The sequence below is a fragment of the Rhynchophorus ferrugineus genome, unplaced genomic scaffold (genome assembly GCF_030347505.1).
Source record: "Rhynchophorus ferrugineus isolate W39M unplaced genomic scaffold, kcgeb_rfMv2 rfM7, whole genome shotgun sequence".
Classification (NCBI taxonomy): Eukaryota; Metazoa; Arthropoda; class Insecta; order Coleoptera; family Curculionidae; genus Rhynchophorus; species Rhynchophorus ferrugineus.
In genome coordinates, this window is record NW_027472586.1 from 15,183,348 (window position 1) to 15,471,705 (window position 288,358).

The following is a 288,358-nucleotide window of genomic DNA, read 5'->3' on the forward strand; positions in this document are numbered from 1 at the left end:
ACGGATGCCTGATTCCTGATACGAAATCAGCTAAATACATCGGAAAATATCTCGATGGTAGACGGTGGAGAAATTGGAAACAATGCGCTGTGTGTGCGTACATAATATTTTATAGAGAATAAATATGACATGCTTTTGTTTCGTAATCTTCGTCATTCTATTTCGCCTTACTACTTTTACATAACAGTTATATTGATAATTCTAAAATTGACCATGCTTATTAAGCAGAAATATCGGCTTTCTCTGCATCCCTTCCTATTAATAATATTAGTATCCACACTATTATCCTCAATACATAAATATTTATTAGATACAATTTAATTTAAAATATTACAATTCAAGGAATATTTTAGACATTACTATATGAAAAAGTACAAAAATGGCATAGAATATGGTAAAAGAAAATAATGTTGATATCTGATAGCACTGAAACAGGATTATTCATTCTATTATACTGTCATCCCCTAAACTATTGATTCAGGTTCCTATTGTCAACAATAAATTGAAAAATTGAAGCGTCGGATTGAGAAAAATGGCCAGAATTATTATGTCGAAAGGAACATTTTTCTTGAATGCCAACAAATATATTTTAGTGTCCTATAATATATATTTCCTAATATTTTCAATATGACAGTTTTGGTTACATAATTCTCGTAAAGTATGAGACTTAAACTAAAACATGTATGTTTTATTTTAAAGACTATGTGTGAGGTTTACTTATTTTTGCATTATTGCAAACAGCAATTATTTTAATACTTAAAATAAAAATTATTATTACTTAATACAATTTATTTATTTTTCTCTCGACGTAGCTCCTAGTGTAGGAAAACAATTATTACCATTTCAATGTTATATGAACACAAACAGAGCTTATATACGATAGGAATATACAACAGAAATACCGTAAAAGTCAATTTAAGAAAATTCTTAATTAATTTAATCTTAAATAAAATAAAAATTAAGGTGACATTTCGAATAAACACGCCAGTAAAATTTATTGAGTGTTTTAAACCATTGTAGTAGTTTCTAAGCTAATGGATTATTGCAAACAGCAATTACTTTAATAACTAAATGAAAAATTAATATTAATTAATACAATTTACTTATTTTTCTCTCGACGTAGCTCCTGGTATAGGAAAAAAAATTGCCATTTCAATGTTATATGAAAACAAATAGAGCTTATATACGATATCAATATACAACAAAACACACCATAAAACTCAATTAGAATGAAACCTTAATTAAAAATCTATTTTCTCAATAAATAATATAAAAATTAACGTGACATTTCGAATAAACACGCCAGTAAATTAGAGAAACACTTGTAGCCGAAACGACAATAAGCGACGGGAAAACGCGCACGCTTTCCAATCTCGGTCCTGTTTTTCCGAGAGCGCCAATCGCGCTTCTCAGTTTTTCCATGTCGATGGTAGGGCACGGAAATGCCATCATCATCCCCTTCGTAAATCTTTCGAGCGAGCGCAGGTCATAAACGGTTCGGTTTTATTAACTCTGTTTTTTTACCGTTTGATGGTTTTATTATGTTTGTGTAATTATGTGACATAATTTAGTGATGCACTTCGAGAAAATTACATGAGGATTGTACCATTTGCTGATGGAGACTGTTAAATGTATGAATATGTTTCTAAACATATATGCGATATTTTCTTTTTGTAGAATAAGTCCAAAAATATTTTTAGCTGCCATAAAATTTAATAATTTCTTCGTAATCTATTACTAAATACATACTTACTTATACGAGTACGTTAATTTTAAAGACATTTGGTAGTTTATATATTATATTTTTAGTATAAGTTTTTTAGAAGACGAAATTATAGTAATTATAATTTATATCTAGAGTTTTCTATGTGATGAAGAAATGAGAGTTCTTTTATATCAGTATAATTAACATCTTGGAGATATTAAGCTTATTATTTTAATTTGAATCTTTATTGGGAAAATCAGTATAGTGCATTCTACGCAAAGTATTGTTCATTGATAGCAGCCCCATTTTATCATGTTTTAGGCCATTTACGTATTCCATCTGCAAAGAACGATGTATCTTTTGAGCCTATCCACCAATCGATCCATTTTTTGGTATCTTCATTAGAAGTAAAGCTTTTGTCAGACTGGTTACAACTCATACACCAGAATAATTATTAATCAGAAGTAGCAAGGTTTGGAGAATAAGGCGGGTGGCATAAGACTTCCCATTTTAATGTTTCCAACTATGTTTTCTCCGGTTTTGCAACATAGTAAAGTTTTCACACTGAAGAACGACGTTGTTGCGTCTTTGCTCATACTCCGACCGTTTCTCGCACAGTCCTTCAAATGTTCGTCCCAACTTTTTTTACCGGTGCAGAATGTTTTTTGACATCAGTATCGCAATCGCCACTTTTAAAAAGTCAAAGCCAGTATTCACATGTTGAAATCTATAGAGTATGGTTGCCATAAGCTTCGCACAGCATTCGCTGACCTTCAGTCGCATATTTCTGCAAATTCTAGTAGAATAGTAAAACTTCGAACCCTCAAATGCGATTTACTCGTTACAAATTCAGACATTTTCAACGCACTGAAAAAATGTTAATAACTCCTGGTTACTAATGTACCAGATGCAATAGGGACATCATATTTTAAAATTAATTTATAGGCCTGATTAGAATAGTGATTTGCAAATTCAAATTACACATTTAAATATGGAAATATATTTTTATTAATTAATTCAACTTCAGATAATTTCTATCTTCTTCAAGGTTGTAATTAAAAACTTTAATTAAAAGAGATGTTTTTGTGATTTATGAAATGTATCGTGTCAATCTGTATAAAAATATTTTACCAAAATGAAAGCGTTTTATTTTTTGATACAATTCTTGTGAAAATGTACTTTTTAACGCCACAACATTATAGCTAAAGTTTAACATTAACATCTATTATTTGCTTTATATTGGAATTGAAAATGTAGAATGGTTGTTTCCTCAATTTAGCTAATTTTTTGTAAAAATTAAAAAAATCAGTAAATATGTATAAATTATATTTGCTAACAATAATTATAATACACTAATGTGTTAAGGAAAAATAAATTCGGCTGCTGTTTCTCAACGCGAATTTATTAATGTAAATTGCAAATTCGATTTAAGGTCTTAATATCCGTTAGTGTAAAAATTCTGAGATTTCTCGGAAAAAATTAAGCCAAGTAATCAAGTAGCACAATCACTGAGAGGATTTTGCCGGTTATGTGGGACTGCCTCTGGGCTTACCAATACACTAAACCGAAACCGCCTCACAGTTGACTACTGTGGATCGCTACTGCTACTGTATTAAATTTGGGGATATGGCACCCGCTGATCGGGCAGCCGTTATTGGGCACGATGGCCCGGCGATTCTATTGATTCGCGAACCTGTGTTAAAACCCAACTGGATACTGTTGTATGCAATGTATGGGGACAAAAGTCCCCAGTCAAAAGTGGTTTGGTCCAGAAGGACTGCTCCAAACTTTTTACGTTGGTCAAGAACGTGATGGATGTGTGCGGCCAGACGGGTGGCCTGATGGACGGATGAGTGGTGAGCGCGAAAGCCGAATTGTTCATCAGGGATGTTGTTTTCCTTTCTGAAAGAGTTGAGAGCGTAGAGTATTGCCCTTTTGGCAAGCTTCGAAATGGCACTGAGAAGGCTGATATTCCGTCGAAACCTGGAGATTTTTTGGTTTGAAGTTTGCCGATCATAGTCTTTGTAGAGGCTTTGGAGATACGAAATGGTTGAGAAGATAGGCTGGGGTTACTGGTCATTTGATGGAGTTGGACTCGTTGATAACAGTGCCATTGTCTTTAGCTTTAGTGTTTTCTGCGGGTGGGAGGAATTTCATTTTAGTTTCGTAGGTCTCTGCAAGGAGCTCGACTTTTTCTTGGTCAGTGACCGCGAAATTTCTTGTAACGGCTGACTTTCGGGGGGGGGGGGATCACATTGTGCGTCTTCCCCACGAGGCATTTGGAGACACGCGAGAAGGAAGGGTGGCCTTCCGGTCTTTGGTTCGCGAGAAATGAGATTCATTTCATTGTTCGCCAAGTCGAGATGGCCGCCCTTACCCTCTTGCATGCTCTGTTCGCCTCCCTTTTGTCTGCAGCATCAAGGGTGAATCGAGCTAATCTGCATAAACTGTTTTTGAGGCGAATTTCAGGTTTAACAGAAGCGGGAAGGTTGTTTTTCCACGGCTGGGGTTGTGATGAAATTTTGACTGTGGCAAATTCGTGAGCAGAGTGAATCAATCACGAGTTAACTTGGGTAGGGCTTCCTCGAGCTCTTCTGGTGTATTAATTTTCGGAATTGGATCCGATTTCAGGAGAAGGGATTTTTAATTTTTCCAGTCGGTCTTTTTCCTGAATCTTGTTAGTGGGACTTGAGTCATGACTCAGTTTCCGAGTTTGAGAAGGACCGGACGATGATCAGAGTCCAGTTCGTCAAGGACTCGAACTTCGGAATGGCGATTTACGTCTTGAAGAATAAAGAAATCAAGGATTCTTGCTGCGCCTTGAGAAACTGTACTAGAGTGATGGGTGGGTTCATCTGGTAGGGCAAGACCGTAGACCAGATCTGCACTTAGAGCTACGATGGCTTTACCTGCGGGATTCGCTCTGGAACACCCCCAGGTGGGATGGTGGGAGTTGAAATTGCCACTTATTATTTTTGGAAATTTTCCTTCGACGACTGATCGGTATTCGGTATAGTTGAATGCAGAAGATTTCCTGTACAGGGATGTAATCACGAAGGGACGTTCTTGGATATCGATTTTAATGGAGGTTGTTTCGAAGTTGTTTACTGATAACGAGGGTAGGAGCTCGTGTTGGTGACTCCTTTTCTGACGAGTATGGCGGTTCCTCCGCCTCCACCCGGAGTTTTATTTTTTCTGTAGGCAAAAAAGTGTTCGAAAGAGAGACGATGCAAAGGTTTCAGGAAAGTTTCCTAGATGAGAACGATGTCGACGTCATAGAATGACATGACGTCTTCCAATTCTGCTTGCTTTCCGCGTAAGCTGTTTGTATTCCATGTCATCAATATAAGAGATTTCGGAACAGCCATTTCGAAGATATAAAAGGCTGCTGGAAGTTAAAGAAACAGGTAAATGTTCCCGCTTAGGCGGCGACATTTGGGAAAAGACGAGCAAGTTGGTGAGCCAGGGGATCACTTGCAGGAAAGCCTGCGTGTCAGTAAACGCCTGCATTGGGAAGTTAAGGTCGGGTGTATTGGTTGGAGCAGGCTGGGTGGCGCTGGCTAGTTTTTGGGCTAACTTTCTGCCACCTTGGTTACTCCATGCAGAACCTTGTGGAGGCCTGGATTCGGTCGGAATTTTTGGTTTTCTTGGAGCAGGATGGCAGCTGCAACCGGTGAAGTTTGCGGTGTGAATTTCACCACAATTGCTGCACTTTAGAGGTGTCTCAGTGATTTTGGTACAGGATCTAGTGTCGTGATGACCGGAACATTTGACGCACCGTGGGGGGCGGCTCGGCAATACGAGCTGGAATGCCCGAAAAGCTGGCAGTTGAAGCACTGCACTGGTTGGCCGTTTCCCCTCTGGACCTCGATCTTTACTGTGGTGATGCCGTGTTTGGTCATATATATAATCTGTCGCTCTTCGCGAGGGACAACTACCTGAATAATTGGCAGATTTATCCCGGATTTTAATTTCCATCTTTGCACAAATTTGTGATGGAAGCCTTGATCAAAGAGAACTTCACGTACCTCGTCAACGCAGAGTGATTCTGGGGTGTTTCTTATAATTACCCGGAATAGTCCTTCCTCCGGATGACAGAAAGAACAGTAATTCCTTTCCTCGAGCAGGGTAGTGAGTTTTCGGTAAACGGTTGGTACTGTTTTTGCTGTGGAGGTTGAAACTTGTCATGAAGTCTGTTATTGTAGCAGTGAGACTTTTGATTTCTCTTTTAAGATCTTTGGAAGCCTTTTCGCTTTTTTCCAGCTTTTCCGTCTGCTTATTCAGGGCGTCTGTCTGTGCTTGAGCGAACATTTTCACTTCGGCTGTCTGCTTTCGCAGATCTTCATTCTGTTTTCTTAAATCTTCTATGAGCGATTCTCGGCTGTCTTCGGAAGATGGTCCTTTAGAATTAGGAAAGCTGGGATAATCGTCAGGAGACGATGTCGGCTCTGACGCCATTGCCTTGTGTGTAAATGCGCCTTTTCATCGCTTGCAAACTCTTTTTTGGCGTAGGCACTGGTGGAAACGTGATAACGGATCGACCGTTTCAGAGAAAGTTTCGGGTAGTTCTCGGAAGCGCAGGTAGGTTCGACGGACCATACACGACCGTTCTCTTTGAGAGCTAGCACGGAAACGGAATTTTTTTCGATTAAAAAATTGAAAATCATTGAAATTATTTATTTTCGCACAAGAAAACAAGGCTCACAAAATCGTGTATCAAAAAATCATTACAACAAAGATCATGTTTATTATATATTTTTTAATTGTTTATTCTAATTCGAATTGAATATGTATAGCTCAGAGAGAACTATATCTATAGGGTCAGCTAGTATTAACAGGTCAATTGAAAAGTCCACGGCCTACCACAGTGAAATCCATTATATTTGGCAAAAATAGTTTTTTTTATTCAGCATAATTCCATTCAAGGGTGATACACTGAATATAGCGACCCTCCAAGTTTTCGATACCATTTTTGTAGTACGATTTATCCTTTGTTTCCAAATAGGCCTCAGTTATGGCGATCACCTCCTCATTTGACGAAAATTTCTTCCCAGCGAGCATTCTTTTGAAATCTGAGAACAGGAAATAGTCGCTGGGAAGCAATTCGAAGCTCAATTCATGGATTTTTGGCATTTCTTTCACTGACTTATGACACGGTACATTTTCTTGGTGCAGCAGCACTTTCTTTTCTTCAAATGCCGCCATTCTTCGGTGATTTCATCCTTCAAACAGTTCAATAACGCTATGTAATAGTCACTGTAGATGGTCCTTCCTTTTTCAAGGTAGTCAATGAAAATTATTCCATGCGCATAAAATATACAGTCGCCATAACCTTGCCAGTCAACTGTTGTGTTTTCCCACGCTTTGGAGCGGGTTCATCGTGTGCAGTCCACTCGGATAACTTACGATTGGGCTTTGGAGTAAAATAATAGAGCCATGTTTCATCCGTTGTCACACATCGACGCAAAAGCTCGGGTTCATTACGCTTGATCATCTTCAAACACTGCTCCGAATCATCAACTCGTTTTTATTTTTGGTCAAAAGTGAGCTCGCGCGGCACCCACTTTGCACATAGCTTTCTCATACTTAAATATTCGTAAATTATATGATATACACGTTCTGTTGATATATTTAGAGAGTATGCTATTTCGTTCAATTTCAATTTATGGTCATTCAAAATCATTTTGTGGATTTTTTTAAAGGTTTTCGTTGGTAACAACCTCTTTTGGGCGTTCACTGCGTTCACCGTTTTCGCTACTCATTTCACTACGTCTAAACTAAGCATACTAATCCTTGATGATTAATTTTTTTGGGGCACTGTTCGGAAACTTGCCGTCAAGCCAAGTTTTTGCTTTAACTGTATTATTTCCATTCAAAATGCAATATTTTCTTAACACGCGGAATTCTTCTTTATCAATTTTTTTCACAGTAACAAAAGTTGCTTCACTCAAAATGCTATAATTTACAAACTAGTGATCCGACAGCTGTTAAATTTATACACACCTGTTTTGAGGGTTGGGGCTAACTAAAAAATATATGGATTTAATTCTAGTAACGCCATCTATGTGTCATTCCGGGGACTTTTTCATTATTATGTTGTGCAAGAAGGCTAGTATGACACAAAATATCACCCTTTCGTATACAAACGATTTAAAAGCGTTACAGAGTTTCATTTCGGAACTTCATTTGAATAATTTCACGACACGTGTTGAGTTTTTAACGTTGATGTTTTCTTAAATCTCTTCCATCAGTATTCAAATTGTTCTTTTGTTTTCTACTTTAAACACGCATCGTGTGGAGTTATTTATTTAGTTTATAATTTATGTTATAAAAGCGTGTCGAGTTAATCACAATTTTAAAGTCAGAAAATAAAGTGGCACGAATAATTTTACTTTTTAAATATTGAAAAATACATATTGTTGTTACCTAATTTACATAACTTTAGCCTTGAACATGTTTAACATTTTATAAAATGAAAATTGATGATTATAAAATCCTTTTTTTCGCTAACTACAGTTTATATGACCTGGACATGGATATTTATTGTATGATTTTTCTATATAATCGGCTTTATGAGATTAAGATTTTTCTCATAGCCGTGATCATTCATTTTCAATTCTTGTGCAGATCTAAGTTGCTTTTCAAAGATTGAAATCAATGTTCTGGATAGTATGTTGAAAAATATTTTGCCTCTTGTCCCTACTCGTTAGTTGAACGATAAAATAATAAAATATCTCCATTAATAATTCCTAATAAATTTCAGAGTTGCGGGAAACCCTCCATATTTATGAACTCCATAGATAAAAGAAAAACTACATTGAAGGTTCTTTAGATCTCTTTTTTAAGTTTTATATTCTGATAGGGATTTTGTTTTACCGTTATTTGGGAGTTAGATTCAGTCAAATATTTTATACAGTCAATTTTTTTAAGAGTTTATATGAGTGTCAAGCAAGGTCTTGAAGTCTGCGAAAGTTCTTCTACCTTGCGAGAAATTGACTGATATCTATTTTATATTTTCACGGAGAATATTTTAAAACTCTAAGTCGTACCAAGTTATCTCAATTTGAACAAGTGCTAAGCAGAAGGCATATTGTCTTATGAGTAAACTGGGTGCGGCAGAACTACCCATTCGAGCTGTTAAGGAGCAACCTTCATAACTTTTACAATATGTGGCCGAGGGTTATCATACAAAAGGATCACTTTGTGTCAATCACTCTCTACTGCTGGTCTGCAATAGCTTTCATTTAACAGTTTCAGCTATAAACTGCATATTTTGATTCCACCATCAAGAATTTGACTTTATTGCCATTAATATTCCGCGTCTGTGTCGATGTGGATCACTCGCCTCTACTAATCCATGACCTCTTGTGTTTGGAGTTGTCGTAGTAGATTTCCAACGCCGGTTAAGATAGGTGACAAAAAACTTTTTTCTTGCCAGGCAAGTAACGAAATAACGATTTTAAAATGGTTCGAATTCGCACTTTCAGTAAATTTGTTTGGTAGCTATTTTTCCTCCTCCATATTCGCATATTTCCCGTCAATCATAAACACCTCGAAACAGATAATTTATCAACGGCTCTGCTTCCTAAAATTATTTCAGAATTTGACGCGCGTTATCGTCCAGTAAATCAAACATCAAAAGAAATGGATGTTGGAAATGCAATTTTGAACGTTTCATGGATTGCGTCTGTATACACTAAATAGTACGACAACAGAAAATGGGAATCTATTATTTTATATAGATAAATGTCAGAACTATCGAATCTAACGATGACTTACATTACATACATACTTACAAATACTTATATCTTTTGTGTCAACTGAGATATATCTGGAGAAACCCTAGTATTTATTATGAGCTTCAAACTACCATTAAGCTAGCTAACTGGCGAAGTAGAAACCTTTATATGATTTAGTTTCTGTATGACAGGAATACTTGGTTGTACTTCAATATATTTAATAGTATTACCTATGTACAATTGTCGGCAAAAATCAAAAAGTAAGAAGACCGACCCGTTCTTTTGATAACTGTCCTAACAACAAGGCGGATTAGTTATTATTTAAATAATACAGGAGCCGGCTTCGTTGGTGCAGTGGTTAAGGCGACAGGACGGTTCTCCTACTGTTGTAATACCAGTCGCGCCAGTAACCAGGCTGGGTCAGACCGAATGTTTTCTGGGATGGCCTCTAAGTTGGTCACTGGCCAGTCGCTAGGTTTAATGCCAAGGACCGTGGTTCGGAGCCCACGTTAAACTGTAGGTTCAGTCTAGATAAAACCTGGTTGGTAAAAAGAAGACATTAAAATATTTTTATAAAATATAGGAATTAAAATAATTATGCTTAAGCTAGTTTGAATATTAAAACGTAATAATCAATTACCTACGCATCAATTACCTCCTTTATCTACAAAACCAGCGACATATAATTTATATTTCTATGCGGCTTGTGCTACTTCATCAAGTAGCAATTATTACCCCATCAGGCTTTTTAAATGTCAAATTAAACGAGGAAAGGTCGGAGAGCTTTCTTAAAACCTAGGAAACCGCAATCTGGCAGTTCGTGATTGTAATACTAAATATACTTATTGGAGATTCAGGTAAACCGCAATATTCCACCATCAGTTAGAGTTGTTGAGAATAGAGATATCTAGCAAGCAATATGAAGCAAAGAGTATATATGAAATGTATAAGTAGGATTTTCAATCGAAAGAATTTAATGCAATTACTTCAGAGAACATTTTTAGTCTAGAAAGTACCCATAAAAAGCTAAAACATATACAGCTATTTGAGGGATGTAGAACATCCCTTAATACACTATTGGGTAATATAGGATTTAAGTGGTGTAAAGATAACCTACGAAGGGATTTAATGGAACTTCCAGAGATTGCTTTTAAAAGAATACAATTTTTAAAAACATATTACAAAATCAAGGAGGAATTATATCAATTTATATATTTAAATGAGACATACATATTTCAGAATGGTATATTGTGTTGCTCATGGCAAGATTATAATAAATATAGTGTAAAGACAATAAAAGTTAATAGAAAAAGGTAAACGTTGGAATAACTATCGATTAGGTTTATTTGGTCATATAGTTCTTCATGCTGGAAACAGGAATGCTTTTATTCCTGGTGCAGAATTAGTTTTTTCTTCTAAGTCCAAGGGTGACTACCATCGAGAAATGAGTCCTAACTTGTTTTTGCAGTAGTTTGAAAATCAGCTTTTAAAGAACTTGGAGGAAGCATCAGTTATTGTTAAGTATCAAGTGTATCAACAAAGGCTGCAATTAAGAAATTGCTTAAAGTAGATAAAATACGTTTCGAGGAAATCATGTTAAACAATGAACTATTTGAAATTGTTACTCGGTAAATATATATGAAATATTTAATTGCATTTTATGTAATTTACTTTTTTAGAAATAAGCCTAAGAAAAAATATGTGGTAGATCAGATTACTGAACGTTATGGCTACAGTATATTGTGTCTTCCTCCCTATCACTGGATATTTAATCCAATTGAGTTGACATGGGCTATTGCAATAGACATTCAGGTCGAAAAGGATACTCAAGCCAGAACTGTCTGGATTTATGGAAAGTGGTATTATCGAAAACAACACCTTCGGTATTGTGTAAGTTCGATCAGATACATTGAAGAAGAAATTGACAAATGGTAGAATCTTGAACAAGTTTTTGATGGATTGGAAATAAACAGCTTAGTTATTAACTTTTTTTACTAGATTAGTTTTTCTGAAAGTGGCAGTGTTTGAATAAAACCTAATGAATGTTGGTTTATGATTCAGTGGTGACAATTACCAAGATAAAGTGATGAAAGAGGAAACAATTCAAAATTCAAATATTATAATGTATCAAAAAATATATATCTATATATAAATTCGTAATAGTTCTTTGTTATGTCTGTTAGTGAATAACATTAAATTTTCTCAAAAATAATTTCTATTAATTATTTACTATTTCAAAACTTCGGACGAATTCTTTCCGCAAATTACCTCTAAATTAAGATTATAATTTCTTTTATAACATCTTTATTAGATACGCTTAGTACAATCTTTATTATACATTAATTTATTTCTACTTTTCATTTGTACTTGGATTAATTCACAAGCAAGACGAGTGCGAGAATATACATCATTATGTATTCCTTAATAATAAAATTATAATAACTTATAACCATAGTTTACATTAAAGTTATACACTTTATATAAGTTCATATGATTTGTTTCGCTTCAATCTCCTAATAACCCTCGCGCTGTTCAACAATTGTATTGCTTCCACGTTAGTATAATTTAGTAATCTTCTTTCGTGTTTCAAGGCGAAATCTTGGATAACTTCGCAAATCCATTTGATTTCCAGATGATCGTGCAGTTCTTCGTTGTTTACGTAGCGATAGGCATTGGTAATCAATCGAAGAACCTTGTTTTGACAGCGTTGTATGACTAGTTCATTTGAATTTTTAGTGCAACCCCATATTTGCACCACATAGGTCCAAATTGGTTTTATAATTGTCTTATAGATTAACCTCTTTGATTTTAGATCAAGTTGAGATTGAGTTGATTTTGTGTTTTGTTTTTTGTCTAACGTGATGTGAGATTATAATTGTTATATTTTATATCAAGTGGATGTACTGAATTCGTGAAAAACTGTGTGAAAAATTATTTCCGTTTAGGTAAGACACCTGCTCGTAGAAAACGTCGGACTTTATAGCGTTTAATAGTTCTTGGTTGATATCCAATAACACGTAATGATAATGATAAAATAATAAAACTTATTATAATTTTCGGGACTAACTGTGTATATAAATTACATCACTAAGACAAGTATAAGACGACATTCGGCCTAAGTGAACATTGATTGGTTTGGTGAAGGTAAACATTAGTTTCTTGATATTTTAGATTATGTTTTTGATGCGTTCTGTTCTTTCAGTGCAACTGTATTCTAGTGAATTACTAAATTCCCGCCAAAAAAACAATATTATAGTACTTACATTCGAGATAAAACTTTTAAACTATACTAACTGAATAAAATAATCGAAATAACCTAAATTAATCTAAATATAAACTGTTTTTGACATGGTTTGTGTTATATATCTGACTATCCTATAATATTTTTAAATGTATAAATGGGTATAAATTATATATTGAACTATTTGGTAAAGTTTTTCTTTTATTTGAAAGGAAATTAAAACGAAATTATGATAAATTACTTTACAACAGCTTTAAATTAAATTTAGCTGTGAGTTATCTTCAATATTTTGTTGATCATTAATTGATTGATTAAAGTAATATTTATGTTTATTTCTATTTGTAAAATTGTTGAAATAAAATAATTAATTAATAGAATATATAATTAATAAGCAACTTTTTAAGTTTCTAGATAATTTTAATTTTATTTACTGTAATTTATAATTTCAAACTTATTTCCTACCTATTAAATAGTGTGACTTATTTCTAATATGCATCTTGCTACGGTTTCTTAATAAATTTTATACGCCTCAAAGAGTATAAAGGTGCTTTTTAATTTTATCTACTGTTAAGTTATTCTATTAGAATATACCAAACTTCTACTCGTTATTAAATGAACAATGATATAAACTCTCATACATAAACGTTAAATTAATTTACGAATCAAGTCTTCAAGTCCATTGGTTAAGGCTAGGATGGTCCTCCTGTTGTTGCTATATTTGCGGGTTTGAATCTTTATGTACCTTAAGTTTTTTTTGCTTGTGGTTGTTATTTCGGTTGTTTCTAGGCAACAGTGTAAATACAGGAAATAGCATGTAAAGTGTCACCTCACTCTCCGTATTGCTCCCTACTTGCTTTAACATAACAGGTCAATTGAAAATTTAAAATATTTTCAATTTTAAATATTTTCGCCCGTAACAACTTCTGGGCGTCCACTGCGTTCACCGTCTTCGATACTCATTTCACCACGTATAAACTAGAATACCTATCCTTGATGGTTGATTTTCCTGGGGCAGTGTCCGGAGACTCGCATCAACCCAAGTATTTGCTTCAATTGTATTTTTCCCGTTCAAATAGCAATATTATATCAACATGCAAAATTCCTTTTTATTCATGTTTTTCACAATAACAAAAGTTGCTTCACTCAAAATGCTATAATTCACAAACTAATGATCCGACAACTGTCAAATTTATACACGCATCTTTTGAGGGTTAGGGCTAACTAAATAGCATATGGATTTAATTCTAGTAGCGCCATCTATGTTTTAGGCCATGGACTTTTCAATGGACCTGTTATGAGTCGTAACCTCTCTGAGCATCGCTTCACTTCTTATGAAGATACCAAAAAAAAAAGGGTCGATTCGTGGATAGTATCAATGAAGATGAAAACGAGAAAATGTCTTTAAGAACATTATAAATCTAAATAATGCCACGGGCAAACTAATTTTAACAATTTGCGCGTGCTATGCTTACTTTAAACTAATTAACTATTGTATCGAATTTATTGAATAAATTTATAACTAATCTGAACTAAAATATGTTTGAAAACATTTTAGCCATATATTTAACAATCCTCCTAAAGCATGGAACTAAAATATTAGTGGTGAAAAACTAGAAACTCTTTTAAATGACCTTGAATAATGGCCAACGTGACTGTATACTGCAACTTGGCCAGTTTTTCCAGAAAATACGAACCTATTCACGGACCCCTCAGTTTATTTGTATGTCTCTTCGGTTCCGTAGCCAACTTGCTGAACATTTGCGTGCTGACCAGTAAAGAAATGCGATGGCCAACCAATGTTATTTTAACTGGATTAGCCGTGGCTGATTTATTAGTTATGCTAGAGTATCTTCCATTTGCGATTCATCGGTATATCATCGCAGATGGCGAGAAATACGTGGAGAGTTACTCTTACGGCTGGGCTGTCTTCACTCTGTTTCACGCTCTCTTCAGTCAAGTTTTTCATTTCATATCTTGCTGTCTTACCGTAATTTTGGCAGTTTGGAGATATGCAGCAATTACAAGCCCCCATAAGTCACGATATTGGTGCGATGGTCGGAAGACGTTATACGCAGTGCTCACCACCTATTTGGTCTGTCCAGTAATATGTACCCCATTTTTCCTATCACTGAGAATATTAACATATAACCAAACCTGCGATCGGCATGGTAAAATACTTAGCAAAAAAGATCTGGAAACTTTTACCGGCGTCGTCACTAAACGACCCATCTACGTTACTGATTATGTGAGCGAAGAGTACAAATACGCCAGTTTCTGGGTGTACGGCGTCGTGATAAAGCTCGTCCCCTGTATTCTGTTAACGCACATCTCAAGAAAGTTAATCGCCGTGCTGCTGGAGACCAAACAGCGGAAAAAAATATTGCTGGCATCGAATATACCGTTGCAGGAATACGAAACGCGCGCCTTCTACCAAAAGAAAGTTGACAATATACGACAGGCAGATCGTACGTCTAACATGTTGGTGGCTATTTTATTGTTGTTTTTAATAACAGAGTTTCCACAAGCCATCTTGGGATTGTTGATGGCCACCAAAGGGCAGCAATTTGAGAAGGAATGTTACCGACCATTAGGTGAGTAATAGTAGTTAGTGTTGTTAGAATTATCGCTAAAAAATAGACACACATTTTATTAAAGTATCGAGAATTGACCATATTGGAAGCCTCCTAAAAAACTGTACCCGCCCTAGGGGAACAACTTGGTTTATTTTGGTACACATTCACCCGTAGAATCCCACTGCCTCGATTATTTCTTGGTCTCTGGTGTTTTGTGGTGAATCAATTTTTCCTCAGCGATTAGGAAACAGATCGGGGCTGAACGTCGCCAAGCATTCCTTTGCAGAGGTCGCACGGTTGTGCTCATGGACGAGTGTGAGCAATCGTATCATCCATCGGGCTAATAATTTTTCATATCTAAATATTCAGGTGAAATGTTATGTACCCATTCATTTGTTATGCCTACAACCTCAGTCATCCTATGTCATTTCATTCTCCGATAGTATAATAACATTGTCTAGATTTGAGCGACTCTAACTTTTTATGACTGTTGAACAAGGCTGATACGGCCACAACGGAACTCAGTAAACCACTGTATAATCATTGAATTTGATGGCGAAGGGTTCCCATAATATTTGTCAAGTCATTTCTTGATTTCGGTGCGAAAAATAATGCTTAATCAGTACAAGAAATTCAGTGTTTCCTATTTTTGTTAATGAGTAGATGATAAATAAATGCTTGCTCAAAATCCACAGAAGTCTATTAAAAGATGGCAGTTAATTTAAAGTTACTGTGCGAGAAATTGAAGAAGTCATTGACTACCCCGTTATAATGGGCGAAACTTCATTTGTCATTTATTATACATTTACCATTTTCGTCCATTTTCAGTAAATTGCAGGTGAGGTTTGCTATTTTATTGTGGTAGAAACATTGAACAATTTTACAATTGCATTGTGTATATAATTTCGTGTATCCAATGACCGAAAACATCTCGTTAAACTTACGGTAAATAGGTTTTATCAAAATACATGCATATAGGTGGAGAATTGGAAGAAAATTAGACTGGAAGTCGTTATTTATATTTGCGAGAAATTACCGTTAATATTTTTATGTCCTACGTTCCGTGTTTTGCGTCCTTCGTCCTAAAATACGTGAGCTTGATAGGCAAACCAATCGGCAATCCTCGGAATAGAACTTATCCGCAACTGAGAATTATTATATTGACTATTTTCTTTGATGATCGCGATGTTGGCTACTGAGCATTTTTGAGTTATTGTGAACTATCTGGCGAAAGGCTCAACAAATATTATCGAACAACCACCTTCACCTATCAACTTTTTTCTTCTTTCGTTTATGCGACAACTTATGCCACTTCGGTAGAAGGTATAAAGTTGATTTCGAGGGAATAACTGAATCCATTCCTATGAATATGGAGTTTCAAGATTTCTCATTAGATGTGTATATGAAAAATTGTATACATTATTATGTTTCAAAGCATAGAAAGTTATTACATTTTACCAACAAATAATCAATTTTTTAAAATAATTGTAATATTCTAATTAAACTTTCGGGAAATACAGTACGAATTTTCGCACAGTGTTAGCATACTTTGTAATATATATGAAGTTACAATAATCCACATAAGTCACGATAGGCCAATCTCATCTTAGAGTATAAATGTCCTCTCAGGTTATTTGAAGCTTTGAAGCTTTCTCTCAGAGACATTGATAGAATATATTTTATTCAAGGTATTGTTCATCTTTCACCATGATTTTTAATTAAATAACAGATTTTTATAGAGCTAAAGTATGACACTTTTAACTAAATATATTTGCTTACGATTTACGCTTTCTTTTGCAATCCCTTCGAAATCTTATTTGAATGTTTTAAATGACCTTGAACAATGGCCAACGTGACTGTGTACTGCGACTTGGCAAGTTTATTTGTATGTCTCTACGGTTGCGTAGCTAACTTGCTGAAAATTTGCGTGCAGTAAAGAAAAACGATGGCCAACCAATGTTATTTTAACTGGATTAGCCGTGGATGATTTATTAGTAATGCTAGAGTATCTCCCATTTGCGATTCATTGGTATATCATCGCAGATGGCGAGAAATACGTGGAGGGTTACTCTTACGGTTGGGCTGTGTTCACTCTATTTCACGCTCTCTTCAGTCAAGTTTTTCATTTCATATCTTGTTTTCTTACCGTAATTTTAGCAGTTTGGAGATATGCAGCAATCACAAACCCCCATAAGTCACGATATTGGTACGATAGTCGGATGACGGTATATGCAGTGCTCACCACCGATTTGGTCTGTCCATCAATATGTACCCCGTTTTTCCTAACACTGAGAACATATAACCAAACTTGCGATCGGCATGGTAAAATACCCAGCAAAAAAGATCTGGAAACCTTCAGTGGCGTCGTCACTAAACGATACATCTTCAACTTTCTATTTATAAAATAAATTGATTAAATGGCCCTTTTATTGATTAGATTTGACTAGCTTATCAAATAATTACAATTTCATTGATTGCTATTATCCGGTTTAAGATCAAATTTCCTTGTATTGGTTTGGTTTGGTGATTTGGAAAGTGATCTTGCTTTATTAACATAATATTTAATTAAATAATAGTAAATATACTATTTTATATAACTTGGTTTACCCCATTTAGTATATATCCTCAATATCCTAGTGAACATATGATGAATATGTGTTATTTTCTGTATCTAGTATTCTTTTTAAAATCAATGATAAAATAATTTTGGGTACTATTAAAAATATCAGTTTAAATTAGCAAAAGCCGTTTAATATGTTTTTTATGGTGATCATGACGTTTCGTGTAGCATTATAAAATATAAACTATTCTCATTCCAAACGAATTGTAATCTATTTCCAATTTCCAGTCTGTAGTCCAACCCTAGTGTTGCTCGACACATAACTCAAAGTTCAGATATGTTTATGTTGAATATGAAAATTTACTTATAATGTATGTTTGCTTTAAATCATTAAAGTTTTGGTTTTTCATCAAAAAATAAAATACATTTTTTATAAGCTTGTATTCAAATATTTTATTGATATTATGCTATACATTTTTAGTTATATATTTAACGGGCCTCCTAAAGTATTAAACAAGAATGTTGGCGGTGGGCAACCATCACCATTTGAACTCGAACAATGGCCAGTGTGACTCTGTACCAACAGCGACTTGTCAAGCTTTTCCATCAATACATCAAGCTTTGCAATAATTATTTATTCGATTGGATAAATATTTATTAAGAAGATTTGATTAAATTGCATTTTATTTATATGTCCATTTTCAGATTTGTTTAGAATAGCAATTAATTTAGGAAATTTAGAAAAACAATAATGTGTGGTGATCAGAAAGCATGTTGTAAATAATGCATGTAAAATAGTACTTCAGCTCAACTGTTGATTTGAGGTTTGTAGACCTCAGCAGAGATGCATTTACTGTACAATACGCTTTGATGCTTTCACCAAATCGCCAAGTCTTATAATAAATTATAACAAGTAAAATTGATATGACGTGCAGGTATTGTCAGTCATTTCCTGAGGTTGCCATTTTCCTGTATTTTGGATCTCTTCCAAGCTGAATAAATGCCCCTAGCCGTTTATGGAATAACTTCTAAGTTGTTTGCAAGTTTATTGTATGCATCTGAGTCAAGATTATATCCAATAGTATATCAAACCAACAATAATATAAGAAACAGACAAATTTCAATGTTCATCAAATACAAGCAATATGTAATAAAAAAGGGTTACCCGCAAAAGGTCACTAGTAGGAGGCAAATTTTAAAAGCATCGAACGGTTAAGTCAAATAACAATATAATCATTGCAAGTATTAATTCTTCTGGTCATAATAAGTAGCATCCATATATTTTTCTTTTATTATACTTTGGAACAGTATTTGAAATAATATTGTTACTTTTATATAATTGTATTACAATGCTATTTTTAGAGATATAGTGATAGTCTAGTAGAGTAATTTAATCGACCTATACAGACTCTCCGTAAACTTTCTAGTCTGTTGCAAGAAATAACATATAAAAAAAGCTTTTGGCCTTCTGGAAATATAATAAAGTTATCGGATTACAGTTTTTATAAAAGTTAAAATTATTAGTTCTATTTCTGATATATAATATTAGATCCATAATATATCATATTTTATTATAACGTAAAATAATTATACATTTAATTAATTAAATAATTCACTTTTTTATTATAAGATCTGATGGAATCATATGAATTAGTAAATAAAAAAATATTTTGCTAAATTAATTGGTTTTCTTCGAACTGTCAACAATGAATTGAGTTATATGCATCGTCTGTGAAGAACTGATGGACATGATGGAATAAAAGTCATTTCAGAGTCACACAATCACTGGCTTCCAACTACTTTTTAAATTAAAAAATCACTTAGATAACAATGTCTGGAGTCAAGTGAGAACATTAAAAATGAATAAAGGACCTATTTAAGAGGGAGTGGTGAAGTCGAAGAAAGGAATCCAACTTAGAAATTAGAAGAGAAACTTATGTATGTGTTATATCGGGCGATTGTTAATGGGCCTGACTGTCATTTAGACCAAGACTTTAAACTTCCTGCGTCATTTTGTATCGCCATTTAACAAATTGGCTCTCTTTTACTTAATAAAATAGTATTTTAAAGTCAATTAACATTTGATTGTTTTAAACCCGTTAATATTTTATAACTTATGTACAAAAACAGAATTAAATTTAGGTTTGCTTGAACAGCAGAGGGTATGTCAATTGTAAGATCATTTCTAAAATATTATACAAATAATTAATACTTCGTTTCATTTATCATCATCATCAATTCGAAGCGAACGCTAGATCCACATCTCCAATACGCCATAGTTAGTATCGTAGGATCCACATATGAATATAATTCACCTAATGTAAAACAAATCGGTAATTTCTCATCACTCTTGATGTTATCAGTACTCTGTAATATTGATCCGTCTCTTTTGTTTAACATCGTTATAACTCGTTATACTTTCATTCACACGACTTATTTAGTCATGCCCAACATGTCCAAATCACTCTATTTTAGCTTTATTCTTCGACTGTGCTCACTGATTGTCGCATTTAAATTGAACAGCTGTTTTTGCAACAGTGTCTAAGTCTCGAAGATATACAAGACAATTGGCAATATAATGTTTAAAGTACTTCAGTTTTTTCTTCATTTATCATGACATATGGTTGGCTCTGTAATGGAAACTAGATCTTGAAGAGCATTCGAAGCCTGAATAATTTTGTTAGAATTAAGTAAGCACATCAGTTCGTTCGGAGAATTTGTAACATCATGCTGGACATCACCTTTTATATAACTCTAGCACACTAGCATACTATGATGCGGTTCAAATCTCAAATGAATTTGACAAATAACTTGCACTCGTACAAAGGTAATAGAAGCCTACTTAAAGCCAGGGTTGTATATGGTCTAAAATAGAACGAGTGTCAATAAAAGCTACAGTACTATGTTTTCCCCATGAAATACTCATAAGTTCCTATACAAACAGACGAAAATCTTATCTACACAACTGAGTTTTAGCCTAAGTGCTGTCTACTGTTCTCAGTTAGTTTCAATTTTAACATACTCTGCCCGCACTTGATCAAATAGCTATTCCCCGATATCAATGTTAAACTGCTTTAATCTTAATTAATTAAACTTCTTCACCAATTTTTTTATACTCATTGTTTTGAAAATAATAAAAGTTATTTCAATAGAATGCAATCGCCCATATATAAAGTTGTAACCAAGCTTTGCTTCTGAGCCACCAGAGAATAAGGGAATCTTTGAATTATTGTTTTTACAGTTTATAGGAGATATTTGCAAAATACAATACAAGTATCATAATAAGATATTTGGAGAATTTATCACTAATACAATAGTATAATTTAAAATGGAAATGTGGTGATTTTTTAATGTATAATGTATTTAAAATTACGTACGTAAGTCATATCTTACATATATTTTTTTTGCAATGTTCTGTTTATGATGCTACACATAATTAATTCTTTTTAAAAATACTGGTATTTGGTGACAAAATATGATTGAGAATTTTAGTTAAATTAAGTACTAATTCAGGGAAATACATTTAATAAGGAAAAAATCAAGATATTTCATCATTCACTAATGAATTAAAGTAGATTATTTATACCCTTGCTAAGAATCTATGGAAAAGCACACGTCAAACGATTATCGATTATCGATCAATATATTAATTATCGGTAATCTGAGATCATCACTGCTGCTGCGATAGTCGTAATTGAATCACACCAGAGCATGAATGAACTCATTCTTTGTGATTATCCAGGGGCAACAGTGCAAAATGATCAAATAAACAACCTTCAACCGCCGTTGTTACAGTGGAGATTATAAAATTAAAAATTCATTTAATATAATGATAGAACTTTCACTTAAATTGTGATTTTTCGTTAAGTCTATACAGTTTAAAAAGGTACATTATAACTTAAGAAAAATGAACAAACATTTGCTTATACAGCAAAGTATGTCGTCAAAATATTATTTGATGTGGAACAATAAAAAGCTCTCTTTATATACCCACGCACGTTAGTTTATGACACGGGGACAAAATTACCATCTCCCGGCCTCCCTTTACCCCCACGTTCTGGCTATATGGCTTTATATGCTCAGCACATTTAATATAACTTGCTTTAGGACATAGGAACTGCGAAAAAACCCATCGAAAAAGATCTCATAAAATTTGTCCCTTCCAAAGGCAACATATGGTTCAACTAATGTGTGCTCTACTAATGTTGAGTTCGACAGAACTGGATAAGATTGAAAAGCAATTAAAGCAAAAAAACACCATTGATTGGAAATGTCTGACATTAATACTTTGAGATGTCGTGTATAAAAATATATCGCACATATAGAAAGAGATTTATGGGTGTTGGCCAAAATATCATAAAAGTAATTTAGTACGTCCATCAAGCCTTTAAAAACTTTGGGGCTTTTAAGTATAATCAGTGTTAAGTTATTTGAAATTTTATCGGGTTATTACAAGTTACCTTTTATTTATTAGAGAGTTAGGAGACAAATAATTGAGAACAAAAATGTCTAGTTTTCTCTTCCGTACGTATCAGAATTCGTAATCATTAAATAGTGCCTCAAAGTAAATATAAAAAATAAAGATAAAAATAAGTAAATTTTTTGATGTATGATAAAAGAAAGATAGAAGAAAATGTTACCGAAACAGCACAATGAACTATAAAAATATTGCATTATAGCATTTTCAAATTTCAAATTCGAAGATCCTAAATTTCGATGGCTAATGATACTTTCAGCAACTTCACCACGCTTTTTGTAGCTGTATACGTTTAACCTCGATGGCTCAATTCAAATTCAGCGTAAACTAGGGATTCTTCATCAACTTCACTGTAATGGACTATAGAAATCCATGGGCTAGGAGTGTTTTTAAAGCTCTGATCTTCTTCCCAAGTTTCAGTAGTCTGCGGCTACCAAGGGCCAAGTTTAATTAAATTTTTTTTAAAGAAATGAAACAAGTTTCAACCGTTTAAATAATATTTATTATTAATTTTTTCATAATATGGAATACATGGTATTACAAGGTATTACAGTTCATTAGCAGTGAAAGTACATAAGATATGATAAAATAAGATAAGTGATAAAATCGTGTGTACCTAAGTACCCTAAAAATGTTTTGAAATAACTATGTCCCGTATTAAGAGGTACCTGGAGTTTTTGTAGAAGTGTTCCAATTCGGAGTATATTATATTTATGATCGGATTTCAGAAGACTGGGGAACACCTTCGCTCTGGACTCTCGCTCTGGACAGGTTAAAATTATTGCAACAAAAGTCTTTGTGAGTACTTTCGACCGCTTGTTCGTCTTTGATTATTTTGTTTACTGCAATATTTCTACTCACTAACGTTTCATGACTCCTATGAAGTATGATATATACGACATTAAGATATACCCGTCTGGACTGCGTCTGCTTTAATTTGGGCGGAGTGAAAATATACTTTTACCTAATTCAAATGATCTTTCTCATTTTAATCCACAGGAAAGTTCATGATATATAGTATCAACTAGATGAGAACATACATTTGAGAGAATGTTTGAGATCAAATTATTAATAGCCTACCAGTCGCATAACATAACATTGTTTAGAAGCACCTATTGTTCTTACAGAAACAATTTTCATATACCTATTAATACTATGTTGTCCTTTGTCTGTAATCACACTTAATTACACAACTATCTAAAATCAATATAGATAACTGCAATATTTGAATGCTGTAGATTTTAATCGTATAAATGTTTTGTTTAGAATTTGTTGACATCTTGGACAATATTTGTAATCAAAATCCTGTACTTGAAGCTATTGACATAAAGCTGGAAGTTCAGAAAATCAACGATAACGATCTTAAAGGGAACTTCACTTCTGTGATAACCGTGCCTTCAAATCTTCCACGAAGAATATAAATAGTAGCCGTTGTGCAAAAACATGAAACAAATCATTGCAATTGCAACAAAACAATTGAAACACTTCATGCAGATTAAATTAATATGTAAAATAATCGGATTATTATATTCATCGTATATGTCAGATTTAGCTCACACAGAAAATATTATAAAATGTTTTCATCATACGAAGAAGCATTAGCTGGTGCGGAGGGCTATGCCCAGTTTTTGTGAAATTTTAAACTTCTTAGTACAGGAAAAGTATCAAATATCAAAGTGTTATACATAAAGCAAAAATAATTGTAGAAATATAATTACAGTAAATATTTATATTACACTCTTGATCAGAGACCGTATAAGTATAGTAATTTGTTTACGCCTAGCCTAATAGTTGATTTCATTGAATTAAATATGTTTTAAGGTTTATTTATGTCATATATATACGATTTCTGACTATTTATTGATGTGGCTAATTTAGCACAGAAAAAGTATAATATGGTGAATCAACTGAGAATAAAATGAGAATGAAAATAAATATGAGAGACTGAGAATTTGAATCTTGGTGGGCCGAGAAATATGGCATGATTTATAAGGTCGAAAAAGCAGTGTGTGTTTTATGTTCTGGAGCAGTGGTATGTAGAAAATCGTCTGTAAAACGATATTTTGAAACAAATCACAAAAATGCGATAGTCAAAAAAGCGAACCAGTGCAAAATGAATTAATTACAAGTGCAATTAAATATAAAAAAAACAGTTAACGTTTATGATTAAATATGTTGGTAAAAGTTGTCATACGAGCGCATACGGGCAAGTTACTCGTCTACAAGTATCATTGCTAGGCATTGTAAACTATTTCAAGAACAGTTTCGCACACTCACTATTTGATGATCTCGATAATAAAAATAAGATAATTCAGCGCCTCAAACATACTAATCTATCTACAAATAGAATAAAAGAAAGAATCTTGAAACTGACTGAAAACGTAACAAATCAACAAAAAATTTGCATTAATTCCGCTCCTTTTATATATCTTTGCTATGTCTTGACGAAAGCACTGACGTCATTAAATCTGCGGGTTTAGCTGTTTTTGGTCGATATCGCGTGGGGAATGTTATTAGGGATGAATTAATTTCGACAACATCGTTCCTAACATCTACAAAGGGTACGTATATTTGTACGACTGTTAAAAATGGCCTTTCTGAGAAATAAATTGATTTGAAAAAAAAAGTTTCAGTAACAACTGATGGTGCACAAGTATGGTGGGACTAAAAAATTGATTTATAAGTTCATTTCAAATAAGACGTCAGACATTAAATTCTTGAATTCCACTGCATTACTCACCATCAAGCCTTGTGTGCTAAGAGCTGGCTTAACATCTCTTGATAATATAATGGCGATAGTTACAAAAATAGTCCACTTCATTTTGGGGCAGGCTTTAAATAAATGAAAGTGTGATACTTTGTTGGATAAAGTCAACTCGATGTATACGTGTAATGGCTTATTAATGTATAACAATGTGCACTAGATGAGCCGCGCGAACGTACTTCAAAGGTTTGTTTTACGGAAATGATATTCTAGTAACGAACAAGTATTTTCCAAATTTGAAAAAAATATTAACAACTTAGAGATACATAAGAAGCCAGGCAAAGAAGAATTTATTTCTGTCATTGATATTACAATCAAGATATTTTCAGCGAGATTTTCTCAATTCAAAGAATTATCGTAAATGCTCAAGTTCATTATGTACCCTGATTTAACATCATTTGATATACTAGACTTTGATATACTGAAAGAATTTGAAATGCACCTGATTGATTTTCAGTATAATGTCAATAAAGGTTGCGAGTTAAACATATTTAGTGTTACTGTTGTCCGAATAATCCCGAAGTCAAAATTATTTGAACACATGTCTTCACTAAATATTTATTTAGAAAAATGACCCCTCCTCTAGATATTTTCCATGTATTCTTGCAGATTAGATCTGAATAATTTAAAATAACAACTTGGCCAATGGATACCCTATATATAATATAAATATGACTGGTTATTGTGTTACAGTATAATTTAACAGGTCAAATGAAAAGTCCCGGCCTACCATATCAAAACACATTTTTTTTTGGCAAAATTAGTTTTTTTATTCAACGTAATTTCCTTCAAGGGTTACACATTGATTGTAGCAACCCTTCAACTTTTCGATACCATTTTGCTTTGCTTCAAAATAGGCCTCAGTTTCGGCGATCACCTCTTCATTCGACGAAAATTTCTTTCAGTAGCACTTTCTGTTTCTTCAAATGCGGTCGATTTTCGGCGATTTCGTCCTTCAAACGGTCCAATATCCTTATATAATAGTCGCTGTTGATGGTCGTTCCCTTTTCAAGGTAGTTAATGAAAATTATTCCGTGTGAATCTCAAAATACAGACGCCAAAACTTTGCCAGTCGACTGTTTCCTTTTCCCATGCTTTGGGGCGGGTTTATCGTGTGCAGTCCACTCGGATGACCGTCAATTGGACTTCGGGGTGAAACGATGGAGCCACGTTTCATCCATACGCTTGATCATCTTCAAATACTGCTACAAATCATCAAATCGTCTTTGTTTATGGTCAAAAGTGAGCTCGTGCGGCACCCACTTTGCACAAATCTTTCTCATATCCAAATATTCGTGAATGATATATGATGTACACGTGCAGTTCATATCTTTAGAGTGTCTGATGTTTCATTCAATTTCAATTTATGGTCATTCAAAATAATTTTGTCGATTTTTTAAATGTTTTTCTCGGTAACAACATCTTTTGGGCGTCCACTGCGTTCACCGTTTTCGGTGCTCATTTCACCACGCCTAAATTTAGCATACCAATCCATGATGGTTGATTTTCCTGTGGCAGTTATCCGAAAACTCGGCATCGAACCATGTTTTTGCTTCAACTGTATGTTTTTCTTTCAAAAAGCAACATTTTATCAACACCCGAAATTCCTTTTTAACCATTTTTTTCACAAAAGTTGCTTCATTCAAAATACTATAATTCACAAATTAATGATCCGGCAGTCGTCAAATTTATACACGCATCTTTTGAAGGTTAGTGATAACTAAAAAACATATGAATTTATTTATTTACTTATGGACTTTTCAGTTCCCCTGTTAGTAATGTACAATAATTTATTTTACTTTAGCTGTTGCTTGAAAAATTAGAAATTATAAATCGTAATTGCCTTGAACAATATTTTGTCATGTTCGAATAAAACAATTATAACATCGGGGAAAACTTCTAACTTTTTAAGCGAGCAACCAAGATAAGTGATTTTAGCAAGCTTCTTTTCACGTCAGTTTTATTTCATTAAGACTAAAAGCAAATATTAAATTTTCGTAGAAATATTTCCCATATTTAAATCGTCCTATATTATAATTATAACCCCATTTTTTTTTAATATTTTCTAAGAGTTCCAGAAGTAATGATATATCTTTAGAAATCTAATTAAATTTTGGATTGAAATGCGGCTTTATATTTTCCTAAAATCTTATAAAAGCGAACCTGGTTGGCGCAGTGATCATGTCGACAGGGCGGTCCTCCTACAGTTGCGGTAATCGCGGGTTCGAATACTGCTGGAGCACGGTCGTAAATTTATGTTTGTGATTGTCCAAAAGGAAAATGTCTAATTGATAAGAAAAAATATTCCAATAATGCCAGTAGTCGGGCTCGGTGAGATGGCATGTCTTCTGGGATGATCTTTAAGTTAGTCACTCGCCATTCGGTAGGCTTAACGTCGGGGACTGTGGTTCGGAGCCCACTTTAAGAATGATGTCCAGTCTAAAGAGAGACTCTAAAGTATAACCAAAAGCTCTTATCACTGCGACAGTTATGGGTTCGAATCCTGTCCGTATATGAGCATAATTCGTGGCTATTTAGATTGTCATTAGGCAACAGTTTAATCCAATATGTAATAACTATCTCTATCTTGTCATTAGTTAGGCTAGGCGAATGATGAATGATGTCTCGCCATTCATTTAATACCTAGTTTAAATCTTGTTAATCTTCTTCTGTGATTGGTTACAAAATAGGGAATAATAGCTAGTAAAATACTTTTGTTAGAAAATAGTTTGTTTTGTTGCAACAATTGTGTTTTTCCATACAAAATGTCACTGCTATCAATGTTTCCATTGTCAGAATCGACATTGTTGTCAAATATTTTGGAAATAACTTGGGGTATGTTGGAACATTTATTTTATGACTAGAAATGTTGAATACTGAATAAAACTACCATCATTTATTGTCAAACCGCGATTAGAAGACGTATTTTATTAAACGTTGAAGGTTGTTTCTCGGCACTGACCTTTTATTACTTCCACCTTCCTGTACTACGCATTTCACCACTTTCTATATTTCATATAAAGCTAGGTATTTGAAAATTAATGACGTATAGTCAAATATAACATAATTATGTACCAATGGTAATTTCAAATAATATTTTAATTGTGGTCGAGTAAGTATTTACCAACAATACTGTTAAAATATGTAGAAACTGTTTATTTGTAAAACATATTTTGTATATCTAATTTAAGTTTGTTCTAATTTAGTTACAAATTTACTACGTGAGAACTTTCTTTATCTCAATTACTAACTAATTTAATTATCTCAATTACTAACAATTATTACTTTTATTATTAACAATAACAGAACCTGAGTTACCTTACATGTTAACCGCACTGATGACAAGCGAGAGCTACAAAATAGTAATATTTTTTTTTGATATGTTGCGTTGGAGTGATTAGAACTGAAATGGATAAGCTTGGAATGTAATGACCTTGCGCACATCAAACACCCTAACATCAAGCACGACACAAAATGAAATTGAACTATTTCGCAGACACATTACTCCTCTGATCCAGGAATGAGCAGTATTCTACTTCGATCCGAATGAATTTTGGTGCCAACAAATCCGTTAAGAAAATGACAATTGTTTCTCAATATTATAAGGTATTAAAATCATAGAGTAATATATTGAATGTTAACTCAATATATATATATATATATATATATATATATATATATATATATATATATATATATATTATAAGAATGGTTGTGTGGTTTTAGCAGAAAAGGCGTCGAGAAAGCCATTTCGCTGTATTTCATAGGTTAGTTTTAATTGCCATTACAGACTTACCAGAAAATATTTTGTTAGGTGGGTCACATCCCCTGACATCATGTCCTGATGTCACATCTTACTGACCAATTGAATTTGAAATGACGCCCAAACATGAATTCATAAAAAATTATTAAAATAGTAACAAAAACTAATATAAATAAACCGAAACATATAGTAAAATGAATAGTGGTCAAGGCGACAGGACGGTCTTCCTACTGTTGCGATAGTCGCGGGTTCGAATCCTACTAGGGCATGTATGTACTTTATGTTTGTGATTATAATTGTAAATTGAATGAACATCTCAGTCACGCTAGTAACCAGGCTGGGTAAAACGGGATGTCTTCTGGGATGATCTTTAAGTTGGTCGCTAGCCAGTCGGCAGACTTAATGGCGACGACCGTAATTGGGAGCCCACGTTAACCTGTAGGTCCAGTCTAGATAAACCCTATTTAGTCAAAAAGAGACTATAAAATATAATTTAAAAAAATTGTTTGAATCCTTTTCAGATCATTTGATTCGTCTGATTACTGATTAAACATAGTTTTTCTGTAGCATTCCTGGTTCTGTGCCATACTCTTCTAGCTTTTCATTGATTGATTTCATTTTATCATATTTGGATTTCTTTCCTGTCGTTGGGTAGCTTCTTTTGCAGCTGACCAAATTTATTTTGTACTAAATTTCGTTTTTAATAATTAAAATAGTTTTGAATTTTACGTTTAAACTGATCTCGAGTCAGTATATTCGGTAGTAACAATTGGTCTTTTGTTGTCAGGATGTCCGCGTCCAGTGTTAATACTAGAGGAGTATGCTCGAATATTAGTTCGCACAATATTTCGGTTATAACTTGCTTTGTTGAGATGTCTTTCGTGGATTTCTTCTTCGGGAGATCAATCTATATAAAACAGTGGATTTTAATCTGTTTTTCACTATTTATATTTGCTATTTTCTTACTTCATGCCCATTAGCTTTTCATTTGTTTTTAAAATCATCATAATCAGTTGTTGAAGGTAAAACTGTAACCTCGACTTGGTATGTGTGAAACTCGATTTCGTTCGCCGTTTCTTTATTTTGTTTCATATCAATGAGATGTTTTTTGTCGTTTTGATGTGAATATTATTTGCATTGTTATTATTACATTATTACAAACCCCTCAAAAATAATAATATATAGACTTTTAGAATATTTATAGAACTCCTAATAGAAATATAATTATATTATCGACAAACAGTTTTCTATCAAAGGCAAATTACCCAGGAGACCTAAAACCAACGGAGAAATCAGACGACGGTAGAAACAAAAAATAAGCCCGGACAAAATAAATCTTTGACAGTTTCAGTGTGCTCTGTCACCCGAATTGGAAAAGTTTGCTTTAGACTTCCCCACCCAGGCGGTGTGTTTATTTTAAAAACACAGCATTGGCTAATGTCAATCGTAGATTCTGCTTGATGCCGGTTGAAATTAATCTCACAACAAGAAACAACAGCACGTCAGATTTTTCTGGCCTATGTTGTACAGGAATGTTTTAAATTAAATATTTGGGATGCCAATTAAAGTTTTAAGGACCTTCTTTTTAAAGAAAGTTTTTTGTTAAGAAGCCTTATTGCTAATGAAATGTTATAAATTCCCAATATAAAACACAAACAGATTATTAGAGTTGCTTCTGTCACCCAAGAAGTTACATGGACAAGTACCAATATTGCTAAAAGAATACTGAAGGACTTTCGATTCAAAAGAAATAAGAAATAACATTCTCGATAAACATAAACTGAGAAGAGGACGGCGTCAATCAAGAAGCCATTCTAGCAAAACGTTGCTGAACGGATCTACACAATTAAAAAAAAATACATTAAACAAGTATCTTTTGGGAACTCTTTATAGTAGTAATGCTGAGCATTCACTTCGGAAAGCTACTAAATATCTTTGGCTACATCAAAAACACGATTGGATGTAGGCCCAAAACAATTTTGAAAAGGCAAATGTATTAGCAGAACAAGAAAAATTCTATTCAAATCAAGGTCATAATATATGCCTGGATACTAGTAATTGTTTTGAAGGGATTGCGGTATAACTTCGAAGGAAATTAAACACCACTTTAATCTAAAAAAAGCAACAGTCTATGATCTAGTGACGGGAACGACTAAAAGACTGCTAGGAAAACCCTTGGTTAAATTAACCAACTGGTTTAAAGCATTCGTTCTGTTTAGCATTTGTTGCTTTAGGTTACAGGTACATGGAAAATTGTTGAAAGTGTAATTATTCCACCCTAATTCACTATTGCCAGTTATGGCTGAACTCTTTGGTAAAGTAATTCTAAACCTACTGCAAACCTACTCTGGAGCAAACAAAGCTGATATCACCTCACCAACTTGGTTTTAGGAATGTCTATTCAACAATTGACCAAGTACATCAAATTATAGATGTTATTGAAAAGAAAATCAAGATGAATGCTCTGCTCTCACATGTTTTTGGCAGAGTGTGACTAATAATTTCTACCAGCTCTTAAAATTTAAATTTGATTAATTGATATTTCCATGTTAAACATACTTTAGTCTCAAACTGATAAGGGTAGGTGTGCCACCAGGAAATTTGTTGATGTCAGTGCTTTTTCTTATTTACATCATTGATCATCCATGATCATCACTGTTGTACAATATTATAAGCACAACTGCCACCTTTTCTGATGATACGACTATATCACCAGTATTAGAGACCACTGAGAGTTCAACCCGACAAAATTTGACAAATAAGACAACTCATTAATGACATGTCAAGCTCATAACATATTATATAACATATTATAACAAGCTTATTTTATATGAGCAAATACTTAGACCAGTGTGGAGCTGTGAAGTTCAGCTGCTTGAGGTACGCTAGTGATTCCAACATCCGAGTGACTCAAAGCTTCCAAAATAAGGTGCTGAAGAGTATTATGAATGCGTCTTCATATAATCCGCATGGTATATAGGAGTTCATGAAAACATTGGGCAAGGAATAATAGTGCTTTAACATTCACATGTATGCTAAATATGGAATAGTTAAAAGCTCGAATATTTGAAGGTCTTATTGATGACATTTATGAAAGTTTAAATCTTTATAGTTTAAACTATGGTTACTGAAGACGTTATCGTGACGTTATGAAAGTAAAGCTTGTTGAGGTTGTGTATTGTCGCTAGCGAAGGTAGCTTTAAATTGTACAAAACATTTTTGTAGGCTTCAAATCTTAGAGTAAGTATTAGTATAAAATTGTCCTTTCTCAAGAGTTCCCTGAATAGTTTTAGGATATTATAGTAAGAAACAAGAAATGTACAGGTTAAGGGACCATATATGATAGAAGATTGGTGCTGACCCATAAAAAGAGATTGCTGTCAGTCAGAAAAGTATGAAAGAAATAATTATAAATGTTGCTTTTCTGAAGTACAACATAGAAGTTTCTATTTTCAAGGACGCGGATGATATTGATATGTCTGTCGCAAAAAAGGCGAAACAATTCCTCACAGCCTTTGTAAAATTCAGCAAAATACTCTGAAAAAGACATGGTTGATCCATCACTGAAAACTATCTGAAAATTGGATACTGATATAGACTGTTCAAAATCGGTAGTACCAGTAGCAGCGTATTGGTTGGAATAGATATTCCTCGCGAGTACTGATCATTTAATGGTGATGATTGTTATGATAACATAAGTTTTATAACTTTTTCTCTATTTCAACTTCTTCTTCTTCTTCTATGTACAAAACACAAAAACGAAACAAGCAATAGTTATTGATACTTTTTAGTATAGTATGAAAATGAAGGCTGTAAAAAAACCAGAACTACATTCCAAAACCATTCAGAGTCTCCTGAATTGTTGGTATAAGATTATTCGAAGTCGCTGTTACTTAATGGCAATAAAATATACTAGCCTATATAGGTGTATGCCTTCTTTCAAGCTCAAATTTCTATTTAAAACACAAATATTTTCTTTCTCTATTGTGGCTTTGAAAGGATCCGACGCTGGGTTTCCAGAACATCGAACGACAAGCCTACGTGACTTCCAGAATTTGTCTAGTAACATGTTGGATACCCTCGAAGTTTAGTAGATACAAAATTATAAGTACACACGGAAGTCATCCGAGGACCATACCACCGAGTCATCTACATACAAACACAACATAGGTCAACTTATGAACGTAAGTATATGTATATAGTGGCATATAAAGACCATTACTAGGAAATGAAGGCATACCACTGCATGACAATGCTCGCCGTTGCTGAAGTTGCTTTCCTCAATCAGAGCCTCTTGATCGATGAACTCGTGATACGTATGAACTCCTTAATGACTGTATGGGCCGGAAGCCTGCGGAGTGCCGTTATTAAAGTATACTACGTTTTCACTTTTACTATTAACAATGTCAAGGAGGAGACGACGTGACTGTCATCGAAGTTAGTTAAATTTGTAACGAGCTACCTCACCTAATAATGACACTCATGGCCAGCAGGAGAGGGATTAACTGGAATTGAAGTGGATAGGTTTAGAGTTCATGCATATTAAACACAACAATAATGAGCAGGGCGAAAATTGCAACCGAAATTGAGCAATTCCGCAGACGCAATGCCCCTGTAATCTAGAAACGAGTAGCATTTTAAAAGGTCAGGAAGTGGATTATATTTTAAAGCGTTAACACTGTGTTGACTGGGTTATGTTATGTCGTAAGTAGAAAATTAATATTGCCACGGATGGTTACACTATCAGAATCATTATGCACATTAGTTTCTGGGATAGAAAGTTATTCCATGGGGTTCTTAGCCAACTTTCCAAAATACAAAAGTTGTTTCGAAATGATGTCATATAACGCAACCTATATTGTACATGATAATTTCGTGCCCATTATCAAGATCAGAGCTAAGTTTGCAAAACCGTAAACAAACAGATACAAATTACAAATTTATTACTTGGTAGGATCTCTGTCACAAGCAGATGCAGGTTACCAATCCTTACAAACTTATTTTATGAATAATCTGGATATGGAAATTGATAGGCGTTTAGTCTACAATTCAATAGTGGAGCGTCCTGTTTATTTAACTATTGTAAACATTTACTTATAAAGAACACCAATTTAGTCAAAATGTTCAAATTAGCATTAGATGAAATGCCATCTGATAGCCATAATATTGTCAACAGACCTGACAGAACACCTGCTGGCACGCAAAAAGTGAATTCGCCGACAATCGACGAAACGAAGCGTATTGGGTCACCTAGTATTATAATAATTTTTTGATCAATTGTTTTGTCAATCAAACCACCTTAATACTAGAGCAGTTTATTATTTCAATGTTTCAGCGTTATTGGAGCATTTGAAGGCCGAAATTGCAAAGAAACGACCGCATATGTCAAAGAAAAATATTGAGTTTCATCCAAGAAACGCACTGTGTCAAAAATCAATCAAAATAGTGTGCAAAACTACATGAACTGAACTTCGACATCCATCGTATTCGCCAGATTTGGCTTCCAGGGACTACTGGATATTCGCAGACCTCAAAATATGCTCACTGGTAAGAAATTTCGCAATGAAGAGGTTATCGTTGAATCTGAGGCCAATTTTCAGGCCAAAGATATATTGATATGTTAGAGCGGCTCTGGAATGATTGTGTGGCTTTTGATGGTGACTACGTTGATGAATAAAACCAATTTTGAACAAAAACAACTTTTCTATGTTACTCCCAGATCTTTTCAGCTCCCGTGTTATCTACTGGGTTCTCTCTTTAACAAGTTATTTTATTGAGACCTATATTTATGTAATATCTATTAATAAAAATATTTTCTATCATTTGCTATATATCATTATTTGATATATATATATCAATTTATTCTGGAAACTGGAAGCATGGGGATATCGTGACGAAAGAACGATGTTGATTTGTTAGTGGTCATCATTTTCAGTATTCCGAAACCATAGACCAGCCGAGTCATATTACAACGATCCGAAGTCAACTCTTGCAATTTGTGGCCGAGCTATGTCCTGCTAGAGGATGATTCTGTGACTGCTACTATATATTGCTGGTCATTTTTGCAAAAATACATTGCAACAATTTTTTCTTTTCTTTTATATCGGTTTAAAGGAACTTATATGGCATGAAGAAACATGTCAATTAATAGCTCTATTATTTTTAGAATCGTTTGAAAAGCTAAGGAGGTTAAGGACGGCGAATTAGTCATCGAAGGTAAAAACCGTAGTTCTAGACCAAAGTAATCGATTAAATCATCATAAAAGTTCTCTATAAACTATATAAGCGTAAAATTAAGAGACCACCAGATGAATACGACTATAAATTAACTTTAATATTTCATCGATTTTATGTCAATATAACATATTTTTTCTTTTCTTTTATTTCGTTTTAAAGGAACTTATATGGCATGAAGAAACATGTCAATTAATAGCTATATTGCTATTAGAAAAGCTAAGGAGGTTAAGGACGGCGAATTAGACATCGAAGATAAAAGCCGTAGTTCTAGACCAAAGTAACCGAATAAATCATCATAAAAGTTCTCTATAAACTAAACTTGATACATTTTAACGAAGTGCGGTAAACAAACAATCGTTATAGAAGTAAAGATGTTATCGAAGGGTTTTAATATTTTTCTTCCATATTACAAAAATATTATCGAAACTTGTTTATACACCTTATGTTACGGCGAGGGTGGAAGTATTGGTTGTTGCAGATACCTGGTCGATAAAAAAAAAATCGAAAATAATAATAAATTAAATAATAACAAAAATAATATAGTCCAGAAATAATTTACTTTAAATGTTACCCATTTTTCAATTAATTGAAGTTGTCATAAAAATATATGCGACAAAAAATCTAGCGATAAACAATGTAAAGTGAAAAAGCAGGAAACTCTAACCAACGAGCCAACCATAGTCGATATGATGAAATATCTTAGTGAATTTCAGACTGAAATGCGACAAAATTTCAGTCAATTAGCAAACAGGACAGAAAAATTCGCAAAATCCCAAAACAAATGAAAGAAAAACGAAAATGGGTAAATCGTTTTTAAGAATTATAACATGGAAAGCAAATGGACAAAATCAGTGAGCGCGGGAAGTAAAACTATTTATGGGAATAAATAATATAGATATAGCTCTCATATAGGAGACTCATTATCCTAAAAAAATACAAAATACTGGACAGTACACTCCAGTGAACGTACTCGATGCGGAACAGCTTTAATAATTAAACAAAATATACAGAATTTCCAACAAGAAGAGATAATAAAAGAATAAATACAAGCTATGATAGAGAGCATTCAAAAGAATGGCGCTGAAATAAACATAGGAGCTATATGCTGTCCACCAATATACAAAATAACTCAATAACAATACAGAGATTTATTTTAAAATTAGGCTCAAAGTTTACTATTGGAGTGGACTTTAATCGGCATACAGCCAGGGATTCACGATTAATAACACCTGGAAAAGGAAACGTATTACTCGCAGCAATAAATATTACTAAGTCTAACAGTCATTCGGGTCGTGAGCCCAATTACTGACCCACCGACAGTAATAAAGTCCAGGCATACTGGACTTTTACATTTCGAAAGGCATCTCATCAAATCATATCAAATCCATATCGAGAGCTTGTCCGACCTATATCCTCCGTCATCCACTCTAGCATTGCTAATACTAGTTGTGACAATTCTGAAAAAGAAAACAAAAAAGCCTAATCTTACTAACAAATTTATTAACTGGGACACGTTTAGATTTATAATGCAGGAATAAAGGAAGTTAAAAGACCATGAAAAGTATAATACTAGAAAAATATAATAATTTATCATTAATATTTCAACTTATTGGGCATTGTGTAAATTAATAGCTCTATTATTTTTAGAATTGTTTGAAAGGCCAAGGAGGTTATGGACGCGAATTAGACATCGAAGGTAAAAACCGTGCAGTGCGGTAAACGAACTATCGTTATAGAAATAAAGATGTAAGCATGTAAATATTAAAGATATATTTTAATATTTTTCTTCCATATTATTAAAATAATATCGAAACTTAATTGGACACCCTATATTACAGCGACGTTCCAAAATTTTCTTGTTGCAGATATCTGGTCGATAAAAGCAATCACTCCATAATCCTGAAATTATTTACACTTTAAATGGTACCCATTGTTCGATTAATAGAAGTTGTCGCTGAAGAGGCGGTTGGAAATTACGATTTTCCCCAGATCTAAAATCGGATTTTGTATAACAGGTGCTTTTAATGGAGTGCTAGGACGATCTCTACGCTTGTAGGATATTTCGCTATAAAAAGATTTAATTTTAAATCATTTGGAGTAGAGATTTAATAGATAAGAAGAGTTTTTCTTAAGTATGTTATTAAAAAAGTTCTTTATTAAATGACGCCTTCCTACAAGCTTTAAAATAAATTTGTGGGATGCGTGTGCAATCAAAAACACTTTACGGCAACTTTTCTCAACCTCCTCGTTTTGTAAAAATTTTTTTTTGAGAGTTTTGTACCTTGACGAGGTATAAAAACTCAAATGTTTGAAGAAGGTAGATCTGGCCGATATGCTAGTGGTAACCAACTCCTTATTTAATCCACCTGTTTTAGTCGTTGATTTGTTTAAGCTTTGCTTTTACAGTGTATTACACAGTTATATAGCGATAAACACTTATTGTTTTTCTATAAACCGGTTTTTCATGCAGCGGGTAACAAAAATAATAAAGTTGTTTTTTAATGATTATTTTGGGGATCCAAAATCAGCATACAAAACTCGTTTTGGATTCTTTGTTTGGTTACCGACACGCTTCAGAGCAGAAGTGTCAATTCCATATCAATCAAAGTCATCATCAGCAGTCTTTAATTTTTATTTAGAATTATAGCAATAAAACTAAATCTCTTTCCCCATTATTAGCAAATGTGGCGTCAATTTATGAGACCCAAAATTTCACTGACAATATTATTCTAAACCTAATAAAATGCCTAGAGCCCTCTGTTAGAGAGCGTCAGTTGCGCAGATTATTTTTAAGGCTTATACGATCTATTGAACTAACCTATATATAAGTCATTAGTTTTAGAGGACCACATTCATTTAACACATTAACTATTTGAATATGAATTTCAATCTCATACATCAACAATCTGTTGACATATATTATTTATGTATTTATAAAATACTGTTTGCATTCTATTTGAACTATATTCTACGGACGGATAAATAATGCTTAGCGAATTTATTGAACAAGGTCACTCAATATTCGGTTCAGAATATTTAGTAAACTTACTAGATATCTCATAAGGCAGTTTAAGCAACATTTCGGTTTAACAATGAAACAATAATAAATAGTGATGCAAATTTAATGAACAATTTAATAATTTTCTATTCTTGGATCTAGCATCTACAGCCATAATCCCGAAGTTATTATTAAAAGTTGTTGAAAATGTAATTCTCTAAACATAACCAAACACAAAAAATTAAACATCCTCCAAGACGAGGACTTTAGATCCCGAGCCAAATATTTAGCAATTCGTCAAGCTTCAAGGTCTTCTTCAGATTAGCAGGCAAAATTACCTGCACTTTAATGATAACAACCTCATGAAGGCAGTCCTATTGCCTCTCGCCAGATACATTCATACCTGGAAAACCAATTATTCCATATTAAAGTTGGTGAATCGTTTTCGACTCGGACATTCATCCTTTCTGAATTACTGGAAGGTTACTCACTGTTCATGATACCATTTAATACCTACTTAGTTGACATTCCTAGAGTTAAAGAAACAAAATCCGTTTCCAAGCGCATACATCGCAAGCTACAAGAACAGCTAGTACATACTAAGTTAACAAGATACTCAAGGGTCTCACATTTTCGAAGCTGCATTTTAACTTAAAAATTAAAAAAAAGCGATAATATTCGACCGTCAATGCTTGTTTACTGAAATGATTTCTATTAGAAAAATGTCCCACTCCGTGACTACAAACCTTGGTTATCTGTCTAAGTGATGATCGAGAGCACTATTCACTGGTTTTCTATATGACTAGGCGGTAACGTAGTACTATTGTAGTTTTCGGCTATAATAATCTTAGCTGACTTATTTTCTTACTTAAAATACGATAGTGCTTGAAGGAATATATTAAATAACATAATATAATAGTTTAGCTATAGTTTAACATATGATTGGGCTCTATAATTAAAAGCTAAATATTGATATTTTATTTTTATTATAAAATTAATTATATGGAGTTTTCAGTAATTTCAGTAACAATTTGCCAGAAAATAAATACAGCTACAAAAATAAACGAAATGTTCCTAGAGTAACATTTCGCTTCGTTTGCCAAGGTTGTATTGAACTAATATGGTTTAATATGTTATTCTTTTCGGAAAAGATAAATGCGATATATTTAATTAGTTACAGAGTGGTAAAAACATATTTAAATTTGCAGAATAAAAACAAATAAATATTATATTTAAAGGCGCTGAAATTTTACAATAGAACGTCAAAATAAAGATTTATGGCTACAGTTTGTAAAATGTGCACAAAATGTTATCGAAATATGGATTTAACTTTGTCAATAGAGAAAAAAGTAATTGAAATAATCGGGAAGAAATTTGTTCCCCTGTTCCTCCAATAACAAACTGTTGAAATTTTAATCTAGAGATTTATTTTGTCACTAATACTTCAACTATTGGCTTCCGGATTAGAAATGGGCTTGTTGCCTAAAATTATGGTCTATCAAAAATAGCAGTGAGTTCACGTTGTCTTAATTTATGAAGTCTTGATAAAATTAGATTTAATCACTGCATTCTCCCTAATGAATTTGCCATATCATCAACACAATTAGTATTCATTCTCTCCTCGTACATTTTAACCAAATGCTCATATATATTTTGAGCAATTACACACATATCTATGCACATAAATCTTTGCCAGCCAATATTCATATCAATAACTAAACTGTTAATTTCCAAACTAACACTAGTTGATAATTCCACCATTTGTCCATTCCCTCTATGCGTCTGATGGAGTTCATCCAAACCGAAGAGTGTTATTGTAGACAATCTTTTCTACATATCCAAATAGTTCTTGTCTGTATATTTTTCTCGACTTGCGTATCTACTGTGGTAGTTCTTTGCCACATATCATAACAACTCGCTTTAATTGTATATGCAATAATAGGGAGGAAGACATTACACTCTCTGGCTATATTATTCAGCCATCTGACTCACTTTGTATTTTTTTTGAGGCCCATTTCAAAAAAGTAATTTACATAAAACACATTTAAATATTTCATTTATATTTACCAAATAACAATTTAGCAATTTTGCAAGCCAATCCTTAATTACAACTTTTGATGGCCATTTGTTGAATTCCTGTTTCTAGCATGAAGAACAATGTGCCTGCCATTAATGATTATAAAATATCATGACTTACAAATCCTAATAAAATGTTACTCTAACTATTACCTTTTCCATCAAGTTTTGTTTTCTTTGCACACTTTTTATTGACGTCTTGCCAAGGGTGGTCTAATGTTCAATTTTGAAATATTTATGTCTGTATATTTTATTTGTAGTAGTAAGTCTCCCTTAATTTTATTATATGATTTTAAAAATTGTATTGTTTTAAAAGCAATGTCTGGAAGATGCATCGGACCTCTTGTGGGTTATTTTGATACTATATAAATCCTATGTTTCTTAACTTATATCCTCAAAGAGCTGCTATCCCTAAGTTTTCTATTGATACTTTCCAGAATAACAGTTTCCTCTGAAATAATTGTATGTAAACAATGTTTATATTGAAAAAAATACTCACCATTTTTATACATTTTCATAAATTTAGTCTTGAACAGAGCTAACACCAAGGAATGTATATACTTTCTTTTTCTTTTCTTTACGCAGCTTTTAAGCACTACAATAACCTCTAATACAAAATTGTGCAGTCTCCAGAACTGGTCTGAGTTCACCTGATATCAAATTAATTGAAATTCTTAAAATTGAAAGGGATTTATCGATTTTTATATTATGAATCGAACAAAAGCTGTTTACTAAATTATAACTAACTTACTGAACATCTAAATATCTTGTAAACAGAGCAAAAACGATTCTTGTTAATCTGGAATAATGCTAATCTATATTCGGATAAAATTTTTGCTTATGTGGTTTTTTTTTCACAGCTGAACATACCTTCCTATTACATAAATACATTAATTCCTTGTCACAATACAAATAATGTAACTTTATATGAGTATACTTTTTTAATAGCTAAATTATAACTACCATAACTCTTTAATAGTTCCAAACATAGGAAAATAACCTCAAGTGATACAAAATTTTAAACTTGTCTTAAACTAAGGACTTGTCTTCCAATTTAAGATTGCTCTTAATTCATTTTGCGATAGATGTCCACATTCAAGGTATTATACCATAAAAGTTTCTTGGCAATATTCAAATTTGTATTACAAATAAATCAACAGAATCTTAAGCAATTTCAGATATAAGCACAAATTTATCACTTTGATAAAAAAATTTCTAGGCGTTGTACTCACAATCTAACATTGAAAAGAACTGTTGTCCAAGAACTACACATTTCTTCGTCAGAACGACCCATTAATCAAAATGTTTAAAATAGCATTGAATGGGATGCCATCTGACAGTCATAATATTGTCATCAGACCTGGCAAAACACTTGCCGGTGAATATGGGAGGATGTTCAATTCATCGGCAATCGAAGAAGTGGTTATTGTTATTGTCCGATAAAATTGCAAAATGGATGTAGGTGATACGAAGTCCACCGGATCCTATTATAACATATATCCTAATATTTATTATAAATTGATAAATTACAGAGTTATTGTGGAAAAAAATTTACCAATTTTTCATAAAAATGACTTCTAACAACTAATGCCCACATATCAAGATTAAAACATTATCAAAGGAAGAAATGATTTATTTACTAGGCGACATTTCCGTCAAAGGAAAACCGAACAAACACGAAACTCACAAAAGCTAGTAGCCGTAACTACCCCTACATACAAAGCGAGGTCTTTAGAGACTGATAAATGTAAGTTAATAAAACGTTGCAAAGCTCCAAGTGTAAATATATGTTCGACATATTATGCCTAGATCTTGTAAGAGATAATAATTTTATGGTAGTTCTAAAAATTCATAAATAGTTCATTAATTTATATGAAACTCAACAACATACAGAAACTCTTGATATGGAAACAATACAGAATGTGTTAAATATATAAATGGAAAATACTATCGATTATTTGCAGGAAATAATTTCAGGCAAATTGATAATGGCTATTAAATGAATCCAATAAATGAAGCCAACATTATATTAACGATATCAGCGGCATTATTTCCTGATAATATGAATTAACAATGCAAATAAACAATAGAAGCTAACTGTTCAATTAAACGGTTTAACATTTCATTACATAACATAACAGTTTTCTGTTATTGTATGTATTGTTGTTCAGTGTATATATAAGATAATTGTGGAAACTTTCACAATTTTATTTTAGTCATTCGTTACTGTTGCTGTTTGAATTTATGAAATTTACTGCCGAACTCCAGTGATGAATTAACTTTTTCTCTAGAATAGATAGGAATTAACTAACGAGAAACATTACCATACGAACTTAATGAAATTGTTATTGAAAACCATTTCAATATGGCGGTTTCACTGCCTGATAGGCAAGAAAATATTTTTTGATCATATTATGATTGGCAATGAAAAGTCTCATTTTTATTTAGTCTCAAAATTCTATTAACAGAATCAATATTTGGTGAATATTAAATTAACTTTATGCAGAATATCAGAAAACATATTACTGTAATATAATATTTGCTTAACAACTCAATGAACGTTAGCAATGTATAGAAATGAAGGAATTTTAAAATATATGTTCATTTTTACAAGGACATCTATTAGGAACATTTAAACAAAGGGGGACTATTTTGAAAGGAGCGAGTTTCCTTTCAAGAAACAAAACCCTGCTTTTTCCAAAATTATATCTATATCTCTTATTAGTTTATCAAGGTTTTTCATCTAAGGAAAAGCAGCAAAATAGTTATATTCGATCTGCTAATGGGTTTCAAGAAATATTTATTTCAAAGTAATGGAGAGGAATAGATGGTTTCTACAAAATAATTTTTTCGAAACAAAGAAATTCTAAGCTTTTAATTTCATTTTAGCCGACAAGGAAAAGAAAATGTACTTCTTTCATAAAAACAAAAGCGAAACCTTTTCATCGGCAAGGGAGCATACAATGTGTATACAAGATCCGTGGGATGCACTTAACTCGAATGATTAATCTAATTTTGAAAAATGTCTGAGAAGAAGACTGTCTTATAACACAAGTCTCCAGCATCTATAATGATGTTAGGATTCATGTTCTCAAAAATAATATTAACTCTTAATTGAATTAAATGTTGCAAATATAAGTTTGTGTTTTAGAATAAATGTTTGTTGTTCATATCTAAAGTAGCATAAAAAATACTATGTTAGCTTAGAATGAAATAAAGTCCTGAATAAAAATAATTATATGATGACAAAACATAATTTAGGGCATATTTCGATATTTTCCAGCTCTTTTATTAATGATCAGCTTTGTCAATTTAACTCAAGTATGTTTTGTGATTTTTGTGATAAAAAAGGTGAACAAATTTTTTTATAACATCTTTATTGGATACGCTTAGTACTATTTTAATTATAAATTAATATATTACAACTTTTCATTTGTACTTGGCTTAATTCACAAGCAAGACGAGTGCGAGAAAATACCTCAATATGTATTCCTCAATAATAAAATTATAATAACTTATAGCTATAGTTTACACTAAAGGTATACACTTTATATAAGGTCGTATGGTTTGATTCGCTTCAATCACTTGACATCCTGCACGCTGTCCAGCAGTTGAATTGCTTCCTCGTTAGTATGACTTAGTAATCTTGTTTCGTGTTTTAAGGCGATATCTTGGATAAGTTTGCCAATCCATTTGATTTCCAGGTCATCGTGCAGTTAGTTGGTTACGTAGCGATAGGCATTGGTAATCAATCGAAGAACCTTGTTTTGATAGCGTTGTATAACTAGTTGATTTGAATTTTTAGTGCAAACCCATATTTGCACCCTATAGGTCCAAATTAGCTGAACATATAATTAGTATTAAATTTTTCAAATAAAATTTTGTATGCCGAGTAGTTGCAGAAGGCTTGACTCATCATTCAACTACGGTACGTTCACATGAATGTTAGTGCATTCAAAAGCAGCAGAGATGTTATGCTCAAGATATTAATATGTAGATAAACTAATGAATCTAATTTTTGTACGGTAGTATATTGGCATCCTACAATGCCGTAAAAAGCTCATATTGTGAATTATTTGGTGACCGATTTGTGACCGCTATATAACAAAGACATGAAGATCGCCTAAAATAGATTGTTCCGCTAAAAAATATCGATGGCCTATACAATCTCACAAACCAAGATCCTTCAGATTGAGGTATGCTTGGACATTAGTGCAACAAGCATCAAACAGATATTGCATGATCATTTGCTTCTGTCAAGGGAATACTACAAAACACTTTTGAAGAATTATGAAGAACATCTATACAGATAATGAATTATACTTTTTTTTGACCTGAAACCGAGTGGAGAAATCCTGTTCCGGGTATCTGATCGCGGAAACCCACAGGAATAAGCTATTTGGACCTGTTATGTGGAGGCTGCCCCTGATCCCATAACCCTAACGGATATTTCTTACTGTTGGTAAGGAGGGCGGCCGTGACCGGTACCTACATTAAGAGGTACGAGGGCCAGGCAAGTATATGGCGTCGTTGTCCCATCTGCATGATCGCTGATAAGTTAATCGCTGGACGCGAAAGGTCGAGACGATTGGGAGTAAGAGCACGATGGGGTAGTGTCGGCTGCCATGGAAGAAGGCCGAAGAAAAGCGGGATGAGCTATTGGTTTAAAATATTGGCCAGATAAAGCTCGTATATAAAATATTAGCCAGAGCTTGGATATAGAATCCTGAACTTGGGGACATCTGGTTCTTTATGAATTTGATTGTTCTTGACGAACCAGAGGGCACTGATTATTCTCCTGAGAGTTTTGCTAAAAAACTTGAAGGCATGCCACCTTACTAGGTGAGACGTATTTGAGATAGACACTGGAGCCGTGTAGCGTGAATGATCGTACCAGAATCTTGCACAGGGGAGATTTTATTGATAGAGGAAATCTGCTGGTTCGGCTTATGAGCGGGAACAGCAGACTGATAATACCTAAACCTTCCTGAAGGCCAGTCGAAGAAAAGACCGAGATAGGTAGCTCCTTCTGACCATGGAAATTGGACCCTTTCGATTTTAAGACCCGAAATCCTCGGTGCAAAACGCATCTTGTGGAAGAAGATGGCCTGGATTTTCTGTGGGTTAACTTACAGCTTCCAGATAAGCAACCACTTAACCGTCTCATCGAGTTGTTTCTGGAGTCTGCCTTGGATATGCGGTACTACTGTTCAAGAAACTAATTAAACAGTACTGTCTGCGTATAAAGTTTCCTCAACGTATGGTCTCCTGCTGTGGGTATCTGAAAGTAAAGTAATAAATAAAATGGGTGCCTGGGGGAACCTTGTGATAATTATACGTCGATGGAGGGAATATCTTTTATTTTCACCTGGAACGACCATCCTGTTATAAATAATTTAATAAAACCGATTAGGTCATCGGGTAGACTTAACCGAATGTATTTCGCCACTAAGCTTTTATTTTACACCTTCTCAAAGGCTTTGGTTAGGTCCAAGAGGACCGCTCATGTCAGTTTAAAGCACAGTTAATTTTTGCGGCCAGCCAATGGGTCTGATGAACGGTTGAATGATATTGTTTGTCTTCGTAAAATTGTTGAGAGCATAGATATTTGCTCTTTCAGCAAGTTTGGAGTTTGAACTTAATAAGCTGATAGGTCTGTAGTCAAAAGATAATGGCGGTTTCTTTTTTGGGGATAACTACGATAAAAGCATGCTTTCAGGTGGATGGGAATAGGCGAGGTGCTTTTGGGTGAGCTTGTTGAGTTGTGCTATGAAGATATTATTGAGATCCCGTCCATCTTGTTCGGAATCTTGCTTATAAATTGCATGAGTATCTTGACTTTCCTAATGATTTCGTTTCCAGCAACGTCTATATTTGAAGGAGAAGGGAGGCGTTCCATTTGGGCCTCATAAGTTTTAGCGAGGAGCTCTGCAATTTCGTGGTTGGTGACTGCGAAACTTTCTGCCTCCATTGACTTCAGGGGGATAAAGTTTTGCGCCTTCCCCACGATGCTGTTGGAGAGTCGCCAGAGAGGTTGAGGGTCATCCAGCCTTTGATGGAATGGCTATTTCCCCTTTCACCCTATTGCCCTCCCTTTTTTCTGCCGAGTTGAGGGTGGCACGAGCTCTACGTTATAGACGAATCTTGAGTCGGATCTGTCCCTTAATGCTATCACGAACTGGATCCCTTTGAGAGTTTGAATGAGATGGAACTTGGAATGATGAATTCTGATCGGCAAACTGGATGTCACGAGTTATCTTCCACGTAACACGCTCGAGTAGGTCAGGTCGGTCGATCTTCGGAATTTCCTGATATCTCCTCCGGTCGGATTTTTCCTGACTTTGAAGCCAGTAATCTCAAGTACATGGTAGTCCCCGAGAGTTAATATAATCAGACGATCGTCCGAGTGCAACTCATCGACAGCCTCTATATCAGAAGGATGATTGATATTCTGGAGAATAAAAATGTCCAGAAATTCCTGGACTGCCCCGTTGTCCAATAGCAGGATGATGGGTAGGCTCGTCCAGCAGAGCTAGACCGATACCTAAATTTACGCTCAGAGCAGTGACATCATTGCCTGCACGATTTGCGTGCTCACAATCCCACATGGTATGGTGACTGTAAGTCTCCATAGATTATTTTTGAGATTGGGCCGTCATAATGAATTTTGAAGGCAGGCGAGTCGAGAGAGAATCATACCTATGAGCCATAAAACAAAACAAAATTAGACTGTAGGATCCTACTAATACGAGCCAAGCTAAAGTTGTTCGCGGAGGCAAATAGTTGCCCATTTCCTCGGCATTACTAGTCACGTAATCTTAGATCGTTAACTAGAGAACTATAAGGCGGTCAATTCTGAATGATATACGATCATTTACTTGCCTAAAGTTTTCAGAGAAACCCGGAATATATATATATATATATATATATATATATATATATATATATATATTTATATATATATATATATATATATATATATATATATATATTTATATATATATATATATATATATATATATATATATATATATTTATATATATATATATATATATATATATATATATATATATATATATATATATATATATATATTAACCGCACATTATTGATTTACAGACGTACTATATATTTTGCGTTTATTCTAAATGTACATCATATTTCTCTTTCTACCTAAATTATTTAATAATATTATAAATTACAGTCTCATAAAGGTGTCCATATTTTATTCCTGAACACATGAGTGTCCTATAACAAATGTCCTAAATTTGAAATAAAGGAGACATTTTATATAACACATGGGATGAAAATACTTCGTATCTCCCTATAATACAATATCCAGAAGACTCTCAAATTCAAATTTAAAAGTATTAAAATTGTATCTTTTAACTTTGAAATACGACACCTAACATTTTATTAATATAATATATTGTTTCTGTGAAAAGCTTTGTGTTTTGTTCTAATTCAATTGGCTTTTTGGAGTGTCAAATTATTTTGTTCTGTTCCAATAAACTCTAATAGAAAGTATCCAGGAGTGTGAGTTTATCTCAGACCAGTTGAAAAATTTGGGAACTTTTTTGTGTAATAATAATTAAATTTACTTTTTTAACTTAATATTTTTATCCCTTTTTTATTTATGTGTTTAAATAAGCTGTAACCTAAGACCTTTTTCCAAATTATATTATAATAATTAATGCTAATAGAATGAATCTATAAGTTAATAAAAGCTCTACTAGCCTGCGCCGAATTTATCACTATCAGAAAGACTGATTTGGCCATTGATAAAGGAAAATGAGCAATATATGCCATTTTCTTCCACAAGAAGCGTTTTTCATCGAGCATTTCGCGTCTTAAAATCGAGAACGCTGAAATCCCATGGTCCCCTAGAAGAAGCCACCTATCTCGGTCTTGTTTTCGATCGCAAATTTAGGTGGAATTCCCACATTCAAAGATCCCTCCATAAATGTCAAGATATTGTTAATTTGCTGTTCCCGCTTATCAACCGGGCTGGCGGGCTTCCTCTCTCTATAAAATCATTCCTGTACAAGATGCTGGTTCGATCAGTCCTTCTATAAGACTACAGTGTCTATCTAAAATACATCTCACCTAGCCAGGTGGAACGTCTTCAAGTCTTTGAAAACAAAATTCTCAGGAGAATATTCAATGCCCCTTGTTTCGCCAGGAATAATCAAATTTATAGAGAAATAAACGTCTGCCAAGTTCACGATTTTATATCCGAGGTTTACTAGAGATATTTCTCTACGCTTTGTCTCTCGGACAATAGATGTATTACCGAGCTGGCCGTTATTTTAAACCAACAACTCATTCGGCTCTTCGTTGCCTTATTCATCATAGCCCACACTTCCCCGTTGTGCTCTAACTCCAAATTCTTTCGACCTTCTCCGGCGAGCGATTAACTCATGTACCGCAAGCTGCGTGGCGTGATAACGACGCCACGTCTTTGCCTGGCCCTTGTGCCTCATAACGGTATTACCGGTTACGGGCACCCTCCTTACTAACAGTAAGAAGTATCAGTTAGGGTCATTGGATCAGCTGATAGAGTGGGGTTTAGTGGGTAGCCGAGAGGCAGTTTCCACATAACCAGTCCTACTCGCTTGTTCCTGCGGGTCTTCCCGACCAGGTATGCATAACAGGATTCACCTTCCCGGTTCCAGGCCAAAAAAAAAGTAATGCAAGGCCTATGAATTAAATTCAAAGGATTTAAAACAGATGGTGTTGCTGTGTATGAAATCGCATCGGGTTCATTTATAACCAACTTAATGTTGAAGCTTCACTGACAGACTCCTAGTATATGTCATTTCGTCGAAGTGTGAGAATTTTTTTTCAGCGCCTTGCGAATATTTGGATTTATATCGAGTGCTGAGTGAAGTTTATGGCAACAATAGCTCATCGATTTCAACATGCGAATATAGGCTTTGAAGCTTAAAAACTGGTGGTTTTGATACAGAAGACAAAGAGCGCTCTAGACTGTGCAAAAGGCGACGACGAGGATTTGAAGGTACTATTCGTTGACGATCCGTAGAAAACGCTAGAAGAATATGCAGAATTGTTGACAGTAATACAGTAAACCATTTCCAATCACTTGTAGACATTAGAAATGATCCAAAAGCTTGGATACGTTGAACTGTATGTTTTGAAGCCAAGAAACATTGAAAAGGGTTTGCATTCAATTGTTGCTGGAGATAAAATACAGAGATATTACGAATATCCAGAGCGAAAAAAACCACTAGTCATACACCTACATCAACAGTAAAGTCGAATATCCGTGGTTCCAAGTTAATGTTCTGCATTTGGCGGAATTAGCTTTGTTATACTATGAGCTGCTAGAGCCTAATGAAACCATTAATGGTGTCGTTATCGACAATCGTTGATGCGTTTGAGCCAAGCACTGCGCGAAAACAATGCTCGACCACTTGTTACTAATTACTAGCCATGTTACTAATCTGGCGAAAGCATACTTGTAAACATTGAAGTCGTTAGTCCTTCCAATTACTACTTGTTCCGAATTGTTCCGTTCATCCGTGAAATCTGATAAACATAGTCGCCATAAGCTTCATACTGCATTGGATGACCATCAGTCGCCTTTTTGTTCAAATTAAATAATATATTAAATAAAATTATTTAATGAAAAAAATATTAATAAAAATTAGAATAATTAAATTAAAGTAAGGTAAAAATTAAAGTTATAGACAGTTAATGATATTATTGACATGAAGGCCTCAACATGTGAGGCCTCAAAATGAGGTACCCAATGTCCCATTGCAAATTAATACACAGTACTACCACCTGTTGTAAATCCTTTAAAATTAATTTATAGGTCTGATAACTTAATAGTAAATTATATAAAGATTTTTGTAGATTTTTTGATCAATAAATAACTTCTATATGAAAACTAAATTCAAATATCAATTCAAACTCAATGCAAGTAACCTTTTCGATAATAGAGTAAAAAGCAAATATGACGAAAAAATAGAATATAATAAATTGATCAAACAATTATAATAAATTAATCAAATATAATAAGTTAAACAAAATTTACATTTCTAAAACTGGAATATATCGGTACGTTTTTTTGGTGATTTTTGACAAAGGAGAACATATGGGAATAGATCACTTTTCAGTCAAAAATATTTTCATTGTTGGACAGCATAACAAAAAGAGCAATATTTATCTGCTTTCTATTTGCATCCAAAATTCTGAAATAATAAAAGGGCTGAAGAGTCCCGGGCTTAACACATATATGGCGCTTGTTTTATGCCATACACCGCTTGGTCAATTAGTACTAACCTTCAAAAGAAAGCTGTTAAATTTTCATGATATTCGAACAAATCAATTAAAACGTCCCTGGCCTGACACATAGATGGCGCTACTAGAATTATATTGATATGTTTAGTTAGCCCTACCACTCAAAATATGCGTGTATAAAGTTGATAGTGGATCATTAGTGAATTATAGCATTATGAGTGAAGCAATTTTTGTTATTGTGAAATAATTGATTAAAAGGAATTTCGCGTGTTGATAAAATATTGCTTTTTGAAGGGAAAAATACAGTTGAAGCAAAAACTTGGCTTGGTGCCGAGTTTCCGGACACTGCCCCACGATGATCAACCATCAAGTATTGGTATGCTAAGTTTAGACGTGGTGAAATGAGCGTCGAAGACGGTGAACGCAGTGGACGCCCAAAAAAGTTTGTTATCGACGAAAACATTAAATAAAAATGATTTTGAATTACCGTCAATTGAAATTGAATAAAATATCAGACACTCTGGAGACATCAAATGAACGTGCACATCATATCATTCACGAAAACTTGGGTATGAGAAAACTTTGTGCAAAGTGGGTACCGCGTGAGCACACTTTTGACCAAAAACAACGACGAGTTGATGATTCGAAGCAGTGTTTGAAGATGATCAACCGTAATAAACCCGTTTTTGCGTCGATATGTGACAACGGATGAAACATGGCTCCACCATTTCAGTCCGGAGACATATTACATAGCGTTATTGGGCCGTTTGAAGGACGAAATCGAAGAAATCGGTCGCTTTTGAAGAAAAAGAAAGTGCACCAAGACAATGCACAGTGTCATAAGTCAGTGAAAACGATGGCAAAAATCCGTGAATTGGGCTTCCAATTGCTTCCTCATCCATCGTATTCTCCAAATCTGGCTCCCAGCAACTATTTCCGAAACGTTAATTCGCATTCTGCAAAGAGTACATCCATTAAGTTTCAACTATTCCTTTTGATTAACTTTTTCAATTTTCTCATTTGGAGTATCGATAAGAATAAAATCTCGTTTGAAATAAACAAACCCTTTAGAAACTTCTTTCATTGTAGTTTCAGTGAATAATAATTTTAAAATATTCCTGACTGACGATAAAAATATTTTTTTATTTAAAAAGGGTGCTTTAGATTGATTAATACGATACAAATATTTGGGTTCATTATTCTATTCCTTTTTTAAATCAAATGAAAGCAATACAATATTAAAATAATTTTAGCTCATCCAAATTAATACTAATCTTTAATTATATCATTCTTTAGACTGTAATATAATCCAACAATTATCTCTTTCCCTTTCTTTCCCTATAATTATTACGAGAAGGGATACGTACATCTCCGTCTCACCTATGGCACGACTTTTTCCGTCGCATACAAAAAGACATTCATAAGTAGACATTCGAACGAAACAGAAATAAACCTATTATATTATGTCATAGTTAATTTTCTAATAATTTTCAACTAAAATTCGTAAAAAATGAACTGATTTCTACAGCATACTTCTATTCTATATCAGGATTAATACGGCAAGGAGTTGAATTATCTCCGTGTCATTATCAAGAATAGAAAATACAGTCGATATTTGACCCTAATAATAATTCCTATGTTCAGTTGGCCACTTTTTCGACTATCCACTAGTTCGACTCTTTTTGGACTATCGACTGTTTTCTGTCGATAGTTCTCATCTCTAGTTATATACATTTTCTTTTTTTCTATTTCCAAACAGAGCTTAGTTCAAAATTGGATTAACATTTGCTTATCTATATGAAAACGGCTTATGATGGCGTAATTGAATCTCGACGAAGCTTGGGTGCAGCGACGAATATCTTACCCTCCAGCTACAGTTTCTAAATTAAATGAAGCTTTCTTCAGAAATTGCATGTTGTAGTGGATATTTACAAGGTTTTGTATCATGCGTCTTATTTACTTTTCTTGTTTTAGAAAGAATATTTCACGTTAAATGCAACAATCACGTTCTAAGATACAATTGAACAATTTTATTTATTTATGAAATTGTTTATGTTATTATTCATCAAAATTGTATGCATATCTACTGCTAATAGAACTATTTCTGTCTATATTGGAGGACTTCTTCGATAACTCCAGCAATAAACTGCCGTTGGAGCCCTTTTATTTGTTTATAATTGTTAGCACGAGCGTTTCACAGACTGACGCCTGACGCTAACTTCAATTTACCTTGATTGCTCGTAGTTGAAAATTTCAGCTAGAATTAGATATAAATAATGACGCACTCACTGTTATCACTACTAGTTTATTTACATTAATATTTTACATGAATTCACGTGAATCAAGGCGATGGTTTTTCTAATGATGGTTCATCATAATGTGGCAAATATAACTTCACCTTGAGAAAATATTATAATTTCCAAATACCCTACGCCGTCAACGGATTTACAAATGCTCTAGAAGAACCTACCTGGACTGTAAATAAAATTATAATAAGCAATGCCTGGGGATCACAGTAGATTTGGTTATCTTATAGTAATCTTAGATAGTCTTTCAAAGATTTAGCCAACACTAGCGTAAGCACTTTATAACTTACGCTCTGAAAAATTATATTCGAGAAATCAGTTTGGTTATAGTTTGCTCTGTTATTTCAACAAATGCATACAAGGGAAAAGTTTGTTGTGGTTATAGAGATAAAATATTAATTGAACAGTGGCTTTCACACTTTCGTGAGAACAATTTAATTTGATTTTGCAAATTTTGATTTTAGAGATGAACTTCATTGAAAATCGATGCAATTTACGTATTCATAGCAATATTAGCTAATAGTGGGGTCGTGCATATAGTCAAATAAATTAGGGAGATAATGGAAAAAACCTAAAATAGTTTGGGAAATGCCAGAAAGGCGATCTAGAGATAATTACAGTAGATTAGAAGAAAATCAGGAAAGATCGCGATCAATTATGAGGGGGTATGTTTATAATATTGTATTTTTGTTCAATAAGTTATGTATTTGATGAGAAGTTGTGACAAAATACGATTTTAAAACCGGATGTCTTTTAGAATATTATGAAATGAGGACTTTAATTTAAACTTTTGTTGAAGCTTTTATTATTTTACAAGCTTTTTAAAATCACTTTTAAACTCAGCGAGATTCTATCCTAGTACGTTACTGTCAACGAGCTATATACTTAGCTCACACGGCTACACGCTAAGTTTGTTTATATGATTTGTGTCGCCGATCTGACGGCTATTCCTGGTTACTTGATTAAGGCGTTTTCTACTTTATTGGGAATACACTTATTTTTAACGCATATTAAACAAAAATATTAGGCCTAAATATTCTTCCTCCGTATAACCCTTAACTGTGCCAAATTTCAAGCCTTCCGTTTTCCTCAAAAACGGAGGCAATATTTGCACTAAGCCGACTAATATATAGATAAACAAATAGAGCAATAGCTAATTTTATGATATTACTAAAGCATGGATTGAAAGGCTTAGTATTTAGTTTTTTATACAATTTATAATAAATAATATTCTAATAGGAAAAAGGCAACAATTTAAAAAGCATTACAAAACATGTATTAATAAAGTATTGAAAATGGAAATATTTACGAAGTATTTCAAGATGATATAGAAGTTGGAGAGATTGGGATTTTAACCATACTGAAAAACTGAAATAAAGACATAGACAGCGTGAAAGAAAACAAAAACAAAGGAAAATCTAAAAAGAAGATATAACTGAAAAAGAATAAACATGTTGTCATTAATAGATTAATAAAAAAAACACTAAATAACTTGAAATTTTTACATATCTGCGTTTTATGAGGTGGACGAATGAGTGTAAATACTTGTAAGGTATAAGTATACTTGAGTGTAAGTACTTGTATGGATTTTTATCGTAGAGGGCATTTTAACCCCTACAAATTTGAATATAAATAGACCGTTTCATTTCCTAAGAACTTCTCCTCCCATCACATGAAGCTGAGCCAACAAACCCTTACTGGATTAATTCTTCTCCATTTAAAATAACTTGCAGGCGATTAAATTTCCTAACAATTTATACTTTAATAAAAATAATGTCTACATAAAATATCTAAAAAGCCAATAAATTCCAATAAAGTGAATTCATAGATTCCTAAAGTTTTCATCAAATATTTAGCAAATTCGATCTAAATATTGAATCGTAAATCCTAAAACCGAAAAGGGCAAACCGTATATTTTAATAAAAATGATGTATAGGATCAAAAGCAGCAGTTAACTGCTGGTTAGGTTAAAATGAAATTTTATCTAAAGATTTTTAAAACATTTATTTCAGAAAAAAGTATGAAAATTTATAAGGAGAGATATTTAAGAAGTATGGTATGTTCATAGCATCTCTCCAAATTTTTCAAATATAGTATATATACATAAGGATATTGTATATAGACTAGTGATCGCCCCGTGTTCGATATTCGACCGCAATTTATTAACTTAAAAGAAAATATAATTGCAAAAGAATGGCCATGTTGTCATTAATGAATTAATATATAATACAGTAAATGACTGGAAAGTGCTACATATCAGCATTTTATGAGGTGGAAGAATGAATGTAAATATAGTTTATATTATGAAGTGCCTAGTGTCCAAAATAGATTCGAGATTTGTATGGTTTTTTACCGTAGAGGGCATTTTAACCCTTACAAATGAAAGTATAAATAGACCCTTTCATTTGCCAAAAAAAAATTCTCCTTCAACTACATGAAGCTAAGAGCCAACAAACACTTACTGGAGTAATTATTCACCATTTAAAATAAGTTGCAGACGATTTTGCCTAATAACTTATACTTTAATAATAAGGACATGAAATATGTAAGAAACTGATAAATTCCAATAAAATGAATCCATAGTTTCTTGAAGTTTTCATCTAAGGTTTAGCAAATTCGATCTAAATACTAAATCGTAAATCCTAAAACCGAAAAGGACAAACCGCATATTTTATTAAAGAATGATGTATAGGGTCAAAGGCAGTAGTTAAGTGCTGGTTAGGTCAAAATAAAATTTTACTTAACGATTTTTTAAAACATTTATTTCAGAAAAAAGTATGAGAATTTATAAGAAGAAATATTTAAGAAGTATCGGAAGGCTTTTCGTTTATAGTATCTCTCCAAATTTTTCAAATATGCTATATATTATTTAAGGATAATGTATATAGACTGGTAATCGCCCTGTGCTCGAAGTTCGACCAGAATTTATTAAGGTAATTATGCTTCTTTCATAACAGAGAATGAATAGAAAACGAATGAGACAGGGAATAATTTAAAAATGATATGTTACTAAAAACTTGTTTCCACAGTATTGTCAATATAAGATCAGAAATGTATCTGATATATAACATTAACTTAAATAATAAATATCTGTTTGTTATAACATGTTTTATATATTTATATAGTTTATAAAACCTTTTTTAGTTGGCATTTAACTAAATTCAATTTCCATTAAGTTAGTTTCCATAGATTCGAGATTTGTATGGTTTTTTAACATAGAGGGCATTTTAACCCTTACAAAATATAAATAGACCCTTTCATTTTCTAAAAATTTCTCCGTCAACTTCAGGAAGCTAAGAGCCAACAAACCCTTACTGGAGTAATTATTCTCCATTTAAAATAAGTTGCAGAGGGTTTTGCATAACAACTTATACTTTAATAATAAGGACGTCTACACGAAATATGTAAAAAACTAATAAATTCCAATAAAATGAATCCATAGTTTCTTAAAGTTTTCATCTAAGGTTTAGCAAATTCGATCTAAATACTAAATCGTAAATCCTAAAACCGAAAAGGGCAAACCGCATATTTTTTAAAGAATGATATATAGGGTCAAAGGCAGTAGTTAAGTGCTGGTTAGGTCAAAATAAAATTTTACTTAACGATTTTTTAAAACATTTATTTCAGAAAAAATTATGAAAATTTATAAGAAGAAATATTTAAGAAGTATCGGAAGGCTTTTCCTTTAGAATATCTCTCCAAATTTTTCAAATATGCTATATATTTTTTAAGGATATTGTATATAGACTGGTAATCGCCCTGTGCTCGAAGTTCGACCATAATTTATTAAGGTAATTATGCTTCTTTCATAACAGAGAATGAATAGAAAACGAATGAGACAGGGAATAATTTAAAAATGATATGTTACTAAAAACTTGTTTCCACAGCATTGTCAATATAAGATCAGAAATGTATCTGATATATAACATTAACTTAAATAATAAATATCTGTTTGTTATAACATGTTTTATATATTTATATAGTTTATAAAACCTTTTTTAGTTGGCATTTAACTAAATTCAATTTCCATTAAGTTAGTTTCCATAGATTCGAGATTTGTATGGTTTTTTTAACATAGAGGGCATTTTAACCCTTACAAAATATAAATAGACCCTTTCATTTTCTAAAAATTTCTCCGTCAACTTCAGGAAGCTAAGAGCCAACAAACCCTTACTGGAGTAATTATTCTCCATTTAAAATAAGTTGCAGAGGGTTTTGCATAACAACTTATACTTTAATAATAAGGATGTCTACACGAAATATGTAAAAAACTAATAAATTCCAATAAAATGAATCCATAGTTTCTTAAAGTTTTCATTTAAGGTTTAGCAAATTCGATCTAAATACTAAATCGTAAATCCTAAAACCGAAAAGGACAAACCTCATATTTTATTAAAGAATGATGTATAGGGTCAAAGGCAGTAGTTAAGTGCTGGTTAGTTCAAAATAAAATTTTACTTAACGATTTTTTAAAACATTTGTTTCAGAAAAAAGTATGAAAATTTATAAGAAGAAATATTTAGGAAGTATCACAAGGCTTTTCGTTTACAATATCTCTCCAAATTTTTCAAATATACTATATATTTTTTTAAGGATATTGTATATAGACTGGTGATCGCCCTGTGCTCGAAATTCGACCAGAAATTATTAAGGTAATTATGCTTCTTTCATAACAGAGAATGAACAGAAAACGAATCAGACAGGGAATAATTTGAAAATGATATGTTACTAAAAACTTGTTTCCACAGTATTATCAATATAAGATCAGAAATGTATCTGATATATAATATTAACTTAAATAATAAATGTCTGTTTTATATACTTATATAGTTTTTAAAACCTTTTTTAGTAGGCATTTAACTAATTCCAATTTCCATTAAGATAGTTTCCATAGATTCGAGATTTGTATGGTTTTTGTACCGTAGAGGGCATTTTAACCCTTACAAATGAAAATATAAATAGACCTTTTCATTTCCCAAAACTTCTCCTTCAACTACATGAAGCTAAGAGCCAACAAACCCTTACTGGATTAATTCTTCGCCATTTAAAATAAGTTGCAGACGATTTTGCCTAATAACTTATACTTTAATAATAAGGACACGAAATATGCAAAAAACTAATAAATTCAAATAAAATGAATCCATAGTTTCTTGAAGTTTTCATCTAAGGTTTAGCAAATTCGATCTAAATACTAAATCGTAAATCCTAAAACCGAAAAGGGCAAACCGCATATTTTTTAAAGAATGATATATAGGGTCAAAGGCAGTAGTTAAGTGCTGGTTAGGTCAAAATAAAATTTTACTTAACGATTTTTTAAAACATTTATTTCAGAAAAAAGTATGAAAATTTATAAGAAGAAATATTTAAGAAGTATCGGAAGGCTTTTCCTTTAGAATATCTCTCCAAATTTTTCAAATATGCTATATATTTTTTAAGGATATTGTATATAGACTGGTGATCGCCCTGTGCTCGAAGTTCGACCAGAATTTATTAAGGTAATTATGCTTCTTTCATAACAGATAATGAATAGAAAACGAATGAGACAGGGAATAATTTAAAAATGATATGTTAATAAAAACTTGTTTCCACAGTATTGTCAATATAAGATCAGAAATGTATCTGATATATAACATTAACTTAAATAATAAATGTCTGTTTTTTATAACATGTTTTATATATTTATATAGTTTATAAAACCTTTCTTAGTTGGTATTTAACTAAATCCAATTGCCATTAAGTTAGTTTCCATAGATTCGAGATTTGTATGGTTTTTTTACCGTAGAGGACATTATAACCCTTACAAATGAAAGTATAAATAGACCCTTTCATTTCCCAAAAACTTCTCCGTCAAATAAATGAAGCTAAGAGCCAACAAACCCTTACTAGATTAATTTTTCTCCATTCAAAATCAGTTGCAGACGATTTAGCATAACAACTTATACTTGAATAATAAGGACGTCTACACGAAATATATAAAAAACTAATAAATTCCAATAAAATCAATCCATAGTTTCTTAAAGTTTTCATCTAAGGTTTAGCAAATTCGATCTAAATACTAAATCGTAAATCCTAAAACCGAAAAGGGCAAACCGCATATTTTATTAAAGAATGATGTATAGGGTCAAAGGCAGTAGTTAAGTGCTGGTTAGGTCAAAATAAAATTTTACTTAACGATTTTTTAAAACATTTATTTCAGAAAAAAGTATGAGAATTTATAAGAAGTAATATTTAAGAAGTATCGGAAAGCTTTTCGTTTATAATATCTCTCCAAATTTTTCAAATATGCTATATATTATTTAAGGATATTGTATATAGACTGGTGATCGCCCTGTGCTCGAAATTCGACCAGAATTTATTAAGGTAATTATGCTTCTTTCATAACAGAGAATGAACAGAAAACGAATGAGACAGGGAATAATTTAAAAATGATATGTTAATAAAAACTTGTTTCCACAGTATTGTCAATATAAGATCAGAAATGTATCTGATATATAACATTAACTTAAATAATAAATGTCTGTTTATTATAACATGTTTTATATATTTATATAGTTTATAAAACCTTTTTTAGTTGGTATTTAACTAAATCCAATTGCCATTAAGTTAGTTTCCATAGATTCGAGATTTGTATGGTTTTTTTTACCGTAGAGGACATTTTAACCCTTACAAATGAAAGTATAAATAGATCCTTTCATTTCCCAAAAACTTCTCCGTCAACTAAATGAAGCTAAGAGCCAACAAACCCTTACTGGATTAATTTTTCTCCATTTAAAATCAGTTGCAGACGATTTAGCCTAACAACTTATACTTGAATAATAAGGACGTCTACACGAAATATATAAAAAACTAATAAATTCCAATAAAATCAATCCATAGTTTCTTAAAGTTTTCATCTAAGGTTTAGCAAATTCGATCTAAATACTAAATCGTAAATCCTAAAATCGAAAAGGGCAAACCGCATATTTTATTAAAGAATGATGTATAGGGTCAAAGGCAGTAGTTAAGTGCTGGTAGGTTAAAATAAAATTTTACTTAACGATTTTTTAAAACATTTATTTCAGAAAAAAGTATGAAAATTTATAAGAAGTAATATTTAAGAAGTATCGGAAAGCTTTTCGTTTATAATATCTCTCCAAATTTTTCAAATATGCTATGTATTTTTTTAAGAGTATTGTATATAGACTGGTGATAGCCCTGTGCTCGAAATTCGACCAGAATTTATTAATGTAATTATGTAATATGTAATCATTGAACAGAGAATGAACAGAAAACGAATGAGATAGGGAATAAATAATTTAAAAATTATATGTTACTAAAAACTTGTTTCCACAGTATTGTCAATATAAGATCAGAAATGTATCTGATATATAACATTAAATCAAATAATAAATGTCTGTTTATTATAACATATTTTATATATTTATATAGTTTATAAAACCTTTTTTAGTTGGCATTTAACTAAATCCAATTTCCATTAAGTTGCAATAATCAACATAATATTTAAGATATTTATAATAATAATTTTATAATATTTATAATAATTTTAAACTACTACACCACTGAATATTATAACAAAGTATCATAAATAGGATTATTCTCAAAACAGTAACAATTACAGAACACAAATATGGAATAATAAAGAAATTAAAAACAATTTTGAAATGGATATTTGACTTTAGCATATATACTAATACAATAACGAACACAGTTAAGTAATTTAGTTTTACAATTTAGAAATTTATATTAAAGGGATGTATATATACATTAATTAAATTAACTACTCATTTTCCAAAACTTAGGTCTATAAAGTAAATTCAAAATAATTGATATAAAGTTGAAACAATAAAATGTCATAGAGTTACATATCTTATAATATTAATCATTAAACGTAACGACTATTGTCTTTAAGATGTTGAATCGTTTGATGCTTATTCACATAAACTTCAACAATTGAATTGTTGTACGAGCTAAATGTCTGTGACACCATCTTGCTGAAACCACATGTCGTCTAGTCCTTACTATTCCATTTCAGGCACCAAAAAATTTGGAATCATGGCTTGGTACCGTTCAGCAGTAACAGTAACTTCAACACATTTGTAATTTTCATAAAATATGGACCAATGATGTTTCCAACATGAATACCACACCATACAGTTGCTTCTGGTGGATGCAATGATGTTTCATGAATTAATCGAGGATCCTGTATTCCTTAAAACTGACAGTTCTCTTTATTGGCGTGGCCACTGAGAAGAAAATGGGCTTCATCGCTTATTATCAATTTAGACGAAAAATATTCAATATCAATCAAATTCTTCAATGAATTCTTTCAATCTCTCGATAGCAATTTTTGGACTAATTGAATTTTGTATGGGAACATTTTCTAATCAGTTTTCAAAATTCGCCTGAAACTGCGTGTAGAAATGTGTAACTGGGAACCACGTCTCCGAATTGATATTTATGGAGACTCTTCAACACTATCGCGCACCAGAGCCACATATTCAGCGTTGCGAGACGTCAGTTGTCTTTCAGAGCGAGTCCTGTCTGCTGTCGTACCCTACTGTCGAAAATTCGCATTTAAACGATAAACTGTGGCTTTGTAAGGCACTGTAAGATTAGTTTTTTTAAACATAAATATTGTCACTATATCTGCTCGTATTTATGGCATATATTTATCCATAATAAAATTTGGATGTCTACAAAATCTAATGGTTAAAGCAAAACTAAGCTAGACGACAAATAGTCAAGATGGCGCGCAATCAAAATAGTAGCGGGAATTTTGCCCCACCTCTTACTATGTCTCCAGCACAATATCAATTACCATCAGTACTTATTCAAGAACAATTTTTCTAAGCTCTTCTCTGTTCACCGAACATCAAATTAAATCAAACGGTAATTTCAAAATCCTAAATATTTTGTTAACAAAGTGGATACACACGATTCTTGTTAATCTCGCATTTTGTTACTGTATGTTGGGATGCAATTTTCGTATATATCGTGTTTTTCTTTCATAAATGTATATCCTTCAAGATTCTTCTGATCAAGTGGACATACTGGTCTGCTCTGGGCAAAAATTGTAAAATATAATTCTGCGTGATCATACTATCCTTCGCGTTGCTTTTCCAAACTTTAATCACTCGCTCATCTTATTTTTTAATACCTAGTTCTTTTTTATAATGCGAAATGTAGGAATTTGTGTTCCGATTCAAAATTGCCGGCCGACATCTTGCGGTATAACCTTGCCAGATTTCGATTTTAAAAATTATGTGTCCGTAGTTGATTTACGTTCAATAGAATCAACGAATAATCTATCGAATAAGAGTTGGAGTTGGCAGCGCTTCGACTATGGCCTAAAATATTTGTGTATATATTTTGTGTTACCGATATAACCTCTATTCCTAGAATTTATTTATTTATAGCACATATTTCGAAAAATTCTAGGCTGAAAAATCCTACCACGTTATAAGCTTTAACCGTGCCAAATTTCATGCCTCCAGGTGCTCCATTCCCGTTGTTAGAGGCTCTATTCAAATAAATTGGCAAAAAGTATTCCGTATTTAGAAAATGATCCTAAATGAACTAAGTGCCGCTTTACCAGACCATGACTAATCAGCTGGAAATAGTGGTAATTAGATGTTTAATGAACATGATAGATGAGATTAAGCCTTTTTATCCAGATTTGCACATATTTTAAGATTTGGTTGAGCCTTTTCATCTTATCACGCTAAATTACTTGATTGCATTTATATATTTATAAGAACATTTTGTATTTACACAATCAAATGCTTTACATGCTTCCGACAATCCAATCAACCAAGTTCAACAGTAATTGAATAAGAAACATTAATTTTCATCGCTAAATTGCTAATTCCTCTTGGGCATTTCCGAGACATGTATTCAATTCTGATCTATCATTCAGTGTGAATTGAAATATGACCTTATTTACGGTCAAAGTTAAATTGATATATTTAAATTAATTATATGTTTATAGTATTCTTCAATTATTTTATTAAAATAATATAATTAGTTCTTATTTACTCGAAACTTACTTACTAACTAATCATTTGATATATTTAATGCCAAAGGCCATGTTAAATGTTAATCCAGATAAATCCTATTTAATAAAGCTAAAAAATATTAGCTTCAGATTTTACTTTCAAAGCCGAGTCATAAATGAATAATTAATAAAACCGCTTAATCTAGAAAAAATATCTAGAATTTCAGGTTTTATGTACATTTCGCGTGTCTAATATACTTAGAAGTTGAATAGTAATATAACGAATTAATCAGCGCTCAAATTTCAGTGCAAAATCTATTTCAAATCGTTACTAAATCATTTCAACTTGTTAAATTTAAGCCAGACGGAGGAGCGTTTATGCAGAGTAAAAACGGATTACATCCGAAATTGCGAAAGGAAATTAGAACGGCAGAGCAATCAGAAATCAGCAAAATGCAATTTATATGATTTTAAATTTCAGGCGAATCTAATCAATATGCCATGTGCAATAGATATACGTAGAATAGATATCTTGAGAATTCGAATACTAGGTCATACATGAGGAAATATAATCAATAATAAGTCAATTGAAAAGTTCTCGGCCTAACACATAGATGGTACTATTAGAATTAAATCCATGTGTTTTTTAGTTAGCCCCAACCCTCAAAAGATGCGTGTATAAATTTGACAGCCGCCGGATCATTTGTTTGTGAATTATAGCATTTCGAGTGAAGCAACTTTTGTTATTGTGAAAAAAATGGATAAACAGGAATTTCGCGTGTTGATAAAATATTGCTTTTTGAAGTGAAAAAATACAGTTGTAGCAAAAACTTGACTTGATGGCGAGTTACCGGACACTGCCCCAGGAAAATTAACCATCAAGGATTGGTATGCTAAGTTTAGACGTGGTGAAATGAGCAATGAAGACGGTGAACGCAGTGGACGCCCAAAAGAGGTTTTTACAAACGAAAACATATAAAAAATCCACAAAATGGTTCTGAATGGCCGTAAATTGAAATTGAGTGAAATAGCAGACACTCCAAAGATATCAACTGAAGGTGTACATCATATCATTCACGAATATTTGGGTATGAGAAAGCTCTGTGCAAAGTGGGTGTCGTGCGAGCTTATTTTTGGCCAAAACTAACGACGAGTTTTAGATTCCGAGCAGTGTTTGAAGATGTTCAAACGTAATAAACCCGAGTACTTGTATCGATATGTGACAATGGATAAAACATGGCTCCATCATTTCACTCCGAAGGCCAATCGGCAGTCATCCGATTGGACTGCACACGATGAACCCGCTCTAAAGCGTGAGAAGAGGCAACAGTCGGCTGGCAAGGTTATGGCGTTACATATCGTTATTGGACTGTTTGATGGACGAAATTGCTGAAAACGGCCGCACTTTGCTTCTCACCTTTCTCATTCTTTCACCGCATTCTCAAGATCTCGCCCCAGCGACTCTTTTCTGTTCTCAGATCTCAAAAGTATGCTTACTGGGAAGAAATTTTCGTCCAATGAATCACATCGGTACTTTTATGGAAATTACTACCTTCACAATTACTCCTTATACAGTTGTATATTGGGCTTCTTTACTTCTTGTTCCCTAAACAATTCTTTGAGCAATATTTTTTTCTTTATCGTCCTGTGCCTTCCAACTTTCAAAGTCTTACAAATTCTTAAAATAAATATTAGATTGTTTAATATCTGCATTATGGATCCGACAAAGATGCTGCCGAAATTCGGTATGTATGGATACTAAAATCATTAAGTTGAGGACACACAGAAGGCAGACGATCCTGTTTGTCATCAGCTTTAGTTGTGCAACAAGCTGGTGAAATGCATATGTCTGTTTCTTTATTTTGCTACGAAGTTTGTCTTAATACAAACTAGACATATTAATTTACTTATACTACAAAATTTAAGTCTTTTAATTAATTTATCCTATTTGTAACAACTGAAGCTAAACTTAAAAATGCTAAAATGTTAAAGTAAAAGTAAATTATTTTTAAGTAAAAAGGAAGGTCAAAATGAAATGAACTATATGAAAAGCCATATTAAACGCTTTAATAGTTAAACAAATAAGTTGCAAAACGTTTAATCTGAGCAATACGGTACGTCTCGATTTATGGAATGTTTGGCTTGCAATACCATGCAGTATTGCTAAATCTAAAGTCAAGAACTATATATTGTACTAAATACTAAAAAAAACGTATCTACTCTATTATTATATTTTTGTTTCAAAACAAATTATTAAAGTTAGTGTCAGAAAGTCTTGTTAAAAATATAATTTTTCCAAAATAAAATACATCCATAAAGCAAATAGCCTAGCTGTAAATTTCACAACTTCGACTTTTGGCGTTTCGTCTTGCGGCGAGTAGATTATGCCGACGAATATACGAATAGTTCCGAAAGTAGCCGAATGTCTGAACCACGATGATTTTTATTGTATACTCGCTTAGATGGTTACAGTGGAGAAGAAACCTGAGAATTTTTCATGAACTTGAGAGGGTGAAGAAATTAACACTGTGGATTGGAATTCCTCAGATTTGAGATTTGATAGAGAAATCGATCCTTTGAGTGTAAAACATAAAACTCAATCCCAACAATATATGCGTTAAATTTATGAAGAGCGATAGATTCTAACAGTTTCGCGTAATTTTCATGACTTTTCAGCCTTTCCTCATTAATTGGCCATTTATAATATATTCTTTTTCAATATACATAAACAAAAAAATTCAGTATAAAACTGGAAAAAAACCTGAACACCTAAAATATTATATATTTCTGTTATATATTCTATGTATATCTATTATATATTTTCTTTTTCTATTATATATTATATATTACAAATATATATTAATATATCTATTTCTTTCAATTTTCATGGCTACTTTTCACTATCAACATTGGTATCAACATATATATATATATATATATATATATATATATATATATATATATATATATATATATATATATATATATATATATATCTTATATATAAAAATGAATCGCAAAATATGTTCCTAAGCGCATAACTCAACAACGCCTGGACCAATTTGGCCAAATCTTTTTTTAAAATGTTCGTTGAAGTTCAGGGATGGTTTTTACGGCGAGAAAAATTAGAATTATTGCTGGAAAAACCCTAAAAATAGCCCTTTTTGTTTGAATTTGTTTCGTGTATCAGTTGACAATTCATCTGTCATCTGTCAAAAGTCATCTGTAACAGACAACTTTTTTTTTTTTAATTTGATATGACTTGAACTCAAATCCTTTTAATCCGTACGAATTGTTTTATTTATTTAAAATTTTTTATTTGTTTAAAATTTAATTCAAATTTTAAATAAATAAAACAATTTGTACGGCTTAAAAGGATTTGAGTTCAAGTCATATCAAATTTAAAAAAAAAAGTTGTCTGTTACAGATGACTTTTGACAGATGACAGATGAATTGTCAAGTGATACACGAAACAAATTCGTATATCGTGTTTTGTGCAGAGTGTTTAGTTAGTTAGTGTTTGTTTAGTTCGTGATTAGTGAAAAAATAATTTATATTTGATTCGCGTGAAGCGCGAGCGCGACATTCAACTAATAATCGCGCAAGTTTGAATCCAGCTGCTTTCAGTTACGATGTGTCAATTGACTACAGTAACTACCAATGTGTTGTTATTGGTTCTATGAACTTGGTTTGCTCACACTGTAAGGCATTAAAATACAAAAACGAAGCCAATGGATTGTGTTGCGCAAATGGTAAAGTGAAATTGATACAATTGGATCCACCACCAGAACCATTGTACTCATTGGTTTCAGGAATAGGAACAGATTCTATACACTTTTTGACACATATTCAACAATATAACAATTGCTTTCAAATGACTTCATTTGGGGCAACAAATGCAGTTCGGGAAAATTTTATGCCAACTTTCAAGGTATGTATTATAGCAGTTACTCATAATTATTTTAGCGAACAAAATTTTCTGTCACCAAAGTTAAGATGTGTTACTAATCTTCAATTTCTTAATCATTACGAAATATATCACTTAGTCATCATATTATATGGTGATTCAGTTTCAGTGACACTTTTATTATATTTTATATTTGATAGATATTAGTTAAAACTAAATATATACTTTTTAAGATCAAATATTATTTAAGTTTGATCATTGACAATCCATTAATTTATACCACACCATAATATTTTTTTTATTTACAGATACAAGGGCAAATATATCACAGAGCAGGTTCACTGTTACCAGTGTCAGATAGCGACAACAAATTCCTGCAAATTTATTTTATGGGCAATTCACCACAAGAAATTGATCTGCGTTGTGCACATAACAATTTAGTAAAAAGGTCTATTGTAGAACAATTACAAACTTTATTTCATCAACACAATCAATTGATTATATTGTTTAAAACTGCCCTGGATCTGATGCCATCCGATAATCACAAAATTGTAATCAGAGCTGATAAAACACCTGCAGGTCAACATACAAGACGTTTTAATGCAGCAACTATTGATGAAGTTGCTATCGTTGTAGTTGGAGAAAACTTGGAATCCCGTGATATTGTTTTACATCGTCGGAATTTTCAATTACAACCTATAAAGGAAACACACCGCTCATATGATGCACTGCAATATCCCATTATATTTTGGCAAGGTGAAGATGGCTACGATTTATCAATAAAAATGATAAATCCCATTACAGGTAACTAAAATATTAGTTTAGCTATGGCGATAATATCTCAGTCACTATATTATGTATTTTAATTTTATATTTGAATGTTATTAAAACAAAATCTGTTTACAGGTTCTGAAACCAACAAAAAAGTCAGTTCAATGAACTATTATTCATACCGCCTAATGATTCGGGAAAATGCAGATAATCGCATATTGAAATGTCGGCGATTATATCACAAATATGTTGATGACATGTATGTTAAAATTGAAACGGAGAGATTAACATTCATCAGGTTGAATCAAACCAAACTCCGATCTGAAGAGTATATTCACCTTCGAGATGCGATTAATACTGATGGAAATGCACAGAATGTCGGTCGGATGACTATTCTTCCAGCAACATACATCGGAAGCCCTCGGCATATGCACGAATATGCTCAAGATGCCATGTCGTATGTTCGTCATTATGGTACAGCAGATTTGTTCATCACATTTACATGCAATCCGCAATGGATAGAAATTAAGCAGGAGTTATTACCTGGGAAATCATCCATTGATCGTCATGATATTACAGCCAGAGTCTTTAGACAAAAGTTGAAATCTTTAATGAATTTCATCGTAAAACATAATGTGTTTGGTGAGACACGCTGCTGGATGTATTCTGTGGAGTGGCAGAAACGAGGATTGCCACATGCACACATTTTGATTTGGTTGGTTGAAAAGATAAGGCCAAATGAAGTTGATGCAGTGATATCAGCTGAAATCCCTAATGTACAAGTAGATCCTGGATTGCATGAGGTAGTTATCAAAAACATGATACATGGTCCCTGTGGAACTCTTAATCAAAATTCACCGTGTATGATGGATGGTAAATGTTCAAAACGATATCCACGGACATTAATATCGGAAACAATTACTGGTAATGACGGTTATCCATTGTATCGTCGCAGATCGACAGCAGACAATGGAAAATCAACAATTGTCAAATTAAATCAACAAGATATTGAAATAGATAATCGTTGGATTGTTCCATATTCACCCATTTTATCAAAGACATTCAAAGCACACATCAACGTTGAAACTTGCCATTCAGTGAAATCGATTAAATACATTTGCAAATATGTAAGCAAAGGGAGTGATATGGCTGTGATTGAAATTGGTGCAGAGAATTATAATGATGAAGTTACCCAATACCAAATGGGCCGCTATGTCAGTAGTAATGAAGCAGTTTGGCGAATATTTTCTTTTCCTATTCATGAGAGACACCCTTCTGTTGTTCACTTAGCTGTGCATTTAGAAAATGGACAAAGAGTGTATTTTACAGCACAGAACGCAGTACAAAGAGCTGCTCAGCCACCATCTACTACATTAACCAGTTTTTTTGAGACATGCCAAAACGATGATTTCGCACAAACATTGCTATATTCTGAAATGCCAAAATATTATACCTGGAATCAATCCTCAAGGAGATTTATACGACGGAAACAAGGAAAACCAGTTCCAGGATATACAGATGTATATTCCACCGATGCGATTGGCCGGATTTATTCAGTACATCCAAGCAATGATGAATGTTTTTATTTACGACTGCTATTAGTCAATGTACGTGGCCCAACATCATTCCAACAGTTACGAACTGTTGATGGTGAATTGTGTGGATCCTACAGAGAAGCCTGTCAACGTTTGCAATTGCTTGAAAATGACGCTCATTGGGATCAAACTCTCAATGATGCTGTAATATCATCACACACTCATCAAATACGAACATTGTTTTCTATAATCATATCTACATGCTTCCCATCAAACCCAATTGATTTGTGGATGAAGTACAAAGATTATATGTGTGATGATATTTTGTATCAAATACGGAATAGAATGGGAAATCCAAATATACAAATCAGTGAAGAAATTTACAATGAAGCATTGATTTCAATTGAGGACATGTGCTTGATAATGTCAAACAAACTATTAATTCAATTAGGCCTGACCGCGCCCAATCGTCCAATGCATGACGCTTTTAACCAAGAGTTGCATCGAGAAAGACTGTATGATCTCAACGCTTTGAAAGAATAAATTCAAACAAATCTTCCACTGTTAAATGAACAACAGAAGTATGTATTTGAAACTCTTATGAAAGTAACAAATGATGAAACTGGAGGGATTTATTTCTTAGATGCACCTGGTGGTACAGGAAAAACTTTTTTTATTTCATTAATATTAGCAACAATTCGCTCACAAAATAAAATTGCACTTGCACTCGCTTCGTCGGGAATCGCAGCAACTTTGCTTGAAGGTGGTCGAACAGCCCATTCAGCACTAAAATTGCCATTAAATATGCAAAGCAATGAAACTCCAACCAGCAACGTTTCGAAGAACTCTGCAATGGCAAATGTTTTGCAGCAATGTAAATTGATTGTTTGGGATGAATGCACGATGGCACATAAAAAATCTTTGGAGGCTTTAGACAGAACCTTAAAAGATCTACGTAGCAATAATAACCGATTTGGTGGTGCAATGATTTTATTAGCAGGAGATTTTCGTCAAACATTGCCAGTGATTCCACGATCAACGCCAGCTGATGAACTCAATGCATGTCTAAAGTCCTCCAATTTGTGGAAACATGTTAAAGTACTTCATTTAAGCAAGAATATGCGTGTCGAGTTGCAAAATGACCAATCTGGAAACATATTCTCTAAACAACTCATTGACATTGGTAATGGCAAATTTCCTATAGACATGTTGACGGCTTGCTTTTGCTATGACTATAAACAAGTCCCAGGGGCAATCATTAAGTGTTTGTGGTATTAATCTAGAAAACCCATGTTTCTCACATGGTCAATTGTATGTTGCCTGTTCCCGTGTTGGAAAACCATCAGATTTGTTTATCTATGCGCCAGGTAATCAAACAAAAAACATCGTATACCACAAAGCAATATAATGATAATAATAATAATAATTATGATTCACATGATTAACAATAAAGCGATTACTTACTTTTCAATCCTTATATATGTTTTATTTAATTATTTTTTATTCACAACGCCCTATCACCAGGGTGATGGTTCTGTTCAGGAGAATTTTTTAAAATACGTAGGCACAAAAACTGCCACATTACAAATCTTTTTGACAGGACGAAGTCTGTCGGGTCAGCTAGTATATATATATATATATATATATATATATATATATATATATATATATATATATATAATAGTATGTTACTGAATAGATTTTTCTCTGTAATATACAAAAGCAGAGGATCAGCAGTAATAAGTTGCATAATAAATAAACAACTGCAAAAAGAATTAAAACAATTATTCAGGAAAAGTAATAACAATAAATTATAAATAAAGATATTAACAGTTATATTTTCATGATCTAATGTGCTGTATATAAGAAAATGTTGATCGATTTGTCCGACACAGGGAGACATTCAATTATATCATCATCGGAACGATGTAATTTTGTCTTAAAATATTTCATGAGAATAAATAAATTTTTAAAATAATAATACAAAAAAGTTATAGAGTAAGATAAACGTTTTATTTCTATTCAGGGCACAAACGATTGCTAATAAGCGAAACAAAATGCGAAAGATATAACCACAGCTGGAAAATTATACAGAAATATTATTATTTTATCCAACAAAAGAGGAACCAACTAAAACTGACAGATATATCCGCTGTTTTAATCCGGTATACCATCATACTTTAATGAAAACTGTCAACGCGGTTAAGGAAGAGTAACTTTCATTCTATTATACTGTAAATCCTGCTTAGCGTTTTGTCGTATTATAAGCTACTCCTTATAAACCCCAGTAAGAAAGAATAATATATCTCTGCCAAAGATTATATTTAATGTTAAATCACATTAATAACAAAGAGGTCGATTACTTGGATTGCTGGTTGCCAGAATAACATCAAACTAACTCGCACAGCTGCTTTAAATATTGCTGCCAATTTAAGAATTTTGCTCAAAGTCATGACCCGTGAAAACGTAAACAACCGCTATTTTTAAAGAAATACAAAAAGCCAGGGTACGAGCTGCAACATATGTGCGACAAATTTAGATGTAAATATTTTTTGTGAACACGAGATATGCAATTTTATTCGCTATATTATAATGAGCTACTAATTCTAGTTTTCTAAAATTAATGATTTTGAGAATGTTTTAGTCCTCTATGCATTTAAAATTACTAATATAGGAACAGAGTATGTTAGGAGTCAAACCAAGGGAGATATGTTTTTCATGTTTAAGGTACTATTATGACTAAATTAAGTACATTTAAGCAATAGTGTTAAGGGACCATAAAGAAGATGGGGAATGTTGAGAGATTATTTCGAAAAAATTTAAGGTTTTTATCCCGGATATTGAAAAGTAACTCTTTACTTAGAATGATACCTATGTTTAATAGGTATTTTATTAATTTTATTAATATAATAATTTAACAGAAAAATTATTAAATTAATTATTATAACATATGTATTTATTACAATATATTACACTTATATTTATTTACTCGAAAAATATATATTTGATTCAATATAACCCAATAACAAATTTAATATATATAATCCTACACTCAGGGTTTTTTGTGATTAGATTTTTTTTGGAACTTAGTCAAACATGAGCGAACTTATCCCTAAGTTTATTTTTAACAGGAAAATTTCTACCCGCCTACTGTAATTGTGTATATATAGTTATAGTTCTTTTGGGCGTTGTAAGAAAAAAGGGCCGCAAACAAACCTTAAAGAACCTATGTGTATATACAGCCTCTATATCAGATTTTTTTATTAGTTTAACAAGAAACAATCTCGAGGACTTTACTAACTATGATATAGTTGGTATCTGAAGGCTCATTGTAAGAACTAAGATTGTAATAATTATTCCTATGTTCTGCTGGATACTCACTGGAACAATTATCATATTATACCAATTATTTTTCAATAAATATGAATATGCTGAAAAACGGGCCTCTATTATTTTCTATCGCATATATTTTATACACAAAGCAAGCATTTGGAGTTATCACTAACCATATCCTGTATGTATTTTTAGACTTGTCAGAGTTACAATCGCCTGTAGAGTTCAATAACGTTCTACGTTTTAACTCCCAATTTGTGCGCAAAATTAAATTTGCATTTTCAAGTGATACTCTTGAAAACGAAACGCCATGGAAATCGTTTTAAAATGTAAAATTATGATAATTTTTACGGGTCATGTAAAATATACAAAAGAAGCGTTACGCTCTGTAAATTATGTTTAGGCTTTTCGGTGCTGGAGTAGAAAATAAAAACTATATATTAGATTTAACGAACATAAGAGCAAAATAGAGTAAATAAATTTCATCAAAAGAATATTAGTTAGAATATTAGTTTCGTTCTCATTCTTGTTCTATAAAAAATTAATTTTGTTCGTGTGTTATTTCCAACCAGCCAGCAGTAACGTTCAGTTATTATTGTAACCTTTTAGATCAATCGGGTACACAAATTTGGGGAAAATATATAAGACACCTGTTCATACAAATCAAAAAAACTTCGTCTTCGAGAAATAAAGAACCAATTGTTTCACTCTTCAGGTGATTCGCCTGGTATACTGGTTTTGTAAATAGAAATCATAAATTACTTTTTATTTTTTTCAAATTAAGGGACCTGGACAGTACACCGTCAGAACAGCTGATTTATTCGATGAAAAAACTAGAGTAAATATTATATAACCGCAATATTCTTATGCCTGAAAAGCCCGTGTAACTATAACAATGATTTAAGCTATCCGAGGCCACTAAATATGTATTCAATAAAAAAATTGCACCGCAAAGGTAAACAAAAAACTGTATGTTGAGTAATGTATTGTAGCCTTGATTAACCACATTCTCTTACACTTCTGGCATGTGATTAATATCATCGCAGCGGGCGTTAAAAGCGAATGTGAATTTCCTCTTTGGAAGATTGCACATGATTTGAATTTACGTGCCGTTGCTGCAGCTGCAAAATCGAGCGTGACTCTTCGAAAGACTATTTTCTTTAAAAAAATCTAAACGTCCTAGTTAAATTGTTTGGTTCTATCCACAATGAAAAAATAAATTTACTTTAATTTTTTTTGGAACTAAAGTAAAATGTTCTTGGTTAGTAAACTAAACTTTGCAATTGCTCTTGTTCACCTTGCCGGTAGAGTATAATTAAGAACTAGACTACTGTTAGTAAGAATTAGTATTTATTTGGTTTTTATTTCAATATTTGCTAATTTCATATTGTGTGTGTCGTTGCATCAGGATGCATCAGTATTCCTCAGCATTGGATAAGGGGACCTTGGCATGTCGATATAATTTCCTTTTTGTGTACAGATAGGCTAGAGTCTAGAACGGCTAGATAAAGAGGGTGATGGGTCTCTATCACTGAAAGTCAGCAATGTTGTTGGGTTGAGTCGCTGGCACTAGTGTTGTGTGTTAGGGAAGATTCTCATCAGCCCGTAGCAAATTAAATTGTCTGACAGCAATATCGATATTGTTTATTTCTTAAGGAGCTTCTTCTATATCTGGTCTTTCACTAAATATGTCTAAAGCGTTATGGGAACATATGTGACGCGTTGGCCATATGGAAAGGATCATATATTAGAACCAATTTACGTAAAACTAAAAAATATTTATCAATATCAGTGGAAAAAATTTATTTTTTATAGGGCAGATCCCCCTACCATTTATTAAATTAGCGCTGAAGAGCATTTATAAACATTTTATCATGTAAATGGTACAACAGGTGAAGGTTCAATCAACTTATTACTCAAAACATTAACAAACAACTATTTGAACATTAAGGATAAATATCAGTAATGACTGGCGAATAAACTGACCAGTCGCTCATTAACATGTACATCATTTATTCGTCTTGCGTTCGAATATGCATCAGATATTAATTATTCTGCGCATTCAAAAATTGTTATCGGCGGTAACGGTGCGATATCGGCATAACACCCGGTATGTGCTGCGCATCAGTGAATGTTGTGCTGTCACCTCTACCACTTGCAATTGCACTAGCTAGAGACCGGGTAAGCAGAAATATTGAGCACCAATTACTGCTGAATTAAATTAAAATTGAAAATATTTATAATTCAAAATAATAAATATTATTGATAAAAATAAAGCATTATCTACCCTACCTATCCCATGTATAAAATTAAATATTACATGTTATCAACTAACAGCTTTATAATTTATTCATTCCTTACAAACTCGAATATAAGGTTAATAAAATACAAAATCCATCATTGTATGTGGATTTGTGCTTAATATCGTCACTACGGGAATTTTTATCAATCGTTTTCCAAATATTGACCTCAAGTTCAAATATCAATCCCCTGAATTTTAATACCGACTATAACGTTTTCGTCTTAATTCACAAATAATAATTTCACTGTATTAAATAATTTACTATAATATAAGTTAACGTATGCCTTAGCTACAGCAAGAAGTGTCCGGGTCTGCTAGTATCCAATATGAACAGTATACACATTTTCTCACTTGTTCAAGAGTTGTATAATTTTTCACTGGCTCAAACAATCGGTGGTCTATTTTGAAAAGTAACGCTTTAAATTTAACGTTAAAACATCCCGGATACCAATATAATTGATCCTATAACTACTTATAGGTTCCAGTTGGGCGAAATGTACGATGTTTCTTACTATATTTTTCGATAACAGTACAAAATAGTTGACTATTCCTCTAGTTAAAATAATTTAGAGTGTAACAGATCAATGGGAAAGTCCCCGGCCAATCATAGCAAAACAATTTTTTTTGGCAAAATTAGTTTTTTTTTATTTAACATAATTTGCTTCAAGGGTCATACCCTTCAAGGATGATACACCGATTATAGCGACCCTTCAACTTTTCTATACCATTTTTATAGAACGAATTGTCCTTTACTTCAAAACTGGCCTCACTTTCGGCGATTACCTCTTCATTCGACGAAAATGTCTTACCAGCGATCATATGCTAAAAATATTTTGTGATCTGAGAATATAAAATAGTCGCTGGGGACCAGATCTGGAGATGTAGCTTTCCAGCCGACGGTTGCGTTTTCCAACGCTCTGGAGCAGTGTTATCGTGTTCAGTCCACTGGTATGACTGTTGATTGGACTTCGGAGTGAAATGAAGGAGCCATGTTCCATATATTGTCACATATCGATGCAAAAACTCGGGTTTATTACGCTTGTTCATCTTCAAACAATGCTCCGAATCATCAACTCGTCGGTGTTTTTGAACAAAGGTGAGCTCGCCCACTTTAAACAGAGCTTTCTCATACCCAAATATTCGTGAATGATATGAGTGTCTAGAGTGTTTGCTATTTCATTCAATTTCAGTTTACGGTCATGCAAAATCATTTTGCGGATTTTTCAAATATTTTCGTTGGTAACAAACTCTTTTGGTCGTCCACTGCGTTTACCGTCTTCGGTGCTCATTCAACCACGTCTAAACTTAGCATACCAATCCTTGAACCTTGATTTTCCTGGGGCAGTGTCCGGAAACTCGACATCAAGACAAGCTTTTGTTTAAACTGTATTTTTCCCTTCAAGAAGCAATATTTTATCAACACGCGAAATTCCTTTCTATCGTTTTTTTACAATAACAAAAGTTGTCACTCAAAATACTATAATTAACAAACTAGTGATCTGACAGCTGTCAAATTTATACACGAATCTTCTGACAGTTAGGGTTAACTAAAAAACATATGGATTTAATTCTATCGGCGCCATCTATGAGTCAGGCCAGAGACTTTTCAATTGACCTATTTTGTGTATGTTAGTAATGCGGTACGGAATTCTTAGCAAAGTTGATATTATTACCAACATTCTGCAAACAGAATATATTAATATTTCGGCATAACCAATTAAGGCTTGCGAAAATTTTTTTCTTAATAACCTGAAGGCCTTTTTGATGGAATATCGTACAGATAAAAGGTTATTTATAACATGTTCGTAGGTACCAAAGAGTTAAGACGACTTTGCTTGGTTGTTGAATAGTTGTGAAATTCTAATATTCACAAAATACAAGACTACGCGAAACAATTTCCATCGTCGTTAATCAATAATGTTTAATGAAATATTTCAGCTATTATCCTCTCATTCTGACGTTTTTAAATTTTTATGGAATAATGAGGATTGTGGAAATATTCTGACCAAGACTAATTTAATTTTGTCAAGAACTTTTACACGAAAATTAACAATTTCTGCAAAATTGTACCAAAAATATGAAATGTGATTTCTAGTAGAAATCCTCATTTATATTTTGATAAATAATTTCACTAATTTATTCCTAAACATTACTATTGTATTACATGTGTTAATAACTACATCAGTTTCTATAGAGATCAGCTCGGAGATCATTCTCCATATTATAATTAATTAAGGATTACTTACAATCCAGAATGGACTAGGAGAAGTTCGAAAGTTTAGCTATAATATCTGTAGTATTTGACTATTTAAAACAGCTACATATTGGTAATCAGCTGGAATCTGGTAATAACGAATTTTTCAAACGTAAAACTAGAAAAGTGCTATTATCATAATTCAGTTATATTAAATTAAAAGTATAAAAAAATGGAAAGGGAACTGAAAAGGAAATTCGGCAATCGATAGATCGGAATTAAATTTTGATTATTTCCCTATTAAAGATAAAATATTAAAAGGCGTCGTAGTTTTTATTCTAATGCTGATGAATATATGTGATTTACAATACAGCATAAATAAAGAAGTGATAAAAAAGGCAGAACAAATCATACTCGAAAACATCTAGTTTTTGTCGTAACGAAAATATATTATAGCGAAACTGACAATCTACGAATGAATCTGACTGGAAAGTTCTTCCTACATTTCGATCTTCACAAAAATCTCCTAGCAGATTAGTATTAACGTCACAAAGTAGTGGAAAATAAGTCGCAGAAAAAGATCGCTAAAAAATCTAAAATATTTTCTTCGATAGAATGATGGATCCATCCGGAATAAGGATAAAAGCCCATCGATCAAACCGAAAGATGATTATTTTACTAAATCGATTTAACATAAAAATTTGTCATGGAACTTCCCTGCCGCTGTAATCTCCAGAAAATCTAATGGTTTTAAAAAAACCTTGCTTTTTTTGGAGTTTCAAACTTTAAATAATTTAAATTGGAAGAAATAATGGCTTTAGTATTATATACCAGTAGTATTCGGTATCGTTTGATAAAATTTCCATGGTAGGACGGTGTATAGTCCGCGGCTAAGGTTGTTAAATAAGTTAGCAACCTTATCATCCCTAGTGTTCAAATTTCTAGTGTTGAGCCACCAGTTGCTTTTAAAACAATTGCAATTAATTGTAAAATGTCTAAATAGTTTCCAAATGATTTTGTTTTTGCGCACAAGCATCTGCTGATTGCTTCAATGATATTGGTGATGGAAATCCACTCTTCATTCTTTACTCTAAAACTGTTCATAACGGTGCAATTATGTTAAGGTTTGATGATTATGCTGCCCAGTGAAGATGTTTGATAATATTCTCTTGCTTCTCAAACGAAGACTCAACCTTTTGGGCTGTGTGTATGGGGGCTCATCATCTTGGAATATGGTAGTACTTGGCAGCAATATGCTAGTTATAGTAAGAACCTAATATTCAGGATGTCGAGATATTCATTCGTAGTAACCCGACCAGTATTATGGACGTGATGGCCAGTTGAATTCAATAATATTGCCGCGCCAAACGTAACGATACGTGTGGGACATGTTTGGCTGTAGAAAGCAGGAAATTCAGACCTTAGATTTTCTTTGGAGCTTTCCATTCATAAACCCAGACGTCTGTAGGAAATAATACACACCATACCAGAGTTTATGATCGTTGCAGCACTTCTTTCGGAGCTTAGTGTTGGCTACCATTATAAAGTAGTTTTATATTGTTTGATTACCAATAGATATAATTTTCATCGATCTCTGCCGGTTAACTTTTTGTTTCACCCACTATTCCTCTATGTCGATAATTTTTTACCACATTTCGTTTATGTTGCCATTGATATGTATTCTGTAGCTCAAATGCTGCCGCTAACTGAGCACAAACGGTTTGTTCTCTTGTCATGAAAGGCCATACATACAGCCATCGATGACACTTGCTTAATAATTACAGAGCAGAGCATATAATACCATGAAATAGAACCTACAAGAATTGTCATATAAACTGAGCAATACATATACATGTACACATGTTTATACGTAAGCAGTGTTGCCGACATGAACATCTTGTGCGAACGTGACGACTTGTTACTGAATAAGTAATTTTTAAAAGTACTTTTTAATTTTCGATTTCCAATATTTAACCGTAAAAAATTCGTCAAACTCTACTCTCTAGATTTTGATAAAGCTAATTTTTTTGGCACGCTTTGGACCGCCGCTAACATTAAATATTATTACATTATAATCATGTCGGTTATCATGACATTGATGTTAATTTTGACGAATAACTCATTTAATCCGAATCCAATTTTTCTTATAGTTCTTGCAACAGCATGAAATATACCAATATTTATCAAGGCCTGTTATCATATTCTTTATAATATATTTATGTCTTGCGATATATTCTCCAAATCTCGAGGACGTTATTCAGATACTGATATGTAAAATATATAGAAACACTTTTATATTAAATGTACTTTAACGCATGAATATAATAAGGTGTAAAAAGAATAGCTGTTAAAGATTATTTCCTTAAATCTTTACATGAAGGAAGTGGTAATAAATATTTTTACTGTTAAAACAAAATGTAAAAGGAAGTATATTAAACTAAAGAAAGATCGAGACATTGAAATTCCAGGTATATTTATTATTTCAGTTATTTAGATAAGATTTATTATTATTACAATGAACTTGAGTGCGGTAAACATGTCACAAATAGTAAAAATATAGGTTGAAAAATTATATTTAATTGGTGCCTTTATACACTTTTTATTAAAGAAACTGTATATTATAAGTAATATTAAATTATAGTTAAAAGTAGTAATTATAGAAGAAAAAAGTAGTTTAAGGTCTCATGAATAAAACATTTGTTCAGGTAAACATTAATGTTAGATTTACACGACACCAAAATGGATTTCGTAATGTAAAATATGTACTATTTTTTTATATAAATAATCCGTTTTCTCAACTTCTTCGCTAAAGTTTCTCATATCCACTAAAACAGTTGTTGGATTCTATTTGTGTAATTGCTTCTAAAGTCTATTTCGATTTGATTTTAATCTCATAATCTACTCCAAAAAGGCGAAGCTAAACTTGTGTTAGGTACAAATAGTTATAGTATGTAATATATAATTAACACATAGATGTTTCTTCTTAAATAAATATATAAATGCGCGCTAGACTTATAATACAGACCTTGATGAATGGCCCAATAGAATAAATTAAGAACGGGTTATGAACACATTAATAGCAATTGATTGAAATGATTAGGATAATTTTGATTTTCGACGTGCTTGGTCATAGTCTCTTGTTTTACATATATATTTACTATATTGATGGATAGTGTCGATAGATTCCATATGCCGTATTTTGTACTTATTTGTTTTTGTTGACAAAGAAGAAGAGACGTGCTTTTGGCGTCTAGGGCATTTAGTTATTTCATTTTGGTCGGACTGAATCGATCCAATTTATAGCTTGGGAGAAAATCAGCAAAGTCTGAAGAATTTTTTGACATTTTGTGTTGGTAGATGTTGAGGGAAGACGAGTAGATTCATCATCCTTCACACCTTATTTGCTTTTAATAAAATATGTATGTTGTAGTTGTAATGACTCAAAATATGACAGTCATTATCAAATGACATTCATACAAGATGCAATAAAATACATGAATAATGTTCGACTATGTTTTTGTTAGAACATGTTTATCTACTTGAATTATAGCTTCTATTATCAGTTGAGTATGGAATATTAATTTATTAATCGTTAAAAAGCGGTTTATCAATTAATTGACTTGAATTAAATTGCGCGCAATCATAAATTTAATACGTAATTTATATAAGCCAATTAGGCAAGTGCCAGCGAGCAAATGCGTATTTATGTTATTAATTTATTTATGATATACACCAATTTAATAATGTATACCTCATTTAACAGTTATATTCAATTAACCTCAAGGTTTATAATCCATCGTAACTAACATCGGTATTAACAAATATTTTTTTAGTTACGTCTAGATATTTTATTTTATGTTATTATTCAAAATTTATTATATAAACTGGAATTAAGTCATTAAAAATTTTGCTACTACCCTAAATATAAATTTAAGATCAGTCGTCTCGAAGTTCATACCGTTTTCAAACGTCTGTAAAATTATTCAAAATATTAATTTTAATAACTACGGGTTATAAAATTGATTGTTTTGATAAATTTTAAATAGCTGTTTGTACTACTCTAATTGAAAATGCCGATTCCAGACAGAACAGATTGCGTTTCTAATCAGTTACTTCGAACAGGAACAAGATAATGGAGCTGCCCTTTTGCCAGTAAATTTCGTTAGAGGGGTTAATATTTTACTGTTAAATATTAATTGGCCCTAGTTTTTATTGAAAATATTTATAGCGTGTTGCAACTGCACTGAATATTACTATGGACATGATCAGTGAAGTATTTCAAAAACTGAAAAATATAATCTTGGGTTCCCCGAAAAGAGACTGTCCTTATAGGGTATGACGAATCAAGCTCAGCTAGATGTTAGCTGTATCCGAGATCAACTATAAGAAATGTATAAAAATCGTGAATAGTATTATCAATATCAATATAATTTAATAAAATTATTTCAGAGAAAACTTTTAGTCTGAATAGTATCAATAGAAAGCTATGAATATAGAAAGATATGCATCTCCTTGAAGGATGTTAAGCATTCTTTCATAGACTGTTAGATAATATAGGATTTAAATAGGGTAAAGCTAATCCATGAGGATGTCTAATGGAACCTCCAGTCATTGCCTTTAAAAGAATATAATTTTGAAAAGCTTAATACAATAGAATGAAGAAAATGTGTGTATATATATATATATATATATATATATATATATATATATATATATATATATATATATATATATATATGCAATAAAATACATGAATAATGTTCGACTATGTTTTTGTTAGAACATGTTTATCTACTTGCATTATAGCTTCTCTTATCAGTTATGTATGGCATATTAATTAATTGGTCGTAAAGTCGTTATAACTCTAAATCGCTGTTTATTATTATTCTGATTTAAAATTCTGATTCGAGACAGAACAGATAGTGTCTCTAATCAGTTACTTCGAACAGGAACGATAAAATGGAGGTCCTCTCCTGCCAGTAAATTTCGTTAGAGGAGTTAGCATTTTACTATTAAATATTTGTTTTCAAATATGGTTTTCATTGAAAATATTTCTTATCGTGTTGCAGCTGCAGTTAATATTATTATGGAGACGGTCAGTTAAGTATTTCAAAAAGTGAAAAATATAATCTTGTATTCGTCGAAAAGAGACCGTCCTTATACGAAGGCTATGACGAATCAAGATCAGCTAGATGTTAGCTCTATCCGAGATCAAATATATGAAATGTATAAAAATAGTGAGTAATATTTTGAATATCAGCATAATCTAGTACAATTATTTCAGAGAAAACTCTTAATCTGAAAATAATTTGAAGCTGTTTGAAGGGTGTAGAGCATTCTTTCATAAACTGTTAGGTAATATAGGATTTCAATAGGGTAAAGATAGTTTAAGAAGAGGTCTAATGGAACATCTAGACATTGCTTTTAAAAGAGTACAATTTTGAAAAGCTTACAATAATATCAAGAAAAATTATTATTTCAATATATGAATTTGAATTTGAATGCTCACTCATGGCTAGATAAAAAAATAGTATTAAGACAACAAAAATTAATGGAGAAAGATAACACGTTGGATAAATAACTGATTAGGTTTTATTAGTCATAACATTTACTAATAATTCATTGAAGATACATTGTTTTTCATGCTGGAAACAGGAAGGGTAACTGGTTTCGATGAAATCGATCAGGTATATTGAAAGAGAAATTGACAAGTTATGAAATAGTGAAGAATTATTAGATAGATTATAAATGAACGATGTAGATAATAACCTGAATGAATATTTTGAATATGGGATTATGATGCAATGCTGACAATTTCCAACACAAGATGAAAAGAGAGGAAACAACTAGAGGTAAGTATATAATTAATATACCATAAATGTAGAAGTGTTATTGTAATTTATTTTGTTGGCTATTAAAAAGAGCACTACAGTTTTTATTTGTTAACGAATGGACTATCTTAACAGAATGTGCTCAACTTTTAAAGCACATTGAAATAATGACCACCGAGTTATCTGATGAAAGATATCCCAACGATGTTTTTAATTATACGGTTAATAAGAGGATTGCAACATTCCATCAAATCCAGGATTTTAACAAGTGAATGGAGAAAAATAGCAAAATTGTCTATTAGATGTCATCAATAAAATACTGGCAATTTTAGAAATAAATATGATATGCGGGAAATCCACATTTCTAGATCCTAGATTTAAAAAAGCAGGATTTGGTATTACAAATAACGCTGAGCTGATTAAAAAAGTTATCACAAAATAGGTATCTCCTATTCTAACTTCAACAAATATAGTTCCACAACTCGAAATTCAAAACAAAACTACAGACCAAGAATGTATTGACATCTGGAGATATTTTGATAAAAAATGGCTAGAATGAAAGAAGTAATTACTCCAAGAACTACAGCAACTTTACAGATTTAGCAGCATTTGGAAATTTCATTTATAGACGAAGATGTCTGACATCACTAATGGAAAAAAACAGTCGAACCGTGCATTTGACTGTTTAAGTCGCTATTTTTTTGACTATCGACTGTTTCGATTGTTTTGCTACAACGCTACTTATTAGAGAAATAAATAGATTTAAGGGTAGTTGGAATTAATATATTGAAATTGGCCAACAAATATACAAAATAGGATATTTTTAAAACTATAAATACATTTTCTTCCGCATTTCCTTTCTCGGAATTTATTAAAATCCTATGAAGTTACCCTACCGTAATCATATGTTTCTCCATAGTGAAAATAACTAATTTTGTAAATCAACAAAAGGTACTCTTGTTATTTGTTTATTAAATAGAGGTACTTTAACTTAACATGTTCTATGTAGCATAAAATGTCAATAAAACAATTTTCACATTCGCGATTTACTATGTCATATATATAGTATAACGAAGATATTATTAAGGTAATATTGTAAGGAATAATATTTCCCTGAGGCTGTTTTAATGATCCACAAACAAGCAAACAGCATTTGGCAGAATAGACAATGTGTTCTAACTAGGTTTGAATATTTCAGTTCAGTATAAATTATTTTTTAGTTATGTCGCAGAATCATGATAGCAAACCAAGATTTTAAACGAAATAAGAATGTTACAAGTAACTGAAAGGTAGACAATAAAACGATCCGAAAAAACTAATACCGATGTAAATATAAAAAATTAAATTACGTTGCAAATATGACAGAGGAAAGGTAAAGTAATCCTCTTCTATGACAACGCTCGGCCACACGTTGCAAATGTTGTGAAGGATACACTGTTGCAGCTCGAATGGGAAGTTCGGCCGCATCCAGCGTACTCACCAGACATAGCCCTATGATAATCACTTGTTAAGGTAGAAGCAGCGTGGCTGGTGGACGGTTTCGGAAAGCTGAAGAAACCGATAGAAGGGATCGATAGTAAATTAACATCGTCCTCTTTACACCAGACTATAGCCCCGTAAAGATTTCAAAACTATTTTCACAATAAATATATTGTTAAAGTTAAAAAAATATCAAACTAAATAAGTTGGGGAACATCGTTTTCCAAATTGAATTTATTGATATAAATATCACACCGTAATTAATGATATATGTAATTTTCTGGTAATACGAGTAATTTCTAGTACCATAAGTCGACATAAATCGATCGATAGAATTTCTGAGAGTCTACGACCGAGCAACTGAATCAAGTGATTTATATAAGCCTTTTTTTTTCAATAGCTTTACACCAATATAGGAATTTTACAGAGACTAGAACAAATTATAGTCAAACAATGTAATATACAGTAATTATAGTCAAACAATGTTCGGCGGAACATATCAAAATTTCCAAAATCTCTCGCCATTTGTGCGAAATCTTCCTTGTCGAGATTTATTTTAGTAAGTTTAGAAGAATTTTTGAATGATACCTAGGTTGACCTGAGTACGCTATAATATGGCTTAATTTAAATATGACTAGAGGTATTTCATTTTAGGGCCAGCTATATGGAAAACCCATTATTTTTCTCAACGCACAGTGATAAATATTTTTGAGAATTAATAGAAATAAAGTTAAATGAATTAAACTTAAAAACAAATTTATTATTTTTTAACTAGCTGGGCCAGCAAACTTCGATCCGCCTTAGAATTAATTTATGCTGCCTTAACTTATTAGCTGTATTATTTTTTTATGTTCAGCATTAATTCTAGCCAAATTAGCCTATAATATATACGAGGGTGGTTCAAATATGATGGAGACAAACGCTGTAGATGGCGTATCTGTATGTTTAGAAGGTCGTGGTTTGAGTATGTGGTAGCTGGGTCCCTTACGAATAATGTGGCATAGTTTTCGTCGGGAGCGCGTGTTTTACGCGCATACTACTATCATGAGTGAACGTCAAGTGTCGACCGCCGTAACGCAACGTATTGTCATTCGTTTTTTAGTGTGGGAAGGCGTTAAAAAGACGGAAATTTGACTACCTTTGCGAAATCAGTTCGGTAGTGAGTGTCTGAGTAGAGCTACCATTTTTAATTGGGTCAGATCATTCAAGAATGGCCGTCAAATCGTCGAGAATGAGCCGCATGATCGTCGACCGCGAACCAGCATCACACCAAACAACATTCGCTTAGTAGAACAACTCATTTTGGAGGACCGTAGGATGAATGTTCGAGACATTTCGGCTGAACTCGGCATCAGTATTAGTAGTGAATCTGTCATTCACGAACACCTTCAATATCGCAATATAACGACGCGATGGGTTCCTAAACTGTTGAAGGTCGAGCAAAAATTTACGCGGTTGAAAGTTTGTCGCCGCTTGCTGACGCGATACGACGCGAAGGCGGACAGTTTCTTAACGCAAATCTTCACTGCAGAGGAGACATAGGTACACTATTACACTCCCGAAAGTAATAGGTCGTCTAAAGAGTGGAGGAAGAAGAAGGAAGGGGCGCCAGTCGAAGCGAAGATAATCAGGTCCGCGGGTAAGGTTCCGTGTACGGTGTCCTGGGACTGGCGGGACGTACTGTACGTCGATTTTATGCGCCCCCAACGTACCATTAATGCTGCCCTTGCTACTCAAACCTTCTGAAAACATAGGTGAAACCTGCTTATCGCTCGAAACTTAGGAGCATTCCAGCATGAAGTACGATTCCTCTCTAGTGTTCTCCTAAAGTGACCTCATACCGTGCGTCTCACGCTCGATACAATACCGGATGTAGTAGGGAGGTACTGGAAAACCCCCCTATAGGCCGCATTTATCACCTTGCGCCTCCTACATGATTCAGCACTAACGACGAGGTAGAGGTGTTCGTTCACACATGGCTGTTCGAGTTGCCTAAGAAATTTTTCGATGCCGGTACCAGAAAACTTCCAGAAAGATAGAAGAAATGCGTAACCAGTGATGGAAAATACCTATAAAAACTGTAAATTTTTTCAATAGTAAATAAACGTCTCAGAGTATTTATCTCGATCATATTTGAAACGTATTTCCAATCCCAACATATATACAGCAATGCTATATGTATATTTATATAAATAAAAATTAATCGCCGATATATAGGTACGCGCATAACTTCAGAGCTACTTCACCATATTGAATAACACTTTTCTATTGTGTTGGTCATTGTGAAGAAACGATTTTTATAAAAAAAATTTCAGTATATATAGACCTTGGCACAGAAGACAGTTGACAAACATTGATAGATTTTTTACCAACTAGGGTTTATCTAGACTGGATCAACTATTTAACTTGGGTTCCGAATCACGGTTCTCGGTATTAATACTACCAACTCGCGAGTCATCAGCTTAAATACCATCCCAGTATAACTACAACGTGTAAAGAGAATCATAAATGTTGAACAATCGCGAATATAAATTTACAATCATACCCCAACAGGATTTGCACCCGCGACTATCGCAACAGCAGGAAGAGCGTCTTGTCGCCTGTATTACTGCACAAACCAAGCCGACAGAAACAGCTTTTGGTTGCTCAAGTCCAAAACCATGTATGCTTCTGTTATTAAAATTATTTTTGAGGCAAATTAAACAAATAAAAATCATTTTGAATGTATAAATAATTTTTTTTTTCTGTAAGTGCGTTTCATTTCGCTATCCTATAGAGCACCCTAGTATATGAATAATCATTGCGAAAACAGACATTGCATATGCGTTTATAATATTACACAATCACATACAGTAAATTACAAATATCTACATAACCGAATTTGCAAACAATATTCATGAATAATAATAACATTTCTAAATTTATTTTATAATTTTATTTTATGCGAGTAATCATATTAAAATTGTGTATGGCATACAACTGCGAGTATTACAAAATAATTCTGTTGACTATTAAAAAATAATTGTAATTAATCCGGCGATTTTCATTATGGTTGAAATTGCTTTTACGAACTAAACTAGAAGGAACCTTTTTACACATTCATGAAACGTTGGGACGGATGTTGTTTGATAGGAACTCAGAAAAATATTTTACGAGGGAAATACTTTTCCTTTGATATTTAGATAATTGCTTTTGCCGGGTTGTTGTAAGGGAATAAAAGTAATGTTCTCTTAAATTATGTCTTATTATAGAACAGGCAAGCCGTATTACAATATATATTGCTTTGCTGTAAAAAATGCGTATATTGTTATTTCTTATGTTACTATCGCTTTTCCTTCTAAATTATTATAGAAGTTTCCATGAATTTTCTTCTGCACATTTCAACACGTGGGCGAAGGCTGTTGTCTGCTTTTATTACAACAGGGTTAATTACTAATTGATTACATTTACCAATAGGCATAGGCTGTAATAAAAAATCAGAATAATATTGTTTTATAATAATATTGTGTTATAGACTTATATTAAAAAAGTATACATTTTCTAATTACAAATGTGATTACTAAGATTTTAGTGCAAATCAAAATAGAGAATTGAAAAAAATTGGATATATTAAATCACACAATAATTACACACCAATCGGCTTTATGAAACATTGACGTCACTTAACGTTTCTAAACCATCATTTCCGCATTACAACATTAAACTTTTTGGCTTCCCTCAATTGTATTTGGATTATTTATCTTATATTTCACAATTAAAAAGCCGGTTTTGTGCTACCTGCGAATGAAAAGTTAAATGAAACAATTGGATTGGAATTTACCAAGGCATATTCGTCGATGGTGACTACTGTGTAATAACTGACATAATAATTTTAAAAATAATGCTATAATTCTTTTGTAATTTTAAGCAAATAGGAATATTGAAGAAAATCATAATATAACACTTAATAATTTTATGATAGAATTGACAATTAGTTTCACAGGGCTACCAAAATGTCATTTTAAATAGTTGTTAGTAAGTACAACACAAAAAAGGTTTAAATTATATATATTTGATGATAGAGGTTTTATTTTCAGCTCAGAGCAGTTAGCAGCTCGAAAAAGTATTCTACCCAATTTCCTTATAATAATTGGGTACGTAAAATTCACAAATTGTGATTATTTTAAAATTTATTTTAATAATATCATTACAAACTCATAAGAGCACAAATAAATGCAATACTTTATCAAGTACTTTACAAAATCTCTGTTTAGACATGTTTTGAGATATTAATTTCTCCTATAAAATCTTAAGCGAGGTCTTTGCTTAGGTTCTTCTACTTTACTTAACTTCCGTGATAACTCTTATACTGTCCCATATACTGTCTATACATAAGTATTGTTCAATATGCAATGATATATGCATACCAGGCTGTAAAATTCATCATCGTCCAAAACAAAATTCTATTAACACATTACATAATATTCTATTAATTTTATTTTCCTTATTATTTGTTAACTGAAGAAAGAACCAAATTATTAGGGACTCATACACAATAAATAAAGCTCAAATTTTGTCAGCAGTGTTATTTATCCAGATATCACTTTAGACATAAAGGTACTTAAAATAGAAATAACTTATATTAGAATGCAGCAGCCTAGAATATACCGGCTAAGTTTTTGCTGATGTATAATTACACTAGGTAATCCCACACGATTGAAACGAGTGTTTATCTGGACTGGACCTACAGTTTAACGTGGGCTCCGAATCATTTTACGATTGCGCCAACCAAGACGGCCATTTATATTTTTGAAATAAAATTTTTCCTCCTGGTATACCGAAAACGTTTGAAGATACGGAATTGCAGGTGTTATTGCACTGACAAAGATAATTGACAGAAAAACTTAGTCTTAGCCGAGACGCAATTTTTGAATGGTTATACGCTATGGAAAAGATCCATAAGCTGGGAAGATGCTTGCTAGTGAAGTGGTTTCCTCATCGAATAGCAATGGGTGATGAAAAATGGATTTATTTCGAAGACCTTTAACGAATAAAATAATGGTTATCAATTCTGTCCTCTATATCTGGTGTTACCAGGTTGGTGTCGTATATTACGAACTGTTATAATCTGAAAAAACAGTTAACACTGATCGCTATCGACAAAAGTTAATTAAATTGAACTGTGCATTGACCGAGAGACGTTCAGAACATGCTCGAAAGAATGATAAGGTAATTTTGCTTGCTAGTGAATTGGTTTCCTCATCGAATAGCAATGGGTGATGAAAAATGGATTTATTTCGAAAACGACCGAGAGACGTTCAGAATACGCTCGAAAGCTTGATAAGGTAATTTTGCAGCGTGTCAACAGCGTCTCATAAGGCAAAACCGCTTGACGAAGTTTTCAAATCACTTGAATGGAAAGTTTTGTCGCACCGCTGTATTGTCTAGACCTGCTTTCATTTAACTACCAGCTTCCTGCATCTATGGGACAGGCACTTGCAGATTAACACTTCGCCGATTTCGAAGAAAAAAATAAACAATAACTCGATTAATATTTTAACACAAAGAGGAAACTGTTATTCTGGAATAGCTTCCATAAATTGCCTAAGAGATGTGCAAAATATAAAGAAACAAATGGCTAATTCTTTTAATAAATACATTTTAATCGTCCACTGTAAAGATCGTGTTTTCTTTAGGTAAAAAAACAAAAGAAATTATCAACAAATCTGTTATAACCATTACTTACTATTCAAGAAATTAAACCACTTAATTAGAAAAAGGATAACTTGTTGTTTAATAAGCAATCATTCCACAGCTACTTGAAGTAACTTTTGAAATAGTTAATATGATAATATGCTTGGCAAACGCGGACTTAAGGTAGTCACACGCCTAGTTCGTGAACTCCTGGTACAAGAATCGTTCAAGCAGTAAGGCCACTAAAGCCGGACTAAAGTAGTTGAACTAAAATGATGTAGTGCAATCTTGGTAGAAGCATGCGATTTTGTGGGATATAGACACCAAACGCGGCTTGGAAATTTGGGTAAAAACAGTGAAAATCAGAAGGTGATTAAATATAACCTAACTGACGAAAGAATCGATACTTACAAATAATATTATAACCGTAAGCAATCCAGAGGTGGCACGTACATTTGTACTTTGGTCATCTTTTCGACCCAGACTATATTAAAAATAGTGCGTTCTGTCTGAGTGTGAGATATGACAAGCGAACTGTTCGGAATTAAGGGTTCTATTTGTGTTAAAGTTCAAACAAGTCTCCAATTATTTCCGTTAATATGAAATAATATTCAAGTAAAAAAAGTTTTTGCCTTAAATCGTTTAAGGTTAAGATTCATAATTTATGTACCATTTATACAAAGAGAAATTTGGTTACGAAATTGCAAGTGATATACTTTCTTAGGTTTTATTTTCGCAATACTAATAATATGTACTGTAAAGTATCTTCAATTTAACAAGAGATTCAGGATATTATTAATGAATTTTAATTGATAATATTGGTCTATTTTGAATGACACGTTTGCCACGAGAACACTAACTTAAGTTTAGTTAATTAAATGGTTTTTCTCGGAAGTTTAGCGAGCTATAAACAGAAGTAGCAAGCAGTGGCTAATTTCAATAGAAGTTAAAGTTCAATCTCTAGTAGATTACCGTTTATTTCGAGAACTAAAATGTAATTAATTTATATTTTAAAGGCTGTGTTATAGCAAGAGTTATTTGTTTAAGAGATTTAAATTACACTTCATTTAAGTATTTTGTTATGTTAAATTTCTATCTATTACACAATTTAATCATCAGCTGTTTCCAGACCAATAGTAACATTATGGACCACGTGTTTAGATGAATGCAGTATAGCTTCATTGTCATATGATTTCGAAATGGTGAAAAATTGTAAAAATGCATAGTATCTCTATGTTACCAGAAATAAGAACAAAAGTAAAAAATGATGGAAAATATTTTCAGAATGCATGCGATCACATAATAAAATTTATAATTGTTTCTGTTTAGGTAAATACAGAACTATGCTTTTTTCAATTAATTCTCAAAAATTAGTTATTTTTACGATTTGGTAATTAAATATTATCAGAATTATTATAAACTAGCTGATAATTGCCCGTATAGTAGAGCACAGGATAAAGTTGTTTGTTGAAATTAGATTGATTGTTTGTAATATACCTGATGCCTGTTTATATACATAATACTACTATTAGATTCGAATCCTGTAGTTTTTATTTATTTTATGCCAAGAGACGTAATTCGAAAACATTCATTATGTTGAGACGTAATTATAGTTATTTATATTTAAGAAAATTAATTAAATTTTATTTTATGAGAATTGTAATGTTTCTTCTTTTGTATAGTTCAGTGGTTTAATTTATTATACCATTTAAAATGCCGACGGGGCAACCGATTTCCTATACTTACAATGTTATTATTTTCTCCATAAACTTCATAATATATCTATAGGGTATACCTTCTAGTAGTTTCTCTATATTCATCAGTCTGATATTGATAATATTTTGAATTAGCCTATTTTAATTATTTATATTTATATTTATACCCAACTGCACTTGTACATCTTTCTTCTCATTAATCTCTCCAATTAAAAAAAGTTTTCTGAGTCATTCTCTTCATGTTGTGAGATTTCAATGTAAAATATTTCCACGATATTTTTTAATTAACCATAACGAACACAACAAAAATAATTATCCAATTTGGTCTAGTAGCTCTAACTGCCCGTGCATATATTTCGGCGATTATTTTTTATTTATATAGTTAACGGTAAATAGCGGCGGACAATATTATAAAGACTACATATATATATATATATATATATATATATATATATATATATATATATATATATATATATATATATATATATATACATTTTCATGAACAAAGATCATGGAAAACCTTTTGAAATAAACCTATATTATCTTCTAGTAATGCATTACAGTTATCATAATACCTAAATACCTGATACCCATGTCTTTAATAAAAACAGCATAACTTTGTAGTTTCATTAATAATGACGTTTCAAAACATTTTTGTTATATTTTCAACTATCAGGTTTCATAACACCAAATGTTAAGTATATATAGTATATAGTTACTCAAATTACAGAATTTACGACGTCAACTGATACATAAAGCACTGATATTACATTCTATACGAATAGTACTAAGGACTGAAACGAATATTATATTATATATATGTAATATATATAATATTATATATATATATATATATATATATATATATAACAATTCCTATGGTCTTCTGAATTAGTCTAAAAAATAATACATTAATGTTAACTAGTTATCCTAATTTATAGTTTATTAATTAAAAACAATATTTGTTCCTTGAGTTTTTCTTCTTTGTAATATGCATTAATGTATAAGAAACATATTGATTATTGATATTCAACTTCCTAATTTGATATATTATAGTGAAATAGTAAGGGAATTTAATATTTTATAAACAAAAAAACATATTTTTCAATGTATAAAGTTAAAAGTTAATTGGTTTCACCCGGGATCGAACCGGGGACCTTCTGCGTGTGAGGCAGACGTGATAACCACTACACTACGAAACCGTTGGGCTCTCTTAGCATGTAGATGGAATATTGCAATTCTCTTAGTGTATTGAAATCATTTAATAAATAATATTTTGTAAATATTACAAACACACAATAAATGTAGGCTTCTATCGATGAAACTGCGTAAATATTTCTCTGCATTATAGTCTATAATATATTCCCGATGCTCCTTTTAATTTTGCGTTGGCTCTAACAATGCCGAAATAACTAAGCCTAAAACTAATCACAGGAAATTGTTCTAGACATTTATTAATAGGATTAAGCAAAAATTTCAAAAAAATGCTCAAGATGAAATGTGCGATTTGGCATAGTTCAACAGAAGATACTGAAAATTATTCTGAAAATTAATTTTCATAATGATGATAATATTTGTTTCATGAATACGCCATCAAAATTTGTATTGGTGGATATTGTTTTAGAGTTTGCAAAATTTTTGCTTTTGTTTCATTATATCCTTACGGTATTAGAATAGTATATGTTGTAATTTTATGTGAGACATATTCCACTGAATGTATAATTACAGTTTGGAGTCATTGGTTAATCATATAAAGTAGAGATTAAAAGTTTGAACTTACTACAAATTATAAAAATAGTGTCAAAAAATAAATATCAAAATTTTATAGACCAAAAGCGGCCCGAAGTGCCTCAGCCTGTCCAGCGATAAACCATCGTAATTTTAAAATGCTAATTCTTATACCGAAACACAACTAATATATTAATTTTTTATTGCAACTAATAGCTATACAGACAGGACAAATTTTGTCATGAAACCACAGAAAACATTGTGCGTAGTACTGGAATAGAACGTGTCAACATAAATTTATGTCCTCACTATAAGTAAATCAATTCAAATGTATTAAATAAAATGGGGCCATTGTCTAAATAACATAACTACTGCTTTATATTAGATAATATAATTTGCATTTTTCTTAACATTATTTTAGAACCCATTATTAACATTATGAAAATTAATATTGTATAAAAACGAGGAAAAAATGTGATTTTACTGAAACGAATACGTTTTTTTTTAAGTAACGAAATTAAATTGATGGAACGTAACTAGGAACTCAAGTAATTAACCCCACAGTGCTTTTGTAATTAATCTTGGCCATGTCGTTTTACGTATAAATTATTTACATAAGTATATATATATATATATATATATATATATATATATATATATATATATATATATTTATATATATATATGTATATATATATATATCAATATATATATATCAATATATATATATATATCAATATATATATATATCTATATATATATCAATATCAATTGTTCGTGTCTTATACTTTTCATCGTTTAGTGTATCAATTATGTGGGGAGTTTTAGAATCCCATCCCTGATATAAATTGCCTCAATATTAATTTTTTTCCTTCATATTTAATTTCCTTTAACTTTTAACTCATCTCAAAAATTATTCTAGACAATTTTAATTAAGAGTAAGGCAAACTGACTGCCAGGTTTTCAAAAAAAAAAACAGCAGCCTGTTTTGCAGCTATACTAAATCTTGGAGTCTAAGGAACAGTTAAGAAAACAATTTCTTACACTAATAAAGTAATTTGACCATAAATATGACCATGTGAGACCATAAAACTGATCAACCGAAATCTTTCATTTTAAATAAAGCTTAATATCGATTTAAGAAGATTAAAATCGTTTGTAATGATTGTAACTATCATAAAATATAGATTTAAATCCAACTGAAAGCCTATGAAATCAACGCTAATGGACCTTTCGATAGAATTGGGATAATAAATTTACAAGATGTCTCATTAAAATACATTCATTTAATTTTTTCGCTATTGTGACAGGTTTTGAACGAAGTTCCGTAGGATCCAACAAAGAAAATTAATCAAATTCATGCCGGAAATTGATTTTCTCGAATTAAAGGTTTCGAAACCAAATATTAAAATATAAAATTACTTTCGAATTTTCAGTATGCTCTATATTAATTTTGATTGCGATTTTTTATATACATTTGTTATTTATGTTACAACCTTTATAATATATACTTCTATTGGCGTACAAAAGAATACTTGCATGTATTTTAGGTAGCGGTATATACTGATAAATATGCGAATGTAAATCACTTAACTTATTTAAAATTTCGAATTTATTCAATGTATGCAGGTGGTACTTACAGAACACTCAAAATTGCAGTTTGGTCATATCCCAATCGTCGATTTTAGTTTCAACTCTTTAAAAATAAATCATCATCAATGATTCCAATTTCAAGGGATAGCCTGGGGGACCAAAAAATTGAAAACAATCAATTGCAAAACTTATCGGGCCATAACACTTTACATAAATAGCTTTCAAACATATCAGTAGTTAATGAATAAACTATTTCCATATATTAACATACGGTCGAAAATGACAACAAGAGGAAATGTGGCACACGAATTGACATTTAGAACCTTTCAATATAGCGGTTTTGTTGCTTGCCAGACAAAAAGAGACGAATGTCCTATTTCGTATAATGATGATTAGTGACATAAAGTAATTAAGACAATAGCAAGTGCATAAAGTTATCGGTTATAAAGAAGCTGTAAAGTGTACTCTGTTGGAAATCGATTGAGAAGTTTTGATACACCGATTGTACTCAACAGACAACGCGCCTTGTGATTACCACGTGTTGAGGTTGATAAACCATGGGTTTATCGACTAGCACATGGTTTCGTAAAGCTGAATAAATGCGAAAACGGATGGATGATTGACTCACTACCAAACCAACATCGTTCATCAGCACGGTAACACCATGTTTCCAATGAGATGGGAAACATCTGAAGTTGAATGATAATAAAATAAAATGATAGAAAATAATTTGATTGGTATCTATTTTTTCTACGTAACACGGTGTATTTGTTTTTTGTTAAAGTTCATACTTTATCTATATATTAATGTGCTTAGCACAAATAAATATAATAAGCGGTAATTACCGTGAGAGGAAAACTTCGCTGGATAGGGATACTGTTCGTTAAAATTAAGTGAATATTTCTTTTTTTTAGGTCTGAAACAACACTGAAATGGAAAGTGAGTGATTGAAACATTATTAAACGAAGTTAATTAATTTTAAGTAGTGTTTTGTTAGTTGTTTCTGATATATAAAGGTATTTCTTTTTAGTTTATGCTGTTGCTACTTGTATATCTTATATAATCCGTATTTGGTATTCTGGATAAACTTTTTCTATCTGGATAAAACTAGATAGAATCACTACATTCTCCCAATTGCACTTGCCATATCTACAAAACAGTTAGTATTCTTTCTTTCCTCACACATTTCAACTAAGTTCTCATGTATATTAGGAACAACTACACACATTTTCATTCAAGTGAATAACTAATCTATTAATTTCCAATTTATCTAAAATTCGGTCAGAATTCCATCATTTGTCAATTTTTTCTTCAATGTATTTGATCGAGTTTATCCGAACCAAACCAAACCATTCTTATGTCTTACATGAAGAACATTATATCTGCAATAAATTATTAATAAATGTTATGACTAATGAAATCTAGTAAATTGTTTTTCTAGTAAATTTCCAATATTTACCTTTCTTCATCAACTTTTGTTTTTTTTATCACCCTCCAGCCCGTTTTTCATCCAAAAAATGAGGTATGATGGAGCAGTATCGATATAAGTTACTAAAATTATCTGATGGGATTCGACAGTAGGTTCCTTTAAATCCAACACTCTGTATACCTCATAATTCATAACTGAATGGAAAACTGTGATTTTATATAGAGAAAGGTTAAAGCCGTCAATTTCAATATTTTTTACCAATCGATAGCTCTGATCAAAATACATTCAAGCATTTAATAAACACATAAAGTATACGTTAGAATTATTATTTATATAAATAATTTACTGCGTTCTTACAAAATAATAACAACATACAGTAAATAATGTAAGAGAAGCTAAATATATGTATGACAAGGGACATAAGAGTTTTTCATATAACGTCTAGACGATAATCCTGATCACCTCTCTCTTGTGGGGGTGGATAATTGTTAAGTAAATTTAATGTGAGTGTGGATTAGATTTAATATAATAAAGGTTTAATCCTTTAAGAAAACATACAATATTTCTTTAGGATTAATGTATAAATAAAATATTATATGATCGAGATCTTATAGGATATCTTAAAAGGAATTGTTAACAACTTTGTTTCAGTAACTCTCGAGTAGGCTGGATTGGCGCATTGGGCAAGGCGATAGGACGATAGGACTGTTTCGATATTCGCGGGTTCGAATCCTTGCTTTTAAATATTGGGCATAGTCGAAAATTTATATTTGCGATATTTATATTGTGATTATGCAATCATCGGTTACATAGTTTGATGCCCTAGTCTCTATGATCCACTTTGTTTCAAGATTAAATATTAACTAGGCATTATAAGGTCCAGTATATTTTCAGAAACGTATATCTTCTCATTTCTTTTTATGGTTAATTGGAAAATGTTAAGCGACGTGATGGGTATCACACTACACACTCATACAATATTTCTGTACGTAATTTCCGTAGAAATGGAGGATATGGAGATGCCAAACCACTTTTTAAGACTGTTACTCATTCTATCATTGATCACAACTCTGTAATTTGTATGTAATTTAGGCAGATACCATACCAAACTTATGGCAAACTCTCAGATTTTTCAAAGTTTCTTGTTTTGAATAGTTCGCACTGAATTGTTGACACTTGGTATTCTCTCAAGAAGATTCGAAGAATCCATAAAATTATAATCAACTTTGACTATAGAAGCACCCAATTTCTTCATACGATTGCTGTTCTACATTTGTTATATGGTTAGAAGCAGACAAATTCAAATAATGTTTACGTAATTTTACAAAACGTACGGGTCAATTGAAGTCCCCAGATTGACACATAGATGGCACTAATAAAATTAAATCCATATGTTGTTAGTTAACCCTAACCCTCAAAGAATACGTGTAAACATTTGACAGCTCTCGGATCATTAGTTTGTGGATTATTTCATTTTGAGTGAAGCAACTTTTGTTATTGCGAAAAAAATGGATAAAAATTAGTTCCGCGCGTTGATAAAATATTGCTTTTTGAAGGGAAAAAATACAGTTGAAGCAAAAACTTGATGCTTGATGCCGAGTTTCCGGACACTGCTTCAAGAAAATCAACCACCAAGGATTCTTATGCTAAGTTTAGATGTGGTGAAATGAGCACAGAAGAGGGTGAAGCCAGTTGACGCCCAAAAGAAGTTGTTACCGACAAAAACATTTAAAAAATCCACAAAATGATTCTGAATTACCGTAAACTTGTACATCATATCATTCACGAATATTTGGGTATGAGAAAGCTCTGCGCAAAGTGGTTGCCGCGCTCACTTTTGACCAAAAACAATGACGATTTGATGATTCGGAGCAGCGTTTGAAGATGATCAAGCGTAATAAACCCGTGGAAGCGTGGGAAAACGCAACAGTCGTCGCATGGAATAATTTTCATTGACTACCTTGAATACATAGATTACATACCGTTATTGGACCGTTTGAAGGACGAAATCGCCGAGAAAAGGCCGCATTTGAAGAAAAAAAAAACTGCTGCTTCACCAAGACAATGCACCTTGTCACAAATCCATTAATTGTGCTTCGAATTGCTTCCTCATCTACCATATTCTCTAGGTCTGGTCCTCAGCAACAATTTCCTGTTCTCAGATCTCAAAAGTATGCTCGCTGGGAAGAAATCTTTCATCGAATGAAGAGGTGAATGACGAAATTGAGGCCTATTTTGAAGCAGAGGACAAATCATTCTACAAAAATGGTATCGAAAAAAGGATTGGTATAATCAGTCTATCACTCTTGAAGGGAATTATGTTAAATAAAAAAAAACTAATTTTGCCAAAAAATGTGTTTTACTATGGTAGGCCGGAGACTTTTCCATTTCCCTGTTAACTGACGTAAAAAAACTGTCTTTTATTTTGCATCTTTATAATATAACATATATTAAATAGGATTAATACAATCATAATAATAAATTGATTTATTATTACTTTTCTTTTCTACTGGGATCCGTTCATAAATAAGATGACAAACAAGTAAATACTAAATATATTTTACCCGTCTGCAAGCTCTAAGGATGCAAATAACTTGTAGTGTGGGTGGAGCCTGGTCTGGAGTGTACGGCGGATGCGATAAAACTTCCCATCCGAGTGATTTTCACACTGCTTTGACTGGTTTTGTTACATGAGGCGGCGAGTTGTCATGTTGCAAAACCACCTTATCATGTGCTTCCAGCGCACTGTGGAGTTCCTCAAACAATAAGCAATTCAAATTGAAAATTTCTTGTCGGTAGCGATCAATATCAACTTTTCCTCCAGGTTTTAAAAGTTCATTTAATTGAGGTGATTTCCTATGGATTGTAGTCATTCAAAAATTGTTACTCGGCTCATAATTAACTTTCCTGTCAATTGTCTTGAGTTTGTATTGGATCTTCATTCAATAAACCCTGCAATTTCGCATGTTCCAACGTTTTCGGCCTACCATGACGTCTTGAACCTTGAATTCATCACATTGTCGAAACCCGTTTTAAATATTCTTACTGCCGTACTAACAAATGAGGACTTTCAGTGGCTTTTTTTCTTTCGATGAAATAAGATTGCACGATTTCAGTCATAAGACTCGACACTAAAAAAAATTATAAGTCCATAATGCTGTCATTTTGGCAGAGCGCAACTTGTATAGTTTTGAGTGTATTGTTAGAGGAATAAAATAATATATCTATCAATATTGATACCGAGGTATTACGCTGATATTGCTCGAGGAATTGGGCATAGATCAATAATATAATTAAGTTTCTGTCTTTTCGGAGCAAGGCATGTATGAATTTTGCATGTTTAAATAAAATTTTCTAGCATTTATAATTAATAATAATTGCACAGGTCTGCAAAAAAGTTTTAAGGGCTATTTAGGTTTTGTGACATAATTTTTATATTTTTGGATGTGGTTAATCCGAAAATGACTTTCTCTTTGTCATAGAACGATACGTTTCTTGATCATCTGGGAAATTACGATAAACGATTTATTAGATTAAAATAAAATCGAATAGACATATTATTTAAATTTTTTTTATAGATTATATACATTTACAGAAAATAGAAAATATTATTTTGTTTACCATTAATGATACCTGTCCTTATTACCCAATATATGTTCACTAGCGTACATTAGAACCTTTCTTTTTGTCAGTTTGACTCACTTTTGTATATTTTCAGCTGTGGAAAGAATCTAAACGGTTTATTTGAAGCATTCAATAGTTGTCTGATATTATTGAGAGTCTACATTTTCTTTGCTACTATTTCTTCATCTCAGGACATTAAACCCGGTGAAATGATTTACCTTGCTCTTCACTCACATCTCCAAAATTTTTCGGAAAGTTATTGTTGCCGTGGAAATGAATAAAATATATATTTGGACTCATTAGGTAACGCATTCTTTTGACGATTTGTTTCAGGTTAGGTTTTTTATTATTATCTAACTTTTACTGAATGAACTCCTTAAAACCCACCCTACTTTTCCGTCCGTCATGGTCGTGATGAATTGTTGGTCAGCCGTCTAATGACTGGTCTGACGAAAACATCTTCCTTTACTTGTGCTTCTAACAGGCCTGGAAATTTTAAAATTATGCATTTGAAACAATCTTTGGGAAGTGATTTTACAAATTGCTTCATCAATCCGAATTTTATGTGCAGTAGTGGTAAAAGAACTTAACGTGGAGGTGGCAGTACTCATTGGAGGACGTTCTTTATACTAACTTTAAACGCCATCAGCTCCAAACTCATTTTGGTCAAGTGATTTATACGAGCTCTGCTATCCCATACCCATAAAAAGCAAGGAATTTTGGTAAGCCCAGCTTGTTATCCGATCAATATGCACAACATTTTGAAATTGCCGAAGACCTGACAACCATGGACATCATAATTTAGTTACGTTTCTTTGAGGCGTATAACCTACAGGGCTGGGAAGATGAAACTGTCATTGTGAAGTCGAACTACTATAACGTTTTTGCTGTATTATTACCTGTGTCGTATTGGATCTTAAAAGCCTCCATCAAATCTACATGACATCCATATTAATTTTTTTCAATATTATTTTCTCTGTCAGCTTACCAGAATAAAAAATTCAAAAATGAATCATTTGAAAACAATTGAAATCATTTGATGACAATTAAACAGCTTTTTTGTTGCAGACCTGTGTTATTGTAGTTTGAACCTTATATTACAGACAAGTTCTATCTTTTGTTAAATTATTTTAAATAGATAGTTAAGAATCTCACTCTTAGTTACTTAAGAAAAAATTGCCTACAATTTCACAACATGAAAGAACACATAGCATTTTATAAAATTGATTGAAATTTGGCTTCTAAATATTGAACGAAAAAATATTTTACGAGAGAACAAGCTAAATCTTATTACGACACCCCTCTTTGGGCTTTCACTTTTATTTAGCCCTGTATTTCTAATTAATCCAAGTGGCTCGCATTAATTTTGCAGAAGGTCGAAACCGAAATTGACCACTCGCTTTTTAACTTTTAGAGTACTGTCGAGCAACCCCGTAGAAACTAATTATTAGCCCAAAATTAACTGGATATTTTTAGAGGCAAGATGTGTAATGACGGCATCACAATTTAAAATGTTCATTAAGAATAATATAAATTATTTAGAGAAATAATTGATTCTTATGAGCAGCATATAGTGGATGTAATTTTAATGTTAGGACCGTTAATGCATATTATATGTTTGCATGTGTTTTGATCAACTATATGAATTCGTCATATAAAGAACTGTTAAATAAACTCACTAATCTATAAAATTCGATGATTTTGATATTTCTTCAAATAAAATAAAAGTGCATTTAGCATTGCCCGATTGTTCATTGTATATGGATGTTAATCATAGAAGGTTTAAAACTACCGTTGGGAACTATCGAATGAAAACAGTCGAAACAGTTGTTAGTCCTAAAACTAGTGTCTGAAAATTGTAATTACTATTACAATTTTCAGTCAAATGCACGGTTCAAATATTTTCTTCAATTCGTGATGTCAGACGAAGATGTACGTAGCCCTTTCCTGTATAAAAGGAAAGAAGTAGTTGCTGAATACTATTAAGATGAAATTAATAATTTCATTTTGAACGAAGTAGAATAACTTTTATATTTAAGTGTTCTGTGGAACTGTAAAAACAGATGGAATTTTTCTATGGAATGGAATAATACCCCACAAATGTTTTATCGTATTTTAATATGTTAATTGCTTTGTTGAAATACTATAATACTATAATAAATATTGACAATACAGTAGAACTTAAACAAAACCTAAAAATTAAAGAATAGAAAACTAATAACTGTTCAATAACCATAAATACTAAATAAAAATTAAACATATACCTAATCACGGAAACAAACTAATTCATGATATAATTAAAAATGATCGCACAATAACATCTAGAGCTTTTTTAAATAAAGTAAATGCTTTATTTAATATTGAACGGAAACAATTTTTAACAAAAATCGAGAGAGTAATCGAAATATTACCTATCATTTCCATAAAAACATTCAAAAGTATTTTGCTATTTATCATTCATATTACCTTAACAATCTTTAAAAATATCGTTCCAAAATGCTGCTATGTTAATATACAATATATTATTATTTATGTTGTCATGGCAGAATAACTACTAATCACTAATGTTTTTTGTAACCTCCATTCCACAATGGAAGAATTCCATAGGCAAAAACATGACTATATAGATAATGTTATAAAACATTAAATTTGAAAATTCGTCAATCCTTCTATAACGTATTTTAATATGGAATATATATTCTAATGTGCGATGTAGAATAAGTGCAGATAAGACACATATAAAAATGAAAACAACATCATAGTTCATCAACATTAATTTGAAATATAGCTAATTATAAATCGGTGTATACGTTTCACCAAAACGTCGAAATTTAATAAAACATCTTTATCCGAACAATGACAAGGAGCTGAGTTCTTATTACGTCATTTCTAGGTGTCATATTCGTTGAAAAAAAGCTTTTTGTGGTTTTTGTCCAGAGAGCGTATTTCTCCTATCCACATAAGCAGATAATAATGTTATCAGGATACGGAAAATAGAGCTCGAACTATTGATTATATTTTCGCACCTTATTCTGGTTTTTAAAACTAAATTGTGCCATATCATAATTGTATATTCTCTTCAAATACGTTCGATTTCTTGATGTTCCATTTCAGTTACTGATTCCAGATCCCTTCACACTATCTGCCGCTGCTTCCTACCATCCTTTTCGTGGTCCATCTACATAAGGTAGAAAGACAAGATGACACGAACACTATGCAATATAGCACGTCTATAGTTCCGTTCAATAAACCAGTGAGCTCACGTCCTCTGAATTGATGACGTCAAAAAGAAGGAATGATGCCGCATCAACTATGACTTTTTATTTTATTCAATTTATTTTGGTTTTGACATACAAACAACACACTCTACAATAAGATGTCCTACAGTTATCATATATTAATTATATAATCCCTTTTTGTTGTTTCCAATTGAAACAACTAGTTGAACTTGTCAGCATTGAATTATAATCCCATATTCAGAAAATTTCATTCATGCGAATAACTAAACTGTTAATTGCCAATCTAATATTTGTACACGAGTCATGTCATACATTCTTGATTCATAATGATTCAGCATTTATCAATTTCTTCTTCAATGTGTCTGAACGAGTTCATCCAAACAAAAGTGTTATTAACCATTCTTGTTTTCAGCATCAACAACAATATATCTGCAATGAATTAGTTGATTGATTAATAATGTTATGACTTATAAGACCTGATCAATTGTTATTTCAATGTTTACCTTTTCCCATAACCTTTTGTTGTCTTAAAAATATTATTATTATAATCTTGCCATGAGTGACCATGGGGTATATTAGTCCCATTCTGAAATATCCATGTCTCATGTAAATACACAAATTGAAATAATAAGCCTTCCCTGATTTTATTTTATGGTTTTAAAAATTGTATTTCTGAAAGCAATATCTGGAAGTTCTATTACAAATCTTCGATACTTTTCATACTAACCATTTCCTCAGAAATAATTGTATTAAATTATGCTTGATTAGTCGGCCGCTTCGTATGAGGACGGTTTCTTTTCGGTGAATCCAAGATTATATTTTTAATTTTTTGAGACATTTAAGTCCATATCCTTTCAGTTCTGTCCATACTAATATTCAGTGCAGCTGCAACGCGCTAAATATATTTTAATTAAAACCGCAGCAAATTAATATTTAACAGTAACAATGCTTACCTCTTTACTGAAAAGAGAGGGCCTCCATTATCTCGTTCCTGTTTGAAGTAACTGATTAGAGGCGCAATTTGTTTTGCCTGACTCCGACATTTTCAATCAGAGTAATAATAAGCAGCAATAATAAGAAATTTTCAAAACAAGCAAAGCGTTGAAACAACGTTTGTTGGTTTGTAAACTGTCGTTATTATAAATAATATTTAGAAGAATTTTTCAGAGGTTTGAAAACCGAACAACTTTTACAAGGTTTGGTTACATGTTAGAACTTATCAGGCAACATTGTGTCTCTTTTTAACAGGAATGAATAAAAAATTAATAAAACGAATGACCGAGCATTTATCATATAAGGAGGTGACTTTGGATGTGTTACTCACTATTGCTGCTGTTTCTGCAACATTATGTCATTAACTTTGTTCACTTAATGTCGATAGACATTTACAGTAACAGTTTCAAACCGTTTTAGCAGCTTGTAATACACTGCGCCTTCTTGATTTCAAGACTGTATAACCATGAATGTTTCGCTTTAATGTCTATGTTTCCTATATCCATGTCCATTAGTAAGGGTTATGGGGTTGACACATAGCCATTTCTCAGCTTTCGGATTTTTCCATGGCATGTATATATATATTGACATAACTTATCTATCAAGTATTAAATTATCTGAAATTCTTTTAGGGTTTGAGGTTAATTTTCTTACGATAGGTCCTACAGTTTATTGGCTTTGAAAATGTTTATTCTTCTTAGTCGTTCCTTCTTGTTGAAATACAAACCGTTCATTTTAGATCATTGACACAAAAGATGACAATTGAGGTATAACACAACCACACAATTATGAATTTGTGATGATATATAAAGAAATGTTAAAACCATCGAATTTAATATTTAAGTTAAATTGTTTTTATTGCTGAAATTGAACGATTGCTACGATGACAATAGGCCAGTACTGATAGGTGTTTTCCTATCAACAAGGCAACATCCGTCGGCAGAATACATAGATTACTGAATAATAACAAAATAGTAAAGAGTTATCGCGCTTATGTCCCCATCATTTTCCTGTGACGTTCGTTCGTTCCTATTTTCTTGGGGCTATTTGACTTAACCTTAATAACTTCAATTTAATTTTCCTGCACCTAATCGCATCATGTGTAACATTATATTGAAATATAAGTTAAAACTAGCCAGAGTTACTAATCAGGAACATTCTATCACTCGTATAATAATCAGTTAAATACAATAATAAATGGGGAATCCATTAATACATCAAAATACTATTTCATTTTAAAGAAATGCTAGAAGAATTGTTGAATAGCGAAGCAAAACGATACTGGCTGTACATATCGATACAAAACTACACTGATCTATTAGAAACCAAAAGACAACCAAAAACACCTCAATGGTTACAACATTCAGTCTTAAAAGACATCGCCCTTACACACGGTCAGGATTCTTCGAATAGAGTTCGTAGCAAAGGGTGTAAAAGTTGCGTAATATAACATATATCGATATGCGATATATGTACTATATAATGAGCTTATGATAAGTCAAGTTAGCAATAAGATATATTAAATATAAAAAAAATATGAAACGTCTTATTACATTTTCAGTTATATTGGATTTTATTTATTAACAAATTAAGCAGCATGATTATATTCAAAACATAATTTCCGGCATTTTTGTTTATTAGCACAGACCAAATAAATACGTTTAACGAACCAAATCAGATTTACAAGTTAAGAAGCTTTTTCAAATTGCATATTTAATCTAATTGGCTTCTGCTTTACCTCACCGAATTTTTAAGTATTTCATGATTGGCCAATGAAATACTTAATGGGAAATGTTTGGTCGCCAAGTGAAAGAATTTTTATATGAATACAAAGATCGTTTCACTTTTTTTAAGATACTGGAATTTTGATGAGTACTGAACGTTCAACTATTAAAACTTTGATTTATTATTTGGAAAAATCAGCACAAACACTATTATAATAGGTGCTATTATAATAAATGCAACGGGCATCTGCAATATCACATAGTAATCGGAAACAATGTTTGAAAAGGTCCAGCAGAAAATGGTGGCTGTAATAGAAGATATTATGAACAAAATGCTAAATAGAAACTCCGAGTGATAACTTGGAACGGCAACGGCTTGACGGAAATACATCAAGAATCGGAAAAAGGATTGATAGACAGCCCTAATATCTGAAACTAGGTGAAACAGTTGTTTACATTGATATCGCTGACCAAAATAGATACAAGCAGCTTAGATGAAATTACTGTATAATGATTGCTACGATGACAATAGGCCAGTGCAAATTAAATTTCGAACAATACTAATCTGAACTCTAAAGTGAGTTGCTGATCAAAATTCAACTGAGAAAATATTAACATTACCTACAAACTGATGAAGTGATAAATTCAGAATAGTATTGTAATTTTTTGTAGCAATTGGTTACTAAAATTAATGAGAAAAGACCAGGTATACACAAGACGAATTTTTCATCCAGAAAACACTTCTAAATACTCAAAGATTGTCGCTAAACTTAGAAAATTAAAGCACGCATTGTTTCAAAGTCAGCTCTTTCGGCTTGTTGGTAATATTTGCTCATGATATTCCAACAGTAGATATTACTTTCAGCTGTTTAGAAGCGGGAATTTTGATTTAAATGACAAAAGACAAATTTGTGGGAGCTTACATCCATTCAGCAATTTGCAATACATCCGACTTGCAACATATATAGAACTTCATCAAGTATTTGGATACATATGATAAAACTGGAAATATTTAGTAAAGTTTCTTCAGAAAGTTACAAAAATGATATGAAGAACACTGATTCCATTGGCCTATTATGATAAACCAAAACATAAAAGTGAGCCTTTCATAGTCTCAATCTTGAGTTGAGTTTGGAGAATTCCAGGTGGTAGTCACTTGGTTTTAGTCCATATAAACCTAAGGTCTGAAACTGGAGATGTGTTTGGCTTGCATATATCTTGATTAAACACAATTTCTGCTCTAGAGACCAAACATTGTCAGTTTCAGGGCGATTTCTTCCTTCAGAATCATCACTTCAGAATTCAATTGTTTACAGCACAGGTTCGAATTAATATTTTGCCGTAGGAGAACAGGTCATAGTATAAGATATCTTGACAATCTAGTGTTAATTAGTGCTAGCTCAGTTATGACGGTTTTTGTTTGAAGTTATCATCAGGGATCCACTTTACATCTCCAGTCATCATGCGGTTCAAAAATGGGCCGTTGTTATAGCAATTCCGCAATGATTCGCAGATAAAAATTAAGCCCATGTTTTTTTTTTAAATGGTATGGTACCTATGGATTCATCCATTATTTTAGTATCCAGTTTTTTGAAATGGTTTCAAACGTATTTTTGTTGCAATCTTTGCTACTGGGTAATAATAAACTGATATGATGCTCGGACTGAGCCGTTTCCAGGATTTTATATACATTTTCGACAACTGGCCTTCTAGAGCGTGGTGCCACTTTGTTATTGAATTTACCGGAATCATAGAAAGAGAAAGTCTAATACCAACACACCAGTTTGGGTTTATTAAAAAGCATTCAACAATTGCTCAGGTGCATAGAGTAACAGATGTTATTCAAAAAGCCTACGAAAGTAAAAAAGTATGCTCAGTTATATTCTGTACTAGATGTAGTACAAGCCTTCGATAAGGTTTGGCATGAAGGCCTTGTTCATAAACTACAGAAAATATTACCATAGCAACACACCGAACTATTAAAATCGTACATTACAACCAGAATGTTTAGAGACAAACAAAGAGAAGCTTAATTTACAATAAAGGAAGCTAAAGCAGGTGTACCACAAGGAAGTGTACGCCAATGCTTTATCTACTCTACACTTGTGATATACCAAAAAATGGAGAAAATTACGATGGCTACATTTGCTGATGATACTGCGATTATAGCTGTTGGAGACAATAGTGAAGAAGCCTCATGAAAATTAAAACAGACAAGTGACAATATAAATCATTGAACACAAGCTTGGAAAATAAAAATTAAGGAAAGTAAATCTGCTCATGTGCATTTCACCTACAATCAGACAGTACAAGCACGTGTAATATTAAATAATACTATTATTCCATATAGCAACAACGCTAAATATCTCGGTATGAATCTTGATGCAAAACTTCGCTATAAGGAACATACAAAGAAGAGAATAAACGAACTGGAATTGAAATATAGGCAAATGTACTGGCTAATTGGAAGAAAATCACAATTATCGGTACATAATAAATTGCTATTATATAAGCAAATACTGAAACCTATATGGACAAACGGAGTTCAATTATGGGGATATTCTGCAAAGAGTAACATAAACAAAATACAACATTTTCAGAACAAAGTCCTGAAAAGTATTAAGGGTGGACCCAAATACTATAGGACATCGAAACCTTCAGATACCCACAGTAAGTCAAGAAATCAAGAGAATTGCAAGGAGGGTACGAGGAAAGACTCCATTCTCATAAGAACATTGAAGTATTGCAGCTTTTGGATACCACCAGAATAGTCTCAAAAGAATCAAACCATCTGATCTTATGTAGTGTTGTATAGTGAAGTGCATATAATAAAAAATACAGCAGTGACATGTATAAACATTATTTCACCAGAGACTGGGGTAGGGCCGATGGGTCCTCCTACTTATATACCTAGATTTAAGTTATCATAAAGACAAATTGTTAGTTTGTCGGACTAGTAACAATGTAATAATTAAATAATAACAAAAATGATTTACCGGAACGGAATCGAGAAATACAAAACTGCGTTTGATTGGTTTTGATAGCATCATAACTATAAATGCCGAACACATTTTCCGACACTTGGATTGCTTTTCTCCGATTATGTAAACCGCAAATAAATTAGTAAGAGTTTGTAAAATAGCGTTTCTTATCTTTGCTGGAAAAATCATAAAGAAAGAAGGAGTCCTAAAGTTAAAATAAATTTGCCCGCACTTACTTTTGGATGTCACCCTATTGTATTTAAAATGAAACTGTTCTCGCGATATTTTGTTGTTTTGAACGTAAATGGTCGCATGATGTCAGCACACTGAAGGATAAGTCAACGTGTGAAACAAAATCTCTCAAAATAGCACAGTTTACTAAGTGCAAGGAGTTTATATTAAATAAAAAAATATTTTATGTCAGAAAACTATATATTTTTAATATAACCATAAAATATATAAAGCTATTGACATCATTATTATGTCATAATTGGTTTACTTTGTTCGTGTTTTTGTCCAGTTATTGGGTAATAAAATATTTAAAAAATAAATGTTGCGCCGTATACATTGGCTTTTTACTATATAGAGTTGAATAAATATTGAATTTGTTGATTGAAATATTGTTGTTGAAATATTTTCGAATACATTTCTATTTATCATCAAATTAAAGCCAGCATTTGCTTCATTAAAGTATATATATCATATGTATGTATGGTAACAAATACAGTAGTTGTATTGTCATCATTATGTCAATAAATGTGGTATTTTTAATGACCGTTAAACGACCTACCTAGACTAAAAACGTCGATAGACATATAGAGTAACAGTTTCATTCCGTTTTAGTAACTCGTAATACACTACACCTTCTTGATTCCATCATATGCACCGCAGGACTGTATAATCAAGTATATTAGGCTTTGATGTCCGCGTATCAATAAGGGTTTTAGAGTTACTACTTTAGCCATTTCTCCCTTTTTGGATTTTTTCAATAATAATAAAGAGTTAAACACCTAAACATAAAAATTATTTAAAAACCTAACCTACAAACACAATAGAACGTTTAACATATTTTTAATATATTTGATATACATATACAAATATCATCTAACATTGTTTGTCCGCTATGACCTCCTAAACTACCGAACCGATTTTAATCAAATCTTGCATACTTTATGCAGCCTATACCAACTTGAGAGATAGGATGTTTAATGTGTCAATATTTTTTTTACAAGAAATCGCGTTGAAAAAGATCGCGTTTACATAACCTTCGGTTGAAGATTATGTAAAAGGTATTCTTATCCGTAATTTGAATCCACATCGATTATGCAACGGTACACGTTTGGTCATCAAAAATATTCTTGAAGTAGCCATGTCAACTGGAAAGTTGAAAGGAGAAGTGGTCCTATTGGCAAGTCTCGAGGCCAAATAATACTGTGAACGTGAACTAACTTGAATTGTAATTCACTGATTATTGTGATATCTCGAGCTGTGTAAAAATATTTTATCTTAATAAATTTTGTTCTGCTAACCGTTTTACCAACCGTTTCTTGTTTTCCCAATTTTCATATAATCAACGAATGTATTTCATTTATGCAATAAGACTCGCTTGAAACTAGAAGGACTCGGTTTATATCACTTTTTAGCTTATTGTTCTGATTCAAATTTATATTTCCATTTGTTCTGTAATGGTGACTTGAACGAAAAATATTGAACTAATTTTTATTTAAAAAGCACGGGACGCTAGTTTCTACTCATAAGGTCCACGCAATCTTTCTTGATGATTTTTTTGGCAAATCATTTAACTTCGCTGACTGTTGGTACCTTTACATAAGTCCTTTTGTAAAATGATTAGAAACAATTATGCTCCGTATCCAGTTGTTCGGTTGTTTTTAGGGAAACATGTACAGTGTATCCAAAGTAGCAGTGAATTTACGTCTTCAACATGTATAATGGATTGCCTATTACAGTTTGTAAATTTTTTAATATCCATTTAATATTAGACAATATCTTCCTTCTCATTTTATTCCAAAAGGGATAGAATAATGCCTGATACGTTCCAATCAGACTACAAAAGTCGCCTGGCTGTAAAATTCTTCAAAACATTATTGACAAGAATTTATAAACCGGCAAAGTTAGTTTGGTGCTTTGTCTGTTTTGATTCTGCTTAATATTTGTGATAACTCTGGTCGAAAATGCCGAGGCCAAATAAATAGACAGTCAGAAATAGATTACGCCTCCATCAATAACTGCGAGCATAATCAGGGTAATGGGTAATCACTCTTACCAACTGAGGTTTTTATTGGAAATATTTTATTGCGTTGCAGCTGCACTGAATATTAAAATGGTTACTCTAACTAAAATATCCCAATTTAAAAAGAAACGATATAATTGACGGTTCATCGAAAACAATAGTATCCACCTAGTTCTATTCAAGATTAAATTTATGAACTGTATAAGAAACAATCAGCAGTATTTTAATAAAAAAATAAGTAATCAAATGTCCATAAAACTAATAAAAATAAAATAAATATTAACGATAACATAAAAATACCAGATATTAATATAAATACATAGATTAGATATAAACCAAGAAAGTCCTGAACCATGAAGTTTTCAAATTATGTTATGCATATAAAAGAAAACTTAGCAAAAAATTAATCTGCTTTAACCAAAATGTCTGAAAAACTGTACATTTACCATAATTCGATTCATCCTCTTAGCGTAACGAAGAGGAGGTAAAAAATTATTCAGAAATAACTAATCTTTAAGCCTCAAATTTTATGGATGACGGAAATATCATTAAGAGACCTTTTTACTACACTGAATAAATTTTCTAAATTAAGAAAATACGTGTAAGGTAAATATTTAACTAATAAGCGTTAAAATATCTTCAGACATCAAATATGCTATTTCAGTATGGCATTTTATGAAGCTAGCTCTAACACTATGATAGTTATCATTTGCATAATATTATTGCAATATATTACATGTGCCCAAGTTTTCGAGCATTCTTTATTTCCCAGTAATAGATTACACGTCACAATGTTGATAAGTAAAGGTTATCTCGAATGTTTTAGGTGAATTTAAGTTTTCTTTATTAAATAATAAGTATTTTAAAGTTACAAATTAATGAATGAATGTGGAAGAATTAAAGTATATAATATGAAAGTGCTTGTATGCATTTTAAAAAGTTTAATGTATGAATTATTATAGCAAAATGATACCTTTTCTAACACTAACTTATAGATTGTCATCGAACAAATAGACATTTATAATAAGAAACTACGTGGCTTCGCTATGGTTATAGAGTAATAGAGATGCAACTCAATAGGGGACTCTGGTGCAAAGTTTTGTTTTGCCCAACATCCAGAGGGCACCATAATGTACCATTTAAGCAATTTGATTGGTCAATTTAGTCTCCATTATAGGCACCTGTAAGAAAAATATTTTACTCTGAAGACATTTAATTGGCTTACTAGTAATGTTTGGTACGTGACAGCCTTGACGTAACATAACTATATCTATAAAATATAAATATTATAAACGTATATATAAAACCGTAAGCAAAAAACTTTGATGTATTGCAAATCAAAATTATCTCTTCCGTCTTTTTTCTTTTCCATATTTGTTTAGTGCCATCAATTTAATAGGATCTATCAGAGTTCTGTCTTTTTGTTTTCTTATACAGAAAGCAAACTTTGAGTATTTCCCTCTTAATATTCTGTTCACCTATTTTATTCAAAAGTATATAACATTTGACAAACATTTTGTTATATTATAGACGTGGCAAAATTGCTGAATAAACTAAGATATCGCTCAGAAACCTACTGACAGTATAATAAAACAATTTTGTTTGGGTCTGGGGGACGACATATTGTCTTGCCTCTATAGAATCAGACTCAATATGCAGGCTACTGATTTATTCATAATTGTATGTCACAATTTCTTTTTTCAAAAGTTTTACTAAATAACCTGAGATATACACTACGCTATAACGTAAAACTTTATTTGCTCTGATAGGAACAATTTTCTCCGCAATAATTTTATAAATTTATGTTTCGATTGAAAAATCTACGTAATTCTTTTTATACATTTCCTATATTTGATCTCTGATACAGCTAACATTAAGCTGATCTTGTTTGCTTATCCGTTTCGCATAAAGACGGTTTATTTTTGGTGAATATAAGGTTATATTGTTTTGTATTTCTTGAAATATTTTGGTGACCGTGCCCATAAAAATGCTTACCTCTCTAACACATTGTTCTGGCAAGGAGGCTTCTATTATCTCGTTCCTGTTCATAATAACTGATTACAGACGCAAACAGTTTTTGACTCTGACTGTGTAACGGCTTCGGCATTTTACATCCAGGGTAATAATTAGCGGTGATTTAAAATTTATTATTATTTATTTATAGAACAAGGAGTTAAAACAACGTTTGCAGGTTTTTAACTCGTAATTATAATATTTCGAAGAATTTTGCAGACATTTGACAAATGGAGGACTTTTGCCAGCTCATTCAGTTACGTGCTCGAACTTGTCAAACACAATTCTATATATTTTTAAATAGAATAAAATATTGAAGCAAAATATTGTCTGTAAAACGAATTTACAAGTTTTACAGGCATATATGGATGACGTGCGTCACTACTATTTTGTATAGACTATATATATCTTTTAAAACTTATATTTTTATATGATTATTTCGATTATTTATGCCACTATCTGTGCCGCTAAAAATATATATAATTTTACTTTAAAATATTACTATTCCATGGATTCGTTGAGTATTACGAGTTTCCTGAATAAACAATAAGTTATTATATAGACTGTGATTATAAATTCTTTATAATCTTAGTTTTAGAAAACTTTGATTACTTATACTTTTATGTAATTATTTTACATTTAGGACGTTTATACAGCTGTCTATACAGCAAAAATAATTTTGTACTTTTTCATCGGCTTCTTAAATATTATCATTTTGCGAAAATTGATGTAATTTTTCATTGGGTTTTTAAATTTCCTTGGCTCATTCATCATACTTGAAATAATAGTCTTATTTTGATTTTAATTAATATGTACTTAGTCAATTAACAAATTAATTATTGATTTGTACCTTTCACTTCTCTAAAATCATATTATTTTATATTTTCGCTTTTTATATTTTCTTCTGTCCATTTCCTTCCAAATAAAATAACGCTAATGTTAACCTGAAACATCCAACTTAACTCTCATTTCTAACCATGAAATGTAGTAGAATATTGAAGAATATTAGGTAAAAATACTATCAGTAAAAATACTTGTCAAGAAAACTAATAAATGCAGATAATAACTCTAAGCAGTTGCTAATAATAACACATTCGCCACTCGGGAATTTTGGTAATAGTGTTATTGAAATCAAGGGCTTTATATTTGCTAAGATAAATAAATTGCAAATCAAAATTATTTTGATGGCAAACCTACCGAAAGACGTTATGATGATAATTTGAAGATACAGATGTAAATGTATTTGACAGGGCTACCATAATATTCATTTTACATAGTTTAATAAAATTGTTAGATACTCGTATACATAATAATTGAAACAAATAAGGCATAACCTCAAATATTATCTAGAGTGTTATTTATTCCAACACAAAAAAGGTTTAAATTACACTAACATTTGCTGCCCACCTAACTACCCGTAAATATGAGTGTGCATTCTGCTTGTGTGCTTTTCAATATTCTGGTGACTATTTTTTTCATGTCTCAATATTTTACATCGAAACGTTAATATGAGAATACTGGAGAAAGGGACAAGGAGGATAGAGCTGCAATGTGAGAGAAAAAGGTAAAGAAAAGCAAGCAGAAGTAGAGGTATTTATGTTGCTGGTTCTGTTTTTCCGTAGACAATAATATAAAATTCAAGATGTTAGAGCAGAATATGCTCTAGATTGGTCTCTAAGTTGGTCGTTGACTAGTCGGTAATCTTAATGCTGAAAACCGTGTTTCAAAGCCCATATTAAACGCGTTAAGTCAAGATAATATCAGTTAGTAAACAGGATGATATTCTAACTGTTACGAAACCCCAAACTTGAAGCTTTCGAAACGTTTTAATCAGATATTTATATAAACTAAATTCTTAAAGATTAAGACGAAAAAATATAAGAAAAATGGACAAAAAGGAACGAGTACGATTTATAAAAACCAAAGGAAAAAAATAAAATAAATATTGCAATTTATACACAATAAAAATATTTTCTGTAATCTTTCAACCGGAAGGATTATCGAGCAACTTTCAAAAAGGCATTCAAAATGGTATAGATGTTACTTAATTGTATTTGAATTTCCACAATAATATCATCAGCGCATTCCTTTTAGGCTCTTCCGAGTTAATTTTCATGGTTATAGAAAATTTAAATCCATAAAAAAGACCGTTATTTAAGTTTCCCTCCTAAATTGGGAACGTGCTTTTGTCTCGAGAGAAAGTTTCGAAACAATTCCGAAGATTCTCGTTTGAATTGTAACTAATGGATAAATTATAACACCAAATAAAATATAACACTATGAACGATCTTTTGTTTTTTGTTATCAGGATAATTATATTAGGATTTTCATTAAGATTTTGCAAGTTTTTTCTTCAAACTTTCAAATTACTTTGAAATTTAATTACATTTGAAATATTTATCATATTATAATTATATTATAATTATATAAGATAATTTTAGGTAAGAAGGCCTTTTTTAATTGACACTATTTTTTATGCTTATATTTCAGATTTGTTGAAGTCAAGTACCGTTTCTGCTAAATTTTCGATCACATAGCTCTCGATAATCATCAGGGTACCGATTAACATACATAAACTTAGAAAACCTGTATTTACGCTACTGTGTTCCCACAAAAATTAATCAAACTTAAATTTTCTTTTGGGCTTTGGTGTTATATAAGTCTTAAAGATATATAAACTTGATATCCTTGGCATAATTTGATAATATTAACACTATTATTGATAAAATATACAGAACACTTAGGGTAATCTTTTTGAAACCGCTCAAACTAATTCATGCCGGCTTGGTGGCGTAGTGGTAAAGGCGATGAGACGGTCCTCCTACTGTTGCGATAGCCGCGGGTTCGAATCTTGCTGGGGCATGGTCGTAAATTTATTTTTGTGATTGTTTAAAATTTATGAATGTTCTAGGCAATAGTGTAAAATCCGGCAAGGAAAATGATTCCAATCACGCCAGTAACCAGACTGGGTAAGACCGGATGTCTTCTGGGATAATTTATAAAGTTGGTCACTCGCCAGTCGGTGGTTCGGAGCCCACGTTAAATTTTAGGCCCAGTCCAGATAAACATATAGTTGGTAAAAGGAGACTTTAAAATGGTTTTCATGGTTTTCTGCTCTTGTGTTTGCTACTATTTACATTTGGGAGTAAGTTTTAAAAGGCCATAGACCTACTTTTTAGACTATTAGATTTTAAGTAAACTTTGTCTGATAAAATGATATTTTGTGGCTTTAAATAAATTACAAATACATTGTATTATTCAAAAAATTATTTCAATATATTATTTTTTGTTCCTTTGTTCCGTAATTGATGTATTATATACCTCCCTCTGTCTGTCGACTAAGTCTATCAAAGCATTTATTACTCATACCATGCAAAATTTATCAGAAAAAATACTATCAGAAGATGTAGATGAAGATTAAAATTACATGAAGGTGCAGAATTGACAGTAATAAAATATTTTTAACAAAAAAGACTTATTAAGTGTTACAATGAATAGCCCAAGTAAAAGTTGGGTCTGTAAGGTCTGTGAGGAAAAATAAGAAGAAAGAAACAATGATTGAATATAAGGAACCTTTCAGGCCCTAGGTTCCGCTACCTAGTCTAGGTGAATAGGCAAATGTTCCAATCAAACTAGAACAAAAAAAGTTTTCTGCCCTGTTGGGAATCGAATCCACGACCTCCGCGTGTGAGCTTAACATTCTAACCATTACACCATAGAAATAGTTGCCTATGATGTTTCTACGCCGTTTCATATGTTAGTATTTAAAGAACAAACTGACTTCTATATGGGACTATTTCCCATTTCTCGTCACATCAATTCACCAATAACAATATACACCAATACATAATTATTTTATATAAAAAATATGTGAAAACATTGTAGATACTCTTGAAATTTGAAGTTTTCCCTCGATTTCCTTCCTTCCATAAGTTCCCAACTTGATTCTAATGGGACCACCTCGGAGGTGCACTCATTCGAATAAAAAAAGAGTTTTGGAAATCGGTCCATAATTGACAGAGAAATCAGCCAACATATATTAAAAAATACACAACCAAACACAGAAACTTAAAAAATGAATTTCATGCATTTAAGTCAAAAACTGACCACAAACTCTCGTTATGAACATAACACTATGATTTAAAAAAATTGTTCCTGACCGTTCGGTCATATCTTATAAAATCTATGTAAGGTTTTATAGAAATGCTTAAGTAGAAAGCACTACCCTATCCATAGTCTTTATCGTAAAAACAACGTATACATTGAATAAAATACATTGTACCATTATTTCTGAACAAAGCTTCCACAATTACGAAATTCCCTTAGTTTATTTCTACATACATTGGAGCGTAACTTTTAAAGCAGTTATGTCTTCAAAGTTAAACCTCACTTTCGGAATTCAAGTTAGGGAGCTCGACCTCAAGAAATCAATGGTTGCTCCAAATTGAGCTTAATTAAGCTTATTTGCATTACTTAGTTTCTTATTGCCACTTTAACTGTCGACATGCCGACTATATTTCACAAAATCTAAATTAAAAAGAAAAAAGAAACATTTTGAAAAGAAAAATGTTACTGTTTCACATTAATTTTAAACTTCTCTCTACAAAAAAACAACTGGAAAGAGGCATAAATTGTTAAGTTTTACAGGAGTATACGACTAAATATTTAAAATTAAAACAAAGATAATTATTTGATTTCATTGCTATATTTAGATAAGAGGAAGGAAGGACAAGTTCGTTTTAAATTTAAAATATAGGCCTTCAGAAAGATTTAACTTTCATTTAATTAATCAAAGCCATCTTAAAAGTGCGACGTTCAGTGCATATTGTTAAAATTTGTAATAAATGTATTTTGAATTAGCAATTGATGGTAAAATATTCTTAAAATATACTTTATTCGGTTAGAAGCAATTTTTAATAGGTATGAGCGATTCGCAGACATTCATTATTAGGGGGCTGAAAAAAAAATTGTAATTTTTTTATTTTTAGGGATTTTTAAATCAGGAATAATCAGGTCTCCAACTAATAACGTCTTGAGATTCAAAACGATTTTTGAAAAAAAAATTGAAGAAATGTATATTTAATATTCGTATTTATGCAAATGTTATATTCTAGTTCCACAAATAAATTGCTTTTTGCGCAAACACCTATAATTTTGAAACTTCCTCTAGCGTTTAACTCAGTTTTTAACCTATACTACAATATAACTTTGAGAATAACTTTAGTGTAAATTTACTTTAAAAATTGTTAGACTGTAAACTGTTTATAAACTGTAAAACTTATTCAAGGAAAGAACAGACTTAAGTAATTAGTTCATCGTCAAGTATCAGAGTTTCAAAAGACTGAAAATGATAAGTCTCCGAATTTTAACCAAAAAATAATATAAAAAGTAAATTAAAAAAACTTCATGGTTTTCTGCTCTTGTGTTTGGAACTATTTACATTTGGGAAAGTAAATTTTGGAAGACCATAAACCTACTTTTTAGACTATTAGGTTTTTATGTAATGTTTGCCTCTCATAAAATGATATTTTGTGGCTTTAAATAAATTACAAATTCATTGTATTATTAAAACAATATTTCAATATATTATTTATTGTTCCTTTGTTCCCTAACTGATGTATTATATACATCGGTCTGTCTGTCGATACGGTTCGTTCATATCTTACAAGATATATGCAAAGGTTTATAGAAATGCTTAAGTAGAAGTCACAATCCTCTCCACCGTCTTTATCGTTAAGACAACGTATACATTGAATAAAATAAATTGTACCATTATTTCCGAATAACGCTTCCATAATTACGAAAATCCCTAAGCTTATTTCTACATACATTGGAGCGTAACTTTTAAAACAGTTATGTCTTCAAAGTTAAACCTCACTTTCGGAATTCCAGTTAGGGAGCTAGACCTCAAGAAATCGATGGTTGCTCCAAATTGAGCTTAATTAAGCTTATTTGCATTATTTAGTTTCTTATTGCCACTTTAACTAACTGTCGACATGCCGAGTATATTTCACAAAATCTAAATTAAAAAGAAAGAAGAAACATTTTGAAAAGAAAAATGTTACTGTTTCACATTAAATTTAAACTTTTCTCTACAAAAAACAACTGGAAAGAGGCATACATTGTTAAGTTTTACAGGAGTATACGACTAAATATTTGAAATTAAAACAAAGATAATTATTTGATTTCATTGCTATATTTAGATAAGAGGAAGGAAGGACAAGTTCGTTTTAAATTTAAAATATAGGCCTTCAGAAAGATTTAACTTTCATTTAATTAATTAAAGCCATCTTAAAAGTGCGACGATCAGTGCATATTGTTAAAATTTGTAATGAATGTATTAAAATTGAACGTATTTTGAAACAATATTATATTTGGCAATTAGCAATTGATGGTAAAATATTCTTAAAATATATTTTATTCGGTTAGAAGCAATTTTTAATAGGTATGAGCGATTCGCAGACATTCATTATTAGGGGGCTGAAAAAAAAAATTGTAATTTTTTTATTTTTAGGGATTTTTAAATCAGGAATCTTGAACTCCTGAATCACTAATCCAAAGAACAGTCTCCAACTAATAACGTCTTGAGATTCAAAACGATTTTTGAAAAAAAAATTGAAGAAATTTAACATTCGTATTTATGCAAATGTTATATTATAGTTCCACAAATAAATTGCTTTTTGCGCAAACCCCTACAATTTTGAAACTTCCTCTAGCGTTTAACTCAGTTTTTAATCTATACTACAATATAAGTTTGAGAATAACTTTAGTGTTAATTTTCTTTAAAGACTATTAGACTGTAAACGGTTTTTAAACTGTAACACTTATTCAAGGAAAGAAGAGGGGACTTGTTGAACGGTGATACAGACCGACACTGAGGGTTTTTGTCTATTAGAAAACAGACTCAACACATCTCACTCGTTCACTATTCAGCCCGCCGTAAAACAGATGAACTTGCACAGGGACGCAATAGCTAGAGCCCTAACGGTTGCATAATTTAACACCTCCCTCTTAGAGAAACGGCCGCAGCGATGGACGTGGTCGCCATCCATTTGGACGGCTTATAATTGTTGCAAAACTGTTTTTGAGTATCGCCTGTACCTTTGTCTGCCAGTTTGCACTTAAAGATCTTCGAAAAGGTACTGTGTTAGCATTAATGTATTCCAGATTATTTTTTCAATCGGTCATCGGACATAAATAAATTGCTAGTAAATTATTTATTAATTTCATTTAATTTATTGCTATTAATAGTATCAAATTTCAACATGTTGATTACATATCAATACTATTATTGCATTCTTCTTCTTCTTCTTTTTTTATTTGTTTTTTTTTTGGGTTTGAAGCTTTTTCTTATACAAAATTGACTCCCAGGTTGTAAATGTGTTTGTGCCTAGTACGTAGTTATATACTATACAGTCCAAAGGTGCGCAAATCTAAACCAAACAAGACAATGCAATGGATTGCGTTTTGTTTTTTTGAGAACTGACGACCAATGTTACTCGCACGACAAAACTCAAAGGGAAATCAAAGGTGAGTAACTTCTCTTTCCGAGGATTCCGATGATCCCAACCAATACACCCTGTGAGTTCAATTTTATGGTCAGGCTTTTGTCATTTTGTCAATTGTAGGTGGCATGTTTATGTGCAAATTATCTGCTTTATTTACCTCTGCGCGTAACTACAATACGTAAAATTTCGTATATAACAAGGTGCTTCACATATAATACACATAGCTTCTATGATGCTAAAATCTTATTGGCGCACCATGTATTTACATGGTTTTTGTACTTTTATTGATATTTATTTTCTATACTTATATATCCTAATAAATTATTAAACTTTCTATTCATGTATACTCATTTTGTTACGTTAACTTAGGCGTTACAAAGTTAAAATATAAAAAGCTGACTATATAAAAATAGATTAGGTTTAGACAAAAAGTAATAATTGTCCACTAACATAATAAAAAAATATTAAATGAGTGAACAAACAGTTTCAATATACAGGGGACTTGCTACATTAGGCTCTATCTGACTTTAAAGATAACTTTAAAGATATGTGATAGAGATTCGCCTCGTAAGTTTCTTCAAGTTGGGTGCTTGAATTACATAGGTCTAAAAGAAATTCTAGAAGCTGTTTAGATTTTGTGACATAACCTCTATGGTTTTGTTTGTGCTGATCTCAAAAATCATTTCCTTTTTGTTTTAGGACGATCTATTTAATGACAATTTGAGTAAATAAATTAAAAGACTTGTATTAAAATTAAATATTATATACTTGAAAAATATAATTTTATTTACGAACCATTAAAGATACAATTTTTAATTTAATATACGTTCACTAGCACATTGCAAGGTCTCTCTTAGGTGTCCTGAAGTAGTCAATTATGCTTGGTATCTCTTCTCCATGTTTTTAATGTCTCAGTGAAATCGCTTTTCTCTTTACTCGCATCACCCATATTTTAAACTTGAGATGGGTATGGCTGAAGAACGTTCTTTTGACGATTTTTTTCATTATTATTGTCTTTATGATATCTCTTCTTCCCCATCTTTATTTCTGACAGGCCTCGAGACTTTCAAACAATATATTTGAAGCAAACTCTATCTTTGCGAAATGATTTTACAAATTACATCATCAATCCCAAATGTATATTCAGTGGTGGTAAAAGAACTTTATGTATAGGTGACAATGTTTCTTGACGGACGTTCTTTTCGTGATATCCTGGAATATTTTCTACATTATTTTCGTTTCCAGTATACCAAAATAGTTCAGTATATCAAATCAGTTGAAAATATCCAAACAGTTTTTGTTGAAAACCTATGTTATTATCAACTAGTTTATTAACAATATCAAAAAATCATTCATTATAACTTGCCTATTTTAAGGTTTACTGACGAAGCTAACTTTTTATAAGGGAAAATCGTTCTAAACTACAGTACGGTCTTAATATTACTTACTTGTAAATATTGTAATTACTTCAATGTAGTTTAACTAATTTAAGCATTAATTTAATTGTATGAAACCTAATCTGGCGAAATAAATAATTTGAATGAAATTTCTTTGAATAAAAGAATACTTGAGTGATAAGTAATTTCAGATAAAGCAAGGGGCATTTAAAAGGGATGTCATTAAAGGTGAACAAAAGATACATATAAATTAGCGATTAGTATAACGGAAACCATTTGTTATTCAGAACAAAGACCGGAACTGAAACAATACCAAATGTCCTCAAACTCTTAAACTGAACAATAGATGTATAAATGGATATAACGCTAATTATTTAATAACAAATATAACTCAGTGTTGAGTTTGTAATACCTTCTTGTTATAAATATTTAAGTGCTGTCAGAATAATTCAACTTTAGTTTTCAATATTACATGGGTCTTTAGATTAAGTTTTTGCAGAGTTCAAACACTCTCAGCATCGAAGGTAATTTTACAAGTATATTATTATATTATTTTTAGTTTCATTACATTAATTTTTATTCTCAGTATACACAAGGTACTTTTATTTGCGTATTTAATAAACTTTTGCATAATGTATTTGTTACTTTTTTTAATATCATTTAGGAATACCAATTATTTTTAATATCTTCGGAGTTAGAGAGGAATTAGCACCACTTAGCATAAAGCTCCAATAATGTTTTACAATAATCAATCTAAATTATATCCCTTCGATTTATATTATAGCATAACTAATCAGTTTCTATTGCACTGCAATCTGCATCTCTAGATCAGCTGTTTTTAATGATCTCGATCCATGTCTTTTTCGGATCTCTTCGCTTTGTATTCGGCCTAAAAGGTCGATTTCGTCACAGTAATCAGTCAAAATTTCGTTTTCTTTTAATTTGATGGACATGTCCAAAACATTTGTCTGTTTATGAACTTGTTTGTCATATTTTATTAGGTTATTTCATTTCTGATACTATCTTGCAGAGAAACATGTAGAATTTGCCAGATTATTGTAAACGTACAGGATTGGCAAAGAAAGTGTTCGAAAAAAAGGAAATTTACTCTTTTAGGTTGTAATATTTCCTCTCTACCACACGCACCATATTAAAGAAGTAAAAGCTCCTAGAGCTTTGGCAATTCAGCTTATTGCTTCACCAGTAATAAACATAAACTTTAATAATTTTAGCGAAATAAGATCGAACTGTCCTAACTAGAGGCAAAATTAATAGAAACGAAAATTCCACACGTCTACATCCAAATCAAATATTTTGCTTCAAAAACTGGAGGAGTAAGAAAATCTTATCTACATAATCGCGATTCAGTCTAAACCCTGCCTGCTTTCTGCTTGTTTCTTTGCGAGCTCTTTGAACTCTCATTTGGATGATTTTCGTAAACACTTTTCCGACAATTGCTTGTTTTGAATAGAAGTTAAAGAAAATCCTAAAAAAACATACTAATTCTTAAAACGACAAAACTAGTCCAACACTGCGGGATAATTTTAACATCTATTCTCATACAAAATGTAAAAATATTTCTTTAGTAAGATGCAAAATCGTAGTTATGTAGTATAGGTACTTAAAACTGACTATAAGCTAATTAACTAATATTACTAACATCATTTCCGTTCACATTTATCGCAGGTCTTGCATCTATACCACAACTCATTTAATTTTGCTATCTCACAGCAAATCCTATAGATGTTGAACGGTTGCGCTCAAAACATTAAACCGATTAGTAATCCAACGCTACTAAAACAAATTTCTTAACCTCAAAATCAAACGGATAGACATGAAAGAAAATTATTGAATCGCAGCAACGTAGAAGCATTGCAGCTACCGGACAATACTTCCTGCGTATCAGAAGGTCTATTAAGTTATCCAAAATTTTGCCTTGAAACATTAAATAAGACAATGGGCAGGAAAAAAGAAGATAAAGTGTTACTTTAGCTTATTAGTCTATTTTAATTTGACAAATATATACTGATGTATATATCCCGTAATCGTCTTGCTTGTGAAGCCAATACAACCGAATAATAGTAGTAAATTAATCTGAATATTAAGATTATATCAAGTTTAATGTTTAATGTAAGATGTAATTTAGAAAATTAATTTTTAGGTAATAAAAAATATTTTATATATTTTAAATATTTTTAATGAGTATTTCACACGTCTTATCACAGTGTATCGATGTGAAAACGGGGCATTTAGTTATTCTCATTTAGAATGTTCTACTAGATACACAACAGTATTTAAGGGTGCTTTATTAAATAACCCTGGAGACTAATCAGACGATAACTACCGGATGCTTTCAGCCAAATTATAACGTTGCATGACAACGATCAAACTGACGTGACTCACATAGCTTAGAAGACCCGTTTAAATTTCTGTTCACCCGCATATTCTTTGGATTTGACGCCATCTAAGTACTATTGGTTCTGGTCAATACAGCACACTTACTAATAAACAGTATAAAACACCAGACGATATGTGTACAATCATTAATGACCTCAACGCCTCAAAGACTGCTAGTTTATTTCGCGATGGTATTCGAATGTTATCTGAGAAATTTCGCAAGTTTATAGATAAAAGTGGGGAATCTTTTCAAAATTAAACCTTTGTAGTTTATTTTTTATATATAATTTAAATTCGGGGTATCACATATTATCTTCCTTCCTCCTATTCGAAATTTGCATCAAGCAACTATCCATTTCAAGAAATTTATAAGTTCCATCGATTTCAAAATAATCTCTGTAATCGCTTCGGTGGTACATATACTAAAATTGGAACGATACAGAGAAGATTAGCATGGCCCCTGCGCAAGGATGACATGCAAGATCGTGAAGCGTTCCACATTTTTGCAAATTGGATAATGGAGGTCAGTGTTATATTACCGCGCCACCTTCATACGTGAAGAAATTGGATCCCATACAAAACGCCGCTATTAAGATCATATTGGGAGCATTCCGCACTAGTCCGGTTGAAAGTGTGCAGTGCGAGGCAGAGATTTCATCACTCGAGTCATGCCGAGAGCTCCTGCTACTAAGCTATGCAAGCTCCCTGAAATTCCGTCCCGAGTTGGACCAGTTCAATACCTTTTTCCTACCTAAGACAAACTGGACCAATATAAGGAAGAGGCACTTAAGCCCCTCATTAATCTTCCGGAGGATATGTAAACGATTAATGATTGTGATACCAGATGCAAAATGTAGAATAACTAATATACCACCATGGCAGTTCTCAAGAATACATATAGACCTCTCTATGAAGATTCTGAATAAGGAAACAAATAGTTCTTCTACAATAAAAAGCTTCTTTAGACAGATAATCGAAGAGAACTATTCAAATCATTTTATCATCTACAAGAATGGTTTAATACGTGAGAACTTTATAGGTGCTGCTTATACGTCTAGTCTACTCGAGAGACACTTTTGGCTTCCATCATTGACTAGCATTTTCACCGCAGAACTACTGGCTATATATATGACCCTATCTGCCTTGGAAGAATCACAGATTAGCGAATCCATACTAGTAGTGTCGGATTGAGTATGAGTTCCCTAGAGAGTCTAAGATCGGCAAGGACAGTCCACCCTCTGGTCACATACATCAGAGAGATACAGACAAAGTTACAAGTTAGGGGTGTAAGAATAACATACCTCCCATAAAGGAATATCTGGAAATGAAAGAGCCGACCAACTGGCAAGTAGGGAAGAGGAGTCGATCAAGTTAAACGAACTCTTTAGCAAAAAAGACGCCAAAGTCTATATGAAGGGCCTAAATAGATGGATGGATCCAATTAGAATGGGACCTTCTCATAACAAACAATAAATTATGGAAAGTCAAGAGGATGTTTTATCAATCTATAGGCCATAATAACATCAGTAGACATAAGACTAAGTAGACATGACTGCGAATGGGGCACTGTAAACTGACTCATTAATATTTGTTGAAGGGACAGAGCCCGCCCTTACGTGATTTGTGCCAGATTCAACCTAGCCTCAGACACATCCTACTGGACTGCCAAAAATATGTTGATTTGAGGAGACAACTTGAGATGCCGACAAAACTGGAACCATTGGTCCAACCCGAGCAACTGAATCTGCTGATTGACTATCTAAAGACCATAGACCTACTTCAACACTTGTAACATACATTTGTTATTGTGTAATTGAAAAATTATTGTTATTATTTATTATTATTGTATATATTCTACTTTTTATAATCTACTGTGTAGTATTTTAAGAGGCTGATGAGTTTAAATATATAAATAAATAAAAATAATCTATAAGTATTAATACTGGCTTTAATGAAATAATATGAGGGTGAATTTGTTGTTGAGGGCAGGAAACGTAGTGGAATATCATAAGTATATTACATCTTAGATTAGATATAATTAGTACAATCTTAATTTACAAAATAATTTATTACTACTATTCTGTCTAATTATATATATTGTCTATTCTATTAAGCAAGGCGAGTACGGGATTAATACATCAGTATATATTTCTTAAATTAAAATAAAACTAAGCTATTTAAAAAGTTATACATACACTTATGCACTAAACAAGTTCATGTGGTTTGACTCCATTCAATCTTTTGATTTCCTGCGTGTTGTCCAGTAGCTGTATTGCTTCCACGTTGCTGTGATTTAGCAACCTTAATTCATGTTTTAAGGCGAAATGTTGTATAACTTCGTATATCAATGACTGCGAGTTCATCGTTCAGCTTTTCGTTGGTTACGCAGCGATAAGCATTGGTAATAAATTGTAGAACTTTGTATTAGGTGCATTGGATTACTAGTTGGTTTGATGTTTTAGTGCAACTCCATATTTGCCTTTATGATTCATCAATAAACCAATCTATTTGATTTTAGGTCAATATGAGAATATCTTCCAACAAACCAGTACAGTTGCTTGACTCTGAGTCTAATCTGCTCTGCTTTTTGTCTAACATGATGTTACCAAAAGTATATGAAGACGAGGAATTGAAAGTTTAAATCAAGCTAATTCATTATCAGATATGTTAGACCCAATCCTGTTTCTAATAAGTTAAAATTTCCTAACTCATCAACAATAAGTTAGTATATGTTTCCAATTCGTCTTCTTCATCTTTTAATATTTTGTTGTTTTTTAGTTCTACTTCTTTTTAATCTCAATTATTCAACCGTGCTTATTAAAAATAACTATATCTTATGACAATTTTTACATCCCACATGTCATGTGTATATAATTTTATGTAAGCATCAGGTTCCCTATGTAAAATCTTATTCCAAATCTTGCTCTAAAGTCTATATATGTCCATCCATGTTTTAGTTTTCACTGTTATCACTTACATTTAGCTGATTGACTTTCCACAAGTCTGTTGGAATGCACTAACACTCTTTCGAAGTATTTAACATTAAAACTTTGAATTATACTCTCTACGGATTCTAGAGAAATATTATCACATTAAAGACATAATAGCATCATTTAGCGTAGCTATATAGGATTTGCTAAATTTACCCCATAATTGTATATCTTAGGTCCAAATAGTTATAAGTATTGATTTGTAATATCTTGTTATCAAAACATAACTTCTATTTGTGGCCGACAAGCCAATACGTTCGGTTGAGTTTAAAGCCAAGTTGTTTTCGTGAAAGTGTATGCTTTTTCCAAGATAGGTGGAAATTATTAATAATGACTGGTGGCCATGTTAATCTATGGAATGTAAAAGGCAATCAGAGGAGTATATTTTCTTTTATTGGCTTTAACACATATTTTTACCCAAATTTTTGTTTTATTAAGATGTCTTTGGAGTTTTCTTTGCATTATGATTTGGTCCACGCGCGATGCTAAGATTGCTGTACCTACTGCAGTGATTTTTGCAGAAGGAATATCAGCAGAATCTAGGATATAATATACCACTATACTGCCTTTTATAATTATCTATCTGGAAGTCTGGATAATAATTCGGCAGCTAAACGTACAACTTTTTATTTTACAGCCCTATGGGCCACACCTAATAAATAACCCGAGATATATAAAACAATGGAGCCAATATCTTTTACCCTTTAGATCTATCTTTATTTGCTTTACTTTATTGGCAAAAATAAATTTTATATTTTCAGTTATTACACTAAGCCTCTTGATGTACAGTATCTCAAAATCCTCCACTTCCTTTTCTTTTTTTTTTTCAAGTTTTAGAATCACCCTCTTTCTAAATTCTAGTGAATTAATTCCGTCGAAAAATTGCTTTAAATATAAACGTTATTAATATTATGGAATTTTCTGATAGATTTTGTAGAATGTTTCCAGCTGTTTCTAGAATTAACTAATTAGTTTTATTAATTCTTTAAAAATTTGTTTAATATTATTTTTGCCGATTCATTGTCATTTCAGTTATTCCAACTAAATATTATGTTAGTTATGACATACAATTTAAGTTATTATTTTACCATCTGTAACCAATATTTTAGAAATATTTATATAGCACAATTTAATAAGCGCTATTTTAGTTGATTCTAATAATGAAACCAAATGCCACATAAGTTAGAACTGAATACATTTTTATGTAATTTTATCAAGTACAGTTTAGATCACCCAAATTCTTAATTAATATAAGAGGGTAGGAAATTGTACTTTGGATTCAGGATGAATCAAAAAGTCATACACATCAAAAACGCCAAGACACCTCAAGAAGTGAGCGTGAACTTTTTAAATGAAATAAATCAGTGATTAAAAAAAGTTACGAATTATCGCAACATCAACCCTATTATCCAAATCTATTGATGTTTAGTTGTTTTTATTACTCAAAAATACATATTTAAGATCAGTTATTGAACAACATTTTTTAAAATGACTTAAAAGATTGACAATAGAATATATCTTCTCAAATAACAAAACTTATTTAAAGAATAATATATTTTTAAAAATATCAGTTAAACTACATAATAAACAATGAGTAACATAGCTGGCACTTTTTATAATTTATGCTTGGATTATTAGCTTTGTTGAACAACTCATGCCTTTACAGAAGATGGTTAATATTCAAGATCCAACAGTTTTATCCTTTTTGACTGATTGATTATTTGATATTTTTCCTGCCTAATCCATATAACGGTATAGGGGTTTCCAAGGGTTATACTCATTTTTTACTAATACTGTAACGCAGGGAGAATGGACGGTATTTATGGGGAGTACGTTAAAATTAAAAATTGAGTCATGTTTTTTTATTGCTTTGATATAACGCATGACAACAACGTATAAACGATCGTAAAAATCATTAACTGAATGTGTTGGCAAAATAGAAAAAGGTTATCGACCAAGACGATACATATAATTGTTTACTGTTTGTATAATCGCGGGTTCGAATCATGCTGGGTTACGGATGTACTTCAAGAGCGGAAAAGAAGATCCGACAAGGAAAAACCATCCTAGTTACGCCAGTAATCAGGCTGGGTAAGATCTGATGTCTTCTAGGATGGCCTCTAAGTTTGTCACTGGCCAATCGGTAGGTTTAATACCGAGGACCGTGATATGGTGCCCACGTTAAACTGTAGGTTCAGTCCAGATAAACCCTCGTTAGTAAAATATAATGCGCCTTTTCATCCAATGTTAGGCATCAGCATTTCATTGTCAGTATCACATTTAGAATTTCCCAACTTACGTTTTTTCGGATGATTTTTTTAACTGTAGCATCTATCGTCATTATTATTTTAGCCTAGCATCAGTTTATAAGTTTTATTTCGGTGGGTCTTATAGACACTTTAAATTTTAACTTAAACACACTTAAACCTTTAAAAATATGTCAAGGTTGCCATAATGTGTCCTATAATTAATTAAAAAAGAATTAGAGATAGAAATTTGGTGCTACAAACTAAATTTTACTTTTTTTCATTTATCTTTTATTAACCTTTTATTCACCCAATCCTTTAAACTACTTGGATAACAGTTTCATTGTATTAAACTACCCGTGAGGTGAAGTGAATTGGAAAATTGTGTATCTAGTCAATATTATATTGACCATAAATAAATTTACCTCTTTTTGGGATATTTGAGAGCAAAATTATTGATATATTATATTATATAGTCGATGTATTAGAAACAAGCAGAACATTAGTTTTCCAACAAACTCTCTCCGTCTCCGTTAAATTTGCTAAGTTCTTACTTAAGAACTAATTACAAACTTAGCACTAATATTATTACTATTAGAAATACCGATGCATAGGCGAAGATATTACTAGATTTAGTAGTAGTTATTCAACCAAATATGTGTAAGTTGAAGTTATTTACCGAGAAATATAGTTTATTTTTTTTATTATTTAATTAATATATTGTTACTAGTCGTTTCCGTCTACCCTACAGTTTGTCTTTATGATAAATGAAATCTAGGTATATAACTAGAAAGACCCATCTGCCCTATCTCAGTCTCCGGTGAAATAATGTTTATACACTCACAATACCTCTCAGGACTTTGTTCTGAAAAATTTGCATTGTCTGGGTTATAGCCTTCAATAGGCATCATAACCCCCATATTTAATGAACTTTTTAGAGCAATAAGTCCCTGATATGAGAGCAATATATATATATATATATATATATATATATATATTATTTGTTCTCAGAAATATTTCTAGTCCCCAAACTCGCTGATTTATCCTTTTTATATTTTTAAGAACGAATTACTCTTTCGTTATTCTTTATCTAGTTTTAGGATTTTTCCAATATTTCTACTACGTTTCCTAACTGACTGAAATTGTGTGGTGTTTCAGTCTGAAATTCACTGAGCAATTTCATCATGGCGACGAGGGTTTGCTTGCTTGTTAGATTTTCCTACTTTTTTATTTTAATTTGTATATCACTAAATTTGTTCTTTTTCAAGTTTTTTATTTTCTATGGCAGATGGGTTTGCAGAGTTTTGATTTGGCTGAAGTTCTCTTTATGATGAGCTGGGTGTATTGTCTCATTGCATAAAACAAGTATTGCTACGCTATTCAGTTGCTTTCTGCGTTGATAAGTTATATAAAATAATAGCTAAATATTTGAAAGGCAGTAATATCTGAATCGTATTGTAACTTATATTGAACATATAGCTAAATTAATGTCTTGAGAGGTAGTATAAGGCTTTCTTGAATAACTCCAGAAGTGCTGGGTTATTCGACTGTACGAGACTGTTATAAACGAGCGGAAAGCAATAACATTCTGTCTTTAACTTGTTTTGGTTCAGTAGTTGAGGCTTAGTATTGTGATTGCACTTGTTGTGTAGTTCTGAATTTTATTTGGGGCTTCACAATGTCCAACTCATACTCACCAATAAACTTGTAGTAAATTATCGCATTGGCATTTAGTGGAAACCTCCCAGCCTTTTCAAAGCATTTTGTAGCATTTCCAACAGTAACAGCGTGGTTCCAAGCCGTTTTGAATATTCCTTCGGAAGCTACCTTTTGCTATGACGTAGGTTGTTGGTAATAATATGATTTGAGAGGTTTGAAAACGATATATTGAGCGGTTATAATTCATGTGACGTATGTGGAGGAAGAAGAACATGAGGAATCAAAATCAAGCCGTACACATAGATTATTATAATAGCTTATAATTGAAACTATAATTCAAAAGCTTCTTTATTTACGCAGCTATTTTCTGTCATTAGAATTTCGGTAATATTGATTGACCTACCTATATTTTTTTCACCTTTTTGATAATTTGTAAACTCGTGTATGCTAATTCGTAAATTTCAAATGCACCCGATATAAGGTTAATTCTTTTAACCTTCTTAACTAATTTTTCTGGGGAGCCATTTGTCTTTCCCTTATGTTCGAGCCATCTGCAATAAACGATCTTAAAAATGTGATCGAATTCACCACCGAATATTTTGCGCATTAACCTAAAACATTGCGCTTGAAAACTAAAATAATTTTTAAATTCGTTGCTTGCGTTCCGTATTAATCAGTGTCTTATATAACTCACTGAAGATAACGCTCTAAACTTGTGTTGCGATACAGTCAAATATGCGCCTGAGGCTAAATTCGAATGAAGTATGAGGCGGAATTCTGTTACTGACAATTTCAACTGCCCCGGAGGAAATAGTGTACGTCACTTAATCCAGATGTCGCCCGCATACATAATAAATATTTGCGTGCATTAAGATAATCGTTTCCGCATAGTATATGGGTAGTTTGTTTTATAATATTGCGTTAAATAATTTTTTCATTGTAATGATTTATATTGTACACGATATATTTTTCGATCTCTTGGAGCGTAAACAAACAAAGCTGGTTGTTTTCAAATGTGGAAAAAGGAATATGTTTTTTAAGAAAATACTACAAATAATTCTGAGCAATACTTAGTGATAGTCCCTGGGACTTATTTACAATAAGAAACTGTAATAGTTTAAAATAAAATGCGGAGTTTTTAGTACTAAATCGTTATTTTCTTTATACCTTCCATTTAGAATGATTGCTTCGAACAAACCCTTTGTTGACTGATTGACATTGATTCACCTAAAATTAACTTGGTTTCTAACATTTTGAGCTCTTCGACAGCCCAAACTGCTCCAATTGCATATCTCATATTAAGAAGGAATGGAGATTTATTTTAGAAAGTTAATTAGAGCAAATCAAATGATATACTCTTATTTCATAATACACGTCAAAAATCACAATATCCATGCTGCAAGATTCGTATTTCTATACATAAATTTTTTATTACCACTGCTTTTTAGCAGTAGTTTCCCATATCTTCTTCACCAACACACCGTCTATACAATATAACAATTGTTTTAAAATCTAAAGCAAATTCTAGCATTTTTTTTAAATATCCCAGATGATGAAGTCCAAATTTGCTTACAGCCTTTTTTAGAATATAAATTAAGAAAAATATATTAAATTATATTATTTCAAATGAGTAATTGGCAGCAAAATAATGAAAAAAAAATTGACTTGCCTCTAATGATGTAACACCTTCCCACGAGAGAACGACCAAAGGACAGCTCTCAGTTAAATGTTATAATTACGTTGCCTGTTAATGTCAAACTTTCAATAAAAACGCAATGTTTTTACCCAAATATCTGTTGCAAACAGTTTATTTAAACTTCGGTGTTCCCAAATTTTAATTTAAATATCAAGTCGTTACAGAATACCCTAACTTTTGAATTCCTTTTTGGAAGGGAAAGTTTCACGGCTTTCGGTACCTTGAGTAGCTTTATTCCAGCTTGCATCCTGAATTGCAGTACTTTATCAGATATTCCTCTAGGCGATGTTAACGAACTACGGACAATTATGTTAACAGAATAAGTGACTACTTGTTAAGTCGACCATATTCTGGGTTCTACGGTTTCGTCCTCCCTTCCGCCATCATCTTTAGAGATGTAGCAATATTTCTGGGATTAACACTAGTAAGATCTGCTGATATTCTGCGTTAAAACAAGTTGCCACCTTCCCCAAATTCTTTATACCAGCTACAAATCTAATAATGATGATACGTCCTTAAACCCCGATTTCAAATATTTGTCACACCCATATCTTATTGTTTACTTACTTCACTTCTTCACGATTTCAACTTTTGTCAATTTCTTCTTCTATGTATCTGATAGATTTCATCCAAACCAAGCTGTTGTTATAGACAATGCTTCTTTTCATAAAACCGAACTTTTCCTCATTGTACGTGCCTCTTGATTAGCGTGTTAGTTATAATAATTCTTTGTCACCTCCTGTATTAATTCGATAGGATAGAATATGCAATGATAGGAGGGGGAAGTATAGTAATATAATGTGTAAAGGTGTAGTAACTCTGTGACCAATTTTTATGCCATCTGATCTACAATTTCTCTTTTTTCAGACCTGGATTTAAAAAAGAGTAAGATACATAAAACACAAATAGTCAATATATGTGTACCGAGTGACAACATGAAATAGTTCTCCCTGAAACAGCTGAATATTCCTGAATTTTCCAGATTAACAATTTCCTCTGTAATAATTTTATTAAATTATTATATTGAGAACATAATATCGAAAAACACTACTCACTCTTTCATACATTTCTTATACTTCATTCCGAATACAGGTGTGGTTTCTCGTTATTGCATCTAAAATTATATTGTTCTTCACTTTTGGAGAGATCTTGTCATAATACCATACTCATCAATACTTAATCACATATCTAATGCATTCTACTGGCAAGAAGGTGCACCGTTATCTCGTTCATATTTAGAGAACAGCAACAACAAAATGTATCAGGCAACATTATATCTTCTTTTAACTAGAATAAAATGAAATGGAAAAATAAAACGTGATTTTAAAACTAGTTGACAAAATGCAATAGGCAATACATTATTGTATTCATTATTATTATATATAATACATTATTATTTCGCATATTTGTCATACTCGCATCCCCTAATTCCTTTGTTGTAGATTAACATATAAAAAATCTGTATTATTTAATAACTAGATCGTATTTGTTACCGTTTGTGAATACAGTTCATTTTAATTTATATCGAAAAAAATTTACATGCGAGTAATTTACTCCTAATCCGCTATTACAGATAAATAATAATATTAATCAACATACAGCAGATGCCGGTTAATGTGACCTATTTCAAAACCAATGTAGTTCATAGGATCGAAGTGTTTACTTTAACGAACGGGACTTACGTAATTTAAATAATAAAGGTTTTATTAACAGAAACAGTTACTAGTGTGATGTAATTGTGCTTAAAACATGCACAAATATTTCGTCAGCCATAATTATTTTTTAATTATAAGGGAAATATCATTGCAACCGTTATTTACGAAGAATTAAACGATCTGTGCATGATATTTCTTTTCTTTCGGGCCAATCTAAAGCTTAGTTAATTTTTTAAACTTTCGTTTAAAAAAAATTTCGTCACTGCATTTCTAACCTCAGTGAGAACGTTGACATCATCCTAACTTCTCATATATTCTTCGTTATTATTGTTCATATGCTTATCTTCATTCTATAAATTATTATTAGTTGTATAAACATTGCTGGAATTCACCATTTTTAATGAGTTAACAACATCCAGGCCGCACTGATATCAGCATTCGATCGCAATTATTCCCGTATCATTAGTACAACGGGAATTGTTAAGTACATCTTTAAGTAGTTTCTTCTAATTCTAATTCTAAGCCTTATGCAAATTTAAAAAGTTTCTCGTAGAATCACCTATTTCAGATGTTTCATATTTCAGATATATTGATAGGATAAATTAAGGTAAAAACTTTCGGTCGTATAGTCTGGTAATGTCCCTGTCCATTGTCATTGTTGGAGTTACATTCGGTGGCAGATACATGATAAAGATTAGCTGAATCTCGCTCCTCAGTTGCTCTTCTGATGAATTAGAAGGTTCTGTTCCCTTAAAAAAATATGTTAGCTATAAATCAAATACATATGTATATTTAAATTATGAATAAAATATTTGCCATTGTAAGCTTATTGTAAGCTTATGTGAAAATGCTTGTGAAACCACTTCGGGAATTGCCAATCAGGTTGTTCTGATAACACTATGTAACACAATTTTTCTAACAGTAATAATAATAAGGATTTCCTAATCTTACACGTCACGTTCTTTATTAATAATGTGAATAATATTTACGTTTAAAAGCTGTATTACTTCACAATGGCAGCCGATATCCTTCCATACCTATTGCATCTTCAGTGATTTTAAAAGAAACGTATGAAAACATGAGACTAATTTTAGACTTATCCAAAAACAAAGAACACAGCTGGAGAGTTTGTGGTGATGTAAAAGTTGTTGTTATATTGCTTGGGCTACAAGGAGGTCTCCCGAAATAATGTTGTTTTCTCAGTTTGTGGGACAGTAGAAGCACCAAAAGCTACCATGAAGTTAAAGATTGGCCAAAAAGAACTGACTTTATTTGTGGTAAATCAGACGTTAAGTATGAATCTTTCATTCCACAAGAAAATGCGATTTTTCCACCATTACACATATAAAACTTGGTTTATTGAAAAAGTCTGTCAAGTCCCTGGATAAAAATGGCAAAGGATATATGAATTAGAAAACTGATTTCTCTAAATTAAGTTATCCCAAACTAAAAGAAGGTATTTGTGTTGACTAACAAATAAGAAAAAATATAAAAACAACGAATACGTTGAAAATCGTACCGCAAAAGAGCGGATTGGATCTAAAGAAAGTAATTCAGTCAATCTTAAAGCTCAAAATTTCTCATATCTTGGAATGGTAAGTGACGAACAAGGTGAACTCTTTCACCAATATATAAAACAGATAAAATGGTTTTATCAAGGAAGATGAAGTACTAAAATGTTAGCAAATTACTGCTGGTTTGTAACGAAAGAGCATTCTACTGTTCGTAAGAGGAAAAGTTAATATTTGATCATTTTCTTCCAGAATATATGGCTCACTTTTTCCTATTGTGTTGCCCACTTAAACCTGAGCTATTTTGATTCATTGTCTATTTGTAAATATATATTACTATTTTTTAATAATATTTATAATACAAATAAATAAATATGACTTAAAATTTTCATATTGTCTTTATTTATTTATATTAATTTAATTTATCATAACTTCAAAATAGACCTCGTAAAACAAAAATCCATTTAAAATTTTGCGTTCAGTAGATTCAATTTGACAAGAAAAAACCGTTTTGTTTAATGTTATTATACAACCAAAAAATATTCCACACAGTGTAATTTCTCACCAAATATAAACAGCAGAATTCCATATTTCGCTTCAAATCGTTTTAGCCATCCATCACTAGCTACGAAATATTCAGCCTCCTTCAGTATTTCGTTTAACAGTTTAGCGCTTTCTTTAAACATTTCGCCATTAATTGGGACATTTTATTCCCGTTGTTTTAAAAACCATTTAAAATGAGAATTTTTCATTGTAGGTGCCTTTGCATTTTTAAAGATTTTCTGTGTCCGGGGCCACCAAAAGTTTTGGAATCTTAGTAAAATGTTTTTCAAATACTGAATTCTACAGATTGTTGCTTTCGATACTCCATATTTTTTGATTCATCTGGTGCTACTTCGTCTATGATTTTTGATTTGATACTTAATTTTAAATACTTTTTTTAATGAGATGTAAATATGAATGTATGAATGTACTAGCATACATTGACAGGACAGAACTAGTGTATCTTGGTACTTAATATTTCGCAGCTTAATACAAACTACTTACTAAACGACTACTACTATTACTAGTACTATAAAATTGACAAACAGATCGGGGACTCTTGTTAGGTCTTGTTGGCAGAAACTGTAAACATTATAGAATGGAGGGATTATTTATGTTACCGCACATTCTTTTTAATAATATGGCATGAATATTGTGTTTTTATAAACGAGATTTTTAATTTTTGAGCGTTTGCACTATTGAGAATCTCCTGTAATTATTACTAAATCTCTTTTTACCAATTCTCAAATAAATTTTCCCTTTTTCAGGTGACGTGATGGATATATTGGCATTAGCCAACTCAAGCATCAATTTCATTCTGTACTGCACCATGTCCAGACAATTCCGAGCCACATTCAAAGACATCTTCTTGTTACCTCTCCTGAACCTACTTCAGCCCAGTCTACGCTATTCCAGCATTGAGAAAACTACCGAAAAGACACAGATCTCTGCTGTTTAGAAGATTAATTAACATAAAAATGTATTATTAATAACAAGTTGTTAAATAACTGGAATAATATTGGAAATTAACTGTAAATCAATTCAAAACTAACTAAGAAACATGAAATGTTAATATTTGTTAAACTATAATAATAATTGATGTTATTATAATTGTTAAACTATTTAATGTTCCAATGTAAAAACTTACGTCAGATTATTTAAAATGGTTGTTTCAGAAACTTTATGTATAGTAGTTAATGTACAAAGTCTTTGTATATAGTTACCATATATGTTATATATATATATATATATATATATATATATATATATATATAGCAATATAATTAGTAATAAATATAATTAACCCTGATTTAGATTGAGTTCAACAATTAAAAATAAGGGTGTTGTTATATGATATAAATTGAACTTGATAAAAATATTATTCTTATTCAATATTGATTCAAATATTGATTTTGAAAATTAATGAAAGTAACAGCAAGTTAATAAATAGAATATTAAAAAAATTAGTTATGAATTAAATTAATATTTAATGAAAACAATTTGTCAAAAATGTTGTAATGTGTAAACATAAACGTTATAACAAAATGGCTTTCACCATCACCACATGTAAAATAACATTTAAACCTATTAAAAGTATTGCGACTGTAAAAGAACATTCATACAATGTAAAATTCATATCATTTTATGATCTTGAATAAGTTTTCGTTGAAAAATATATATGTGTTCAGAGAAATTGATAGTATGATTTTTATTCAAGATATTGTCAATCTTAACCACGAAAAAGTTCTTCATATATTGGGCAAACTCAATAATTATTGAAATATCCCTATTTTCTCCACTAATTATAATTTATTTTAGGTTCTAATAATCATCGATCAATCCATAGCCAGTGCAAAAGTGCCAGTTGGGAAAGGTCTACGTCTCAACCAACATACTTTTGTTGATCCCAGAGGATTTCACTAAATCCTATTGACCGCAATCGTTTTGGTATCGAACAACATTAGTATCCCACTTATTAAATCGTTTTTTATGACCTTAATCCATGTCTTTTTGGAGCTGTTCTTCTACCCAGTATTCCACCCGAAATTTTTATTTCACCACATACGTCTGTGAGGAATTCGTGTACTGATTGTCACGTATTAAAGGAATTAATTCATTTCTATTACGATCTCTATGAGAAATTTGTCGAAGTTACTTTATGTATCAGATGCCAGTCACCAGCAATGTCATCTTCAGTCTAAGTTTCGAAGCCATACAGAAGAATTAACAAGCTTCGAAAGAGACCGTTTTTAGTCTGGATTGTAGTAAATCAATCATTCTTTCACCAGCATTATTTTAAAGAATCAAAAACTCCTTCAGTTTGGCCGATACTCTTTATTATTTCGGCAGTAAATGTTACCTTCTTCTCCTGTCTTACTGAACCCTTGCACTTGCTCTAACTAGATCACGTTGAGTTTCACAATAACAAACTATCTTCCGAATCTGAAATGGGAACTATATTATGAAGATTGCAATAACCCTCAACATATAATATGTATCAGCGAAAAAAAGCGAACATCAGATATGTCATAGGGTTTGTACCATCATAATAAACATAATGTCTGTTTTTTACAACTTCTCGCATAATTGCGTCCACTATTAGAATACCGCCACTCTCTCATATTGCAAAAATTCTGTGAGCAAAACATGAAAATGTTGAAACAATGTTTCCCAAACAGCCTTGATCATTTAAGCTATCATTTGGTCGACCCAGCGGTCTTACCATAATCTTACTAATGATTTGATTGCTGTTCACATGGCGTTAATTATTGGCTCATCATTAGGGAATTAACTTTCAGGCATGTCAATTGCTGGCGAAGTTGCTGAACACAATATTTCGTCATATTTCAGAGCTGCATGAAAAACTACGCATTCAAAGAACGCTAGATCAATGCCTCTTAGATTTGACTATGTTAGCTGGTACTTAGGATGGCGATTAAATACAATATTACAATAATACTTTATATGCATTAAAATTTGCAAACAGTAATTTTTTATATTTTAAATAGGTTATAGATACTCACGTAAACCTAACAGCCCTGTTGAAAAAAGATATTAACTTCTTCAAGATCCTCATTTGTAAAGTAGATTATAAAAAATAGTCTAGAAAGTTTTGTTACCATTAAATAAAAAAAACATAACGAAATACTTTTATATGTTATAAACTTGAACAAAAGAAAAGAGATTGTTTAATTGAGTTAGTTTTTAAAATAGGTTGTAAATACTAATATCAATATTACAGATTGGTAATTTAATTGTAACATTTATTACACTATTTAAAATAATTCTTATTTAATAAACTTTGATTGTTTTATGTAGGATATGTTTAATATTTCCTGTATATTATCACTGTTTCCTCTATATTCCTATATATTATAACAATGGAGCACATTTATAGGTAGAGAAAGATAACGGTTGCTAAAGCTTATTTTACTATACCACTTTGGTTGACATACATTTTGGGTACACACTAACTTGAATGTTTAACTTCGTTATACTATAACTGATAATGAAAATTCCATCTTCATTAGCGTAATACTAATTACGCCGTTTAGCTTTAACCATGCAATAAAATATGTCTTTGTTAATTTGCTAAAGTTATTAATAAATTAAGTCCTATTAATACATAAAGAATTTTAGTATAGAGATTTTAGCATATAGTAATTTTAGAGGCTATATTCGTATTAGACACATGCAAAAATAGTACTTTGTCTATTTTAGGATGTTCTAATTCTACTTGGTACAGTAGTTTTAAAGCGTGAAAATCACATTAGTTGAAGCTTTGAAGGGTATTGGTATATAATGTTCCCCACCACAAAGTTATTTATTGAGTAAAATGACAACAAATGTAAGCTATATTACGAAAATATCCTTGTGGAGTCTGTGAATTCCCAAAGCTCAATGACTTTTGAGCGAAATGAATGATGCTACCTTTATATCTACAATGTTCTATAGATTTTAGGATTTGAAAGCCATCTTCTTGGAGAAACCAACAATTGTTTTTTCCCATCTTTCCGGTCATTTACGGATATCACTTGGAAAAAACGATGTATATTTTAAGGCATATTTATATTAACCAATAATTTCGCTATACGGACGTCTACCATTTATTGGTAACACCATAAGAAGTAAAGATCTGCTCAAACAGGTCACGATTAATATGTCGGAACAAGTAGTAATCAGAAGGAACAAGATTTGGAGAATACGGCACTTCCCATTTTAATGTTTCCAAGTATGTTTCACCGGTTTTGCAAAATGTGGTCGAGCGTTGTCGTGCTAAAGAATAACATTGTGGTGTCTTTTCTAGCATACCAGCCCTGTTTCGCACAGCGCTCCACTCAAACGCATCAGTTGTAATCGATAGCGATGCCCGAGTTATGGTTTAATTGTGTAATACCTTCAAATCCTGGTTTTAATCTTTTTCGGCTATCTAAAACGCTCATTATCTTCGGTAACAAAATCACCATACTTTAAAACCTCTAAACCAGTGCTCGCATGTTGAAATCGATGGACCATGATTTCCATAAACTTCACACAGCATTTGATAAACTTCAGGTTCCCATTTACACTGAAGAAAAAATTGTTCGCGCTTCGAGGAAATGACACATGCTGAAAAGTGAAGTTGGTCAGTGAGGCTTCAACATGAAGTTCATGGTTACAACTGTACCCGATGCGATTTAATATACAGTGACACTAACAATTGTAAATTCTTTAAAATTAATTTATAAACCGATAATAATTTTCATATTGCTGTAATATAAAAATGTAAATGTTTTCCATAAAAGATTTTGTATTTTTAAAGAACAGACACAGAACATTTTCAATTACATTACCGTTAAATTTTATTTTACTTTCCTTGAACTCCAATTTTATGAATTTCTTCACTTAAGTAAAAACTAAATATAAAATATTAACTATAATAATATATATAAAATAATATATAAATAATATATAAATATAAAATTAACTATAAAAACTAATTTTTTACCAAAATCACGTATTTGCACTGATACTTTAAACAAGATTCATATATATCATTATAACTGTAAATTAATATATGTAATGGAATGTTGAGTTCGACTTCAAAATTAATCTATTTTCGTTGCTAAACACTGATAAACAAAAAACTCAAACTCTTATGAAAATATTTCAGATCAGTTGTCGGTAAAAATTCGTATAAATATATTTAAATAGATAAAAATACAAATTCACCCGAATTAGCTATTCGAGACTTTTGGTTCTGTGCATAGCTCAAAAAAATTAAATCGCTGAAGCAAGTATATTGAAGATTAAGGAAATAGAATTGAATTAACAACTATATAACCTCATCTTTATTTCAATCATCGATATATCATCAATGCTTCAAATGAATTAAATCATTTGAATGTGAAAGCGCTGTAATTTTAACTATATGAGCAATATGGCACGCAGCTTTTATTGCAATCGGTCAATTGACCTAAAAAAAATAAAGAAAACCTTTGGAGAACTCCTAATTTGACATTTTGATTCTGTGCCAGAATATTAATATAAAATTATAAAGTAGTTTATAGTTAGGCACTATAAAATTGGAAGGTAAAGACGAAAGAAATGTAACAAACAGACTTGATATATAAGATCAATGATCAGTGAGAGCGACTACCTTAAACATGACAAAATGTAATAGGTCGAATGAAAAGTCCCCCGCTTACCATAGTAAAACACATTTTTTTTTGGCAAAATTATTTTTTTTTATGCAACATAATTCTCTTCAAGGGTGATACAGTGATTATAGCGACCCTCAAACTTTTCGATACCATTTTCGTAGTACGATTTGTTCATTGTTTCAAAACAGGCCTCAGTTTCGGCGATCACCTCTTCACTCGACGAAAATTTCTTCACAGCGAGCGTTCTTTTGAGATCTGAGAGCAGTAAATGGTCGCTGGAGGTCAGATCTGGAGAATACGGTAGATGAGGAAGCAATTCGAAGGCCAATTCATGGATTTTTGCCATCGTTTTCACTGACTTGTGTCACGATGTCATGGTGAAGCAGCACTTTATTTTTCTTCAAATGCGGCTGTTTTTCGGCGATTTCGTCCTTCAAATGATCCAATAACGCTATGTAATAGTCGCTGTTAATGGTTCTTCCTTTTCAAGGTAGTCAATGAAAAATATTCCATGCGCATCCCAAAATACAGACGCCATAACCTTACCAGCCGACTGTTGCGTTTTCCCACACTTTGGAGCGGGTTCATCGTGTGCAGTCCACTCGGATGATTATCGATTGGACTTCGGAATGAAATGATGTAGCCATGTTTCACCCATTGTCACATATGGATGCAAAAACTCGAGTTTATTACGCTTGACCATCTTCAAACACTGCTCCGAATTATCAACTCGTCGTTGTTTTTGGTCAAAAGGAGCTTGCGCGGCACCCACTTTGCATAGAGCTTTCTCATACCCAAATAGCGTGAATGATATGACGTACACGTTCAGATGATATCTTTAGAGTGTCTGCTATTTCATTTAATTTCAATTTACGGTTATTCATAATCATTTTGTGGACTTTTTTAGTGTTTTCGCCTGTAACAACCTGTTTTGGGTGTCCACCACGGTCACCGTCTTCGGTGCTTATTTCTCCACGTCCAAACTTAATATACCAATCCTTGATGGTTGATTTTCCTGGGACAGTGTCCGGAAACTCAGCATCAAGCCAAGTTTTTGCTTCAACAGTATTTTTCCCTTCAAAAAACAATATTTTATTAACACGCGAAATAACTTTTTATTCATTTTTAGTAACGAATGCTGCTTCACTTAAAATGCCATAATTCACAAACTAATGATCCGACACTTGTCAAATTTATACACGCATCTTTTGAGGGTTAGGTCACTCTAAAAATATATGGATTTAATTCTAGTAGCGCCATCTATGTATCAGACCGGATACTTTTCTATTGGCCTGTTGTACATTAATAGATGAAGCGAAAACTTGGCATAGTAAAATTTTATATGAAGAAGTTTGGAAAATTGTATTTATATATAATTATAAAGGGCATAAGCTTTTATAATTGGACCTTCACCATTTTTATTTTTTATTTTTTTACCATTTCAAGTAGAAACTTTCGAAATAGTTGGTCTTTGTATAGGGTCGTCTTATATCGCAATATGTACTGTTCAGAATATAAAGGTTAATAGCCTTTAGGAAATAATAAAAGGGTTTATGTACATAACAATCTATTTAAATAAGCATCGAGTAAACAGAGGCATTAAATCATTAAATTTGAAATTATATGAACTTCCATGTGAAATATTCACTTATTATTAATATTTATTTGATCCAATACTAATTTAAAAATAAAACCAATTAAAATTTGGGGTTATTAAAATCTTTTTAAAGCTACGTTATATTATGTTTTGGTAGCCAAAGCAATAGAAAAAATTAATAATAATATCCGCAATGACTATTATTATTTTCAAAAGAGACAAATTTAATCGCAGCGAATAACCAATAATTATTAGGTGATTGCCCATACGAGTAACTGATAATTTTATAAAAAAAAGTTTTTCTTAAAAAACTTTTTTCCATGTTTCGTTGATCTTTCGTCCCAGTTCGTTGATGGTAAATCCACTTTCGCACTTCTCCAACATATCAATACCATTTTATAGATAGCATAGTAGCAATGGATACTATCCAAACTATGATATAATAGATCTACTTGTCATGTCTCGTCACGATATGCCACAGAAAACATTTCTTTTTTTGCCTGTCAAGCAACGAGACCGCCATGTTGAAACGGTTTAACGTGGCATATTGAAACTTGTTCAACTCTTAAGCTTTCTGAACTTGAGAGTTTGAGAGAATTTGTCAAATTTTCAAAAGTGTTTAATGTGTTTAGGTAATAGATTTCATCAAATCAAACAACAGAAGTATTGAATATCGAAAAAAATATGCTTTATACACTGAATATGAAAGGGAAAAGTTTATTTTGTGTGGAAATATATGGAAACTATCGTATCGAATAGTTAGTTATTTAATAAAATGTTTACGTTGATAAATCGCATTTTTGCCAATAGATGACCGAAATACATGTAGCAGCTTATAATAATATATAATCATTAGTTAGTCATCAATCTTTTGATGACAAATTGGTGAAACAAAATTTTAAAATGTTATTAAAAAGTAACGAACGGGTTAAACGAATACGTTATAAGTTGTTAAACAATTACCTTCTTCATTTTAGCATAATTTTTGTGATTAAGAGCAACTATTTTATTTATTTTTATTAATTATCAACCCACCAGCCTCTCGGACTTTTTTAGGGTCATAATTATGTTGTTTCTTAATATACTAGTAAACACTACCTTCTTACAATAATAATGTGTGTCAAATCCAGGTAGATTACTTGCATTAAAATTTAAACATCAAGATAAACAACAAGCATTGGTGTTAAGTTTGTAATAAATTTGGCGAATTTAAAACGGAAGATGTAATTAGTGTAATAATTAATGTAATATAATTAGCTAGTGTAACAGATACTAACATGTCTGTACAATATGACCTAAGAGGGTAACGTCCTCCGCCCTATCACTGCATATTCAATCAAATCGAATTGTTATGGGATGAGGCGAAGACTAACTACAAGACAAGACATGCATGATGACAAAAATGTTCGAGCAAAAACTGTTTGGATATGTAGAATGGATTTTCTAGAATAACACCCTTCGGTTTGAATGCACTCACTTCAGACACACAGAAAAATAAATTGACAAATGACGGAATTGTGAACTAGCGTTAGATTGGAAATTACGCTTAGTTATTGACGTGAATAGTGGGTGAGCAAATGACAATGACCGAATAACACTTTTTGTATGTGAGATTATGATTCATTACTGACAATATCAAGACAAGGGTGATAGCGGAAATAATTAAAGGTGAGTTGCTATTAATATAGGATAACAGCAGAAAATCGTTTTGTGTAATTTTTCGGCAAATATATGAGCATTTGGTTAAAATGTCCGAGTAGAGAATGAATACCAACTGTTTTGTAGATGTGATAAATGCAATAGGAAAAATGTGTTGATTCAATCTAATTGTATCAAGAAAAGTGTACACATCTAGTAACAGAAGAAACTAAGGAAAAAAACGGTGATATCAAAATGACTTGACAATGAAACACAGGAATGAAGAAAACAAGAACTAAACGTAAAAAGGTAAATATGTTCTCTAATGAAAATATAATATAATATTAAGTTGTACATTTGTTAATTAGGTGGATTAAGCGTCCAATGGATACTATAAGGGAAAAAACTAGATAATTTTTAAGAAAATGGACAATTGTATTTATTTTAAGTATTGTCCTTTTGATCCTATACATCTCACCTATACATCATGCAATTAATGGGTGCTAAACTGTTTGCCCTTTGCGGAAAATTGAAAGTAAGTTCTTCGAAATTGGCGAAGTGTTGCTCTGCAAGCGCATGTTCCGTTGATGCGAAAAGTTGATAGTCGGACGGGGCAAGGTGTGTATAGTGCGGCGGGTGCAATAATATGTCCCATTCAGGTGCTTTCAAAGCTTTTTTGATCGATTTTGTTTTATGGGGCAATGCGTTATCGTGCTGTGAATTTGTTTTACCGTGTCTTCGGGCCCATTCTGGAAGTTTTTCGATCTATACAGAGTTCAAATTGATCAGTTGTTGTCGGCGGCGATCGCTATTAACCTTCGCCAGGCGATAACCATGATTTTTTTGAGCTTAGGATTTTCAAAACAAGTCGACTTTTTATCATCGATCATTATTCGACGCAGAAGTGACTTCCGATAATACCTTTAGAAGCACAATTTCCTAGAGGACTTTTAGATTTTTCATTTGCCTGTCATTCAATTGATGCGGAACCCCTTGTTTTTTCCATTACTCGTAATCGATAGCTAATCGTTTATTGGGCTACATATAATGCTATTGCCAATAAGTTTTTGGTAGGCATCTTCAAACATTTTCGGTCCACCAGAATGTTCAATGTTTTGCACATGGGCACTTTTGAATTTTAGAAAACACGCCTCACGTTTTTATAGTTACAACATGCTAACCGTAAATTTCTACCAGCAAACGATGACTTTCGGCGACTTGTTTTTATTAATTAAGAAAAGTAATGCGTGCCGCAAATGCCCGTTTGCAGGCACAAAACTTAACATTTTCAAAAAGGTGTCTATAACGGTATTAATTTCGCAAAATATAATAACATGTATAGCTTTGAATCTTGATGTCAATAGAATAAAATGACACATGTGTCAAATCATAACATTGTATGCTTCAGTCTAGCGCCATCTGTTAGAAGAACTATTTACCGATACACACATATAATAAGTGCTTTTTGGGCGCTAACATACATAAACGATTTACTTGAAAATTAAAATCATATTATAAAATTCAAATATGTTATTTACATATAGTTATTAACAAATTCGAAAAGGATAAAAAAATAGAAGCAAACTTTGTGGAAGATGCAGGAATTTTTTCGAAAGGTCCATAGCGATGTTTAAACTGATCAAGAATCTTTGTTTCAGAGCACTACAAGAGTTGGAAATGTGTTTAGTAGGACACACTTTTTTAGCTTCAGTCGATTGTTGTTATTGGCGCTTTTGTATTCTTGAAACGCTAATAAAGGTTTTAAAATGTAGAGCTTTATCATATTTCAGTAGATTTGGATGTAAATTCCTGTACTATATTGCTACTTTCGTATGAATTACACTGTTTAATTAATTTCAACGAAGCGATGGTATTATTTAGGTCTTCCTATTTCAACCCTTCGAACGAATGTTTTATACTTTTCCCTGTCAGTGTTATTGTCTGTTTAGAAAAACCCTTAATTCCAAATTATCAATAGAAGTACATAACGAACCATTGTTTCATATATAAATTACTAAAATTATCAAATCGCTTGTTAATTGCTTCAAAATGACGATAGCCTTATATTATTAGATAGATTTATTTTACAAAGTCCTGCATACCTTATCTGAGTCTGCATCAACATCTTGGTATTAAGAGTATTCGTGTGTTTTGATCAGCAACATCTATTGGCGAAAATACGAAGTATCAATATAAACGATTGATATTTCTTTACGTAAAATAACAAATTTCCAAATAAATATTATTGAGCTATCAAATATATACAGACCCTATATCATGAAACGCTCAAAATATCGTTTTACTCTGCTGTATAATTTCAAGAAATCTGCTGCTGAAGAACAAGGTGAACGATTTCACCAAGACATTAAAGAGACAGAGAACAGATTCCAAGGAAAATAGAGCGTCTGAATTCTCTTTCATCTTAATATAATAACTCGTTTAAAATAATTGCCCAAACTGTAAAGAAACATATCTATGATAAAAAGGAAATCATGCCAAAAACATTGTATTAATATAACAAACCTAAAAAGTGTATAACACCATACCTACAACATTATCACAAATTCATGTTTATAAACACAGAAGTAACATATTTGCTTTAATAATTACTAAATCAATTTTTCACCAACTCATATAAATTGAATTTTTATTGAATTTTTAATATTTTACTGGACTATTTAATTCAGTTTGGTATTTATACTGTACTAGTGATCGCCCTGTAGTCGAACTTCGACTACAACGTATTAAATTAATCATGTTTCTCTCATAGTAGAATAAATTCAAAAATTATATGTTACTAAAACTGTTTTCACAGTATATTCAATATAAGATTAGAAATGAATTTGATACATATCATTAATTAAAATAATAAATGTCTGTATATTAAAAATATATTAAAATATATGCAAACTTTTCAAATAACACTCACTAACATTTTTTAAATTGTATTTGAGTAAATATAATTTCCATTAACTTTCAATAATTAACAAAGTGTAAATTACTACACCACTGAACATTATAACAAAGTATCATAAGTAAGATATAGATATCATTATTTTCAGAACTGTAACAACTTCAGAGCATCAAATATAAGAATACGTGCCTTTTCATTACTTTTATGTTATACAAATAAGTATTGAATAATAAATGAAGTAATACATGTTTGTATATTAAAACAGAGAATGTATAAATAATACATTTTCGAAACTGATTCTTCAATATATGTATATTAAAACAATAACAAACACGATTAAGTAACATATTTTATACAATTTTGAAATGTATGTTAAAGAAATGTATTTACAATAATGGAATTAACTATTTATTTTCTAAAATTTAGATCTATAGAGTAAATAATCAAAATAATTGATACTAGGTTCAAAGAATAAAATCTCATGTAGTCACATATATTATTACATTAATCATTAAACACTTTAATATTTATCAATGCTTTAATATGTCTACAAATATATTGTTAATATTTCCATAATTTCTTCTATTTGTACTATGTGTTCCATTTATGTAAATTATGTAGTTAGTTTTATTTTAAATCCTGCATATTTTCATTAGTTCATTTATGTATTCAAATAGTCTTTACATTTTATCCACACCTCTCACTAAAAATATATATTGAAGAAACAATAAATCCACCAGGCTGATTAAAAGAATTTTTTAATAAAATTTTTCTCTATTTATTTATTTTACTCTTTGACCTCGCCCTTGCAGATAATTCATCTTTAGTTTGTCTTCTATGGGTTTAAGTTATCTATTGCTTTCCACTTTGGCTTATGTGTCCCAATTAAAATTCTATGAAACTTGAAAAAAAAATTATAACTGTTAGTATTCTATGCAATATACATGTTATCTCTTGATGTACAAATTAAAGTATTTATTAGCTGCAATATTTGGGTAGTGCTTAGTTAGCAAATGCATTTACTAATGAAACGAAAATATTAACAACCTTTAGAATTTAATTGATCTTTACTACAATGATATACTATGTCTCCAGCGCTATATCAATTAATAACAATCCTTAAGCAAGAACAATTTTTCTTTTTTTCTTTTAATTTACTAGACATCAAATTAAATCAATATTGTGATCTAAAAATCTAACAATCTCTAAAATCTGAATATCTGGTAAGCCAAGAGAAGATCCCCTTGTTATTCTTGAATTTTGTTAAACTATCTTGTGTTTTATTTTGTCACTTTTATTGATAGTATTTGATAGTGCTTGATCTAAAAGGGACGGGGACATTCATAAAGTATCCACTAGATATAGTATACTTACTATAAAATAGTAAATTAATAAATAAATAAAATTAATGCAAACAGAGGATTAAAAGAATAAACAGTGTATATAAAATTTTAAAATAAACACAAATACAGGACTACAAAAACAATTATAACGAAATATAAGTTCTATCCAGACAGCACACCTCAGCACCCATTCCGAAGTGGTAATGATTATTTGATCAATAACTCTAAACTTAGCATAGGCTAGATTCTATGGAGAAACTCAATCCCTCGTAGAAATTCGAGGAGTCTGTCTGTATTTCCTGCTGTTAAAGCATTATTAAAATTTTATCGCCAATACTTAGTTCTAATCTGGATGAGCCGTGGGTAGTCGTTTCGTATGTGGTAGACTGAAATAGGTGCATGGTGACAAAACGGACAGTGAGCAGGCGGGCTCGAAGTTATCAAGTGACCGTGCGAGAAACGACAGTGGCTCAATCTCAGTCGATTCAAAGCTACGGCATGGTGACGAAGGGCAGGAACGCGAAGGGAGGAGAAAAAAATCAGCTTTAACAGCAAATAGGCTGTTGGGATTGGCCCCCTGGGCCCAACGACGTTGTACCTTGCTATTTCTGAAACAATATACGAATGGTATAAGGTCGGTATGGACACAAACAATCATTCGTGATGGGGAGGGGAGAGGAGTATACTTGTCCTGATCCCATTCAGATAGAGGGTACGTATAATTGACAGTGAATTCAAACATCCTCTAACTTTTGTTCCAGGAAACAATCGAGAGCATTTCGAGAGTCAATCAGGATTAGCCAATCCTTGAAGGTTTGTGTTGGGATATACGATAATGTTTTGAATATATAGAATTCCCGGTTGTCCACCACAAAGCCCGCTACGAGATTTGGAGTCATCAGTATACATGTGCTTGCGGCCAGGGTAAGAGTGGATAATTTCACCGAACTTGAACCGAATAAGGTATGGATAATGTCCTTTTTTATATAATTGAAGGGGGCAGTGAAAGTCCAAGGGTAAAAATTAGGGTGGTGGACAAGGAGAGGATGCAACAGCCAATTCCAGCCCTAGACAGAAGATTTGCAATTAAGTGGAGAGGTGCCAGTGGAGTAATTAGAGATAAGACGATCCAGGATGGGTGGATGACTCCAAGTGGAAATGGCACATTAATTTGTTTCCTCTGCCAATATATAAAATATAATTTTACTTATTCTTAATGGTTTTTATATAAACTTGCCATAACTCTGTAATAGTTTCTATAATATAAAATTAAACAACTTCGTTTAATAATGTTTTGATCACTCAGTTCCGTTTGCTTAAAATTCCTAAAAATTCTTTCTCAATATAAGCTTTAACCGTGTCTAATATCACGCCCCCAGAAAGAGAGGCAAAATTGTCGCCTTTTTAGTCGATTATACTCTTTATAGTCGATTATATATATATATATATATATATATATATATCTATACTTATATATAGATTATTTTGTTTTAGTACAGTGTAGAAATTGATGTATGGCACAAGCAAAGCGACAGTATGACTAATACACAATACACATGTTCCTAACACATTCATTTACTTACTTCTATATAATATTGTATTCAATAATGGACTATAACAAACTATACAATATGATTTGTCGCCTATTTTTAGATTCGATAACATATACCAAATTACAGGAACTGTGAAGGTCACACACTGTGAGACAGCTCCCCTTTTTTATTTTTTAACTAAACTATTACATTATACATTGACAATACCGTTCTATTGACCACACAACACCCTACGGACAACAATAACCACGAGCTGCACTTTCCCATGACTCACGAACAAATCCGGAATCACACGACCTTACCTGACCACTTGATTTTTACCTGTCCCGCATTCATGTGAACGGACTTACGAGCTGCGGACGGTCTGCTTTCATCTTTCATTGATCTTAACCTAATTCCGACCGATCGACGGTGAATATCTAAAATATTTTACAGCTATCTTCGTCTTAAATATATCGTCGCATTCCGCAGTCCAACTATGTCGCTAAACAATCGTAATTCTTCTCGATAATAAGTACCAGTACATTTTGTCCGCGAGTTTGCGTCAATTTTTCCAAGTGTTAACGGTGCGGAAGACATAGACTTGCATAAACCGAAACGTGGATTTTTTGGACGTGGAACAAAAAAATTAACGAATTATAACCTTAGATGAACCGTAGCAACTCAAGGATTTCTGGTTCAGTGGTTCAGTTTGTGCTTGACCGTTTCGAATACGAGTGTAGAACATCGAGCGTTTTGGTTAGCGGTGTAATTTTTTTTCAGAAACGTTTAAGTAAATATTTGTTGAGTGTCTTGAGAAAGTGGGATGTTTCAAACAATGTAATTCATTTAAGTAAGTGTTGTACAGTAAAATAACATAAACATGACAATAACTTATTTATAATAATTACGGTAAAGCATTGTTATATCCATCGATCATGTTCAAGAATATATTTAAAATATCGTATTATAGCTAAGCACACGCGTAACATAGTTAACACGTATTTGTCTAGGTTACTAAGTGACTGGTTTTGTTCTCATTAGTTATATTTTGACAAAAGGTTATCTCTATTGGACTTGTTTTAACACAATAACTATTTAACAGAAACAAGGAAATCCTAACAACACATTTTACAAGACAACTAATTACATAAAATGTTAATAAAAATATTTAGATCAACGTTTCTATTATATTTTGCATATTATATAGCAATGATTAATTAAAATACAACAAGCAATTTTAATTATTAAAATGTTTTTTACAAAAAAACCGACTTCAAAAAATAAATAAGGAACTCACTGAAAAGTAAAAGATAATAAAACTTAGATTTTTAAAGCAAAAGAAAAAACGTTTTAACATATGTACATAATAATAGTTGTAATAACTAAATAAAAATAAACATAAACCTTATTTAAACTATCTACTACATGTATTTTATATTGGACTATATACACACAATTTAGCTTAATACCTACCTAAACCTATTTATCTATTTAAAATATTATTTTAACTACTACCAACTGATCACTTTGAAGTCTTTACGAGCAAATTTGGTTTGTTTTATTCCTAATTTAATTTTGTGTATATGTCACAAAATTATTGTTATTGTTATTGTTATTATTGTTTTTGGTATTATTTGCGACTATTTTAGTTAAAAAATATGTGAAATCTTTATACGTGTCTTCGGAATTTGAAGGTGTCTCTCGATTTCCCCGGATTCCACCATCATATCCTGAGTTGGTTACAATGGGACTAACTCGGAAGTGTATTCTGTCGAATAAAGAAAATTATGTGAACAGGCATAAATAAATTAGAAAAGAGTCATTTAGAGAGAATAAAAAAAATTCTGTTATGTTTTTAAGTATGCCAGTTTAGCTTTTGTAGTTTTTACTTATATATCAAATTTTCTGATAAACATTGAGAACCAAATTCTTTTTCAGCACAGCTTAATTTATATTTAAGAAAGATTTAGTAGTTAATTATCAAAGTTGTTGTTGTTTTCTTATTCGTTTTCGTCAGTTATATTACCATAAAACTTAGTGTAGGAATAATTTAGGAATAGTTATGCTTTTGTAAAAATTGTTTGCCAGAAAAAAAAAACTACTTATATGAACTTAGGTTACTAAAAACATTTCGATCAAGTTCTCAATTAAATTTTAAATAGTAACGTTCTATTCAATAACAATAAAAAATATTAATTTAAAAGATAACAGTCATTAAGAGTAAGTAAAAGCATATTCTCTTTTATGCTTGTAAGTATTTGTTTTGAAAGTGTATGAACAATATTGGAAATAAAATATAGACGGGAAATTTCTAATACCAAAATTATCACTTTCCCCTTAATCTTTATTTAAGAAAAATCTTTAAGACGCCTTGGTGGCGAAGTGGTAAAGACGATAGGAAGGTCGTCCTACTGTTGCGATAGCCGCGGGTTCGAATCCTGCTGAGGCAGGGTCGTAAATTTATGTTTGTGACTGTTTAAAATTTGTGAATTTTCTAGATAAGAGTGTAAAAGCCGACAAGGAAAATGATCCCAGTCACGCCAGTAACCAGGCTGGGTAAGACTGGATGTCTGGCATGATTTCTAAAGTTGGTCACTCGCTCGGATATATATATATATATATATATATATATATATATATATATATATATATATATATATATAAAGAAAAATATTTATTGCCAAATTTATTATTTTTGTATTCGTTATGTTACTCTAAAATTTAGTTTAAAAATAATTTACTTTATTCTAATTTTTAAATATTTAACTCAATTAATATTTCATAATACCCTTCTTTATTATAATTTTAAATGAAATATAATAACTGTTGATTAACCATAATTTATAAGGGCAAAATATATGATTATAAATATGAAGTTAATAAATTAACAAGTTAATTTGGGTTTCATTGGTATATGCTAATGCATTTTTTTTAAACTGTTTAAATTTACTTTCTTTTCTACTAAATATGCATTAAATATTGCAAAAAGAATATTTATAAATGCTTTAGTCATAAAACTAATAGAACTAGTTGGCTATTAATGATAAACTGTTCCAACTAAATTTATATGGAATAACTCTAACAAGATATATCTATATCTATAGACAAAAGTTATATATCATATTATAATTTAAATCTTCAGTTAATAGTAACTACTTATAGTGAAATTTAATATAATAAAAATTTTTACCAAAAGGACTATATGTTATATATGTTATTATTATATTTTTAATTATTTAGAATATTTGAAACTTGAAATATAAGGAACCAGTGGAGAAATCGGTGAGGAACCAATTGAATTTCTATATACTACGTCAGTGACAAATAATATAATTCATTTCAAATAGGATTTAGAAATAATCTATGTAATAGTCTATTTTTGTTTCGAAAGTTAGTCAGTAAAAAGACACTTCCTTGATGTTGCTTGACAATGCATATATACAAAATTTTTAAAGAGCTATTTGAAAAGTTAGGACCCATAATGAAGAATCGAAAAGATCTATATTGGGATTAGATTTTATAAAAAAGAATCTAAATCTAGATAAATGGACAACAGTTGAAGGAGTTTGAAGTTGCATTTACCCAAATCCCTAATTTATGTTGCAAAAATTGACTATTATATGTACTGTAACTGTATATAAGCATAACATAATTTATGTTAAAGTAATATTGGTTTTGTAAGTTTTAATTTAGGGTCTCGTGGACGTTTAACATTAATATAGGACCTCTTTTCACAAAAAGAAAAAAGAATAAATTATTATTGTATATGTATTACCGATAAATAAATTCGTACTAACCACACTGATTAACAGTGAGACCAGTGACAGAAAATGTTAATAATCGTATTGGTATATTTCGCTCGAGACTGACCAGAAATGAAATGGATAAGCGTAGAAGGCAATGAACTCGTGTACATCAAACATAACAACATCGAGCGATTTTACAGACGCAGTGCTCCGATTATCCAGGAACAAGCAGCATTCTATTTCGACCCGATCCGAAAGTGGATTTTCCTGCTAACAAATCAGTTATAATTGAGAAAATGACAATCGTTTGTCAATATTGTAAGGTACTAAAACACAGCTTTGCATCCACTGTGTTATATTGCGCCGGTGGAAAAGTAAAATTTCCACAATCGGTCCTACAACATGATCCATTATACACATTAGATTTTGGGATAGGAAATTATTCTTCCTAGATCTCGGCTAACCTTCAACAATATAATAGTCGCTTCCAAATGACGTCGTTTGGTGAAATTAATATTGTACAGGACAATTTCATGGCCACTTTCAACGCATTATACCTTCAAAGTTTTTTGGTTCATAACAATCAGATTAGTATCAGAAAAACAATTGCAGTACAAGCACATCTTCGTTCATTACTTACTAGGAGCGCTCCTCAAGCATAAATTGTGCTCATAATCGTACAGTTGGGAGAATTATGGTTTGTGAACTATAAACGATTCTTCATCAGAACAACAATTTAGTCAAAATGTTCAAAATACCATTGGATCGAATGCCATCTTCCAGCCATGATACCGTCATTAGACAAACCATCTGCCTGTGAGCACACAAGTTGGGTTAATTCACCGACAATCGACGAAGTAGATACTAGTAAGAGATACATTTTCTCATACAAAAGGAATTTTGCATTGAAATTTTTTTACGCCACTTTCCAGGCACCTTACAATATATAAAAATGTTTATTAATTATCAAATATTGATTGAAGGAGATTAGAAATAGACAATAGACGTGAAGTTTTAGGATGTGCAGTATAGTTAAAAGCTAGAAATCATGGAATACTAAAGCAAATTCGATCCTTATGTCATTATAATTAATAAAATTTGGACGTACACATACAAAAGCAAATACAAGTCACAAACTAGTATTAGTTAAATTAAAAATCAAATGTTTCATTAGTAAATACATTCCTTAACAAAGCGCTAAGAGAATATTGCAGGTAATATATACGTTAAATTTTGCATCAGGAGTTAAAATGAATATTGCATAAAATGTTAGCAGTTATAAAATATTTTCACAGAAATTTAATTCCTTGTTTGTTGGTAAGTTATTAGTTCATAGGTAGGACATGAGACAAAGTAGAAAGCAATAACAAGTCAATTGAAAAGTCCCCGGCCTACCATAGTAAAACACTTTTTTTGGTAAAATTAGTTTTCTTTATTCAATATAATTCCCTTCAAGGGTGACACACTAATTATAGCGATCCTTCAACTTTTCGGTACCATTTTTGTACTACGATTTGCCCTTTGCTTCAAAATTGACTCTTCATTCGACGAAAATTTCTTCCCAGTGAGCATTATTTTGAGATCTGAGAACAGCAAATAGTCACTGGGGGCCAGATGTGAGAATACGGTATATGAGGAAGCAATTCGAAGGCCAATCCATGGATTTTTGCCATCGTTTTCACTGACTTGTGACACGGTGCGTTGTCTCGGTGAAGCAGCACTTTTTTTTCTTCAAATGCGGCCGTTTTTTGGCGATTTCGTCCTTCAAACTGTCCAATTACACTATGTAATAGTCGCTGTTGATGGTCCTTCCTTTTTCAAGGTGGTCAATGAAAATTATTCCACACGCATCCCAAAATACAGACGCCATAACCTTGCCAGCCGACTGTTGCGTTTTCCCACGCTTTGGGATTTGTTCGGTCGATTGGACTTCGGAGTGAAACGATTTTGCTTACTAATTTAAGTAAAGAAATGATTATTTTAAACATGCTGATGTATTTATTGTTTTTGTAATATATATTTTAGGTGATAAATATGAATAAATATTAGGACTATATGAATACATAAAGGAAGCAATGAAACTAAGCGCGAGTTAGAATGAAAATTTAATGATTTACAATATATTAAAATCACAATATAATACACAAAAAAATTAATTCCCATTTATTAAAATTAATTATTGGTCAAAAGCAATAATTAATTTAAATAAATAGAAATTAATTTTTTTCCAATATGATACTTTTCGTTAGACAAAAAGCAAAACACATTAGAACCAAAATAAAACAACTATACTGGTTAGTCGGAAGATACTCCCAACTTGATCTAAAATCAAAGAGGTTGATCTATAATACAATTATAAAGCCAATTTGGACCTATGGGGTGCAAATATGGGGTTGCACTAAATATTCAATTCAGTTAGTCATACAGCGCTGTCAAAACAAGATTCTTCGATTGATTACCAATGCCTATCGCGATGTAACCAATGAAGAACTGCACGATGACCTGGAAATCAAATGGATTTGCGAAGTTGTGCAGGATTTCGCCTTAAAACACGAAAGAAGATTACTAAATCATTCTAACGTGGAAGCAATACAACTGCTGGACAGCGCACAGGATGTCAGGAGACTGAAACGAACAAAACCATACGAACTTGTTTGAACATTTAGTGTGTATTATTAGTGTAAACTATAGCTATAAGTTAATAATTAATAAATAATTATAATTTTATAATTGAGCAATACATACTGATGTATTTTCTCGTACTCGTCTTGCTTGTTAATTAATCCAAGCACATAGGAAAAGTAGTGATAAATTAATTGTAATAATAATAATTAAGATTGTACTAAGCGTATCTAATAAAGATGTTATAAAAAAAAATATGATACTTTTCAGAGGTCCAGTGGTTACAATTAAATAAAAAGATCAAAAGGCAGTTATCATGAAATTTCAGTATTTATCTGAGTACAAAATAGCGGTTTTAAAATAACTTCTCTACATATAGAAATCATCAATATTTGAGTGTTGGTCTTTTATGAGGAAAGAAGATATTAATATTGCTGTTAAGTTTTATTTTTGTAGTATTTCTAAAGGTAGTTTGCTTAATATTTTTAAAATATGAAACGAGGGAATACTTAAGTACCATATTGTTTACAGCAGTCACCTTGGGCAATTTAACAATTCCAATACGTGCAGCTTGACAGAATATAATTAAATTAAATTGATTTAAATTATATCATACAAAAAATGATTCATTTCCACCAACTGCTAATCAAATTTAATACTACACATAATATTTCTATCACTTGTGATATAATATAAAATTTGTGTCATTTATTTTTAACTGAAATAGTTAACATCCAGTTCACCTTGCGTGGCCAAAATCTCGGAGAATGGTACATTTATTTTGACCTTTAAATGCGACTACATTGTTAAAATCGCCTACAAGGAATGCGTCAACATAACTGAATGCAATATAATATTATTGTGTAACAAATTCTCTTACTTTTTATTTGGTTAAAATATATCGGTATCAGTTATATTCATTTAAAAAATCCGATATTTTCACTTCGTTTTTCAGACTTCCGGTAATATAATATCGATTGAACAATGATAATTAATAATCAAATAATTTCAGAAGTCTGGCGAATACGTTGATCCCTTGTAACGTGTTGTTAATCACACCAAATTCATAACTTGGCGCTATACATATTCTGTGTCATATCTATCATTTTCTGGGATATACATGTAATTTTCTATTCATAATTATCACCAACTAATACCACTACAACTAATATTATTATCAATACAACATGGATTTGTCGGCTTGGTTGGCGCAGTGGTCAAAGTGACTGGACGGTCCTGATACTGTTACCATAGTCAATGGTTCGAATTCCGCTGGGGCATGTATTATCCCAGTAAACCATCATCATCACACTTTAGGCTCTTTTTCTAATATAGACCAAAATTGTAAAATGGTCTTATGAATTAGCGATTTCGTTCCAAATCACATTCCAAGTAATATTCGGCATGCTAATTACGTTGTCGATTGCCAAATTGCATTATCACTTATAGTTTCCGAGATATGGGCTATCGAAATTTTACACTTTAGGCTGTTTTTTTAATATAGGCCAAAATTGTAAAATGGTCTTATGAATTAGGGATTTCGTTCCAAATAACATTACAAGTAATATTCGGCATGCTAATTACGTTCTCGATTGCCAAATTGCATTATCACTTATAGTTTCCGAGATATGGGCTATCGACATCTTACAATATTGGCTCTGCTTCTAACTTGGGCCAAAATTGTAAAATGGTCTTATGAATTAGGGATTTCGTTCCAAATAACATTACAAGTAATATTCGGCATGCTAATTACGTTGTCGATTGCCAAATTGCGTTATCACTTATGGTTTCCGAGATATGGGCTATCGAAATTTTACATTTTAGTCTCTGTTTCTAGCTTAGGGCGTCGTTGAACATTAATATTATATGTTTATATGAAACGATTTAAATCGACTTTTGTCAGCACATTTATCCTTTTAAAATTATTATTCTCTACTACTCTAGCATTCTGCAATATCCTATCAACAGTTACACCCGCAGTCAATTGATGTTTGATTTTATTCTATTCGGCTTTTGTCAATTGTTGTAACAAATTTCATATTTATGCTCCACATGTGTCTCAATATATTCAACGGATACGTCACCTAAAATAGATGTTATTAGTAATAATAAATCATATAACGACTAATATATAGTTCTAATTGTTAACAGTGACTGCAGTTTTGCTATTATTCTTGACGGATAAACTCTAGCAATGAATTGACTACGTCTAGCTGGTGGCTCAAGTATTGTATATGAGTTTTCATAACCTTAGTTGATATAATGGATTATACCCACGAATATGTTTTCTTGCAGAATTAACACCCCAAATTCTCTCTATAAATGTAATATTTATTTCAATAAACTTATTCAAAATAATTTTAATAAAATCAATCAAAAAATCAAAGGTACTTACTTTTGGACCATTTTTAAAACCAATTTTTATGCCTTTTATTATTAAAAATATGCTCTGGGTGATCTATCCCACTCGGACCCAGCGTCGAAAATGGCGAACGCATGAAATTCAAATATCCGATTTTGCCACAACGCACAGGGTCTACTAAATAACGTATCCTCACTTGCTCAGATCGAAGCAGCATGCTGAAGAATTGCGAAAATATATGGTTGATATATTTAAAGAAACAGTATAAGATATGTTTTTTCAAATATCCAATTTTTAAAGTTTTATTGAAAGAAAATGCAGTTAACTAATATAACTATAGCTAATTTAGGCTCTGCTGGCATTTAGACAACTAGTTGATGTTGTTGTTTGTCATTAACAATTGATGTGAATATGTCGCTTACCTTGTATTTACCCAAAATATATGAGAGAATTGTACATATTTGGTTCCATGCATAATTTAACCTTTTTTTCGTGTTAAAATTGACTAATGGTGTGGCATATTTAAATATAACATAGTTATGTAACAAAAATTCGAACAATACCATTGCGGTATCAATAGAAAAATCTGCTAATGTCGTAATTTGGTTGCCAAGCGAAATCGCAACACATACCGATATTACTGTTTCTTCAGTCATTGTATTAACAGGTTCTTTTAATTAAGAAGACAACTTCTTTCGAGGTCTGTTAATTTGAAAGATTCTCAAAATGGTAAATGTTAATAATGCTATTAGTTAATTAAATTAAGCTTTTTCTATAAATATACATTAAACCAAATAATTCATTAAGTGAAATTAAAATAAAATTAGTCATAGTGATGGCATTCCACATAGAATATGTTAACTAATTAAAGAAAAGTACTCAAGGAAAAAAAAATCATACTAGTTTTGAAAATATCTACAAATGAAATTTATTTTTACTGATTTTTTTATGTAGTTTGTTATGTAAATATAATTATTTCAATGAATAAATTGAACAATTTAATGGATTAAGCACATAGCATCATAAATAAGTGTTGACTAATACATCGACTAAAGGGCCTACTGGGATTTGTTGGAGAATTCTGCATAAATGTGATCGAACTTTGTTGAAGCAATGTTGAATCTTTTCTGCTTTAGATGGATGATTGTGGGCTTGTCCCCATAGACATCAGATTATCTCTATATGGTATCAAATTGCTTTATTTAATTTGCCATTCATCTAATTTAGGCATAAAAAGCTGGGTCATGTGGCAATATCAGTCGGAATTATCACACACTAGTAACATTCACTACTTGGCCGCAGCCTCGCTTTCGACAAAAGCGAGCTTCAATAGTCCTTCAGAGAATCAAAATATTCAATCATAGAAAGGGCCTCTACTTTTGAAATGTGGACCATTTGTCTATGGCTCTGGTGCTTGTAAAAGCTCTGAGCTGAAAGGGCCTCTGCTATAAAATCGACTTCAGTAAAATATTGTGGCTGTATATTTCTCAATAATTATTTGTATCGTTATGTATCTCAATAGCCATACAACGCAAATTTTTAATGAATTTGCGATGTAGAAAATCTCTAGAGTTTTTCCATTCATATCCTCGGCGTCAAATTAATTTCCCTGGGCTGTCAAAATCACTCTCATACACCGCTTCGATATCAATATTTACATCACTTATCATGTACTAGCGACCCGCCCCGGCTTCGCACGGCTGCAATGCTGATACTAAATTAAATACACTACAGAAAAAATATGAACGTTGTATATAAAAACATAGCGGCCCGCTCCGACTTTGCACGGGCATAAAATATATATGCCTATGTCACTCAATGAAAACATGATTAAAATCGATCCAGTATTTTTGGTTCATTCATTACTGCCCTTGGCCTGCACGCATTAAATTTGGAGTAAAACAATTCCTCTTCCCCTATACTTACTATGAAGATTTCCTGCTATCTTTGGAATATCTAAATTCATACAATTTTTATTACATTACACATTTTTAAACGCAAATTTTAAATTTGTAATATCTCCGAAAATATTTGTTTAATTTACATGCTGTAAGGAACCATATTGATCTATATTAATTGCACACTGTATTTAAGGTACTTAATTCGATAAGGATTAATGCCGTATTGCTTAAAATAGCTTCGTAAATAAGCCATTTTCTCACGTAAAAAGTAAACAATAAAAATGGTTAATGTGGGTTATCCCTAAAAGATAAACATATACCATCCCGGACTTTTTTGTAGACCTTTTCATGGTGTACAATACTGTAGTACATTAATTTCTAACTCGTAGGGTTAGGCAGCGTTTTTGCTAATTGCTAAATAAGCCTAAAAAATAGGTTAATTTACGACATCACGTTAGAAACCTCTAAAATTAGCAATGTTGCCTTAGTATATTATGCATGTATTATACATATAAACCTTCCTCTTGAATCACTCTATCTATTGAAAAAAACCGCATCAAAATCCGTTGCGTAGTTTTAAAGATTTAAGCGCACATAGGGATATAGGGACAGAAAAGGCGACTTTGTTTTATACTATGTAGTGATGTTGATGCTTATGTATTTAGCATCAGCAGATAATCTAGGCTTCTTGAATATCTTAATCAATAATTTCACATGAAGGAAGTTAAATTAACACTTCTGTCGTTACACTAAACTATCAGCTGCTAAATTATCATTTTTCAGCTGACAACACCACAGTAATAGTGATATATTCAAATATAGGGACCGCCCTTTAAATATTACATTGCTCAGCTTATTCTGTATCGTATTAGTAACTATTAAGTTATTCTAAATATTTTGTGTCACTAGATTTTGTAATAGGATTTGATGTCGACAAAAAAAAATATGTTTATCATTTAATATAAACTCAGTGACATTCACACTTTCTTATCGCTTATATTGATGAATATCGGTTATATTGCATATATTTATGGGATGTAAGACTGTCAAACATAACTAAATCTGGCTAATGTGATGGTGGTTTGCATTCGTAGTGATGCAACAATTCGTATTTTATTTAAATTGCTTAAGCTGGTGGGAACATTGCCTTTACAAAAAATATTTTTCTTCCAGTCCAACATATCAATATGATAATTTGATTGCTGTTGAATTGAATGCATAGAACATACGTATGACTATCCAATAAAACAGCCGCCTGTGACATTATTTGATAGCATCAAAATTTGTGACGTCAGCACGTCGCAATGTTACAACGTTTGCCAGTTTATAACTAAAACCGTTGAATAAACTAGATACTAAACAATAATAAACTAAAAGGCAAGAAATTGTAATTAATAATGTTTTGAAGAATTTTGAAGATATTTGGCAACATGGCCCAACAATACCAAACCGAATCGAGGAAACCGAATTTTATAAGCTGATTCGGTTGCATGTCCTAACGTTTCCGACAGTATTCCATCTATTTTTAACTGGGATAAGATAAGAATGAAAAATCCGCTTCAAGAGTAACATGCATTTAATATTTTTACAAATTACTATTGCTGTTTTATTCGAGTTTCCTTGTATTCTTAAGTAATTTAGCACGAACATTGCTTTCCAAAACCCCAAGCTTCATATAAAATATTAGACACCGTGTCCAATTAGATGCTTAGATGCTTAAAACGTAGTTGCCTTTATTAAACATATCCCTCTGAATCGACCACCCAATTGATAAATCGTGATCTCTTGTATGACAGAAATCTTATTAAAGAAACTGTTATATTTGTGTTAAAGCTTCACCATTAAGTTATAAATAATATTATGATGGTATGGAGATGATTAATTCAACGTACTCTTAAATATTATGGAAGATTGAATTACTATATCTGTTTAAGTGTTCATTTCAATGCAATTAATAGATAACGGTTTGTTGGACTTGCTTGTTACCGCTGAAAATCGGAATAATTAAATGTTTGAAAAGGTCCTATTCTTGGGGCCCACAACGAACTGGAATTTAAAATTATTCTTTACTCTGAGTACTGCTGGTATTTGATCACAATTCAGAAACTGCAAGATTACGATACACGGTGACATTTAGTCACAGTTGGGAAGAACCAAATATTAATGAAGCGTTGATTGCAAATAATCAGTAGCCATAATCCGTAATTCCTAGTCCAACACAACAATATTCGCTAGACACCGAGTACCGAGTAAAAGAAACATGAAACGATAGAACATTTATCAAATATTCAACTAGAGTGAAACAAGAAGAAGTTTACTCTACAATAAAAGATGCTGATACCCCACAGATGGAAAATATTGCTGCTAATTTAACTATTTAATGATGGCTACATTTGCTGATGATACTGTGATTATAGCTGTCGGAGACAATAGGGAAGAAACCTCACGAAAATTACAACAGGCAAGTGACAATATAAATAATTGGACACAAGCTTGGAAAATAAGAATTAATGAAAGTAAATCTGTACATGTGCAGTTCACCTATAAACAGACCGTACAAGCACCAATAACATTAAATAACACTATAATACTAACACTAATAATAACACAATCATTCCATATAACAACAATGCTAAATATTTCGGAATGAATCTCGATGCAAAACTTCGCAGGAAGAAACATATAAAGAAGAAAAGAAAAGAACTGGAATTGAAATATAGGAAAATGTTGCTAATTGGAAAAAAATCACAATTATCAGTACATAATAAATTGCTATTATATAAGCAAATACTGAAACCTAGATGGACATACGGAGTTCCGTTATGGGGATGTTCTGCAAAGAGTAATATAAATAGAATAAAAAAAAATTAGAAAAAAGTCCTGAGAAGTATTGTGGGTGGACTCAAATACTATAGGACTGATTACCTACATCAAGACCTTCAAATACCCACAGTCAGTCAAGAAATCAAGAGAATTGCAAGGGGGCATGAGGAAAGACTCCATTATCATACAAATATTGAAATATTGCAACTTTTGGATACTACCAGAATGGGACACAGACTCAAAAGAATCAAAAACAATCTGATCTTGGGTACTGTTGTGTAGTGAGGTGCATATATTAAAAAATTCAGCAGTGACATGTATAAACATTATTTCACCAGAGACTGAGATAGGCCCGATGGGTCCTCCTAGTTATATCCCCAGATTTAAGTTATCATAAAGACAAATTGTAGGTTAGTCGGACTAGTAACAATGTATTAATTAAACAATAAAAAAAATTATCAAGTATTGAAGATTTATTTTTACTTTTCATATCTTTCAATATATAGACCCACCTTCTAAACACTTGATATTCTTCTTGATATTGTAACACTTGAGTCACTGATTGTAACTCTTGTGATTGCGCTCTTCAAATACAATCTCTTCAAACTTTCAAGACTGTCCAGGACGTGGCTGGTCACTAATGTCGAAATCACAAGCTCTAAAACATTTGATCAATTGATTTTCGTGCCTTAGAACTGTTTCCACTTATTAGAATTCCTGTAGAATATAATACTCGATGTGTTGTCCTAATAAATATATATGTCTATTTTAGTCTCATCAACCAAATTTCAGATTACCTTAAAACCGAATACATAATGTAATAAATATGATTTAATTTAATGTTGTTTTTAACATTTTCATAGACATTTTATAGATATCTTCTTTTTTTAGATTCCAATATATTATATAACAGTTAATTTTTTTACTTCTTGCGAGCTTGTTAACTCGACAGTACGATACGCGCTTTTTTAAGGATGATGTTGGCTAAATGTAAAATCATTTCATTAACTTCATCTTCAAAAAAGTAATTTCTCTCGCAGAATTCGTAGTCGATACGGCCACTTGAGTAGATATTTGATGTTTAAATTGTAGATTATTTGCATTCTAGTATCGGTTGATTAATGTGTTTATGTGATCATTAAAATTAAATGGAATTTCCACTAAAAACAAGGTGTCAAAAACGTTCAAAGTGACTCATTTGCTTGGTTTATGTAATAAAATCTTTCACGTACATACAGGGGTTATTAAGACACCAATTTAATTTTATAGAGGAGCCGTTTTAAGTCTTTGTGCAAGATCCATTGCAAGATTTGGAAGATTTTGATCCTCACGAAGAGAAGTGGTTACTAAAGAAGTTCTTAATACGATATTTTTAGGTGAAACGTAATTTAACTTGAAAATAGAGTGGAAGGTTGAGGGTAAACAAAAAAAATGGGTTTTATGCTCAAACTGAACCATGGAGATTATTATGGAGGATTTCTATAAATTTAATTGATGCCCTTAAATTAAGTATTGAGAGAAATAAAACCTTATTTTTCTCAACAGAAATGCGATTAAGTAATAAGGCTTAACTGTTTTGTTATATTTGTGACATGAGAAAGAACTATGACTTGAGTCAATATAAAATATCGTATTGTAACGAATATCGGTTGAAGTCAGGCTGAGGTAGGAAAGGCACCGAGCAAAACAGATGGATAACATAATCTTAATACATTATAAGAATTAAATATATTTTATATAAATTACCAATAAAACAATTCGACGAAGGAAAACTGCAGTTAAAAACCTAGTGTCATTATGTCTGCTTATTTTGATACTATAATCTATCCAATAAAATAATGAACTCATGTCATCAAAATGTATGACCACATCGACTTTAACTTTGGTTTTTATTCTTACAATTGATTTTGGCTCTGACATGTAACAAAACTCTAATGTAATATATTATCAAAGGACAATGTACAGTTAATTATATAGCGACAATAGCTTATAAGTTAAAGTTGTCTTTATTATATTTACGTAAAATTTTTTCCACCGCCTATAACGTAGAGTTTTAGGGACATATTTTTATATAATGGTATATCCTGGAGGTCTAATCCACGTAATTTACGATTGAATATCCAAGTATTTTACTTTCATTAGAGATCATATTTACTTTGCTTTTAGTTTTTATTTCCTTCGTTATTGTATTTCCTTGTTAAATCATTTTTATATTACTGTATATATTGTCTGTATTTCTCTTTCTGTTAACACTTGTGTAAACACAGATTTTTTAGATGTTATCCCTGATGCATTTGGCATATCCGCGAAACAGTTAATATTAATTTTTTCTTCATATATCATAACCAAATGCTCATGTATATTCGGAACAATTACACACATATCTATGCATAGACATCTGTCACACTCCACAATATGATTTTCTACAGTTATCCTGTATTAGTTATATACTCACCTTTAGTTATTGCCACTCTTGTTACTCTATATTGGGAATTGTTAGTCTTTAGCGTGTGTGATGGAGTTCATCCAGACTAGTCAATGCTTCTTTCCACATATCCAAACCCTTCTTGCGTGCGTATCGACCTGCATTTCGATTGTTCTAAACCTCTGCTATACCTCATATTAATTCGTTTGAAACGAATACCTGATGACAGAAAGGAATACGTAATACTCTGATGCCATATTGTTGAGCAATCTGATTTGCAGCATATCTTTTTTCAGGACCATTTCTAAAACTGATGTTTTCATCAAGTTGTTTTACAGCTAATTCTCAAAATAGAATAAAAACATCTTATTGCCCACTTCTCTATGGCAATCTTCCTTGGATGTGGAGGAAAATACTAACTCGGTTAAAGAAATAAACCCATTTCTGTTTCGGGGATAAAGAACAATATATATGCAATGAATTATTTATTTTTATACATTTCATAAATTTGATCTCGAATAGATCTAACATCAAGGTGATATTTATTCGTCACCCGCTTCGTATGAGTACGCTTTTTTTTGGTAAATCCAACATTATATAGTTTTTCATTCCTTGAGAGATTTTTGTCACAGTACCCATAATAATATTCATTGCATTCAACTTTATACTTAATGGTATAAAGACTTACGCATCTAGAGTATTTTACTGGCAAGAAGGGGCTAATTAGAGACAGTCTTCAGCATTTTCAGTCCAAGTATTCATCAATCCTAAGCAGCGATTTGAAATTTATCAAAATAAGTAAGTGCCAAAATAACTCATTAGCGATCACTAATGTTTTAAATAATTTTGCAGACATTTGACAACCAGGCGAATTTCTAGGTTGATTGGGTTACACGTTCAGACGCATCAGACATCATAGTATCTCTTTTCAACTAAAATAAAATGAAACGGAAAAATGCAGTCTTAGTTTGAAACCAATTTACAAACTGCAATACGCTGTACATTCTACATTACAATCACGTGAGTTCACTGTCATTTTGCACTAAATAAGTGACTCCAACACAATGATAAAAATACCTGAAAAAAATTAACTGTTTCGAAATTATTCACAAATGTCTCATCCATCACAATTAATGAATCTCCACAACAATCTAACGCCTGTCAAGCATTTTGATGATTTCCCAAGGAGCAAAATTCTTCAACAAACTGCTATCGTATATCAAAGAGTTCGTCGACACCATCAAGTCGAATTTTTATTCGATGAAAATTATCGTCGTCCTTTATTGTTGAAAAATGTGTTGGTTTTAACGGTCTTTACTGACAGTCGTTGTTTAGTTGGGTGTCCAATATGTATAAAGGAAAAGTAAATGTTATTGTTTCATCATGTTTCATTTCATATTTCAATGAAAACATTTCAGGCATGAGTTGTTTTAGCACACGTACTTACTTTTTATTGATTACTTCACATAATTAATCTAGTAAATATGTTATTATTATTCAATTTTTTTCTGAGCCCCGAAGTATCAAAATTCAACCTTTTCCCTTCATTTTTGATATAGATGTTTTAAAATTATTTTCCTAAAAATAAACATATGTCCCAGTCGTACTATTAAAGTTTTAATAGAAAAAAAATCCTATTTAATAATATGTTTAGCTAATGTTTCTGTAGTATGTCGCCTAACGTTATTATGAAAACCAATTTGGTTTCTTGACAGTGACCTTTTGATCTATATTCGACTGAAACTCGTCAGTTGCAAAATAACATATATCTATTTACAACATCCACAACGTCCATTACACTGGCCTATAGAGCATTTTTGTGCATGTGACATGTGTACCTAATTTTTGTTGCTTTAATATCTAGAAATATCACTAAGGACAGTCAGTATCTCGTTAACAAACTCTCGAAGCTATTTTTGAACTGGTAAAAAATATGTAAAACACATTATGTCTCTGTAATGCGCAAATATAGTGTCGTAGATGTATTAACGACGCTAGAAACATTTTCCGTCTGTCTCGACAGTGACACTGCGCAAAGCCCGATATTAATTGGGCGCGAAAATCAGAAACGGTCAAATCGCAATATATTAAGTGGAAAGCGAAAGAAATTTTAATTTTTTTGTATACAGAATGTTTTCAACAGTATTTAGTTGTACTTTTAACATTTCAAAAATGCCCGATTATAGAGTATTGCACTCCCAATTTTTATTGTTTTGTTATTATTTAAAACACATACATTGAAAAACTGTTATGAAGTCAATAATTTAATGTTTTAATAACAAATTTATAATGTTTTGAATAAAACAAGTTGTAGTTCTATTTCATCCAATAAAACTTACCTATAAATGCAGGAAACTAATAAAGGAAAAATGAACAATAAAGGAATCCTTGAACTTTATACACCCTATATTTTGATCTTTAAATACTTGGCCCAAATATATTAATTCCACTCATCAATTACAGAACATAACTTTGGTAGTCTGAATATTCGCTTTGCTTCTCCAATCTTTTCTTTTGAAGCAAAAATTTACATGCAAACAAAGATATTATTCAAGAATGAACTGAATCAATGATTTTTAAAATGATTAAAATATTGCATATTATATACCTACAAGAAAAACTCGTGAAAAATGAAAAAAGATAGGATGAAGTAGGTACAGTCATTGAATGTGTTATTACACCCTCCTCTTGGAACCGAATGCCTTTGGTTAATGCCTGAGAATTCCTGTAAGGCTGCTGTAAAAATAAATCTGCAGCATAGCAGAGCACCTCTATATATAATAGCTCTTTAAAAAAAACTCTTCTAGATATATGAATCAATAATTGTTTTGGCTGATAAATGTTAGTCACTTTTAACGATTGAATTTTTTTCGAAGCACCAGTTAAAAATATTAATGTATATTTAATATACAATTTGATACTTTTTGATACAATTTGATTTGATACTACCTGTTAATGGTTTACGACTACCTGTGATGTCTGTTTTGTTGTTTCTTCATAAAATAAAGACCATAAATTAATCTACTTAACACGTAGTGTGTAAGTGTGTCCTTAGCTTTAGCTTAAGTGGTTTAGTTTTATTTTAATTTGGGAAATATATACTGATGAATTAATCCCGAACTCGCCTTGCTTATATATTAATGCAAGAACAACAAAGTAGTAATAAATTAATTTGTAAATAAATATTGTACTAAGCATCTCTAATATAAGATTAGAGAAATTATTAAGAAAAATAATTGACTTGACGATCGAGATGTACCATTTTTCTCGAAGAGAAAGTTTCTAAAGATACATTGCGGGATGTAAAGTTGTATTTAACAGTTATATGTAATGGTTATGGATATAAGATATTACTAACATTGTTTCCGTATTATGACCTAGATATATAATAAATATAAGTTGAATCTATTATATTATATATTATTAGTATATATGCACCTTCAGATGTGAACCAAAAGAGAATAACAAACATCTCATAGTTATGGAAGTAATATTTCATTTAAGTCATTGTTTAGCGAAACCAAAAAAAAGATAGATTAGCACAACAGCTATGCTCGTTTGTTACAAATTCTGCGTGTATCTTACGTAACCAAATTTTATATTTTTCTGGTGACTACGAAGTTAGGAACTATGAACTGTTGTGTTGAGGTGAAACTGAGGCACAAAAAATCGATTTAGTTATCAGTGAATTAAAGTATTAACTGCTTCAGCATATAATGAAACTTAGACTTTTAACAAAAAAAAGCGTTTTAAAATATAATATGTACATAATAATCGTTGTAATAACTAAATAAAAATAAACAAAAACCGTATTTAACCTATCTACTACACGTATTTGATATTCTACTATATACACCCAATTTAGCCTAATAGCGAAAATGGATCGATGATTAGATCGGTACCGCAAAGCTGCCCAAAATATGTGAAAATGTTACAGAGAATTATTGAAAATATATGTATCAATATATATTGTACCAATTTTTCACAATCATGTTTTTTAAATTGAATTAATGATCAGATAGACATATCTCCAAAGCCAAACGCCTACACAGATTTTAACATCTGTTTGTATAATTTTCCCTATCAATAGTTTAACGCTAATTTTCAATATTAGTCTAGTATATATATATATATATATATATATATATATATATATATATATATATATATATTATATATATATATATATATATATATATATATATATATTATTATTATATATATATATATATATATATATATATATATATATATTATATATATATATATATATATATATATATATATATATATATATATATATATATATATATATATATATATATATATATATATATATTATGAATATAAAAGTAAAAATTGGTTAACTCAATATAGTCAAAGTCGCACTGAGTGGGTGATATAGTGTTGAATAGGTGATCGAGGGCAGTTGAGGGTCAACCTTGTATTAGTGATTTCCACTCGTTGCTCTATATTAAATTTCGCTTGATAAACCCTAGGATTTAGTACCTAAAGGCAAAGTTAGTTTTGTTTAAATGGGGTTAGCTTTGTTGTGGCTCTTTTTTGGTTAGCTTTTTGTTGGGCTTTTTTTATCTGCGTGCTCATTTAATGTATCTGTTTTATGCACTAATAATAAGTGTGAATTTGTGCTTAATTACTAATCAACAAGAAATAAAAAATAACCTAAAAATAAATATATCAAAATGGCCGTATATTTAATAAAACCCTCATGGATCTATATTCCACCATTAACTAAAAATGTCAACAGCTTCACTTGCGAGTTCCTATTATGCTGTTAATGTTCAGAAACCTAGATAGTATTACATCAGCAAACGGTTATTTAAATTTCGTTCGGGTCTGAAGGTAGGCCATCGTCTAGAAGCACTAGACTGTTTTCAAAAAGGCAGGTTGCTCTCGGATAGACTTTGAATAATGGTTGCTATGATATTGAAGCCATATTATGTGGATTGATTTTCTCTGAAATACATTATTCGAATTTTTGGGCCTGCATTTTCCCATGGTATACTGTAACGATAACAAAATGGCCGTCTTCTTCAGTCAATCTTCAGTTACAGAATCGTGTTCATTCTACAGTACTTGCCAACACAAAAAAGCCGTTGTGCTCTTTATTCTGGTAACTTTTATCTACTATAAATCCTCAGAAACAGCGGGGTTTTTAAATATTAAGAGACTATTGGTCCATCCTGTTTTATATTAATAAGTTTTGAAGTATATTACTTAACATCTACAGTCCATTAATTTCGACCGGTACTAATAAAAATATGTTAGTTACACCACCGCAAAACAACACGTCCAAAGAAGCCTAATTTAGTTCGGTAAATATATTAAAAATCAATAATTTGCTTTTAAATATTGTGCGAACATCCCCCTTATTACAATAGTTCCAAGATCTTCATTATATTGCTTTTCTTCATAAATGTTGCATAAATTATTAGTATTCCAAGCTCATTGGACAGTCAAGGGCATCCTTACTATTTAACTCTAAAATTGACTCGTATTAAAATAGAAAATTAGTGTTAAACTAGTGATAGAGAAAATTATACAAACAGATGTTAAAATCTGTGTAGGCGTTTGGCTTTGGAGATATGTCCATATGATCATTAATTCAATTTAAAAAACTTGATTGTTAAAAATTGGTACAATATATATAGATACATATATTTTCAATAATTCTCTGCAACATTTTCACATATTTTGGGCAGCATTACGATCTAGTCATCGATCCATTTTCGCTATTGGGCTATATTGTGTGTATATAGTAGTATAATTAAATCGATTTTTTGGTCTCAGTTTCACCTCAAGACAACAGTTTGTAGTTCTTAACTACATAGTCACCAGAAAAATACAAAATTTGGCTACTTAAGATACACGTAAAGTTTGTAACAAACGAGCATAGGTGTTGTGTTAATTTATCTTTCTTTTTATTTCGCTAAACAACGACTTAAATGAATTTTTTTTCCATAACTGTGGGATTTTTATTATTCTCTTGTAGTTCACATCTGAAGGTGCATATACACTAATAATATATAATATAATAGATTCAACTTATATTTATTATATATCTAGGTCATAGTACGGAAACAATGTTACTAATATCTTATATCTATAACAATTACATATAACTGTTAAATACAACTTTACATCCCGCAATATATCTCTAGATACTTTCTCTTCGAGAAAAAATGGTACATCTCGATCGTCAAGTCAATTATTTTTTTAAAATAATTTCATCTTATATTAGAGATGCTTAGTACAATGTTTATTTACAAATCAATTTATTACTACTTCTGTTGTTCTTGCATTAATATATAAGCAAGGCGATTTCGGAATTAATACATCAGTATATATTTTCCAAATTAAAATAAAACTAAACTACTTTAGCTAAAGTTAAAGACACACTTATACACTATGAGCTAAGCAGGTTAACTTATGATTTTTATTTTATAGAGAAACAACAAAACAGATTTGTGATGAAGTGAATTGGAGACGATATGAGATGAATGTTTTATGTCAAAATTATCTCGAATTGGAAGATTTCAGGCCAAAGAATAGATTTGAGGGAGGCTATAAACGTTTTCTGGTCTCAAAGGAAAATATCTATAGTGCAGGGTTAGCATAGCTGGGGGTTTTCATAGCTGGGACAGTGTATCTGTCCCAAAGCCCGCGGTATTCTGTTACACCGTCGCCGCCCTGGCAACCGACCTGCTGAATGGGAGGCTGGATTTTGAAGTACGACAAATTGGTCGTGGGGTTTTTAATTATTATTTTGCTCGGGATGAAATGAACCAATGAGGCAGGATATTTTGTTGGCGAGAGCAAAAACATCCTTCCTGATTTCCTTGATCGCGTCGTCTCTCGTCGTTTTGGTGGGGCTAGATGGATCGCTAGTCTTTTTCCTCCTTGATTTGCCTAAGCGGATGACTGGGAACTGGTGCAGAGATTTGTTGAGAATTCGGTCTCTGATCCTTTGGCGGTGGTCGTTTTCGCATCCTATAAAGATGGCAGGGTGCTCCTTTCCAGAGTTGGAACACTTGGCTGGCATTTTTCTCTCCTTTTTACAGGAGCTGGACTCCGTAGTTATCCGCACATTTCATACACTTTGGTGGGGCAGTTCCTGGAGGGGTATCCGTACAGCTGAGAGGTGAAACATTGTGCTAGCTGCACGGTGCCTCTTTGGGATTCAACTGTTACTCTCTGGTCCAGCAGATAGTCAATTCTAAATATGTGGTGCTCGTCTCTAGTCACTATGACCTGGGTGAGTGGGATGGCGACTCCGGCCTTTGTCCGCCATCGATTCCAGTAGTCCTCTCATGACTACTTTGAGTTGCTTCTCCTGTAAGGATGCGAACAAGTGGAAAGGATACTTCCGTTCCTCCAGGATTTTGGTTGCCAGTCTGTAGTCGTCAACGGTTTTGTGGTAGAATACCATTCCCTCGGGTCTTGTCCTCGTGTTGCCCAATTCGATTGCATTGTTTTTAAATATACGGACGAATTCCGTGTGTTTGTCCCGGAGTAATATCGGCGGGATTCTTCCTACTTTCTCTTTTGGTTTTGGGTTGCCCTGGGTTGATGTATTTTTAACAGTTTGTTGTTTTTCTATGTCCTCCTCACTACGTGAGTAAACAATAGAATGTACTTCTCTTTTCCTCGTGGTGCGTGTAGGAAGATTTACGTTTCTTGGTCCATTTTGTCCTGTGTTTGTTACTCCTTTTCAATTTTCATTAATATTTCGTTTCCTCGCATGAGCTCGTTGTTGCGGGCCTGTATTTGCTGTATCAGTGCGCGTAGCTCCGGGGCATCCTTGTTCATATTTTGGAGTGCTTTTATCCTTCCATCCTTCTGTATAACATCATCATTGGGTTGTTTGATTTGGATTTGTAGTGCTTCATTGATTGTTCTTGTCCTTGAATTTTCCATTTCAAAAAGGGTGATCTGTGATATTAATAATTCTTCCCTTGTTGAGATATCTTCTGCTTTGTTTTCGGTTTTCATATTGGATTGCGGATGGACCTCTTTAAAGAGCTTTTCATCTTGGGTGACTTGTTTACTTGCCCTTTATTGAATAATCATTCGCAGGTAACCAGGTATTTTAGAGTACCGACAGATTGACGGTGCCGATACTTTATTGGGATGGTGATCGCAGCTCTCGACACTTCAAGCGCTCAACCTCAACTAAGTCAATTATGACAATAATTTTTAAATATCAATTTATATTAACTTTACGGAGGATGCAAATTAAGAGGCTGTTGATGAAAAACGCCAAATGCTACTGAACAATTGCGGTAAATGCAGTACAGCGTTAGAAATGTTTAGAGATTGGTTGCGTTCGAAGTATTGTATCGAATATTATACGACATTTACTGTTTCTTGCAATAATTGACTCCCAGCATATGCATTATTAATTAAGTATCTTTTGAGGACATTTTAGTTACCTAATAGAACAATAAAACAACACAGCGAAAACAAATTTTTTGGGCGTGCTGAATCTGAAAACGACTTCCTTTTTGTCATGACACGTTTCTTGACAATTTTGGTAAGTGAATTAAACCAGTTTTTACATTAAAATGAAAGAAAATGGATTTTAAAAATACTATTTTATTTTACAACCATTAACGATACATATTTTTTTATCTAATATACGCCCAGTAGCACAATAGTGGGAAAACTCGGGGTAGCCTGATATCATTGAAATGTTCCATTTTCCTTGGCATGTTTTTTTGTGTCTTCTCAAAAACCAAATATAACGAAAATGACCTTCCACAGTCTCTTTTCGAAGCGCAATAATTTTTAACTGAACAAACAAATAAAACTGCCTTTATTTGTAGAACGTTTTAGGAATTATGCGTATCAAACGCTCTATAATATGACTTCACTGAATTAACATTAATGGAGATCTGTTAGAAAAATGGAAATTGCTTGTTCCTCAATCTTATTATAATAATAAAGTTTGAATAATTCTGCTTAGTTCTTAGGTTTCGTTTTGTAGTTATATGTATTTGTAGACCAGCTATGAATTGTCTGTCAAAAGATAAAAAGGAAATTACTATTGCAAGTGTTTTGACTGCCTTTTTATTCAGCACAATAAGATGAGTTTTAGTATTGCAATCATAATGTAAACGTGTGTAAAAATTAAGAGTAAGACTAACGTATGTAAAGAGTAACAAGTAAAAAGTATTTGTGTAGTACAATAACGTGACATTCCAAAATGACAAAAAAAACATCAAATTCGTAATCAAAATATAATATCCAAACGCAAGTTCTTGCTTTGCATTTAATGGAATTAACAATGCGTTATTTTGTGGAATACTAGCTTTCAATTAGTGTTGGGAACTATCGACTGGAATTGTCTATCGATTGTTTAATAATTGACTACCTTTTACTATCGACTGTTTCAGTCGTTATTTTCGGTCCGACTGATTTTGTTACTATTTACTATCGACTGTTTCAATCTTACTTTTAGTTACTATTTTTGGTTCTACTTGTTTCATTTGGCTGATTTATAACATTTTGGCTCTGTCATCCTAGTCGCGACCTTGACAAAAATGTACCCAATTTATGTATATATAGAATTATATGTAATATATGTAATTTTATGATTTTTTGGTAGTTTACCTGTAAATGACAATATATTGTATATTAATATTATAGCATTTTGGTACGATATTTTTCAAGATTGTTAATGTAATAGGGTAAAAAGATTAAAATTGGAAATGATAAATAGTAAAATATTTTGATTGTTTTTATGGCAATAACAGGTAATATTTCGATTACTTTCTCAACTTTTGTTAAAAAATATTTCCGTTCAAAAATAAATAAAGCATTTATATCATTTCATTCAGATTAATTTTAATTAAGTCATGGATTAGTTTTTTTTTCTATGATTAAGTATATGTTTAATTTTTACATAGTATTTATGGTTATTGTACATCTTTAGTTTTTGATGTATTGATTTAACTTCTATTGTATTGTCTTATATGTTATAGTATATTATTTAAAAATAGCAATTGACACATTAAAATACAATAAAGCGTTTGTGGGGTATCATTACATTCAATTGAAAAATTTCATTCTTTTTTACAGATCCACAGAACATTCAAATATAAAAGTAATTCTACTTCGTCTAAAATTAAATTATAAATTGCACGTTATCTATTATTATTATAAAAGTATTCAGTAATTTTTTTCCTTCTCTTTTTAATTTGGTTCGTGAAGGAATTTATACATCTCCGTTTCGGTTATACTACCGTTGGAAAATATAACCACATATAAAATTAACTGCCCTAGGAAATTATATCCGTCCTTTCCTCTCTCACAATTTATACAAGGAAGGATTCGTACATCTTCGTCTGATATCACCATTTGAAAAAAAAACAGTCGAACAATGTTCTGTGATCAAGTCAGTATTAAGTTTATAAAAATAACAAATTATATCTAAAGAGATTTAAAAGGTGGCGATATTTTGTTCTTTATATTTAGAAGGTCATTTGCTCGTACAAAAGCGAACATTGTCGCATACCTACGTCTGTGACATTTATAATTGTAAAAGTTCAAATGCATAAAGAATTAAATTTCATAATCGCATATAATTCATACTATATGTACCGTTAACTATAATATTTTATATTAATTTACCGTACGTTTGTTTTAATTAAATGGATAAATCAGGTGTAGGGCTAATTTTAAACCCAGTGCCCAATTAAATTATTTTTAACGAAATAGTTTGACATGTTAAATAAATAATAATAGAGATCAAACTAAATTATATATAAACTACCTACACAATAAATAACAAAATAAGTAAAGCAAATTCTAAGCGTGCGAGATCTTGATGTAGAGGTGGTCATGTAACAGTTCTGAAAACATAATGAAAACCTATGTAACCAACCAATTTTCAATGGCAACAGTGAAATTAAAAATATACATATGATAATTGAGGATAGGCACGTGGTGAAGTCATAGAAATTAACGAGATTATATGTGATTTATTGTAGTGATTAACAATTACAATTAATGACACAGCTACTCCAGGGAGCTCGAAGAAAGGTGAGACCGTTGAGTTTTTCTCTTGTTATCTTGAAACCAGCCAGAACCAAATGGTCTTCTGCTGATATCGCTTCGGGTTCGGGATATTTATTAGTATTTGTTTGTCAAGGTGTTGTCGTGTTTTAAGGTGCCTAGGGAGAACCTTACACTAAGCATGTTCGTGAAACTCTTCACGAACGGTATGCCTGATTCGAGGTGAGTGTTGACGTTCCTCATAAACCATGGGGCATCGAGAAACGCGAGGACTTTTTTTTTGGATTGGAACACTTGGAGTAGTTCAAGTTACCTCTCAGAGACATACCTGTTCTACACCTGAGCTCCGTAGAAGCAGACTGGATGGACTAGCATTTATACAGAGTGACTTTCTGGGAAACTGTTGAGTATCTGTGTCGGGGTTTTTGTAGGTCCAGCTTCATCCTTGGGTCCACCATTGAGGGCGAAACTTTGGTGTTTTCTCTTTTGGTGTTAGGAATTCGATAATTCGGTAAAAACTTTTGTCCTCTGGATCGGTGCTAGTTACGACAGATACTTCTAATGTCAGGTAATATTGAAATATAACGGCACTGACAGTTATATACTGGCAACTGAACGTACGGGTAACTAGTTATTCTGGCGGATCATAAGACTTATATATAATAGTATCGATAAATAAATGTACTGACAAGTACTGATAATAGAAGGCATTGATGATTTCAATAATAGGTAATGAAAATAATAATCAATAATAATGGTGGAGTAATCAGGAATAATAATCTTAGTTCATAGTAGTCAGTAACATTGATTGAAAATCATAATACAACCGACAATAACGATAACTGATAACAATGATAAACTATGCTGGGATGAAAATGTTCACACGGTACGAAAGAAAGGTATCACACGACGTACCAGCTTATATCCTAACGAAAAGATTCTTAAGGCGCAAGATCCTACCACTAAGTTTAATAGACCTCTTTGATAAAGTCAAAATCTCATATAAATAAATAAGCAATACTCTTGCTATTGAGCACTTAACTCTTCAGCTCCAGATATGATCAACGTGCAATGCGCACAAAGGAAAATGCCAACGGCCACACGCTAGATGGCCTGTCACAAAGAGCTAGCAGCAACCACTTTCGGTTGCGTTTATATATGCTTCAAATTATCTATAGATCATAACTACACATAAGTTACTTTGACTACTTTGCCGTCAGTTTCTGGTTTATAAAATTGTTTATAAAATAATTTAATAATTATTGGAAAGGTGCGAAGAATTAATAAAATAGAGGAGAATAAATTGGATGAAGATAAATGGATAAATATATAAATAAATAGAAGATAACGAATAGAGAACAACAAAGAGAAAATAATGAACGAAGATTTAATAAATAAAAAAGAGAATTAAAAAAGGAAATTCGACATGTTACACACTTTGCATTCAAAGAAACATCAACGAAGTTGCCATTCATTGTATTATTTCTGTGCCTTTACATTATCGTTCAATCCATTTTTAAAAGCTCTATAAACGTTCCAAAATTAAAATGACCAAAATATCGATTTACCAGATGGAAGCCTATAAACCATAGATATTCTGAACGATTTATGATTTCTTGAATGGTACATGTCGTTTTTAAGAGAAAGTTGTTTTAAGAAACGAAATAGCTTTTATTTACGCTTTTACACAGGTACAGCAACAATATTGTAACATGTTAGGTAAAATGCTGGGTTATTCATTAATTTCGTGGAATACCATCAATCAAGCAATAGAACTGAATATTCGAAATAATTTTATGTAAAATGTTTTTAATAGTTAGTAAACAATAAACGCTGATCGCGGAATCATTAAAACACTTTGTGTGCTAGTTATGAAATTTAAAGTATGTAAGTTTTTTGTGGTCCTGTACAAACGCAGATAATGACCAAACTATATTTCATCAACAACATTCAACAATATCATCCTTTCCATCCAAAGATTCTTCTTTTGGCCCGATATATAAAAATTTCCTTATACTGACCATTTTCCATTTCCATCTCTATTATATCTGTCATTAAACTCTGACAAATGCAACAGAGTAATTCACTCGGATTGATATCCAACTTATTATGACAGATTTCTGTATTTTATAGTTATAATTATAATAAATTATCAATATCTTTTATAAGATCAGATATAATACTATGATAACAAAAATTACTACAAATATTTTCTTGATAATTTGGTATATTATATTCTCTTTAGAGGACCGATTACATATAGCAGAAAACTTTATTTGAATTCCTAATAATAATTAAAGAAGATAAACCTACGGTAGGTGACCAAGTTATCAGGGACAATACTCGTACTTATGTACTGGCAACACAGTACACAATTGTGCGACATTTCTTCTCATTCAATCATTGTCCGCTAAATCGCGCGCCTTGCACTATTGTTGTGGTATTGTCTAGATATTACAATTTCATTACTTTTAACAGACTTTTATGTCCAAGACAATCAAAAGGTAAGTAATAATTCGTTTAATAATACTTTCGACATGTTTTTTTCTGTGAATTTATATTTTATTAATGGTTCGATGCGATTACCTCAAATCTTCAACTTATTAGGATGGGTAAGGAATTGGGCATGTCTCCAAGAAACTGTAAAGAGATACAAATGCTGTTACTACACTCCACACATTCCCAGATAGAGATTACTGGAGTTTCAAAGCATGTCATCAATTGAATTAAAATTGATAATAAAAAGCATCTTGAGGCAAATCGTATTGACAAACGTGACCGAAAAAGGAACACCACACCTCGTACCGATCCAAAAATCAGCCTCGAAAATCGTAAAAATAGCATGAAAAAGAATCGACTTCTGTAGGCTCGACAATATTAAAATATAACTCTTGCAGATAGAAGTCGAGTAAGTATAACTTTTTTGAACAATATTAAAGGCCTATAACGATTTTATAATATTAACTCTATTAATTTACAAGTGTGCTCTTAGGACGAATCAATCATCCATATTTTGATAGGCAAAACTTTTTTGTTAGATGACGCCCTGGTGAACAATTCGATGCCGATTGCTGAGGGTTAAACACCCGGTGAGTGTCATGGTGTGGCCTGTTTTCTCAGCCAAAAGTATGAGACGCTTACACCTTCTAGAAGAGACAATGATACAAGATCAATATAAGCGAGTACTGGAAACCCAGTTTCTACCTCAGATCAATGTAATTTTTATGAACAATTAGGCATCGTGTCACAAAACCAAAAGTGTTACTGCATATTTGATGGGAAATAAATCACCGTTTTGCCTTGGCCAAGGAATTCACCAACCATGAAAACATGTGTTAACTCACCAAATGGACGATTGCAAAAGAAGTGATCGCCACCAAGCAGCAGTTAATTGAAACTCTCATCAGAGAATTGCAACATAGCGCCAAATTCCAGGAAGATGCGAAAACTTATACTGAGGGTATGCCCCGACGCATAGAAACTCTTATTGCAGCAAAGGGTGGTATCACTAAATATTAAAATTATTCTATTATTTTTTTATATTTTAGAGAATATAGAACTGTTTTGTATATTTTTTTTGTAGTTTTTATGACCCCTATAAATTATAGATTGAAATAAATATATATAAGAGACCCCCAACTAATCATTTGTTAGAGAAATCCAATTCAAGTAGAAAATGAAGTAATCTCAATGTTGTCCTCAATAATAATTTGGCCACCCACTGTAATTTCTTTTATATTAAATGGATTGGTTAACATTTTAACAGTTCTAGACCTAGGTCCATCGGATGTCTTCACAGTCGACTACATAATTGTGAAAGTTTTTCTATTATGTTTCGTGCGTAAATATAAAAACAAATACAGAGTCGTGGAGCTGCATAATAGATAACGTGGCGTTGAATGTTGACTAATTATCTACAAGAAACAGCCATAAATAATAATAAGGAACGTTACGCAATTTTATAACATACACAAACAATGGAATAATTATCTATTATTTCTGGGATTTTAATAAATTAGAAAATGTTTCTCTAAGGTAACGAAACACTTTGTTTTGTAAGTACGTTGGATGAGAATATATTTTAAACTGGTATTATATTATAGTAAACAATACAATAAAATGCCGGTTTGGTTGGCTTGGCAGTGGTAAAGGCGACCGGACGGTCCACCTTCTATTGCGATAGTCGCGGGTTCGAATCCTGCTGGAGCGCATGGACGTAAATGTATGTTTATGATTGTTTAAGATTTGAGATTGTCCTTAGGCTAGAGTGCAAAATCCGACAAGGAAAATGATCCCAGTCATGCCAGTAGCAGGCTGGGTAAGCCCGGATGTCTTCCGGGATGATTTCTAAGTTGGTCAGTCGCCAGGCGGTAGGTTTAGACCGTGGTTCGAAGCTCACGTTAAACTGTAGGTCCACTCCATATAAGCTCTCGTTGGTAAAAAGGAGACTTGTTAATACAAAAACGAAAACTAAGGTGAAATTATTTTCTACGAATAAACATGAAAATGGAGTCAAAATTTGAAAACGATTGATACAAATTTTGATTGTTGTTGTCGTTTAAATATCCATCGATGTTTCCGACAATAGGATCTTTTAAGTGAATAGTAGTGGTGGTAGCCTGGTTGTATGAAATGAACCGCAATGGTTCATTTTCAATCTGAGCGTACACATTCACAATGTATTGATGGAATAGCTGACGTTATCGAGGAATATATCCTGATAATGTCTAGTCATCAACGGGTGTGCGTAGTAGTTCCTCATTGAACCATCTTTTTTATCTCTTTCATCATCTAAAAATAATAATAAAGAAAATGAAATAGGAAATAGCATCAGATTAGAATTTTGTTCTGTGTCAAAGCCAAAATGAACACACAGTTGATGCGGCAACATGGCGACGTTTTGCCATTATCAATTCAGATGACGTTAGTTCACTGTTTTAATAAACGAACGCACTATGGTCGGGTGAACTTGGACCCATGATTCCAGATACGCAATTTCTTAAATAAGTGTATGTTTATTTATTTGATGTTGTTGCCTTTTGTTGGAACAATAGCGCGAAATGAAAATTAAAATTATATCTGTGAATTCTTGCTAGACGAAAATAAATCGAACTCAAAATCTTTTCGTATCTTTCGAATTTCCAATCTTGTAATAAAGAAAACATAAGTGACAAATGAAAATGAATGCAGAAAATGAAAAAAGAAAAACTTGAGACTTACACAATGGTTCATATATGATTCATTGGCTTCCAGATCACACCTACCATAAATTATCCGTCCTGAATACTTTAATATATATGGCCTTCATAATATTCGAGCCACATTCCTTAAATCATGGACGAGAGGAGTTCTCTTCTTTAAATCCAAGGAACAACAGACCGAATTGGAAATGTACTGAAGAAATACATTATCAAAAGTTATTTTAATCCATCAATGTCTGAGATAATATTCAACCTCAAAACTAACGGGGTCCGCTAAAATTAACAAGTGTATACTAGGTTTCTTGTGAGGGTGATAAAGTGGCCATAGGAGAAACTGAAAGAATAGCAAGTGCACTAAAAGAACATCAATGACATGTGAGATATGCATATACAGCACAATCACTGGATGGATACAGTCCACAAGATCCGGTTAAATAAAGTCGTGTATTTAGCAACGCCAAAGTTATTTTGAGAGAAAATATCAAGAGGATTTTTATATTTTTAAGCACCAAAATGTTATCAATAAAGACAGGGCCTATACGACTAGCCCTAATTGGTATAGGGTAAATGTAAGATAGACAACCTTTTTGAAATGAGTATTTAACATACAGAAGACAAGTATTTAAAATCCTATACTAAGTGATGGTCTGTCTTATAAGAAAGAAAATGTTCGTTCAGGATAATTTAATAATATTTGTTTTATTTCCTTACTTATTAACAAAATAAAGTCCTATATACAGGGATATATAGATGCCTACTGCGCATAAAAGGTAATATCAGAAAGTCTTGTTAAATATACTATTTTTCTACAATAAAATACACCCATTAATCAAATAGCCTAGCTGTAAATTTGGCAACATAGACTTTTAGCATTTAGGCTTGCGGAGAGTAGATTGCGCCGACGAAAATACGAATAGTTCCGAAAATAGAAGAATGTCCGGACCACGATGATTTTTAATGTATACTAACAACTAGTAATACATTCATTCCAGCGAAGTACACAGCGTTGACTGGTAGAAGGGACGGGGTAAACTTACAAAACACAAAATGCTGTGAACGTCGTTTCCGTACAAGTCGCTATATGATTATTTCGGCATCTAATCTCCTGTAGCAATGCCACAGATATTTTCCTACAATACACGCGGTTCCAATACAGAAGCCAATAATGTTCAACATATTTCCGAAAATGTTGCTGTTTCAGACAATTTTAAAATATATTGATAAAATAAATTATCTGGCGAGATCGAGAAACTTCTTCGGTCGAAATAGCGTTGCTTTTTATCAAAACAACGTAGAGCCTTATACATATTTGAAGAACCTATATAAAATGATTTCCCAGATTCCAAAACACCGAAAATTGTTTTTCTAAAAACTTCTTTAATGGATTAAAATTGAGGTAAAATTCAGTTCAGTCTTCTAAAAAACACATAAGTTGTTTACCGATAAAAGTGCTAGTGGAGATATTACTGTCGGCCTCAGAATAAATTATATTTACTGTTCCAGATATGTACTCATATTATTTGAATAAGACATATTATAACAATGTTGATTACAGGAAATTAAATAGCAATCATATATTATAATGTGTATATATTAAGGTATTCAATAAGTTCGTGAAAATTTAGTGAAAGTATGTTTAAGAATCGTATATAAAATATATATATTTCTAGTTCTAAAAATTAATTCTTTCTATCCCAAAACTATCAATGCAGTGGTTTTCCCGAAGGCCTGTAAAACACTAGCTCTTCTTGGAAAAATGCTCGATCTGAAATCAGCCACAAGCGCTAGGGACCTAAACATCTAGATAGAGTTTTTACATCACATTAGTCCAAAAGGCTGCTATTATTATCAGAGTTCGTTGTATTATCAATTTGACGAATATTTACTTACCTTTTGCAGCCCAAAACGCTAACTGTAAAATTGGTTTTGACGTATTCATACCACTTTTTTGCGTCATGTTTGGATTTGGAACTATTTTGCAGGGCACATGTCTTAAACGTAGTAATTTTTAGTTAATTAATTTTTAATATTGCACCGCTTTTGTTCCATTCTTATCCAGTGCGGTGCCCATTGAGTACTTATTTATAAAATATGGCATTTTTAATTCGTGTGGAACTTTTAGCGAAACTTGAATGATATTAATTTTTAAATCATTATATTTAAAAAAATACAATTTTAGTGAACCATAGTATGAGCTCATCATGTTATCTAACAACTGTCTTTTTTTCACCGCTTTTTTATTAATAAAATGGTAATGACTTAATTATTAAGCCTCGTTTAATTAAAATTTATGATTAATATCTTTTTATAGCAGTAATATTAATAGATATCAATATATTAATGAACTTAAAGTGGATTAGGATACTCGCTTTTTATAATGAATATATCATAGCTATGCAATTATTTATGATAATTTAATTAACATGCGGCTGAACAAAATATAGGAAATGTGTCTTTAAATTCGAAGAAGAGAATGCGAAGTTTTTAGATTTGATAGTTATCACATTTCTGAAATAACAGTATTTCTGATAGTCATAATATTCAATATAATATTCAATTATATCTAATATTGCATTTAGAGTTATTAAAAGTTTTTTTATTAAACTCTTATTAAACTTCAACAATCTACCCGTGGACAATAAGTATTATTATATGATTTCTGTTATACAGTATAACTATACTGACATAGAAGATCGCTTCTGTAGGTGATTTGCTGTAAAAACTTATAATCCAAATCTTATTCTAGATACTATTCTAACTTGTTCTAAATTATATCCTAACTTATTCTAAAGACTATTCTAACTTATTATAGAGAATATTAAATCTCACTATATATGTCTATTAATCAGCTCGTATGGTAGTTGGCGTTTGAGCCTTCACTGTCGTCGTGAATATTAAACTGTTTGGCGAGTGCATTTGAATTCACTAATAGTCTTTTAGAGTACTTCGCACTAACAATTCGAATCACAGTCGTTATAGGTTCTAAGAGAATAATGCAGTTTGTTGAGGACGGAATATGGGACATCGACAATGACTCGCAACACTTTATACTGGAACCTCTGGAGGATATCTATGTTTGACTTGTTAGCAGTACCCCACGGTTCAATGCCATAGTTCCAAATGGGCCTAAGTATTGACAGCAACATATTGTTATCTAAGAATAATTTAGATTTACGCCCTATCAGCCAATACATTTGATTTATTTTAAGACCAAGCTGTTTGCGTTTTGTCACTCAATGTTTTTTTCATGTTAAGTAGTTCCATGTAAGTTGGAGGTTTCTTGTGGCTGATACTGGATCGTCGTGTGATGATAAAACCGCTTTATCGTCAGCATATAGCAACAGTAGTGTTCCTAGAGGTCAGTGGGTCAGCTGTATGAATAGATATAGCAATGGACCAAGAACACTGCCCTGTGGAACACCTGAATATATTAGATGTAGGTCATTGTATTCGTCACCCTGTTTCACAATAAAATATCTGTACATGAGGTATGTTTTCAATAGTTGAAAGTTCGTATGGGACAAAAGCTTTTTTAATTTAACATGCAGTCTACTGAGCCATCCCTTGTCGAAGGCTTGAGATATATCGATAAATGCAACAGAGCAATATTTTTTATCATTCAGGTTTTGTTGATTTGATTAACTAATCTCTGCATTTGTTCTGTTGTTGCGTGTTTATTACGGAAGCCAAATTGATGATCTGGAATATTATTTCTCTCTTCTGTGATTAATTTGAGTCCCTTAATATATAGGTTTTCAAAAACTTAAGAGACCACAGGTAACCTACTTATAGGACGATAAGTTTTTGTTGCAACGTTTTATGGACTAGTCATCCCCTATAATTTGCCCTTGCGACAGTATATTTTGGTATGTCCATATGCTTGGCATCTGGCGCAATTGTGGGATGATTCTATTTGCGTACGGTGGCTCACATTTCATGACATTGTGGTCCAGATATTTAATCTCATAAACATTTTAAGTATTTTCTTTGGGCTTTAAGTAAAATTTAAACATTTGGCAGTGGCTCCTTTGTTGTGTGATGTTTAATATTGTATATATTTACAATTTCGTGACCTTGTTCAGCTAGGTCTGTTTTAATTGTGTTTGAATCTGTGGCGTGATATAGTCCTTTAATGACGAATTTAAATTTTTTCTCCGATACTTTGGTCGAAAAGTATGATATTGCATATCTCTACTGTCCAATTCTTTTATTAACACTTTTAAATGTTTAGGGTCCTATATTTGAATCTTCAGTATTTGAATCTTCAGTATTTCTAATCCAGTTGTTTTTATTGTATAATTATTTGATATTGTCTTGAGCAAGTCATGCAGTGGTTTAGTAATACCTACCTTATATATTGTTAGTGAGAATGGTCTGGGAATTGTCTTTGGCTGGTTTCCTTTGTCGTTTTGGGTTTCTTCCGTCTCTTCCGCCAGGGTACTGAAACTGTTGGATGCTTGGATGGGTTTTTGAAGCCAATAATCTCTGATATTTGTCTATTTTCGGACAACTTGTTCTTTCGGACTTGTCAAGCGCTTTTTTTGTAATGATGTCCCATTCTGGCATTTGAGGGGTTTCAGTTGTTGGCAGCTGGTCGTTACTTCGAATAGCGGGTGATTCCATTGATAAATGGATAAAATGGTGTTGTGGATTAGCCACTATGTATTTAAATTAAACGTACTCAAGATAATTAAAATTTACGTACCTCATATTTTAGTCGCTCGATTTAGACTTCCGAAATTGAGAAACCAATTTCCTAGAAGATAGATTTTTTTTATAAAAAATAAATTTTAAATTTCACGTTCGAAAGTTCACGTTTTAAGTCACGTTCTCACCCTATAATGGTTGAGGCTGATATTCACTTTTTATGACCGGCCACCAATAGTAACTCAGATATTTGTTACTACAGGGCATTTCAAAGGGTATGTCTGCACTCCGCCGTGGTTTGAACAGAACTATAGTTATTAAAGGTGAACTAAAATTAAAGTTTTAGAGGATAACCTTTTAGAAAAAATAAATATAAGATTTGCAAAAAAGACATTTACAAAGTAGACAATTTATATATTCATTACAACAACGCCCACTCTCATTTATAGCGTAAAACTAAATAGATAAAATATTTTAATTATTATTAACAAATAAAGGTAATACAATTATAAATAAAACACCACATTAATATTTATACTGTTCGACTCTATTTATATCTAACTATAAATGACCCAATGAATATTCATTAGCAAGGGTATAGTTATACAGAATTATCTGTTATCACAGCAGCTGTCCGGAAATGCCTTTATATAAACCCTCCGTAGTAAAGCTCACCTGCCAAGAATTCTGGGAACTGACCGTATATAACCGTATATTAAAAAAACAAAATTTATGGGAAACATTTAAATAATGGTGACACATTTAAGTTTATGTTCAACTTCCTTATGGAATTTAAAATATTTTCAATAAAAACCATATCAAAACAAAACGTTAAAACAACGTTTGCCGGTTAATAACCCGTAATTATAATATTTTTAAGAATTTTCAGACGTTTGGCAAACGGAGAGCTTTTGCAAGGTCATTCCGTTACATGTTCGAACTTCTCTAACAGCATTCTATCTCGTTTTAAATGTAATAAAATGACAAGGATAATATTGTCTGAATGTAAAACGAATTTACAACTTTAGACAGACACATATTGACACTCGTGTCACTGCTATTTTGAATTGATTATACGTTATATTAGATATTAATACAAAAAATAAATCATTTTGTTACAGACTCTTAACACCGCTTTTGGAAACAGTACGATGGTTAAATTAAAAACGCCAAGGAAAACGTAGTCAAAAATGCCCGGATTATTCAAGAGAGGACTGATTTTCTGTACGTTTTTTGTGGCTTGTGCCGCCGCTGCCTTACTCTTAGCTGGGCTAGGTACAAAATATTGGATTCAAGCCAGCGCCAAACGGGCCAAAAATCCTTTAGAGAGTGATGGACGAATACACTTTGGGCTGTTCGAGGGCAGGAAGGAACTCAACGTAGCTTATGGATGGAGAACATATGATATTGATAGTAAGTATTGAATTATGATACTAAAGTTACTTCAACATAACTTCTATAGATGTAAAAATAAATTGCTGACCGCTAATCCCATTAAAATTCAAGAACAACTTTACTGATTGGGTTAGTTTTAGTTTTTAAATGCTTGTGGACATCCAGGAAGGGCTTATGTTGTGAAAAAATGGAATAATTGCGGGGAATATAGTAAGAACAATAATTTTGTTTTTCCATATAAAGTACCCGTGTCATTGTCAATAATTCTAGTTTCATTGTCACAAAAGATCGACATTTTTGGATGGTTGTTAGATATTTAGTTAGGAGATTTATTTTGTGACTAAAAATACTACCTCCACCATTATCAAACTGCGATTAGAATATATAATTTATTAAATATTGAAAATAATTTCTCGCCACTGAGCACTTTTTTGAAGAAAAGAAATACTGCCCTGCAATATTCCTGGATGCCTTGCAAGCTTTTCATCGGGTTTGGCATTTGGGATTAATCTGTAACATGAGCAAATTGTTACCGCGTAACTATTGTCAATTGCTGGAGTCATATTTATTCAGAAGAAAATTTAGAGTATCGCACGAAATGGCGTTCTCGACATTTAAAAATATCTCGGCTGGAGTTCCACAAGATAGCGTCTTAGGACCTCTCCTGTATCTGCTCTACACTGCTGACATTCCAACAACAAAGGAAACACTTCTTGGAACTTTTGCTGATGACAGAGTTATTATGGCAAAAGATATATCTCTGCCTAGGGCAATAGAAAAAGTGCAAGTGGCAGTCAACAAAATCTACAAATGGACAAAAGATTGGAAATAATAATAGCTCCAAATCTGTCCACGTTAATTTTGCATTAAGGCGAAATTATAAAAATTTAATTATATCACTCAATGGATGCCCGATTCCTCAAGCAGAATCAGCAAAATACCTTGGAATCCATCTTGATGGTAGAATAAATTGGAAACATCACGTTAGACAAAAAGCAAAACACATTAGAACCAAAATAAAACAACTATACTGGTTAGTCGGAAGATACTCTCAACTTGATCTAAAATCAAAGAGGTTGATCTATAATAGAATTATAAAGCCAATTTGGACCTATGGGGTGCAAACATGGGGTTGCACTAAAAATTCAAATCAGTTAGTCATACAGCGCTGTCAAAACAAGACTCTTCGATTGATTACCAATGCCTATCGCTATGTAACCAATGAAAAACTGCACGATGACTTGGAAATCAAATGGATTTGGGAAGTTGTGCAGGATTTCGCCTTGAAACACGAAAGAAGATTACTAAATCATTCTAACGTGGAAGCAATACAACTGCTGGACAGCGCATAGGATGTCAGGAGATTGAAACGAACAAAACCATACGAACTTGTGTGAACATTTAGTGTGTATTATTAGTGTAAACTATAGCTATAAGTTAATAATTCATAAATAATTATAATTTTATAATTGAGGAATACATACTGATGTATTTTCTCGCACTCGTCTTGCTTGTTAATTAATCCAAGCACATAGGAAACGTAATAATAAATTAATTGTAATAATAATAATAATAAAGATGTTATAAAAAAACTGAGCACTTTATACGGGTGTAGGTTTATTTGATAAGTATATTGATACGATATCGAGAAAATCAAGTAAAAAATAATAGCATGTATGTTAAATATGATATAACTATGTACTAACGGTAATTTCGAATCGTATTCTAGTTGCGGTCGGGTAACAATTTGCCAAGGATAGAGTTAAAATATGTAAAGACTGCTAAAGTAAAGCATACATTGTAAATGTGTTAATATTTGTTGTTATTTAGTCACGTATTTTATTCGCGAGGACTTAGGTCGTCGAGGGTCAGTCAAGTGTGCGACGATCTATCCGAAATGATAACAGTCGTATTGGTTGAGAACACAATTGTCTTCGAAAGTGACTGGAAATGAAATGGATATGCTCAGAATTGCAATGAGCTCGTGCACATCAAACACACCAACAGCGAGCAGGACACAATGAAAGTGAGCGATTCCGCAAGCCCAGTACTCCTGTAATTCAGGGACGAGCAGCATTACGATCCGGAATTATATTGCAGTGCCAACGAATTCATTACAATTCATTGTCAATGTTGTAATATTGGATTACACTATATCGATGGAGAAGTGAACATGCTACACTTGGTCTCACCACTAGGATCATCATTGGAATGGGAAATGAATCTAAGCTGTTCTTGGTCAACATTCAAAAATATGTTATAATGACGTCTGGTGCAACTCATATTGTACAGGACAATTTCATGATTAGTTAATAAGGTATTATATCATAAAATTTATTCGGCAACATCAAAACTTTTATCATAAATATGTTAACAGAAACTTAAGCAATGGTAGATAACAGGTCAATTAAAAATTCCCCGGCCTGACATGGATGGCGCTATTAGAAATTATAGCCATATGTTTTTTAGATAGCCATAACCCTCAAAAGATGTATGTATAAATTTGACAGCTATCGGATCATTAGTTTGTGAATTATAGCATTTTTGTTATAATTGACTGAATATAATTGTTTGAGTCAAGCAACTTTTGTTATTGTGAAAACAATGGATAAAAAGAAAGTTTGCGTGTTGATAAAATATTGCTTTTTCAAGGGAAAAAATACAGTTGAAGCAAAAACTTTCCGGACATTGCCCCAGGAAAATCAACCATCAAGGATTGGTATGCTAAGTTCAGACGTTTCGTAAATAAGCACCGAAGACTGTGAATGCAGTGGACGCCCAAATAAGGTTGTTGCCGACAAAATATTTAAAAAATCGACAAAATGAGTTTGAATGACCGTAAATTGAAATTGAATGACATATAATGACAATAGCAGACACTCTAAAGATATCAACTGAACGTGTACATCATATAATTCACGAATATTTGGGTATAAGAAAACTCTGTGCAAAAGTGGGCTCGAGCTCACTTTTCAACAAAAATAACGACGAATTGATGATTCGGAGCAGTGTTTGAAGATGATCAAGCGTAGTAATCCCGAGTTTTTCCATCGATATGTGACAATGGATGAAACATGGCTCCATTTTTTCCTCCGAAGTCCACTCGACAGTCATCCGAGTGGACTGCACGCGATGAATCCGCTCCAAAGCATAGGAAAACACAACAGTCGGCTGGCAAGGTTATGGCGTCTGTATTTTGGGATGCGCATGGGATAATTTTCATTAACTACCTACCAACTACCAACAGCGACTATTATATAGCGTTATTGGGCCGTTTGAAGGACGAAATCGCCGATAACGGCCGCATTTGAAGAAAAAGAAAGTGCTGCTTCACCAAGACAGTACAGTCAGTAAAAACAATGGAAAAAATCTATGAATTGGGCTTCGAACTGCTTTCTCATGCATCGTATTCTCCAGATCTGGCCTCAGCGACTATTTCCTGTTCTCAGATTTGAAAAGAATACACGCTGGGAAGAAATTTTTGTCGAATGAAGAGGTAATCGCCGAAACTGAGGCGTACTTTAAAGCAAAGGACAAATTGTACTACAAAATTGGTATCGAAATGTTGGAGGGTCGCTATAATCAGTGTATCACCATTGAAGGGAATTATGTTGAATAAAAAAAATAATGTTGCCAAAAAATTTGTTTTTGAATTGGTCACTTTTCAATTGACCTGTTACATTGACAGTTTTATCTCTTATTGTCAGCGCTATTATCGCTAAATTGGCTGTGGAAATTGACAGGCATGCTCGCAATTCAATAGTTAAACGAAATATTTTCCAAAAGGTACAAAATTTTCTTCATCAGAATACAAATGATTTAATATAAATATTCAAAATAACATTGGATCGGATGCCATCTGAAAGCCATAATATCGTCATCAAGCCTGAGAAAACACCTGGTGACTATAAAGATATAGGTGACACGAAGTTAATTGAATCATCTAGTCACCCAATAAATATCTGGCTTAACTCATGGAATTACTAGTTTTAGTAGAATAAACAGAATTCAATTTTATTCATCAGATCAATCGCGTTCCAAAGTGATACACTCCAGTCCAGTGCTTATTATTTGTAATACCTTTTAAACTGAATAAAATAGTTTAGCTTTAAAAAGCATTCTTTTGGGTACTGTAATGCGCTAGTAGTCACTCGAATCAGGTCTGGACTCTACGTTGCATCATTAGCTTATTTAAAATTACATACATCGTTAGCTATTGTTAGATATTTGCATGTATACTAATAAAGTCTTCACTTTCAAAATGGTATTTGCTGAGAAAACTGTGTGGTAACCAAGTCATGCTGCATGGATCTCAATCAGTAGTAGTCAGAAGTTACTTTGTGAGTACGCTAAGCGTGGCTAGACTTCCTATTCTAATGGCAAAAGTGTATATTTCACAACTCTTGCAACGTATATGAAAGCTAACTTTGCGTCTGTTACTAGCTTTGCTAGTCTTTTTGGCAACAATTTATCGTTCAATTGACATAGGTAGACATTTCTAGTGATAGCTTCATTCGCAAATTACTGATAACAACATATGCATAGCAAGACTTTATAGCCATGGGTATTCTCCGCTTTGATGCCGATTTCGGATATTTTTTTGCATTTGGGATGTATCATAGAAAATCTATATTTTTCCTCCAATCGCAAAATGCCATATAACTCTTTCTCTTTGTGCGTAGCAAGCTGTGAAACCGCGCAGTTTGTATGGTTAGCAATTTTGTATCCTTATGATTCTTTCCAATCGCATGAGTTGATTCATCAACTGATAAGCTGTCTGAATGTTCTTTGAGATTCGAGCTTCAGTAAACTTGTAATTCATTGTCTTATAACATGTTTAACAAGGTTTTGACATCAAAATGACCTTTTCCAAATAATTGAAACCAAAACCGACGACTGCGATATATAGCAACAGCATAAGCATAAGTTTCTAAAATTATTTAATGGCGGTAGATCTCTTCATATCTAACAAGAAATCTAAAAAATGTTGGAAACGGAATTTCAAGCATTTTACGATTAATTATCATTTAAACTAAGTGGAAAAGAATTATTTTATGTAGATAGATATGAAAATCGTCGAATTTAACATTTAAGTGGCGTTGATTAACAGTTGTTTAGATTAATAATTCACATTCCCACCAATATATATTTAGGGTAAAATGATGTGGCTCGGTGAATGGAGGTAAATCGAAATAAAACAGTGGTGTTTACATGATGTGACCGTTATTTATTGACAATATAAAAGCAATATAAAAAATACAAATAATGAAACGGATGGCAGCGGAGTTACCTGAAGACGAGGCTTGGGCAGTCGATGGTGGCACGTCTTAACCGAACGAGGGTTGAGCACTGAATGACCGAAATACCCTTCAATAATATCCCAGATAAACGTCTCGGGGTTGCCGCCAGCTATTCGGTGTCGGGTTCCAATTGGCACCCCGCCCGTGTTCAACATCTGGGATTATATTTCTGGGTATTTTGTAGACCGTTATTCCACGATGTAAAATTCGACATGCCTCAATTCGCTACATATATATAAAATACTTTTGCACATCTCTCGGCTAGCGGCCAGTTTCCGTTATATGGATTTAATACAGTAATTGACTAATATTTCCAACCTTTATAACAACCAGCCTTTTTTCCAACGGGCCATTTGATTCCCACCAAGTACATAGAAGATATTTCGAACTAATGTTGATAATTCTTTATGTTTAAAGCTTGCTCTCTTGATTTGCTGGTCTTGTGATTGCTACAAGATAATTCTTTTGTATTCAAAAAAACCCAAGTATCTTTCATAATTATATATTAGCATTGTACTCTAAAACTATCAAATAATAAGAATATATTTTCATTATATTTCAAAAACAAAGCTGTGATTTTATTGACAGCAAGACATATTTCAACCTACAACATTTAAGCTGCAAGATCATTATCAGTTATAATTTAAAGTCTATATGACTTATGCATGTTATGTACAGTTATCTAGCCTATAAAATATTTTGTACATAATTTATTAACTTATTTGTCATGAAATAATGTTTTGTAATGACCCACTGTAAGAACTCCAAAAAAGAGACGCAAGGATTTAACACAATTCATATTTAGTTTATGTTCATAAAATACATTAAATAGAATAAGCTTTTCGTGAAAAAAATGATTGTAATGAATTTTTAAAAATATTTCTGAATTCATATTAGAAAATAAAAACGGTTTTTATTACAAAAATCGGTTTTAAACGTTCATTCACCATAACCTCAAAATAGTTTCTGAATGCCTTAAAGCGTTTAAAATGAATTATTCAATAATAAAGGTCATTCAGAAGGTTTACAACACTGCTTTTTATATATTTTTAACGAGGCGTGATCATAAACAAATTTGGTTTGGCACTGTAACGTTAAGATTTATCTATTTTCCAAAAAATGTTATCTTTTCACTAAGTCTCCAGTCACAATCCTGCTAACATCGATATGAATTAAGTAATGTTCTCACATCTTCGAGAATAATGCTCCACCGTTATGTCGAGCTTACGCTAACTAAAAATTAACGTTTGTTAACATTGCAACCATTTGCAACATGTTTTTTTAACTATCTAGATAATAAGATATTAAAAAAATACAAAAGCATAATAACAATTTGTAAACGAGGGCCTTTCTCTTGAAGTGTTGATTGCTGAAACACGCAAGGTATTTACTCCAAATGAAGGAAAGAGGTTAAAACATTTATATATATTTATCCCTAACGGTTCAACACCTTAATAATTTCACAGTAATATAACGTTAAGGTAACACGGAAAACATAGTAAATTAAATTTTAACTGCCAGTTAAACTTTAATAGAACTATGTTTTCTAATACTTCTTAATATAATATACCGCTATAATATAGTCAATATTACATATTTGATCAATTTGTATATATTCTGGTATGACAATTTTCCTTATATTTTGAAATATCTTAATTTGTATTTAAACAAATTGTTGTGTAAATAAGAAACTTTGAATAAAATTTGTATTTCCTCAATTTTATTTTATTTCCTTCACTTAATGGATCGAAATCCATCAAGCGAATAACACATGGACTGAAAAGTTCAGAGCCTAATATATAGTTGACGCTAATTTTATTGCACTTACTTTTTTAGTTAGTACTAACCTTGAAGCTGTTAAAAACCCATGATATGCTACTCATAAGTTTATACACGAGTTAGACTGCTTTTGTTATTTTCAAAAGAATGGAAAAAAACCAATTTCGTGTTTTAATTTTACACTGCTTCTTGTTGGAAAAAAATACTGTTCAGGTGAAGTAATGACATTAAAAGTGTTATAAGGACTCCGGTCCATCAGAAACAACAATAAAAGAGAGACACACGGTCGTAGAGACACCGATGATGCAGAACAGACGTCCAAATGAGGTGGTGATATCAGAAAACATCAAAAAATTCACAAAATCGTTTTGAATGATCGAAAATTGAAGTTGCGTGAGTTAGCTAATGTCGTAAAAATATTATAAAGGACGTGTGGTTTTATATTGCATTTGTCTATGAGAAAACTCTGTTGAAAGTGGGTGCCGCGTTTGCTTACTCTTGACCAAAAACAAGAACGTGTTAATAATTCTGAGCAGTATTTGACTCTTGACGAAGATTAAGTTGATGAATGTAGCCAATTTTGAACAAAAAATGCATTTCAGACGAACAGACGTCCAAATGAGGTGGTAATATCAGAAAACATCAAAAAATTCACAAAATCGTTTTGAATGATCGAAAATTGAAGTTGCGTGAGTTAGCTAATGTCGTAAAAATATTATAAAGGACGTGTGGTTTTATATTGCATTTGTCTATGAGAAAACTCTGTTGAAAGTGGGTGCCGCGTTTGCTTACTCTTGACCATAAACAAGAACGTGTTAATAATTCTGAGCAGTATTTGACTCTTGACGAAGATTAAGTTGATGAATGTAGCCAATTTTGAACAAAAAATGCATTTCAGATGAACAGACGTCCAAATGAGGTGGTAATATCAGAAAACATCAAAAAATTCACAAAATCGTTTTGAATGATCGAAAATTGAAGTTGCGTGAGTTAGCTAATGTCGTAAAAATATTATAAAGGACGTGTGGTTTTATATTGCATTTGTCTATGAGAAAACTCTGTTGAAAGTGGGTGCCGCGTTTGCTTACTCTTGACCATAAACAAGAACGTGTTAATAATTCTGAGCAGTATTTGACTCTTGACGAAGATTAAGTTGATGAATGTAGCCAATTTTGAACAAAAAATGCATTTCAGACGAACAGACGTCCAAATGAGGTGGTAATATCAGAAAACATCAAAAAAATTCACAAAATCGTTTTGAATGATCGAAAATTGAAGTTGCGTGAGTTAGCTAATGTCGTAAAAATATTATAAAGGACGTGTGGTTTTATATTGCATTTGTCTATGAGAAAACTCTGTTGAAAGTGGGTGCCGCGTTTGCTTACTCTTGACCATAAACAAGAACGTGTTAATAATTCTGAGCAGTATTTGACTCTTGACGAAGATTAAGTTGATGAATGTAGCCAATTTTGAACAAAAAATGCATTTCAGACGAACAGACGTCCAAATGAGGTGGTAATATCAGAAAACATCAAAAAATTCACAAAATCGTTTTGAATGATCGAAAATTGAAGTTGCGTGAGTTAGCTAATGTCGTAAAAATATTATAAAGGACGTGTGGTTTTATATTGCATTTGTCTATGAGAAAACTCTGTTGAAAGTGGGTGCCGCGTTTGCTTACTCTTGACCATAAACAAGAACGTGTTAATAATTCTGAGCAGTATTTGACTCTTGACGAAGATTAAGTTGATGAATGTAGCCAATTTTGAACAAAAAATGCATTTCAGACGAACAGACGTCCAAATGAGGTGGTAATATCAGAAAACATCAAAAAAATTCACAAAATCGTTTTGAATGATCGAAAATTGAAGTTGCGTGAGTTAGCTAATGTCGTAAAAATATTATAAAGGACGTGTGGTTTTATATTGCATTTGTCTATGAGAAAACTCTGTTGAAAGTGGGTGCCGCGTTTGCTTACTCTTGACCATAAACAAGAACGTGTTAATAATTCTGAGCAGTATTTGACTCTTGACGAAGATTAAGTTGATGAATGTAGCCAATTTTGAACAAAAAATGCATTTCAGACGAACAGACGTCCAAATGAGGTGGTAATATCAGAAAACATCAAAAAAATTCACAAAATCGTTTTGAATGATCGAAAATTGAAGTTGCGTGAGTTAGCTAATGTCGTAAAAATATTATAAAGGACGTGTGGTTTTATATTGCATTTGTCTATGAGAAAACTCTGTTGAAAGTGGGTGCCGCGTTTGCTTACTCTTGACCATAAACAAGAACGTGTTAATAATTCTGAGCAGTATTTGACTCTTGACGAAGATTAAGTTGATGAATGTAGCCAATTTTGAACAAAAAATGCATTTCAGACGAACAGACGTCCAAATGAGGTGGTAATATCAGAAAACATCAAAAAAATTCACAAAATCGTTTTGAATGATCGAAAATTGAAGTTGCGTGAGTTAGCTAATGTCGTAAAAATATTATAAAGGACGTGTGGTTTTATATTGCATTTGTCTATGAGAAAACTCTGTTGAAAGTGGGTGCCGCGTTTGCTTACTCTTGACCATAAACAAGAACGTGTTAATAATTCTGAGCAGTATTTGACTCTTGACGAAGATTAAGTTGATGAATGTAGCCAATTTTGAACAAAAAATGCATTTCAGACGAACAGACGTCCAAATGAGGTGGTAATATCAGAAAACATCAAAAAAATTCACAAAATCGTTTTGAATGATCGAAAATTGAAGTTGCGTGAGTTAGCTAATGTCGTAAAAATATTATAAAGGACGTGTGGTTTTATATTGCATTTGTCTATGAGAAAACTCTGTTGAAAGTGGGTGCCGCGTTTGCTTACTCTTGACCATAAACAAGAACGTGTTAATAATTCTGAGCAGTATTTGACTCTTGACGAAGATTAAGTTGATGAATGTAGCCAATTTTGAACAAAAAATGCATTTCAGACGAACAGACGTCCAAATGAGGTGGTAATATCAGAAAACATCAAAAAAATTCACAAAATCGTTTTGAATGATCGAAAATTGAAGTTGCGTGAGTTAGCTAATGTCGTAAAAATATTATAAAGGACGTGTGGTTTTATATTGCATTTGTCTATGAGAAAACTCTGTTGAAAGTGGGTGCCGCGTTTGCTTACTCTTGACCATAAACAAGAACGTGTTAATAATTCTGAGCAGTATTTGACTCTTGACGAAGATTAAGTTGATGAATGTAGCCAATTTTGAACAAAAAATGCATTTCAGACGAACAGACGTCCAAATGAGGTGGTAATATCAGAAAACATCAAAAAAATTCACAAAATCGTTTTGAATGATCGAAAATTGAAGTTGCGTGAGTTAGCTAATGTCGTAAAAATATTATAAAGGACGTGTGGTTTTATATTGCATTTGTCTATGAGAAAACTCTGTTGAAAGTGGGTGCCGCGTTTGCTTACTCTTGACCATAAACAAGAACGTGTTAATAATTCTGAGCAGTATTTGACTCTTGACGAAGATTAAGTTGATGAATGTAGCCAATTTTGAACAAAAAATGCATTTCAGACGAACAGACGTCCAAATGAGGTGGTAATATCAGAAAACATCAAAAAAATTCACAAAATCGTTTTGAATGATCGAAAATTGAAGTTGCGTGAGTTAGCTAATGTCGTAAAAATATTATAAAGGACGTGTGGTTTTATATTGCATTTGTCTATGAGAAAACTCTGTTGAAAGTGGGTGCCGCGTTTGCTTACTCTTGACCATAAACAAGAACGTGTTAATAATTCTGAGCAGTATTTGACTCTTGACGAAGATTAAGTTGATGAATGTAGCCAATTTTGAACAAAAAATGCATTTCAGACGAACAGACGTCCAAATGAGGTGGTAATATCAGAAAACATCAAAAAAATTCACAAAATCGTTTTGAATGATCGAAAATTGAAGTTGCGTGAGTTAGCTAATGTCGTAAAAATATTATAAAGGACGTGTGGTTTTATATTGCATTTGTCTATGAGAAAACTCTGTTGAAAGTGGGTGCCGCGTTTGCTTACTCTTGACCATAAACAAGAACGTGTTAATAATTCTGAGCAGTATTTGACTCTTGACGAAGATTAAGTTGATGAATGTAGCCAATTTTGAACAAAAAATGCATTTCAGACGAACAGACGTCCAAATGAGGTGGTAATATCAGAAAACATCAAAAAATTCACAAAATCGTTTTGAATGATCGAAAATTGAAGTTGCGTGAGTTAGCTAATGTCGTAAAAATATTATAAAGGACGTGTGGTTTTATATTGCATTTGTCTATGAGAAAACTCTGTTGAAAGTGGGTGCCGCGTTTGCTTACTCTTGACCATAAACAAGAACGTGTTAATAATTCTGAGCAGTATTTGACTCTTGACGAAGATTAAGTTGATGAATGTAGCCAATTTTGAACAAAAAATGCATTTCAGACGAACAGACGTCCAAATGAGGTGGTAATATCAGAAAACATCAAAAAATTCACAAAATCGTTTTGAATGATCGAAAATTGAAGTTGCGTAAGTTAGCTAATGTCATAAAAATATTATAAAGGACGTGTGGTTTTATATTGCATTTGTCTATGAGAAAACTCTGTTCAAAGTGAGTGCCGCGTTTGCTTACTCTTGACCATAAACAAGAACGTGTTAATAATTCTGAGCAGTATTTGACTCTTGACGAAGATTAAGTTGATGAATGTAGCCAATTTTGAACAAAAAATGCATTTCAGACGAACAGACGTCCAAATGAGGTGGTAATATCAGAAAACATCAAAAAATTCACAAAATCGTTTTGAATGATCGAAAATTTAAGTTGCGTGAGTTAGCTAATGTCGTAAAAATATTATAAAGGACGTGTGGTTTTATATTGCATTTGTCTATGAGAAAACTCTGTTGAAAGTGGGTGCCGCGTTTGCTTACTCTTGACCAAAAACAAGAACGTGTTAATAATTCTGAGCAGTATTTGACTCTTGACGAAGATTAAGTTGATGAATGTAGCCAATTTTGAACAAAAAATTTTTCCAAAAAATTTTCTTTGTTACGACGAGGACTTTTCAGCTCATGTGTTATAACAATGAGTAATACTAGTTTCCAAGATATTTATCCAAGATTCAGGCAAAAAAAAATTAAATAAATAATTGTAAATAAACCTTTAATAGGTTGATCAATAGGTTCCTGAATCCCTATCTATTGCGTCAATATCTTACTTGCATATATTTTCAGCTATAAAAATGCAAATATCAAGGTAAACATTTCTTTACATAGTGATAATTCTCTAGATTAGGTTAACAGTTTTCCATTTAGTATTATAGACAGTAGTCCCGGAATGGCCAAAATTATTAAAATATATGTAGTACTTGTTTTATTTGAAGAAATCTGCTGCTGAAAGCCATTAAATACTTTTGAAAACATACGGTGATGCTGCTTTGACATATTCCAGTCGTCGGTTTTCCTTTAAATAGTAATATTGTAAACAACTTCAAGACAATGAATTGCAAAATTTATTGAACAAAGCCCTAGTTCAAAACTTTAAGAAGGCTTAATAGTGTTCAACAGTTTGCGGGCGTTTACGTGCTATGAGAAGGGATCCAAAAGGACAAAAATTGACTATCAGACGAATTGATTAAAATTGCCATTTCGAGTCGTTGCAAAATCGCGGTTTCACTACTTTCCAGTCAAAAAATTCTTCAGTCTTCTGTAGCGTGTTGTGGCTGGGGTTGAAAAGTAAATCTACTTCGACAATCCCAATGACAAAATTCATGGCTTAGTCCAGGAGGGCGATCATCATGGACACCGAAGAAAAATATTCATGGCTATAAAGTTTTGCTTGCATAGGGTAGTATCTGGAAAGGGTAATGCATTACAAGTTGTCGAAGACTAATGAAGCAGTTTTTGTATATGTCTGCTGATATCAATCCGCCAATTTGAGTGACATTGATCGATAGCAATAGGAAAAAACAGACTTATAATCAATCTCTTGTATGACCCCACTTGATCACATGTTTCAGAAATTGAGAAGCGCATCCAGCGTAGCCACATAGCGCCTTCTGATTGATGCAACTTAACTTGGCTAGTATACGGTTTCGAAATATTCAATAATATCGTTCCGTCGATACATTATTGCCTTGATGTAAGAAAGATCGAAAAAAATTGCAGAAAATAATATATTTTTTAATAAATATATATCGTACCAATTTACGTACGTACGTTTTTATGATCACAATACATGACACACGCCAGGGAACTAAAAATGTTCATAAATGAACAAAATATTGACGTTATGATGGTTTCCGAAACACACTTTACGAACAAGAATTATCTGAAAGTTCCTAAATATAAGCTTAATCATACAAATCACCCTGATGATAAAGCACATGGAGGTACAGCCATAATAATTCGAGATGATATAAAGCATTTCAAAAAAGAAAAATTCCGCAAAGACTACCTGCAAGCCATCAGTATAACCATAGAGGAAGCCCATGGACCATTAACAATTTCTGCGATTTATTGCCCACCCAAACATAACAACAAGGCAGAACAATTTCAAAAATTCTTCAGTACGCTAGGTAATAGATCTATAGCAGGAGGAGATTATAATGCAAAACATTTAATGTGGGGTTCAAGAATAATAACCTCAAAAGGTAGAGAACTGCTCAAAGCCATAAGGAAAGATAACTTACAACATATCTCTACTGGTGAACCAACATATTGGCCTTCAGACAGAAATAAAAAACCAGATACAATAGATTTCTGTATTACAAAAAATATTGATAATAAAAGTGTCAGGCAGAATCATGCTTCGAAACGTCTTCTGATCATTCACCAATAATAGTAACAATTTCTTCAAAAATTACCATCAAAGATAAACCCCCTTCTCTGTGCAATAATAGAACTAACTGGCCCTCATTTAGAGAAAACTTAGACCAAAATATCTCTCTAAACTTACCGTTACAAACTGAAATGGATATAGAAATAGCAGCAATAAATCTTACAAAAAATATACAGGAGGCAGCATATTCCGCGACTCCCAACAGTGAAACATTTCCAAGAAAAAATACACATATATCATGTACAATACAGAAAAAGATAGCAGAAAAAAGAAAGTTACGACGAAATTGGCAACAGCAAAGGACTGAAGAGAATAAAAGAAAATTTTATAGGGCCATAAAAGAGCTGAGAGATCTATTCCAAATTGAACAAAACCAAGGCATTCAAGAATACCTAGAAAACTTGACATCAACTGAGGCTACAGACTATTCGTTGTGGAAAGCAACAAAAAAGCTTAGGAGATCCCAGCAGCATACCCCATACTTAAACCAGGAAAAATACCAGAAGATGTGACCTCCTACCGACCTATAAGTTTATTACCAATAATTATATTATACATAAAATATACATAAAAAATATACATTATAAATTATACATAAAAAAACTAAACTATATAATAGAAAAAAGAAAAATTATTCCAGAACATCAGTTTGGCTTTCGCAATAAGCATGGGACTATAGAACAAGTGCATAGACTTTTAAACCAAATAAACGCTGACCTAAATGCCAAAAGATATTGTTCGGCTGCTTTCCTAGACATATCTCAGGCTTTTGACAAAGTATGGCATACGGGCTTGCAGGTTAAACTAAAGAAACTTCTCCCTCATCCGGACTATCAGCTACTAAAATCGTATCTCACTGACAGACATTTTATTGTAAATCAAGGCGATGAACATACCGAATTAAATCCCATATATTCAGGAGTTCCGCAAGGTAGTGTACTGGGTCCAGTACTGTATCTTCTGTATACGGCTGATCTGCCCACCACAAAAATAACTACTGTGGCAACATATGCAGACGATACAGCAATCTTAGCATCCCATGAGGATCCAGTCACAGCATCAATAAACCTACAAACCCACCTGGAGCAAATACAATTATGGTTGAAGACATGGCGCATTAAAGCCAATGAATCAAAATCCACGCATATAACGTTTACCCTGCCTAGAAGAACATGTCCACCAGTAAATATCAATCATCGTCAACTCCCCCAAGCAGAGCATGTTAAATATCTTGGTATGCATTTAGATCGACGCCTAAACTGGAAGAAGCACATACTCTCTAAACGGAAACAACTAGGACTAAAATTATATCAAATGTATTGGCTCATTGGGCGCAAATCCAAGTTATCATTAGATAACAAGGTATTGCTGTATGAGTCTATACTCAAGCCCATTTGGACATATGGAATTCAACTATGGGGTACTGCTAGCAAATCTAATATATCCATCATTCAACGGTTCCAAAATAAGATGTTGTGTGCTATTGTTGATGCTCCGTACTATATTTCAAATAAAGTGATACAACGCGATATTCCTCTAGAACCTATAACGAGCGTAATCCAACGTGTTTGTGTGAAGTACTTCGAAAGAGTGTCAGTGCATCCCAATGTACTCGCTAATCAGCTAAATATGCGACGTGATAGTGAAGTGCGTAGACTAAAACGTTTAACACCACCTGATCTGATTACTGGACATATGTATAGTTAGAATAAGCATTAGAATAAGACTAATTAATTAAGATAATATTTTATACAGAAGATTGCTTAATGAAGTGATTTTCTACATGCCATGTATATATAATATAGACATAAGAAATACTTATTGCCAATAGGGCAGAATGTGGACTCACGAAGAGTAATAAAAAAAAAACAATACATGACAGCACTTAATATTTTATATTTTACTAGATAACCCCTCGAACTTCGTATCATGATCATTGTAAATTGTCCCCAACAATAGCAAAAGCCACTTTGTCGATTATCCGACAGGTGTTTTGTCAGGTCCGATGACGCTATTTGCCAATGGAATATGAAAAATTTTGACTAAATCGTTATTCTATTGAAGGATCGTTTATAGTTCCTGGACAATAGTTCGCTTCACTGTTGGTTTGTAAGCACAATGCCTACCAATTTTTGATCACAATACCATAAAGAAATAGTGATTTAACTTTATAGGAAATTTTGGGGAAATATTTCGCGATCTTCAACATGTAGATGTGGCTTGTTTTTACCGCTTTGCTATCAGCCGGGACGAGATCCGATTGGTTCACTTCGACTATATAGCGCCTTTCTTGTTTATTTGTTTCGTGCGCCATTTTCAGGGTGTTTAACCTAAAGAGTACATTTAGATTTTTATAACAACGTTTAGAGATTTTAAGTTATTAGTTCATTAATATTTATATTACGGTAGTTTAATAAAGTAAAGTGAATTCTCGATGTAGAAAGTGTTGTGTACCCGGATGCACTGATAGTAAAGAAATGCAGAGTGGTTTTGTTTCGAAGAAGTGTTTAGCTGTCTTTAAAAATGATTGATAATGTTAAAAATTCCAAACTGACTGGATTAATCATCAAATATATTTATAACCGTTACAACGTTTTGTTGTAAGTATAGGTACGTTTATTCATATTAATAATCATATAAAACATCAAATCCTTATTTTTTAATTTTAAAAATTAATCTCTTTCCGAAAAAAGCTACACAAACGGCCATATACATTTATTCCTGGATCAATTATTTGATAGTTGAAACTCTACTAAAATAATAGCTCTTGAATGCAAACCTTTTAAGAGAGGATAACTCAAAGTTCAATACACTAGTAGTTTTGGTGCAAAGGGGTCAGGTATTAAATAGTGCTTAAATTTTATCGCCCAAGTAAGAACAAATTTGCTAAAGTGAATAAAAAATTTAATAACCACCTTGAAGGGGTTCATTTCATTAAAGAAAAAATAAGTGTAATTATCGAATAAATATACTGACTTAAGGCTATTTAATCAAGATAATTTGGATTTTTTTTGGGTCTATTAGATTTCGTAGATTGAAAAATTTACATCCTTCGGCTAGTATGTTTGACAGATCATTTAAAGCGCCCATAAGTTAATTTTTTTCACGTCACTTGCCTTTAGAAGATTTTGAATATCTTTAATTCCATACTAACGGGGCATGTATTACCAGGATTTGAGAAATTGCAACTTCACTTTATACCTTCAATTGTAGATGTTTCAATATGAACAAAGAGACAAGGCAATATCACATGCCCCAAAAAAATATGTTATTATTCTGACAGTATTTCTTTGAGCTATCTTTTTTATTTTATCTCGCGATATTGCCACCTCGATAATATAACATATATGTTGTCAAACATCTTTATAAAAATGTAAATTTAAAACATTTTTATTGTACACTTTTTAATGATCTGAAAGATAGAATGCTAAAAATAATATACACCTTACACATTTGGATAAAACAAGTAAACATAATTTTAACAGAGAAAGATACAAAGTTTGCTTTCAGTTATTATACTGAATATTGATGAAAAATTATATATTTATTTCATCCATTGAATTTTATTTAATAAATATATTTCAGAAATTAAATTGTTTTTTATTTAAATTTTATTGGTCAATTAAACGTGACGTCAAGGCAGTCATGTACCAAACTTCATGTACCAAACTTTATCGAAGTGCCAATCTAATGTCTTCACATCAAAATGTTTTCCTTACAGGTGCCTGTAATGGAGATTTAAATTGGTCAATCAAATTATTTGAATGGCCGCTCTAACTCCACCTGTGTGTTTGGCAAAGCAAACATATTCGCCAGAGTCTCCTATTGATTTGTATCTCTATTACTATATGCACAATACCAAACTAATTTCTGATGCAAATTTTAATATTACCAAAACACTTTTATTGTTACCTTGATATGCTGTGCCGAATGATATGATTTGGATATAACTACTATATTTTTTAATGTTGGCCAAGAATTTGTTAGAACTATCTTGCTGACTATGAAGTTTTTTCCCGTCCCAAAAACCAATGAGTATAAAGAAGCTGGTGCTGATTGAACCAGGTAAAATTAATGCTGAGCCGTACACACATGCTAATAATTCAGCTATCTTGGGCCGTTTGATTTGATCAGTGCATCCTTCGAATAGAGCAGGGCATTTATTTCAATGAAAACGACGTCTCGCTTTTTTATTTCAGCACATATACTAGATACACAACACTTTTGAAACTGAAGATGCAAATAATAGTGGTTATAATTAAGTCGCAATAACTCTAAACTATTTTATGTCAGGCACTCAAGAAATTGCGTCGTGGGCATCATAAACAAACAATCGCGTTACAGAACTAAAACGAATCAATCAAGCACCGTTGTGGAACCATTCAAACGAACCTATCAAACGTTTTGGAACACTGCGACTTCGCATTTTTAAATTAATTCTCTACATATTACTAAATGGCTCATTTCTTTGCTAAGAATCGACTTGTTAGTGCTGGAAAGGTCTTTTGTCGGCTGAATACCAAAATATTAAAATAAACTCTGTTTGAAAATGTTTATAACCGCTGTCTACCATTACGCACATACCAGATAGTTAAACAAAATCACATGTTTAAACCAAACACATTCCGATCGTTTCACAAAATTCTCCAGCCAACCTCCTAACATACTTTAAAGAAAAAAATATATAACTGAGTTTCCAATAATTTTGTTGCAAATAATACAAGGCTAATTATGATCTTTTACATTTTAATTTCGCGTTAACATCGCGTAAAATGTTGCTAACGGTAGAAATAATTAAACTTGTTCGCAGTTAGTTATTGCGGTATTAGCTCAAGAACTAGAGTATGTGCCTCAAGTACGTCGAACATTCTGAACAAATGTCAATTCGTGAAACACTTTGCGCTCGATAAAAGTAAACAATAAAACCGTTTTAAGCCTTTTTTGGCTATTACTCTCGTAAAATGTTACTGTTACATTCCCACTGCAGTAGCGTTAATTGTTTTATTAAATTTGGCTGCTATACTCAAAAGTATAAAGAGCATAAATAAGTTTTAATGGTTCCTTTTGTTACTTTGAGGTTTTATTCAGAAAAGCCAGTACAATGTATTTTATTATAAATATTTTATTCTGTATTTTGAGATAGTACAAGAATCAAACCAATTTTCAATAAGAATCATAAACAGGTAATATCCGGAAGAATTAATATTTGGTGATTATTCTTGATGGGATAGGATTTTTTATTTAGGCATTTGCGTGTGAAGGTTCTCGTTTTTGTAAAATATTTCTATTTATACAGCGACAAAGTTTGTATACAATTTTTGTCTTGAACTTATAAATTTTAATTTACAGTTTATTCTCTAAAACAGTGATATCATGTCGTTTATTATTTCTAAATTTATAAAGTCAAAACGTCGCAATATTGTCGCATTAACTTTGACTTTTAGTTCATTTTGGCTTTGACGTATAACAAAATTCCAATCTAAGTAAAACGATGAAACAAAAATAATATCAAATATAATTTATTTTAATATTATTTGCTAGCAATGAGCTTATATTATCAAGGGACTTATACTGCCATTTATTATACAGAAACAATAGTTTGTTGGTTAAAGTTGTTTTAAAATAGACACATTCAACTCTTTTCCACACCATCACCACCATTACTATTGTAGATACAAGTAATGCATTTTACTTTCGTTAGGGAGCATATTTACCTTTTAACATTTAGTTTTTGGTTCCCTCATAGTTGTGTTTCCTGGTCAAGTCATGATATCACTGAGTCTTCGGTTCCTACCTGGGTACATATTTGTTGATAAAATTTGATTTATGTTTTGCAAATCATTCCTTAATTCCGTAATTATAACCTTCCGTAATTACAGTCTTAACTCAGTGATAATTAAAAAATATTTTGACTAACAAAACCTAATCAAATGTTGTTCTAAATTTAGCCTTTTCAATAAACTTTTGTTGTGTTTACGCTATTTTTATTATTGTTTCATCTAAATACATAAATTGATATAATAAGCCTTACTTGAATTTATTATGCGTTTTTAAAAATATATTCTTTTAAAACCAATCTCTGGATTCATTAGATCTCTTCGTGGATTATCTTTATACCATTTAAACTCTATGTTTCCCAAGAGTGTATGAAGGGATGTCTGACATCCCTCAAAGAGCTAAATAACTTTAAGTATTCTATAGATACTACTCGCTTCATATGAGGACGCTTTTTTTTCAGTAAATCCAAGATAATATTGTTTTCAATTTTTCAGAGAATTTAGTTACAGTGGTTTTACTAATATCCAACACATCTGCAACACGTTACAAGATAATTAAAATAAAAACCGCAGCATCTTAATATTTAACAGTGCCAATATTTACTTACGATATGAAATGTATCAAAACAAGCAAAGCTCAAATGTAACGTTTTATTATTATCAGTAATTATTATCACTACTGTTTTGAATAATTTTACAGACGTTTGAGACAGCATTACATCTTTTTTCAACTAAAAGAAAATGAGAAAAAGAAATACTATCTGATTTTAAATTTAATTTGCTATCTGCAGTAAGGAATACATTCGACATTATTTTGACGTGAGTTGACAGGACTTTTCAATTCAATTTGAACATTCAATTCCGTGAGTTTTATACAATCTTATACCATCAATCTGCTTAGAATATTGTAGGTATAATTGGGGCATGACTAAGTGTTTTTGGGTTCAATAAGTTTTGGTGCTTAATAGGCGATGGCAAAAGTAATAACTGCTCTTTATATTCAACAATAGTTATTTTATGTAGAGAAATGTCAAAAATATCGAACCTAACACTTGTTTATTAATACTTCTTATTTTCACCAATACATATCGCTGATCAAAGTATACGCAATTACCTAATACTTTATAAATAATTGTATGAATAAGAAATCTTTATTTGTTCTAAATATAACAGTCTATTATTTTATTTGATCTTTGTGTTCTTCTGGAGAATTACTATAAATTGGGCGCGATTGATGACGTTATACTGTGTTTATCAACAGAAAAATTATTTTCCATCTCTATTGGCAAAACTATATTAATAGTTGCTTCATAAATAGAACTATTTCTAAATTATTTGTAAAGAGACACATCATATATTTTAATTCAATTATTTATTTAAAAACATCGACCGTAATATAAGATTTGCTATTTCATTTACTTTTAAATGCAAGAGCTTAGAGAGATAATAAAACATTATATTCGAAACTTAGGAAGGCAACTCCTCTGCCTTGTAAACAAGTTTATAAAAATATATTTGGTACAATTTAATTACTTTCCAAAAAAATGCATGATTTTTACCAAGGATCCAAAGAATGATCTTTCTAAATATCTAACAGGTTATGCTGGTATATACTTAGGATTTTCGTCCAAAGAGGTGAGAAAATTAGGTTATAAGATTCGTGTTTTAAATTACTTATTCCATTGTGGAAAACACTGTATATTGATATGGTTATCTAATACGTCACGTTCCTTAATAATAGTATGAATACTATCTAAACTTAAAAGCTGTATTACTCCACTATGACAGTGGACTCCACTATTGCATGACCATGGATAAAAATGCTGAAGGATTTTTGTGTTTGAAAACCGTTTTCTCTAAATTAAGTGATAATAAATTAAAATAAGGCATTTTTTGGTCCACAATTAAGCAAACTAATAAATAACAATGTAAATGATGAAAATCTTACCGCGGGAGGTTTAGCGACTTTGTTACCTCTAAAGAATTTATGGAGTAATTCATGGATTTTTAGGCAATCTTAAAGATGAAAACGCCAAGTTTTTAATGAATCACTTGTTACAAAAATGTAAAGAAATAGGGAGGGGAATGTCTTTAGAAATACATTTCTTACATTCCTATTTCGATTTTTTCCCCCTAATCTTCGAATAGTGGACGAATAAGCTAAACGTTCACCAGGATACAAAGGAGATAGAAGAGCGTTATCAATAAAGGTGGAATACCAAATATTAGCAGATTACTGCTGGTTTTTTATGAAAAAGGATTCTACTGTTCACAAGAGGAAAAGTTAAAATGTTGTCGTTTTCTTTCAGAATATATGACTCATTATTTCTATTGAGCACATAAGCCGGAGCTATTTTGATTCATTGTTTATTTGTAAATATATATTACGATTTTCTTTTATACATATTTTTTATTTATAATACTTTAATTTATCATAACTTTAAAATGGTATTCAGTAAAATGGTATTCAATTATTATTGTATTCAGCAGTTACTAAAAAAAAACTTGTCACACAGTGTTATCTTGCCTGTTTCTTTTTCATCAGGAGAGATACAAGAGTCTTATCCAAGATCTCTGGCCAGATACGCCCGAGCAGGAGGCTATTATTCAAGAACATAAAGAGAAACTAAGACCACTGAGGGCTAAACAGATAATGGAAAGTATTGTTGAAAACGAAACTGAAAAACAAGGCAAAGAGATGGACAATAGGAACGATAAGAAGAAGGATTAAGGAAAGGGAAAGAAATTGAAGAGTCATTAGATGAAGAAAACTTTGACGTTAAATGTAAACAAAATTCTGAGCAGTTTATTATATTATATGAAGCTAATATTTGGTCCATTTTGGCATAACCTCAATATATGAAACATTTTGCGGAACTAACTGTATACTGCTGGAAATATCAAAAATGTTAATAAAATATAAACTTCAGTTGTTCTTATAATAAAGTCTCAATTTTTGATAAAATGTACTAAAAAATCTTTTCTATTGCAGTAATTAGCACGATGAAGTTTGAGCCCGAATTTCTGAATTACTGGTTCTGGATCGGCACTGTAGCAGCCTTGTGTTCGGGTTTATTGTTTTCCTTACTGAGCGCTGTGTTTGCCGTTATAAACACAGTGAAGACAATGCACCGATGTTTAACTGGTTTATCAGGACTAATTCTATGGAATTTCCTTACGTGTAAGTAAATTTTATTACGAATTAGTGTTTTTGATTAGGGGATAAAAAAACTTTTTATTTCCTTCTACTCGTATGTGTTTTTTTTTGTTAAAAATTGGCTTTATTCATCAACGTAATTTCTATCAAGAGTCATACAATCATTCTATAGCCGTTCTAACATTTCAATACCACTTTTGTACAACGATTTATCTTTTGTCTCAAAATAGGTCCCACTTTCAGCGACAACCTCTTCATTAGAGCCAGATTTCTTACCTATAAGCATTTTTTATGTCTGTACAGTCAATAGCTAGTAGTCGCTCGGAGCCAAATCTGGCGAATACGGTGGATATGGGAACCTTATCGAAGAACATCTAAGAATATAGCTGAGCATACTTTTTGACTTTCGTAGGCTTTTTCAATAACATCTGTTATGCTGTGGATCTGGTCAATTGTTGAGTGTTTGTTAATATACCCAAACTGGTGTGTTGGTATTAGGTTTTTTCTTTCTATGATCAGTTTTATTCTTTTCAACAGGAGTTTTTCAAAAACCTTATATATTACTGGCAGCAGTGATATAGGTCTATAGGATTTTATTTCGTTTGGTGACTTCCCAGGTTTAGTTCTGCGATAATTTTTTCACTTTTAGCTGTTGATGCCCTCTTGCCATAACTTTGATGTCTCTAGTTTGTTTGTCTTCATAAGAGTGCCATTGCAATTTCAGCAACTCTAAACAATTTATTATTTTTGTTAATGTTGTACGACATTCGGCGTTCAGTTTTATTTGTCCATGGTTTAGTACCGTTGCTTTGAATACTATATAGTTGGACCTCAGTGTTTCGTATTTGCTATACAAGTCGGTAACATTACTTTCGATAATTGGGGGTGGCCTGGGCATTCTAATTTCTTTATTTTGTTCATTATTTTGTTTTATTTTTATTTGCTGTGGTGAAGATCTTGGAGCATTATTTGCTTTTCTTTTTTTATTTTTAACCGCTGGATAACGGTTAAAACCTACTTCTTTCTGCAATTCTTCTTCATCTGTTTCGTATGTAACAATTGGACTGCTTTTGTTGGCTTGCTGGTTTATTTTTATTGCTTTGCTTTGTCCTTGCCGTCAGAGCTTTGTTTATTTAGTTGTAGTTGGAGGGCATTTATTTGTTTTTGCATATTGGTAAATGCAATTTCAAGACTCACCCGCGCCAACTTTTCGTTCATCCACGCATTGTAGAGTGCCTGTTCGCTCTGGGTCCTAGTTGTGTTCTCTACATTCAAAACTGCAATATGTGATACGCCTAATGTCGATGTTTCCATTTTATCTGTTTTTTGTACAGTGTTCTTCTCAATATTTTTTACATATTGTTGAAGTAATATTGTTATTTTTATGTTTCAAATTATCCCACGCCGCATTTGTGGTCCAGATGTTGAGTTTTCGACCCTTAACGTTTTATGGCACTTTGCATTTATTTTCTACAGTACTGACCTTTTTTTCCGATCGCACTTTCACTTTTTCACCAGTCTGTAAAATGTTATTGTTAGACTTTTTTTAACGCCGCATTTGTGACACAGATGTTGCACTTTTGTTTCGTTTCACTGACCGTCTCTCCGAATACGTCTTTACTCTGCGAAGGTCAAACGTCAAATTCATAGTCAAATGCATATGCAATATAAAATCAACACGTTCTTTTGATACCTTTACGACATTAGCTAAGTCACTCAACTTCACTTTTAGATCATTCAAAACGATTTTGTGGATTTTTTTTATGTTTTATGGTGTTACCATCTCATTTGGACGTGGACCACCTCGGAAAAGCACTCTTTCGAATAAAAAAAGAATTTTGAAAATCGGCCCACAATTGACGGAGAAATCGGCGAACATACATTAATAAAATATATACAGCCGAACATGGAACCTCTGCCTTTTTGGAAGTCGATTAAAAATGGAGGATCATAACCAAACAACCTTTTTAATTATGTGTTATTAATTTTTATTATTTTATATTCCTCAGGTTTATCCTCTGTCTGCGGTATTGGATTATTTATAGCGCAGTACTACACAACAATACAATACAATGTGCTAACAAGAGAAGATAGAGCAAACGAGTGGACATCGGAGGGTATGGCTGAATTTTCCTACTCATTCTGGTAAACCATCGTACCATTAATAATTTCAATTTTATGCTATTAGTTAATATGTTTTTTAGGTTTGTGGTAGGCGCTGCTTGTGCAGCCTTTGTAAATATAATCGTAGTCGTCATTTCAACCAGCGAAACCGAAACAGAGACCATTATACCAGTCTTAGAAGAGAAAACCAACGGGGCAATAATGTTATACTGAATATATAAAATAATTAATGAAATGTAATATATTTTGAACGCCATTCTTAAGGATAAGCTTAATTTATAGTTAGATATTTAAAGTAGTTATTAATTTGAATAACCTATTAAGATATACACAAAATAATGCGTTATATCATAAAACTGTATATTTTTCAGTCGTACGCAAGTTGTATGATAAGTAACCGGCTTTAACAAGAAAAATAATTTTCACTGAAACCTTTTATCTAATGTGGGTCATCCATAGTAAAATTATGGAACATAATATTCTATTCAATGATGTCATCTTTCTGACGCTGCATCTGGTTCGATTGAAACAAAGAGTAATAAGGACAAGCAATATATGGTCAGTCCTTTCAATTTAAGGTGCTTGTTTTATCAAATTCAGGAAACCGATACTCAGCTAAAAGTTTGATTCTTTCTGAAGAAACAAATATATTTAAATATGTGATATTGTTTTTATTAAAAATTTTCAAGATCTAGCTCTTTTTATTTGAAAATATATATAACTATGAGAGTTAAAACCACTGAATATAGACTCACCTTTAATCAAAATTTTTCTAAAAGCATTAATTGCATTTTTTCATCATCAAACCATGTTTGAAATATGACACACATCTGTGCTTGTTATCAGTTTTAAGAGGATTTTGTTATATCCAAATAAATTGTTAAACTATTCAGCATTGGTTCAAGTGGGATGAGAATTATTGTAATTATATCGGAAAAGATTTGACGATTAACTGTAAAATTGATGAATAATGAGCGATTGATAACGTCCTGGTCCTGGTAAATATTAATGAGTTTTATTTTAAACTCATCATCCGTCTGCAAGAATAAATATTTCAGATGTAAAACAATAGTTCTACTATTTAAACAGTCCATTGATATCTTTTGAGTTTATCCAAGGACCGACCCATTTTAGGTATTTTCATAAGAAATTAATGATTACTCAAACAAGTCGCGACACTTTTGTCGGAACAAGTTTGTTTCCAAGTATGTTTTCACCAGTTTTGGTCATGTAGTCATGCTATAAGAGAAGAATAACATTGTTGTGTCTTTACTCGTGTTTCGGTCATTTTTTGGGTAGTGCTTGGCTCAAACGCATCAATTATAGACGATAGCTATCCCCATTGATGGTTTCATCGAGTAATGCCTTCGAATCCTCGTCTTCAAAATATTTGGGTTGTCCAGAACGTTCTTTGTCTTCGGTCTCCAAATCACAAAATTTAATACGTCGAAACCTGTATTCACGTCTTAAAATCGTTGGAGCATGGTTACCATAAGTTTCACACATTATTCGATGACCGTCAGTCTCCATTTTCTTCATATTGAACTAAAAAAGTAAAACTTGCCACACATTCAACCTTTCAACGCAACAAAAAAAGTTGTTCGCGCCTCGGCAAAATGACAGAAATGACGAAATAATGAAAGGTGAGGCTTCAGCATACAGTTGGTTACAAAAGTATCCGATGCGATTTAATACACAGTAACATCTGTTATGTATCCTTTAAAATGTATTTATAAGTCAATCTATCTACGAAACATGTCGATATAGCTTAATTATGGGTAACGTATTTGACTATGTGAATGATTACATTGTCATTACTTAATACAATATTCATTATAAGCATACATTTGTATCAATATACATTATATAAATCTTAATATAATTAGATGAACTAATAATTGAAAAAACACTTACATGCTTTGTGTTACTGCTTTTATTAACACCTCATTTCTACAATACTCAGGTTCCTATTATAATGGCTTAATTAACCAGTACCAAATCATTGAAAAAATATTTTACTTAATTTATTTAGATTAGTACTTGATCTTTATAATTATTGTATATAATAACATGTGTAACTTATTAATACTTATATTGATAATATTATTCTATTTTTAAGTGTACATAGTTATTTTTGTAGACCCAGATAATAAAAATGATTAAAATAAATACTTCACAATTATGCTTCTTTCATTTCTGATATAGCACAATTTGTATTATACGATGAGTTGAAGAAAAGCAATTTTAGTTTTTAATTGTTTTCGAGGCGAATTTATTCATATACATTTTATAAAATAATCATTTGTATATGAACCGAATCCCATCACAGTAAAGTTTCTGAGATTCTCCGCCCAAATAAACGGAACGAAATGATTTTTGCAAGACTCTTTAGAAGCCAGCTTCCAGTAAGAGAGTTTTACAGAGACTGGAACATATGGATGTGTGTGGTCTAGCGTAACACCCTTTCTATATATATGTCTGGTCTGGTAATTATATTCTGGTCGTTTTTTTAAACTCTTGCTTCAGTTACGTTAGTTATTGACAGTAGAGAGTCTAATTAATATTTTAATAACCAACTTGTTTTTGTTGTGTTTTTACCGATGTAACAGGTCAATTGAAAAGTCCCCGGAAAAATCCACATGTTTTTTAATTAGCCTTAACCCTCGAAAGATGCGTGTATAGATTTGAGAGCTGTCGGATCATTAGTTTGTGAATTATAGCATTTTGAGTGAAGCAACTGTTGTTATTGTAACAAAAATGGATAAAAAGGAATTTCGCCTGTTGATAAAATATTGCTTTTTGAAAGGAAAATATACCGTTGAAGCAAAAACTTGTCTTTATTCCGAGTTGCCGGACACTGTGCCAGAAAAAAATACCATCAAGGATTGGTATACTAAGTTTAGAAGTAGTGAAATGAGCACGGAAAGCGGTGAACTCAGTAAACGCCCAAAAGAGGTTGTTACTGATGAAAACATTAAAAAATCCACAAAATGATTTTGAATGACCGTAAATTGAAAATGAATGAAATAGAAGACACTCTAAAGATACCAACTGAGCGTGTACATCATTCCATTCACGAATATTTTGATATGAGAAAGCTCTATGCAAAGTGGGTGTCGCACGAGCTCATTTTTGACCGAAAACAACGACCAGTTAATGATTCGGAGCAGTATTTGAAGATGATTAAGCGTAATAAACACGAAATTTTGCGTCGATATGTGATAATGGATGAAACATGGCTGCATCATTTCACTCCGAAATCCAATCGACAGTCATCCGAGTGGACTGCACACGATGAACCCGCTCCAAACAGTCGGCTGGCAAGGTTATGACGTCTGTATTTTGGGATGCGCATGGAATAGTTTTCATTGACCACCTTGAAAAGGAAGGACCATCAACAGCGACTATTACATAGCGTTATTGGACCGTTTGAAAGATGAAATCGCCGAAAAACGGCCGCATTTGAAGAAAAAGAAATATGCACTAAGACAATGCACGGTATCACAACCGTAATCTCCAGATCTTGCTCACAGCGACTATTTCCTGTTCGAAGATCTCAAAAGAATGCTCGCTGGGAAGAAATGTTTATCGAATGAAAAGGTAATAACCGAAACTGAGGCCTATTTTGAAGCAAAGGACAAATCATACTACAAAAATGGTATTGAAAAGTTGGAAGGTCGCTATAATCAGTGTACCAACCATGAAGGGAATTATGTTGAATAAAAGAACTAATTTTGCCAAAAAAAATGTGTTATACTATGGTAGGCCGGGGAATTTTCATTTGACCTGTTATTAATATATTAGGGATCACACCTCATCATCGATGCACATTATAGTATCTAATTATAACGCAAAATTATTAAAATAATGGATAAATAAAACCAAACAGAATTTACAGTGCTACCAAAACAACTACGTCACGCGCATATTTGGTGCATCTGAGCGATAGTTTTTCTTCCAAATCCGTTTTTTTGCAGAAATATATTTTATTTCGTATAAAATAAATATGTAGAGTTGTGATAAAGTAGTTTTTCAAAAAATAGTCATCTAGCCTATTATGTTATAAAGAAAAGAAGGTAAGTGAAATATTTTTTATAATCTATTATGGTTAGCTATGTAGACCAAGATGAGGTAAAGTTTATAGAGACAAGGCAAATATCTCATGCCACGCACAATCTGTCTGAAACATTGTTAATAGCTCTTTATATTGATAGCTCGCTTGTTTACCACCACTTTATTAGCGGCTTGTCTGTTAGTTTTCATAATCTTAATAAGTGGTTTGTTGACCTTTACCTTTTTGATATCTGGTTATTAAGATATATTTTGGTGTGCCCCTTTCTGGCAGATTATTTGTTGATTTATTGGTTTACTCTATGAAGACACTCTGCTTGTGGCCAACGGTCTGGTTGGCAACCTAACTACTGGTCCCCTAGTGGTGACGGTCTGATTTTAGACGCCCATTAGGTTGGCCTGGCTGCTGCTCTTGTTCTCTGCGTTGATGGCTTGACTGCAAGCATCTATCCTGTTGACCTAGAAGCTAGTACACATTCTAATGGTGGCCTGATTGCGGAAATTCATCTGGCTGGCATGGTTGCTGCTGTTGCTCTCCGTGAAGGTGGCCTGACTGCAGATATCCTTCTTATTAGTCTACCTATTGATAATTAAGTAGCCTGATTACAAACATCTATTTGGTTGCCATAAAAGGTAGCGCCCCAGTGTTGGTGACTTGACTCTAGGCATCCATCTGGTAGGCTTAGCTGCTGGCGCTTGCTGGATTGGCTTCCTAATAGCACATGTTCGTGTTGCTGGCCTAGATGATAATAATCGCTGTAATGCTTGGTTGCATGGTTGCATTACCTTTGTGACGGTGGTATGCTTATATAACTCTCTGATTGCTCCAGCTGCTGCTGTCGGCCATGGTGATGGTCTGATTGCGGACAACCTTATTATTGGTCTGATTACATGTATCTTCTTTAATAACGGACTGGCTGTCGATATTTATGTTATGTGGTTGTTCCCCCTCTTGCTACCAGTCCGGTTGCAGACGTGCATAGGAACGTATCTCGTGATGGTGACCCATTGGTTGTCCCTAGCTTGTTGGTACCCTTCTAATGGCGGCCAGTTTGTTGCGTCTTGTATTGGTGACCCTAGTCACTATTCTATTCGACTCTATTCATTTGGATGGCGCACCTTACGTAGGTATGCCCATGTTGCTAGTTCTCTAGCTAGCTCATCGTGCTTGGTGATTCTGTAATATATCTTAGATGGGCATCTCGTCTGTGGTGGCGGCGCCCGGTTTGTAAATCGTTCATATGCCCCCCCCTCGTTATTTCTGCTTATTTACTTAAAAACCCTTGGAGAAAAATAGTGAATCGGACAAAATACAATTTTCAAATTTGTCTGCTCCCTGTAAAAAAGGAAAAGTCCGTATGTCGCAGGGGAAACCGTAGTATTGTCGCTTGTAAAAAATTACCAAATCCGACTCTGTACCATTGTCCATCACTGAATTAGGCTTAGTCCTTTATTAAGTGGCATCAACACGCTAAGCCGATTTGTATTCACCATGCTTATTCAGAATTTAAGGAATGCTCCCTTTTTATGCTGCGGAGTATTTTTTAAAATCTATATCTGCATAATTTGTTCTGCATCATTGTTTGTTTACATTATTTTATTTACGCATTTATGACTAATTACTAATTAGTAATCAACTGCCCTTGTGACAAATGATCCGAACGAATAGAGCTCTAATAATATAATTTATTTTAAGTCGATTTGCACCCTTTTATTTTATAAACGGTCACTGTAATTCACTGTAAATTCGTTGTTCCTTATCTCACTTCTGTTTTGTTGAAACTTATTTGGTGAAGGTAGTGGGCAAAACCACTAGTGGTGGGTTATAGTACTAGATACAACAGGGTTACACATTATTTATATTTTAGATACGAAGAATTAATATTAGTTTAAAACTTTAGAATTAATATGTTTATAATAATAATTGTATGTTTGATTTTAGATATTTGATCTTTATACATTTTGAATTAAATCAGCAAATCTATACACTATCTCTAAAATATTTTTGAATAAAATTGACATTTCTATCTCCCATCATTGACATTCTAGACCTAGAGAATACAACCAATAAAAATGCTAAGTTCACCTTAATTCCCTATATTTCAAATGTTTTTCTTTAGACAAAATTCTGATAGAAAATAGTTGGGTACACATTTTTCCTTGATAGCCTCCCTATACTTTATACATTCATTTTTCCAACGTTCAATTTTATCTCGAGTTGTTAGTTTCGTTTGTAAACATGTACACTTCCCCAGATTAACCTTCTCCAAGTCTTCTTTCGTTCTAACCTTTCGAGCTTCAACATTCTCCATATCACTCCATTCGATGTATTGGCCAAGCTCGGTTATACTCTGGAGAATCTTATCATTTGGCATTAGCTGGAAATCAGAAGCAAAGAAGGCCATTCTCAAGAGAGATATGTGTTTCTTCAAATCGTCTGGGTAAGGGAACATTTCGTGAAACAATCTGAAGGTGGTGTAGATGATGGTATCGTCCATATTTTTATTATCTCCGAAGGATTTATTGAAAAAGCGATCCGAGAACTTCGTCGTGTATCCCTTTCTGCATTCAATACGAGTTATATTTGGATCAGTTCCGATCATTGAGTAGCTTGTGACATTTCCATTTTCGCACTGTTTAGTTTCATTGATATATTTCTCCACTGTCTGCTTAGTAAGAAACCTAGTTCCTCCAAGACTTCTATTTACAACAAACATAGCCTTAAATTCATTCAGCGAGTAGTGATCACACTGCATTTTATTCAGTTTTCCTGATATATATTTCGAATTCCTGGAGCAGTTTCCTACAAAATCAGCGTAGAACTCTCTTTCATATGAATCCTGAACCCACAAAAGAGTCTCTTCAGGAGACCATCTGCCTTCTTTGAATGGTTTCACGTTTAATCTACAAGAACATTTCTGTAGACACTTGAAACATTGTTTTTCGAAAGTCATCTCTTCAATATTTAACAATAGCGAACACGCTGCGTTTATATCAACACGAAATTCATCTGTTTTCGGGTTCCTTCTCAACGATACACCGTCATGCAAATGTATTGATACAGTTTTATCAAAATCGAAATTAACGTTGACATAATAGGGATGTTTGTATTCGAACCGCATTATTATATAAACAAAGTCATCGACTAATTCATCGGCGATATCGACGGAGACAACAATGGATGTACCGTCAGGGAAATTGAATATCTGGCTTCCATTCTTACTAACACTCCTAAAATTGTCGTTTCTTTCAAATATTAGCTCACTGGTGGAGAAGTTTCTTTGTGACGTTAAATGATACATCTGTTTCTCGCTTATGTCCTTTCCTTGAATTTTGATTCTTTGTCCATTAAATTTTAGGATGGTTTTCTTCAAGAAAGGAACATCGAACTTTTTTAGGAGGCTCAGCATTTTTTCGTCAACAATATGATTTTTTTTAGTAATGATATGAGCTCTTCTGCTAGTGTTAACATCACAATTTTCACTATCCTTTAAAAGTTTACTGAGTGTATATTTATAATCATCAATGTTGGCACACTTGCAAATGTCATTGAGTTTAACCTCCTCTAACTCACCACCGTCTGGCTTCTCGAAATCTATAATATCACCATTTGATCTAAGGAGAGTTATAGAACCATCAACTCTCTTAATCAGTACCATACCCTGATTGGTAAAAAGACGAAACTCTTCATGCTCAACCATTGTTATTTTCGGTTTATCACACGCATACTCCTGTTTAATTAAAATATGGTCACGATCTGGATCACACCGTATGAACAATCCGTTTGGAAGACATATCCGGAAATCCAAAGGCACGATATTATGTTTAATCGAATTTTCATTACTATTCGCCTGATATCTCTTGGTATACTCATCAAATGCTAATGACTTCGGTAAGGAAATCTCATGTTCTGAGACTATCTTTTCTAAAACTCGTTCAATCGGAACTCTTAGGTTCTTGTTTAACCTGGTTAGGTATTTAGTCTGTTGGTTTACCTTATAAAAAACTGCGTCAGGTTCGTGTAAATCAATCGAATCGTAGAGATCATCAGCTCCTCCAGTTACAGGTAAGTCATTTAGAGTTTGGTAATCAGGGAAGAAATCTTGAAGTTGATTTGCCTCGATACAGTGAACAACTTGCTCAGTAGAAGATTCTGATGTAGATTTATCATCATTTTTTGCAGACTCTTTAGGTTGACTTTCAACATCTTTTACAACATGATACAAATTCTCTTTTGATATAGCGTCTTCTGATTGTGTATTATGAGTCAATATAAAAGATATTCTAGTTCCATTTTTTAAAAGTACTTTTATCAAATATGGTTCTACCGTTAATGCCTTGCTTGAATGCACTGTTACAACATTATCATCACTAAATATTCTAACAGTACAGTGTTCAGGAAGTTGCAATAATCTTGTATTTTCTACTTCAACTTTAACTTCATCCAAGCTACAGAATACAGTTTTATGTCCAGTTATCATACACATATTACTTCCCAAATCATATGCTTTTAACTCATCACCATTAGTGTTTTCCATACATTCTTTAATCAAGTCCTTGCTATTCGGATAATTTTGTAAATTGTTAATAGTTTCCTCAAACTCCTGATGGATTTCTTCAGTTTTACTTGTGTCATCAATATTTTCTAATATGTTATTGGAGCCTTCTGTAATGTCTACGTTTTGCAATAGAGGAAAATACTCTTCGTATATTTTTAGTTCATTTTTGACTTTAAATACACCAGGGCAAAGTTCCTTTAGGTCGAATTTATTCATAAGACCTCCATTATCTTGTGTTTGTTTGGCATGATTCATAACCCACTTCTCGACAACGGTCACATATCTACTGAAATCTCGTATACATACAGGCGTGCGAACACTGTTGTCGAATATTTTAAAACCAATTCCAAATTCATCTAGTTTATCAGAGTATATTATTAAAATATCGTCAGTTTCTGGAGAAAATTTACTATCGCTGTATAAATATTTTTCGGATTGTTTAAATAATTCTTGCAGCATTAGATCTTGGTTTAGTTTTTCTTTGTATAAGTAATTTGTAACCGGTGTATTAAATAGAAAACCTGTTTCTATGTTCAGCTGCTCGTCATTTTCTTTCACTTTCGTTCGATTCATGTTCCACAACCAATTCGAACTATAGTTTATCAAATTCCTGTTTAGATCGTATTTTGTTGCAACAGTGGGAGTCTCAGGTTGATCTGAGAGTAAATTGAACAGACACAAATACATGAAATGATCCAATAATTCTGGATCATCATCGATTTGTGTAACAGAAGCTGGATTTCGCTCGTGAGTATGCGGAACATCTTCGGTGTTGGTTTCCAGTTGGAAGGCTTCATAAAACAAAAAGTTGTTTTTCAGTATTGATAATGTTTTGTCGAAAACAACTGGGCCAATGTATTTATAATGTTTAAGAATTTTTAATAACATATTGTCGTCATGTATCATGCCAATATCAGCAACATTTTTGACACTTTTGAACTGACTATCATTTTTTAAAAATAAGTCAGTGCCTTGTAAAGGATCAGTGCATCGTATACGATGTCTAGACTTGTTGGGTGAAATCATTTCAACTGAAGGAACTGCTTCAGATGTGTTGAAACTGTTAATGCTCTGAAGTACTTCTTGCATTAATCCGTCCAATATCATGAAGGAATCAATACATTCAACAGGTAAACGCTTTAAAGATTTATTATATTGTTTCATGCAATCAACCGGTGTGCAGTGATACTTATTCCTAATTTGATGTATCGACAAATTTCGTAAATAAAATAAATGCGTCAATTTTAAATCAACCAGCCTCCTAATAGTGTACAAAAATTCCTGCAACACTTCAGTTGCGTCTTTAGATTCTGTAGAAAACTCCATCAATACTGTGTCTTCCCAGAATTTCTTCGACATGGTATTCCCAAAGAACTCCTTCTCAACATTTTCATAAAACACATTATTCAATGGAGTATTATCTTCACTATTTCGAACCTTCACAATGGCACTTATTGGTACACCTAAATCTTGAATTAATTTCGACAAAATGTCTATATCCTGGAAACCAGTAATACAATAAAACCAAACCTCATCAAATATGTTTTCATCAAATTTGACATCATTCTGTTCTAAAGGTATGTTAACGTAGCTGGTCTCCTCTTGAGGATCTTTCGTTTCCTTTTTGGATTTCTTTTTAGCTTCATCGGTATTAGGGGAATTCCTATTTTTATCCGGTGAGTCTTTTTTCTGTTTCTTCTTACATTCTTTCGATAGAGATCCCAATAAGTCTTCTAAATCTTTTTCTTTACGATTTCGTTGGACTTCCGTGACATATTGCTCGTACATTTGTTGAATAAGCTTAAGTTTTATTAACTGAGCATTTGTTAATGGTTGGTGGACACTTTCTGGCTGGTTTTTGAAGTTCTCTATTAAGCTAAGCAATAGTGGTTTCAACTGATTAGGAAACAATAAATTTGTTTCTACTTCCAATAAATGGTATACATCTTTTTGTGTTATAAATGTTAGTGATGATATTTGTTCGAAGTTTTTGCTAGTCATCGCGATGTTAGTTACTATATCTGCTGATTCCTCGTTATTTTCTAACACATATATAATGTAAAATAATTTCCTTGGACAATAGCGTGCTAGGTCTACTTGCAGTAGCTGTAGTACTAAACTGGACAGGTTTCTAGGCATCATATCTAGTTCGGATTTGCTTGATTTCTTACTACGTCTTGCTCCTTGGGTTTTTTCTGGTATATTATTTTCCATTTTAAATATTTGCAATATCGACTTTCAAACGACACCTTTTAAATGTGTTACTGTGACAATTTAAACGTCAATACATCAGTAAAATTTCATAGTGGAATGGACAAATATTTTGAGCTTCGAAATTACATAAATAAACGGCGATGATATTAAGAAAAAATTTATTAAACGTGAAAATGTATATATTCCAGATTTTACTTCGAAAATATTTGGTGAAACATATAGTGACAGCTTCACTAAACTTACAATTTTTGTGTTTTATGTTGGTTTTATAAGAAATAATTGTATTCCTAATAAGTAATTGAGGAGATGGTGTTTAAGTTGTTCGATTTAACATTCCAGCATCTTTTTATATACTTATTTTGTTTTTAGGGGAAAATTTGAGTACGTCGCAGTCATAACTCTAAATTGAAGAGCATTTTATCTGAGTCTCAGTCTTTCTCTAAAAACTTTGGGTTATTTAAAAAAACGTTAGATGCATACATTAATAAAATAATATTTCAATTTTATATTAAATCCAAATGTATATTTAAGATAACACCTAATATATAACTTAGGTATACGTACTGAAATCTTTTCTTGGAACATCCTTGTGCAATTCCTTATTGTATTGTAGGAATGTTCGTCAGGATGCTCGGTAGGTCGGTCGAAATGTGTGGCTGTCGATATGATTATTTGTCCCAACACTCACTACTACTTTTGGAAGGAATTTGCACGAGAACTAAAAACACTGGTTGAAGAAATACTTATTTATTTCGATTATAATTGATACAAGTGTCGACGGGAGAATTTACAGGATATTAGGTTAGGTAGAGGAAGTACTGTAGCGCTGTGGAACTGTCACAAGGGGGAGGAGAAAAGAAAAGAGAGCGAGACGTCGTCGTGATGGTCTTTTATAGCCTGGAACTGCATGGTACTAATCCACCGGTGTTGCCAACCTTTGAACTTATTGTAGGTGAATGCGTGGTAGCCTAAAAGGTCATGGTAGTCGCCACAGTATTATATACAGATAATTGAGATTTTGTTTCAATTAGCCAGTATTTTTTGTATTTCAAATGCATATGTGATATGCGAAAATGGTATTATTCGTTATTATTGTTGTATATACGGTTTGATTATATTTGAAATCAATATGCACTGATTTGCATCGACTTTTGTTCTTCATTTTGGTATTTGAATAAGTCCAGTTATATTTATTGTCACTGGCCTATTGGAAATTGTATCATATATGTACAGTAAGTAAAACATTATCCCCAATACAATTCCTTGTGGTACAACTACTTTAGCTTCTTTTATTTTACTTTCGAACTACTACTGAACATTCTCTGGTTTGAGCTTACACATGGCTGAGATGAAAGTATTTGCTTAGTAATCGTTAGGTGTTGCTTTAGTAACATTTTCTTATTAATTGTTTGTGCAGTATATCTTAACTAGCTACTTTTTTAAGTTGAGATTAGTATTTAAAAGTTTCTTTGAATTGATGAATCGTATTTTAATACTCACCGCCTTGCAAATTATATTTAAATTCACATCTTCGTGTAGTTTATCTACATCAACATTTGTAACAGATTCTGCCCAAATACATTTAAACATTGCAGATTTACGTAAAAGTGTTAACCAATAATGTATAATTTTATAATTTACATACAATTTTATTTTATTTACATAATTGTTTATTCCAAAGGAGAACAGTACAATAGTTTAATATCACAGAATTATGTATTAAAAAGCAACTATTAAATATGAAGTAATTGCTGCACACAATAATTATTAAACTACTACTATAACAAAACCATTTTACATATGTTTACGAAGGGAATAACCTACTATAAATATTATATACAGATGATATCTAATCTAGAGTAATACATTAAATAAATAAATGCTTTATATAACACACTAAATAATACATTAAAGAAATTATGGCCTGATGGTATAACTCAACAGGTTTTTGAATAGATTAAATTCATTTGAACTATTCTTCATAATATTTACGACTCTTCTACCATTTTGGCTATTATTCCCATTCCTCCATTATTTTAGGAAATATTCTACATTTCGATTAGTGAAATTAAAGGGCTTCTGACAGTGAAGGGGAAGATTCAAATCAATTATTAGTGTAACTTTCGCACCTTGCAACGAGTAATCAAGTTTCTCTTTCTTAGTTGATATTTTGTCAAGTTCCAGCTAGTCGAAAAATCCTTCAGGCTTTTAAACTATGTTTTGACCAATAACGCATGCAATTCGTTTTGTTCGTTTTGTTTATTTTGGCTGCCTGGGGGCTTTTTTAATTGCTGATATCAAAATCACTATTTTGAAACTGTTAACAAAATCGATAGTTGTACAGCGGCATCTACCTAACGTTCTACTTCAGCGCCCGTACTAAATATATATTGATAGTCGACATTGCCAAAAAATATTATTCTTACTAAATTTTTAGAAATAATTTTATGATGTTGTTTATTTACAATAGCAATATTTTTTCAAATACGCATCTGTGATGCATTTGCTATGAGGAGCATAATAGTCCAACCTGCTTATATCACCAATAGTTAATGTACTATTTACTGAAAGATTTCCGTCGTAGGTAATTGTGGTTTCAAATTCGGCTAAGGGATCCGTAGTAATGCTAAGAACAATATGGTTTCCCGTTTTATTGACGAAACGTTCCGAAATTCGCGTACTTGTTGACTTAATTTTATACTTGACACATTTATTACCTTCTGCTGTTGAACTGATAATATTCCCTAACTTTTCCATGAAATAGGTGTTTATTTTTTTTAATATATTTGATTCAAACTTGTGCTCGATATAGCCCTCACAAGTACACCAATGGTCAACAATACCTGCTTCTTTACATGAACGATCTTGCGGAATATCTTCCAGCAATGACATGCATTGTGGACATGCATCACTAGGCTTTATAGTGTAATTAAACCCGCTTAAGACTAATAAATGCTGTAAAGTCATGTGGAGATCATAGGGAGTGGTCAATTTATTGGTATTGCCCCGAAGATTCTGTAAAAGTTTCGGATATTTTTCTTCAAACCATGGTGGAAATAAAAAGTGAATAAATGGTAAACGCTCCTCTTGCCATCCAGTTGGTGTACGTCTTATATCTCCAAACCTCATTCCGTGATCACTCAGAAAGATCACTAAGGAGTTGTTGTAAATGTGGTCGTCCTCTAAGTCAATCAAGAACTTCCTGAGTCTGTTATCCATCATAGAGGGTGTGTTGAGATTGTTGTGACTAAAAGAACATACTATGTTTTAAACTGAAAACTTAATATACGGGGAATGGTCGTAAAGTCTAAAGTAAAAATAAAAAAATAATAAATAAAAAAATATGTAAAAATATATTTATTCATAAAAATATATATTACGACGATTATATATATATACGACGAAATTAGGAGTAAGATTAATTATGTGGATGGACTGAAAAAGAAATGCAATATAGTGATACAAGTATTGGCTGCGAAGACGGAAAATAATGACAAATTGAAGAATAACATGTAAATTATGATGCAATGTGGCATTAATATGAAACTGTTAGTAAGAATCGCTGGCAGAAAATCGGAAGATATGATCTGTTTAATATCTGAGAAGGAAAATATCGGAAGGAAACTGATCATGAAGGATACATATAATCCACCTAAATTGAAAGAAATATTATATATCACCAAAGACCTGTCTAAGGATCTGAGGCAAATACAAGAAAAAATGTGAAAAAAAGCGAAGGAAGAGCAAATATGTAGACATGGAGCCTACAAGTGAATGGGTTGGAGATAGAGAAAAAATAGGATAGATACATTAAAAAGCAGTTAATAGGGAGAAGTGGAGAGTCTGGTAACGAGGACAACAAAAGGCGAGGACTTGACGTATAAGAATGGGAAAAAAATACTGACAAGAAAAAAGTGTTAAAATAACTTGGAAAAATAAAAAGCTAATGAGCAGAGCAGAGAAACTGGAAAGGTTAGAAAAGTATGGAGGATTGTAATATGCGAGGGTTGACGAGTTTATTTATTTATTTTATTTATTCATTTATTTAAATAATTATTTGAAAATGTATTATTCGAACATTTTTCTTACCTAAAGCTGTTCATCCAGAAGAACCCAAAATTAGGATAGTCTTTAAATGTGTTGGCAAATTCATCAGCTAAATTTAATATTCTCTCCCCCGCATTCTCAGGACCTGTACAATAGTATAGTCTATGTACGGATACTTTTTTTAATTTTTCAGTTGCCATGATATAGGGTCGAAAATAATAATCAGTTGGGGGCTTCACAAAACCTAAATTATTATTTATATTTTATTAAAATCAGATGAATAATAAGTTGTTTAATAAGCTCGTCAATTAATGAAACTAAAAATTCAATACTTTGGGTATTAAATTAGATTTCACTTAAAAATTTTGAGAACATAGAAAAAGAAAAAAGTTAAGCATTTACTCCCTGTGAGAAGTACACCCGGGCCCTCTATAACGGCGGGAGGAAAGAATTTCTTATGCGTATTTATACTCGTAACTAGGGACTATTTATTTTGTAGCTGCAACAAATTGCTTACCACTGTCAATGACGTTGCTGATTTTGACGATTCAATCCAGTTCAATTCAATTCCAGAAAAATTAACAATACGTTGTCATTTAATGAATCCACGGATGATGAAGATGTTGTACAAAATTTTTATGCAGAAGCGCGATTGATAATGAATACAGATACGTTGCCGAAGAAGTTTATTGATGTCGTAGGCAAGCATCAAAAACTTGCTCATCAAAATTTGAAGTTAAATTAATAACGTACTTTCAACTGGCTATGAAAAAAAATCGTATACACGTCATGATTGGATGACAAACGACGAACAAAACCGAAAATTCAAGTTTTGGCCCTTGTGGTGTAGTATAATATTATAGTACGACTTTAAAAGGAATTAAAGTAATTTTGTGCATTGCTTCCTCGCATTTTTTGCCAATGTTTGCAAAGATATCATTGAACAGCGACATATACATCAAAAATACCTTTCTTTATGTAATTGAATGTGCTCATTGAAGCTGAATCTTCGGCATAAGCCGTGACGTAACCTAAATCTCTGTATTTGTACCATACCATCGGGCATTTGTCCAGATTTCCTATCGCTTTCGGATTACAGGTTTTGAATACCATACTGTCGTTAAAACCTAAAAAGGTACACTATTATCTTCACCAATATACAGAAATGCATTAGGAATATGAATATAAATATTGTTTTTTAAAACTCTGCGTTAATATCAAATAATTAACAGGTAGTAAACGGTATCAATTTAAAAGGATTCTCTTTTGCTAGTCTTAAGAGACTCTAGACATCTTCCTAGTCTTAAGAAGATGTATCTGACGAAATATCCGGCGAAAATTTTCTCTCGTAGACGACATAGAACAATATAGAATATTTGGATAGCAATATATTTTTCGACACATGTGGACAACACATTTGTTATTTGGTACTATGGAAAGGCCAAACTCAACCAGTTCCTGAATATTCAACATACAATTCACAGTAAAGACCGAGAATAATTCCTAGATTCTTTAATTGGACGTTCTTGGTTAGACCCCGACGTGATTAAAGTGCCTAACAGGTAAATTAACTCAATATAAGCCACTCGACAGGTGCTGGACACGTGCATGGAAGGACAGCACGAGGAATGGAATCCATCAACATCACATGGTTGAAGACATCCCACGAGACTAGCCTGATGGATGAAAACCACAGAAGCCCATCACGTATAACATCAACACATGAACACCCTTGTATCACGAAACGGGGCACGTAAGGCACCACATTTATAGGTACCCTCAAACAAATCGAAACGCCCCAAGACGAACGACGTCCTGCTACAACTTTGATGGCAGCTGACCCCGCTTAGTTAGAGATCCCCATCTCATCAGCAGTCCCTGGGCGTTTGTTTGTATTATTGCGGGTGCACTCCGGAACCTGCAGCTCATAGAGGTACGTTCCTCTAAGAGGGAAGTCATGTGGCGACCGGCACGACCTTTTCGGCCACCACGCATTCAGCTACAAGTTCAAAAGTTAGCAATACCGATGGATTAGTACCATGCAGTTCCAGGCTATAAAAGACCATCACGACGACGTCTCCCTCTCTTTTCTTTTCTACACCCCCTTGTAACAGTGCCACTTCCACAGCGCTACCGTACATCCTTTACCTAACCTAATGTCCTGTCAACTCTCCCGTCGACCATATATATCATTCAATGTTAAAATAAGCAAGCGTATTCAATCAATGTTTTTAGTTCTCGTGCAAATTTCTTCCAGAAATAGTAGTGAGTGTTCGGAAAAACAATCGCATCGATAGACACACATTTCGACCGACCGACCAGACGAACATTCCTACAATGGTGAACTCAGATTTATCAAAAACTAACATATACAGATAGATATTCAGACTAGGCCATACTGCTCCCATCCGAAAAAGCAGCCATATTGATTTCCAAAAATTTTTACTTTATAAAACCTCAATAACAACCAAAGCAGATTTCGTAGAAAATAAACCTTAGGGAATAAGCCGTTTATCTATATAAATTGAATACATCTTGTAACAACAGACCACATTGATAGGGTACTAAAGATACAGAATTTCAAAGTTATAATCAAACTGTACAGGAAAGTGTCTCAGGTAATCCCTCATTCAGTAACAGGTATGTACAAGGTACTACCCTTTGAGCATAGGAATGAGTACATAGTACAACCTTGGAAAATGACAAATATTCGGATACAAGAGAACTTGATTACGAAACGCCCGCTAGTTTTAGTCAATAACCACGAATCCAAAACGGATTTTTCATGCTAAAGTTAGTTTATTTAAAATCAAACTGGAAATGGCTTTGACATTGACTTTTTTTTTGACTACAATGTAGTATTATAAATATACACTAGCAATGAACAAATGAAACATGTTAAGAGAGTTTCAAACAAATCAGAAAATGCAAATAAATTACCGAAAATCAATGCATTATACTTGCATATTGTTTTCGTGTGATAAGATTAAGAGAACTTTCATTTCAATAGTCAGATAGTATGAAAGCTAACACAAATAATAATTATTAGAAATACAAAGGACTGTACAGAGATATAATCAATGTAGTAATAAAATTATGGAGTTAAAATATTTAAACCGTTCTTAAACTTTTATTGACAAAATAATTAATTTTTTTAAAAGTTCATCATCATCATCATCATCAATTTATGGCCGATGCTCGGGGAGTGTATATATAGAGTATATACTCATAGTAACACAAATTCTTGCCACTGTTGACGATCGGCCAGATCTATTGGGATCGCGGATAATGTTAGTCTCCTATATTCCTTGTCGGTCTTTGTGGTCTTGATCTATTTGTTAGAGCTGCTCGTTGCGTGCTCCATCCAATAAAACTTGGTGTTGCCGCAGAAACTTATGAAGAATTCTTTCATTTTTATTCTTGCCCAAACCTTTGAAATTTTCGTGTCAGAATTTGCTTTTTTCGGATCCCAGTTTGAAACATGCCAAATTTGTCTTAATCATAGTATTTGAAAAAATTCAAGCAGCTAATCAGATGTTAGACATTGTGCTAATCCTGCAACCACACTAGATCTATCTATAAAGACAGAGTGAGCATAAAACCTCCCTTTTTCAGGCAACTAAAGCCATAATAGTGGTTTGCTCAGGATGAAGCACAATTTTCACTGAATAAAATCACAGAGAAGGAAATATTGTTGAAATTGAAATCTCGTTTCCTCTAGAGCATGTACGACGTAAGCGGAAGCAAAGACAAGTACAAAGATATGATGCTCAGCTGAGAATGTTGACCATAGAAAATTTTGTATAAAACATATTTGGAACTCAGTATTGACATGTTTTATTAAAGTTAAAACTAAAACTAAATCGATAACATTTCAAATTTTATTAACCTCTTTATGATAATAAGGTTTTGGCTCTTTTGAAGTTACACATATGCTAAAAGAGAAGCATTATATAGAGATCTTATTCGAGCTAAAATATCACCGAATAACACTTTTTACAAAACAACCTGTTACAGAAATATTTTTTGTTTGTTTGATTGAGATGTTTACCTAAATGTTCATTACATTCAAGTTATGTGATCCACTTAAATATAGGTATTTACAGCCTATCATTCAGATTTAATTTACGAAATGGTTCTCATCACACCAATTCAAAAAGATAATAAAACGTAAACATTGTTAGTTTTAGAATTTTCGATAAAATTTTAGAAATTACAACATATTATCATAATATTAGACACTGGTTGATTTCTCAAAATACAACATATATAATTAAGACGCCTTACCTGTCAGAATTGCCATTAAATTTGGAAATGTGTTGTCATCCATTTTATTATACCCTTTTAAAGATATCCATTTACGTTCTTCGATATATTTAAGGGTTTTTGGTAAACTTCGAGCAAAATTTAATCGGGATATGCTATCAATACCAATCAGTAAGACACTTAAAGGCCTGGTGTTGTTGTATTTTATCATTTTCTTCTTAACTTTGTCATCAATTAAGTAAGTTGTATGGACATTCTCGTACACCATTTTACTGGACGAATTATGTTTGCATTTAACCATTATGGCGGTTGTAGTAATAGTTACGTTGTGTTGAAAGTTTTTACAATCACTGATCCTGAAATGTTAATAAACTTAGAAAGAAGAATATCAAACAACGAGACAATGCTCGGGCTGAATTCGAAAACTAAGGCAGCTCTCTTCAACGGACCAACAAAAGCTCAGAAATGGGAGGAATATTATAGGAAAATGTCCAACAATATTTTCAGGGCGATATTTAACTATATTTAAAAAAGCTACAGTTTGTCGAAGCTTAATAGAGACTGAGGCTTTGAAATATTGAACAATATTACCAAGCAGTAACCATAAGAGTAAATTTTTGAGTATAAATATAGTCAAAGTCCATCAATTGACGTCAGATATACTGCTTGTCAGGAAAAGAAGAGCGTAACGACTGAACTCTCAATATATATATAGTTTTACCATTTTTGGTAGACAGCTTTCGAGAACACATCTAATATAAACACTACCTGTATTCTAAAATTCTAAACATTACCGGAAGCAATATAATTATATTGGGAAACAGGTTTAATCAGAACAATCAATTTTTTAATAAGACAAGGCATTAATAAGACATATGCACAAGTGCACAACAGCAGAGATAGATAAAAATAACATATTTAGACAAATCCATCATTTAGTCAAATTTAGGTTACTGTAATAAAAATTTTAGACCTATAGACTTTTATGTTAGAAAATTGAACACGCGGTCCTGGTATGTCTAATTAAGGGTCTGGGTAGGGACTATAGTCTCTGGGTAGGGGCTATAGCTCTGGTAATGATATGCAGAAACTTCTGTTACCAGTTTCTAGTCTACTAGTTAGAACTATTCAGATTTTCTAATAAATAGAATAGAGAAAAAAGACGACGAAAATGGGGAATTCCAATGTAAACTTGATAAATAGTTACAACTTACAACTTACCCCGTATTCAGTTTATACTTACTCGATAGTATTATCAGGACTTTTCTTAGATTTTTTACGAATGACGTTTGAATAACAGCAGGTTATATTCGATGCATCAGGAGATTTCATATCAATCACAACTCGAGCTACATTATGCTCTTTTATCACTTTGGTGAGAAGCGGCTTTTCAGAACACTTTTTATAACTCAAAGCCTTATAATACTTCAGAGCATCTGGAGAAAATACTCCCATATCTATTATTTTACATTTGTTACTATTTACTAAGTAATTAACACCATCTAGAAATAATAAGGTGTAATAAATGGACTATTCTATAACGATATAAAACTATAAGTCACTTTAACATAACTGCACTAACGTTCAAAAGTTTGGAAGCACCCTACTTATAGTTATAACACATATAACATAAAAATCACATAAATTCTTATGTATTGCTATAGATAAATCCTTTAAAAATCAATCAAAATGAAAAATCAATATTTAAAATTAGGTAAATAAATCATTAAATTCTTATCAAGAATATATTATTTTAAATAAATACAGGTACACGTCTATTGATTATGATTTTTTTTAATTTTTAATGGTTTTGCCACAAAATTGACAACAATCTTAATCATAAAAAGGCTCTTGAAATTGATGATATTTCGCCTGGCTTATTAAAATAGCTGCCACGGGAAGTAATAGTTTTGTTGACATATATATTCAGTGTTAGTTCGAGAACCATGTTTCGGAATGTCTTAAGGTTGCTCGTATTATGGACCGATTTTCAAAATAATTTTTTATTCGAAGGAGTATAATGTGTGGGTATAATGTGATTACTGAACTGATGTAACGGAAGACCGGAAGTCGCTCAGTGAAAAAGGCGTTCAGTGTGCATTTTAAACACTATCCATATGATATGAGAAGCCGTAGAAATATTGAATGAAATCTTCAATGGAGGAGGACGACAACAATACAAAAATAATAACATAACTTTGTGACGCATACACAAAATTAAGTTAGGAGCGAAACAAATCTAATTTGTTGCTCGTACCGACTTCAAACTGATCAGTTGGTAGTAGTTCAAATAATATTGTAAATAGATAAATAGGTTTCGGTAGGTATTAAGTTGAATTGTGTGTATATAGTAGAATATGAAATATTGTTATTTATGGTTGTTTATTTTTATTTAGTTATTCCAGCGACTGTTATGTAAATGTTTCGTTTCAAAAGGTTTTTTTGTGTTAAAAATTTAGGTTTGATTATTTTTTAATCTTTAGTGAGTTCCTTAATTATTTTTTTGAAGTCGGTTCATTTTTTTTTTTGATAAAAATATTTTATGTAAAACTTTGCTTCAGCAATTAGTTTTCGTATATCAGGACCGAGAAATATTCCTTAATAAACTAAATGCCTTTCTTCCATAACAAAATCGCTTTCATCGCTCGCTGATGATAAAGACGAATTTCTTAAGCCATTTGTATGCTTGTATCTGGACAAATTGGTGATGGATCATTCGTATGTGGAACTGGCTTCGATACTGATTATACGTTAGGATATTTATACTGTGATACGCCTTTTACATTTTCACCAAATCGTCAGTTGTACAACTTTTTCAGTGCCCATGGCATGTCAATGTTTACTACAGCAAATCCAAATATATCATGTTAATTAGAAAAACTTTGATAGGTATTAGTATGCAGTATTAGTATTTAGTACGACCCCTTGTGATAAGTAGACCACGGACTTTTCAGATAATATAGTAGATAGCTAATTGACTTACCCTTCGTTGATGGTTTAGTTGTTAGTATTTGCTTCTGCGCTAAAGTTGACTTATGAGGGTAACTTGATGTGCTTGTTACGGTGTCTGTCATATCTGTAAATCGACTAGTAAAGTTGGAATCTAACGCTGCAAATATATCATGTTAATAAGAAAAACTTTGATAGGTATAACATGTATTACTATGCAGTATTAGTATTTAGTATGCCCCTTGTGATAAGTAGACCACGAACTTTTCAGATAATATAGTAGATAGCTAATTGACTTACCCTTCGTTGATGGTTTAGTTGTTAGTATTTGCTTCTGCGCTAAAGTTGACTTATGAGGGTAACTTGATGTGCTTGTTACGGTGTCTGTCATATCTGTAAATCGACTAGTAAAGTTGGAATCTAACGCTGCAAATATATCATGTTAATAAGAAAAACTTTGATAGGTATAACATGTATTACTATGCAGTATTAGTATTTAGTATGCCCCTTGTGATAAGTAGACCACGAACTTTTCAGATAATATAGTAGATAGCTAATTGACTTACCCTTCGTTGATGGTTTAGTTGTTAGTATTTGCTTCTGCGCTAAAGTTGACTTATGGGGGTAACTTGATGTGCTTGTTACGGTGTCTGTCATATCTGTAAATCGACTAGTAAAGTTGGAATCTAACGGTGCAAATATATCATGTTAATAAGAAAAACTTTGATAGGTATAACATGTATTACTATGCAGTATTAGTATTTAGTATGCCCCTTGTGATAAGTAGACCACGAACTTTTCAGATAACATAGTAGATAGCTAATTGACTTACCCTTCGTTGATGGTTTAGTTGTTAGTATTTGCTTCTGCGCTAAAGTTGACTTATGAGGGTAACTTGATGTGCTTGTTACGGTGTCTGTCACATCTGTAAATCGACTAGTAAAGTTGGAATCTAACGCTGCAAATATATCATGTTAATAAGAAAAACTTTGATAGGCATAACATGTATTACTATGCAGTATTAGTATTTAGTATGCCCCTTGTGATAAGTAGACCACGAACTTTTCAGATAATATAGTAGATAGCTAATTGACTTACCCTTCGTTGATGGTTCAGTTGTTAGTATTAGCTTCTGCGCTAAAGTTGACTTATGAGGGTAACTTGATGTGCTTGTTACAGTGTCTGTCATATCTGTAAATCGACTAGTAAAGTTGGAATTTAACGCTGCATATTTATCATGTTAATTAGAAAAACTTTGATAGGTATAACATGTATTAGTATGCAGTATTAGTATTTAGTATGACCCCTTGTGATAAGTAGACCACGAACTTTTAAGATAATATAGTAGATAGCTAATTGACTTACCCTTCGTTGATGATTCAGTTGTTAGTATTTGCTTCTGCGCTAAAGTTGACTTATGAGGGTAACTTAATGTGCTTGTTACAATGTCTGCCATATCTGTAAATTGACTAGTAAAGTTGGAGTCTAACGCTGCAATTATATCATGTTAATTAGAAAAACTTTGATGGGTATAATATGTATTAGTACGCAGTATTAGTATTTAGTATGCCCCTTGTAATAATAAGATCACGAATTTTTCAGATAATATAGTAAAGAGCTAATTAAATTACCCTTCTTTGATGGTTCAGTTGTTAGTATTTGTTTCTGCGCTAAAGTTGACTTATGAGGGTAACTTGATGTGCTTGTTACAATGTCTGTCATATCTGTAAATTGACTAGTAAAGTTGGAATCTAACGCTGCAATTATATCATGTTAATTAGAAAAACTTTGATGGGTATAATATGTATTAGTATGCAGTATTAGTATTTAGTATGCCCCTTGTAATAATAAGATCACGAATTTTTCAGATAATATAGTAAAGAGCTAATTAAATTACCCTTCTTTGATGGTTCAGTTGTTAGTATTTGTTTCTGCGCTAAAGTTGACTTATGAGGGTAACTTGATGTGCTTGTTACAATGTCTGTCATATCTGTAAATTGACTAGTAAAGTTGGAGTCTAACGCTGCAATTATATCATGTTAATTAGAAAAACTTTGACAGGTATAACATGTATTAGTATGCAGTATTAGTATTTAGTATGCCCCTTGTAATAATTAGACCACGAACTTTTCAGATAATATAGTAGATAGCAAATTAACTTACCCTTCGTTGATGTTTCAGTTATTAGTATTTGCTTCTGCGCTAAAGTTGACTTATGAGGGTAACTTGATGTGCTTGTTACAGTGTCTGTCATATCTGTAAATCAACTAGTAAAGTTGGAATCTAACGCTGCAAATCTATCATGTTAATTAGAAAAACTTTGATAGCTATAACATGTATTAGTATGCAGTATTAGTATTTAGTATGCCCCTTGTAATAATTAGACCACGAACTTTTCAGATAATATAGTAGATAGCTAATTAACTTACCCTTCGTTGATGGTTCAGTTGTTAGTATTTGCTTCTGCGCTAAAGTTGACTTATGAGGGTAACTTGATGTGCTTGTTACAATGTCTGTCATATCTGTAAATTAGCTAGTGCAGTTGGAAACTAACTCTGCAAATATTGCATTATAATTCAAACAAAAACAAGATCAAACAAAATCAATAAAGACTACGAACTTTTCAAACAATTTATATATGAGGTTTTCTATTAACTTACTCTTATTTGACAGAACAGTTGTTAGTTTGTGCTTCAGTGCTACAGATGAATAATATGAAGAACTGCTTATGGTTGTTTTATTGTATGTCAAATTTGAAAAAGATTTGGTAAATTTAGACGCTGGAATGGACGCTGCAAATACAATATGATAATTTGTATATTTGGATATTTAAATTTGAACCCATAAAATCTATTTACCATTACCTTGCTTAACATTTAGTGTTAACTTATCCTCGACTGAATTTATCACAAAAAATTGATGAGGGTACTTTCTTCCGCTATCATAGTAGGATATCGTTAAAAGAATTGTACTTATTATTAAGAGTACACTAATCTTTTTATAGACGATCATTTTTCGAAATCGGTTTCCTTTGGAATCTGTTGTATAAGGTAATAAGTAACTTGAAGGGTCTGAAATATATCACCAAATATTAAGTGACTATACTATTTCATAATATATACCCCAAGTGAAATTTATGGGTGCCTTATCTCGCCGAGATCACGATAAGATAATGTTGTGAAACAAAAACTACTTTAAGATTAAACAAAAACATAATAATAAACATATTTATTTACCTTAAAAACAGATGTCGTCATTGCAAGAATTTAAATAGCCGGCTTGGTGGCGCAGTGGTATAGGCGACGGGACGGTCTTCCTACTGTTGCGATAGCCGCGGGTTCGAATTCTGCTGGGGCATGGTCGTAAATTTATGTTTGTGCTTGTTTAAAATTTGTGAATGTTCTAGACAAGAGTATAAAATCCGACAACAAAAATGATCCCAGTCACGCCAGTAACCAGGCTGGGTAAGACCGGATGTCTTCTGGGACGATTTCTAAAGTTGGTCACTCGCCAGTCGGTAGGCTTAACGCTGAGGACCGTGGTTCGGAGCCAGATAAACCCATAGTTGGTAAAAGGAGACTTTAAAATATATTTAAAAAAAGAATTTAAATTACCAAATATCATCCAAAAATGACAGCACTGTTGTTGATGTGTTTCCGTGGGCTGTATTTGCCAAATGTAATACCTTAGCACGCCCAAAGGACTTTAAAACATTCATAAGATTTCATTTATGAAGACGCTCAACCTTTTTTTATTCAGTTCGTTTTACTGTGTTCCACCCAATTTGAATTTCATCAAATGGTGATTTTGTTCACAGATTATTTTATTAATCAGTTTTCTACTTATTACTTTATTTATCAATTTATAGTTATCTATTTTATTCTCCTCTACTTTATTATTTCTTCATTTCTTCGTATATTCCCATAATTCTTTAATTACGGTAAATTATCCTTAATATTTTTATGGTTACAACTGCAAATATAAAATATGACTGTTTTATAAACCAGAAACTGACGACAAAATGGCCTAAGTAACTGAAGTGCAGTTATGATCTATGAATAATTTGAAGCATACGAAAAGGCGTATCTAGCGAATGCCTTTGGCTTTTTCTCTTGTACGTATTACACGTTCATCATAGTTGGAGTTGGAGAAGTGAATGCATAATAGCAAGAGTATTTTATCCTAGCGGGGCCTACCAACCTTGGTGTCAGAATCTCGTGCGCCTGCTTCCCTGATATTATTACACGTCCATTATTATTAGTATTACGGTATAAGCTGATATGTCGGGCGTTACCTTCCCTTCGTACCGTGTGCACATGTCATACTTCATCCAAACATAGTTTATCATTTCTACCAATTATCGTTATTGTTTGTTGTTTTTTTTTATTGGACGTCATTGTTTATAACTTATACGGACCAAGATTATTGTTAACCATCATAGCTATTACTTCAATGCTGTTAACTGTCATCAATATTATCAATACCATCCATTATAAGTATTACTACGATCTATCAGCACAATTAATTACCCATAATTTTATCTGCAGGTAATTCGATATTTACCTGACATTCGAAGTATCTGCCGTTTCAAATTGATTGCTCAGATACCTTATCATTATGTTTTCGGAACAACATTTAATTTATTTTATCTTTTATTGTGTAACTAGCTGTTATATTATTTATATTGATCTCCGTCCTTCTTTATTTAATATGTGAAATTATTTTATATTGTTCTCTTAAACAAAATTTTTATTTTACACCCTGGGTTCAAAATTAGCTCTACAGTCATTTACTGTGTAGCTGTTATATCATTTATTTTGATCTAAATTTTTATTTGTTTAAGATGTTAAATTGTTTTATTTTTTATTCAAATATACTTATTATTTTACGTACTGAATTAAAATTGGCCCCACGTGCTAAATGTGGATTATAACTGTTAAGCGTTATAACATTTAAAATTTATATTTTCAAAATGTCCAGTTTTTTACAGTGCAAGAATATTTGCCAATATTTATACATATATATATATATATATATATATATATATATATATATATAAACTGGAATATGTGGAATATGTATAAACTGGAGTTCGTGGTCTCATTATTACAAGGCGCATACTAAATACTAATACTGCATACTAATACATGTTATACTTATCAAAGTTTTTCTAATTAACATGACATATTTGCAGCGCTAGTTTCCAGCTTTACTAGTCAATTTACAGACACTGTAACAAGCACATATTACAATATTACAGTTTATATATATATATATATATATATATATATATATATATATATATATACATCGACGAGTTGATGATTCGGAGCATTGTTTGAAGATGATCAAGCATACTAAACCCGAGTTTTTGCGTCGATATGTGACAACGGATGTAAAATGGCTTTATCATTTCACTTCGAACTCCAATCGACACTAATCCAAGTGGACTGCACACGATGAACCCGCTCCAAAGCATGGGAAAACGCATTGAAAATTCATTGACAACCCGAAAGAAGGAAGGACCTTCAACGACAACTATTACATAGCGTTATTGAACCGTTTGAAGGACGAAATCGCCGAAAAACGGCCGCATTTGAAGAAAAAGAAAGTGATGCTTCGCCAAGACAATGCAAAGTGTCACATGTCAGCGAAAACAATCTGGCTCCCAGCGACTATTTCCTGTTCTCTCAGATCTCAAAGGAATGCTCGCTGGGAAGAAATTTTCGTCGAATGAAGAGATGATCGCTAAAAATGAGGCCTATTTTGATACAAAGAACAAATCGTACTACAAAAATGGTATTGAAAATTAGAGAAAATTGGAGAGTCGCTATAATCAGTGTATCACCCTTGAAGGGAATTATGTTGAATAAAAAAAACTAATTTTGCGAAAAAAATGTGCTTTACTATGGTAGGCCGGGGACTTTTCAATTGAACTGTTACATCGGTTTTGCGTCCGTTCTTTATTAATTCTCAGGCCATATGGCTCCCCATTGTGAACTATATCATGAAGAATGTTAAAAACTCGTTAAGAATGTTAAAATCATTTCGTATCTATATACTATGTTGAAAAGCAGTGGAGCAACTGACAAATCATTTTGCCCTCGCACACAGCTAATATAATCATCGTAAGAGGCCTGAACAAGCTTCGTAATTTTTAGGAGAGTTAAGCTGTTAGAGATGTTAAGCTTTCACGCCACAGAGTGAGGGCTAGCGTATATAGTTGGAAGCACATCTAATAGGTAGCTCTATTAGCTGGCGTAGAGCGAAAATCTTATCTACACACCCTCGATTGGGTCTAAGTCCCGTCTGCTCTTCTCAGTTTGTCTCCTTGCGAGCTCCTTGAAGAATCAGTTGCATGATCTTCATAAATACCTCCCCGGATAGCAGTAGATACCTTATATATACTTTGATAGTTCTTATATTATATACTGTCGCCTTTTCCCAGTATATCACCTTAGCTAGAAAAATCGCTTTCTTCTATACGGATTTTATTCTTTCCAATGTTGAAAGCTGAAAAGATAATAAAAACTGAAACGTTTTCTAATTGCTTAGAAACTGTATAGCGGTCATCTAAAAAATCAGGATCTAACATTGAGATCTTGCTTATTTGTATAGATAATATCCATATTTGCTTAATGTACTTTTACTGCTTAAATTATGATATTCTCAAGAATAAACCTGGTTGGTGAGAACATTTCAATAACAGATACATGAATAAAAAACTGACGTACTCCAGAAAATAGATTAAATTACATCCAAAATGTTCAGAAGTTCACAAGATACGTTATTATATACATAACAGATATTACTAACAGAATCATTACTGTGGCAATATAGGCAAACAATAATGAGTAATCATAGCATCTCACGTTGACATAGCATGTAGCCAATATAGTTGACCTTCAGTTAAGGTCTCAATGGTCTCACTAGTTCCAATTATATGTTACGATCATATTCATCTTCATTAATCTATTTACCTTTTTCAAAAAAAAAGGACGGTTCATCTACTACTGTTAATCTCAAGGCCATCCTGTTCGAAAAAGTGCACCAGTTAGTGTACAGGTAATTTTAGTCAGTAACATTGGAGAAGAAAGTGAAATCTATGGCTGTAGCTCAATCAACTAAACTTTTTATCAACTAAAGGGGTTTTTGCTTCACTAAGATGGCGCATGTGCAAGAGAGGATATGGAGATAGAACTCACGTCATCAAGATGCATATTACCTGCCGCAATATGTAAATTCGTTTTAGAATCGGACAATATAAGGTGTAATCGAGTCAACCAGCAAAAGTAGTCAAGTTGTCAAACCTTGCCAAATTCTTCAAAATATTACCTATAACTACAGGTTATAAACCGGCAAACGTTGTTTTAATGCTTTGCTTGTTTTGATAAATTTCAAATCGCTGCTTATTATTACTCTGATTCAAAATGCTGAAACCACAGATTGTGCCTCTAATCAGCTACTTCGAACAGGGACAAGATAATATAGACCCCCCCTTGCCAAACAATTTGTTAGACGGGTAAGCATTCTTAGTGCTAATTATCTGCATCTGCTCTGAATATTGGTATTGGCGCGGTCACTGAAATAACTCAAAAAATTAAAAATATAATCTGGGATTAACTGAAAAGAAACCGTCCTCATACGAAGACATTCGTGTCACATTAGGCAGACATATATTGACATTCGTGTCACTGCCATTTTGAATTGATTATATATCCGTGACGCTGACGCAACGTTGGGAGTTGCCTAGCTCAGTTTCGTTTAATGACAGGTAATCATGTGTGCTCTCAAATATATGTACTCGAATATATGTACTAATGAATTTTTTTGTAGTCAAATAGCTTTATAATAATTATATCTGGGTTTGTGTCACCTTTGAAGGATCGGACATCCGTTGTAAATACATTGTATTATCATATTCTACTGTGACTTTCGTATTTTATTCCTTTATTATATTATTCTTTGCTTTATTTTCGGATTATAGAGCGTAGAAATGGCTTTCTACAAAAATGAATACTAACAAACTGAGGAAATTATAGATGTTCTTGAGGAATTAAAAACAGAAGAAGCCATTGATGATGAAGAAATAGATGAAGGACGTTTGATTGTCAATGACGGTGGTGATGAATTACCAGTAGATGTGGTGACACATTTGAAATTCCTGAAGTGTGTTCCAACGTACACGTTCTTAGACAAACCAATTCTGGATAAGATAGTATAGTTTTCAATCAAATATGCTCAATGTAAAAGCAACCACACAAATAAAGTAAAGTAAACTAAACAAACCGTTCATGTACTTTGATGTATTTTCCTATAAGATATCGATTGATGAAGAGATGGTGCCATATTTTGGACGTCATTCTGCTAAGATGTTCATACGAGGGATACCAGCAAGGTATGGATGCAAACTGTTGCGTATAGCCTCAGCTGGAGGATATGCGTTTCAGTTTGACCCATACGGTGGAGCTTCGCTGAAGACTAATGAAAACTTGGGTTTAGGTGAAGGGGTTGTAACAAACTTGTTGAAGGTTTTTCGTGATCCTGAAAATCATTCCATATTTTTTAATAACTTCTTTACAAGCCATTACCTTCTTACTTTGATGTCGGAAATGAAATTCCTTTGAGCTGGCACGGTGAAAGAAAACCGAGTGGCTTCCTGCACACATCCAATAACAGAAACCTTAGCAGAAAAACCAAAGGGAAACATTCATTATAGATTTGATTGTAACAACAAACTATTCGTCGTCAGGTGGCATAACAATTCTGTTGTAAGAGTCGTACCCTTGAGTCAATAATGAATATAAAGGATGCAACTGGAAGGAATAGAAGCACAACATAGGTCCTCAACCAAATGTTATCCACCAGTACAACCAAGGCATGGGAGATGTTGATTTGCCTGACAATGCCATTGCAAACTTGAATCAGAATTAGAGGTAAAAATGGTGGTGGTCATTATTCTCCATTGGAATTGACAGTGCTATTATCAAGGCCTGGACAATGTGCCAACTGGCAACAGGTTCTACTATTACTCAAATCTATTTCAGATATCAGATTACATTAATTATATTGAAACTTGAAGAACAGTCTGAACTGGAAGGAAACCACCAACCTTGGACGCCCCAACGGAAACAGATTGCCAGGAGTAGTTAGGGAGGATAGAATTGATCATATTATAATCCTCAATGAAGAAAATGCAAGATTTGCTAAATCCGGACGTTTGCCTACATATGTAAGAAATAGCAGGTTCCCGCCAAACAGAATGTTTTCCCAAATTTCATGAGTGATGCCGTCAACTTTGGTCAGTTTTATATACCAAAAGCAACAGTTTTGTACATTCCGAGCAAATAAAAGCATGTGATCAAGCAAAGAAAAGCAAGTATCTCAAATTTCTTAGTTTTTTTACCAGGAAATTCCCAATGTTGCGCCAGCGCAACATTATGTTTGGTGCAGATGGCAACACATACTTCTACTTCTTAGTAATTATAATGTTATTTCAATTAGTTTAAAGTAAAATTGATGACAAAGTACCATAATATTTCACAATTTTTATTTTTGGGAAGAAATCGGTTAAACATAAGCATAAGCATTAAGTTATTGCATCAGTATTTATAAAATATAATCACAATACACGCGAGTAACATATATTATTTTAGCAAAACATATTCAGATTGCCCGTGGGAAAATATTATCCAGCGAAATGATTTTATTTATTTAGGAATTATTTTAATATAAAGGTTAATGTCAATGTTTAAGGTACTCATATTAAGATAATAAATAAGCGAAAAATAATATTTGTGAATGAATTAAATTTTTATTTTATTCGACTGTGGTTCAGAAACATTTTTAAGAATTAAACAATATATTGACTCTAGCTAGTTAGATTTATTCATAAGACAATGACATACACATTGAATTTATTATCATGTTTTTATATTAATATATATTTTGATAGCAAAGGTACAATTTTCATGGAATACCGCAGTGTTAAAAGTCACCCTAGATTATAAGGATTTCGTTGTTTTTATATTTTATAGACAAGAATTAAGTAACAAATTAAATATTCCCATGTCACACGAATGTATTTAGTACACGGATTCAAATTAGACAGTAGTTTTTAGTATATAATTCTCCTATTATAAATTAAGGACTTCGAGTTTATATTTAAAACAAATTATAAGACGGTGGATAAATCTTAAAGTATTTGGTATGGGGTTTAAAAATATATTATCAGGTTTCTTAAATTATTTTGAATCTTTATCCATACATCATTAGCTTTATTTATAACACTTGGTATCTGATTTTTGCTACTGTTCATTATAATATAGGAAGTCATATGTGTAACAGTATTAAACAGTGTTTGATAATATAGAGTTGGCCATTTAAACTTCTCTATGAGATTTGCAAGATGTTGCCGAAAGCTTTCATTAAAATGTTGCTTGTCAGTTTTATATATTTTCGAAGGCTCAAACAATACAATAAAAATTTCTTTTCAACGACTTTTTCATTTGACTGATTATTTGTGATAGTTACATTATTATATAAAAGTAATTATAAAAAAATTATAATTAGGATTTCAAGCCTGCATTCATACATCATAAAATGTCAATGCTTTATCACAACAAACTTTTTGTCTACTTTAAAGCTATTTTATCTTGCGGAAAGATGTAATAACTTAATGAAAAGCGAACACAACACTATTTTCGGCTTATTCCTCTTTTAATACAAATGAACTCCTATATTTAGACATTCCACTCATCAATTATTTTAGACACACAAATTTCTCCTGTTCCTTCTAATTTCCGGAAATTTAGAGTATAGTCTATCCAAAATAGCAGTTAATCACGTCATCTATATTTATGGCGTCAAAACCTGACAATGTTCCCGCATGTAACGTTGACGTTTAGTATATTTTAGCTTTGATAAATAACAACATTCTAAGGTAAATAAAATAATGAACAAAAATGTTATAAAATAAAATGTATTTTAACATTATACTACATCTAATGCATATATTATCGAAGGACATATACTACAATTAATTAAACAGCCACAATACTTCGCAGGTTAAAGTTATTTTATTATATATACACTAAAATCTTTTCTAAACCATCTATGGTATCCTCTTGAAGACTAACCTACTTAATTAACAATTATATCCAAGTAATGTATTTTATTTTAATGGGGGAACATATTTACCTTTTTATGTTTAGTTCTTGTTGCCTTCCTTGCTGTGTTTTCTTGTCAAATCATTCTGATATGATTGTATTTCTCTTTATTTTATTCTTTTACTACCCTATATAAATTTTTCATCATTTCATTCATTCACTCTTTCCTCGCATATTTTAACCATATGCTGATATACATTCTGAACAATTACACACATATCTATGCACATCAATCTCTCACCCTCTACAATACACATTTCTATTAATATCCTATATTATTTATATATTAACCTTTAGTTGTTTCCACTCTCATCATGCTGCCTTAGTATTGTAATCATTGAATCATAATCCCACATCCAGAAAGTCTCATTCAGTCACTGTCATATTCTGAGCCACTATTGAAGTTAAAACTAAGCCGTTAAGATTCAACAAACACTAGTTCACAATTCCTCCATTAATGAATTTCTTCTCCTCTGTGTCTGATGGAGTTATCCCTCCCAAAGGGTTTTATTGTAGACAATCCTTTCTACTACAGTTCTTGACAATTTATCAAAACAAGCAAAGCACTGAAACAACGTATGTCAGTTTATAACATCTTATGACTAAAGTTAGAACTTATCATAGAGCATTGTATGATAGGCAGCTTTTTAACTAGAACAAAATGAAAAAAAAAATTGTCTGGTATTAAAATTGCCTGAAATGTTTTCATTTTCTGAATAAAAATCACTTTAAAAAAATCTTAAAATCAAGAAATAAAAATGATTTTTCACCTGATAATCACAACTCATGCATAGCACATATTTTGCACGTAACATATTTTGAAGAAATTAAAATAATTCAGTGAGATTAAAAATCAAATTATATCTGACAATTTTTAAAAACATATTAATATATTTTTACTAGTCCTTAGTATCTTATAATTTGTCTCTATAGTGTCAAACTGAGTACATATTTAGGAAGATCTATTGGCCCTAACAGAGATGCCTCATCATTAGCAAGTCGACTAATGTACACTTTTGCAGAATAAGAAATTGTCCCCGAGTAAGTATATTATACTTAACCAATTTCCACTGGGACTCCCATTGAATTACACTATTGAAAATTTATAAGGTATTAATGCTACCAAAGATCGAAAATGGGAGCCAATGTTTGATTTTCGTGGCTCTTTCTTATCTAAAAAGCACTATACATAATAAGACTATAAGGCTAGCCCTGAGTACATTCCAGGCGACTCCAACAGAGAACCTATCTGAGACTGAAATATCATCCAGAGAACAAAAGGGAATTACTCCTTTTAAGCTATGCTAACTCACTCTGGTTTAGGCAATACCTACCACAGTATAAGACATTTCCCTCAAAAAATTTCACTGAGTTTATAAACACTAAAAATAGATGATCATATCATGAGTTTTGCTTTTAAGGTATGTTAACTCACTCTGGTTTAGGCAATACCTACCACAGTATAAGACATTTCCCTCCAAAAATTTCACTCAGTTCATAGACACTAAAAATAGAAGATCATATCATGATTTCTAGGATATTAGAAATAGACTTAAACTGACCTATGCCCCATACCTTCATCCCTAATAATAAGATAACTTCATGGGCTCGAAATAATATTGAAATGTATCTATATATATATATAAAAATTCCTCAAGAGTGAAATTAAGTTACATAACATTCGTAACTTGTTTGCTCAGGTAAGGGAAGAAAACTACATAGATTATCATTTCCTATTTACTGTTGGTTCCAAAAAAGATGATTACGTTACCTTGGCATATACGAACTTGGTGCAGGATCAACTCTTTAGACTACCTTTAATTACTGACATTGTAACAGAATTCCTAGAAGTCATTCAGAAAGAAAGCTGCAAATTTGAAGCAATTGCCACTGATTCCAAGAGCTCCCTCAAGAACCTTAATTTCACATAACCCAAACACCCACTGGCGGAGGTCATTATTGACGAAATTAAATAATTAATTCACAAATCGCTTTCGTTCATTTGGCTGCCATCTCATACTAATGAGCCGACTCGCTACTTTGCAGAAAGAATCTTTAATAGTGAATACTTATATATGTATAAAGGTAAAGGTATATAGGTATAAAGACCTAAATTCTAATGGGTTGGAACTGTAAAAAAGGCCGTAGTAAACTATGGGAGATCAAAAGAAATATCTACGAACGACCATATAACAGTTCAATAGAAAAGTGCTCGGCCTGACATACAGATGGCACTACTAGAATTAAATCCATATTAAATCCAGACTTTTAGTTTGTTAATTATATCATTTTGGGTGAAGCAACTTTTGTTATTGTGAAAAAAAGTGATAAAAAGGAATTTCGCGAGCACACTTTTGAAAAAGAACGACGAGTTGATGATTCGGAGCAGTGTTTGAAGATGATCAAGCATAATAAACCTGAGTTTTTGCAGCAATATGTGACAGTGGATGAAACGTGGTTCCATCATTTCACTCCGAAGTCCAATCGACAGTCATCCGAGTGGATTGTATACGATGAACCCGCTCCAAAGCGTGGGAAAACTTAATAGTCGGCTGGCTATTAAGTAAAACTTATAGGACGTCTGTATTTTAGGATGCGCATGGAGCAATTTTCATTGACTACCTTGAAAAAGAAAAGACCATCAACAGCGACTATTACGTAGCGTTATAGGACCGTTTGAAGGACGAAATCGCCGAAAAACAGCCTCATTTGAAGAAAAAGAAAGTGCTGCTTCACCAAGACAATGCACCATGTCACAAGTCAGTGAAAATGATGCCAAAAATGGGCCATGAATTGGGCTTCGAATTGCTTCCTCATCCACCGTAATCTCCAGATCTGCCCCCAACGACTATTTCCAGTTCTCAGAACTCAAAAGAATGCTCGCTGGAAAGAAATTTGCGACAAATAGTACTACAAAAAATGGTATCGAAAAGTTGGAGGGTCGCTATAAGCAGTGTATCACCCTTGAAGTGCAAAAAATGTGTTTTACTATGGCCGGCGACCTTTCAATTGACCTGTTATAGACGACATTCCATGTTTATCTGTATAACCCGACTAAAAATAGGTAATTGTAGCATAAGCCATGAGTTTCTTCTGAAGGATGAACCTCCTCCAGTTTGCACTGAGTGTAATACAGCACAATAAAACATATTTTAACTGAATGCAGGAAATACAAAACATGTACGCATGTGCTATTTGTTTTTATTCTTACACTAACTGTTTTTATACATAATTGTGCACTCTGTTTACCTACTTACTCTCGTTTAATTTTATTTATACACTGATTTGTTCTGATATACATTTAATACCATTAAGATCTAGTCAATAATTATTGTACTTTTCTAATATCGCAAAACATTTTTGTACAGACATTATGTAAATCTCGACCCTCAAAGGATTATCCGAGAGGCAGTGAGCCACATCGAATGGTAATTGGATTAGATAGTAACAGGATGAATAATAAAATACTTTATTACAAAATTGTTTAATTCAGTTTTTATTTCAGTAATTAACACTTTTTTAACATTTTAACTGTAAAGTGACTAGATAATACAATAGACCTATTACGGACATTTTTGCAACACATCTAAGAAATAGAGTTAAGACGTATCATAGTAATGTAATAATAGTCAAGGTACTAACTAGGTTACGATGACACCGGAACCTATTAATACATATAATGAAGATATCACAGTTGCAATTAAAAAATTCTATAGTTTCAGATGTACACTACAATGAATGAAACAATGAAAAATAAATGAAATATATGCGAATCAGCTTTAATTCGTACGGCGCTAATAATAATCATATAAAAATATACCCTAAAAATGTTATAAAAATATACACTCATAACTAAATCAAATGTAACTATAATCTTTGGCATATACAGATGACCTAGAGTTGATTATTTTAAGTAGTTTACTATTAACTATGCGTGTAAATTTGGCTTGACTCTGGTTTAAGTCTAACAACCAGTCAGTTAAGTTTCACTTAACAAAGTTACTCGAATGATAAAGTTTAACAGTTTATTTCAACATTATAGGCTATGCGTATAAATTTGGCTTATGTTTATTGTAGATTTTCTAAGCATAAGTTTGGAACTCTAGGTCCAATAAGGCACGACAATTAAGTTGTGATTTTATCTTGGGATAAAACAGTTTATTATTCAGAACAAAAACATCTATTTTATTTACGTATTGAATCCCACTTTTTACTCGATAAGTAAAAAGCATCATCATCTTCACGAGAAGAATGTTACTTCAAACTATTTTTTTCGGTCCCCTCCTCAAAATTCAAACACTTACATAGGTTTAAAATAAAACTTCGTTAAATTTATAATGATTTAAAGACTTGTTTCAATACTCCTGAGAGTACTATTTTCTCATTCTCTGGTGATCTTCCTGTGTTCGAAATAAATTACGACAATCATCACGCTTTCGGTGTTGAAAAGCTTGAAAATATATGAGGATTAAACAAGCAACGGTAACTTTTATGAAACTAAATAAATATGATAAGTAGTTAGTAGTTCAAATAAATAGTTCATATGATATGACGCTTTGATACATACAAGTTACATATTCAACATCCCATACCATCGATATGCCATAACCTAAAATCTATTCCAGTATTCTATATTCAGGGAAGTAATGGTCAACATTGTTTGTCAATTTATAAGACTGATTTTTCTCTTATCACTCGTCTCTCTTGATATGCGCAATATGACTCCAGCTTATTTTAAACTGTGTTATCCCAAGACAATAGAATACATTTCTCAAAAACTTACTTACAGTAACAATACTTTTTCAAATATTCATCTGCAACGCAATGACTATGAGAGCTATAGTAGTCCAGTCTGCTTATATCACCAATAGTTAATGTACTATTTACGGAAATATCACCATAGTATGTGATGGTTGTTTCGAATTCTGCGACAGGTTTGGTTGTGATACGTAACAGAATGTGGTTCCGCGTTTTGTTGAAAAACCTTTGCGAGATTCGTGTGCTGGCTGATTTTATTTTGTACGTGTCACATTTCTTTTCTTTATCAATAGAACCAATGAATTTGCCGAGTTGATCCAGGAAGAACGTGGTTAGTTTTTGAAGAATATTTGCTTCAACCTGATACTCGATATAACCCTCACAAGTACACCAATGATCAATTATACCCGCTTCTTCGCACGCACGTTCATGAGGAATCTCTTCAAATAGTGACATACATTGAGGGCATGCATCGCTAGGTCTGATGGTATAATTGAATCCACCTAATACCAATATATGTTGTAGAGTCATGTGTAGGTCATAAGGAGTGGTAAGTTTATTAACGTTCCTTTGAAAATTCTGAAAATAAATAGGGTATTTCTCTTTAAACCACAACGGGAATGAGAGATATATGAAGGGCAACCGTTCTTCTTGCCATCCTGTTGGTGTCAATCGAATATCACCAAACCTAATTCCATGATCGCTGAGAAACACCACCAATGTGTTGTTGTAAACATCATTGTCCTCTAGTTCGGTTAATAGCTTCTTTACCTTCTCGTCCATCATAGAAGGCGAATTGAGATTGTTGTGACTAAAAATTAATTCTGATTATTTTATATGCTAAAAGAAAAACATGATTAAGAAAGGTTTATATTTATAAACAAAAATCGACTATATTAGGATATTCAATAAGTTCGCGGGTGTGGATTCGTCAATGTGGAACTAGCTATTGAACTAACATCCTATATAACAAAAGGAAAATTTCATTTAAATTTATCAATTAATTCTTTGTTTAATAAGGCCATTTCAAGTTGACAAGTAATAGTGAAAAAATGGAATATTGACTAAATTATCAGTAACATGGTCTTCAGGTTTTTGGTTAAGTATTTCCATAAACGATTTAAACTTTGACTATCTGATGTTATCTGAGGTATCTGATCTGATGTTAGATAGTTTCGGTGTCCAATTCTCTCGGCTTCACAAGCAAAACAAGTGTTCTAAAGATCAGAAATTTTAATGTTAGTTGTGATATTTTCTATTTTCACCACCATAGACAAGTGAGTGTTTCTCTCATGCATTGCTGGTCCCATGTTATTGACTGGATACCTAAATTTACGATAACGGCATAGCCGGTTATATATATTTTAGCATTTTCGTCATTGATTCAAATAAATTGCATTAAAAACAAGAACGTTGAAGTAATTTGTCCTATCCTTCTGAGAGCGTTAATTGGTTGATTCCTGTGGGACTTAACACACTTTAGTGGCTCTCACGCTCTTCGTAAGTCACCTGTTGATGGCTTCTTATAAAGAAATGAAGTTTCTTTCTACAATATAAATTATTGTCGGACTTGTTTACTCAGTGGTAAACTCAGGTCATGACTATAGAGATGACAATAACTTTTATCCTTCGAGAATGCGTTTTTATAGAGGTTCACTTCACTTTTAAATGTCGTCATTAGTAGATCTACTTCTACCTATCAATATATAGTAATATCCGAATTTGCATCTCGATCGCGAAAGTGATTTAATTAAAATTTGACGTACTTCGACTAAACACACGACCAAATTCACAGTTGTTGAAGCCATACTTCCTTCTAACCCATCAATGAAGTCTTTCAGGGAACATATCGCTCATTTCCATGAACTTATTGGACAAGCCACAATTTATCCACGATAATATTGCGTCAGCTTTCAAATATTATCCTATTCAGTTGCTCATAAAATGTACGATTTCGTAGGCAATCAAGTAATACATTCATTTATCAAATTAATTATTCACATTTTTTAAATTATTCATTCATTCTATTTTATCAACATCTTCAATTTATACATGTATTTGCTTGATAATACGAATTCAATATGTTAATCTCTGTGATTTCCTTTATTGCAAAACCCTTCTATATTTCATATTTTCATAACCGATGATGCAGAAAGAAAATTATAAATTCTGGGAGATTTCAATAGTGGAACAGGAAGACCGAATGGTACATACAATGGAATAATCGGAAGATATGGGTAAGAAACCACAACGGATAAATAATATTTAATTTTTGGAGTAGATATAACACACTTACACCACTTAAAGGGCAAAAACATTGTTGATTATAAATTTTTTGATTTTCTACATTTTCTATTCATTCTATTTCTTCTGTTGTGGTTAGTATTAAATAATTAGATAATCAAATGACATTGTATTGTAGCTCTATTGAGTTGTGGAACTTCCACTCGACCTATATTTTAATCAATGTACTTCATGAAGGCTAAGTTACGATATTAATCGTTTAAACCCATCAATTAACATGCTTCATTAATACTTTGTTCTCTTTATTGATACATTCATTCCTATACTTCGTACATACACATGTCTATATTTACCTATAACTGTTCATCCAAAAGAAACCGAAATGTGGATGGTCTTTAAACGTAATGGCAAATTCTTCAGCCAAATTTAGAATCCTTTCGCCTGCAGTCTCTGGCCCTGTGCAGTATGTCATTCCATTCAGAGTAACCTTTGCCAGTTTTTCAGTTGCCATGATATATGGACGGAAGTAATAATCAGTGGGAGGCATCACAAAACCTGAATAAGTAAACTATTATTCATATATACTGATAATCATCAAAGTTAATGCACAGCTCTTTATAGTTTTAATTTGATAGAAGCAACTTTCAGGCAAATATATATGTCAATATAGATTCACTCATGTCAATATCATTCTGAAAGAAATAATAACAATTTATTTTACTTTATGTTTAATGAAATTCTGTACTTATATTTAGTACTTATTTCTTGATAAAATTGTTACAAATAAAAATCCTCTGCCTGTTCCAAAATGTCAGGGCTACTTAGAAAATATTGGTATAAAAAGTCTCATTATTTACGTCACCTCGTGCAAAAATTGAATCCGCAAAAAGCTGTATAATATTTTACTTTAAGTATCTTACCTTTCTTTTTATAGTTAAATGTGCTTATCGATGCCTCATCTTCCGCATAGGCTGTAATGTAACCAAAATTTCTGTAGTTGTACCATAACATGGGGCATTTATCCAAAAATCCACTGGCTTTTGGGTTACAAATTTTATAGGACATAGTTTGATTATAACCTAAAAAATTAATTTACTTAAGTAAATATCTCAGTCATATATATTGGATATGGGAAAAAGTTTTTTTTTCATAATAAAACTAAACTCGTTTCATATAGTATGGAAATAATCTTAAAAAAGGTCCAAAAAATATATGTTGGTAGTTACTCGAAGTTCTTCGATCCCACGGTGGAAAATCGGGAGCAGTGGTAGGTGGTAGGCATACATCAAATGTAGAGAATATAACAAATGTAATTGCAAAAAGAGACAGAAAATTGTTAAAGGCGAGTGAAGTGCTGACGCTGAAGATGATGCTCTCAACGCATTACACTAACAGTAAGAAACCTAACAAGCTTTAATCACAAACAGAGAATATCATTAATATGTTAATGTTAATGTTAATTTTTTTGTTAAAATTACATTAAATTAAATAAACATTCAGAAAAATATCAAAGCATTGTAATCTAGATAAGCACTTGAGAAAACAGTAGCAAATGAAGTACATATAGTCTATCCAAAACAGCAGTGAAATCACGTCATCAATATGTGCCTGTCGAAAGATGTAAATTCAGTATACAGTCAGACAATATTTTCCTTCTCATCTTATTCCATTTAGAAAGAGATAGAAAGTTGTTTAACAAGTTCGAGCATATAATCGAATGAGCATGCAAAAGTCGTCCGTTTGTCAAACGTCTGCAAAATTCTTCAAAATATTATAATTACGAGTTATAAACCGGCAACGGTTATTTTAACGCTTTGTTTTAATAAATTGTATATACCCGCAGTTTTTATTGAAAATATTTTTAAGCGTATTGTAGCTCCACTAAAATTAGTACGGGCACGGTCACTAAAATATCTCAAAAAATAAAAAAACGACATAACCTCAAATTGACCAAAAAGAAACCGTCTTTAATTGAAACGGGTGACGAATCAAGATCAACTTGATGTTAGCTGTATCACAGATCAAATATACGAAAGGTATAAAAACAGTAAGTAGTTATTTCAATCGAAACATAATTTAATACAATTATTTCAGAGAAAATTGTTAGTCTATAAAGTATCAATAAAAAACTGAAAGATATGCAGCTATTTGAGCGATGTAGAATATCCCTTCGTACAGTGTTGGGTAGAGTTTAAGTGGTGTAAAGATAACAAACGAAGGGGTTTTATGGAACATCCAGAAGTTGCCTTTAAAAGAATACAATTTTTAAAAACGTATAACAAAATCAAGGAAGAATTATTATATCATTTTGTATATTTAGATGAGACTTGGATATTTCAGAATGGTATACTGGGTCACTTATGGCAAGATGATAATAAATATAGTGTAAAAATAGCAAAAGTTGATGAAAAAACGTAAACATTGGGATAACTATCGATTGTTTTGTTAATCAAAACATGTATTGGTAATTCATTGCATAGTTCTTCATGCTGCAAACAGGAATCATTTTATACGTGGTGCAGAATTAATATTTTCCTCTAATTCCAGGGATTACTACCATCGAGAAATGTAGGAGAATGTAGGAATCGAGAATGTAGGAATGTAGGAATATCGCTATGGACAATGCTCCATATCATATACCACTGGTGGTATATGGGAAGATCCCAACAAGTAATAAATAAGTTTTGAAGAAATGACGTTAAATAATGAACTATTTCAAACTATTACTCGGTAAATATAAATGTAATATTGCTGTATTTATTCAGATTGGTGAACGTTATGGCCACAGAATATTACGCATTCCTTCCTATCACTGCATATTTACTATTGCCTAGAATTATTACTATAAACATTCAAGTCGAAAAGGATATTAAAACCAGAACTGTCTGAATTTATGGAGTGTAGCATTATTGACAATAACGACTTCGGTTTGGATGAGCTCGATCAGACACATTCAGCAGCTAAGTTATTCACTTGATTAGTGATTCTGAAATAGACAGTGATTGAATAAAACTTTATGAATGTTGGTTTATGCTTCAATGTTGACAATTGTCAATACAGGGTGATGAATGAGGAAACAACTAAAAGTCAGTATATAATTAATATACTCTAATTCTAGGAAATTGTATAATATAGTCTGAAAGCCTTATATGCATGTGTGTTATTGTTCAGAATATAACATGAATGCTAAATTAAAATGTATGAGGAGAGAAATAATACTTGCTGTTTTGCAGATATGGTAAATGAATTAGGGAGAATGCATAGATCTAGTTTAATCAAGAAAGTTGTATACAGGTAGTAACAGAATAAATTAAGGAGAAATACAGTAATATCAATCAAATGAATTTACAAAGAAACATTGCACAGAAGGAAACAAGAACTAACTAAGCTTAAAAGGTAAATATGCTCTCTGATGGAAGAAGAGAAAAGAAAATGATATGCAATTGTTAATTAGATGAATTAGGCCTTCTGATACCACTGCTTTAAAAGAACGGGTCTAGAACTCTACTTCTACTAATGTGGAAAAAAGTCCAACGCAGATATTATAAAACAACTCTAACCTATAAATTAGTGTAGCTGTACAATTAATTGTAGTTTTAAGTTCTTCGATAATATATGCATTACATGTACTATAATGTTAAAATTAATTATATTAGATAACATTTTTGTTTAATTATTTTATTTGGATTAGAATGTTGTTATATGTCCTAGACAAAATGTACTAAAACTCAGAGTTGATGCGGCAACATTGCGTCATCAATTCAGATGACGTTGGTTCACTGCGGTTTTGAATAAACTATATTCAATATATCCGAACTCTATCAACAACAAGTCTAATACCAAGGAAGCTTCTAACGAATATAGGTGAACTACTATTTGAAAATCTGTACAAAAGCATGCAAGAAGTAGTTATATTAGTGACAGGATGATTAGTCCAAAAATTCCTCTCGCCTTTGGAAACCAAAACGAAGACGTCCATTAAAGCGTTTTAAAGCTTCGAATATTTAGGATAAGTTAATATATTACATTGAAGGACTAAGAGTATCTTTGGTTTAAATCGATAGTAATAATAAATTACCTGTTAAAATGGCCATTAAATTGGGAAAAGTATTGTCATCCATCTTGTTGTAACCCTTCAATGATATCCATCCACGCTCTTCAACATATTTGTAGGTTTGTGGTAAGCTTCGGGCAAAATTCAACCTTGATATACTGTCAATGCCAACGAACAAAATGCTTAATGGCCTCGTGGTTTCATTCCAGTCCGTCATTTTTTTCTTAATATTGTCATCAATTAAGATGGCTGCGTGAACATTCTCGTAAACTCTTTCTTTCGATGATTTTCGTTTGCATTTTATCATAATGGCGCTGCTAGTAAATGTGACGTTGTTTTGAAAATCCTTGCAGTCTGTAACTCTAAAAAAAATAAGAATAGAGTAAATTCATGGAAAGAGTACATGAGAAATCATGCAATATTTAGTACAAAGAAACTTTTAGTTCTTATGTCTTATGGAATGCATAGCTCTTGGGCAACAAAAATTTCAAATGGCTGAGATATTCATAAAATTTGACTATGGATTAGGATTGATCTGATTTTAAAACCTCCCATTATGATAAAGTTAAGAGATTTAAATTTTTATTCAGGTGCCATGAGAATAATCGATTTTCAAGAATAATTGTAATATCGTTAAAAATCTTGTATTAAGTGCAGGGGATAGATGAAATAATATGAACACCATGCAATATTGGTTTTATTCATCAAGGTAACTTCCATCAAGAGCCGCTCAATCATTCTAGCGCCGCTCTAGCATTTCAATACCACCTATGTAGTACGATTTATATTTTGCTTCAAAATAGGTCTGTTACCTAGTTGCAATCCTGTCAGATGACGTTTTGATTCCGGAGTGAAGTGATGATTCATCTATTATCACATATTGAGGCAAAAATTCCAATCCTCTACATTTAAACATGGCCAAACGGTGCTCAGCATCAGCAACATTTTGTTCTTTTTGGGCAACAGTGAGCAAACGCGGCACTTAACGCTTTTTCATAGTTAAGTGCTCATCCAATATAAAACCAACACGTCCATTTGATGTCTTTGCGATGTTAACTGAGTCATCCAAGTTCACTTTTCGATCATTCAAGACGATATTGTGGATTGTTTTATGTTTTCTGGTGTTACCACCACATTTGGACATCCAGTGTGTTCTGCATCATCGGTGTCTCTACAACCACGTTTGAAGTCAGCAAACCAACGTTTTATTGTAGTTTCTGATCGCGTGAAGTCCTCATAATACTTTTTAAGTCGTTGCTTCGCTTGAATGGTATTTTTCCTATTAAGAAGCGGTATAAAATTTAAAACACAAAATTGTTTTTTATCCATTGTTTTGAAAATAACAAAAAGTAGTGTCACTCTTAGCACCATAACTCACACACTTATAAGTAGAATACAAGCGATTGGATGGGACAGATTGTCGCACTCGCCGTACACTGTAAACTTTGCACTGTCGGACTGTAAATTTTTCGCATCAGTGGGACATGCGCTTGCAGAGCAGCCCTTCGCCAATTTCGAGGAAATCAAAAAATGGCTCAATAAATGACTTCAAAAATTCATCACTGATTCAAATGATGCATCCTTAAATTGCCTGAAAGACGGACAAGATGTACAGAATCAAATGGCTAATATTTTGAATAAATGATTTTTTCCATTTTCTTGAATATAATGTAGCTTTTTTCGAAAAAACTGTGTAATGACTTTCTGTAACACCTGGTGAAAGCAAATGGTGGTTCAACGACTTGCTAATTAATAGATATGCAAATGTCAGGTGTTCATATTATTTTGTCCATCCCTGTCCATGTATTTTATCAGCAATACCTATTACTAAAAATGCGAAATATTAGTGTAAATAACTGTTAAATGACCTAACCTAAATGGTAAATTGATGAGATGGTTTTGACCGTGTGAATACGCTAATCATGGATCGCTGAAAGTTTCATTTTTGACATTCATTATTTTTGTCGTTTGATTTAGAGTTATATGTTGCCCAGGATCTTCTAATATTGTCACGAAACATATGGTGCTACTCTGTCTGAATAGGAATATCTAATTATATGTGGCTTTAATCCCACCTATTAGAAAAACCCGAAATTATTTTCTCCACTACATATTATGAATCAAGAGATGTCCAACAGAACTATGAAAAAATAGACTATCACGAGTTCAAATACTCCATCTTTGACGAAAAACAAACATATCTGACCGGTTGCCTTTTTACGGTATTTGCAAACAACAAAGTTTACGCAGCTGAATTAAATTAACCGAAAACATTAACGGAAACATTTGTCCTCGTAACAAACATATTGTTTACTTACTTGATGGAGTTGTCTGGGCTTTTCTCGGATTTCTCACGGTAAACATTTGAATAACAACAGGAAACTGTAGGAGTATCAGCGGAACTACTATCGACAACTACTGTAGCTACGTTATTTTTCTTGATTACGCGCGTTAGAAGTGATTTGGTTGAACACGGCTTGTATTTTAGGATTTTGTAGTATTTTAGAGCATCCGGAGAAAATACCCCCATATCGATGATCTTGCATTTTGCACTATTCACGAGGTAATTAATACCATCTAAAAATAAAAATAATGTTATTTTAAACATTTAATTTTTTCTCAATGATAAGAAAGCAGTAAATAAATAATTAGCAATATATATATATATACATTTTATCTCAACTAAAAAAAATAATTACGGTCTTTCCCATATTTTTTAAGGAGAATGTAGTCTAATAAATGATATATCAGCTCTTCAGTTACAATAGGCTAGATGACTCTTTTTTTACTTTACCGCGAATAAAACTTATTTCTGTTAAAAAATCGATTTGAAGAAAAAATTGACGTTTGAAATAATGAAATATTAAATTCACCCTAAGACACTCTAAATCTGCGCGTGACGCAGATGTTTTGGTTGCATTAGACGGTTTGTATGGTATATGTCTTACTTATACATTATTTTAATAATTTTATTAACAGTTAGATATTCTACCATGTATGAATGGTGCCAGGGCCCCTAATGTAATTATAGATTGTTAAAATAACCAAACAAGTTGAGTATTTTCGTTCACTTCGTCAGTATAGGTTTCTACAAGATTCGCATGCCAACTAAAGTGAAGAAAATAGGTTTATATCAAAGTATTGGTATGCTAAGTTTAGACGTAGTGAAAGCACCGAAATCAGTGAACGTAGTGGACACCCAAAAGAGGTTGTTACCGACAGAAGCATTAAAACAAATCCTGTTCACTGATTTCAGTGCCCATTTCACCACTTCTAAACTTAGCATACCAATACTTGATGCTTGATTTTCCTGGGGTAGCGTCCAGGATCGGTATCAAGCCAAGTTTTTGCTTCAACACTATTTTTTCCCTTTAAAAAGCAATCTTTTATCAACGCGCGCGAAATTTCATTTTATCCATTTTTTTCACTATAACAAAAGTTGCTTCACTTAAAATGCTATAATTCACAAACTAATGATCCGACAGCTCTCAAATTTTTACATGCATCTTTTGGTGGTTAGCGCTAATTAAAAACGTATGGATTTAATTCTAGTAGCGCCATCTATGTGTCAGGCCGGGGACCTTTCAATTAACCTGTTAAAGTCACAAAGGTTGGCAAGGTTGGTTTTAAGTTAGCACCTTTAATGCTCAAAGTCTCTTAGCAATAAATTATTAGAATTAGTAGTTCTTGTATTTCAGGCACAAACATCGCAGTTCAGGGTATATGACCACCAAAAGCGGACTGCAGTAATTCATTTACGTTGCCACAGACTATTGAAATTTGGAGACACTAATACTTGGAAAGGGAAACCATTTCATACATGGGATAAGCACAAAAATTACTACAGAACTATAATAGTAATCGCTTTCTAGAAATGAGGCATGATTAATATGATATCGAATGTTCCATGTAATACGTCCGGTAGCGTAATATGGCGAATGATCTTTTTATGAAAGCATCGTTCACATTAGTATAGATATGAATAAGCAAATTAACTTATGCAAATAAATTAACTACGCAATCGTACAAATTCGTTAAAAACAGAATCGAAAAAACTATTGATTCAGACATAAAGTTATTTAACTGAGAAAAAATTATTATAATATATTAAGAAATAATATTGATATGGCATGGAAGTAATTTAGATTATAAAAATACTCTACTAGTATTGATATAAAGCAAATTGTGGCAAATATTGTTCCAGATATTCTATATATAACACCAAAAATCAACATAAAGCACATTTCAGAAGTTGTCTATAAATACAGTATTAAATATAGCATTAAGACCTTAAGTTAAATATAGATGTTTTAGAAATTGCAGTACTTAGGCGCATTACTTATAATGACTGATACATTATTTGAGAGGAAATGAGCATATTTATACAAAACTTGCAATTAAAGCGTTATGGCGTTACTAATTCATAGATTGAGTCAATTTCATCACTTATCTTAACCGCCGATTGTGCCGAGATTTGGTGAAGTATGTCCGGAGTCCTGCGGCACCAACAGCAACGTTTTGGTTGATATAGTTACTTTCCGAAAGGTACGGCTATTGGTTAATGGTGTTGATGATCTTGCATAATAACAATGTCATAAGGAGGGAAGTGTTAATATTGCTCAATAATATGATAAACTGTAGGTCTATTCAACTTTAAAATAGCTCACTCCAAATGTAAAGACTTCTCTTACACACTTCTTATTTGGTGCACACAATCGGATTTTTCACTCATTCTGAATATTCTTGAGCCACCCGGTAGCTTACCCGGCGTTGCATTTCTTATCTACTCGAACTTGTGCATGCAATGCTTTATCAATTATCACATGACATATGTAATTGATCCGTAATGAATTAAATTTTATTTATTTACAGAGTTAATTAATCCTTTAATGGTCTTTAAGGCTACTAAAAGAAATTTAACGCAGCATAATATAATCATCTAGCCTCCGTACTACATGTTTGTAGCGAAGAACATAAAGGAATAAACACAAATTTATCGCCAAGACCTCTTTTATAATTGTTCGTTTGAAGCCGTACTTTGCTTCATCAGCTCTAGTCTCAACGTCTAGCCCTTTATACTCTTTCATAGTATATTAAGAGAGAAAACAGGCTTGATAAACCATCACTAAATGGCATAATAGTGATACATAGATATTTAGATTTTAGATAAAACCATCCAAGGAACATTTCCAAGTGCATCGTTGTTGACCCCGAATTTAGAGAACTTTCTAATATTTTAAGCCAAATTTTGTCCAAATATATGTAAACCCTTAAATAATTATTGAGAGAACACATTTCTCAGAGGACTCTGACCTAAAAACTGCTTAGTTCCAACTCCAATTTCATCTGAGTAAAATCGAGAATTGCTTTAACCAATGGAGAATACAGGCAAACCAAACTACCATAACAAAACCAGTTTTTCGAAATAAAAAAAACATTTCATTTTTAAGAAAGTGGAGAAATTTACTCATTCAAATTATTGGCCAAATGTTTTTGAGTTTGGGTTGGGTGGTCATCCAATAACTCTTGCAGTTTCGCATCTTCAAACTTTTCTTTCTACCTGAACGTTTCTTGTCTTGCACATCGAAATCACCTTTTGAATTATATTTTAAGATTAGATATAAGGTATGCTCACTGTAATTTTCGACCAGGAAACTATGACTTTCAGCAGTTTTTTTTATTAAATGAGAAAACAAATGGATGCCGCAAATGCACGTTTTCTGGTAGGAAATTGGACATTTTCACATATCTATGGCGATTTTATTTTCGCGAAATATAACATGTATAACTTTGAGGTTGAAGGTTGATGTCAGTAGAATAGAATGCCTGGCGACATCTGTTAGAACAACCGGTAATGACTTTTCGATGCATTCTTTCGATACACCTGGTACTTGGGCCTATACTTGGATCATACATGCACCTTGGCAGAAAGCATCTTGTTACGTCAAGTGAAAGACTTAAACTACTCGACAGTAGGCAACGTAGTACCAATTAGTTAAGAGGTCGCCAATCCCATTTAAGCATTCAAACAGTACAAGCAAAAGGATGGTATATAAATCCATCATCAAGCTAATATAATCTGGACATATACTATTCAGTTATGGGGCACAGCTAACACAAACAATATAGAAATATCGGAATAGCTCCAGTAGTAAGGCTTTAAAGTAATTATTCACATCATTAAAGTTAAAAGGTATTAAACATCTTTAGTAGAGTAAAGACAAGTGAGATGAAAATGACTCTCAGTAAAATATATCTTGGATCTTGTTTATCAGTCATAAAATTTTAATTTGTTTTATTGGATCACCCAATTATGAAAATAACCTCCATAACATTGCATTCAAAAGTCATTCAAAATAGCTTCTAGCTTTTATCACGATAGAGTATTTATAGCAAGAAAATACCAAACTATTAACAAGTATTTGGAATTAGTAATACACGAGAAGAAAGTGGTACTTTCGTAGAACTAGCAAGGCGAATCGTCCAAGCTGAAGGAGCTTTGCTGCTCCACGAAGGTGCGTGTGAAAGGAGGGAACCCTTCCCGTTTATTTAGCGAGTTCTTCTCTATGCTCTCAAGTTTTGAATACTGTTATAGTTTTACAGATAACCGTAAACTTGAAATAAAAATACAAAAAATTTTCAAATGTCATATCGAAATACCGAGCACCAGTAACTGTCACTGCTTTCGAAGTCCAAGGATGCTTCTAGCCCAAATTTTTACAGATATATTCTGATCACTTTTATTTTTTGAACGGAAGGTCTAATGGAATGCTGTCGGCTAATGAAATCATCAAAAGTCATATGCTCGAAAAATCAGTATCGATCTGTAATCCTCTAAAATTTCTCCGTGTTTGTTCATTAGACATAGAAAAAATAGAAATTTCACGGTATAGGCGACCTTGGGGAAATGTTTTGTTTAGTTCAATCAACTGTAGCGCTGCGATCACAAATTGTGATTGGCTAGTTTAAATTCCTGGTGCCGCCACTAACATGAAAGGTGATTGGTCGATCAAATTGTGTGAAATCAGCATTTTCTATGGGCGTCCATTTTTATGTTTGTTGTTTGTAGGTTATGGTTTTTGTTTAGATCACGAAATTTTCGTTTTACGTTTTGCATATTTTCTATTTTACATTAATTATTATGGAGTAATAATATAAAAATTGATGATAATGCGTCAGTGTAGTAAAAGATGTAGTGTACCGGGGTAAAATTCTACTACGGAAATTAGACATCGTTTCCCAAAGAATGATCTCGCTCCTTTCCAAAAATGGGTTGATCAAGTAAATAGTAGTAAGTTACTTGGATAAACCACAATGCAAATATATCAATGTCATGGTGTTTGTTATGAACATTTTAGTGAAAAATTTAGAATTATCCTTCCTTCACGAACAGGTATTAGTGTAAATGCATATCCATCATTGGTTTTATCAGGTACATATAAAATTATCAAATCAAAACATTATGAAGACCTAAGTAGTAATAAAATTCAATTAATCTACCAAGTTGTTCGTATGCTGTCAGTGTAATGTCTCTACATAAAAAAGTCTTACAAGAAGGTAATAATTAATATAACTGGATAATTAGTAGTAATAAATACTACTTTTAATTGTAAAATATGCCTAAAATATTTGCAATACTTTAACTTTTTAGAACAATCAGTGTTCAATCATTTTATGGTAGAGCAATTATATATTTAAATTTGATTGCCTTGTTAAGAAAATATTTGTTATTGTGCCATCAGTTAAAAATTTAATTGCTACTTTTAGGGGATTCATTACCTTAACGAAATCTATTTTGTCTAAATTTACAAATAACTATATTTGTTTAATAAATCTTAACCAAGATTGCTTAAAGAATTTTGTTGCATCTATTAGAGGTCATGGAGGTAGAAACAGCATCCTTCCCCTAGTATGTTCGAGAAATTTTTAAAAGGGCTCATCACTTCAATTTTTTCACATCATTCTCCCGGAGAAAATTGTGGAGAAGATGAACATGTTAGATAACTTATATTCTTTTTTAACGGGAGAACTAGTACCACTTGAGGTTGTTAAATCACCAGTTGAGTCTATATTTTCAGTTCAAGAGAATTTTGCTCTGAGGAAAACAAGAGTCTAATATTGTATTTTAGTCTTATTTCAGGCTATTTAACAAAACTTCTGAAAAAGAGACAACATGCAATATTTGTCTATATTCTATATTAAGTAGTTCCATAGATTAAATACTCTAAAATCTAAATATCTTTAAAAAACACATAAATTTTTAGTGTTTCAACTGTCCAATCCATAATGATTTTCAAGACCAAATTTTAAGTTATTATGAGGTGTGATTGTATTTTTGGTTTAATGTAGTTAATGCAATATCAACAGGGAAGGATTTAAAGTTTACCTTCAATATATCAAGATAAATTAGAACTCTAATAGATCCCATAAAATTGATGGCACTAAACATATATGGGAAGGCGTTATAGAAGAATTATAGATATTTTAATATTGCCTAGAATAGAGTCCATAATTGTTTTTTTTTGCTTTTTGTTTATATATATTTATATTATTTACATTTATGTATATTTGTATAGGATTTTATTTTAATACATTAATTTTAAAATTTAAATTTGATTTTTATTTAAATACTATTGGCCAATAAATGTGACGTCACAAAACAATCAGGGGAAATGGCAGACCAATCAAAGCAAAGTATTTTCCTTACAGGTTTCTACATAACTATTTTAAAGTAACCAATCAAATTCGCGTTGTCAGCGCCGCCAATGATTGCACTAAGCGATATTTTGCCCCACTACTTACCATTGCAGTTGCACACCCCTGTTATTAGACTTCAGGTCTTGCGTCGATCAAAAACTTGAAGGTGTACATACTTTACATGCCAAATTTGGACAGCTAATTATTGGACGGGCAACAGCTTGAGCCTCGCTAATTGATAAAAATCCTTCTGTTTTTCAAATCTCCTTTTCATCACGTTTAACCGATGTCCTGAACATATATTGTATGAACATAATATATCGTTTTTACCCACCCTAGGGGATCGGTTATCAAGCTGTATATTTATGTTGGGCACCAACAGGAAAAAAACTCAAATAACAGTAAATTCAAATATTACGTACGTTTTAAAACACTCAGCTTTAGCTGCTAAACAGTTCAAAGAGAATGTTATATTACCAGAATTTCTGACATGACGTCCACACAAACTAATATGACATACTTGGGATTATGGTATATTCAGTTAAGTTAATTTATTTGACAATTGACTCTATTAAGCGCATACATACATTCGTATATAAATTTGACGCTGGCCAAATAAAATATACAGAGCAGCCCAAGTAGATGAATTTCTGGAAATCTTAACTTTATTGACACATCTAAAATAATTACTACGTTTCCGAAATTGTGCTGATACACGGACTTTTACTAATGATGATTGGCATAATACTACTAATCTCTTTAGAAAACAAATAGTTTTATCTAAAATTGGTGAATCGAAATTACTTCCTTGCCTAATAATTATACTGTTACTGTTCTGATAATGTCTTATATACAACTCATTAACTTACCCCCATTTACAGTCTCACTAAATAAAGTTTGGTTCGTTCCTATTGTGGTGACTTGACTCAAATTTGTATTATACGAGTAGGTCAAATTTTTTAAGGTTTTTGCTTGTGTTTGGTAGGTGAAATTTAATAATGGTACTACAAATACATTATCTTATTACTGAATTTGCATGCAACAATATTAACTAGCTAACATACCACTCTATAAGTATCTGGTCTGATAAACAGCAACATTACTAAATGTAGATAAAAAATGGAAAAGGTATATTCAAATTAAATCGAATTAAAAAATAATTTTCACCGTATTGTCTGTCAATGGAACAAAAACACATTCGAGTGTTACTTTGAGAGGATTTTGTCTCTCAGTCATAAAATTGGTGAAATGTACATCTACTCCATGATCTACTACACGACAGTTATAAAAACACGGTAGACTCGTAGTCGTGTGTCTCTGGCTTGTCGGCTTCTAGAAATTTCTGTTGAAAAATCAAAAATGTAGCGTCAGTTTTATGAGCTGCAAATAGAATTTTGTTTTAAGATTACCCCCACACTAGTGAAACAACAAAATTATTATTACTACCCCGGAGACTGAGCTTGCTCGGAACTGTTGGAGATTTGAACATATTTACGTGTAATAACAATTACAGTTACTTCTTTAGTTTAAAAACTTGTTCATTTACATGTTGAAATATTTGAATGATGTTTGACTTAACATATATTTCCTGTTTATATTTTAACTCTGACGGGAACTCTTAGGATGGAGTGTTTTATATAATGTTAAATAGTGATCTATTCAATAATAAAATTACACAACTGAATGATACGCTACGATGGTTGCTATACATATTTTCAACCTTGGCAATACTTAGTATAATTAGGCTCCATCTCACGTTGCCAATTGGAAGTTTGATCATTAAAACTATAACCTTCTCCCGAACATGACAAAATCATTTGCGTTTACAGTGACTTAAAAAATTTTAATTTTGAAAAGCACATACAAAAGTATTCTAAATTGCTGTTTTTTTCATTATTAGGCTTAAAGTATAAATAGCAACACTCGTAGAGTAACTCCTCCTAAAAGTATTAATCTAACTATTAAAAGATGGTTTCATTGCTAACTAACAGTGACTGTACCTTCCGAATTCTTCCTCAATAGTTTGCATTGAATGAGCTGTTGTGATTATTGTTTGATAAATCTATGGGCAAGCAATAAATGTTCTATTTTCATGCCAAAAGTGTGATCAAGCAGTGAGATGATGAAAAGTAATATTTTTGTTCCTTATTCTATCGTTAAGTGGTCTTGATAAATAATTTAATTAATTATTGATTGATTAATAATTGTTTATTAATAAATGTTTATGTTTGGGTTGGGTTTTCATCCAATAAATCTTGCAGTTGCGCATCTTGAAACTTTCTCGGTCTACCAGAACGCTCTTTGCCTTGCACATCGACATTACCACCTTTTTTAGTTAAATATGACAAGCGTGCCATAAATGCATGTATTCAAGCACGAAATTTGACATTTTCAAAGAGATATAATTCTATGACGGTGTCACTTTCGCAAAATATATCATGTATAGCTTGATAACAGTAAAATAAAATAACATATGTGTCAAATGATAATATTAAAAATTTAAGCCAAACGACATCTAAAAAACCGGTAATGACTTTCTGGTATAGCTGCTAAGTTAAAAAAAATACTTAACTGTGCAGAGAAATATTACTGCTACTTCTTCGTGGAGGTCACATTTTTCTTCATTCTAACTTGTAACAAGAAGAAGCCAAAATTAAAGTATATGTGAAGGTAAAACTCTGTCAATGTGAAAGTTCTTGTCAATTGATTTCTCATATATTTGCCAAATAACTAAGATTTTATGATCCCTTAAACGATAAATTAATTCAAAAATATAACATTTATTTACATACTCGATATCTATCTGATATATTGATACAGAAATTTTAAAATTAAGACATATACTTATTAATTAATGCATTTATATTGCCCCAAAAATATGCCTTCCGTGTCTAAACCGGTGACTTATTGAGTGATGTGTTAACTAAAATTAAATAAAATAAGCTGTTTTCATAATGGAGAAGTCTGTAAACCATTATACGTTATTTGCATGACTACCGGGCTTAGTATAAGTAAACCAATAACATAAAATGACTGAAAATCCAAGGAAACTGAGTAAATGAAAACACCTTAATTTTTAGTGTAACTTAACAGGTCAATTGAAAAGTCCCCGGCCTACTATAGTAAAACAATTTTTTTTGGCAGAATTAAGTTTTTTATTCAACATAATTCGCTTGAAGGGTGATACACTGATTCTAGCGACCGTCCAACTTTTCAATGCCATTTTTGTAGTACGATTTGTCTTTTGCTTCAAAATAGGCCTCAGTTTCGGCCTTCACCTCTTCATTCGACGAAATTTTCTTCCCAGAAAACATTCTTTTGACATCTGAGAACAGGAAATAGACTCTGGGGGCCAGATCTAGATAATATGGAGGATGAGGAAGCAATTCATGGATTTTTGCCATCGTTTTCACTGACTTGTGACACGGTGCGTTGTTTTGTTGAAGCCGCACTTCCTCCTTGCTCCTCCCTTTTTCAAGGTAGTCAATGAAAATTTTTCCAAGCGCATCTCAAAATACAGATGATATAAATTTAATAATACACATAATTAATTTTTAATAATGACATAAATTTGTCAGCCGACTGTTGCGTTTTCCCATGCTTTGGAGTGGGTTCATCGTGTGCAGTTCACTCGGATGGCTGTCGATTGGACTTCGGAGTGAAATTATGGAGCCATGTTTCACGCATGGTCACATATCGGCGCAAAAAGTCTGATGTATTACCCTTGATCATCTTGAAACACTGCTCCGAATCGTCAACTTGTCGTTATTTTTGGTAAAAAGTGAGCTCGCGCGGTACCCACTTTGCACAAATTTTTGTCATACCCAAATATTCGTGAATGGTGTGTTGTACACGTTCATTTGATGTCTTTAGTGTGTCTGCTATTTCATTCAATTTTAATTTACGGTCATTAAAAATCATTTTGTGGATTTTTTTAGATGTTTTCGTCGGTAACAACCCTCTTTTGGGCGTCCACGGCGTTCACCGCGTTTGGTATTCATTTCACCACGTCTAAACTTAGCATACCAATCCTTGAAGGTTGATTTTCCTGGGACAGTGTCTGGAAACTCAGCATCAAGACAAGTTTTTGCATTGACTGTATTTTTTTCCTTTAAAAACCAACCTTTTATCAACACGCGAATTTCCTTTTTATCCATTTTTTTTCACAATAACAAAAGTTGCTTCACTCAAAGTGCTGTATTTCACAAACTAGTGACCCCACAGCTGCCAAATTTATACACGCATCTTTTGAGGATTAAGACTAACTAAGAAAACATATGGATTTAATTCTAATAGCGCCATCTATGTGTCAGGCCGGGGAATTTTTAATTCACAAATTATTCTCATCAAATTTAGGTAGATAGGACAACATGGAAATCATCTTTCCCAATTCACAAATAAAGCAGATAAGTTAATTGATATATAGCAATTTTTATTTTGATAATTTAAACTATAATATAACTTACTAATTACCTTGTGCCTGATATACCGTTATATTATCCTTTGCTAGATTGGAAACCAATATCTGATAAGTTAACATTCCACGATCACAGTAAGATATTGTCAAAATAATTGTACCTGTAATAAATATAAAAACACAACACATTTTCCAGGTATTATTTTTAGCAACCATTTCTTCAGACCTGAAAAAAAAGAAAATATCATTAATAAACCTATTAACAAGGTTGAGAATGTTGATATTGAAACCAAATCTACCACATCCGTTGGAAATTACAATTATTATCTCATTAATTTATTCGTCGAAAAAAAACTACAAAAACTCCGAGCTCTTTTTTAAAATCGCGAAAGATATTGAACAGTCCACGAATAATATAACGGGTTACTCTCTGATCACGTAGTAAATTAGTCCAGTTTGCAGAAAGTAGATTAAAAATGGATTGAATATTCATTTAAACCAACACCTACATAACTTTAGTCCACTTAATTTTGTTGTTTATAATTTAATTATGTAAGAGAAAAAAACCGTTATTGTGTAATGCTTGTGTGTAAGTTTTTAATAATTATATAGAATTTAGCACCAGTGTCGTAATATGTATTTAAAAATATATATAAAAATAATCTAAACTGGTATTTCTACATTTAAAGGCAACTTTACATCATTTAAACTAGATCTAATAAGTTACCTTACCTTTCAAACACGTTTCATATTCATTATTAAGGAAAAACCCAACTAATGATACTTTGAAATGTCCCAGTTGTTTACCAAAACTCACATCCTTTTATGCTCGGATTATAACTGATTATATAACACAATTTCTCTGAACTTCATATTTTTCTTCACACTTATGAAATGAGGTAGAAAACGTTCAAATTCAAAGGGTGTTACAGTAGACAAAATCGTTTGTCATGAACGCCATTTTGGCAGATGTCATTTTGCCATTTTATCATGAATATAGTGTCTTCTGAATAAACTTTGAAAAGTGTTCATATTTAATTGGAGTCATGGTTCTGTTTGAAAAAAAATATAAACATTCGATAAGCAATCAAATGATCTTGCATCACATTTACTTTAAATGATAGCACACATTCAGATTCACAGTGATATCATACAGCTCAAAGAGATTCGATAACTTGTTGGTTCTACAGAGGAAGGCCCAAATTATTCCCAGTGAGTGTCCATCCACTTTATGGATGATTTACAGGCTTACAAAATTAAACTCGAAATAGAACTAAATTTACACAATAACCTAGCAAGACGGTAATTTGACAAATGGTGTTAATGATGTTAAATCGCTAGACTATTTTTTAGAAGGATATTTAAAGTTTTTAGACTACACCGTCTAGCCAAAAGCGATTGATGACTTGGAAAAGAATATTTCCCACATTATTTCCAATATACCAGTCTGAAATGTTAGCACCAATAGTCGAGATGTTAAATATTTAATAGCATATTACATGAATTAAATGATATGAATTAAGTCCATAATATAATGCCAGTAGGTCAATATATATGGAAAGGGCGCTAAGCAGATAAATAAACAATAAATAAACAATCATGCACATTGAACAACAATTTTGCATCGATAGGTACCAAATATAAAGCTGAGAACGCATTAAATGTTTTATATCAACCACTGTATTATGTAATGTAACCTTTCGTTTTTATCGAAACTAACTGGTACTTCAAACGTTTTGCGTCCAGAGAAGCAATAAAATAAAACTACTGGAAACATATGAAGGTTATATACCAGAAATCACTTACTAATAGTGTTTTTGAGATTTGCTGTGGTTTAAATTTACCCTTTATTAAAATAAACAACATATTTTCACAATTATATTGTCAAATCACGAAGCGAAAACACAATTTTCGGGATAATTTACGTTCGAATAATCTCAAGCTTAATTTAAGTATAAGATTCATCATCTACATCAGTTGGCAACTCACCAGTCGGTAAGTAACGCCGAAGGTCATGGTTCGAAGCCTACATTAAGCAATCGATTCAGTCGAGTTAGTTTGGAGTTAACAAGAGAAACATTCCAAAATACCATTAAACAATTTGATTCAATTTCAGGTTTTAAAAACATTTAATTCGATACTAAATACACGCAACTGCTTAAATAAAAGGTTCTAGCTCATCAAACATTGACCTCATCCTATCGATTATCATCCACTGATCAGTACATCCACTGCTGGCACCACTAGAAAGTGTAATTGCTTTTATGACATCAAAAAAAGGATACATAGCTGACGATTAAAACGAGAAAAAGGCATATCAATTACATATAATAACACACTTTTCTATCAATAAACTTTGGAGAAGAAAAATTGTTTTGCTATCCTTTAAGTTTTAACAATAACTGATTTTATTTCCATAACTACATCAAATATTTAATTTTCTCTTAATTAATCTTAATATTAATTAATTAATCTTAATATAAATTAATTATTTATAATTAAATATTTTTTCATATAAGATATATGTAAAAGCTCTTTCAAACCTCAAATATACACAAGATACGTCAAAATAATTATTAGATGTATAATTCTATAATTAGTTATAGTTCTATAATTTTTTTGAAAATATCGAGTTTTGAGGCTAAAAACGTATATTTGCACCACTTTTCTTTTTCATCAAAAAAAAGTCGCTGGACTTTCGATGCGCTTTCCTTTACAGGACTCAAAAACGAAACTGTTCTCTTGGAATGGGATATATAAATTGTATGAGAGTTAGGCAAAATATATAACATCAAATGGCCAATAAATTAAATCAATACATTTTAAACTATCCATCTTAAGCAACGTGTTTCCTTTAGCGACAAAACGAGTAAGAAATTACCGACACACCTGGTACATAACTTTTCAAAAATGGTCACTCTAATAATATATCTTTTCCCTGACTTTCAGCCAGTTTATGAGAGTCGTATAAAAATGTATAAGACGTCCCGAGAGTCTTCTTCATATTATGAAAGGGTAAGGCAGTAAAATTCCTCCCAAATCCAATCTTAATTACTTAATACAAAAGGCAAAAAAGTAGCTTTACTAATATAAGATTCTAATAAAAAATCAATCGAATTATTAAAATGAAAGGTTTCTAAAATAGTGTTAAAAAAGTTACAGAAATTCGCAAAAAAAAACAAGTACAAAATAATTTACTCGTATAGAAATAACCGAAATCCCATTTTTAAAACTGTTACATTTGTCCTTCCAAAATATACAGAAAATATATTCCGTTATTTATAATATTAAAAATTATTCGGAATATGACTGATTGACTTTTACAGATTTTCCAACAAATTTATTTCAACAACAATGAACTTGGAAATATTGTCCATTATGGTACCATTTTATAGAGGCGTACAGGTCCGGTAAAAATGTAGCTTTGTATTCCTCCAATTTATGTTACAATAACAGTCTCTTTAAACACATTTTTAATAAAGTTTTGGCGTCACTGTACTAGGATTTATTCATGACTTGTTTTCATTATGGGTAATCATTGAAAAGAACATGTCCATAGCATGCAATTTCAGTTCAGTTCCAAATTTTTTTAAATTTTTCTACATGATCCCTCTTAATTCCTCTCCGTAAATGGTGGTCTAAAAAGACAAACACAGTCCTGTTGCTTCTTTCATCAATGGGTTCGAAGAATTACATAACAAATTTTTCGTCACGTCTGGCAACAGATGAATGTCTGAAAGTGTCAAATCTGATGAATGAGTCCCAAATAACTAGATTTTAATTTGGGCTAATTTAACTTTTATTTAAGAAATATATACTAATATATTCACCTTAATTGTGAATTGATATAGGTAAAAATAAGTTTGTCAAAAATATCTATTGAAATACACGATAGAAATGTCTGACACACAAGGTTTAAATAGCATAAGAATTGAAGTTTTTAGGAAACCAAAAAAGGTAATGTAAAAGTATGAAATAAGAATTTCTAAGTATTATTCGAAATTTAAACCACAAAAACAATGCTTTTGTTTTTTTTTCTGTAATTTAAAATTATTTCATCAATATAACGGTTGCTTGGTTTATAGAAAGGTGACAACTATTATTTCTGAATGTTTTCTGTTAGATATAATTTCTTTTAATCCAATTTTTTTATTTATCCATTCCAATCAATGCGATGGTAATCGAAGGCTTTACGTCTTATCAGTGTATATATATTTTTTGTTTTACTCTATTCTGTCAACAAACTAAGAAATAAGAAATTATAAAATATAACCAAACTAATTAACATAAAAAAAAACAAAAAAGAAAGTTAAATGCTGTTATTTACTCAACATAATTTTAAAAATATGTATGTATTCGAATGCAACTATATCTGTAAAAATTAGAGCAATTTAACAAAAGAATAGAGGTAATATGATCATTTTCTCATTATTATAAATGAAACTTGGGCCTCTGACATGATTCTGAATCAAAACTAGAAACTGTGGAATGGCATGATTCTGGCTCTTTGACTGCTGAGTGAGGAACGTGTTAGTGTTATTTGTTTGTAATGAAATAACAGAATTTGTTTCCTAACTAAGATTAAACATATATAGTTCTGTTACCGAAGAATTTCAAGTGCCTCTAAAACTGATGGTGATATCCCTATTATCAAATGAGTTTTGATTTCTATTATATAAAAGGTAATTTAAATGTTCTGTTGATCGACAAAATTACAAGAAAATGTCTTGCAAGAATTATTAGGCGAAATCCCAACTCAAGTTCTCAGAAGAACTATAAGTTTACATGTGGTAGTAAAGTTTCATTTCTTGTCAGGTGGTGGAATCAATAAGGCATTGTTGCATAAAAGACTAGCGATAGTAGGTAACAGGCGCAATGATCCTCCTGCTTAGCGAAATCTGTGAAGATTATACTGTCGTAGTCGAACCATGGGCAAATGGGAAATTATGCCGTACCGAGCGTACTAACTAGACATAGAGCTTTTTGATTGCTACTTGTTCAGATCGATGCAGCACGGCTTAGTCCTGACGTGATTTTGAAAGGCTGAAGAGTGAAAATGGGTTTATGATTAAATCATATTGCCCATGGAAAATATAAATACCTTTTTGAAGAGAAAAAATAATCAGAATACATGCAAACAATGTTTGTTCTAGCTTGTGAATTATAGCATTTTGAGTGAATCAACTTTTCTTATTGTGAATAAAACTGATAAAAAGGAATTTCGCGTGTTGATAAAATATTGATTTTTGAAGGGAAAAATACAATTGAAGCAAAAATTTCGCTTGATGCCGAATTTCTGGACATCGCCCCAGGAAAATTAACCATCAAGGGTTGGTAAAATTTTAAAAAATCCACAAAATGGTTTTGAATAACCGTAAATTGAAATTGAATGAATTAGCTGACATTCTAAACATATCAACTGAACGTGTACATGATATCATCCACGAATATTTGGGTACGAGAAAGCTGTGTGAAAAGTGGGTGCCGCGCTAGCTCACTTTTGACCAAAAACAACACCGAGTTGATGATTCGGAGCAGTGTTTGAAGATGATCCAGCCTAATACACCCGAGTTTTTGAGTCGATATGTAACAATGGATGAAACATAGCTCCATCATGTCACTTCGAAATACAATCGACAGTCATCCGAGGGGACTGCACACGATGAACCCGCTCCAAAGCGTGGGAAAACGTAACAGTTGGCTGGCAAGGTTATGGCGTCTGTATTTTGGTATGCGCATGGAATAATTTTCATTGACTACCTTGAACAAAGAAGGACCATCAACAGCGACTATTTCTTAGCGTTATTAGACCGCTCGAGGGATGAAATCTCCGAAATATGGCAGCATTAAAAAAAAAGTGCTCCTTCACCAAGACAATACACCGTTTCACAAGTCACTGAAAACGATGGCAAAAATCCATGAATTGGGCTTCGAATTGCTTCCTCATCCACCCTATTCTCCAGATCTCCCAGCGACTATTTCCTGTTCTCAGATCTCAAAATAATGCTCGCTGGGAAGAAATGTTCGTCGAATGAAGAGGTGATCGCCGAAACTGACGCCTATTTTGAAGCAAAGGACAAATCCTACTACAAAAATGGCATCGAAAAGTTGGACTGTTGCTATAATCTGTGTATCACCCTTGAAGGAAATTATGTTGAATAAAAAAAAACCAATTTTGCCAAAAAAATATCTGTTTTACTATGGTAGGCCGGGGACTTTTCAATTGACCTGTTATATTAAAATAATCATCATCCTCATGATGACGATATTTTTTAAATCAATTAACAAATAAATTTTAAATCAACTAAATACTAAGCTTCTAATAAAAGTTTATGCATATATGTAGGTTGAAATATCGAAAATATTTTAAAAGAAAAAAATTTCTGGTAACAAGTCAGTTTTTTCTATGAACACATATTTTTTAAATAAGATGGATGACTTAAAATTTAATATTGAAAAATACATAATTATTTGTTCAGAGTCAGATATTTGATGATTATGGTATAGCCTTATTTAACAAATCAAGTACTATATATTGCATGAATTGCATTGTACTTACTCTATTGAACTATATATTCTCTATATACTCGTATTTTACTATATTATAAGTAAATAATAAGATATTATATGTTGCATTAAAATTGAATGCATATAAGTAGCCAAATCAATCAGGAGTAATATAAAATTAAGTATATTAATGTATAAAATTATTAATAATAAAATTTTAGTCATATTAAAAAACATATTTTAAGCTACTAAGGTATTAATTATTCAACTTTTCAATTAGTTTTTTTGGTTTAGAAATGTACATATTAAAAAGATATTTCAATTATATTAATACAAGTATTACGTAAATATAATAAGACAGTTATTTGGAAAAAATGGATAAATAAAGATCTACTTGGTACGAAAGAAAATTAATTTACCAATCCTAACGGCCGTAAATTGTTTTGTTTATATAAAGGTAACAGGTATTATTCCTAACCATTTTCTAACAGATTTCTCTCAGATAATATTGAGAACAAATCTATTAGATCGATTATATAAGCGACTAGTTTTTGATTACCGTCTATAAGTGCAAAATTAAATATAGTTTATAGCTGTATGTTATATTTTAACGAAGCGGCACGACATTACAAACAAAAAAAAACTACAAATCCAACACCAACAGAAGCTGTAGTGTTACTTACCGATTAGTAAAGTATCAAGGCTGGTGTAACACTGTAATTTTGTATTTTCACGGGTATCCATTTTAGAGGGTTACATTTTTTTGCTAGATATGTTTCGCGTTTTCAGTGCAACCGAGGCTTCCGTATCTAGAGTAAGAATATCAATACAACGGGCATGCGCATGCGTTCTACGGCAATATATTAGAAAATACACTATACGGCGTTAGTTGGTGTTTGCTTCGATGAGAATAGTTTTAATAAATTTTTTAATGATTGTATTTATAGAATATTATTGATTATAATTTATGTATCCCCATTTTATATTTAATTATCGATTTTAATCATAAATATGTAACAGTAGTATTCCGAGTTTTCATTAGCGTTTGCTTCTTAAAAGAACATTTAATGTATTGACTTGTCTTGTATGGGGCGATAGTAATTCATATAAATATCACTAATACTTCAAAGCAGTAATTATATATATTTTTGGCGTTTTAACCGATGAAACTAGTTGGATGGGTCACAAAAACCAACGGAGGATATATATATATATATATATATATATATATATATATATATCAAGTACTTTGTGAAATTCTGCCCCAAAAAGAAGTTCTCGCGGTATAGTCAAAATAACTCGTGACCGGTTGAGTTGATAATAGAAAACCAAATATTTATCCATTATCAGATGAACAGATCGTAGTTGAACAAAGGAAAGATATTGATCAAAATATCTAATTTTTTCTCAAATTTTCTTTACACTTTGCCTCATAAATTAAGGTGCAATACAATGATCCTTGGTTCAAAAATTAAACAATATTATGTTGAATAATTATGGAAAATTCAGCAAGATCGGTTTTTAACTTTTTGGGAAATCATGTGTTCAAAAATAAGGTTTCGAGAAAAATCCAATTTTGAATGAATCCTTTCTTCCCGGGTACCAATATTAGCTTTCCTTTATAACATAACTAGCGACCCGCCCCGGCTTCGCACGGGTGCAATAGTGATACTAAATTAAATACACTATAGAAAAAATATGAACGTTGTATATAAAAACATAGCGGCCCGCTCCGACTTTGCACGGGCATAAAATATATATGCCTATGTCACTCAATGAAAACATGATTAAAATCGATCCAGTATTTTTGGTTCATTCATTACTGCCCTTGGCCTGCACGCATTAAATTTGGAGTAAAACAATTCCTCTTCCCCTATACTTACTATGAAGATTTCCTGCTATCTTTGGAATATCTAAATTCATACAATTTTTATTACATTACACATTTTTAAACGAAAATTTTAAATTTGTAATATCTCCGAAAATATTTGTTTAATTTACATGCTGTAAGGAACCATATTGATCTATATTAATTGCACACTGTATTTAAGGTACTTAATTCGATAAGGATTAATGCCGTATTGCTTAAAATAGCTTTGTAAATAAGACATTTTCTCACATAAAAAGTAAACAATAAAAATGGTTAATGTGGGTTATCCCTAAAAGATAAACATATACCATAGCGGACTTTTTGTAGACCTTTTTATGGTGTACAATACTGTAGTATATTAATTTGATCTAACTCGTAGGGTTAGGCAGCGTTTTTGCTAATTGCTAAATAAGCCTAAAAAAATAGGTTAATTTACGACATCACGTTAGAAACCTCTAAAATTAGCAATGTTGCCTTAGTATATTATGCATGTATTATACATATAAACCTTCCTCTTGAATCACTCTATCTATTGAAAAAAACAGCATCAAAATCCGTTGCGTAGTTTTAAAGATTTAAGCGCACATAGGGATATAGAGACAGAAAAGGCGACTTTGTTTTATACTATGTAGTGATTATGGTACTCATGCTCTTTTCGGGCATACTCATGGCTGATTCTACCAAATATCAAACATATATCGTGTGTAAGAAGCCAAAAGAAAAATGGGAATTCAATGTCATCAGCGACGAATGCAGCAATCTCAATTATCTTTGAGTCAGCCGGAAATATATTAGGAGTAATTTTCCAAAAGTATTCATAGTCGAACCACGCTGCCTAGGATAAAATGAGTCCCATTTAAACATTTAATGCGCTGCGGATTTTTGTCTCTGGTCATCTTCATCCGCATTTGTTGTTCAGGACAGAGAGTATGAGTAAAAATTTGGCCATGTTCAGGCAGCTTATGATGAACGATTCCTTTCCAATCGCAATAAACCCTTAACACCACCTTTCATAGCGCCAGTACAGGTTTAGCATCCGTTTGAAGTTGAGACTGTAAGGTTTTTCGACCGTTATTGTCGTACTTTATCCGTCACTTGTGGTCCTCAGTAATAATTCCTTTGAAAATGGCGTAAATGGTTCAATACTATTCGATTGTTGACGATTGATTGCATCGCGATATCGCGAAATAAGATAGACTACGTGACAAAACTTTAGCACACTACATATGTTTCATCAAAACTCTCATTAAGAATACATTTTTATCTTTTAAATTTTACGATTAACCATGGCTAGTGAGGGTATGATATGTAAACGAGACTGTTATTGTCTACATATAGGTTTCATAAGATCGTTCCATACGAACTATGCGACCAAACTATAGCACAATGCAGTGTGCAGATGTCCAGTAAACGATTAAAACGTGTTGGTTTTATTTTTTGAATTCTATACGTATTTCAGATGAAATTAATATCAATAGTCTAAAGAAACCTCTCATCGATCTAGAAAAGTCATCACGAATTACTTAAATTACTGAAAGAAAGAAACTAAGTACAAAACATACGAAAGTACGCTTACAGCTGTCCGAAGAACACATAGCTTGGAAAAAAGTGACATCACGTAATATTTCCTAACGAAAAGAAATTTAATTTAGATGGCCCTGATGGATATAAGTATTACTGCCATGATTTCAAAGTAAGATTTTTTATTAGGAGTTGGAATGGAAAATGTGCAGTGTGCTAAAGTTTTGTCGCGTCCTTCAAATACCTTCAAAAAATAGTCTTTGCAAATTGCCTATAATTAATCCAACTATTATTTGTCACAATCACTGTTTTTTGAGGTTAACGATTATTTAATAGGGTTGAAACAAGCTGGGTGAAAATTATTAATGATTTTTTAAGATTAGACTCGATTATACTGACTTTAAGGACGTCCGTCTAATACTACTCTAATACTACTTATTGATACACGTATTAAAATTTTATCATCATCTTTCGTCATTGTAAGAAAATTATCACATCCGCAAATCTACTAAAAATACCCGATGTTTATATATTTGAAGGTCTCACTTCACAAAAAATAGTAAAATCAAATCTATTATTAAAACTACATTAGGTTTCCTCGGACTTCTTCACGCATGGCTTATACCCCGGCAGTATACCATAGTTTTTTCTTTTCGATATTTACGTCTCTCTTCCTGAAAATAATGGTATGTGTATATAATTAAAAACTGATATAATCAGCACTGAAGGCCAGTAATCACTTAAAATCTAGTCACCACAGTTTATTAAGTTAATCGTGTTTCTCTCATAAGAGTAAAGTAAAGGAAATAATTTAAAAATGATATGTTACTAAAACTTTTTTCACGGCGTTATCAATATAAGGTCTAAAATGTATTTGATATATAACATTCATTAAAATAACAAATGTCTGTATATTCAAACATATTGAAATAACTATATTAAGAACTAACCCTCACTAACCTATCTTAAATGGTATCTAATTAAATCTAATTTCATGTTTAAATTACTACACCACTGAACATTATAACAAAGTATAATATATAACATCTTAAGTAATGTTATAAACATGAATATGGAAAAATAAATGGGGTAATAGATGTTTGTATATTAAAACAGAGAATATATGAATAAAACCATTTTGATTGATATTTGACTTTAGCATATATATTAAAAGAATAACGAACACAGTTAGGTAATTTATGTTTTAAAATTGAGACCTGTATATTAAAGGAATGTATTTACTATCATTAAATTAACTATTAATTTTCCAAAGCTTAGGCATATAAAGTAAACACTGAAAATAATTGATATAAAGTTTAGACAATAAAATGTGATAGGGTCACATATTTTATAACATTAGTCGTTAAACACCTTAACCTTTTTCAATTCCTTAAAATGTTTACAAATTTAATGATTAAAAAACTATTTCTCTACCTAATTTTCTAAATAAAATTGCATCGTTCTTTGCTTATATATTCCAGTTTCTGATCTCATCCTTGCAGATTACTCATCTTTGATTTGCCTTCTATGGCTTTCGTTTATCTACTACTTCCTACTTTGTCATATGCCTCAAGAAGAAAAAAACAACTTATTAAAAAATGAGGAATTGAAATTCCAAGAACCCATTTTATAATTATTGATAATCTCTGCAAGATTAATTTTAACTCTTGATACAGAAATTAACATATCTATTACCGACAATATTCGACTTTGTTAATAAATTTATTTACTAAAAGAAACCGTAAAATTAAATAACGATTAATAATGTTTTAACCCCCTCACATTCAGTTTTGATATCATCGCAAAGATAAAATTTAGCTATTTGTATTCCGATTCAAAATTGCACGTACAGCGTTGCAACGTTGCCAGACTTTTTCGATAAATAACGCTTCAGTAGTTGGTTTACGTACAATAGAAACAAACCATAATCTACAAGATCTTAACAGTTCAATTAAAAAATCCCCGGCCTGACACTTACATGACGCCACTAGAATTAAAGCCATATGTTTTTTAGTTAGACCTAACTCTCAAAAGATGCGTGTATAATTTGACAGCTGCCGGATCATTACTTTGTGAACTATAGCATTTTGTGTAAAGCAACTTTCGTTATTGTGAAAAAAGTGTATAAAAAGAAATTTCGCGTCTTAATAAAATATTGATGTTTGAAAATAAAAATTACAGTTGAAGCAAAAACTTGGCTTGATCCTGAGTTTCCGGACACTTCCCCAGGAAAATCAACCATCAAGGATTGGTATGCTAAGTTAAGACGTGGTGAAATGAACACCGAAGACGGTGAACGCAGTGGCCCAAAAGAGGTTGTTACCGACGAAAACATTAAAAAAATCCACAAAATGAATAACCGTAAATTGAAATTGAATGAAATAGCAAACACTCTAAAGATATCAACTGAACGTATACATCATATCATTACACGAATATTTGGGTATGAGAAAGCTCTGTGTAAAGTGGGTGTCGCATGAGCTAACTTTGGTCACAAAAACAACGACGAGTTGATGATTCGGAGCAGTATTTCAAGATGATCAAGCGTAATAAACCCGAGTTTTCGCATCGATATGTCACAATGGTTGGAACATGACTCCATAATTTCACTCCGAAGTCCCACTCCAAAGCGTGAGAAAACCCTAAAGTCGGCTGGCAAGGTTATGGCATCTGTATTTTGGGATGCGTATGGAATAATTTTCATTAACTACCTTGAAAAAGAATGACCTTCAACAGCGACTACATAGCGTTATTAGACCGTTTGAAGAAATAAATCGCCGAAAAACGGCCGCATTTGAAAAAAAAAAGAAAGTCACAAGTCAGTGGAAACGATGACAAGAATCCATGAATTGGACTTTGATTTGCTTCCTTATCCACCGTATTCTCCAGATCTGGCCCCCAGCGACTATTTCCAGTTCTCAGGTCTCAAAATAATGCTCGCTGGGAAGAAATTTCCGTCGAATGAAGAGGTTGGAGGGTCGCTATAATCAGTATGTCACCCTTGAAGGGAATTTTGAATCAAAAAAAGTAATTTTGCCTACAAAATGTGTTTTACTATGGTAAGCCGGGGACTTTTCAATTGACCTGTTATAATAGTTGGAACTGGCTGCGTATCGGCCAGATCATAAAATATTTTTTGATATATTTTGTGTCACGGATCTGACGGCTATTTCTGGTCACTTGATTTGGGCGTATTTCGTTTTGTTTAAAATTACTTATTTGTAGTGCATATTTCAGAAAGATTTTGGGCTTAAATATTCATACCTCTAAGTGTTTCCGTTTTCCTCAAAAAGTTCGCTAAACCTATTAATTAATATTTATTAATATATAAATTATTTAACATAGATAACAGTTTACGTTATTTAGTATGCACCTGAATTTTAGATTGTCTACTTCTTGAATTTGAGTCAAATTACTGTTTAACATCCTGCATAAAAACTCATCATTGCTCAATTTTGTCAGTTCATTTCAAGTCTGTATAATGATGTTTGCGATAGTTAAAAATATCGAGCAACGAACTTCTCTCAAATTTAAACATAACACATTTAACACATTAGACATTAAGTGTTGCATTTTAAAGATTGCGACATTATCTCTGGTATTACGATACTTTAAACAATATATTATCCATATAACCAAATCTTGTTATCTATTAACCGCCATGTTTTTAAGCTATTCGTAAATCATCTGAAGAGCAAACCTTAAAAATATGACGCATAGCTAACACATTTTGCTTAACGAATATATGATAAATGATTCGTATTTAATTTACTATACTTACAAAAAATGTACTAAGAAACTATAAAAATTACCTAATAGTGTTTCTACGAACTAAAATAAACTGGTTTATATAACGTTTAATTGTATACTTAGTCATGTATGCAAAAATTAGGAAATATGTTAATTAATAATAATTAACACCGCGATAATGTGTTTAGTTTCAATTAATCTTGTTTGATATTATATTTCTGTTTATAAAAGAAAAATATTGTTACACTTTTAGGAAATGCGAATTAACTTTAATTATCTTGTTTACAAATTCTCTGCTTTATTATGAGTTCGAAGTATTTCAAACGGTTAGAGTTAAATCATGTTCTCCCAATCCACAAGCAACATTTTAGCACAATTTGTTAATGCAACTATAATGACGAAATAGATATAATCTATACAAAGTTTATTTATTTATGCATCATCGAAATATGCAACGTCAAAACGTCGCAATGGTGCCGCATCAACTTGAGTTTTAGTTCAGTTTGGCTTTGAAATACAACAAAATACTAATCTAAATAAAATAATTGAACAAAAATGTTACCAAATATAATTTATGTTGACATTATAGTATATCTAAAATCTACTGTTAATTATACAGCCACAATAATTTACAAGTTAGAGTTAAAATCTCTTATCACTATTGCTTTTCAGAACTTTGCATACGTCTAACAAAAGAACGACGGCCCGTTGTCAGACGTACGCAAAATTATTGAAAATATTAGTTATAATCACTACGGGTTATAAACCGACAAGCGTTATTTTAGGGCTTTGATTGTTTAGATAAATTTTGAAATCGCTCCATCACTTAGTTTGAAAATGCCGAACACAATAGATAGCCAGCGTCACAAATTGATTGCCGCTCTAATAAAATATTTCGAAAAGGAAAGAGATAATGGAGGCCCTCTTTTGCTTATAATCTCCGTTAGAGAGATAATTATTGTTAATATTAAATAATATAAGTTTCTGAAATTTTATTAAAAATATTTCCAGCGTGTTGCTGCTGCGCTAAATATAAGTGTGGATACTGTGAATAATATCGCTTACAAAGTGAAGGACAATACGTTAGATTCACCCAAGAAAACCCGTCTACATACGAAGTGGGTGACGAATCTTGACCATCTATTGGCTCAATTCGATATCAAATATAGGAAATGTATAAGAACAGTGAGTACACAAACTATTTTATCAATATAAACGTAATTTAATAAAATTATTTTAGAGAAAATTGTTAGTTTGGAAAGTATACATAAAAGAGATAGAGACGTTCGGCTTTTTGAGGGATGTATGATATCCTTCCTTTCATACATTCTTACAGCGCATAGGATTTAAATGGTGTAAATATCCATTCGCTGGCTCAGGTTTGATTATGATCGGTGAATTCCATGTATTACTGTCTAATTACTTAAATATTTTCATCATTAGCCAGTACTTTCTCTCATCTTTCTGGCATCTCTACATTTCCATATTGGTGAAACAATAACATTTTCTAAAGATATATTATGATATTGAAGTGGGATACACATTCCGATTCCGATTCTAAACTTACGATTTAAAATTGCTTTGCCGGTATTTTGAGATACAACACTGCCAAATTTACATCACAACTTTAGTCAAAAAATTTTTCCTTTGTGTAAATTTTAACCGCGATAAATTTGAAGCCTTTCGGTGTTCCTATTTTTCTCAAAAAGGGAGGTACAATTTTCGCTAGGTCAATTAGTACTTAGAAGATTATTAATATAGTAAGATGTCCAATTAAGTTATACCAAAGAAACTATTGATAAATACATCTATACACACATTTTTCGGAATCAATTGCAGTCCTTGCCAGAATACCGCGTCTCATTTATATATCATATTCACATATTTTCTATTATCAAAAAATGGATAGATACATACTGGTAACTTAAGCTTTAGAATGAGAGACAAGTCAGATGAATACGGTGGTTAGTCGAAGAGAATTGTCGAGTTCAAATTTCAAAATTGTCTATCCACAAACCCGGTATCTTTTGACGAATTTTACTGTCTTAAACACCACATCACGTTTATAAACTAGTCCCTGACATTTTGAATGCTCTTTATCAAATATATGGACGTACTAAGAGTATATACGTAATATGTACATATATGTATGTACTTTGATAAAGTTAAGGTTTACCATAAGCCCTATACATATACATATATTTTCACTGGCGGGAGAGGATTATTCACTTCTTTACAATAAAGTCCTTTAAAATAAGTTATTTATTCAATTTTTTATCCATTTGTAAAATCACCATTGAAGTTAACTGATAAAATCGAGCACTGCAAATATACTAAATAACAAACTCGGAGTCAATTCGAAGAAATGTACCAACTTAGCGACAAAAAAACAATTAATAACATTTTAAGGTCAATTATTATATTCTAAATAAAAGTTAGTAAATATCTCCTAGTAAAAATACACAAAGTAACAGACACAAAGTTATTTTCTTTAATTTCGGTCCCGGAAATCAGTCGTAGAGTCTTCTGATTACCAGTTGTTCCTATTAATGCTGTATGGCTTGGATGGAACACAGATTCGAAATGTTGAAGACAAACATATCTGTATCACCATTTGGACTCATTCGCTGCAACAACACAACGGGATAGGAAATGGTATTAGAAAAGTATGGAAAATATCCTATTATCAGAAAACAATACAACAAACAATGCGAAATGTATGTACTAAAGTAAAATTGATATCTTTAATTTACCTTCGCTTTGATAAAGACTTAATACATAGTAAGGACTTAACAAATATTGATAATTTAAGAAAAAAACAGTTTCA

The 288,358-nt window shown here is 32.1% G+C and overlaps 6 protein-coding genes and 2 non-coding genes across 36 annotated transcripts in view; 5 read left to right on the forward strand and 3 right to left on the reverse strand.

The window, feature by feature from the left end:
• Positions 1-14,324: 14,324 nt before the first annotated feature.
• On the forward strand, positions 14,325-137,603 carry LOC143200036 (G-protein coupled receptor dmsr-1-like). The gene is made up of 2 exons (XM_076410266.1): positions 14,325-15,276; positions 137,388-137,603. The coding sequence occupies exons 1-2, from the start codon at positions 14,325-14,327 to the stop codon at positions 137,576-137,578; spliced, it is 1,143 nt and encodes a 380-aa protein (XP_076266381.1). The 3' UTR covers positions 137,579-137,603.
• LOC143200035 (uncharacterized) lies at positions 66,922-70,384 on the forward strand. Its single transcript, XM_076410265.1, has 2 exons — positions 66,922-67,411; positions 67,514-70,384. Exons 1-2 carry the CDS (start codon positions 66,997-66,999, stop codon positions 69,454-69,456), a joined length of 2,358 nt encoding a protein of 785 aa, XP_076266380.1. The 5' UTR covers positions 66,922-66,996; the 3' UTR covers positions 69,457-70,384.
• On the reverse strand, positions 92,573-92,645 carry TRNAV-CAC (transfer RNA valine (anticodon CAC)). Its single transcript has one exon. It is a non-coding gene; the product is annotated as a tRNA-Val (tRNA).
• Positions 124,719-124,825, forward strand: LOC143200377 (U6 spliceosomal RNA). The gene has a single exon (XR_013006707.1). It is a non-coding gene; the product is annotated as a U6 spliceosomal RNA (small nuclear RNA).
• A 14,018-nt stretch (positions 137,604-151,621) lies between the features above and the next one.
• Positions 151,622-216,621, forward strand: LOC143200086 (uncharacterized). Of its 2 annotated transcripts, XM_076410370.1 has the most exons (5): positions 151,622-152,139; positions 189,175-189,466; positions 212,151-212,339; positions 214,325-214,460; positions 214,520-216,621. In XM_076410370.1, the coding sequence occupies exons 2-5, from the start codon at positions 189,244-189,246 to the stop codon at positions 214,650-214,652; spliced, it is 681 nt and encodes a 226-aa protein (XP_076266485.1). In that variant the 5' UTR covers positions 151,622-152,139; positions 189,175-189,243; the 3' UTR covers positions 214,653-216,621. The 2 variants fall into 2 exon arrangements, with proteins under 2 accessions (XP_076266485.1, XP_076266486.1); XM_076410371.1 differs by lacking the exon at positions 189,175-189,466 and having other exon boundaries at positions 151,644-152,139; positions 214,520-214,714.
• Positions 216,622-226,980: 10,359 nt separating this feature from the next.
• Positions 226,981-239,653, reverse strand: LOC143200082 (uncharacterized). Of its 19 annotated transcripts, none has more exons than XM_076410366.1 (17): positions 239,410-239,653; positions 239,206-239,337; positions 238,975-239,067; positions 238,709-238,842; positions 238,443-238,568; positions 238,177-238,302; positions 237,911-238,036; positions 237,644-237,736; positions 237,378-237,503; positions 237,112-237,204; positions 236,846-236,971; positions 236,580-236,705; positions 234,840-235,098; positions 233,618-233,952; positions 230,299-230,457; positions 229,373-229,574; positions 226,981-228,530 (listed from the first exon to the last, which is right to left on the reverse strand). In XM_076410366.1, the coding sequence occupies exons 4-17, from the start codon at positions 238,797-238,799 to the stop codon at positions 227,741-227,743; spliced, it is 2,778 nt and encodes a 925-aa protein (XP_076266481.1). In that variant the 5' UTR covers positions 238,800-238,842; positions 238,975-239,067; positions 239,206-239,337; positions 239,410-239,653; the 3' UTR covers positions 226,981-227,740. The 19 variants fall into 19 exon arrangements, with proteins under 19 accessions (XP_076266481.1, XP_076266475.1, XP_076266468.1 ...); XM_076410360.1 differs by having other exon boundaries at positions 237,378-237,470; positions 237,911-238,003; positions 238,177-238,269; ... (1 more) ...; positions 238,709-238,801; positions 239,410-239,648; XM_076410353.1 differs by having other exon boundaries at positions 238,443-238,535; positions 238,709-238,801; positions 239,410-239,648.
• Positions 239,654-243,205: 3,552 nt separating this feature from the next.
• On the forward strand, positions 243,206-249,644 carry LOC143200200 (uncharacterized). Its single transcript, XM_076410601.1, has 5 exons — positions 243,206-243,233; positions 244,588-244,763; positions 244,867-245,076; positions 245,628-245,777; positions 249,414-249,644. Exons 1-5 carry the CDS (start codon positions 243,206-243,208, stop codon positions 249,642-249,644), a joined length of 795 nt encoding a protein of 264 aa, XP_076266716.1.
• Positions 249,645-251,181: 1,537 nt separating this feature from the next.
• LOC143200037 (uncharacterized) overlaps positions 251,182-288,358 on the reverse strand; it is a 42,392-nt gene continuing 5,215 nt past the window's right edge. For 4 of the 10 annotated variants that reach the window (XM_076410269.1, XM_076410267.1, XM_076410273.1 and 1 more), the window contains exons 2-8: positions 271,940-272,109; positions 268,336-268,470; positions 261,088-261,346; positions 258,794-259,131; positions 255,636-255,794; positions 255,069-255,270; positions 251,182-253,282 (exon numbers count right to left, since the gene is read on the reverse strand). In XM_076410269.1, coding sequence (XP_076266384.1) covers positions 252,493-253,282; positions 255,069-255,270; positions 255,636-255,794; positions 258,794-259,131; positions 261,088-261,346; positions 268,336-268,470; positions 271,940-272,099 — 2,043 coding nt within the window. In that variant the 5' untranslated portion in view covers positions 272,100-272,109 and the 3' untranslated portion in view covers positions 251,182-252,492. Of the gene's footprint in view, positions 253,283-255,068; positions 255,271-255,635; positions 255,795-258,793; positions 259,132-261,087; positions 261,347-268,335; positions 268,471-268,530; positions 268,809-271,939; positions 272,110-278,442; positions 278,461-279,073; positions 279,207-285,562; positions 285,600-288,358 lie in introns of those variants that run through there. The other 6 variants (XM_076410277.1, XM_076410271.1, XM_076410275.1 and 3 more) reach the window with 6 other exon arrangements.

Coding starts and splice junctions, on each gene's coding strand:
- LOC143200036 (XM_076410266.1), top strand. CDS start 14,325: ATGGCCAACGTGACTGTATACTGCAACTTGGCCAGTTTTTCCAGAAAA. Junction 15,277..137,387: donor GGAATGTTACCGACCATTAG/GTGAGTAATAGT, acceptor TCCCTTTTTCAG/GTGACGTGATGGATATATTG.
- LOC143200035 (XM_076410265.1), top strand. CDS start 66,997: ATGGGCAATTCACCACAAGAAATTGATCTGCGTTGTGCACATAACAAT. Junction 67,412..67,513: donor AATGATAAATCCCATTACAG/GTAACTAAAATA, acceptor ATCTGTTTACAG/GTTCTGAAACCAACAAAAAA.
- LOC143200086 (XM_076410370.1), top strand. CDS start 189,244: ATGCCCGGATTATTCAAGAGAGGACTGATTTTCTGTACGTTTTTTGTG. Junction 212,340..214,324: donor TCTATGGAATTTCCTTACGT/GTAAGTAAATTT, acceptor TATATTCCTCAG/GTTTATCCTCTGTCTGCGGT. Junction 214,461..214,519: donor GAATTTTCCTACTCATTCTG/GTAAACCATCGT, acceptor TATGTTTTTTAG/GTTTGTGGTAGGCGCTGCTT.
- LOC143200082 (XM_076410347.1), bottom strand. CDS start 239,557: ATGATCGTCTATAAAAAGATTAGTGTACTCTTAATAATAAGTACAATT. Junction 238,303..238,442: donor AACTGAACCATCAAAGAAGG/GTAATTTAATTA, acceptor ATATAATTGCAG/CGTTAGATTCCAACTTTACT. Junction 233,953..234,839: donor AGTCCTGATAATACTATCGA/GTAAGTATAAAC, acceptor TTAACATTTCAG/GATCAGTGATTGTAAAAACT.
- LOC143200200 (XM_076410601.1), top strand. CDS start 243,206: ATGATATTCTCAAGAATAAACCTGGTTG. Junction 243,234..244,587: donor CTCAAGAATAAACCTGGTTG/GTGAGAACATTT, acceptor AGGAAATTATAG/ATGTTCTTGAGGAATTAAAA. Junction 245,077..245,627: donor TTGTAACAAACTTGTTGAAG/GTTTTTCGTGAT, acceptor TGAAACTTGAAG/AACAGTCTGAACTGGAAGGA.